The sequence below is a fragment of the Bos taurus genome, chromosome 2, assembly GCF_002263795.3.
Source record: "Bos taurus isolate L1 Dominette 01449 registration number 42190680 breed Hereford chromosome 2, ARS-UCD2.0, whole genome shotgun sequence".
Classification (NCBI taxonomy): Eukaryota; Metazoa; Chordata; class Mammalia; order Artiodactyla; family Bovidae; genus Bos; species Bos taurus.
Genome location: NC_037329.1, coordinates 46,580,096 through 46,868,453, shown reverse-complemented (window position 1 = coordinate 46,868,453; position 288,358 = coordinate 46,580,096). Strand labels below are relative to the sequence as shown.

General features: G+C 41.4%; 1 protein-coding gene, 1 long non-coding RNA gene, 1 other non-coding gene and 1 pseudogene across 3 annotated transcripts; 2 read left to right on the top strand and 2 right to left on the bottom strand.

Annotated features, from left to right (window-relative positions):
* The first annotated feature begins 39,254 nt into the window (after window positions 1–39,254).
* Window positions 39,255–39,953, top strand: LOC132343577 (uncharacterized; annotated as a pseudogene).
* A 37,274-nt stretch (window positions 39,954–77,227) lies between these two features.
* On the bottom strand, window positions 77,228–77,299 carry TRNAS-GGA (transfer RNA serine (anticodon GGA)). Its single transcript has one exon. It is a non-coding gene; the product is annotated as a tRNA-Ser (tRNA).
* Window positions 77,300–81,880: 4,581 nt separating this feature from the next.
* On the bottom strand, window positions 81,881–114,344 carry LOC104971213 (uncharacterized). The gene is made up of 4 exons (XR_804856.3): window positions 114,178–114,344; window positions 88,470–88,553; window positions 85,850–85,919; window positions 81,881–82,934 (listed from the first exon to the last, which is right to left on the bottom strand). It is a non-coding gene; the product is annotated as an uncharacterized lncRNA (long non-coding RNA).
* Window positions 114,345–114,590: 246 nt separating this feature from the next.
* On the top strand, window positions 114,591–246,912 carry LYPD6 (LY6/PLAUR domain containing 6). The gene is made up of 5 exons (XM_024980704.2): window positions 114,591–114,718; window positions 208,304–208,492; window positions 221,506–221,604; window positions 241,548–241,678; window positions 243,761–246,912. Exons 2-5 carry the CDS (start codon window positions 208,375–208,377, stop codon window positions 243,926–243,928), a joined length of 516 nt encoding a protein of 171 aa, XP_024836472.1. The 5' UTR covers window positions 114,591–114,718; window positions 208,304–208,374; the 3' UTR covers window positions 243,929–246,912.
* The last annotated feature ends 41,446 nt before the right edge of the window (window positions 246,913–288,358 follow it).

Genomic DNA, 288,358 nt, shown 5'->3' with positions numbered 1-288,358 from the left:
TCCTCTGCCTTTTCTAAAACCAGCTTGAATATCTGGAAGTTCACAGTTCACATATTGCTGAAGCCTGGCTTGGAGAATTTTGAGCATTACTTTACTAGCATGTGAGATGAGTGCAATTGTGCGGTAGTTTGAGCATTCTTTGGCACTGCCTTTCTTTGGGATTGGAATGAAAATTCACCTTTTCCAGTCCTGTGGCCACTGCTGAGTTTTCCAAATTTGCTGTCAGGGGCGGTGGCCAAGAGGAGCTACCCCGAGCCCAGGATCAGAGGCGGCGACTGAGGGGAGCAACCCCACGTCCAAGAAGCAGTGGCTGCGTGGGACCAGGAGGGCCTAGAGGAGCTACTTATTACACGGTCCTGGCGGCCATGTAATAAGTGACACCTGGGACAGTTAGTGCTTGGGAGGGTTGGGAGGGAGGCCAGGGTAGCCGTCTAATAGATGACACCTGTGCAGGTGCAGGAGGGCCGAGAGGAGCTACTCCACATTCAAGGTCAGGAGGGGCGGCTGTGAGGAGATACCCCTCCCCCAAGGTAAGGAGCAGCAGCTGCGCTTTGCTGGAGCGGCCCTGAGGAGATACCCCACGTCCAAGGTAAGAGAAACCCAAGTAAGATGGTAGGTGTTGCAAGAGGGCATCAGAGGGCAGACACACTGAAAGCATAATCACAGAAAACTAGTCAATCTAATCATACTAGGACCACAGCCTTGTCTAACTCAATGAAACTAAGTCATGCCGTGGTGTGGGGCCACCCAGGACGACTGGGTCATGGTGGAGAGGTCTGACAGAATGTGGTTCGCTGGAGAAGGGAATGGCAAACCACTTCAGTATTCTTGCCTTGAAAACCCCATGAACAGTATGAAAAAATGAAAGATTATTTCTCCCCTATTATAAGAAAAGGCAAGAATGTTCTCTCTCACCATTCCTATTCAACACTGTACTAGAACTCTTAGTAGAATAAGTCAAGGAAAAGAAATAGAAAGTATCCAGATTGGAAGGGAAGAAATAAAAGTATCTTTATTTACAGATAACATGACTGTCTGTGTAGAAACCCCTCAAAGAATCTACAAGTAAACCTCTTAAATAAGTGACTTCAGCGAGGTAACAGAATACATCAAAATGCAAAAATCGATTGTATTTCTAAACATTAGCAACAAGAACAACCTCCAAAATGAAATACTAAATTATAAATCTACAAGACATGTAGAAGATCTATATCCTGAAAATTACTGAATGCTGTTAAAAATTTAAATAAAACCGAAATAAGGCATGAAGAGATAAGCAATATTGTGTTCATGGATTGAAATACTGGATATTGTAAAGATGTCAACTCTTTCTAAATGAATCTATAGATTCAATGCAATCCTATTCAAAAATCCCAGAAGGATGTTTTGTAGATATTGACAAGCTGACTCTACAATTTACATGAACAGTCCATGGAACTAGGAGAGCCATGATGATTTTGAAAAGGAATAAAATTGGAGGATTTATGCTACCTGTTTTCAAAATTCATTATAAAGTCATAGTATCTAGACAGTGTAGTGCTGGCACAAAGTAGGCATATAGATCAATGGAATAAAATTGAGAATCCAGGAAAAAAATCCTTATGATTATGGCCAATTGATTTTCTACAAAAATGTCCATACAATTCAATAGAAAAAGGATAGTCTTTTCCATAAATGGTACTGGAACAACTGAAATTCCACACATCAAAAAAAAATCTTCACTTGTAGTTTACATCTTATATACAAATTAACCCCAAACAGATCATAAACCCAAGTGTAAAACAAAACTATGAAATTTCTAGAAGAAAATGTAGAAAAGTTTCAAGACTTAGTTAAGCAAAGAATCTTAAGATACAACAAAAGTCTAATCCATAGAAAGACTGATACACCGGGTTACAGAAGTTAAAAGCACTTTTGCCCTGAGAAAGACGCTGCTATGGGAATAAAAGGATAAGGCAGAGACTGAGAGCATTTATCTGAAAATCACATTTATGACACAGAATATGTACCCAGATTATGTAAAGAACTGTGAAAACTCAACAATAAGAAAACAAACAACCCAAGAAAAATAGGCAATCAAAATTACCTCTGGGTAACACTTGTATGCTATACATTTGAATTTATTTATTTCCACAGCCAGTCATGAGTCCAAGCTTAAATCTTCACCATTTTTTATTTATACCATATTACTTGACTCTCAAATTAGGCTTTTGATCTTTGTTAACCTTTAATGAACTTCATACTGATCTAAAAAAAATACTATACTGTTTCTTCCTATAAAATAAAATTGGCTCTTTTCACACACACTCCAGAAATTATAACTTTCTGAGGCATCAAAAATTTACATTGAAACTTTTAAAATAATGAACCCTAAGCATAAATCACTACATTTTTAATCACTTCCTTCTTCCCCTGCTACCAAATCTAAACAATTCTGGACACAATGATGAAAGAAAGGACCCCCACTCTCCCTTTCTTTGTTCATATTTCTTCACTTATTTCTCATCATCATTTGTGGTGGTGGCTGGTGGGATTTAGTTCCTACGTCATGTCCAGCTTTTGCAAACCCATGGATTGTAGCCCGCCAGGCTCTTCTGTCCATGAAATTGTCCAGGCAAGAATAATGGAGTGGGTTGCCATTTCCCTTTCCAGGGGATCTTCCCAACCCAGGGATTGAACCCACATCTCCTGTATTGCAGGCAGATTTTTTACCACTGAACCATTGGGGAAGCTCCATATATCATGTTTCATAAGTCACTGTAAATCATGTTTTGGAACAATGTGAAGTATAGCAAAGAAATTCTGCATAAAAGAAATCCTTTAAGATCAAGTTATTCAATATGTAATCCTCTTCCTCCAAGTGAAGGTCTTTTTTTTTGCCCCATACCATGCTGGTTCAGGCCATATTACTCGGCTATAAACCAGAGAGAGCAAACTTTGATGTTTTCCAACACTGTGCCCAGCTTGTTTCCAAGTACTGCAGTCTTCTCTTTTCATTATAGTACTTATCATCTGACACAGCAGGCAAACAAACATATCTCCTTCCAGTAAAGTGTGAGCTCCATGAGAACAGAGCCTATGTCCTTCTCATATACTCTTTATATTCCCAGAGCAATGTCTGCCACACAGTGGGTGTTCAATAAATATGTGTGAATGAATGACTGTCCAAGGCATCTCTCTACTTTATCCCCTCACACTCTTCCGGGGACCCTGAGCAGGACTGCTGATGGAAACAACAAAATATGCTGCCCTCCACTCCCTTCTTTTTTCCAGGATTAGTGACTAGATCTTTCTGCCAAGTTCTATGTTAAGTAGATACTGAGGATGAAGGATCATGAGAAGTAGCACCCTGTGGCCCAATCGAATGCCAAATGCCCACCGTGTCCACCATGCCAAATGGAAACAAACAGCAGCTCATTTCAAACTTCAATGAAAACAGGCGAAATGCCCCAAAAGCAGTGGACAGTAGAGGCTGGTTTCCTACTGAACAGTTATAAAGTATCCACTCGCTGAGAATCTTTCTCTAATCCAGGACCTGCAACTAACTGCATCTTCACCAAGTCCCATCCTGTTAGTTTGAAGACAGGTAACAACACCAATGGAGAAGGCAATGGCATCCCACTCCAGTACTCTTGCCTGGAAAATCCCATGGACGGCGGAGCCTGGTAGGCTGCAGTCCATGGGGTCGCTAAGAGTCGGATATGACTGAGTGACTTCACTTTCACTTTTCACTTTCATGCCTTGGAGAAGGCAATGGCAACCCACTCCAGTGTTCTTGCCTGGAGAATCCCAGGGATAGGGGAGCCTGGTGGGCTGCCATCTATGGGGTCGCACAGAGTTGGACACGACTGAAGCGACTTAGCAGCAGCAGCAGCACTACCACCAAAGTCATGACTAAGAGCAGATATTCTCAATAACGGACAGGGAGAGGGTGAAGGGGATGCTGGGGGGGTGGGAGGCAGAGTGGAACCAGGTGTGAGGCTTTTTCTACCTATACTCAGCCCTGCCCTAAACCACCCACAGTTACCCCCATAGAGTGAGCTACTGTCGCCGTCACTAGGGAAATATGAAAGACTCAAACACATCACCAGGTTCTGACTGTAAGTTCTTTGAGGGATGGGACTGAGATTTAGGCTTCTTAGTGATGCCCAGAGTGGTTCTCTAGTCTCTACCTACGCCTCCAACCTCAGGCCCTTCCCTCCTCAGTCACATCCTACACTTCTGTTGTCCTGAGCTTCTCCTGTCTGCCCACAAGGCCATGTCTTTCATCATCTGTCACCACCTCTGGGAGACTTGGATGACTGCCTACTAACAGCCCGACAGGCAGTTTCACTTTCTGTCTGGCTAACAGAATTCCGATTTTCAGATATGGGCACCAATGTGCTTAGGGAATGTGACCCTTCCCCAGCTCCAGAACATGGCTTGGCCATGACAGTCACAGGCACTTTCTCCTCCTTTCCCAGTGATGGTTGAGCATGGACATATGACCATTCTGGCCAGCCACACAGGGAACTTCTGAGAAATTTTGACTCTTGTTATCTAGAGAATCATTGAGAAGCAAGCTGTCTCCTCCCCTTTTTGGTTTAGCTGTTTAGCACGTGAAGGCATGATGGAGCTCCAGTCACCCTGTGTCAGGGCAGGGAAAACCAAGAGAATCTTTAAGCAGCCAACCCAGAGCTGTGGCCACTTTGAACCACCTACCTCTAGACTTCTTAAGCATGACAGTAAAGTAACCCAAATTATGTTCCTCAGAACACAAAGTACCAAACAACAGAAAGAGAACAAGCCTGGCAATCCTATGGGTGCCCCTGGATCAAGCTATACTGCTTGGCCTGGGAAGTCCCTCCAACTTTTCCTCCTCAAGCGGCCCTACTCATCTTCAATTTACAGCTCAATCAGTTTCCTTGGGAAGTCTTTGATTGTCCCCAGTCAAATATTCACAAACCCTGTTATCTGCATATCTGCCTCTCCAACTAGACTGGGAGCTTCTCAAAGCAAACATTTTCACCCTTGGCAGAGGCACTGTTATATGTTGGGGAATAATTAAATATTGAATAAATGAATAGATGGATGAATAAATGAATGAACCAACAAGCAAACAAAAAAATCAAAGGATAAACATGCAGGACACCTTCCATGCCTTGGATAAAACTTGATGACTGACAGATGGAATATGGCACCCAAACCGTCTATCTTCTACCAAAGACTTCCTTTAGGTGGTGGTGAGTAAAGGCCGAAATAGGACAATGAACAGGTCCTATTTTGTCTGCCCAGAAGTCAGACCTCTCATCAGAGAAGGCGATGGCACCCCACTCCAGTACTCTTGCCTGGAAAATCCCATGGATGGAGGAGCCTGGTGGGCTGCAGTCCATGGGGTCGCTGGGAGTCAGACATGGCTGAGTGACTTCATTTTCACTTTCATGCATTGGAGAAGGAAATGACAACCCACTCCAGTGTTCTTGCCTGGAGAATCCCAGGGACGGGGGAGCCTGGTGGGCTGCCGTCTATGGGGTCACACAGAGTCGGACACGACTGAAGTGACTTAGCAGCAGACCTCTCATTGGGAACTATTCTTGCCCAGTCCCTGGCAGCTGGGGTGGGGCTGTCTATCATAGTGGCATCTGAGCCAAGCACTCACTCCCTGTCCATGGAGATGGCTTGGCCCCACTTTGGTCTAGTATATCAATAAGATTTGCTGTAAGAATGAAGGAGATGAAAAAAGTGAAAGATATCCCTACTAGTCTCCCCACCCACGTCCCAAAGGAACAGATAAACCTGAAGGTGCCAGTGCTTTTTATCACTCCATACTAAGAACCAGTCAACATGGCAGGAAAAAGAGCCAAGATTGTGTGTGTGTGTGTGTGTGTATTTAATATATTTGTTGTTCAATCACCAAGTCATGTTTGACTCTTTGTGACCCCATGGACAGCAGCATATCAGGCTTCCCTGTCCTTCCCTATCTCCCAGAGTTTGTTCAAATTCTTGTTCATTGAGTCAGTCATGCTATCTAACCATTTGCCGCCCCATAGCGAGAGACAGACAGAGAGAACAAGCCCAGCAACCCTATGTGAGCCTCTAGATCAAGCTATTCCTGAAGCAAACATCCTCAGCCTTTTCGTTTATGTGACCCAGTCAATTTCTATACTGCATTAGGCAATTTTCAAGGGACCAAAACCCAACTAGAAGAAGAATTCTGACAAATGCAGTCAGCAATGATGAAAGCAGACCAAACACATCCCTTCTATATTCAGGACCTGTGTACTATCACCTCTCAAACTTGGCTTCTGGGATACTGTCAGGAAATAAGATAGCCTGGAGAAGACCTGACCATGAACAGGTCAGAGCCGGAAAAATGCCAGCCCCTGACACACACATCAGGGACTTCCCTTATGTCTCAATAATAGAGAATCCATCTGCCAATGCAGCAGACTTGGGTTTGATCCCTGGGTAGGGAAAACCCCCTGGAGAAGGAAACGTCAACCCACTCCAGTATTCTTGCCTGGGAAATCCCATGGACAGAGGAGCCTGGTGGGCTACAGTCCATGGGTAACAAGGAGCCAAACAGGACTGAGCCACTAAACAACACCATCACACATATCACCACCAACACCACCTAAAGGAGGGTAAATCTGAGCTTTCTGGATCTCCCTTCAATTCAGAAATGAGTTTGAACCTCTGGGAAGCACAGAGTGTTACATTAACACACGGGGGAAAATGGAGAGAAATTTCACCAAGCAAGATGCTATGGGCTTTATGAATACCCTATAACTTAAGGCTGTTGTAAATTGGAGAAGGAAATGGCAACCCACTCCAGTATTCTTGCCTGGAGAACCCCGACAGAGGAGCCTGGTGGGCTGCTGTCCATGGGGTCACACAGAGTCGGCCACGACTGAAGTGACTTAGCATGCATGCATGCATGCCATGATTATAATACTCTTTTTATCTTTGAGCAAATTGAGAAACAGTGAAGTAATTGGTCGGAGTCACACAGCTAGTAACTAGAATTTATATTCTAGACTTTCCCCACTTTATCGCTCTGATGGCCAGGGCTTGGGAGATGGGGCTCGACCCTCCGCCTCCACCGCAACTCCGACAGCGCCCCAGGACACATAGACCGGGATGAAAACTGACAGCCTTAGCCCCCTGCAGTCAGAGCAGCCTGCATACCCAGTTTTTTGGAAGCCGCAGGTAACTAACCCAGGTGTCCGTCGGATTCTCAACACCAGCGCCAGAAGTAAAGACTCGGGCAGGAGCAGCGGCACCTGCGCGGGCCCGGGAAGCGCGGCCGAGAGAGAGGCGGGAGCTCGCCCCGGTCTCCCCCGTGGCTCGAACCCCGCGCCCAGCTCCGCGCTCTCCGCAGCAGCCAGCCCCCCTGCTCTCCCCACCAGTGCCCCGCAAACCCTGCCTCCGCACTGCCCAGGCCGCTCAGAGACCCGCGCAGCCCAGGTCCTGCCCCTGCGCCCATCCCAGCCCCGGCCTCGGGCAGATATTCGCATCTGTTCGCCCCCAGGCAGCGACGCGACCCCGACCCTCAGCGCCCCCGGCTCCCTTGCTCCCCCGGCGCGCCGGGCAGGGGGTGCCAGCATTGCCCACCGCGGCCGCGCGGTCCCTCAGGAACCGGGCTTGGGACCCACTGTACCCCGTGGACCGCCGCCCCCAGCGCGGTGCGCTCGCCCCGCTCACCTGCGCCGCTGTGCCCTCTGGGGCTGTCCTCGCGCCTGCCGGGTTCCCGGCTCCCAGCTCTCGGATCCCAATCCTGGGTCCTGGCTCCCGATTCAGGCTCGGTAGGCGCCCACAGGCGACCCTGCGGCTCCTCCCTACCCCGAGCTACCTGGGAAACCCGCGAAGGGGCGGAACATGGCCGGAACAGGTGGGCCCCGGCCGCCACGAGCAGCCGGACTCTGGCTCCTCGGAGATCCTCCGTGGGGTGGAAGGGCGGTCCCGGCGGCCCTGTAATAAGTGACACCTGGGACAGTTAATGCTTGGGAGGGTTGGAAGGAAGGCCAGGGCAGCCGTCTAATAGATGACACCTGCGCGGGTGCAGGAGTGCAGAGAGGAGCTACTCCACGTTCAAGGTTAGGAGGGGCGGCTGTGAGGAGACACCCCTTGTCCAAGGTAAGGAGCAGCAGCTGCGCTTTGCTGGAGCAGCCCTGAGGAGATACCCCACGTTGAAGGTAAGAGAAACCCAAGTAAGACAGTAGGTGTTGCGAGAGGGCTTCAGAGGGCAGACACACTGAAAGCATAATCAGAGAAAACTAGTCCATCTGATAACAGGGACCACAGCCTTGTCTAACTCAATGAAACTAAGCCATGCCATGGTGTGGGGCCACCCAGGACGATTGGGTCATGGTGGAGAGGTCTGACAGAATGTGGTTTACTGGAGAAGGGAATGGCAAACCACTTCAGTATTCTTGCCTTGAGAACTCCATGAACAGTATGAAAAGGCAAAATGATAGGATACTGAAAGAGGAACTCCCCAGGTTGGTAGGTGCCCAATATGCTACTGGAGATCAGTGGAGAATGAACGGATGAAGCCAAAGCAAAAACAATACCCAGTTGTGGATGTGACTGGCGATAGAAGCAAGGTCCGATGCTGTAAAGAGCAATATTGCATAGGAACCTGCAATGTCAGGTCCATGAATCAAGGCAAATTGGAAGTGGTCAAATAGGAGATGGCAAGAATGAACGTCGACATTCTGGGAATCAGCAAACTAAAATGGACTGGAATGGGTGAATTTAGCTCAGATGACCATTATATCTACTACTTTGGGCAGGAGTCCCTTAGAAGAAATGGAGTAGCCATCATGGTCAAGAAAAGAGTTCGAAATGCAGTACTTGGATGCAATCTCAAAAATGACAGAATGATCTCTGTTCGTTTCCAAGGCAAACCATTCAATATCACAGTAATCCAAGCCTATGCCCCAATCAGTAATGCTGAAAAAGCTGAAGTTGAACGGTTCTCTGAAGACCTACGAGACCTTTTAGAACAAACACCCAAAAAAGATGTCCTTTACATTATAGGGGACTGCAATGCAAAAGTAGGAAGTCAAGAAACACCTGGAGTAACAGGTAAATATGGCCTTGAAGTATGGAATGAAGCAGGGCAAGGCTAATAGAGTTTTGCCAAGAGAATGCACTGGTCATAGCAAATACCCTCTTCCAACAACACAAGAGAAGATTCTACACATGGACATCACTAGATGGTCAACACCAAAATCAGATTGATTCTATTCTTTGCAGCCAAAGATGGAGAAGCTCTATACAGTCAGCAAAAACAAGACTTGGAGCTGACTGTGGCTCAGATCATGAATTCCTTATTGCCAAATTCAGACTTAAGTTGAAGAAACTAGGGAAAACCACTAGACCATTCAGGTATGACCAAATCAAATCCCTTATGATTATACAGTGGAAGTGAGAAATAGATTTAAAGGACTAGATCTGATAGAGTGCCTGATGAACTATGGACGGAGGTTCGTGACATTGTATAGGAGATAGGGATCAAGATCATCCCCATGGAAAAGAAATGCAAAAAAAGCAAAATGGCTGTCTGGGGAGGCCTTACAAATAGCTGTGAAAAGAATAGAAGCAAAAAGCAAAGGAGAAAAGGAAAGATATAAGCATCTGAATGCAGAGTTCCAAAGAATAGCTAGGAGAGATAAGAAAGCCTTCTTCAGTGATCAATGCAAAGAAATAGAGGAAAACAACAGAATGGGAAAGACTAGAGATCTCTTCAAGAAAATTAGAGATACCAAGGGAACATTTCATGCAAAGATAGGCTCAATAAAGAACAGAAATGCTATGGATCTAACAGAAGCAGAAGATATTAAGAAGAGGTGGCAAGAATACACAGAAGAACTGTACAAAAAAGAGCGTCATGACCCAGATAATCACAATGGTGTGATCAATGACCTAGAGCCAGACATCCTGGAATATGAAGTCAAATGGGCCTTAGGAAGCATCACTACGAACAAAGCTAGTGGAGGTGATGGAATTCCAGTTGAGCTATTCCAAATCCTGAAAGATGATGCTGTGAAAGTGCTGCACTCAATATGCCAGCACATTTGGAAAACTCAGCAGTGGCCACAGGACTGGAAAAGGTCATTTTTCATCCCAATTCCAAAGAAAGGCAATGCCAAAGAATGCTCAAACTACCGCACAATTGCTCTCATCTCACATGCTAGTAAAGTAATGCTCAAAAGTCTCCAAGCCAGGCTTCAGCAATACGTGAACCGTGAACTTCCAGATGTTCAAGTTGGTTTTAGAAAAGGCAGAGGAACCAGAGATCAAATTGCCAACTTCCGCTGGATCATGGAAAAAGCAAGAGAGTTCCAGAAAAACACCTATTTCTGCTTTATTGTCTATGCCAAAGCCTTTGACTGTGTGGATCACAATCAACTGTGGAAAATTCTGAAAGAGATGGGAATACCAGACCACCTGACCTGCCTCTTGAGCAACCTGTATGCAGGTCAGGAAGCAACAGTTAGAACTGGACATGGAACAACAGACTGGTTCCAAATAGGAAAAGGAGTACGTCAAGGCTGTATATTGTCGCCCTGCTTCTTTAACTTCTATGCAGAGTACATCATGAGAAACGCTGGGCTGGAAGAAGCACAAGCTGGAATCAAGATTGCTGGGAGAAATATCAATAACCTTTTATATGTAGATGACACCACCCTTATGGCAGAGTGAAGAAGAACTAAAAAGCCTATTGATGAAAGTGAAAGAGGAGAGTGAAAAAGTTGGCTTAAAGCTCAACATTCAGAAAACAAAGATCATAGCATCTGGTCCCATCACTTCATGGGAAATAGATGGGGAAACAGTGGAAACAGTGGCAGACTTTATTTTTGGGGGCTCCAAAATCACCGCAGATGGTGATTGCAGCCATGAAATTAAAAGACGCTTACTCCTTGGAAGGAAAGTTATGACCAACCTAGATAGCATATTCAAAAGCAGAGACATTATTTTGCCAACAAAGGTCCATCTAGTCAAGGCTATGGTTTTTCCAGTGGTCATGTATGGATGTGAGAGTTGGACTGTGAAGAAAGCCGAGCACTGAAGAATTGATGCTTTTGAACTGTGGTGTTGGAGAAGACTCTTGAGAATCCCTTGGACTGCAAGGAGGTCCAACCAGTCCATTCTAAAGGAGATCAGTCCTGGTGTTGATTGGAAGGACTGATGCTAAAGCTGAAACTCCAGTACGTTGGCCACCTCATGCGAAGATTTGACTCATTGGAAAAGACCCTGATGCTGGGAGGGATTGGAGGCAGGAGGAGAAGGGGACGACAGAGGATGAGATGGCTGGATGGCATCACAGACTCGATGGACATGAGTTTGAGTGAAGTCCAGGAGTTGGTAATGGACAGGGAGGCCTGGCGTGCTGCGATTCATGGGGTTGCAAAGAGTTGGACACGATTGAGCAACTGAACTGAACCAGGACAGTGCTCGTATAATGGTGGGAATCAGGGCCAGCCAGTTTCCACATAGCCTGTCCTGCTGAGGAAGTGAATCACAGAGAGTGGGGGCCGGACCCTGCCCAGCCTGAAGAAGGGAGGCCAGTCCCTGTCTTTGTGGGCTGTAGAAACCAAGAACTGAGACCCTCAGGGTCAAATTCATGTGGCCAAGGGCAAGTCAGAATCGGAAGAACTCAGAAAGGCTTTGTCTAACCGTTCCACCCTCCCCACTCCCACTTCAAATGATTCTTCCATTTTTAAAAATAATGGCTTTAAACTATAAATAAAGTCATTTCAGATAGTGATGTTCCCCATACTCCACCCCCAGACTGTAAGCTCCAGGTGGGGCAGGAACCTCTCCTGTCCATGATGAATCACCAGACCAGTGAACAATCCCAGGAGAGTTAATACCTGGTCAATAAATGTGGTGTGATGAGGTCTTTTGAGTCCAGTCTCCTACTGGTCCCCTCCCCCCAACCCAGTCAAGCTGCCTGGTTTCCAGGCCACCCACCTTCTCTGTTCTGCTTGCCTCCCCTCCCAGTGCCCATCTGGAAGCTGGCTTCTAGAAGGTTTATGCACCCTGGGCACATTTGGAAGCTGTCAGGCAAATCTTTACCTCCTGAAGATGTCACAGGCAGAGGAACTCAGACATACAATGATGTCCTGCCAGCCCCACCCTGTGCAGGCACAGCTCACAGTTTGGGCGACTGACCTGACATCCCACAGCTGATAGCAGAGCTGACTGGGGGGCCCTGGTAGGCTGCTGGGCCTTGTGGACAGGAAGTCTTGACCTGTAGAAATGGTCAGGTTGAAGGAGGAAACAGAACAGGCTTAATCTTGAAAGCAGACTCCATCGTGGGCTGGACTGTGTTGAGCTATATGCCCAGTATCTATGGAAACAACATGCCAACTGGAAAACCAGGCCCCCGGAAGGAAGAGCCCCAGGGCTCTCCATTGCCTAAAAGAATACCCTAATTATCTGTGTAACTGAACAGAATCATACATTCTATTATGCTTATTGGGGTATGACCACAAGCCTATTGAAATTGTCCACTGTTAACTACCTAGGCTTAAGGCATATGAATCACTGGTTAACTTTGATTGTATCTTTCTTTTTCCTTTGTTCAGACTAGTTTCAGGGAAACTTATACACTTAGGGTATATCAGGTTTTCACAAAAACTGGTCGGGGTCCTTGGCTGAGAGGAGACTCTGCCTTGGGCCCGCCGGAGTAATAAACTGCACTCCACTATCTGCATTGTCCTGAGTAAGTTTGTTTGCCGGGATGTGTGGCTACAACAAGGTGTGACCTGAGTCATTTGTTTTTACTAAAGCTGTGACGGTTTCAGTAACAAAGATGTGTCAAAATAGGAAAGAACAAATGTGGTGTATTTTTTGTGTATGTTCCATTAAACAAACGAATGGTCTTAACACAAACACTCATGCGTGTGCACACACACCCACACAGGAGATGATGTGTGAGGCTGCTACTCAGACAATTTCAAGACTCATTAAAGAAATCCATTCCAGGCCTACTGTAAGAATTGCTATACAATCTTAAAGGTGCATGGAGACTATTCTTCCTTGTAACTATGTCAATGCTTCCCTGGTGGCTCAGTAGTAAAGAATCTGCCTGCAATGCAGGAGATGCAGGTTCGATCACTGGATCAGAAAGATATCCTGGAGAAGGGAAGGGCAACCCACTCCAGTATTCTTGCCCAGAGAATCCCATGGACAGAGGAGCCTTGTGGGCTACAGTCCATGGGGTCACAAAGGGTTGGACATGACTCAGTGACTAAACAACAGCAACAACAACAACAAACTATTTCAATACTCTTCAATGACTGCATATTAAACCTCAGAAGCCGTAACGGGAGGCTGTCTGTTAAGGTGAAGTCGGGGCCAAGTGACCTGCCCACCCCTCCCCCCAACAATAGGCTCAAGACTCTCAAGGGGGACCCCATCCCCCTTCATCAGTAAGGCCTGCACAGATGGGTGTTTAAGATTTGGTGCTGCCTAGTTGACCACATCACACTGGGCAAGACCAACCTGGAAAAAAGTCACAGAGGATGCCCCACCCAGTGTGCCCTCCTCCGCTGCACTCCCTCCATGGAGGTTGGGAAGGCTGGTGTCCTGGGTGGGGCTGTGAAGGGGCCTGCCCTTGGGATCTCCCCTTGTATCAGCAGTTAAGGCTGAGCTCCAGAGCCCCCTGGGTCTCACCCACATGAAATGGATCCAGCCCTTCTTGCTTTCAGTTTCAGTCAGTGGAGTGTGTGATCCCCTGTGACTGAGGATCCTCCTGCTGTGTATGTGATCTTGGCTGGGCCAGCCCAGTAGGCGATGCCACCCAGGCTAGCCTGAGAATCATCAGGAAAGTAAATATAAGTTGGGCTCTGTGTGTGTGTGTGTGTGTGTGTCTCGCTCTCATATCCCTGTCTCTCCCATCAAGGGAGGAGATCCTATCCCAGGAAGCACTTCACGGAGTGGGGGAACAGGACAGGGGAGGGAGCAAATCCCTAGGAGAACTTGAATGAGCAGGTTACCTTGGGCCACTTAGTCCCCCCAGGACCTTAAGAGACACGTGTGGATCATACTTCGGGACTGTCTCCTTGAGGGGTGAGGAAGTTGAGGCATTTATGCACCAATTCCTGGGATAAACATGCCTCTGGGCTGCTCTGTGCATTGACTGAACAACCTCTGCTCTTCCAGAGAGAGCTGCCCAAGGCTTCCTCCTGTGGGAATTGTCTGTATGTCACCTCAGGGTCAGCCAGGGTCTGTGGGCAGGGCAGTGGCAACTTCAGCACAGGCATAGAACAGCAATTCCTCACTTGTAACTTTCTCATTCAATGTCACTTCTCCCTCCATTTGTCACAAATAGTGTTCTTTCCTCCTTCGTGGACTCCTTCCTTCCTGGGATTCCTCCAAGAACTTCCACAGTGTTTGCTCTACCCAGGGATCTAGATCGAACTTGATTATGTTCGGCAGAAATCCAGGAAACCTCAGTCCATCAATAGTCCTCTTATTTTGAGAGTAGTTGTCGCTGGCTCTATGCTGTTGAGACACTGATGATCAGGCCACCTGGCACCATGCCAGGCATTGCTGAAAACTCCACAGTGATGTGGTGAAGGGCACAGCATTCAAGTTTAATAACCTGGCGGCCTGGGGTGACGTGTGCCCATTAAAGTGGGAATTTTGATCCAGGTCCTGGGTTAGAGATGAGAATTCTTCAATTGTTTTGCTCATTTAATGTAATTCTGAGCCTCCCCAGAACGGGGTTCCTGAAGTTACCAGCTCTTTCGGGTTTTAAATAAGTACACATATTCCCCAGGCATTCCTATGGTGCCACAGCAGGTAAATGGGTCCGGGGAGCTTCCAGTTCTGGCTACAGACTACAACTAGAATGAGTCCTCAACATCTCAGCCTTTGAAATCAGATGTGACTCTTTGCTTTTCAGTCCCAAGGACTGACATTCTTTCCCAGCCTCTCAGGGTGAATGACATTGTTGTAAGGCTAAGTCTCTATCTTCTCTCCCAGAGATGCGCTGAAGAAGAGGTAGTACTTAATAAGTAAACTTCTACCCAAGACTATCTCCTGCTGATCCTTCTGCACACTTTTCTCTTTACTCAGTCAAGTTCTAAGACTATGAGAGAGCCTGGGATCTAAGGGTGAGGCTGAAGAGTGGGTAGTAAATAAGGATAGAGATGTATGAACTGAGATAACATCCCTTTTGGAGATGAAATACAGACAAAATTGGAAATTGGAAAGAAAGCTGGAAAGGCAGAGACACAGGAGAAAATAAGAAAAAGAGGAAGCATGTCTTTTTAAATCTTTTCTATATTGAGAAAAAGAGGGCTTATGTATATGACAATATCTTAATGTTCACAGGGAAATACATAAATCAGTGCAAAGTAATGTGGCTGCAGAGGACCATACAGGGAATTGCTCAGTGATCATAGATTGGTGGTAGACCACGGGAAGTATATAACCATTGCTATGCTATGCTATGCTAAGTCACTTCAGTCGTGTCCAACTCTGTGCGACCCCATAGACGGCAGCCTACCAGGCTCCCCCATCCCTGGGATTCTCCAGGCAAGAACACTGGAGTGGATTGCCATTTCCTTCTCCAATGCATGAAAGTGAAAAGAGAAAGTGAAGTCGCTCAGTCGTGTCCGACTCTTAGCGACCCCATGGACTGCAGCCTACCAGGCTCCTCCGTCCATGGGATTTTCCAGGCAAGAGTACTGGAGTAGGGTGACATTGCCTTCTCCGATAACCATTGCTACTGTTAAGCAATCTAGTTGTATAATTTTTTTTTTTGAGGCAAAATCTGGATGTTGTCCTTCAAGATTTCTGCTACTGTGATTTCTACATATTGAACATATTGCCAATTCACCATATTTTTTCTTTTTAAAGTATATGTTTGTATATCAAATTCCTCTTCCTTGAACTGATGTACAATTTATCCACTCTTGTTTTCCATTGGACTAACTGGAAAAGTGTTAGTACATACAGTCATACGAAGTGGCAGCCATGAGGAGAGGCCTAAACCAGAAACGTCCAATGGTGCAGGTAGTGCCAACTGTGATATCCGTTTTATTTGTCACCCTAGAGTATGCCAAGAAACAGTATGCTCAGTTTGGTGTTGGTAGAGGCTATTATGAACTGAATGTTGCTGTTCCCTTCCCCTCCATTCATGTCGAAATACCGACCCCCGATATGATGGTATTGGTGGGGGTGGGGGTTGTGCACTATGAGTGGTGAGTAGGTCATGAGGGTGGAGTCTTCATAAATTACGTTGGTCCCTCTTGCTCTCTTTCTGCCATGTAATGGACTTGCCAGGTGGCACAGTGGTAAAAGAATCTGTCTGCCAATACAGGAGATGTGGTTTCGATCTTTGAGTCAGGAAGCCCCTGGAGAAGCGAATGGCAGCCCACTCCAGTGTTCTTGCCTGGGAAATCCCATGGACGAGCAGCAGTCCACGGGGTGGCAAAGAGTCAAGCACCACTGAGCGAATGAGCACAAACACAAGGATACAATGAGGAGTTTGCAGTCCGCAAGCCAGGAGAGTGTCATCACCAGAGTATGACCATATTGGCACCTGAATCTCAGCCCTTCAGGCTTCAGGTCTGTGAGAAATAGATTTCTGTCATTTATATGTCATCCTGTCTCTTGCATTTTGTTGTAGAAGCCAGGACTAACTTGGACAGAGATCCACTATCAAGTGTCTCAGTATTTCTACAAATGCTGCAAGAACTTGTACAACCTTTTGATCTAGTCAGCTCTTTGGCACATTTTGGCAAGCCAGTTAATTCTCTTTATTTTCTTTGTCATAGAAGCATTAAGACTCTTTCTCAGGGCATTGCTATTCAAAACTTAGTTCTATGAGTAGGTCTGATCATTTTTCTTACTGATGGCGTTATTTTAACTCTTACTTTTCATGAGAAACAGATGGAGAAACTGAACTATTATGGTCATAGATCCTGGATTCAAGAGGTTACAGCTTTAATTTCCTTACCAGACCACATTAGTTGTCTTTTTTTGATTGTCTACATCCATTCACTCAACAAATTCTTCCCGAGTACCTACTATATGTCAGACACTGAGGGTGTATACAAGGTTTTATTGGGCTTTGTAACAATAGGTCCTACCTTAAGAGCAGCAGAGAAGACACAAAAAAATAATAATACAGCTATAAAGATACAAATTTTCAAGAAGTCAGAGTACATGCAAGCACTATCTATCATATTATAAATGTGATTGGCTTCACCTTCAGGGCAAATGTATATGAGATGACCATCTTATTGTATTACTTTTTGTAATAAAGAGATTTTAAAATTTGAAACCGTGCTGCAGTTTGCTTGTTTAGCTTGCAAGCATGAAGGAGGCTGGGCTGTTTGCTTAAGGAGTTATGCTGGACACATTGAATTCAAGTTCTAACATATACTGTCCTCTTCAGTATTACTTTATCTGGTCCATAATAAGAAGAGAGCAGAGTCTCTTCAGTCTACACTTACAAATTACATTTGAGTGTGATAATCTCATTTCAAAAGGGCTCTGGGTATGTGTTGCTGCATTGCTCCTGAATAAACTCAGATGCATGCTGATTGATTAAAATAGTTATAAGACTAACTTCTCCTTTAAATTGAAAACAAAATCTCCATCTGTACATTTATTACACTTACTGTATCAACTTGGTTTAGGGATAGCTGAGGAACTTCAAAGCTAGATATATGACATGTGTTAAAAAAAAATCTTTGGGCAGAATAGATATAGCCATTGAGGTAGAGTTCATCATCAGCTTGCCCAAGCCTGTGTCAGAGACCTTCAGAAGAATGGCTCATAATTTTCACAAATCATTTTGCTGCCAGAATGCTTTTGAGCTGGAAGGAGCTAAATATTCAGGCCATAACTTTAGAACTAAGTTCTCACCCTCTAAGGGACCTTTAAAACTTGTTCTATCATGTTTCACCCCTGTTTATTTCTGATCCTTCTAAAAGTCTCACTTTCTTTCCCAACTATCTGTCATCACCTGGACTCTTTTCTACATATTGTTTGATACATCTCCTAATTTCTCTCTTCTCTCCAAAGTCCTTTCTCTGTATCCAGTTTACCTTTGGGCTCCTAAAATTCCTCACCTTCCCAAACACTATTATCCACCTGATACCCTAATATCTTAATTCCTCAATCTCCGCAACCTCAAATGCCTCTCATATTCATAGCCTAATTTTCATCACTGTACTGGATATCAGTGCACTCAAGTCTGGGCCTTCTCTCTACCTGTCTGCAAAACTCCCAGTTCACTCCATCCATGTCACCTAATATGGTGAGAAAATCATGAAAATAGTTTTCATGTAACAAACCTTCCTTATTTCCTTAATAAAGAAACTTTCCTACTTTTGAAGACAACTGCTCACTCCCATCTTCCGTCTTAATTTCCAGTTAATTTGCTGCTCTTAATTTCCAGTTGACAATGTGCTTCCTGTTTCAAAGAGAAATAAAAATCTACTGAACAGAATTCTGAAATCTCAGGATAGAACCTAAAAGTCGACCTTCATATGAACCTATCTTGTCTTCTTCCCCCTTTTCATCATGGATTTGTTAACAGCAAATCTCTCCTCTTTTTCACAAGATCTTATTTCCTTTCTTTTCTATACCTTCCAACTCCCTTTCTGGGGGCTTCCTTGATGACTCAGCAATAAAGAATCCACCTGCAATGCAGGAGATATGGGAGTTGCAGGTTTGACCCCTGGTTTGGGAAGCTTCCCTGGAGGAGGAAATGGCAACCCACTCCAATATTCTTCCCCTGGAAATTTTTGAAAAATCTAGAACTAAAAAATATAATAATTGCAATGAAAAATTCACTGGGTGGATATAATAGCAGATAGAAGAGGGTAGAACAGGAAGTCTGTGAAACTGAATGTCAATAAAAAACATTCAATCTGGAGAACATCGAGAAAAAAGACTGAGGTGAAATGAACACAGCCTTGGCGGCCTATCAAACCATGTGATTGGAGTCTAAGAAAAGAAAGAACATGTAGTATAATAAGTATTTGAATAAGTATTGGCCTCAATTCCACAAATTTGATTTTTAAAAATATTCAAGAAACTCAGTGGTCCCCAGCAGAATAAACACAAAACAAACCACACTTAGGCACATGACGATCAAGCTGCTGAAATCCAAAGATAAAGAGATAATGCTGAAAGGAGCCAGAAAAAGACGTCACATTCCAGAGGAGAATGATGATATGAATGGTGACTGGACTCCCTGTCAAAACCAATGGAGTGAAAGTAGCTCAGTCGTGTCCGACTCTTTGTGACCCACAGGGACTGTAGCCCTCCAGGCTCCTCTGTCCCTGAGAAGCTCCAGGCAAGAATCCTGGAGTGGGTTGCTTTGCCTTCCTCCAGGGGATCTTCCTGACCTAGGGATGTAACCTGTGTCTCCTGCATTGCAGGTGAATTCTTTACAGTCTGAGCCACAGGGAAGCCCCAAAACAATAACAAAACCCAAGACAATGGAGACCAAACAACATGAAAGTCAGAGAAAAAGCAAATGTCTCTGCTCTGTATTTTATATATACTGATTTTTTTAAAAAAATGAAGGTGGAATAAAGAGTTTTTCAGATAAATGAAAGATGAGAGAATATGTAGCCAGCAAAACCGTATCAAAAAAGAAAAAAAGGCTAAATGCTTCAGATTGAAGAGAAATGAAACTATGTGGAAACTTGGATCTACAGAAAGGAGTGAGAAGCACATAACATGGTAAATGTGTAAATATAAAAGAATATGGGTTTTCCCCTTTTAAGGACATCTGACCCTTTAGAACAAAAATGATAACATTTTAAGGTGGAGTTTATGATTAATGTAAAAGATGAGACAACAGTGGCACAAAAGACGAGGGAGCAAGCAAAGCGAAAGTATACTGTCACAAAGTTTTAGATTTTCGAGTGGGAAACAGCAAGTGTGAAGCAGTTTAAAGGTGAAATGTGAAATGATAAATACCAATTCTAATGAGCGGTGACGATTGACAAGCTGTGTTCTAAGCTCTCTCCTAGGTGGTTTGATCTATTTCCAAAGCTTTGAAAATCATCTCTATGTTGGTGCGTCTCAAATTTGTAACTCTACTTCAAATCCCTCCTCTCAAACCTAAAATCATATTTCCAGTTGTGTACTTGACATAAGGCTCAATGGCATTTAAAAAAAAATGGAAATTTTTATTTACTCCCTTTCCTCCAACCTATTCTTTCTTTAGTCTTTTCTATCTCAGTAAATGACACACCATTCACACAGCTCAAACCAGAAAGGAGGAGTCATTGTGGTTTCCTCCTTTTCCCTCATTCTTTCTGATTTATCACATCAGTAAGCCTTGTTATATCTCTAAAACATATTTCCACCACTACCACCAATCTAGGGCAATCCCCATCTAAGCTTCTCCCTAGACACCCCATTTCTACTCAAGTACTCATAGTGTGAATGATCTTTTAAAAATGCCAACCAAGTTTTACACACCTTTGTTTAAATCACTTAAACAACTTCCTGTGACCCCAGGAATAAAATTCATACTTCTACCACAACCTGAATCGCCCCTACTTCCCTCTCTTATTACTTACCACACTCAAGTCACTCTGTCTTGCTTGTTTCTCACTCCCAGGGCTGGGGCCAGTGTGAGGTGAATGACTCACAAAACATAAAAAATTTAAAGACAGGATCACTGTCGGTGTTATGCTAAGCTGTACTGGAGCTTGAGGCAAAAGGAAAAGTCAATAATACTACACATCTTTCTTTGAAAGATTGATATTTTGTTATCACAGATGGATTTATTTTTACTTTAATTTTGTAAATTTTGCATTAAAATATTACTTTTTGAGTTTTTTGGCACCCCCTTGAATTTTACAACTTAGGTGAATACCCCCTCCTAATTAATCTCTTCTCTGCTCAAACCACCAATTTCATTTCTGCTTCATAATCTTTGCTCATCCTTTTGTCTTTGCAAGGAATCAACCATCCACCAGCTCACTGCAGGTGAGGTTCCTTCTTGTCCTTAGATCTCAGCCTAAATGATACCTCCTTAGGGAAGGGGATCATCCTAGCTCAACAGTAACCCCACCCGGCCCCTATTTATTATGGATAGCACTATTTTTTCTTTTAAGGGGTTTTCACAAGCAATAATCATTTGGTTTGCTTATCTGTTTACCTGTCTATTACCTATCTTTCCCACTAGCCTATTCTCCAGCTGAGGTAAGGAGTCCAGCATTATTCTCAGATCATAGGAACATTCAATACACACTTTTGGGGGAGCTATTTGGTTTATTGCCACATCTTCAACATTTAAAAGAGTCCCTGGTTTATAAAAGGCACTTAATAAATATTTGCTAAACAAATAAGGGAAATCAATCTTGAAAGGATACACCATACCCTTACACTGCCCTGGGACAGATCCTTCTTACAGACCATTTCAGTGGGAATTCCTGGGTGACTTCAATACATACTTTTAAATACCCACTTTTAAAGTAAATTAATGAATAGGCTGAACTTGTGTCGAATAATGTTCAGCCCTTCTCTCCCTGGCCATTGCTTTTTCCTCTATTGTGATCTCCCTGTTTAGCCATGAGAGAATGAGGTCTTCCTGAAACAAATACCCTTGGAGTTTTCTCTAAACAAAACAGAACAGAGAGAGGTTACATGGAAACCAAAATACAATAGCTGGGGGACGGTGGATGAAAATCCTCTTAGGCCTGCCTCAGATTTTTATTTGTTTAGGATTATGAATTAGTAATTATTCCCATGATTGCACAAAAGCTTATAGTTAGAGCTGCTGAATCCAATTAACTGCTGAGGCTATTTGGTACATTCAGTGATTCTTTTTTTGTTTTTAAATTTAACCATAGGAAGAAACTCTTATTAAAATTTCAATATAGAGAACTTGGCTTCTAGGTTTTTCCTCTATGTTTCTAAGATAATAATTCTACCAGTGGTTTATTCATTCAATAAATATTTATCGAATGCCTACTGTATTGCAGGCAGCACTTTCAGGGCTGGGCAAACAGCAAAGAACAAGTCAGTCTTCGCTTTATGGAATTTACCTTCCGGCACAGGGAGACAGTGAGGAAACCAGGAAGAGATACTGTTAGGAAGGAAACCGCGAAAGCACCAGGGAATGAAGAGGAGTGCAATGGATGTGAGTAACTGAGGGGACCTTCTTTAAGGATGTGTGTGTGTGGGTAGCTGCTTCAGTTGTGTCTGACTCTTTGCAATGGTATGGACTGTAGCCGGCTGGACTCCTCTGTCCAAGACAAGAATACTGGAGTCGGTTGCCATGCCCTCTTCCAGGGGATCCTCCCAACCTAGGGATCAAACCTGCGTCTCCTGCATTGGCAGGCGGGTTCTTTACCACTAGGGTCACCTGCGAAGCCCACTTTAAGAACAGGGTTCAGTAAAGGCCTCTTTGGGAATGTGCCATCTGTGTAGAGGCCATCGATGTGTTTTGCCTTGAAGTGTTTGTCTTGCTCTGTCTTATATTGTATTCCAGTGCATCATGGATTGGATTCTCCGGGAGGAGATGCTGAAACAGACTTTGGGATGCATGATATTAATTAGGAATCAACATCCATGAAAGGAAGAGAAAGGGGAGCAGGATTAGACAGAGGAGGCGACTGAAGCGTCATGATGCCTCTTGACCTGTCAGCACATAGGCTTTCTCAAAATAGCATTTCCTTCTTACAGCTTTATTCATCTGAAAGTTCAAATAATCAATACACTGTTAAGTGAATCATTGAATAAATATTCAATAAACATCAATTAGACACTAAGCACTCTGGTAGGGACTGGAGAGGAACGAGAAGCACATATTCTGCCTTCCTGTCTGGAGTGATGGATGTGCATGTGAATAATTTTAAATTAATGTGGAAACTGCACTTCAAAGGGGCTCTTGCAGTGCAGCAGAGGGCATGGTTAAATGATCCACCTGGAAGTGCATTTTACAGCTAACCAACCTGGCAGGCTCATTGGTATGCAGGTTTCCTCAAAAATCAAGTATTCTACTGAAACACTATTAAAGTTATATTTTGGAAGAGGCAGAAATCTGATAAACCCTGCCCTCAGAATCTCCCAGATCTAGAACATCTCTTCCATACCTTATCAGTCGGGACTCTGGGGTTTCAGCTGATGGGTTTTTGGAACATTTGAACAAATAATGAATAAATAAAACTCTTTCAGTTAAGAGACTAGATCCTATATACTTTTTCACTTAAGCTCTCACAGTTACAGCCACACACAATCCATAGATACACAATTTGCCTACCCTAGGACATGTCTCTGTGAAGGAGCAATATGCAGATACTTGGAAGGTATTTATATATTGCAACACAGTATGTGTAATCTCTTGGTATTCAAGTGAAGTCTAAAAGGTCTGTTCAACAGGACTAAGGAGACAGTTCTTTCGAACTTAAAATGAAAGAAATCTAGGAATCCTAAAGAAATGAAGAAAGTGAAATAAGAAGTTGAGTAAAAATAAACTTATTGAAGGGAACTACATAAAATTTGCATTTATTAAAGTCCAGAAGCTTTATTTTAGAATAAGAATATATCAAAGGCTTCCCTGGTGGTTCAGTGTTTAAGAATCTGCCTGCCAATGCAGGGGTCCTGGGTTTGATCCCTGGTCCAGGAAGATGCCACGTGCTGCAGAGCGACTAAGTCCGTGTGCCACAATTCCTGAGCCTGCATGCTGCAGCTACTGAAGCCCTCAAGCCTAGAGCCCATGCTCTGCAGCGAGAGAAGCCACCACAACGAGAAGCCCGTGCAGCACAACTAGAGAGGAGCCCCCACTCACTCTAACTAGAGAAAACCCACGCACAGTGACAAAGACCCAGAGCAGCCAAAATAAATACATAAATCTTAAAAAAAGGGATATATCAACAACATAACTCTTGTGACTATTAGTTTTCTAAGCATCTATTTTTCTTCATGCAAATAAAGTACACATTGAAGACTTCTAGGAATCCTTGAAAAATAAAAATACAAATACTACTCCTAACTTACAACCAAGAATAGCTATTCTTGTCTTACAATCTTATTTCTGTGCTAATTGATTTCATTTAATTCTTAAAAGTTGAACATATTTTTAAAGTCACTACATAATGCAGAGGTGAAAAGAGAACTCCAATCCTGGAATGGAAGTGTTACAAAAAAGCAGGGGAACTATTTCAGCACCATGAGTTTGAACAGTGACTTGACTGTGAAGGTCTTATATTAAATTTTGGCACTGCCTGCTCAAGCCACAGCAGTCTATGTCAGGCTTTAATCCTATAGAGAAGACGATTTCTATTCAGAAGAGGACAGCGCGAACTTGAGTAATGAGAACAGCTGGACTGATTTAGGGGGTTTTGTTTTTAATATAAGAGTGCAGAGACAGTTCAGGAACAAAAACCTAGTTATTAGAATTGTGTTATTTTCTAATCCCTTTCTCTTCAGGGGCCATTCTGAGTTAGGCATGCCTTTACTGAGAACCCTGTTGAGCTAACTACTGCCTGGGAAGCTTGAAGCAAATCAGCCATAGTTGATGAGGTTGGTCCTCAGACTAAAATAATATGCCTGTTTGCCAAGCAATATACAATTGTAGGCTAGATGAATGGCGCATGTTTAAAAGCAGAACATGTTCAAAAGCAGAACATGTTCCTGTGGCTTTTTGAGACCATTATTGAAGAAGAAATATTTTACCTGCAAGTCTGACTATTTGTCAGCCTTTTCATATGCCTGGACAGGATCCTAAGATTGCTTTTTACTTCTGTGCCTTTCTTAAGATGGCATGTTGATACGCGATCTTTGCACAAGATGTAGTGAATTTAGGGTTCACTCTGAGATCATAGCAGGAGACTGTGACAAGTTCACTTTGCAAGGTACTGAATGGAATTCCTTTTATCAGACAGGTACAAAACTGCCTTTTCACCCTTTAATGGCAATGATTTAAATCTAGAAATAACTTTTTCTGCAAAGCACTTTTCTAATATCTTTACTTATGTCATTATTTCTTTTTCATTGAATGAAAAAAGTCCACCATAAAGGGGATTGCTAAAGAGTCAGGATTGCCCTTATTCATTCATTACATGGGGAATAGAATTTTTTTAATTTTAAGTTGATTTTTTGTTTGTTTTTGAACAATTCAATGTGGACCATAATAATAATAATGAAACACTAAAGATTTGGTTACAAATAGACTAGATTGATTACAGTACATATAGTATCATTTGGGAAGAACATTTGTAAGAGTACCAATCCTCCTCGATAAATGGTCACAGGATCCAAAGTCTAAAAATATAGCTGGGTCTCTCTATTTCTTGGGCATGTTATACATTCATGGAAAGGGAGGCGCTTTCCTAACACATTCTAAAAACTTAGAATAATGGGATTTGTTGTTCAGTCGCTAAGTCGTGTCTGACTCTTTGAGTCCCCATGGATTGCGGCATACCAGGCCCCTCTGTCCTTCACCGTCTTTTGGAATTTTCTCAAGTTCATGTTGGTGATACTATTTAACCATCTCATTCTCTGCCGCCTTCTTTTCCTGTTGCCTTCAATCTTTCCCAACATCAGGGTCTTTTGCAATGAGTCAGCTCTTCATATCAGGTGGCCAATGTATCGGAGCTTTAGCTTCAGCATCTGTCCTTCCAATGAATATTCAGGGTTGATTTCATTTTGGATTGACTGGTTTGATCTCCTTGCAGTTCGGAGGACTCTCAAGAGTCTTTTCCAGCACCACAATTTGAAAGCATCAATCCTTCAGTGCCCAGTTTTCTTTATGGTCCAACTCTCACATCCACACATGACTACCATATGGAAAAACCATAGCTTTGACTATATGGACATTTGTTGGCAAAGTGATGTCTTGGCTTTTTAATACACTGTCTAGGTTTGTCATAGCTTTCCTTCCAAGGAGCAAGCATCTTTGAGTTTCATGGGTGCGGTTACCATCCACAGTGATTTTGAAGCCCAAGAAAATAAAATAAAATCTGTCACTGCTTATAATTGTAATGGGATATAATTATGCTAAAATCCAAGAATCTGGTCTGATTTCCATTACCTTCTACTTAATTAGAGGTTTTCAATATTTCACAAGCTGAGAACATCAGCAATTGACATATAGGTTAATTTCCTATCCTCAGAGATGTGGGAAAGATGCTTCTGGAAGTGGGAAGATTGGGTCTAATTCTTCGTGAGTGACCCAACATCATCCCCTAAAACATGACACTGAAGCACATGCATCCTCGACCAACTTTGTAAGACTCTTTGGTGCAGCAACTTAAGATAGGCATTAGACTTACACAAATGTGAAAAATTTTTCTTTACCCCACTGTCAATTACTCCAGATAGAAATGAAGATTTAATAATGGAAATAATTTTTTCATGCCAAATGTCAAATCCTTGGCTTTTGGACCTTGGCCATCATACTTAATAAAATCAAAGTCTGACAGGTGTGTGTTTCCCCTTTGGCTGAGAACATATTTAACTCAACATTTACAGTTTATAAGGCATAGTACATATGTATTCCCACCATGAGAAACAAAGTCTTGGAACAGAATGTTGATTTTATGTTTTCAGGTGACTCAGATACTGTCAAAAAAGGATGACAAAGGTTTTTATTGCACATCTGTTTTGACTACTTACCAACCTTCTGAATAAACTTTCAGGACTTTGAGGCATTTTCGTTTGAAGGTACATCAAATGATTTTTAAAATGGGATGCTTAGAGATTATATAAGAGGCAATACTTCATTGTTATGACTTGGAGAGTGAAGCTAGAATAAAGTCTCAAGGCATTTATTCTAGAATTCTCAACTTTGAGAGTATAAATGCCATTCAACCCGACATTCAGGCTGAAATATGTCTCCCAACATCAGCATCCTTGCCTGTAGGTGGATGCTCCTGCTTTGAGCTATGAAATGCCTACTCACTGAAAGACTGACTGCGGGCTCATCCCATGTATAGGGCACTGCGCTATGCACTTTGAGAATACTGACTCAAATGGGCAGTAGAGAGTTTTGTGTCTAATAATGGGATTTGTGAGGATTTAAGTCTAGAGGAAGGATGGTTACTACCATGACAGCTCTTCCTCCTCCTGTAAGTGTGTTCTCAGAAAAGCAGTTCTCCTTCTCCATTTCTAAGACTTTAAGAGGATATTTATGTTTACTGTCATGGACCTGGATTAATGGCAGGTACATCACTTTGCTGACAAAGGTCTATATAGTCAAGGCTATGGTGTTTCCAGTAGTCATGTACGGACATGAGAGCAGGACAATAAAGAAGGCAGAGCACCAAAGAATAGATGCTTTCAAACTGTGGTGCTGGAGAAGACTCTTGAGAGTCCCTTGGACAGCAAGGAGATCAAACTAGTCAATCTTAAAGGAAATCAACCCTGACTACTCTTTGGAAGGACTGATGCTGAAGCTGAAACTCTAATACTTTGGCCACCTGATGCAAAGAGCCGACTCACTGGAAAAGACCCTGGTGCTGGGAAAGATTGAAGGCAAAAGGAGAAGAGGGGAAAAGAGCATGAGATGGTTAGATGGCATCACTGATTCAATGGAAATGAACTTGTGCAAACTCCAGGAGATGGTAAGGGACAGGGAAGCTTGGCGTGCTACAGTCCAGGGGGTCATGAAGAGTTGGACACGACTTGGCAACTGAACAACAACAACGTTTTGTTGCTTACTCAATAGCTAAGCCACCTTCTTCCCGGCTAATGGAAGCCTCTATGGGTGGCAGTGTGCTCGCGGAAGGGGAGTCCCTTCCAAACATCCAGAGCTTCTGGGAAATGCTTTCATCTCTAATAAGTAAGGCAAGCACATATCTCAGTTTTCCTGAGATCGTACTGGTTTATGTGTATTGTCCTGATTAAATTTCTAACAGTACCTTCTTTTACTTTAAAAAATTCTAATTCAAGTGATAAATTATATGGTCTTCCTGTAAATATGAGAGAAATCACTGCTCCACCTTCCGGTCTGTGTCTGGCTATGTAAAATGAGGGTATGATGCTTGGAGCTGAGGCAGCAATTTTATGTCTAGGAGGATAAGAACCAAGAGAGAATCGGATCCAGAAACAATTGATTCTGGATCTGTAGTGCCTCTGGATTTAAGAGTAAAAATGAAAGTTTGTATCTCTTAAGACACATAGGGGAGCACTCTGTTACCTGCAAGGAAAGGTAAGAAGGAAAGGAGAAACAAGGATGAGGCCTTTTCATGGGAAAGATTTTGAATTGCTCTCAGTAAAATTTCTAAGTTTTAGTTAGTATCATGTTCTCCATCCATGTTTAGAAATTCTGGACATTACATTTGTTTGAGAGGAAGTGGTAGAAAGTAGAAGAATCATGGTTTACTGCTCAATGACAAGGTTGGAAATTGAAAAGGAGTAACTTTTTCTTACCCTCTATGGTGGTTCCTTTTGGGGACCAATACAAACTGGTGGCAATATGTTGAAGGATGGGCTTCTCAGGTGGCTCAGTGGTAAAGAATCTGCCTACAATGCAGGAATCATGGGTTTGATCCCTAGGTCGGGATGATCCCCTGGAGTAGGAAATGGTAACCAGTTCCAGTTTTCTTGCCTGGAATATTCTATGGACAGGGGAGCCTGGTGGGATAGTCCATGGGGTCAAAAAGAGTCAGACATGACTGAGCAACTGAACAGACACACGCACACATACACATGTGTGTGTGAGCACACACACACATAGTCTAGGGATAAAGGTTCTCACTTCACACAACTGAGCCACCACCCCGGCCAAAATTGTTACCAATGAGCTTTGGAGACTCAACAATTTGACTTTTACATCACCAAATTAGCTGTGTTCAGAATTTACATTTTCTTTGTGAATATTCTTCAGAGGAAGACATTTGGTTGAGACATTATGAAAACTGCTGTTGATGTTTTTTTAAATGTATAGAATAGAGAATATAGTTCCACCTACTTATTTGAAATCACTTTAGGAAAATGATTACTGAAACACAAAAATTCTTTTTGGCTTTGACTCATTATCTAGCTAACCTACATACACTCAAAACAAACAAAAAGTGCATTTAAAGACTATTCTTGTATTAATAGCAAACTCCTGGGCACTTCCCTGGTAATCCAGTGGTTAACAATCTGCCTTCCAATGCAGGGGACTCAGTTTCAGTCCCTGATTGGGGAACTAAGATCCCACATGCTTTGGAGCGACTAAGCCTGCACACCATAACTAGAGTAAAGCCCATGTGCTGCAACAAAGACCAAAACGCAGCCATAAAAACAAAAACAAAAACCCAAACGCCAGATTGCTCAGATCTCCTCCGTATAGATTAATACATGTCTATTACACCTTGGCAAGTAAAGCTCCTGGCTCCCAAGGGAGAAAGAAGCACATGGGGAGAGGACTAACATGTAGAGTCTTAGCACCATGCCCGGCATGCAGCTCAGTGGGGCATTTCCTTTCTTACTCTTTTCTTCACTGTGTTACTAGATAATGATGCAGTTCTGACAGGTTTTGGCTTAGCAAGAACTAGATACTTACAGTATTGTTTTCTTTGCTTTAGACAGTGTGATCTTCTTAAGTTTGACTCTTCAAGAAAATAACGTTCTTTTAATTTCTCCTTCTCTGGAAGTCCATAGCAGATGCTGCACTTCCTAATGTCAGTTGAAGAGCAGTGGGGCAGTCCTTGGGTATTGATTTCTCTGAGAGTTCAACATCTTTAAACATCTCTGAGAGTTCAACATGTAGTGATCTAGGGGAACTAAAGAATTAGTCTTTCTAGTGCAATTCCCTATCTCCCCTGTGTTGGATCTACCTTGGGCTTACCTTTCTGGCAAGATAGACATCATAATTGGCAGCCTACTCACAGTAAGACTACACAGAGTGAAGACTGTCTAAACCTTGATACTTCACTAACCACATATAAAAGTGCTTTCACTGTACACTTTCAAAAAATGAAGTTTTTTCTTGCATTGAAATGGCAAAGATTCTAAAAAACTAGTCTCTCATCAATCTTTAAGCTATTTTTTCAATTACTGCACAGGCTGTATTTTTCCTATTTCTTTTCATCTTTTTGAATTGCCTGTTCTATCTTCTCACTTTCTATCAGAGTCTATTTTCTCTTTTTACCTTGAATTTCTCTGCATAAGTGAAATTTTTTGTGTGTATGTTCTTAAGACAGTGGCCCTAAGCTGGGCTTAGGCTTGGGGGAGCAATGTCAGTGTCCTATACCTGATGGATCCTATACCTGATAGGGAATAGGAGGCCCAGATATTAATATTTTGAAAAAGGAAGATATTCTGATACCCATCACAGATTAATTAGCTAATAATAGATCCATTAACCCATTTGTTATTCCACAAATATATATTGAGTGCCTAGTTTCCTAGACACCTTTCTGGGAGTGGAAGACAGCTGCCGTGAGATGACACATGCTGCCTCCGGCTTACACTGCCATGGAGACAGTACTCAACCTGCAAATAGCCAAGTGACAGACACTAATGTCCAGTGATAATGAGCACTGTGAAGAAAAATACAGCAGAGAAAGAGGATACAGTGGGGCAGTGGTGGGGATATTTTAGATACTATGCCCTTAGCCTCATCATGAACATCATCCTTGTCTTTTGGACAAAGAAGGAAGAATTGTAATTCCCTCCTTCCTCTCCTCTTTCCTTCCCTCCTTCCTTCCAAGCTGTACCACTGCAGTTAGAATAGATAAGGCAGATTTAGTGGGGAGAGTTGGGGTGGTTATTATTTTTTTCTTCTTGGAAAAGCTTAATCCTGGTGAATATTTTAGTATCATTTCCAAAGAGGTAGTTCTTGGAAAACTCCCTGGGTGAAATTGGCTTATACCTGGGATTCGCAGGTAGTGTTAGGGGTAAAGAATCCACCTGCCAGTGCGGGAGACGCAAGAGATGCAGGTTCAGTCCCTGGTTTGGGAAGGTCCCCTTGAGAAGGGAATGGCAACCCACTCCAGAATTCTTGCCTGGAGAATCCCACGGACAGAGGACCCTGGCGGGCTACAGTCTGTCAGGTCACAAAGAGTCATACACAGCTGAGCATGCTCATGCAGTGTCAATGCAATGAATGAATCTTTCAGGTCCCATCAGCCCTCTTTCTGCATTGCTCAGTTCTCAAAAATAATCTGAGATTTGCACTGGGTATGACGTGACCTCAGAGCTTTCGCATGAACATACTCAGTGAATGAGAATTTCTTGGCCTTTGTATACTAGCTCCTCTCATTTTTTGATAGATGTGTAATTAATTTTGAAGCATTTTCCTTGATTCAGTTACAGGCTCATGATGTAGAGTATAAAAATATTTCTTCTAAAATGAATTCATGCCAGTTCACTTCTGTCTAGCATCACCATCAGACCTCTTCTTGAAGCTCACCTCAAACTCAGCTGTTTAAAATTTGCTTGTCCCCCTTTGAGCCTGTTTTCAAGGAGCAATCTTACTTGGACATTTTCATAGTGACCTCACTTATCTTACCTGTGAAGTTCAAATCTTCCAGTGCAGTGGGCTTAGTTTACCTGTGTTTGTACACATTAGTATAATGCCCTCAGTGACCCCTTGCATCTCTTTTTCTCTGGAAGTTTAAGCACTGCTTTCTTGAGACTGCTGGAAATGGATCTGAGTATTTGTCATAATTTTTAATATCAAAGTATGAGCCATACTATTAACATGAAAAATGTGCCTGGCACACTAATCCCATCGTCTCCTTGTATGCTCAGTTGTTTCAGTCATGTCCAACTCTTTGCAACCTCATGAATTGTCTCCTTACTTGAGAATAAAGAATAAGAGAAAAAAAGTTAAGTAACAAAGAAAATTAAAGATACCTAATCCTCTTGCCTACAGATTTGTTTCCTGAAACTCCAGTACTTTGGCTACCTCATGCGAAGAGATGACTCATTGGAAAAGACTCTGATGCTGGGAGGGATTGGGGCAGGAGGAGAAGGGGACGACAGAGGATGAGATGGCTGGCTAGCATCACTGACTCTATGGACGTGAGGCTGAGTGAACTCTGGGAGTTGGTGATGGATAGGGAGGCCTGGCGTGCTGAGATTCATGGGGTCACAAAGAGTCGAACACGACTGAGTGACTGAACTGAACTGAACTGAACTGATATCTTCAGAGCAACAGGGTCACAGTCACCTGCAACAATGAAGTCAGACAAGAAGGGAGGTTCTTTTCTGTTCCTTTGCACGAAACATTTGAGGTGTGTATTTTTTCCAACCAATTCAACCAACAATTTCTTTAAATTGTTTCTGTTTGCACTCAAACCTTGATTACTAATGCTAATGGCAGCGGATAATTTAAGAACTTTCTTCATCCAAAAATAACTTAAATTTCACTTTGAAATGCATTGTGGTGTTTTAATTTTAATATAGGATAATTAAGGTTCATAATATTTCACAGAAGGTGATGTATCCAGTTAGACTACTAAAGGAAGTTACATTCAAGGGGGAGTAGTGATGTGTCAGTGGTGTAGACAGCAACAATCACACCTGAATTCAGAGCAAGGCTCTGCCAATGAGAGATAGGTGACCTCAGCCTGTTTGTTAAACTTGGAATGGTGACAGTACTCACCCACTGGGATATCTGAAGAGATTAAAAGAGAGAAAAGCATGTAATCACTGATCAGGGTCCTCAACTCTGATTACAAGCTCCTGATGTTACTTGTTGTCATTATTCAGATAAGTGTCAACTACCACATATATGTATTGGATTTTCCAATGGCCATAGATTAGGTTTCATGTTAAAATCTTAGAAAAAACCCAAAAACTATTAATATAGACTTTGGGGAAATGTGGGCTTCCTTGGTGGCTCAGACATAGAGAATATGCCTGCAGTGCAAGAGACCTAGGTTCAATCCCTGGGTTGGGAAGATTCCCTGGAGAAGGGAATGGCTACCCACTCCAGTATTCTTGCCTGGAGAATCTCATGGGGAGAGGAGCCTGGTGGGCTACAGTCCATGGGGTCCCAAAGAGTTGGACACGACTGAGCGACTAACACTTTCACTTTGGAAAATGTGTTACCAAGGATAAGAAATCAGACTAATGCCAGGAAATGTCACCTAAAAATTACATAAGTACTTTTTTCAATCAGCAAGGCTAAATGTAGACTTGATGCTGAGCTTATATATTTTTAATTCCTTATAATTGTTTTAGAGGCAAGAATACACACTGATGTCAATTTTACAAAGAAAATCAAGAAACTCGAGGACTCTCTAGTGCAGAAGTCCCCAAACTCCAGGCCTTGAACCAGTACTTTCTGTCAGATCAGCAGCAGCATTAGATTAGAAATAAAGTGCACAATAAATGTAATGCTCTTGCATCATCCTGAAACCATCCCTCCCACCCCAGTGCATGGAAAAATTTTCTGCCACGAAATCAATCTCTGGTGCCAGAAAGGTTGGGTATCGCTGCTCTAGTGGATTTATTTCAAAAAGCAAATGCAAGGCTCTGTGAGTGTTCCGAGAATGAGGCAGACAGATGAGCTGCAGTGTGGCAAATACAAATAATGTATTTCTCAATAACTATACAAAAGGTGAGCTAACAGCTTTGATGCAGGTTAGCCAGGCTGGCAATTTTTATATTCCTGAAAGCTGCCCAAAAGGCTCAGGAAGCTGGGCATGCGAGAGAAGGGTGTTCAGGCAATGTAGAGCTCACCCCCCTCCTTAGGATCACGGACAATGAAACTAGGAAAGACTTCATGAACACAGACCAGGTTCAAAGAAAGCTGCTAAAATGCTCGGGAAGCCAAAGTCCAAATCTGAGGGTCTACCCACAGAGAATAAAGCTTACAAGCATTGAATGTGGGAATATGAGTATGGAGAGACTATACAAAATGTACTGACAAAATTATAAAATATGAATGTATACTTATTCATTAACTTCTGGCATACTAGGATGGGTGGGATACCCCTTGAGGCTTGAAAGAGATCATTTAATACAGAGAAGGCATATTTTTCATAGCAATTATGAATATATAGAACTTGTTAAACCAAATAAATAAAAATACTGTAACTTGAAGAAGGTAATAATGGATTATTAGATTAAAGTGTCAGGGCAGGTTATTTGGACAAAAGACAGAAGTTTAACTTAATGATGACTGCACATATAGCATCTTTAATGAGTGTCTCTTGGTTACCTTATAGGGAACTTAGATCAAATTGTCCATCACTCTGATACAATAAGGTAATTTCTCCATTTTTTGTATTAGTCATTTTAGTAAAAATCTGTTTTAATAAAATTTTAAAATTGAAGTATGTGTGCATATAGAAAACTGAACAAGTCAAAGTGACAGTTTGATGAATTAGTACATAGTTAACACACTCACATAACTACCTCATAGTCAATAAATAGAACATCACCAAAATCCCAGAAGCCCCAGTGGGCACTTTCCAGTGGGCACTCATTGACCCCTTCCTTATCCACAAAGGTGATCACCTCTCAAAATCTTCTGCATCATAGATTAGGCCAGCTTGATTTTGAGCTTTTTAAAACAGCAGTCATCAGGTACATATTCTTTTCTATCTGGCTTCTGGACTTTATGTTTGTGAGTTCATTCATATCGTTTTGTGCAGTAGTAGTTTATTCATTTTCATTGCTGATTATCATTCATTTATATGAATATACCATAATTTATCGATCCATAGATACATTGGACCTTTGGGTTGTTTCTGCTTTGGAGCTGTTACAGACGAAGCCGCTGTCGCTGTCTTGTACGTGCTTTTGGCGCACGTAGGGGTGGCTGTCTGTTGAGCATACACCTAGGAATGGACTTGTTGGGGCATAGGATATGCCTGGAAAAATCCAATGTTGGACACAGGGAAACTGCATAAGCCTCCTCTACATCAATGCCTTGATGTTTTCTGCATGTTGGAAAGTGCAGCTTTTCTGCCAAATGAGCCAATTGTTGCTCCTGGGTCAACCTTAAGGGGAAGAAAACCAAAACCCCACATTTTTGAAGCTGCTGGGTGTTGCGGCTTGTCGAGGAGCAGTTTCAGACCCTGCGAATTTACTAACTGTGGGTTGCCTGCTGCTTTCACGCCCCTTGCCTTCCTCAGATCACAGGATTTGCTTTCACACTTGGATAAACCTACTTCTCATTAGCAGCTTAAGAAATCTTTTCTATTCATCCAGAATTTGTAATGTTTAGAAGTGGACTTCAATATTTTTTCTTTGCCAACAGATACTGCTATCTAATGAAGGATGAATTGCAAGTACCTGAGACTTGAGGGAGGGCTGGCCACCACATTGCATCACTAATGTTGGATGATCAGACATTTGTAAATAGTAAATACTGTACCCTGTACTCAGGCGTCAGCTAAGGGTTTACAGTAGGAGGCATGGATGCCATCTTGTCACTGAATGCAACAGAAGTGCTGCCTTTTAAATTTAACATCCTTCAAAAGGGACTGAGTTGGCACCTCCAGTTAGGGATGCCTGACTCCTACAAGATTGGTATGCCTTGAGCACTTCACAGAGAGGTCATTTAGCCTTCACACTGTGAGTATTTAAGATACAGAAATGGATTGCCAAATTTACTCTTAACATCTGCAATTTCTGAGCATGTGTGAAGTGCTTTACATGCATTATCTCATTCAATTTCCAAGCAATCCTATGAGTTAGATACTACTATTCTCTCTTGTAGATGGGACAATGGAGACTTGTAGAAGTTAAGTTGTCCTTCCCAATGATAAGTCAGTGACATTAGTTGGTGACAGAATCGGAACTCAAATCCATGTTTTATGGACTGCTACTGCAATTACGAACCACTTTATGTACCATCTCCTTACTCATTAAAAAAAATTAATTTATTTGGCTGCATGGAGTCTTTGCTGTTGCATGTGGGATATTCTTGTGTCATGCATGCAGAATCTTTTGTTGCAGTGTGTACTCTCTAGTTGTGTTGCTGGCACTCCAGAGCATTTGGGCTTCAGTACTTGCAGCACCGGTGCTTAGCCGCTCCGAGGCATGTGGGATCCTGGCACCTAGACCAAGGGTTGAACCTGTGGCCTCTGCATTACAAGGCAGATTCTTAACCACTGGACCACCAGGGATGTCCCCATGTCTCCCTATGCTTGGTTTCCTGCTTTGGTCTTTCACTTGTGATGAATCTAGCTTTGGTTAATAACTCTACAGAATTTAAGTCTCTCTCTCTCCCAGGACTGCCATTTACCACATTCATCATTTCTGTTTTCCTTAGGGCATTGCCTCAGAACTCTCTCAGCCAAAAAGGCTGACACTCCATTCATTCTCAGTTCCATCAGATTATAGTTTGGCACTTTTGTGCAAGGCATATTCAGTACATCAGTTTGTCTCTAGAGGCTTCTGTTTATTGGCCAACATTTTAAGACTTGGGCCTCTCCAAGAATGATGCCACAAACTATGACATATTACTGGTTTGCAGTAACAGATACTTTCATAATTCTCATTAATACCTGAGAATGGGGTATGATGTTAAATGGAAAAAACAGAATATAAAGAGGTAAACAACAGCTAGTTTCCATAGAGAATTATATGCCTGCACATTAATAAAGATTGGAAGATAATTTGCATAAGACTGATATTAATTATGATATTCTTCATTGTGTGCTAAGTTGCTTAAGTCAACCGTGTGTGTGCTGCGTTGCTTTAGTCACGTCTGACTCTTCAACCCTATACACTGTAGCCTGCCAGGTTCCTCAGTCCATGGGATTCTCCAGGCAAGAATACTGGAGTGGGTTGCCATACCCTCCTCCAGGGGATCTTCCCAACCCAGGGATTGAACCCACGTCTCCTACATTGCAGGTGGATTCTTTACTGCTGAGCCGCCAGGGAAGCCCCTGAATAAGTCAATAAAACTAATAAATAACAGATTGACTTAGAAAAGAGACATAACAATAATTGAAGGAGAACATAACCAAGGCTCATGAGAATTAGACTAAATACCTTTTCTGGATCACACTTCAGAGCTTTTAAAGTGTATTTGCATTTATTTTCTTACTTGAGCCTTGTAACATACTAGGAAATAAGAAACATATATTATTTGTCCCATTTTATAGATAGAGCATCTGAGGCTCAGAGAAGTTGTTTGCATTGCCCTAGGTCACCAGTGATGGGACAAAGATTGATGCCCCGATTTCATGACTCAGGTCAAAATTCCTCTTATCCTACCACACTGCTTTCTTTCACCAGATGTCAGAGCTACCGGCATTAACTACACAGCAAGTCCATTTATCATGTGATGTCCATTAAAATCTAAAACCAAATCAATGTCTTCAAACCACATCTTCAAAGTCATCTTCATCTAAGAAATTCTGGTCAGTTACATACCTCTAAACTAAAGTGAACAAAATCCCAACTCAATTAATTATTTAAGTTATGGAGATAAAAAGACATAATGTGACCTGAATCCAATCTTCCTTAACCCATCTTTTTGGTCAATAAAATAGTTTCTCAAGTGTATGGTAGGTTTCACATTTTTAAAAATTGTTTAAAAATTTTTAATTGTGATAAAATACACATTAACATCTTAATTATTTTCAAATGTTCAGTTCAGTAGTGTTAAGTACATTCACATTGCTGTGCAATTAACCTCCAGAACTATTTTCACTTTGAAAAACTGAACATCTACATCCATTAAACAGTAATGTCCAGTCTCCCCTCTCCCAGCCTCAAGCAACCACCACTGTACTCAGTCTTAGCCAAAAGAATGAGACGTGATCAAGCAACCACCGTTGTACTTTCTGTCTCTATGAATTTGGCCACTCTGGGTACTTAAGTGGAATCATAGGGTACTTGTTTTGTTGTGACTGGTAGGTGTTGCAAGAGGGCATCAGAGGGCAAACACACTGAAACCATACTCACAGAAAACTAGTCAATCTAATCACACTAGGACCACAGCCTTGTCTAACTCAATGAAATTAAGCCATGCCCGTGGGGCAACCCAAGACAGGCAGGTCATGGTGGAGAGATCTGACAGAATGTGTGTGGTCCACTGGAGAAGGGAATGGCAAACCACTTCAGTATTCTTGCCTTGAGAACCCCATGAACAGTATGAAAAGGCAAAATGATAGGATACTGAAAGAGAAACTCCCCAGGTCAGTAGTTGCCCAATATGCTATTGGAGATCAGTGGAGAAATAACTCCAGAAAGAATGAAGGGATGGAGCCAAAGCAAAAACAATACCCAGCTGTGGATGTGACTGGTGATAGAAGCAAGGTCTGATGCTGTAAAGAGCAATATTGCATAGGAATCTGGAATGTCAGGTCCATGAATCAAGGCAAATTGGAAGTGGTCAAACAGGAGATGGCAAGAGTGAATGTCAACATTCTAGGAATCAGCGAACTGAAATGGACTGGAATGGGTGAATTTAACTCAGATGATCATTATATCTACTACTGTGGGCAGAAATCCCTCAGAAGAAATGGAGTAGCCATGATGGTCAACAAAAGAGTCCGAAATGCAGTACTTGGATGCAATCTCAAAAATGACAGAATGATCTCTGTTCATTTCCAAGGCAAACCATTCAATATCACGGTAATCCAAGCCTATGCCCCAACCAGTAACGCTGAAGAAGCTGAAGTTGAAAGGTTCTATGAAGACCTACAAGACCTTTTAGAACTAACACCCAAAAAAGTTGTCCTTTTCATTATAGGGGACTGGAACGCAAAAGTAGGAAGTCAAGAAACACCTGGAGTAACAGGCAAATTTGGCCTTGGAATACGGAATGAAGCAGGGCAAAGGCTAATAGAGTTTTGCCAAGAAAATGCACTGGTCATAACAAACACCCTCTTCCAACAACACAAGAGAAGACTCTATACATGGACATCACCAGATGGTCAACACCAAAATCAGATTGATTATATTCTTTGCAGCCAAAGATGGAGAAGCTCTATTCAGTCAGCAAAAACAAGACCGGGAGCAGACTGTGGCTTAGATCATGAGCTCCTCATTGCCAAATTCAGACTTAAATTGAAGAAAGTGGGGAAAACCACTAGACCATTCAGGTATGACCTAAATCAAATCCCTTATGATCATACAGTGGAAGTGAGAAATAGATTTAAGGGCCTAGATCTGATAGATAGAGTGCCTGATGAACTATGGAATGAGGTTTGTGACACTGTACAGGAGACAGGGATCAAGACCATCCCCATGGAAAAGAAATGCAAAAAAGCAAAATGGCTGTCTGGAGAGGCCTTACAAATAGCTGTGAAAAGAAGAGAAGTGGAAAGCAAAGGAGAAAAGGAAAGATATAAACATCTGAATGCTGAGTTCCAAAGAATAGTTAGGAGTGATAAGAAAGCCTTCTTCAGTGATCAATGCAAAGAAATAGAGGGAAACAACAGAATGGGAAAGACTAGAGATCTCTTCAAGAAAATCAGAGATACCAAAGGAATATTTCATGCAAAGATGGGCTCAATAAAGGACAGAAATGGTATGGACCTAACAGAAGCAGAAGATATTAAGAAGAGATGGCAAGAATATACAGAAGAACTGTACAAAAAAGAGCTTCACGACCCAGATAATCACGATGGTGTGATCACTCACCTAGAGCCAGACATCCTGGAATGTGAAGTCAAGTGGGCCTTAGAAAGCATCTCTACGAACAAAGCTAGTGGAGGTGATGGAATTCCAGTTGAGCTATTCCAAATCCTGAAAGATGATGCTGTGAAAGTGCTGCACTCAATATGCCAGCACATTTGGAAAACTCAGCAGTGGCCACAGGACTGGAAAAGGTCAGTTTTCATTCCAATCCCAAAGAAAGGCAATGCCAAAGAATGCTCAAACTACCGCACAATTGCACTCATCTCACACGCTAGTAAAGTAATGCTCAAAATTCTCCAAGCCAGGCTTCAGCAATATGTGAACCGTGAACTTCCAGATGTTCAAGTTGGTTTTAAAAAGGCAGAGGAACCAGAGATCAAATTGCCAACATCCACTGGATCATCGAAAAAGCAAGAGAGTTCCAGAAAAACATCTATTTCTGCTTTATTGACTATGCCAAAGCCTTTGACTGTGTGGATCACAATAAACTGTGGAAAATTCTGAAAGAGATGGGAATACCAGACCACCTGACCTGCCTCTTGAGAAACCTGTATGCAGGTCAGGAAGCAACAGTTAGAACTGGACATGGAACAACAGACTGGTTCCAAATAGGAAAAGGAGTACATCAAGGCTGTATATTGTCACCCAGCTGATTTAACTTATATGCAGAGTACATCATGAGAAACGCTGGGCTGGAAGAAACACAAGCTGGAATCAAGATTGCCTGGAGAAATATCAATAACCTCAGATATGCAGATGACACCGCCCTATGGCAGAAAGTGAAGAGGAACTCAAAAGCCTATTGATGAAAGTGAAAGGGGAGAGTGAAAAAGTTGGCTTAAAGCTCAACATTCAGAAAACGAAGATCATGGCATCCGGTCCCATCACTTCATGGGAAATAGATGGGGAAACAGTGGAAACAGTGTCAGACTTTATTTTTCTGGGCTCCAAAATCACTGCAGATGGTGATTGAAGCCACGAAATTAAAAGGCACTTACTCCTTGGAAGGAAAGTTATGACCAACCTAGACAGCATATTCAAAAGCAGAGACATTACTTTGCCAACAAAGGTTCGTCTAGTCAAGGCTATGGTTTTTCCCATGGTCATGTATGGATGTGAGAGTTGGACTGTGAAGAAGGCTGAGTGCCGAAGAATTGATGCTTTTGAACTGTGGTGTTGGAGAAGACTCTTGAGAGTCCCTTGGACTGCGAGGAGATCCAACCAGTCCATTCTGAAGGAGATCAGCCCTGGGATTTCTTTGGAAGGAATGATGCTAAAGCTGAAACTCCAGTACTTTGGCCACCTCATGCGAAGAGTTGACTCATTGGAAAGGACTCTGATGCTGGGAGGGATTGAGGGCAAGAGGAGAAGGGGATGACAGAGGATGAGATGGCTGGATGGCATCACTGACTTGATGGACGTGAGTCTGAGTGAACTCCGGGAGTTGGTGATGGACAGGGAGGCCTGGAGTGCTGCAATTCATGGGGTCGCAAAGAGTTGGACACGACTGAGTGACTGATCTGATCTGATCTGATCTGATTTCACTTACCCTAATGTCTTTAAAATTCATCCATTGTGTGAATAACATGTGTCAGAATTCCCTTCTTTTATAAGGTTGAATAGTATTCCATGGTATGTTTGTACCCCATTTTGCTCATCTGTTCATCCGTGATGGACACTTGGGTTGCTTCCACTTTTTTGCTATTATGACTAGTGCTGTTATGAATACGGGTGTACACATATCTCTTTGAGATTCTGCTTTCAACTCTTTTGGGTATACATCTAGAAGTAAAATTGCTAGAACATTTTGTAATTCTATTTAAAATTTTTTTAGGAGCCACTGTATGCTTTTCCATAGTGGCTTTTCCATTTTACAGTCCCACCAGCAGTGCACAAGGGTTCTAATTTCTCTACATCCTCACCACACTTGGTACTTTTGTTTTTGTTTTTCTCTTTATAGTAACTATTCCTAATGGGGGTAAAATGGTATCTCATGGTTTTGATTTGCTTTTCCCCAATGGCACCCCACTCCAGTACTCTTGCCTGGAAAATCCCATGGACAGGGGAGCCTGGTGGGCTGCCGTCTATGGGGTCGCACAGAGTCGGACACGACTGAGCACCTTCATTTTCACTTTTCACTTTCATGCATTGGAGAAGGAAATGGCAACCCATTCCAGTGTTCTTGCCTGGAGAATCCCAGGGACAGGGGAGCCTGGTAGGCTGCCATCTATGGGGTCACACAGAATCAGACACGACTGAGGCAACTTAGCAGCAGCAGCAGCAGCAACAGTGTGTTGAAAAGCAGAGACATTACTCTGCCAACAAAGGTCCACATAGTCAACAATTGTGAGAGATGGACTGTAAAGAAGGCAGAGTGCCAAAGAATTGATGCCTTTGAACTGTGGTGCTGGAGAAGACTCCTGAAAATCTCCTGGACAGCAAGGAGATCAGATCAGTCAATCTTAAGGGAAATAAACCCTGAATACTTATTGGAAGGACTGATACTGAAGCTGAAGCTCTAATATTTTGGTCATCTGATGCGAACAGCTGACTCATTGGTAAAGTCCCTGACACTGGGAAAGATTGATGGTGGAAGGAAAAGAGGGTGTCGGAGGATGAGATGGCTTGATGGCATCACCGATGCAATGGACATGAGCTTGGGCAAACTTCGGGAGATGGTGAGAGGCAGGGACGGCTAGTGTGCTGCAGTCCATGGGGTCACAAAGAGTCAGACACAAGTGGGTGACTGAACAATAAGCAACAGTAATTAGTGATGTTGAGCATCTTTTCATGTGCTTTTTGACTAACCATATATCTTCTTTGGAGAAATATATCACAGAAATCTTTTGCCAATTTGTAGTTGGGTTTTGTTGTTATTATTATTGAGTTGAAGGATTTCTTTATGTATTCTGGATATTAACTCCTTGTCAGATATATAATTTGCAAATATTTTCTCCCATTGCATGAGTTGCCTTTTCAGTCTGTTGATTGTGTCCTTTGATGTACAGAGTTTTAAATTTTGATGTAGCCACCTTCTTACCAGTTTTAGGATTGTGTTCCCTCTGAGAAATCAATGAAATAAATAGACTGTCTCCTAAGGAAAATAAAACATAGTAGGCATTCAAATAAAATCTCATGTACAATCTCATAAGGTTTTCTAATTCCCTGGCATCCATCTGGGGAGCTCCAGGGAAGCTTTCATCACTTGACTATTGTTTATGATGACTTGGCTGGGATTAGGGACAGATGCTGAGTGCTGGGGAGACAGTTCCTATTCCGTGATTTGAATCCCGACATACTAGACCCCTCTATTTCTTCTGGTGGAAGGAAATTAGATCTACAGTTCCTGCATGAACAGGAATTTAACTAGAAAGGCAGAATGGAAGGCACAGATTTATGTAGGTGGTGGCTGAAATGCATGCGCATGCAGGTGTGCAGTACAGATATTAGGAGCTGGGGCTAGACAGAAGCAATGTTGTCTTTTAGAAAGATGATTCGGAGAAGGCAATGGCACCCCACTCCAGTACTCTTGCCTGGAAAATCCCATGGACGGAGGAGCCTGGTAGGCTGCAGTCCAGGGGGTCCCCAAGAGTCAGACACGACTGAGTGATTTCACTTTCACTTTTCACTTTCATGCATTGGAGAAGGAAATGGCAACCCACTCCAGTGTTCTTGCCTGGAGAATCCCAGGGACGGCAGAGCCTGGTCGGCTGCCATCTATGGGGTTGCACAGAGTCGGACACAACTGAAGTGACTTAGCAGCAGCAACACTGTGCTTTTCTTAATTGCTCATACAGACCACAACTAAACATCGAGTAAGCAACTATCATGGTTTTGTCCAGTCATCTTAAGTGACATACAGGAAGATATCATTGGATTTGCAGTTTTAAGAAGTTAGTAGTAGAGAGAAAGGAGAGAGATGGCTGATTGGTTATATTCCATGTGAGAATGATACAATGATGAACAATGGAATCTCAGCTATTGGGAGATAAGATAGCTGGGGAGTAATATGGAAAAAGGACAGGAACAATGAACTAGATTTCTTGATGAACTGAATGAACAATTTTAACATGGGAAAGTAGGATAGAGCAAGTGGTTGGGAAATGGTGATCAGAATGTCATATTTGAAATTAAGATTTTAGAGTTGATACAGTTAACATTGATATGATAGACCAACATCTAGAGTACAGATATGGAAATGAGTAGCTGAGGCTTAGAAAAGGAGAAAATGTTTGAAAAATTTAATTCTGAAAATAGAAGGAAAATGATTACATAATATATTTAGAATTTAAGAGCCTGGAAATAAAATCTCAAAGACATGATTTCTATCAAGGGGACCAAGACAATTCAATCAGTTAAAGGAAATAGTCTTTAAAACAAATGGTGCTTGAACAACTGTATACCACAGTTGTTGTAAAGTGTTATTGTTTCCTCACACCATACATTAAATAAGTCCTTAAAATGAATCATACATCTGGATGTAAGAATTAAAGCTCTAAAAGTCTTAGAAGAAAATGGGAGTATATATGTAATATGGAAAAAGGACAGGAACATGAACAAGATCGTCATGACCCAGATTAACCACAGTGGTGTGACCACTCACCTATAGCCAGACAGCCTGGGATGACATGTATGGATGCAAGAGTTGGACTGTGAAGAAAACTGAGCGCTGAAGAATTGATGCTTTTGAACTGTGGTGTTGGAGAAGACTCTTGAGAGTCCCTTGGACTGCAAGGAGATCCAACCAGTCCATTCTAAAGGAGATCAGCCCTGGGTGTTCTTTGGAAGGAATGATGCTAAAGCTGAAACTCCAGTACTTGGCCACCTCATGAGAAGAGTTGACTCATTGGAAAAGACTGTGATACTGGGAGGGATTGAAGGCAGGAGAAAAAGGGGATGACAGAGGTTGAGATGGCTGCATGACATCACCAAGTCGATTCACGTGAGTTTGAGTGAACTCCGGGAGATGGTGATGGACAGGGAGGCCTGGTGTGCTTCGATTCATGGGGTCGCAAAGAGTCAGACACGACTGAGCGACTGAACTGAACTAGGAAGCATCACTATGAACAAAGCTAGTGGGGGTGATGTTATTCCACTTGAGCTATTTCAAATCTTAAAAGATGATGCTGTTAAAGTATTGCACTCAATATGCTACACAAATTTAGAAAACTCAGCTACACAAATTTGAAAAACTCAGCAGACCTTTTCCATAGTACTGGAAAAGTTCAGTTTTCTTTTCAATCCCAAAGAAGGGCGGTGCCAAAGAATGTTCAAACTAGTGCACAATTGCACTCATCTTACGTGCTAGCAAAGCAATGCTCAAAATTCTCCAAGCCAGGCTTCAACAGTATATGAACCGTACAGTTCGAGATTTTCAAGCTGGATTTAGGAAAGGCAAAGGAACCATAGATCAAATTGCCAACATCTGCTGGTTAATCGAAAAAGCAAGAGAGTTCCAGAAAAACATCTACTTCTGCTTTATTGATCACGCCAAAGCCTTTGACTGTGTAAATCACAATGAACTGTGGAAAATTCTTCAAGGGATAGGAATACCAGAACACCTTACCTGCCTCCTGAGGAATCTGTATGCAGGTCAGGAAGCAACAATTAGGACCAGACATGGAACAACAGACTGGTTCCAAATCAGGAAAGGAGTACATCAAGGCTAGTATTGTCACCCTGCTTACTTAACTTATATGCCGAGTACATCATGTGTAATGCCAGCCTGATGGAGCACATGCTGGGATCAAGATTGCCATGAGAAATATCAACAACCACAGATACACAGCTGATTCCACCCTTACGGCAAAAGTGAAAAGGAATTTAAGAGCCTCTTAATGAAAGTGAAAGAGGATTGTGAAAAAGCTGGTTTAAAACTCAACATTCAGAAAACAAAGATCATTGCATATGGTTCCATCACTTCATGGCAAATAGATGGGGAAATAATAGAAACAGTGACAGAATTTATTTTCTTGGGTTCCAAAATCAGTGCAGATATGGTGACTGCAGCCATGAAATTAAAAGATGCTTGCTCCTTGGAAGAACAGCTATAACCAAGCTAGACAGCATATTAAAAACAGAGACATTACTTTGCTGACAAATGTCTGTCTAGTCAAACCTATGGTTTTTCCTGTAGTCATGTATGGATGTGAGAGTCATGTATGGACTATAAAGAAAGCTGAGTGCTGAAGAATTGATGCTTTTGAACTGTGGTGTTGGAGAAGACTCTTGAAGATTAAACCATTCAATCCTGAAGGAATTCAGTCCTGAATATTCATGGAAGGACTGATGCTGAAGCTAAAACTCCAATACTTTGGTCACCTGATGCTAAGAACTGAATCACTGGCAAAGACTCTGATGTTGGAAAACTTTGAAGGCAGTAGGAGAAAGGGACGACACAGGATGAGATAATTGAAGGGCATCATTGACTCGATGGACTTGAGTCTGAGAAAACTGTGGTAGTTGGTGGTGGACAACGAAGCCTGGTGTGCTACAGTCCCTGGGGTCAGAAAGAGTCGAACACGACTGAGCTACTGAACTGAACTGAAGTAATCCATCCATGTTTCCCACTATGCATTCATACTAATAGTCAACCATTATACATGGATTGATTGAGCATCTATTAAAATCCAGGTTAACTGAATAAATATTCTAATCAAAGACAGAAAAAAAAAAAAGAAAGAAAGAAAGATGATTGCTCCAAAGGGGCAACCAAAGTCCATCCAGAAAAATGGAAATCATGGTGAGAATTTGAAACAGAGGGAATTGAATTCAGGGAACTGGTTTTTTTCCAGGAGGTGCAAGAGGCTGAACAAACAACTGAGGAACAGTTGCCAACTCAGAGTCTTATCTAAAGCAGAAAAGTAGGGGAAAAGGAGTCCAGAGAGGAAAGAAAAGAGGAGAAAACACATTTTCTCTGGGCAGTGTCTCCCATTGGCTGAACCCATACAGAAACCAACAGACCTGGGATCCTGGGAAATAGAGCAGAGTGGGTTCGGGAAGGGCAGGGAGTCAATCTAAGACAAATAGGCCCCAGAGAGCAAGGTATACATGGGGCACCTGTGCTGTGGGGGATTCTAAAGATCCGCTTTTACTTTATTTGGAAAACCTCTGCTGTTTATATGCATGTCACCTGCTAGGCTTGGCGGTGCCCCTTGAAATCTATTGACTCAGCTGCATGAATTAGGCTGCTATTAGTTGAAAGGGTTATGGCTGTCCTCTGGTTTCTCCATGTAAAAGTGAAAGTGTTCGTTGCTCAGTCATGTCTGACTTTTTGTGACTCCATGGACTGTAGCCCACCAGGCTCCTTTGTTCATGGAATTCTCCAGGCAAGAATATTAGAGTGGGTTGCTATGTCCTTCTCCAGGGGATCTTCCCAACCCAGGGACTGAACCCAGGTCTCCCAAATTGCAGGCAGATTCTTTACCGTTTGAGCTACGTGGAAAGCCCAAGGCTGTGAAAATCTGGGACTAATGCGGATGGATGACACAGGAGGAGGGAGCAGCCCAGTGGCCAAAAGTGACTTTGGCTGAACAAGCAACCAGGTAATTTATAGAAACAAGCTTGGCTTATGGGTTAGGCAAGGTCAGGAACAGCATCCTTGTGATAATGCATCCAAGGAGAGCAGGGTGAGAAGTTTAATTCATGGGCTACAGTCCATGGGGTCACAAAGAGTCAGACACCACTGAGCAACTGAGTACACAGGCACACATTTTGAAATAAGTTTCTTCTTCTGCACTCAAGGAAAATAAGACATTTTTCATTTTATATCCTTTTGTCAACATTTCCTTCCATATATAGCCCTTAAATAGAGTGAGCCCCAAAGACTTACAGAAAAACACTACAAAAATCATTATACTTCTAGAAGATTATAGGGAGTGGACAGAAGTGATAAGCAGCAAGGCAGAGGGGGAGGGGATGAGGTGGGGGAGGGTGAAGCAGAGGGAGAGAGCAAAGTACAAGATAAGAAAAGGAGGAAGAGATAATGAAAGGATGAGAGCATTGAGGCATTCTGTAGAAGAAAAATGAGAGATAGTTAATAGAGGAAAGGGGATTTAAGAGAGGCAGAGGAATTTTGAAGGGAGCTTAAGTTGAGGTCAATTGTCAGACATATGAAACTAGGCTCTTAAAACTTTCATTCTACAGAGTTTCAATTTTCAAAGTCAATTTTGACTTCCCTGGTGGTGCAGATGGTAAAGACCCGGGTTTGATCCCTGGGTTGGGAAGATCCCCTGGAGAAGGAAATGGCAACCCACTCCAGTACTCTTGCCTGGAAAATCCCATGGACAGAGGAGCATGGTAGACTACAGTCCATGGGGTCGCAAAGAATAGGACACAACTGAGTGACTTCACGTTCACTTTTCCACTTTCACTTTCTAGGTGCTCTGACCTATAACCTATAAACCACCTACCTGTTGCATTCAGCCAGGACAGACTAGCATAGTGGAGAAGCAATTAAAATATTGCTTAACCGAATGGTCTCAGCCCTGAGACATAAACCACTTTTCCCACTCGTCACCCCCATCACCACTTGCTCCCTATGTCTCAGCTCTGTTGGTTTTCAGGAACTTCCTGAAGTTCCTTACCATCCAACAACTAAAGATCTTCATATCCCTCCTCCATGCTCCATGCTGACTGGTTGGCAAGCATTTTCAATATAATCCTATTTAATGGAATTGTCACCACACCCAGCAAAGAAGGATTATGCTGTGGGTTTCAGCTGGGCTTCCCAGGTGGCTCAGATGGTAAAGCATCTGCCCGCAATGTGGGAGACTTGGGTTTGATCCCTGGGTTGGGAAGATCCCCTGGAGAAAGAAATAGCAACCCACTCCAGTATTCTTGCCTGGAAAATTCCATGGACAGAGGACCCTGGTAGACTACAGTCCATGGGGTCACAAAGAGTTGGACACAACTGAGCAACTTCACTTTCAGTTGAACTGATCACAATACTGTCATCCTATAGGTTGGAAGAAACCAGAATAAGAACTAGATGTGGTCTGAAGGCCAGCTCTGGCCTACATGAAAGAGAAAAATTCAGTCACTAACAGACAACTCCCAGATATAACCTTCATTTTGGAGTTAGGTTATATGCATTTTGGAGTTAGGTTATATGCACTAGAGAACTGAGGTTAAGACAAATATGTCAGCTGAGTAGAGAAGGGACAGTACTAAGTTCAAACAGCACCATAACCCCTTCTTATCTGATGATTGCTTCTCTTTAAAGTATTCAAGCTATTGATCAAATCTCATTTATAGAAATTTTACTCAATGGAGTTCCAGAACTGAGAAAAGTATATATTAAGGGTTAGATCATAGATTGTTTCTAAGCTTCAAAAGCCCTGACCAAATGTAGGAATCTTGATGTGTCTGTTTATTTTTGTTTGTCCAGTTACTTTTTCCCTCTGCAGCTGGCCATGTCTTATGAGTAAAAATTTACAGCAATCAGTGTTTCCATAGAATCAAAACACACCATTTTCTTACAGTGATACCACCCCAGCACAGCGATATTTGGGATTTTAAATTTAGCTTTTAGTCCCTTTCTTTTTCTCCACCAGGAAATTATCATTTGTTTTACATGATTGTTCCAAATTCACTTTATAAAATTAAGCACTGCTTAATAAATCTGACATTAGCTATGTATTACCTGGGAGTTTTAATAGTTATTTACTTCCTTTTTCTTAATAAAATTTCTTTTTTCTCTAGTTGGGCAGTTTTACTTTCTGTTTGTTATGTGGAAATAGGTGGGAAATCTTGAACTATGTTCTCTTGAGCAGAAAAAGTGACTTCCATCTTGGGGTATGAGTCGAAATTGACCTTTTCACCCCAGCATAGAAACATGGGCCTTAGGATAGCTCTCTTTGAGTGTTCAACATCCTTTTCAGGAATCCTGGTGGGAGTAGCAGTTTACAGCTATTTCCCACATGCTTCAGTGTGGGTTACATTCACACTAGTAAAACAGAAATTCCAAGAGCACAGTTTGACTGCTGTTTCTACACTTCTTACTTGAGAGCCTTCTCTCTCAATTCTGTAGGCCAATTTTGGCAAGCATTTGCTGAACCATCTCTTAAATTGATTGAAGTCACCTTGGTCTGTTCTCCTGAAGAGAGATTTTCTGAGAGACAAGGTGAGGGACACTCAACCACAAATGTAATCTGTCTACAACCTGAGCCCTACTTTTACCGATTTATTTATTCTTTGTAGGAGGAGGGTGGGAATAGGAAGACTCTGGCAGCCTGAATGTGATGAAGTGCTGAGAGGCCTGGGAGATCCCTACTGTGGCAATGGCTCTGACTGTGTGCTCAGCGGTGCATGTTGCCTTAGCAGGTTCCCATGCTTTGTATGAGACCTGGGCTTTCTGCAGAAAAGGCCCTGCTGAGAGAACAGCTGAAGTTCGCCTCCAGGATCAGAGAGGAAGCTTGTTTAGGTTAAGGTTTCAAAGCACTGACTTTTATTACATTTTAATGATCAGAGTCATATTTTATTCATGGAACTCAAACTGAGCACCCTGAAGTTAGCAAAACACAAGGTTTCCATTTTACATTCAGGCTAGCCTATGGTAAAGTTTGAAATAGAAGGGAAATGTTGGGATTGGACATTCTTTTTAAAAATAAACATCAAGGATGTGCTGAACACTGATGATAAAATGTATAGGGTAACATACTTATGAAGACTTCGATGGTTTCTGTTGAAGACGTCAGTGTGGTACATCTCATTTGCTAGAGACGTAACCTCTCATAAACTTGTATTTTCAGACCTTCACAACATACTTCTGATAAAAACAGAACTCCCCCTAGAATTTCTCACCAACTGTGACAGTTTTAAAATAGTCTGTATTTTACCCTTTCCTTTTTGAAACAGAGAGAGTGAGAAACATTAGAGAGAGAGAAAGAGAGAAATATTGGATTGTGTTCCATTTCTACGTACAACGTGAAGAAGAGTGAGTGAGGTTCTAATTCATTTTGTAGGAAAGAATGAAGAAGAATTTAATTTTCTCTTTATTCTGCTGCTAGAAAATGATAGGGGTGATTAACTTTTATGTTTCTGAAGCATTTTCACATGAAAGTCATTTTCAAAGAAACAGCAAGTAATCCTGGTAATTTAGAGTGTGTTTGAGGCACTTTTCAAGGGGACCTCTGTATTTCGGGAGAGATTAGGACAATACCCATGGAGGGTGAGATTCAGATGTATAATTGGCATTTGGTTGTGAAAGATTTACCTGTAAATCCACCTTGACCTCTCTGGACAAAAGACAAAGCCATAAGTGTGGCCAATGTTGACTTTTTCCTTTCTTTTTTACTTTGCAGTTGTTCTTAAACATCAAAGGACATCTCTGGAAAGAGACCCACAGGTGAATGGTGATAACAGTTGTTCAACATCAGTTCAGCAGCATCAGTTTTCCATCATCTGCCTCAAATTAGGGTTCAATTCCTGTATATTTAGCATGTTCCCTATAATTACAGAGTGAATAAATGAATAAGTAGACGAGAAGAGCTTGTGAGTAAAATACTTCTTAATAGCAGATACTTCCTAATTCCAAAAGTCACTTTTCCTGGACATTGCAGAGAACTACACTTTTTTATTTCTATTATAGATTTACTTCTATAATTACATTTTGCTTAGGTTAATACTGAAACTCATGTTTTTAAGTGCTTTCACACTAATTATGTGAATTTACAAGCTTAGAGGGAGCTGCAGAGCAAGGAGACATCAAGAGTAAGCTAAAAATGTTCCAGTGATAATTCTTAAGTGGGTAATCCAGTTAATTCCTCTAAATGCCAGCATGTGTTACCTATGTGTTCCACCAGCTCCTGCTCCCTCCCAAATAACTAGACTTGAAAGGAGGAACTACCTCTCATGTATGTCTTGCACATTGTCAATGCTTTGTCTGATAAAAGGGGAGGAGGTTAATTATAAATGTTTTCAAACTATGTTCTGTAGACTCCTTTATTTTTTAAAATATTGAAATTCTGGAGATTCACCTTAGGTGACAATAGGTCCCATTCTTAAGTTTTAGTTTTCTTCTTTGTGAGTTGGAAATAGGTTGCTGTAAGGATTAAAAGAAATAATTCACATAAAGAGATGATTAGTTCTTAGCTTACTACAAACGTACAAGACTACTGGGTGTTTTCATTATTACTCTTGTTCTATGCTCTGTAGAGCTCTATGCTCTACAGGGCTTTCCTGGTGGCTCAGACAGTGAAGAATTCGCCTGAACTGCAGGAGAGCCAGGTTCAATCCCTGGGTCAGGAAGATCCCTCAAGAAGGGAATGGCTTCCCACTTCAGTATTCTTGCCTGAAGAATTCCATGGACAGAGGAGCCTGGTGGGCTCCAGTCCATGGCATCGCAAAGAGTCAGACACGACTGAGTGACTAACACATGACATGCTCTATAGAGTAATTTAGCATGGATTTTGGCTCTTTTATAAAACTGTTAGCAGTTGGATTATCTTTGTCAATACCAAGCACATAGGATAGTCCTTCACAAAATTTTCACCACTAAAAAACTCTCCCTGCTTTTGTGACATGCTAAATGAACTCCTTTTCTTAAGTAATTAAAAAAATTAATCAAAGATGCTTAACTGTCAGTTGGAGCTTCTGACTGACAAGACATAATCAGTGCTAAAATAAACTGATATAATTCCAGGTGTTTGGTGAGTTAATACTTTCCTTTGGCCTTTAAAAACTATGACTTATATTAGCTCAAAGATCCTCATAATTACCTACTGTACACATAACCATATTTAAAGACCCCAGTTTATCTGCCAGTTTGTATTTCTCTAGGGCAGAATGTTGGACAGAAAAGGGTATAGCAGTAAGTAGTTCAACTGTTTTATTTAAAAGATACAGAACCTGAGTCCAGAGTGGTCATGTGATTTCTAATGTGAGAGACTAGGATCAGATCTTCAAATGCCAGTAAAATTGTTCCTTGGCATCTGGAGGGTATTGGTTCAAGAAGTCTCCACGAGTATCAGAATTCCATTATATAAAATGACATAGCACAATGAATACCAGTTGATTCTTCACATTCATGGATACAGAGCACCAACTGTGCTATACTTTTCCCCATGTACCACATGAATGTCCACATAAAGGGAAACTGAATCATCCTTTGATATCTTAGTGCATTTTTATTTGGAAGGTTGAGAATCAAGGTTATTTGCCCACAATAAAGGTAACAGTCAACAGTGACTGGGCAGTTCCCATGTATAGTCCCAATGCTAATACATATAATGCTTTATATATACAATCTCATTAAACATTTGTAATGATTTCGTAAGGTAAGTACTATCCTTATCTCTGTTTTACAGCTGGGGAATCATGCTCAGTGAGGTTAAGAATTCAGATTGTCAATTGTAAGCCAGGATTCCCAATGAGGCAGCCATGACTCTAGGCTTGTCCAGGGTCTCCTCTTTAACCATTCCACAGAATTGCCTCTACCACCTGATCCTTGTATGAAACAGATGGAAGATAATGTATGGTGTCTATGGTGGCTTACCTCAGGAACTTAGGACAATTATGTAAATAAAGGCAGAGTCATGGATTCCAGCCTGGAAAAATCAAGCAACTTTGGTCTATCCCCTGTTCATAGACAGCATTCTTATCCAAGCTACTTGTCTTGTGAGGGTAGTCATGGCTTAATGGAAGCCCAGTGAAAAGATGGCTCCAGCAGTGAAAACCCTTCATAACCCCTGCACGTTTAACTGACAAATTTAACCATTTAAGAACTGAGAAGGGGGAATAGGGAGACCACAGAAGTACCCAAATAGCCATCGTAAAGCTCTGTCCATGCATCTCTTTATTTAGGAGAATCCATCCAATACTTTACTCTTTCCAGACACATTTCCTTCATGAATTGCTTTTGCCTGTTCTTTGTCTATTTTTCACTCCAGTGGTTTTAAAATTTGTTTGCAAGAACTCTTTACATACTAAGCCTATTAATCCTTGGGCTGTCATAAATGTATAGCTATTTTTCTATCTATTGTTTGCTTTATGACTTTATTATTCTTTACACTTAAAGTTGTTATAGTTTTATGTAATAAAATCAATCCTTTTCTTTATTATTTCTGCTTTGTGTATGATAGAAGATACACTCCTATCCCAAGAAAATATTAGTATTCACAAATATTTCTTCTATGGTTTTCATAGTGTCTCTTTTGTACTTTTAAAACTTTAATTTAATTGGAATTACCTTTGGCATTTGGTAAAATGGACTGACTTCCCTATTCCCAAATTTTTAGTCTTTTAATCCAATCATTTGGTGAATAATCTACCCCTTCTGTTTATTTGAAACATTCTAATTTTTGATAACATATAATTTCATCTGCAATTTCTATGGTATTTCATCAATGCATTTCTTCATCAGCATAATACTATTAATAGTTTCAATTATTGTTGGGAATGTACTTAATTTGTACTTTATTTAAGCAATACTGGACTGGGTTTCTCATATCTCTGTCCTTGGTAAATTATAAGTAGCAATCTCAAGGCTCTTAAAGGGACTGTGAACACAGCAAGAAATGATTATGTTCAGCCTAACTGAAAGGTGGGAGGCAGAAAACATTACAAAGTAGTTTTGAAGACCCAATCAAAGTTATTTGGGATTACTTAATATAAGTCAAAACTCTTTAAAGATCTTAAAAACCTCTGAGACTTCCACTAAATGATTGATATTAATAAAGAACTCAGGTTATAAAAATATTCCAGGAGTTCCCTGGTTGCCTAGTGGTTAGGATTCTGGGCTTTTAGTGCTGCAATCTGGGTTCAATCACTGGTTGGGGAACTAAGATCCCACAAGCAGCACTGTGTGGCCAAAAATAACAACAAAAAAAATTTCAGATATTTACAGATTCAGATCCAGTCTTTGTACTAAATTGGGTCATAGTGAAGAATGGGGAAAACTCAGACACTGCTCTGTCATATGCAATAGATTTTGGCCCCTATTTATAATATATGCAAAATATAGAAGAAGTAAACTGAAATCAAAATTTAAATCAGCTCACAAAATAGTCAAATCAATTACTTGGCAAGTGTGCATTTTCCTCTTCGGAAAACTGCTTGTGGTAACATTCAAATTTTGTAAAGATAACTCTACAGAATGCGTCGTTGTGAAGTCGTGAAGTCGCTCAGTCATGTCCGACTCTTTGCGATCCCATGGACTGTAGTCTACCAGGCTTCTCTGTCCATGGGATTTTCCAGGCAAGAGTACTGGAGTGGGTTGCCACCTAGATAAACCATGTTACTTTAACCTAGGGTACAACTGGGACAACTGGAATTCTGAAAGAAATAACTGAGCTTTGACATGCTCATAACAACTAATTCTGTCTTTTCTAAAAACTCTTCCCTTCTCTCTTCCCATCAGTGCAAGGTCTAAGGATAAGTAGCAACACCTGATAGAGCTTGAGGGGTTCTTACTCACAATTGTGTGCTTTTTCATCGCTCTAAGGAGAAATCTGATAATAGCGCTGAGTGAACAATGGGCTAAAATGTTCATGTGGAAGAGGAAGAGGCCGAGGCCATGGCCGGTTTTATGTGAAAGTCGTTCAGCTGTGTCTGACTCTTTGCGATCCCATGGACCATATAGTCCATGGAATTCTCCAGGCCAGAACACTGGAGTGGGTACCCTTTCCCTCTGCAGGCGTTCTTCCCAACCCAGGGATTGAACCCAGATCTCCCACATTGCAGATGGGTTCTTTACCAGCTGAGCCACAAGGGAAGCCTAAGAATACTGGAGTGGGTAGCATATCCCTTCTCCAGGGGATCTTCCTGACCCAGGAATCGAACTGGGGTCTCCTGCATTGCAGGTGGATTCTTTACCAACTGAGCTGTCAGGGAAGCCCATTTTTATAGTTTTAGGGAACCCGTCTTATAGTTTTATAGCCATAGGGGAGACCAGTTTTACAGTTCTATTTTAAAATAAAAAAAATTGTTCTCATTCCATAAAACATACAGCTCTTACATGAGTAGCTTGATAAGTTTTGACAAATATGTGTACCTGTGTAACCAATGTTTACATCAAGATATAGAACATTTCTTTCACCCTAGAGAATTTCAGTGTCATACCCAGTTAACCCTCTTTCACTAAAGAAGTATTTTTCTTATTTTCTAATGTTATAGGCTAGTTTGGCTTATTTTTATAATTCAGATACATGCAATCACATTATCATATGTGCTTTTTGGGAAGGAAAGGCTGGCTTCTTTCAGCCAAATGTTTTTGATGTGCATCCACGTGGTTACCTGTGTCAATAATTTGTGTGTGTGTGTGTGAGTGTGTGTGTGTTCAGTCATGTCTAACTCTTTGTGTCCCCATGGACTGCAGCCTGCCAGGCTCCTCTGTCCAGTGGATTTCCCAGACAAGAATAGTGGAGTGGGCTGCCATTCCCTCCTCCAGGGAATCTTCCCGACCCAGAGATCTAACCTGCGTCTCTTGCATCCCATGCATTGGCAGGTGGATTCTTTACCACTAGTGCCACCTGGGAAGTCCAATAATTTGCTGTTTATTGCTGAGCAGTAGTTCATTGTATGAATATATCACTGCTGTTTTATCCATTCACATGTTGATACACATTTAGGTTGTTTCTAGCCAAAGGTTATATCAATAAAGTTCCTATGAATATTGTTGTATGTGTTGTTTTTTGGGCTTTTTTGTGGATATGTGTTTTCATTTCTCTTGGGTAAATATCTGAGAGTAGACATTCTGGATTAAAGGGCAGGAGTATGAACTGCCATCATGATTTCCCATAGTGGTTGTAATATCTTAATGTCTAAAAAGGAATGTGTGAGAATTCATGTTTTGCACATCCTTCCCAATATTTGGTACTGTCAAATTTAATTTCACTGTATCTATTCTAACTGGTTTGAAGTAGTATCTCATATGAGTGCTGAGTCACTTCAGTCATATCCAACTCAGTGCAACCCTATGGACTGTAGCCTGCCAGGCTCCTCTGCGTATGGGATTCTCCAGGCAAGAATACTAGAGTGAGTTGCTGTGCCCTCCTTCAGGGGATCTTCCTGACCCAGGGACTGAACCCACGTCTCTTATGTCTCCTGCATTGGCAGGCAGGTTCTTTACCACTAGTGCCACCTTATGAGTGTTATAAATGCTCTTTCTTCTTGAAAATAGTAATTTGTTTTATGTATTTGGCTGTGCTGTGTCCTAGTTGAAGCACTCAGGATCTTTAATCTTTGTTTTGGCCTCCAGAATCTTTTTAGTTGCAGCATGTGGGATGTTCTTTAGTTGTGGCATATGAACTCTCAGTTGCAGCATGTAGCATCTAGTTCCCTGACCAGGGTTGGAACCTGGGCCCCCTGCATTGGGAGCTCAGGGTTTTAGCCACAGGACCACCAGGGAAGTCCCTAAATGTACTTTCTTAATGACTATGATGATCACATTTTTAGGAGTTTATTGCCCATTCAGACTTTTGCCCATTTAAAAAAGTTGACTATCATTTTATTGTTGGTTTATGAGAAATCTTTACATATTCTGGACACATGTCATTTATCAGAAATATTGCAAATATTTTCCTTCATTCTGAGACTTGTTTAAAAATTTTTTAATGGTCATTTTAGGAACAGAACTTGAAAATTCTGATGATGTTTAAATTCTTAATCCCTCCCATAGTTGATGCTTCTTTTATGCATCTGGTCTAAGAACACTTTGTCTATTTCAAAGTGTTTGTTTCTTCTAAAGGTTTTCAGTTTTGATTAGATGTATGATCCATCTCACATTAATGTATATGTATGGTATGAGTTAGGGATCCAGGTTTACTTTTTTCCATATAAATATCTACTTCCAAATATTGAAAATATTTTACTTTTATTATTGAATTATCTTGATGCCTGTGTAAAAATTGATTGCTAACATGTTGGACTATTTCTGGATCTTTCTCTAGAACTCCAGACTCAGATATCTAAATGCCTTACTTGACAGTGCTACTTAGATATCTAATAGACATCTCAGGTCTCCTGCATTGCAGGCAGGTTCTTTACCAGCTGAGCTACAGGGGAAGCCCATCTCAAGTTCAATGTATCCCCAAACTAAATTCCTTCTTTCCCTTCAAACCTGTTCTACATGTGGCCTTCGCTGTCTCACTTTGTCATAATTCCCTTCTTTAATCATTCAGGCTAAAGAGCTTGGCGTTATGGTAGACACTCTCTCCTGCACCTTATATTTGCAAAGTGTACAAGTTTACTTTCCACGTCTGTAGCCTCCATCATGACAGTACTGATCTCTGCTTCCACCCTTGCCCCCAAGTATCTACTTTCAAACTGTTGGAGTTTCAATAACTTTTGACTTATGAATACTTAAATTACTCTGCTGAAAACACTCCAAGGACTCTCCCTTTGCACAGAAGAAAAGCTGCTGCTAAGTCGCTTCAGTCGTGTCTGACTCTGTGCAACCCCATAGACGGCAGCCCACCAGGCTCCCCCGTCCCTGGGATTCTCCAGGCAAGAACACTGGAGTGGGTTGCCATTTCCTTCTCCAATGCATGAAAGTGAAAAGTGAAAGTGAAGTCGCTCAGTCGTGTCCGACTCTAGTGACCCCATGGACTGCAGCCTACCAGGCTCCTCAAGGACGTGAAAATGATTTCCATATCCTCCAAACCCTTTCTGGCCCCATCTTCTACCTATTCCTATTCCTCTTACTCATCAATAGCCTCCCCTGCCCCATGGCTTGACAGCCGGTGGCTCTCACCTCAGGGTCTTAGCAGTTGCTGTTTCCTCTGCTTGGAATGCTCTTTCCCCATATTTCTTCATGGTTTTGATCAAATGGCACCTTACCAGTGAGGTCTCACCTGATTATTTATTTAAAATTGTATTCCTCCCCAGCAGTTATCACCTTTTACTATCTTAGAAAAAAACATATTTCACTTGTTTATGGAACAGGAATATTTGTCTGTGTCCTGCTGTTTATTCAGCATCCTGGAACACAGTAGACACCCAGTGGATATGTGTTAAACAGGCAAATTAATTCCTTCCCACTAGGGGCTGCAAGGTGTTTTGGGGCATGGAAATAAAGACTCAGACTGAAACAAATTTGCTATTAATTTTGAGACTCTTAAGTCTTTGTCAGAGTCCCCTTTAGGACTAATTTCTAAAAACTAAAATAGTAACTGAAAATTCAAGGATTAAAAGTACAGCATTCTTCCCACTGAGTCCCCTGTGCTCTGTTCCTAGTAGAGAACTTGTCTCAGTTTAAAGAAGTAAGACAGAAATGTACTGAACACATTTCAGAAATACAGTCAACTAAAACAACAGAAAATTTAAGGTTTAATACAGATTTAGGCTTCAGTTATTTTCAAAATTTGAGAGTCCCCAGGACAGCAAGGATATCAAACCAGTCAATTCTAAAGGAAATCAACCCTGAATATACATTGGAAGGACTGGTGCTGAAGCTGAAGCTCTATACTTTGGCCACCTGATGCGAAGACCTGATCGCTGGAAAAGACCCTGATGCTGGGAAAGATTGAAGGCAGGAGGAGAAGGGGGCAACAGAGGATGAGATGGTTGAATGGCATCACCAACTCAATGGACATGAGTTTGAGGAAACTCCAGGAGATAGCGAAGGACAGGGAAGCCTGGCTTGCTGCAGTTCATGAGGTTGCAAAGAGTGGACACAGCTTAGTGACCAAACAACAACAAAATTTGCAAAATGTGTCATTTCCAAACAATGCCGGTAAACAAGGAGTTATTATATGCATTATCAGTATGGTTATATAGCCCATTATATAGCTGTTGAATGCCAGGCAATATGCTTAGGACTTTGCATGTATTATTTAAGTTAATCCTCACACCAATACTATAAGACTACAGTACTGTAAGTACATATACATTTTAGACTTGAGGAGCTTGAAACTTACAGAAGTTAATCTGACAGCTGCTTGTATACTTCTTTAAGAGCATCACATTGAAAAATGAACTCTGAATTCCCAATGCCCATTCCCCAGGCAAAGGGTTCTTCAAAACTCCTGTCCCATTAGAATGTGGCCACGCCTAGACTTGCAAATGCAAGAAGGCAAAATGGTTGTCTGAGTAGGCCTTACAAATAGCTGAGAAAAGAAGCAAAGTGAAAGACAAAGGAGAAAAGGAAAGATATACCCATCTGAATGCAGAGTTCCAAAGAAGAGCAAGAAGAGATAAGAAAGTCTTCCTAAGTGAACAATGCAAAGAAATAGAGGAAAACAACAGAATGGGAAAGACTAGAGATCTCTTCAAGAAAATTAGAGATACCATTATTTCAGGCAAAATGGGCACAATAAAGGACAGAAATTGTATGGACCTAACAGAAGCAGAAGATACTAAGAAGAGATGGCAGAAATACACAGAAGAACTACACAAAAAAGATCTTAATGACCCAGATAACCACGATGGTATGATCACTCACCTATTTTGGAATGCAAAGTCAAGTGGGCCTTAAGAAGTATCACTATGAACAAAGCTAGTGGAGGTGATGGAATTCCAGCTAAGCTATTTCAAATCCTAAAAGATGATGCTGTACTAAATATGTCAGCAAATTTGGAAAACTCAGCAGTGGCCACAGGACTGGAAAAGGTCAGTTTTCATTCCAATCCCAAAGAAGGGCAATCCTAAAGACTGGTTAAATCTACTGTTAGGTATTTATTATTTTCTGCCTAACTTCTGACCCCAACTCCCCCACTACCAGAGAGAATGGTGTATAAAAATATGAATAGCAACTTCAGGGTTACCTTGCTACTATCCAACTACTCCAAAAGGAAAATACCCTGGGCACTCTGAAGCCCACAGGCAGATTAATTTTTGTCCACTGATCTCCAAACTGGCATACAGTTGGAAAAGATGCATGTGTTTCAAAAAAGAAAAAAACTTCCAAGATATATTTCTAGTCCAGCTTTAGGACTTATCATAAAGAGCCCTCCCCATACCTCTGATGACACATACAAATAAGCAAAGAGATAAGTTGTACTTAAGCTTACAATGAATTCCAGGATTTACAAGAAAGATCCTGGGCTTTGTGAGGTTGAACAAATGTGCCCTCTGTGAAAGGAGAGATTAATCTGAGGTTCAGGTCCTCTTGGAAGCTGCTGAACCACCCCTGGGAGTTTCAATGTCATGATGTTCTAGTTGGTTCCCTGATATTATCTTTTTCTGATCTTTGCAGCCTTCAGTCACTTTGCCCACAACTACGGCTCAGCCTGTCTTTAGAATCAAATCTGCTTTTTCATGAAACCTCTCCAGTTGGTTCACTGACTTTCGATGATCTCCAATTTCTTCCCAATGTCCCAGAAATGTGCTCATACTTTGTTTTCCCAACACTCAGTTTCTCCCTGACCCTTATGCCAGTAACTATAGCACTGGGGCTTACCCTTTTCCATAAGTTTCTTCCTTTCTTTCCTTTCCTCAACCCTCCTAGGTTAGTTGCTGAAACGGAGTTCCTGTGGCAGCACAGTTTCCATGACTTTTCCTGGGTCTTCTTCAGGTTACCTCGTGTTTGGCCCTTCGTTTCTGGTTGTTCACTAGGAAGTCTTTCAATAACACATTGTTATGAAACATGAATAGGATGCAGAGAAGGCATTCCAGATCAAGGGAGCTACATGGTGCAAAGATAAGACTTAGGCTTTGCAGCACAGGTTGGAGCTCACATGGAGCCCAATGAAATAACTGACATGATAGGAATATGGGTTTGTACTGGAGAATAGTGAGGACTTTGTTGGGGACACGGCTTGATTTCAGAGAGCCTCAGTGATTGGACTGAGGAATTTCATATTTGATGAAATAGGTAGAACCACAGGAAATGATTGTACATGGGGGTAAAAGGCTGAAAGACAAGCTTTAAAAAGATTAGTTTGGCTATTATGATATGTCAGATGAATTTGAGGCAGAGAGACTGTATTTAGGAAGGTTTTAGAGCAACAAAAGAATGAAAAGCCACAGACTTTTGGATAGCCACTTACTTTCGATAGCAAGGGGCAAAACCAAGGAATTCTTTGGAGGAAGAACAAACAAGAGATGGTGACAGACAGCATTTCTTTTCACAAAGCTAAATAGCTGGGAGAAGATGGAGACATGAGGTTGAAAACCCAGATGTTCTCAAATACATATTCAACTCTTAAAGTCAGATAAGCCATACATCCACATTTTAAAAATGTTCTTTGTTTTCTGATAGTTGATGGTTAGTTTGTAGAGGGTTTCCCAGATGGTGCAGTGGTAAAGAATCTGCCTGCCAATATAGGAGATGCAACAGACACAGATTCAATCCGTGGGTCAGGAAGATCTCCTGGAGTAGGAAATGACAACCCATTCCAGTATTCTTGCCTGGAAAATTCCATGGATGGAAGAGCCTGGTGGGCTATAATCCATGGGGGTTGTGAAGAGTCTGACATGAGTGAGTACACACACACATTTTGTAAACACAAACATGCCATGCATACTCAGGGTCAACAACATTCAGGAAAAAGTTCATAAATTTTGACTACACTGGAGAGCTTAGTCAGTGTGATACTAAATCGTAAAGATAGTTTGGATAGAGGCCTAAGTAAACTTCAGGAATTAAAGATTGAAAATGATTTTATAACATATTTCTTTCATGGATACTCCTGGAATGACCTGCTTGCCTCCAATCACCTGGGAATAACATAGAGTGGGCCATTAACCAAAAAATGTGAATTTTATTCTTTTGGCCTGGAGAGAGAGTGGGTTGGCAGGTCTTATTTTGTTTCTTGGAAGAGTAGAATTTGTTTAGAGACAGAATGATGTTCTATATTGTAGACAAAACAGATACTTTGAATGCCAGACCAACTCGGGCACTAATTTCATCTCTGCTATTTAGCAGCTATGTAATCTGGGCAAAGACACTTTATCAGTGAGGTGGTTGATTTCTTATTTGCAAAATAAGGGTAATGGTACATAATTCATGAGGCTGTTTGCAACACTTCAATGAGGTAACATGGTATTAATGACTGCTGTATGGAAGGTACTCACTCCCTTCCTCGCAAAACTTTCAGAAAGGTTCGTTTGCATAGCTAAGCCCTAGACAGGTTCAGTTTGATTCCTGGGTCAGAAATGGCAATTCACTCCCATATTCTTGTTTGGGAAATCCCATGGACAGAGGAGGCTGGTGGGCTACAGTCTATGGGATTGCAGAGAGTTGAACATGACTGAGCACTCATGCAGCACAGCAGCAGACAGGTTATCTTGATTAAACCTTAGGGAACTAGTGCAGAGTTTATTGAGGATTGGAACAAATGTACGTGTAACCAATGCTGCTACTGCTAAGTCGCTTCAGTCGTGTCCGACTCTGTGCAACCCCATAGACGCCAGCCCACCAGGCTCCGTCGTCCCTGGGATTCTCCAGGCAAGAACACCAGAGTGGGTTGCCATTTCCTTCTCCAATGCATGAAAGTGAAAAGTGAAAGTAAAGTCGCTCAGTCATGTCTGACTCCTAGCGACCACATGGACTGTAGTCCACCAGGCTCCTCCATCCATGGGAGTTTCCAGCCAAGAGTACTGGAGTGGGGTGCCAGGGCCTTCTCCGGTAACCAATGCTACTTCTTATCAAACTGCTTTAGGGTATTGCCCCTAGTAGACAAGTAAGAACAGAGACAGAGGTGGTGCTTCAAAAAAAAAAAAAGTGAGAAACTAAGCAAGGAAATCAACCCAAGGCATCAATTATAAATCCATCCCAAGTTGGAGCAGATTTATTTCCATTTTTGAAGGAAAGTGATTGTATCAGTTAATAGATGGAAGGGTCGACAATACAAAGGTGAAGAAAGGACCAAATCATGGTAATGGGACAATAAATCCAGTGCTTCTGAGGAAGCCAAAAATGAAAATATAAAAATCAACAAAAGAAATACGTCTGACTTTGTTTTTGGAAGCAGATGTTTTTGTGGCTAGATGGCAAATCCTCATTCACAATGCGAATGATTGTGTCTTAGGCTGCACAGGAAACGCTGATTTAGTATTTGGGAGATTTTTATTAAGAAATTAAATCTCAGTTTGGTGGAAAACAAGGATGAGTGATTAATAATCAAACTGAAGGATGAAAGGATAACAAAGGGACAAAGCAAGTTTGAATAAAGGAAGAAAAATGAGACAGAAACTTATTAAGGAAACCAGGCTACATTATGTCTTTCAAGTCCACATAGTACCTCCAAACAAGAATAGCCATTACTGAGGTAATGGGCTAGGATTTAGAAAACCAATAGGTTTTTTTCTGTGTATATTCTGGGCATAGATGTCCCAACAGAAAAATATAGAATTACTCATTGGTAAAACTGGAGTTTTACCTTAAAACGGGGACAAATAAAATCCAAATAACTCATATATATCATTTAATTTGTTCATGAATCCAGCCTGAAAGAAGGAGACAAACAAAAGGAGCAAAGGAAGGCGATTTAAGAGGGAACGATTCTTTGAAGACATTTTAGACTGAGATGAGAATCTCTGACTTCATATAGGTCAAGGGAGGGAGCCCATATCAGCTTTTGAGAAGATAAATGAGGGCCATGGAATGGAAGAGAATGATTTCTGAAGACAGTTGTATGGAAAACTTTCCAATTATGTGCTCCTTGAGAGAGGACATCATGTCTCTTCAGTATGCATGAGGAATGTATTTGGCGTTCCCCTTCGGTGCTTTTATCCTAACTCCAGAAATGGAAACCTGAAAGGAGATGATATGAATTCAAAGAAATTCCACTTCTCTATTATTTGAACAATGCTTTTTACAACACCAACTAAAAAATTAAGCCAACTCTTAGGAACTCAACTCTTTGATTTTCCAGATCCTTGCCCCATGCTATCGGTATGTTTTTCTTTCTACTTTTTACCCACTTGACATTGAAAATTGAGTTGGAGGACCATTACATAGACAAATATCTGTGGATTTGTCCACCAATACAGTGTCCTATCTGTGATAAGTTTTATTATTTAGAATTTAAATGTGTAATTAGTGGGGGAAAAGACCTAGAAAAATAACTAAGAAGTTAATCATAAATTAACTTAGTGCAGTGCATATTGAATGAATGGCTGTCAATATCTCCCTTAGCAAACATGAGAAACACACTGAGCCAAAGGCACACTCACCAACCTCCAGGACCTTCATACTCTCATCTCAACCCCCACCAAGCCTCCTTCTGATGTTGGGTGGGCTGACGCACAGGCAAGAAGTAGTGAGGAGCCAGGGGTAAGCCCCTTTCAGGGAATGGAGAATTGACGTTAGCAATCAGACTCAATTTCTAGCTCTCACTAAGTTTATGGATATTAACTGAATTTGAGAGCAAACCCTCCAAGGAACTTAGCTGAAATCATCTCATAAATCTTTTAAGATAAGTTAGGATGCCAGGTCTGAAGAGGCTTCATGATGAATGATAAAACAGAGGCGCCTGTGTGGCATGCCCCTGAGGAAAGCAAGTGAGCAATGTGGAATGAGAACCAAACTCTATATGCACTTAAAGGGCAAAAGACAACCACCCCACAAACTCCTGCAGTTGTTGTTTTAATGGCTTATTTATGGTGCTACAGAGCCAGACGTGTTTACTCTGCCCCGCAGTTAGTTATCATTATACTCAAAGATTCAGCTAATGAATTCTTCCCAGTGAAGAAAAAAAAAAAACCTCCTTGTTATAATGGGGTAGTAGTTTGGCCTGTCATCAGGTTAATGAAGCCAATCATTATTTTCGGGGACTGCTAAAATTATCTAGGAATCCCCTGTCCCCGGGCAGATAGACCCGAAGTTTTCAGCTGACCTTCACTGCTTCTGCCATTACGGCAGTAAATCTCCCTGGAAGGCAGACAGCACTTGGGTGATTTTAGAGAGGGCAAAGGAGCAGAATTATAGGTTGTCTGGGAAGGGTTGAAAGATTAGTCCTCTAGAGGGAAAAACTGAAATGAATCATCTTGAAGGGCAACTACCACTTAGGGTCAAAGTTTAAATGTCTGTAACCAGTGTTTTAGTTTGACTTGCTGCTGGGATAATTAATGCTCTCAGTTCTTGGAATAATTGAAAACAAAGCATTACATTTAGACTTTTAGAATAGACGAATTCATTTCAGAAAACAAAAAGGATGTTCATAAAAAAAAAAAAAAAACACCTGCCTATCAGTTGCTGAGCACATGAACACATGAAGACAAATACTGATGACTTACTTTTCTGAAATGAGTAATTCACCCCCTTTTTTTTAAACCATAAAAGGATACGATGGATTTCTTTAGAACAAGAATGGTGGAATAATATTAGGGTAGAGCCTCAAGTTCTTTTTCTTTAAGTGCTTCTTTTGTGCATATAACTTAATTTGTAGACATGGTAAAGCTTTGGTTTCAAGAGCCACAGAAGATCTTGGAAAGAATCAGTCTGTTGATCCTGCTGTCTACAGAGGTGGTTGCAGACCCCGAGCCCGAGGCAACATATCTCAAATGTTTGTCGTGTGTTGTCTCCTGCACACATGGCTTAACCAACAAGGTAGTGCCTTAAAGTAGCCTTTCTCCTCAGCAGCAAATAGCATGTTTAATAATCTAGTTAGATTTTAAATATTTCCAGTTTTTAAGAAATTAATACAGTGCCAGATAACTGGAGAGCAACAATATAAAACATTTTGTTGCACCAGAAAAAAAGCCTCAAATCCCAGTCTTTTGTATTATAGTCTGATTGAGTTAATTTGTCCTGACTTATACCAGGAAATAGATTTAACGTTAATGTTTGAGAATCTTTACAAATTCAAGTCTTCCAGATATTCCTAATTCTCTAAATATCTGTAGTCAATCTGATAATGTATAAAGTGTGAAGTAGGATTTCTCTCGTGGTTCAGCGGTTAAGAATCTGCCTGCCAATGCAGGGGACACGTGTTCAATCCCTGCTCCGGGAAGATCCCACATGCCATGTAGCGACTAAGCTCGTGCGTCACACCTACTGAAGCCTGTGTGCCCTAGAGCCTGTGCGCTGCAAGAGAAACCACCGCAATGAGAAGCCCGTGCACCACAACTAAGAGCAGCCCCTGCTTACCACAACTAGAGAAAGCCCACGTGCAGCAACAAAGACCCAGTGCAACCAAAAGTAAATAAATAAATTTCAAAAGTTTTTAAAAAGTGTGAAGTAGGAGTCTATGACAAAAGAAGGCATTGGTAAATCACAGAGACTTGCAAACATTATTTTCAGGTGTTGTCTGAGAATAAGGTTAACTGAACTGAGCGTCTTTGTGGGTGACTGACTAATTCCAGATGCCTCTGCTGACATGTGCCACTGCACCTGGGGCAGTTGGCTGTCTCAGTGCTCTGATTTGGGGCAAGTAATTCTTGAACTCTGCCTTGGTTTCCACCATTGTCCACCTACTCAGAAAAGTTATGCCTTTCAAATGCCCTATGGGAAAATGCAGTGAAAATGCAATCTTTCATTTTTAGGGCTGCTATTTCTCCTCCTAAGCCTTTTCCTAAGGAAAAGACCTTGATGCTGGGAAAGACTGAAGGCAGGAGGAGAGGGGATGACAGAGGATGAGATGATTGGATGGTATCACTGACTTAATACACATGATTTTGAGCAAGCTCTGGGAGGTGGTAAAGGACAGGGAAGTCTGGCATGCTGTAGTCCACAGGGTCGCAAAGAGTCGGACATGACTGAGCAACTGAAGAGCAACAAGCCAGATTACACGAGGAAGTGTGTGGCTTTGGTCATGGTCAAACTAGCTGCCACTAACTATGTCAACTTTGGCTTCTAATGAGATCCGTTTGGATACTGAGAGGGAGCCTGGATGTCTGGTCTGTTGCTATCAAGACCTGGCAGGTGGAACCAGAAACAATTATGCAGGTAAAACTAATCTCTCCCTTGCCCCTGCAAAAAGAAAAAAAAAAAAAAAAACCCAAACCCAACAAACAAAAACACCCTCATTTCTGCCAGCTAACTCATCAGGTATCTTGAAAGGAAATATTACAAAAAAATTTTCTCTATTATTGCTATGTCACCTCTGCTTTACTTATTTTTTACATGTTTCATGGAAGTCAGTCCTTGCATCTCCATCTTCAAGGACTGGTAGCCAAAGTAGAGTTTTATGGAGGCCACAGAACAGAGCTGTCTATTTTCTTGTGTGAAGATCCATCTCTGGGGAAAAACTTGGCCCTCACAGTGACCCAAACCAGCTTTAATGATATAGCCAGACAATGACAATGATCTCAGTCCATCCACAGGCTTAAATCATTGCTTGGATGTGTTCAACTGGCAGTAGTAAAGTTTTTTCAACTAGGGTTTCACGTGTATTTCTGGTTCCATCCCTAATCCTTGTTCATCTTGTTATTATAATAACCTTGCCAAGAGCATTGTACCTTCTGCGAATCTAACAGTTAGATCTCCAGATCTGATTGACTAGATCAGCTCGCAGGTTATGTTTGTTTGCAGCTTGCAGAGTTCAGCTCTCTACACTCATTAGAGCTAATTGTACCTGGGCACCTTCTGTGTGTGGCACTTGAAGCTCCATGCCAGGGCTGGCACGGTATGTGCATCCTTTGATAACATGACTGTTGAGGATTAAGAAGTAATTAAAATGACAGTCCATGACAATCAGTATATCAACAACACTGAAGGAAGCGTGCTGTCTTAAAGGCTTAGAACTGTGTGCCAAGCACCTGATGCTTAGAGATCTTCTGGAATGGACAAACCCTCTCCCTTCTCAGAGCGGCGGGTAATGTCATTTGGCTGCAAGTCGGTCTTTAATTATGGTGAGACTGCTCAATGCACCCCAGTGGCCTTACTGCTTACTCTTCCCCATTAATTCTGAAGTTGTAACCCAAGTCCAGAGCTGTTTTGGTGTGACCCTGAGGTTACTTGAGTTTTCCATTTGTGTTTAAGTAAATAACTGTGATCAGTAATTTCCCTCTGGAACTCTTAAAGTATGGCAATTACATGAAACCTGCTTGGCTCTGTCACACACTCCCAGAGTTAGAAATAAGTGCATGAGGCATTTGGAATGGTAATTTCCAAGATATGCTTGAGCCCCTCAGTAGTTGTGTGTTCCCTCTTTGCCTCATCAATATTCCCATTGTCGTTTTTAATTGCACAAACTCAAGGAGATAAGGTAAATTGAGAGTATATTATTTTAAGCCACAGAAAAGAGATGATTTCTATTCTCTACCACTAAGCTAAAACCATAGATTTGCTCCAAGTATAAAAGCTAACGCTTGGGGCTATATTTTCTTGTTTGACTATCTTTTTTTTTTGGCTGAAAAAGTATATTGATATTTCTAAAGTAAACTATACTGTAGTTGGCTAGGAGACAGGCTGAGTTGGGAAAATGAATTAAATAAAGTACATGTCTGAGTACCCATTTAGAAGAGTATTCACATTCTCAATAGCTCTTAAAGAAAGGCAATACATAATCAATAATGATGTACTGCTGGTTTTTCTAAAAACCAAACCCTCTGTGTAGCCAATGTGTAGCTCTCTGAGAAATCAATGGACATTAATTTTACAGAACCACAAGTCAAATTTATAAGTGGAGAGAAATAAAAATCTTAACACATCAAGTTCATAAAAATTAGGTAAGTATTTAATTATGCAGCCTATTTTGCTGCCTTGTAGAAATTCTAGAATACAAATAGTACTATAGAGTTTTATGATGACTAAACCATAAGCGGATGTTATAAAGTCCAATAATTTAAGAAATGACAGAGCATGATAAAGTGGATAAAATAGGCAATAAAGTTGAAAGGCTCCAAATCTTCTAAAAATAAAACTCTGTCAAATTTCACCATGTAACTTCATAACTATCAGACACTGAGCAAGTCCCTTCATATCCCTGAGCTTCAGTTCCTTCATTTGTGAAACTGAAATTTTACTCAGGTCACAGGGTTACTGTGGAGACAAGTGAAATATTTATGACATTGTATTTAAAAACCATAATGCACAGTGCAAATACTATTCTAACAATATTTTTCATCACATGGCAAACGTTCTTTAAGGACTGTAACCTTTGCTATTACTATGAAGAGCTCACTAGAGTGCTGGCCATGGTTACATTTAAAATTTTTTTCATAGATATTTCCGCCTATAATTTGGATCAACGGTCTATTATGGGATATTAGTGACTAGTTCAGTTTAGTTCAGTCACTCAGTCATGTCTGACTCTTTGCGACCCCATGAACTGCAGCACACCAGGCTTCCCTGTCCGTCATCAACTCCCGGAGCATACTCAAACTCATGTCCATAGAGTCGGTGATGCCATCCAACCATCTCATCCTCTGTTGTTCCCTTCTTCTCCTGCCTTCAATCTTTCCCAGCATCAGGGTCTTTCCCAATGAGTCAGTTCTTCGCATCAGGTGGCCAAAGTATTGAAGTTTCAGCTTCACATCAGTCCTTCCAATGAATATTCAGGACTGATTTCCTTTACTTAGCTTCTTATAGATGTGGATAATAAGAGTTAAATCAAGAAGCTTTCCTACACATATTCTTCCTGAAAATGAATCAAAATGGAAAACTATTAAAATAGCCAATGTGGCTAGAACTCAGTGAGGCACAATAGAAAGACCAGTGCACAGTGTAGGTAGTAAAGAGGATAAAGATGCCTTTCTTGTTCTGATATCTTCTAAATCCCTTCTAATTCCCAGTTGTCTGTGAAGCTTGATGAAGACAAGGATCATGGTTATGAAGTGATCTTTAGAAAAAATTTATTAGAGAGTATGAAGGGGGAAAAGCTGGCCAAGATGGGGTTCCTATAAAGTTGAACCCTAACCTCATGACTATTCCCTTCGGTGAAGGGGTTAGTGAGACATGAGAGGGGGCACCTGTTAGCCCTTAGTGGGTAACACTGCCAGCAGCCAGGGTGGTGGGCACCAGCCAGCCAGCAAAGGGCTCCCAGGTGGGGCACCAAACAGCATCTACCACAACTGCTGCACACTTATTTTACAAAAAGCTATTCTTGGGACCTATCTGGTGGTCAAGTGGTTAAGACTTCATGCTTCTACTGCTAAAAGCATGGGTTTAATCCCTGGTTGGGGAACTAAGATCCTGCATGCCACCCAACATGACCAAGAAAAACAAACAAACAAACAAACAAGACCTATGCTCTGACAGAAAGTCAGATACATGTGTATTACAAATTCTCCTGAAAGTCACTTTCTGCTTTTTGTACCACTCGGTCAAATCACTTTGGACTTTGCCTTAGAACCCGGTAAGTAGGCTTATCTTCCTCACGTACATCTAGCCCATGGCCGTTTCACTAACAATACCATCTTGGTTTACAGAGTCTTCACTGAAAGGAAAATGTGAAGTTGATTTAAGTGGCTTTGACAACTAAGATATTGCTTCTTCTTTTTCATGTTACCTTCCCACTATCCATTTTCCGTAAGTATCTGATTTACTCTCTGATCGACTGTCTAGGGCCAGCAGGGTGAAAAAGGTGTCATTAAAACTAGGCATTAGGCATTTAATTATGTAAATGTCAAACCCAAAATATGTAACTAATAGTGAAGCAAAACTCAGACTGCCTTTCTCAAAGAGCCCCTCCCTTCATAAAAAATTTCCAGAAATATGGGTTTCTAAAGCTAAATAACTTTCCTTTGAGACATGCCACACAGTTGATCTTGCTCTGAGAACTTTGTCACCAACATTCTGTAATTAATTAGTTCCTTGTTTCCTGTTTATTGTCTGCCCTCCGCCGGACTGTAAGTACTGCAGGGGTAGGTGTCTCTACTGTTCACCATTGTATCACCAGCACCCAGCCCAATGTCTGGTTCCTCATAGTGTTGAACAATTATTTACTGGAAAAAAAAAATTACTATGTTTAGCCTCTTGCAGCTTTGAAAATTCTTGAAGTAGTGAAACCTGTTTAAATGGGTTAATTCAGTGTTTGTTAAATTAAGTTATACACAGACCTACTCTTCTCCCCCATTTTGGGAAATAGTACCTTAGAGCAAGAAAAGACAATTCAATAGAGGTTGGAATTTGGCCTTGCCTTTGGTCTAGATGGTGACTGTGATGGCATTCACCTTTTGCCCCTTCCCCAAATCCATTCTCCACCTTCTTCTACCCTGACCTTGTGCTGTGCTAAGTTGCTTCAGTTGTGTCCAACCCTATGGACTGTAGTTGGTTGTGTCGCAACCCTATGGACTGTAGTCCACCAGGGTCCTCTATTCATGGGATTCTCCAGGGAAGGATACTGGAGTGGGTTGCTATGCTCTCTTCCAGGGGATCTTCCTGACTCAGGGACCAAACTTGTGTCTCATACATCTCCTGCATTGAAAGGTGGGTTCTTTACCACTAGCACCACCTGGGACCTTACAGCCTCCATAATCTGGGCTTTATCGACCTCTGGCTTCTTGTTGTATTTGGCCAATGTGAGGCAATGCAAGAGGTCAAAGGGCAGGATTAGAGAAGTATTTCTTTCCTTCTCGCTGTGCTTGGTACTGCAGTCTGTTCATGGATACAACCTTCCATGATAATTGCTCCTCCGCAGTGAATCCCCTTCCATTCTTTAACCTCATCCAGGCTCCAGTGACACTTACCCTTCCTTCTCAAGGGTCAGCTCTCAGGGCGGTAATGACTTCCCCTGGTGCCATCTATCTTAGGGATCCTCAAGTTTGCCTATGCATGTGGGCTAAGTCAATTCAGTTGTGTCTGACTCTTTGCGATCCCATAGATGGTAGCCCAACAGACCCCTCTGTCCATGGGACTCTCCAGGCAAGAATACTGGAGTGGGTTGCTGTGCCCTCCTCCAAGGATATTCCCGACCCAGGGATCAAACCCGAGTCTCTTATGTCTCCTACACTGGCAGGCAGATTCTTTACCACTAGTGCCACCATTTCACATGCCTACAGGCTTCCTTAGCCACACTCAAACTTCCCTAAATCATCTCCAGAATCCCCCCCAAAAGCCTTCTGTTTCCTGGAGGCCCCTGAATACACACAGATGGCCTCTTCAGTCTGGAATGGCCTGTGAAGGGGAAATTGAACACCTTCCTGGCAGAGTTAGAGCTTCACCTTGTGGTTTCGATATTCTGACTCAAGTTTTATGAATTCCCAGAATTTCATCCATACCTGTACAAGTTAGCACAAAAATAAATCCCAGAACCAAAGTAAAGTATTCTTATAAGTTATTCATCTTTTCAGTTCACAGTTGGAAGGTGAACTATGTACTAGATGGTTTTAATCTATTCCTCACACAGATTCTGAGCTTCAAAGAAAATAAGAGCTTATTCCTTGGGGCCATCACTCCTCATTTTTCATATAGTTCAGGACACTGTGGGCACTCACTGCATGTTAATGTAACTCATGTTTTTCTTTATATGATGGCCACAGCTGCTGAGAGTAGACAAAGTGGTGGCATTATCCATTGGATTCAGACTAGAGGATAACATCTGACAGAACTGTGGACCGAGGGGTAAAGAAGGTACCGTGAAGAGAAGGTATCAAATCCCCAGGTGTCATGTTTAGCACCTTTTTATGTTATATAAAGATGGGGCTAACATACTTACTTTCTATCATAACAGACTTGGCAATAATTAGGATCTATTCAATAGTGGTAGAATAATAGGAATGCCCTTTGGGTCTATGAGCATATGCTCTGGAGGTAAGGGTGACTGTACCATTGCATGAACTGTTGGTTTTCTTTTTTTTTTTAATTTTATTTTTAAACTTTACAATATTGTATTGGTTTTGCCAAGTATCAAAATGAATCCGTGACAGGTATACATGTGTTCCCCATCCTGAACCCTCCTCCCTCCTCCCTCCCCATACCATCTCTCTGGGTCATCCCAGTGCACCAGCCCCAAGCATCCAGTATCGTGCATCGAACCTCGACTGGCGACTCGTTCCATATATGATATTATACGTATTTCAATGCCATTCTCCCAAATCATCTCACCCTCTCCCTCTCCCACAGAGTCCAAAAGACTGTTCTATACATCAGTGTCTCTTTTGCTGTCTCTTATACACGGTTATTGTTACCATCTTTCTAAATTCCATATATATGCGTTAGTATACTGTATTGGTGTTTTTCTTTCTGGCTTACTTCACTCTGTATAATAGGCTCCAGTTTCATCCACCTCATTGGAACTGATTCAAATGTATTCTTTTTAATGGCTGAGTAATACTCCATTGTGTATATGTACCACAGCTTTCTTATCCATTCATCTGTTGATGGACATCTAGGTTGCTTCCATGTCCTGGCTATTATAAACAGTGCTGCGATGAACATTGGGGTACATGTGTCTCTTTCAATTCTGGTTTCCTCAGTGTGTATGCCCAGCATGGGATTGCTGGGTCATAAGGCAGTTGTTGTTGATCAGTCACTCAGTCGTGGCCGACTCTTTGTGACCCCATGGACTACAGTGTGCCAGGCTTCCCTGTCCTTCACTATCTCCCAGAGTCTGCTCAAACTGATGTCCATTGAGTCAGTGATGCCATCCAACCATCTCATCCTCTGTCACCCAGTACTCCTCTTGTCCTCAACCTTTCCCAGTGTAAGGGTCTTTTTCAATGAGTTGGCTCTTCGTGTCAGGTGGCCAAAGAATTGGAGCTTCAGCATCAGTCCTTCCAATGAATATTCAGGACTGATTTTCTTTAGGACTGACTGGTTTGATCTCCTTGCATTCCAAGGGACTCTGAAGAGTCTTCTTCAATGCCACAGTTCAAAACCATCAGTTCTTCAGTGCTCAGCCTTCTTTATGGTCCAACTCTCACACCCATACATGACTACTGGAAAAACCAGAGCTTTTGACTATATGAACCTTTGTCATCAAAGTGATGTCTCTGCTTTCTAATATGCTGTTTAGGTTTGTCGTAGCTTTTCTTCCAAGGAGCAAGTATCTTTTAATTTCATAGCTACAGTCACCATCTGCAGTGATTTTGGGGCCCAAGAAAATAAAATATGTCACTGTTTCCACTTTTCCCCCATCTATTTGCCATGAAGGGATGGGACTGGATGCCAAGATCTTCATTTTTTGAATGTTGAGTTTTAAGCCAGCTTTTTCACTCTCCTCTTTCACCTTCATTAAGAGGCTCTTTAGTTTCTCTTTGCTTTCTACCATTTAAGTGGTGTCATCTGCATATACCTACTAACTAACTATAGTAGGTATATTTGCCTTAGAAATCAATGGATACACCAAGTCAAATAATATTGCAAAATAAAGGTCCCTAAGATGGTTGGATGGCATTACCGACTCGATGGACGTGAGTTTGAGTGAACTCCGGGAGTTGGTGATGGACAGGGAGGCCTGGCGTGCTGCGATTCATGGGGTCGCAAAGAGTGGGACATGACTGAGCAACTGAACCGAACTGAATATGTGTGAAGAGAAAACTTCCTATTCTGATGAATAGCTTGCAGAAATCCATACCTTGTAGAGGCCCCCATTGGCCCTAAGAGCAGTAGGATGGTGATACAACTAGGGGAGTACTAGTTACAGATGTGTCCCTTCAAACAAGTCCCTAAAGCTGGTCAGATAGCAACCTGCTATTTAGCATCTCAGGAATCCTCCAGCAGCATTAATATAAATATGTGACAGTCAATTAGAGTTGTTTTTTTCCATCAGAAATCTTGTGATCAGAAATCATCAGAGATCTTGTGAAGTGTAAACCCAACATAACCACTGCTTCTGTTTTGATCTCTTTTGCTCCTTAGCTCACTTCTTCTTGGCATAGTTTTCATCACCTTGGAAATTATTTTGCAGGGTAAAATGGTTGCTTCCTAGTTTTATGGGTCCTTGATATGGGTTGTATGTTTCCCTTCTGTGGAACTGGTTTGTAGGCTTTCAGGCTAAACCTGTTTGGGCAGCCAAACTTGTAATGAAATAATAATAACCCAGTTCTCTTGTTCTTGCTTTTAATTATTTATTTTAATGATCATTTGTTTGTTTGCTTATCTCCTTCTCAAAGTATTAATTCCTTGAGAGCCTGACTCTTTCTTTAGTCTTTATTTTATCCTAGGAATTAACTCTTCCCAGGACCACTCAGTGGAAACAACATATCTCCCCAGGGAAAGCCCAACCCTGGCCTTTTATCTCCACCAGAAAAATGATATCAGAATCCATTAGTATATTCCCCAAAGTCTCAGTTGTGTGCGTGCATGCTAAGTCACTTCAGTCATCTCTGACTCTTTGCAACCCTATGGACTGTAGCCTGCCAGGCTCCTCTGTCCACGGGATTCTCCAGGCAAGAATGCTGGAGTGGGTTGCCGTGCCTTCCTCCAGGGGATCTTCCTGATCCAGGCATCAAATCTGTGTCTCTTATGTCTCCTGCATTGGCAGGCAGGTTCTTTACCACTAGCACTGCCTGGGAAGCCCTAACGCCATCAATAGTCAAGGGTAAGCTTTAGCCTGGTCCAGAGGTGACAAATGATACTCTTCCTGAGTGAGACTAGGATGTAGGCTTGTACCATTTTTGCTTCATACTTTGAGGTCCCAGCCCCATATCTCTTCAAGCGTTCTCTGCTTCTGACATGGGTAACTTTTTTTTTTTCCTTTTAACAGTTTAGCAACATATAACCAGAGAATCTCAAAGACCTTGTTTCTAGTAATGGTGCCTACCATTCGCATGAATCACTGCTCTTTTTTAAGATTTATTACTGTAAATGAAACACAACAATTCAGTGTAGTTCTCCATTATTCTGCGTGGGTTGATACTGTGTTTCTGGTGCAGTCTGTATTCTGGTAGTTTTCCCAGAACAAACTCACAGACTGAACCAAGGTGGATCCAGTCTCCAATACCTGCCAGTTGAAGGAAGCTTTATTTTTCATTCCTAGTATCTCCATTAAGATTTCAAAGATTCTGTAGATATGTTTCAGGCAGATGATAAACCCAGGTGTTCTGTGTTTCCTACAGTAGCTTCATATTTGATATACTAATGTAGTCCTTGAAAAAAACAGATAGACCATGGCGAATCATGGAGGACCTCCACAAACTTAATAACCTCAATCACAGTAACTGTGCGGGATACAATGTTTTTACCAGAACACAGCACCAGAGCGTCTTGTATTTGGTATGTAACCATTTATTAGTACATAAACCCTTCAGGCTGCATCAGGAAGTAGAAACCCAGAATATTTCATTCACCTGGGACAAACAAATCACTGTAACCAATAGATTCTTGCCCAAGGGCTACATGCACTGTTCAGATCTCTGGCAGAATATAATCCAAAAATATCAATTGTATTGATATTTCACAGAACATCATACTAATGCACTGCTGCTGAGTGTGTAGGGCTGCTGCTGCTTGTGGTGCAGTAGGTAGAGAAAGGAGTTACTAGAGTTAAATACTTACACTGACACCTTGATGGGATATGGTTACTGAGAAACATGGGGGCAGACAGAGGTGTATCTGAAACCCAAGAAATTCACTGGGAAAACTTTTCTACACCTAACACCATGAAAGGATGTCCCTGGGCACACAATATTCCTGCAGAGTTCTATTGCAAGACCTGGTGCTTTCTGTCTGATGACTTTCCTCTTACCTCATGCATGAGGCAGGTCAAAATGCCAAGCATCGATGTTCCTGGGAACAGATCTCAACCAATGATAGATGGAAGTTGGTGGGTACATATACCAGCTTCCTTTCACTTGGGAGGGAACCAAATATTGCTTTCAACAAGCTGTTGTTGCAGAAATTTAGAGAGAGAATAACCACAGTGGTCTGAGTAGAAAAGGCTTCATGGAAGAGATAGAACTTGATCTCCTAGTGAAAGTGAAAGTGAAGTCATTCAGTTGTGTCCAACTCTTTGTGACCCTGTGGACTGTAGCCTACCAGGCTCCTCCCTCTATGGATTCTCCAGGCAAGAATACTGGAGCGGGTTGTCATTTTCTTCTCCAGGGGATCTTCCCAACCCAGGGATTGAACCTGGGTCTCCCGCATTCCAGGCAGATGCTTTAACCTCTGAGCCACCAGGGAAGCCCTAGAGGCAAGTTCAAATTTTGCCAAGTGGCAAAGAGAAGGGAGAACATTAGAGAGGGGGATGATATGGGCAAAGGTCTAGGAGTGTGAGGTAGAGTGAGGAGAGAGATCCCACATAGGCCATCAGTGTTTGTGTGTTATTGTGTCCGACTCTTTGTGGCCCCATGACCAGAGCTCACCAGGTTCCTCTGTGCATGGAATTTTCCAGGCAAGAATACCAGAATGGGTTGCCATTTCCTGCTCCAGGGGATCTTCCTGACCCAGCGATCAAACCTACGTCTCTTGCGTCACTTGCATTGGCAGGTGGATCCTTTACCACTAGCACCACTTGGAAAGCCCAGGAATAATAGCTTTCTTTTATTCCAAGGGGGGGGGGTAAGCTAATATTTCTTGTTCTCCCTTATATACACCAAGCACTGTGCCAGGTTAATTACCTACTCTATTAAGGAAGAAGAAGTAGATTGATTTGACTGAGGGTATTTAAGGCCAGAATCTTCAAAACGTTAAAAAACAGGCATGGAAACTTGCATTTCATCTACAAGCATCTGAGGTATATAGATGGGGCTGGTGGGAATGAAATATACATTTTAGAAGCTAACTCGATAGCATGAATAGCAAAGGCTGTAGTAAAATGATATTGAAGGATAGGAGACTAGTTGAGAGACCCTTTGTAATAGGCTAGAGAAGATACAGCCTCACATGACACGGGCCTTACCAGGATGATGCCATATGGAATGGATGCGAATGTTTAGATATGAGCCTGTCAAAGATATGCTTTAGGGAAGAGGAAGAAATCAAAGACCTCAAGGTTCCCTACCTGATGGTGAAGGGAGTGGGGAGATGGCAGATATCAGAGGATAGTCTGGAAAGTGGAAGAAATGACCAGCTTGCTCTACCACATCCTCTTCCTCTTCCTGAAAAACCCTTATAGCTAGGAGCTTCTGAAACCTAATACCAAAATCAGTTTTTCAGGATTAGATTCACTAAAGGAGGAAGTGTTGAACCAGATTTTTAAGCCTCCTTGAGCTCCTGCCTCTTGTATTCTTCGTGAGTTGTAATACTTAATAGCAGGGGAACCATACTTTATAATTCCCAATTCCACTTTGCTGTCCTCATGGAGAATCTTATTTTTGCAACACTATTAGACATTCTAAATTGGGAATTTCCCAACTCCCATAACATACATGATAGTTTTAATGTTTCTTAAATATAGTGTTTGGGCATTTAATTATATTATGCAAAATTGGTAAACAGCTATTTCAAGACAGGGCTGATTAAACTGAATCTGCAAGATGTGGTATTTCCTAGTATTGTATTTTCAGAACCAAGTGATACAGTGTCCTAGCTCTTGAAGTTGAAAGATGAGTGGCGCCTAGAAAATGATTTAACAGTGATGATGGCTGGTGTTTAATCAAATAGTTGTTTTGATGATTTCTCGAAGAACTGATTAGACCCCCGAGGGGTTGGCTGAGACACACCTGTACTCTCCTTTTTTTCCTTTCCACCACTCACATGGCCCTGTGGACACACCTCACCCATTCCAGACTTTTTGCTCTTTTTCACATTGCTAGATGTTGTGTCAGCCAAAAGAGTTGCTGACCAGGGAGAACTCCAGCACTGCAGATCCTGTACACGAAGATGACTGTCGACAAGGGACCAAGGGATTGTGGATGGAAGATGATGAATGGAAATGCTGAAAATAAAATACATCTTTCTGCTGCCATGATGGCTTTTTCGCATTCATTCTTCTGTCACGTGACAGCCAGTCTCCTGTCTACTGTGCTGCTATGTTGATTTCCGCAGGTTTTTTTAAAAAAAAATAAGGTGCCCATGGTAATATATTCTAAAATCTTTTTCATTCTCTGTACATTCCTTCCTAGTAGTCTGTCCCTCCTTATTTTTAAGGGATTCAGAAGTGAAGATACGCTCACTACTGGATGGTTTCTGGTCTATGAAATCTGTCTTCATTTAAAGTATTTATCTGTAATAGTATTCCACAGCCAGGCTGTTGTTCCAGAGACTGACTGGTGAGGTAGCAGTTTGAGGCCTGATTTAAAACTTGTGGTAAGACCTCACCAGACTGCATCTCAAGATCATCACCAACGTGGAGAGTCTTTCTTTCAGTCTGTGATCACCCTGGGTATTAGGTGGAAAACACTGCTAGTTTGATCATTTATAAATCCTGCTGGTAGCTTGCTTCAGGGAAAGTTGCTGCTCTTGGCCTATTTGCCATTCCTGGAACATCTAAGAATATCTTAAAATATAGATATCCTGCATAGAAATGCAATTTTCAGGGCATAATAGAGGACAAATTAAAAATCTGTGAATTTCATATGCAAGACTTTTCTCCCGGCATCTCAAATTCCAGTCTGAATAGCCACCTTTCCTCCCCTGGAGCTGAAGGGAGTGACACTGTCTTCAGTTGTATATCCCAGGGCGTCAGCTCTGGGAATCATTTTTATACCTCTCAGAAACCACAGGGATCGACTTAGTCTATAGTATATTTTCAACCATATGCTTGGCTCTTTGGTTATTTTTGAAATCACAACATTTTAATTTTTTTCTGCTTTTTGTCATCCCTTTTCTTTTCCCCCTTTTTTCCTATTTTTCCTTCTTCCTAGTTCCTCTGCACAGGTATCTGCATATCTGTATATCATCTTCATTTCTACTGGTAAAGCTTTTGGTTAAATTTTCAGCTATTTATATGCTCTTCACTGAAAAAGACATGTTGCTTTTTGTCATTCTGGCATCTTTTCATTTCAGGAGCTAGCTGCCCTTCCTCTATTGGGGGGCACTCTCCAACCACTGTTTGCACTTTTCCCTTTTCTATTTGCTGTGAAAAAGACCCTGATGCCAGGAAAGACTGAAGGCAAAAGGAGAAGAGGGTGGCAGAGAATGAGATGGTTGAATAGCAACCACCTATTCACCGATCCAATGGAACATGAACTTGGGCAAACTCCAGGAGATAGTGAAGGACAGGGAGGCCTGGTGTGCTGCTGTCCATGGGGGTTACAAAGAGTTGGACACGACTTAGCGACTGAGCAACAACAACAACTCTGACCACATGGTCTCACCTCCTCTGGTACCCAGCTCTGGCTGGCCCAGTCCTTTAGCTTGCACCTGATTGGTTCAGGTGTGGGCATGTGACCTAAGCTAATCACAGTCCTCTGCAGGATATTTGTGAGAGCTTTCAGGGACATAGCCCTTTTTAAGGCTTCCTTTGAGAATGTTAACTGTAAGGTGAGTAAAACTTAGGACTGGCAAGTATTATCTTTGTCACAGGAGGAGGGGTCTCCCTAAAAATGAAGCCAACACAGAGAAAAGCAAAGCCAGGAGAGAGAAGGCTGCACTGGGTCCTTGACAGGATTGAGCCCCAGGCTCCCAGCCACTCCTTTTCAGGTACATGGGCCAAGAAGTTTCCTTTTCTGCATAAGCTACTTTGAGTTTCTGTTCCAGCATCTAAAATTTTTGATTAAACCACAGAATGCTAGTTTTAAGTCAAGAAATGTCACCTTAAACAAGAGGTCTCACTAGTCTATGACTGGAAATATAATTTCATGTATATTGAGTAATGCGTTGTAATGAGAGGGACCAGGTTCTTGTCCTCTGGGGACAAGAAGCCCCAGTGTCCCCAGTTACACTGGGTCCTGCTGAGTGCTCTTTCACCACTGCTGAGAAACGGGTCCCTAGCACTTTTGTGCCTTATCACTTTTAAAGCCTCAGGGCTCTGTCTCCTTCAAGTCACTGCATCAAACACCAGTCTGGCCTCATGAGGTGGAATAGAGGCTGCTCGTCCCTTTACAATTCCTTCTCAAACCTGAAAGAGGAGCCTTTTCTGCCTCTGTGAGCAGAGCCTCATGTACCTGTGTGTGGGCTGGCACGGGCTCTGAGTTCAGTAGGTGTGTCCAGCAGTCAGAGCCAAGGCCCAAGGAAGGCATGCAATTTCTAGTTCCTGAGTCTAAGGCCCACCTCTCCAAGCCTTACTTCCTGTTCCAAAAGCAACCCAGATTGTTAGCAGTGCCTTCTGAGTGTGGGGAAAGCCTACCCCCCCACAAGAGTGAGGTCTTGCTCACTGGCCCTCGTGGCACAATGACTCAGGGTGTATTGGCCAACACCAGTGCTTTCAACCTTCTGTGACACCGTGTGGGAGAGAGCCAGTCCAGTCAGTCCTGTTGAATTGCTACCTTCAGTGCCTTTTTCCCAGCAAGAGGTGGGGATCAGCCCTTTAATACACACCACAGTCTTCATGTTACCTAGTTCAGACACATTCCTTAATGCCACATAGAACGGAGTTCAAGGAAAAAAAAAAAAAAAGGAAAGAGGGTGCAGTGCAGAGAGTAAAGGGAATGTGTGTCAGGAAGTATTCAAGTACGGTTGACAAGGAAGGAGTATATAAATGGGAGATATCTAAGCTGGTTCCTAAAGGATTAGAAGGACCCAGGAAGAGAAAACAGTATTTTCCCAGATGTGCAAAAGACTCACGGTTTCCAAAAAAGTGAAGGGGAGCCAAATACAGCAGGAGAGAGAGAGGGAGAATGGCAGAGAAGTTGGCAGGCATCACCTCATACAGACAGTTCATAGACATTTGAATTTTATTCTAAATGCAATGAGAGAAGCCATTGAGGAGTTCTACACAGGTCATATGCTTTATCAAATTTATATATTTAAAAGACTAGTTTGGGGGACTTCCCTGGTGGTTTACTAGCTAAGACTCTGAGCTCCCAATGCAGGAAGCTTGTGTTTGATCCCTGATCAGGGAGCAAGATCTCACATCAGTTCAGTTCAGCTCAGTCACTCACTCATGTCCAACTCTTTGCGACCCATGACTGCAGCACTCCAGGCTCCCCTGTCCATCACCAACTCTTGCAGCATACTCAAACTCATGTCCATTGAGTTAGTGATGCTATCCAACCATCTCATCCTCTGTCGTCCCTTCTCCCACCTCTAATCTTTCCCAGCATCAGGGTCTTTCCAAATGAGTCAGTTCTTCACATCAGGTGGCCAAAGTATTGGAGTTTCAGCTTCAGCATCAGTCCTTCCAATGAATATTCAGGACTGATTTCCTTTAGGATGGACTGGTTGGGTCTCCTTGCTGTCCAAGGGTCTCTCAAGAGTCCTCTCCAACACCACAGTTCAAAAACATCAATTCTTTAGTACTCAGCTTTCTTTATAGTTCAACTCTCACATCCATACATGACTACTGGAAAAACCATAGCTTTGACTAGATGGACCTTTGTTGGCAAAGTAATGTTTCTGTTTTTTAATATGCTGTCTAGGTTGGTCATAACTTTTCTTCCAAGGAGCAAGCATCTTTTAATTTCATGGCTGCAGTCACCATCAGCAATGATTTTAGAGCCCAAGATAATAAAGTCTGTTATGGTTTCCACTGTTTCCCCATCTATTTCCTATGAAGTGATGGGACCAGATGCCATGATCTTAGTTTTCTGAATGTTGAGCTTTAAGCCAAGTTTTTCACTCTCCTCTTTCACTTTCATCAAGAGGCTCTTTAGTTCTTCACTTTCTGCCATAAGGGTGGTGTCATCTGCATATCTGAGGTTATTGATATTTCTCCTGGCAATCTTGATGCCAGCTTGTGCTTCATCCAGTCCAACATTTCTCATGATGTATACAGCTTAAAAAAAAAAAAAAAAAAAAAACTCCTGCATGACACAACTAAGATCCAGTGCAGCCTAATAAATAAGTAAATAAAAAACAAAAGACTAGTTTGGTTTCTGTATGGAGAACAGATTAGAGGAGGCAAGATGGTAAAGAAGGGAGTCTGGTTAAGAGGCTTTTGCAATGGTTCAAGTGAAAGATGATGGAGGCTCAGGTAGGGTGTTGAAATAGAGAGATAAAGACTAATGTGAGATGTATTTTGGAGGCTTACCTCCAAAAACAGGGTTGAGCCTCAGGTAGTTTTACTGACATAAATGTTGTAGGGGTGAGGAAAAGAGGCATCAAGAATGATTCCTAAGTCTCTGGCTTACATCATCAGATGGATAGTGGTATCATATATCAAGATGGAGAAAACTAGGGGAGGAAAGGTTTTTGAGAGGTTGTTATGCAGATGACACCACCCTGATAGCAGAAAGTGAAGAGGAACTAAAAAGCCTCTTGATGAAAGTGAAAGTGGAGAGTGAAAAAGTTGGCTTAAAGCTCAACATTCAGAAAATGAAGATCATGGCAACCGGTCCCATCACTTCATGGGAAATAGATGGGGAAACAGTGGAAACAGTGTCAGACTTTATTTTTCTGGGCTCCAAAATCACTGCAGATGGTGATTGCAGCCATGAAATTAAAAGACGCTTACTCCTTGGAAGGAAAGTTATGACCAACCTAGATAGCATATTCAAAAGCAGAGACCTTACTTTGCCAACAAAGGTCCGTCTAGTCAAGGCTATGGTTTTTCCTATGGTCATGTATGGATGTGAGAGTTGGACTGTGAAGAAGGCTGAGCGCCGAAGAATTGATGTTTTTGAACTGTGGTGTTGGAGAAGACTCTTGAGAGTCCCTTGGACTGCAAGGAGATCCAACCAATCCATTCTGAAGGAGATCAGCCCTGGGATTTCTTTGGAAGGAATGATGCTAAAGCTGAAACTCCAGTACTTTGGCCACCTCACGTGAAGAGCTGACTCATTGGAAAGGACTCTGATGCTGGGAGGGATTGGGGGCAGGAGGAGAAGGGGACGACAGAGGATGAGATGGCTGGATGGCATCACTGACTTGATGGACGTGAGTCTGAGTGAACTCCGGGAGTTGGTGATGGACAGGGAGGCCTGGTGTGCTGCAATTCATGGGGTCGCAAAGAGTCGGACACGACTGAGCGACTGATCTGATCTGATCTGATCTTACTGTGCTTAGTCACTCAGTCGTGTTTGACTCTTTGTGACCCCATGGACTGTAATCCACCAGGCTCCTCTGTCCATGGGGATTCTCCAGGCAAGAATACTGGAGTGGGTTGCGTGCCCTCCTCCAGGGGATCTTCCCAACCCAGGGACTGAACACAGGTCTCCTGCATTGCAGGCAGATTCTTTACTGAATGAGCCACCAGTGAAGCCCTTGAGAGGCAGGAGAGGAATCAAAATCTCAGTTTTAAGGAGGACAATTTTGAGATCAATATGGAGATATACTAGGAAGGGTTTCAGAGCCTGAAGATTATTTGGGAAGCATTAGCATTTGGTGATATTGTAGCCATGAAATGGGATGAGTACACCTGAGGACAAGGTAGAGAAGAGACCCAGGATTAAGTCTTAGAAACTGCAATAATTAATGGTGAGGTAAAGGAAGAGAGGTGGCTTTCCTGGTGGCTCACATGGTAAGGAATCTGCCTGCAACGCAGGAGAACTGGGTTCAATCCCTGGGTTGGGAAGATCCCCTGGAGAAGGAAATGGCTACCCACTGCAGTATTCTTGCCTAGAGAATCCCATGGACAGAGGAACCTGGCAGGCTGCAGTCCACGGGGTCACAAAGAGTTGGACAAGACTGAGGAACTCAGCATCAAAGGAAGATAAGTTAGCAAAAAAGACTATGGAGAAAAAAAAAAAAAAAAAGACTATGGAGAAGCCGCTAAGGGGAAATCCGGGAGAATGCAGGCTCTGGAAGGAGAGTATAAGAGTATCTGAAAATTAAGGAGAGCTCAGCTGTGAGATCCCAAAGGTGAGATCAGAAAAGTGATCATTGAGTTTTGCTATATGGAGGTGATGAATGACTTTCACAAGGGTTGTTTGGGTGGAATAGAAGAGGCAGAAGTCAGATTGGGTTCAAGAGTGAATGGGACAGGAGGAAGTCGAGACAGCAAATGTGGAGAATTAATTCAAGGACTTGGTAAAGGGAAGCGGGGTAAGGGAGTAGTCATTGGAAAAAACATGTGCACTGGAGAGTTATTTTCTTAGATAGGAAGTACTAGATGGTATTTACTGATAGGAATTAAGGAGTTAAGGGAAAAGTAAATGAAGACTCAGGAGACTGAGAATGACAAAGTGAACAAAGTTCTTAAGAAGGGGTAAAGTCAAGAGCAGTACTCTTCACATGTTGGTGGACATGGGCCTGTTACACCCCTCACCCCACCCAGGGAAGCTTGTTAAATGGCAGACTGATTCAGCAGGCCAAGGGGGAGGCTGAGATTTTGCATTTCTAACAGTTTCCCAGGTGATGTTGATGCTGCTGGCCCAAAGACCATCTTGAGTAGCAACGGTGGAGCAGAAAGGGATACGCTTTTAAATGAGAAAGTGGAGAAGAGAGAAGAGGGCATAAAAGCCATCTCTGAGAGGGGAAAAGTAAGCCCTAAAGAAATGTAGTTAAATTTGGGTGCAGAGTTGAGGGCCCTTTTGAGATTTTTAAGTATGAACCTAACGTGATACCAGTCTACATTTAGTAACTTGGCTGCCCACAAGGAGATGGGGATGCTTGGATTTCTCCAAGCATATAGTTGGGGTTTTGTCAATTGAATATGAGAGTGGAGTGGGGCTTAGAGAGGAAGGTCATTTCAAAGCTGACTGTAATGATGATCATAGAATCTAAACTGGATAAGAATGGAAGCAGACTTACTGTTCTTGCCAAATGTATGTCAGCTGTGATGGCAACATTAATTTCCGTGAAGAGACATGTCAAGGTCATTCTGGAATAAAAAATATTGGCTCATTATATAAGTACATGCTGTTGTCTTAAAAAAACAGATTCTTATTGAGAAATGAAAGGTAAAGCAGCTATGGGTTTCCCATGATTCCTGTGTATTAGCTAAGAAGGTGTTTAGCTGTAAGAACAGATTACTCAAAAGTGGCCTAAATATCAGTAGCATCTACCATAACAAGAAAGCTTGATGTAGAACCATTGTTCTTTTTAACTGCTCAGAAATGCCATTTGGATCTAATTTATTTGTATTCTTTTTGTCCTTATAGTTATTTCCTCCTCTTTACAAGATGGCTGCTACTGCTCCAGACAACCCTTCCACATTCATGTCAGGAAGAAAGAAGGAGATGATGATGTCAGCTGCAATTGTCCCTTTTTATTAGATATGCAAAAGTTTGAACAGGAACATGGAATATACTGAGACCTGTTATTCTCTGGGCCTGCAGTAACCCTTAACTGGCTCATGTACCCAAGATAATTTAGTGGTTGTTTAGGAGGAAGATAAAGTAAAGAATGGCAATGTTTAATAAATGTTTGGCAACTTAAGAAAGATGGAAGAGTATGAATTACAGAGGCCCCAAAGATCTATCTACTGAAATATAACTCTGCCATCATTCCTTTTTAAATAACAGAGACTGCACATTTATTTGGATTAAAATTCAAAATGTTATGTATGCAATTTGTAAGTCCCGCGCTTCACACAGGGATGGTTATATGTGTGTCACATTTGTAGTAATAGCTTGAATCTCAATGCTCCAAAGCCCCTGCCTGCCTAACTGGCAAGGCACAATCCTTCCATGATCTCCTCCCATGACCCTCTCTTCTCTCCTGATAGTCGAGAATCTCCAACTGTCCTTCAGTTGTCCCTGAATGTCATTAGCCTTTCTTGTGTATACAATGCCCACAGTCCTTTTATAAGTTCCAGAAAGGAGATAGACTTTGAAAGCTCTAGGAGCAGAAACTTCCATATTGTAGCATAGACAATAAATCCCAAAGATAGTGCACATGCAGCAATCATACCTAAAGCACAGATTCAGGAGCCAGACTGCCTGGGTTCAAGTCTCTGCTCTGCCACTTGTTAGATATGTGATCTCTGCCAGTTTACTTAATCTTTATGTGTCTCAGTTTCCCCATCTGTAAATTGGAAAGAATACACATCTTTCCTAGAATGTTGTTTAGATGATTGAATGACTTAATACATTTGAAAATCTTAGAGTAGTGCCTGGCACCAAACAAATGCTATAGAAGTGTTTGCTATAGTTATTACTACTATTGCTACTAATACTACCTGCTACTCATACTGCTACTAATGCTGTCCTTATTTATATTTTTAATAACCAGCTAGTGCCTTGCACCTTGGACACTAGAGGCATTCAATAAATGTTGAAAGGAAGGAAGGAAGGAAAATGATGGCAGTTAGACGGCAGGTAATAAAGACGTGGTATTTATTAAAAGTGGTACTAATTTTTAGCTCAAGAAACCAAAATGAGTAAGAAATTGTACATGACTGCCTTACAGAAGATGTCTCCTTGGTCTCCAACTTAGATGTCAGTCATCTGTATTCAAAAAAATGAGATCCTGTGTTGCCACTTCCTGGATTACTAACACCCTCTAGAATGGTGTCTTTCATGCCTTCAACCCCATACCTTTTTGGAAGCCTGTATGGGCTTCTCCGTGGGGAGAGGAGGCCCCCTGCTCACGAGACTCCAGCTCAGCCAGTGAGAGGTCACTGTCAGCTGTTATATATATTGTGGTTTCTTTGCTTCAGGAAGTTTTTTTTTTTTTTTTTTTAAAGTCACCACACTAGATGAATGAAGGAAAGAGGACATGCCATTGTCTTTCAGGATTTCTAGTTCAGCCGACCCAACCCCAGAACATTATGCCATTTCCTTGTAGGTCTGAGTCGAGCTCTGTGTGAATTGCCCTCTGAGTCAAAAACCAAGCGAATGACATGCTTGTCTGAAGACTTTCTTCTTGCCCTCGCCTCACTTTTTATTCTTTACTGTCCTTTTGTGCACCAGTTGTGCTATGCATTTTATTCTTATGTTTTTCTGACTGCTGGGGTTGCTTCCAGAAGGATACCCTAAGACGGCAGAGAAATTAATGCATCCAGGGACTTCAAGCAGAAAAATCCATCTGACCTGGTGACAGTTGGTAAGCATTAGAGAAAATCTCATTTACTTGAGAACCATAAGTTTGGCAATTTCATTTCTGCTTACTTCACTCCCCTACCCAAAGCTCCAGGTTCAATCAAAGAGAGGAGGAAAAAGCAACTTCACCCAATTTGGTCATAGAGAGGGCTTTAAAGCCCATAGCAAGTCTGTTCAGAGGAAAGGAACTATAAGAAAAATATCTCATTGTTGTTGGTCCAAATCCGACTTCCGGATGCCCTATTGCATTTTAATGAAAACCTGAAGCCAGGTCCCAGATTTCCTTTTCAGCTGATGGATGCGGTGTTCCGCTGCAGAAGAAAGCACACATTCTTTCTGCCTTTTCTCCTTCCAGCTGCTTTATTGGGTGCTTTATCTCAACCACTTACCATTGTTTTATGATGAAGGCTGCATTCCAGCTCATCTCCAAGTGGTTTATGTTGTTCCACAGGGGCAGGGCCCAGGAAGAATGTCTTTTTCAAGAGAGGAAAAGTGGAATTTGTCAGTGATGCAAACCAGACAGGAGGGAAGGAAGGAGAGACTGGCTATTCACAAAAGAATTCGAAGACACCAAAAAGTGAACCTGACAGATTCAGTCAGCAGCTGAGGTCATCTGCCCACAATTCAGTGATCTGGTCTCTAATCACAGAGCTGACAGGATCCGGGGCCTGTGTGGAGCTGGGCACTTTTCTGTGCTTTGAAAGTCGGGACAAACACTGAACGTTTCATCAGGCAGGGTGAGGAAGCCTCTCTCACAGGAAGACCTTTGACCTGGTCTTGTTCTTCGTATGGTTAGTCTTCCACCTGCCCCAGATTTAACTCTTCCACACAGGCCTGCAAAATGGTTCTATCCTTCTTAAATCCAATTTAAGAACTCAAATTAGAACTAAAGCAATTCTATGTCAATGTGAATATCCATTTTAGCTTTGCTCTTCTGTGATGCCATTATCTCTCTGGGGGTGATGACACTTTCCAGACCCGTGTTTTCTAAAACAGACTTTTAAAAGAAAAAAAAAATCACAACAAAGATATCACAACAACTAATCTTAATATTTTACAGTACCTCTGAGGCTATATCTAATTTTGAAGGAAAAAAATCTAAGAAGTAATGCAGTTTTGTTTATTTTTGATGTATGGTTTAAACCTAAGAGTCAGGGTCTTTGCTGGTGGTCCAGTGGCTAAGACTTCTCACTCCCAGTGCAGTGGGCCCGGGTTCCATCCCTAGTTCTGGAACTAGATCCCACATGCCATAACTAAGAACAGACACAGTCAAATAAAAAAAAATTAAAAAAAATTTAAACAGACCCTTAGAGTCAAGTAATTATTGATTGTATAACTGTATAGGTATTAGGTACATAGGCGTTCTCAAGTGGCACAAGTGGTGAAGAACCATCTGCCAATGCAGCAGACCTGGGTTCCATCCTTGGGTTGGGAAGATCCCCTGGAGAAGGAAACTGCAACCTACTCCAGTATTCTTGCCTGGGAAATCCCATGGACAGCAGAACCTGGCGGGCTATAGTTCGTGGGGATCACAAAAAAGTCCGACCTGACTGAGAGACTGAACACACAGAGCACAGGCCTCTTTTAGTTATTATGGTATGCCAAAGAGTTTCAATACTTTCTGTTCATAAGATGTTTAAAATTTAGTTAGCGAAATAAAATAATCTCAAATAGCAGTTAGTGAGAAGACAGCGTGATAATTAACTGTATTTTATACAGGCAAAATAAAGTGTCAAAGAGTCAAGTATAGAGAACAGAGTTGGGTAGAATGAGGTGTTAATTGCATAGGATGGATTAAAAGGCAAAAGCAGTTACAGAGGGACCACTATGGTGCCGCTTGCTAGGGAACTGAGAAGAAAGGAGCATTAAAAAAGTCCCGAGGACTTCCCTGGTGGTCCAGGGGTTAGCACTCTGTGATCCCAGTGCAGGGGCCCTGGATTCTATCCCTGAGCAGGGAATTAGATCCTGCATACCACACCTAAGAGTTTGCACGCTGCAACTAAAGATCCCACATGCCTCAATTAAGACCTGGCACAGCCAAATAAAAGTTTTAAAAAATCATTCTTGTTCCTGGTTGTATTGAATGGCTCTGCAAGGTAGTTTATGATTCCTGATATCAGATGTATTAGCTACCTTAATGTCTGGAAGAAAAGGAACATACAAATACTTCTGTAACATGTTAGGCAGAATTTGAATATTCCTGGGAAGGTTTACCCGGGGAAAAGAGTATGAGTTTAAGTTTTACAAGATAGCTTTTATCCCATGTCTGAACTCACTCTTTTCTCTTAAAAATGTTTCCTAGCTTTTCCTAAAATGTCTCAGAATGTTCATGAGGACTAGTGCCAGGGGGCTTTTAAAAACAATAGATTTTGTTACATGAGTTCACTTAGCATCAACCATGTTATCACTTTAAGTGGTGTAAAGCTGGGCCCTTCATCTCACACACTCAAAGCCCCAGGTGTGTCAACATTTCCTTTTGAGTAATAAAGCTGCTTCTTCAGCTGCTTTGCACTCTATTCATTGGGGAAGCTGAAAAACAGAAAGCAATATGAGTAACACACGAGCCTGTGGCAGCCCGTTAGAAGAGTTCTCATTAGTTAATGCTACCAGTGAGACCACCAAAGGCTTTTCTTTTACACTAGTCTTTTCTTAGACTCTGTCTCATCTCATGCCCTTTTGGCACCTTTTCCATCAGGGGCTTCATGGTAAGCTTTGGTTTATTATAAAGCAGCGGTCCCCAATCTTCCTGGCACCAGGGACTGATTTCATGGAAGACATTTTTCCACAGACCTGGGGGCGTGGACGATTCAAGTGCATTACATTTATTGTGCAGTTTATCTCTATTTTTATTAATACATCAGCTCCACCTGAGATCATCAGGCATGAGATCCCGAAGGTTGGGGACCCCTGTTGCAAAGAACTCAATAAAGGGACTGCTGTGAAAGTAATACTTAATCTTACATTTCCAATTTGTGAAATGGGTGGGAACAAAATTGCTTGGATGTTGTTTTTCCTATGAAACTGGTTAAGCACAAGCAGATGATTTATAGGGTACCATTTGCTATAGATCATACTAGGAGAAACACCGCACTAGGGCCATCAAGGGGATGGGCCACGTTGCCCAAAAGAGAATCAGATGGGGACCTGATGCTCTGTGGATGGATGAAAGAAGAAGCCTGACCTAGGGTGGTTGGTTTTCCTGAACCTGGACAGAGGCATGAAGCAGCCTCAATGCAATATTCTAGAGGTGGTAGAACCTCAGATGGGAGTGACTCTGTGCCTATGAAACTAGGAACCATGCAGATAAAACATGAGGGTCCCAGCAAAAGTTTCCTTGGCTGAGCTTGGTGAGGGTGTGAAGGATTGTTTGATGTACTGTCAGCAGTACTAGTGGTTTTTTATGTCTTTAAAGGCCTGTGAAATAAGGAAAATACTCCACCACAGTTGGGTTAGTCTCTATTTTCCTGGAGTCCAGGGTTCTTGTAAGATCCAAGAGTGGTAATGAAGCCCTGATAACCAAACTTCTCATTAGCCTTGGTGAAGGAGTGTAGGAAGCAGATTTAATTTTATTCAGAAAAATTAAGAAATATAAATGCTATTGCATTCCAGATGCCATGGGGATAATTAAGGTCTGTTACAAGTCTTCAACAGAGGAGCACTGAAAAAGAGACCTATTTCTGTTGGCATATGGATTTCTCTAATCTTGTTTGGGAACTGGTTTCACAGAAAAAGCAAATTTAACAAACAAAAGTGCAAGCCAATTAGGAATTTACTAAATCCACACCCCTATTTGGTAAAAAGAAAAAAGAAAACCTTAACTAAACTTGGATATAATGGAATTCATCACTATTTCCAAGCAAAAGTGACAAGTAACACTGAATACTCTGGAATTTCAGTAACTAAATATGGGGCATTTTTTTTTTCAATTGGAGAATTACTTTACAGTGTTGTGTTGGTTTCTGTCATACAACAATATGAATCAGCCATAAGCACACATATGTCCCCTTCCTTTTGAACCTCCCTCACACCCCTCACCCCATCCCACCCCTCTAGGTTGTCACAGAGCACCAGGCCGAGCTTCCTATGTCATATAGCAAATTCAATATTGGGCATTTCAAAGAACTTTGGTGGTCCTGAGAATTCTTGTGAATGTCCCACTTACAACATATCAAGTATATTAAAATGAACTGATATCCATATTTAATTAAATGCATATAGAAATGTAAGAGTTGGCTTGCAGTCACAGGTTCCATATTGCATTTAACAACAATAAAAAAAAAAACCCTTAGTTTTAATTTTGTGATTCTCTTTTTAATATTTGGAACCAATTCATTTTCCCCCATATTTTTTTGAGATGTCAAAATATTTATTTGACAGTATTTGATAAATTTCCATGGACATTTTGAAGGCCCCAGGAGATCGAACCTATGGTGTGTATTAAAGGACCTGCACAGATGGACAGCTAGTGGTCAGATGTATGCTTTCTGTGACAACTGACCTGTCCTCATAAAAACAGTTCCTCATAAAAGCAGCAGTTTACAAGGGGAGATGGCTTTAAGTCAGTGTTAGATTCTATCACTTCACATGACACAGCAACCCTTTTCTTACCAGGTGAACTGCAAATGTATTTCATTTCAGTGGAAGGAATGTGAACAATTTTGTGCCTAAAGTGTCTATAAAGAGGTTGAAAAAAAAGTTTTTATAATGATACAAATAAACTGAACTAGTGGATGTGTTTTATGACTTCTAAATGCAAAGGGATGAGGATTTGATCAGGTATATTTTTATAAGAAGATGAAATTTCTCTTTTTTAATGAGCAGCTTTGGGGTAGCTTAAAACAATGAAATAATGGCAAGAATCCTGGACACAGGGAGAGAAAAAGTGAATATGGTTTTACTTTTCTCACTAAGGAACTATGTGAGCTTCACTGCATTTTGTGGCTCATGGAGGCATCAGTTATTTCCCTTGTGTAGTGAATGATCTGGAGTGAATAGGTATTTTCTAAACTTTGGTCATTTACAAAGCACTTGCATGATTTTTTGCCATATTCATGTGATATCAGGCCAATAATTTTGTAATATTTTCATTTGTATAAACTCCATTCTTTAAACCTGTGCTTGAGGAGACGTCTGTTTCTGTCAAATGAAATAACAGGGAGCAGGTTTACCCTTCCACATTAACAACTAAATACACAAACAAAAGTCAGAAAGCAAGAATTGTCAAGGCACTGGACATCAGGCAATGAATGCAGTGATACACGAGAGAGAGGAAACAAATACAGTGAACTCTACAATTGCCCCGTCTTATTGTCCAAAGAGAGTTTCTAGATCTTTCTAAGCAATACATTGGGGGCAGTTGTAGGTTTCACCTCATTTGTTTCCAGTTGTGGTACAGGGAAGGGAGATCTCAGCAGAGCCTCAAAGTTTCCCCAGGGTTGAGGAAACAGAATGGGAGTCAGGGAAGTCCATGGGACTGGAAAGTGAACAGCTGCACAGAGAAAAAACTCTAGTGCTAGAGAAGGTTTCCCTCCAGGATTCAACTGAGTTCTGAGCAGAGCAGTGAGGAAGCTATGACAGGCTGGGGAAAGAACCATCTGAAAGTATCAGAGATAACAATCAGCAGTGCTCATACAGGGCAGAAAATAGGGCCTAGTCTTGTAGATCTTATAATTCATGGAGCATTAGGTATATAGAAGGGTGTTGCCTCAACAGTGAGGAACATGAGCTCTGGACCAAACTCTGCTCTGGTTTCACCTAACGAAGCTTAAAAGGAAAACTTGAGAGGGTTAGTTTATTTTCAAGTAACCCATCATCCTAGAACACAGTTCATTAATATTTATTTAAAAGGAAATTATAGACACATATACCCCTATGTCCATTGCTGCACTAGTACAATAGCAATAAAATGAAGCAACCTAAATGTCCTTTGACAGATGAATGGATAAAGAAGATGTGGTACATGCATATGATGGAATACTACTCAGCCATAAAAAGGAAGAATATTGGGTCATTTATAGTGATGTAGATGAACCCAGAGTCTGTCATATAGAGTAAAGTAAGTCAGAAAGAGAAAAATAAATATTATATAGTAATACATATATATTTGGAAATGGTACTGATGAACCTATTTGCAGGGTAGGAATGGAGATGCAGAAGTAAAAAAACAGACTTGTTGATATGGTGGGGAAGGAGAGGGTGGGACAAATTGAGAGAGTAGCATTGACTTATATACATTGCTATGTGTAAAATGGACACTGGGAACGTGCTATATAGAATACGGAGCTCATCTTGGTGCTCTGTGTTGACCTAGAGGGGTGAGAAGGTGGGGTAGGTGGGACGCAGGCTCAAGAGGGAGGGGATATATGTACACATATAGCTGATTCATGTTGTTGTACAGCAGAAACTAACACAACATTGTAGAGAAATTTTATTCCAATTAAAAATCAATTTAAAAAATAATAAAAATAAAAAGAAATTATATCCAGCACCAAACGAAGTAGAATTCTAATTTATCATATGCAATTAAAAAAAAAAAAACCACCAGGAATGCAAAAAGCAAAATGAAGAGGAAAAAAAAATCAATCAAACCACTCCGGAACTGACACAAATTATAGAATTTGTACACAAGGATATTAAATCAGCTCTTATGACCATATTCCACATGTTTAAAATGCTAGAGGAAAGATTAAAGATTTTAAGTAGAGAAGTGAAACATGAAAAGGATGCAAATTGAACTCCTAGAGATGAAAACTACAATGACTAAGGTAAAAAATGTATTGCAAAGTATTAACAGCATATTGGACATCACAGAAAAAAAGACTAATGAACCTGAAGACAAAAAGACAAACCATCCTGAATGAAACATAGAGGGGAGAAAGGATTAAAGTAGTGAACAGAGCTTCAGGGAGCTGTGGGACTACTTCAAGCCATCTAATAAGTGCATAGTAATAGTTCCTGAAGGGCAGAGGAGGAGACAAAAAATATTTGAAGGGATAAAGGCTGAAAATTTTCCAAATTTTGGGTGAACTATAAAGCTGCAAGTCTGACAGAATTATAGTTCTGTCAGAACTATAAGTCTGACAGAATGTGGTCCACTGGAGAAGGGAATGGCAAACCACTTCAGTATTCTTGCCTTGAGAACCTCATGAATAGTAGGAAAAGGCAAAATGATAGGATACTGAAAGAGGAACTCCCCGGGTCGGTAGGTGCCCAAATGCTACTGGAGATCAGTGGAGAAATAACTCCAGAAAGAATGAACGGATGAAGCCAAAGCAAAAACAATATACCCAGTTATGGATGTGACTGGTGATAGAACCAAGGTCTGATGCTGTAAAGAGCAATATTGCATAGGAACCTGCAATGTCAGGTCCATGAATCAAGGCAAATTGTAAGTGGTCAAACAGGAGATGGCAAGAGTGAACATCGACATTCTAGGAATCAGTGAACTGAAATGGACTGGAATGGGTGACTTTAATTCAGATGACCATTATATCTACTACTGTGGGCACGAGTCCCTTAGAAGAAATGGACTAGCCATCATGGTCAACAAAAGAGTCTGAAATGCAGTACTTGGATGCAATCTCAAAAACAACAGAATGATCTCTGTTGATTTCCAAGGCAAACCATTCAATATCATGGTAAGCCAAGTCTATGCCTCGACCAGTAACGCTAAAGAAGCTGAAGTTGAATGGTTCTATGAAGACCTTCAAGACCTTTTAGAGCTAACATCCAAAAAAGATGTCCTTTTCATTATAGGGGACTGGAATGCAAAAGTAGGAAGTCAAGAAACGCCTGGGGTAACAGGCAAATTTGGCCTTGGAATACGGAATGAAGCAGGGCAAAGGCTAATAGAGTTTTGCCAAGAAAATGCACTGGTCATAGCAAACACCCTCTTCCAACAACACAAGAGAAGACTATACACATGGACATCACCAGATGGTCAACACTGAAATCAGATTGATTATATTCTTTGTAGCCAAAGATGGAGAAACTCAGCAAAAACAAGACTGGGAGCTGACTGAGGCTCAGATCGTGAACTCCTTATTGCCAAACTCAGACTTAAATTGAAGAAAGTAGGGAAAACCACTAGACCACTCAGGTATGACCTAAATCAAATCCCTTATGATTATACAGTGGAAGTGAGAAATAGATTTAAGGGACTAGATCTGATAGACAGAGTGCCTGATGAACTATGGACAGAATTTCCTGACATTGTACAGGAGACAGGAATCAAGACCATCCTCATGGAAAAGAAATGCAAAAAAGCAAAATGGCTGTTTGAAGAGGCCTTACAAATAGCTGTGAAAAGAAGAGAAGCAAAAAGCAAAGGAGAAAAGGAAAGATATAAGCATCTGAATGCAAAGTTCCAAAGAATAGCAAGGACAGATAAAAAAGCCTTCCTCAGTGATCACTGTAAAGAAATAGAGGAAAACAACAGAATAGGAAAGACCAGAGATCTCTTCAAGAAAATTAGAGATACCAAGGGAATATGTCATGCAAAGATGGGCTCAATAAAGGACAGAAATGGTATGGACCTAACAGAAGCAGAAGATATTAAGAGGTGGTAAGAATACACAGAAGAACAGTACAAAAAAGAGCTTCATGACCCAGATAATCATGATGGTGTGATCACTCACCTAGAGCCCAGACATCCTGGAATGTGAAGTCAAGTGGGCCTTAGAAAGCATCACTACGAACAAAGCTAGTGGAGGTGATGGAATTCCAGCTGAGCTATTTCAAATCCTGAAAGATGATGCTGTGAAAGTGCTGCACTCAATATGCCAGCAAATTTGGAAAACTCAGCAGTGGCCACAGGACTGGAAAAGGTGTTTTCATTCCAATCCCAAAGAAAGGCAATGCCAAAGAATGCTCAAACTACTGCACAATTGCACTCATCTCACCAGCAAAGTAATGCTCAAAATTCTCCAGGCTTCAGCAAAATAAGCCTCAAAATAAGTTAGGCTTCAGCAGTGCGTGAACCGTGAATTTCCAGATGTTCAAGCTGGTTTTAGAAAAGGCAGAGGAACCAGAGATCAAATTGCCAACATCCGCTGGATCATTGAAAAAGTAAGAGAGTTCCAAAAAAACATCTATTTCTGCTTTATTGACTATGCCAAAGCCTTTGACTCTGTGGACCACAGTAAACTGTGGAAATTTCTGAAAGAGATGGGAATACCAGACCACCTGACCTGCCTCTTGAGAAACCTATATGCAGGTCAGGAAGCAACAGTTAGAACTGGACATGGAACAACAGACTGGTTCCAAATAGGAAAAGGAATACGTCAAGGCTGTATATTGTCACCCTGCTTATTTGACTTATATGCAGAGTACATCATGAGAAATGCTGGGCTGGAGGAAGCCCAAGCTGGAATTGAGATTGCCAGGAGAAATATCAATAACCTCGGATATGCAGATGACACCACCCTTATGGCAGAAAGTGAAGAGGAACTAAAAATCCTCTTCATAAAAATGAAAGAGGAGAGTGGAAAAAGTTGGCTTAAAGCTCAACATTCAGAAAACTAAGATCATGGCATCTGGTCCCATTACTTCATGGCAGATAGATAGGGAAACAGTGTCAGACTTTATTTTTTGGGGCTCTAAAATCACTGCAGATGATGATTGTAGCATGAAATTAAAAGACGCTTACTCCTTAGAAGGAAAATTATGACCAACCTAGATAACATATTGAAAAGCAGAGATATTACTTTGCCAACAAAGGTCCATCTAGTCAAGGCTATGGTTTTTCCAGTGTTCATGTATGGATGTAAGAGTTGGACTGTGAAGAAAGCTGAGCACCAAAGAATTGATGCTTTTGAACTGTGGTGTTGGAGAAGACTCTTCAGAGTCCCTTGGACTGCAAGGAGATCCATCCAGTCCATCTTAAAGGAGATCAGTCCTGGGTGTTCATTGGAAGGACTGATGTTGAAGCGGAAACTCCAATACTTTGGCCACCTCTTGCGAAGTGTTGACTCATTGGAAAAGACTCTGATGCTGGGAGCGATTGTGGGCAGGAGGAGAAGGGGATGACAGAGAATGAGATGGCTGGATGGTATCACCTCCTCGATGGACATGGGTTTGAGTGAACTCTGGGAGTTGGTGATGGACAGGGAGGCATGGCATGCTGCAATTCATGGAGTCGCAAAGAGTCGGATACGACTGCGCAACTGAACTAACTAACTAACTAATAAAGCTGCAAATGGAAGGAGCTCAAAGAATGAAAATGATAAGAAAAGAAATAGAACCACTTGAAGGCACATAATAAATAAAATGATCAAAACCAGTGATAAAGATACAATCTTAGAAACATCCAGGGAATAAAGACACATTACAGACAGAGGATCAAGGATAAGATGAAATCAAATTTCTCAAAGTGAGAAGACAGTGGAGGAATATCCTTAAAGCGTTAAAAGAAAAATCATCTATCTAGAATTCTATACCAGACAATATTTTTCACAAAATAAAATAATTCTATACCAGACAATATCTTTCACAAAATAAAAGCTTTTTCTTTGAGACATACAAAGTGGGAAGATTCATCACCAGTAGAATCACAGAAAATATCACAGCAAGTCTTTTAGACAGAGGAAAATGATATTAGGTAGAAATATGGATCTACATAAAGGATTGAAGAGCACCAAAAATGGTAGCCATGTGGGTAAGTATATAATGCTTTTTCTTATTATTTATTTATTTTAAATGAATAATTGACTAAACAAAACTAACATAATATGGCATTCTTAATACAAGCAGAAGTTCAACATATGATAACAATGGCACAAAGCCTGGGAGGGGGGGAAAACTGCTTTTGTTAAGGCTCTTATACATAAAACAGCATTATATCAATTCAAGGTAGATTTTGATAAGTGAAAGATGTATACTATGAACCCTAAAGAAACCTTCAAAAAATGAAACAAAGGAATATATCTAAATAAATGAAGAGAAGATAAAATGGAATCATAAAAATTAATCTGAGAGATGGCAGAAAAGAAAAAAAGAGGAAAAGGGGGCAAATAATAAGCAAATAGCAAGTCTATAGATTTTAAACCTAACCATATCAATAATCAACTTAAATAAAAATAAACGTTCCAATTAAAAGGTAGGGATGATTGGACTGGATAAAGCAAACAAGATCCAACTATATGCTATCTGTAAGAAAAGCATTTTGAACATAAAGACACAAACAGATTAAAAGTAAAAGGGTAGAAAATGATATGCCATATTAATTAAAAGAAAGCAGGGCTGGCTGTATTAATATTCAGTTCAGTTCAGTTCAGTTGCTCAGTTGTGTCCGACTCTTGCGACCCCATGAATCACAGCACGCCAGGCCTCCCTGTCCATCACCAACTCCTGGAGTTCACTCAAACTCACGTCCATCGAGTCGGTGATACCATCCAGTCATCTCATCCTCTGTCATCCCCTTCTCCTCCTGCCCCCAATCTCTCCCATCATCAGGGTATTAATATTAGATAAACTATATTGGAATGTTTTAAAATCCCTAGTAATATAGTAATAATATTAGATAAACTATATTACTAGGGATTTTAAAACATTCCATTTCATAATGATAAGCATCAATTCAACAAGAGAATATATCAACTCTAAATATTTTTACACCTAATAATTAAGCTTCAAAATACATGAAGCCTAAACTGATATAAACTACAAGGAGAAATGAACAAATCCACAATTATGGTTGCAGATTTCACCACCTTCTTTCTATAACTGATAGATCAAGTAGGCTGAAGATCAACCAGCCCCAACCCATTTAACCTGACTGATGTTCACAGAACATTTCACCCATCTACAGCAGAGCACACTTTCTCCTCAAGGGCACACAGAATATTTGCCAGCAGAGATCATATTCTGGGTGTAACACAAATCTCAATAATGAAAAAGGATTCGGGTCATATACACTGTATTCTCTAACCACAAAGGAATTAAGATAGAAAACAAAACCAAGTACTGATACCAGACAATCCTGGTACTGTCTGGATATCAAGACAATCTCCAAGTATTTGGAAAAGAAGAAACATGCTTCTTCATTATCCATGGATCAGAGAAAAATTCAAAAGGGAAATTACAAAGTATTTTGAACTGAAAAAAAATGAACATAACATATTAGAATTTGTACAATTCCACTAAAGCAATACTTAAAGAGAAAATCTATAGAACTTACCCCCCTATATTAGTACAGAAGAAGGACCTCAAAGCAATGACTTCAACTTCTATCTAAGGAACTAGAAAGGAAGAGGGAATTAAACCCAAAATATGCAGAACAAAGGACTGGGCTTTTTTTCCAGCAAAGTTCCCTGTGTCAGGACCTGGGCCAGCACTGTTCTCTCTGGTCTTGCCTGGTTTAATTGCTTGACAGATGAGGACTGTAAACAATATCAGTATTCACCAAACTCAGGGCCTGCCACATGGGAATCATAAGCAAGCCTGTTAGAAACATTAATTTCCAAGCCATGACCCAGATTTTGTTGTTTAGTTGCTAAGTTGTGTCCAACTCTTTGCAACTCCATGGACTGCAGCCTACCAGGCTCCTCTGTCCATGGGATTTCCCAGGCAAGAATACTGGAGTGGGTTGCCATTTTCTTCTCAAGGGGAGTCTTCCCGACCCAGATATCAAGTGTCTCCTGCATTGGCAGGCGGATTCTTCATCCAGATCGGGGGAATCAAAATTTCTAGGTAAGGCATGAAAACCTGTGCTTTTTATTTTATTATTTATTTATTATTATTATTTTACTTTACAATATTATATTGGTTTTGCCATACATCAACATGAATCCACCACGGGTATACACGTGTTTCCCATCCTGAACCCCCCTCCCACCTCCCTCCCCATACCATCCCTCTGGGTCATCCCAGTGCACCGGCCCCAAGCTTCCTGTATCCTGCATCGAACCTGGCCTGGTGATTCGTTTCTTATATGATATTATACATGTTTTAATGCCATTCTCCCAAATCATCCCCCCTCCCTCTCCCACAGAGTCCAAAAGACTGTCCTATACATCTGTCTCTTTTGCTGTCTCGCATACAGGGTTGTCGTTACCAGCTTTCTAAATTCCATATATATGCGTTAGTATACTATATTAGTGTTTTTCTTTCTGGCTTACTTCACTCTGTATAATTGGCTCCAGTTTCATCCACCTCATTAGAACTGATTCAAATGTATTCTTTTTAATGGCTGAGTAATACTCCATTGTGTATATGTACCACAGTTTTCTTATCCATTCATCTGCTGATGGACATCTAGGTTGCTTCCATGTCCTGGCTATTATAAACAGTGCTGCAATGAACACTGGGGTACACGTGTCTCTTAAAAAGCACAGGTTTCCTCGGTGTGGGAAACCTGTGCTTTTTAAACACAGAAGTGATAGGAATATCTGGACCTGTGTCCTTCTTCTTGGTGGCATTTTGTTCAATGCCTTGGCTTCTGAGGGGATGTCAGCAGCCCTAGACAGGAGGCTCTCAGCTTCAGGGAGATCCCTGCACATAACTCAAGTAGCTGAGTCATCATGGGGAACACAAGGGCCTGCACAACGAGAATATTAGCAATGACCGGGATGGACTCACACCAGAGCTCTTCCATTCATTGTTGACATTGCAGAAGCTTCAGATTTCTCAGTACTCGGTAGGTGCAGAAGGCTGGTTATGACCAAGGTTGGCTCCTCAGCCCTTCTAGCTTAGGGTATAATTTGATTTGTTTCATTTTCATTTCATTGTACCTATTTATTTCTATAATTTATTTATTTAATCATAAATGCCTTTCTATATCTCTTTGAACAATCTCAGCAAATGTATGCTGACATCTTTTCAGATGATTCTAATATGAGTTTCACTTGGTGTGAACTATTCTTCCAAGTCTTATTTCTTGGCTGTCCTTGGAGAAATTAGTCTTCCTGTGCTTTGGACTTTTGTTTGCAGGCTGATTTTGAGTATCCCCTTCAAATTTCTTCCTTCCAAACAGTTCAGAAGTTGACTCCGCCTAGCCCGGTCCTATTCCCAAACCAGAACCAAATTTTACAGTTGAGCATAGGATGTCTTCCCTGGTACCTCAGACTTTAAAGGATCTGCCTACAATGCGGGAGACCTGGGTTCAATCCCTGGGTGGGGAAGATCTCCTGGAGAAGGAAATGGCAACCCACTCCAGTATTCTTGCCTGGAAAATCCCATGGATGGAGAAACCTGGTAGGCTACAGTCCATGGGGTTGCAAAGAATGGGACACGACTGAGCGACTTCACTTTACTTCACTATCGGATGTACTGCCCCTGGAGGCCATTGAGGGATGTGGCTGATTCATTTACAGAGCCGGTAGTTGGCTCAGTTTCAGAGAGTAACACATGGTCTTTGCCCTTCATCTCCCAGGCTTACAGCTTCATCTGAAGCCACAGTCCCAGCAGAGTGAGAGTAGAGTGAAAGCCCTGTCTGCCTCTGGCATCAAACAGGAAGCCTGGCTCTGCTCCAGGTCTCATTTACACTTAGAACTCCTTGTCCTCCAGGGACCAAGCTCCCAGTCACAGGTGCCTACTTCCAAAGCCTAGACAACCCACAGTTTGTGTTTTCCCTTTGTGTCTGGTCCACAAGATCTTATCCTGTATTAGAAACTGGTTGAGTCTTCCTGGTTTTCCCCCTTTCTCTCTCTCTTCCCTCCTTCCTTCCTTCCTTCTTTCTTTCTTTCTTTTTCTGTCTCTTTCTTCCTGCCTTTTAAATATTTCACCTGTCATTGCTATGTGTTCTGAGCAGAAAGGTGAACTGACTGCCTCTTGATCATTATAAAAGTCTGAATTAATTCATTTGAAAATGGTAAAGAAATGACATTTTCCCCAAGTCACTGGAGTAAAACCCACATCCTGTATCAAGACTGACCCTTATTTACTCCTCCCCTTGACACAGTCCGAGCATTTGAATCTTCTGTTAATGCCTGTACTGTTATACAATTTGGTACTTATTGATTTGTTAGAAATGTTATGTGTGTGCATGTCCTGTTCTCCAAGATAATCTGCTAACTGCTTAACAGCAGAGACCATGATTTATCATTAAAGTATTCCCCAAATGGAACACTTTCTGATAGCCACACACAGAAAACCTCAATAAATACCAATTGTCAGGCTGATTTACCCCACCCATTTCAAATTTCCTTACTTCCTCCATCGAGTGCACCATGATATTAACAAAACACTTACATATCCAAACATAATGTTGAAATACAAAAGTGGACAGCTATATTCCATATACAAATGTGTACACATTTGATATTTTCAAGTTTTTTCTTTTCCTGCTCTGTGCTTTGAGAGTTCAGTTCAGTTCAGTCACTCAGTCCTGTCCGACTCTTTGTGACCCCATGAATCGCAGCATGCCAGGCTTCCCTGTCCATCACCAACTCCTGGAGTTCACTCAGACTCACGTCCATCGAGTCAGTGGTGCCATCCAGCCATCTCATCTTCTGTTGTCCCCTTCTCCTCCTTCCCCCAATCCCTCCCAGCATCAGAGTCTTTTCCAATGAGTCAACACTTCGCATGAGGTGGCCAAAGTACTGGAGTTTCAGCTTTAGCATCATTCCTTCCAATGAACACCCAGGACTGATCTCCTTTAGAATGGACTGGTTGGATCTCCTTGCAGTCCAAGGGACTCTCAAGAGTCTTCTCCAACACCACAGTTCAAAAGCATCAATTCTTTGGCGCTCAGCTTTCTTTACAGTCCAACTCTCACATCCATATATGACCACTGGAAAAACCATAGCCTTGACTAGACGGACTTTTGTTGGCAAAGTAATGTCTTTGCCTTTGAATATGCTATCTAGGTTGGTCATAACTTTTCTTCCAAGGAGTAAGCGTCTTTTAATTTCATGGCTGCAGTCACCATCTGCAGTGATTTTGGAGCCCCCCAAAATAAAGTCTGACACTGTTTCCACTGTTTCCCCATCTATTTGCCAAGAAGTTAGTGCCTCCTAAACTTTCAACTTGGAAACAGTGCATAGTTGTCTACTATCAGTTTCCCAGTGTGACAGAGAAAAATTCCCAGTGAGACAGACAGAGAAAAGGGCCTCCAGCTCTGCCCATCAAGAAGTCAGCTACCTGTGACCAGAAGGTGAGTACATTCTTTCTCTGAGCAGGTGTTAACCCACCCCAGCTAGTTAAGAGCCTGCAGGGCCTCTACTTTGGGGAGATAAAAGGGCAGCCTGCGTGGGGTCCCTTCTCCTCCCCAACAGAGCCATTTGTTACTGGGGATACACCCCCTCCAGGAATCTTTCAGTGCTCTTCAAACTGTGGGCATGCACAATGTACCTGACCTTGTTCAAAAGCAGGGGCTGCCCTGCCCCGGGCAAAAGAGTGAAGAAATACAGAAAATCACATCTCTTTCCAATCTCTTTCACTCTGTTGTATTGAAAGGCTCCGGCATTTGTCAACCAAAACACTTATTAGTTCTCCATTTTTTTCCTTTCCACTGTGTAATGTACACCATCAGCTGTTAACGATTCAGCAAGAGGCATTACTTTGATAAGACGCAGCCAGTGGGGGAAAAACGCAAAACTATGTATTCTCTATACTTTAGCTCATTCATTTACCTCTGAAAAGAATGCTCTTTATGTTCCTTCACTGAATTAGGAATGGACTTTGTGTGAAACATGTTTTATCCTGTAGAAAGGCTCTTTGGAGAGTGGCATTTACTCAAAGGGAACAAATGCCTGCAGGGTGTTCTTATAGAGGCGGGGGTGGCTGGTGACAAGGTGTGACATCTGCAGAAGAAATACAGTCAAGTACTCGAGCCACCCAGTACCTCCCAACAGACACAGGGCTCACTCACAAAACAACAGGAGACATGTGGCTTATGTTCGAAAGGCTGTTTACTCAGAACTCTATCCAACTGACGGTCCTAGCATTTTAACTATAAAATAGAGAAAGGGCTGTGAAATCTGTGTGAGGTCACCGCTGCCACTATACATTCCTTCACACATGGCCAATTCCTGGCTTAGAGCAGCAGACTATAAATCCACGATAAGACATGTGTGCTCATGTAGCTGCATAAGAAAAAGAGAGATACTTAACAAAAATGTAATTTGCTAAGTAATTGGAAGGTTATCCTTAAGCTCTGGGTTTTCTTTCAAGTTTTAGCTTGGCCTTTTCAAGACAAAGTAGAAAGTTGGTACATTCCTAAATCCCTGTAAAACAGACTTAAAACGGAGTGGCAGATTTTAAAGACACATATGGGTTAAGGGTGCAACACCAGGAAATGTTTTTCAATTAAGTACTTCAAGGTGAAATATATTACTCTGTGTAAGAGTAGTCATAGAAAAGAATACTGCAGAAAATGCTTGCCAGAGGTTTAGATTCAAAAAGGGATAGACCTGAAATGCAGGGTGCCAGTGCTTCTTGACTTGAGAAAAACCAGGGGCTTGGAAGAGTTCAGTGAAGCCCACCACCTGATCTCCTAGAATGGAGTGTTACAGGTTGAGTCCTGCCCCTTGTTGAAGTCTTGATCCGTGAAGTCCCAGAATGTAACTTCATTTGGAAACACGGTCTTTGTAATTAGTTACAATGAGGCCATACTGAATTAGGGGGGACCTTAATCCAATGGCTGGGGTCCTGTCCTCTAAGAAGGAAAAAGTATTTAGAAGACACACAGGAAGAATGCCTTGAGATGATGGAGGCAGAGATGAGAGTGATACATCTACAAGTCAAGGAATGGAAAGGATTGCTGGAGGCACCTGAAGCCAGAAGGACACCTTGATCTTGGACTTCTACCCTCCAGAACTGTGAGAGAATACATTTGTTATTTTAAGACACTCAATTTGTGGTACTTTGTTATGGAAGTCCTGGAAAACCTACACAAGGTTAACAAGTGTAGATATTATCTGATTTTTGGTTGTTCCCACTGGGAGGGTAATTCAGTCCCACCTGTTCCGTCTTAGCTGGAAGCAGAGATCTACTAATGATTTTTTGATGAGTTTTTTAATGTCTTGTTATGGATACCTTCTGCATGGATGCATTATATGAAGAAGACTGGTGTTTGATCCCTCACGCACACCTTCTGAGACTTGCCAGTTTTCTCTGTTAACACTCTCATATTTCACATTTACATGTTAGATTATTTGATCAATGACTTTGTCCCTCACTAGACTGAAAGCTCAGTGAGACATGGCATCAGCTATGTTTGTGTTTTGCTCATCACTGTCTTTTCAGCTTCTGGTACGTACCTTTTGTTGAACATGTGTTTGGTAAAAGAATAAGTTTGCTCTGTCTGCAAAATGTATTGCTATTCTTTTAATACAGGATTCCAGGAAACTTTAACACTTCCTAATTTAATTATTCTATGTACTTTCACAGTGTCTGTCCTAGGACACCTCTACATTTGTCCAATCTACCAGTCATGGAGAATGTTGGCAAAGGGGCACTTTTGTGTTAGATTTGCAAGACTGTGCCCTGTACCTTCCCCCCAAAGAAGAAGGAATGGCTTCTGGGATCCCAAAAGCCTGTGACATTCAAGGGTCTCTCAAGGTTAGAGTGCACCAAGAAGAGACATGTTTCTAGAGAACTATGAAATCTTTTGGGAGAATTCTCTCTTCTTGTTGGAGGTAAACACTCATTGTAAAAAAGGGGAAGAAGATAGCTATATAACATGAAGCGTAGATATGGACTGTTCACTGGTAACTCTTCAAAAGACCACCAGAAACACTTGCAGATGAAGCAAAGGTCCATTTATGAACTCTACTGCAATGTGGAGAACATCTGCTGCAGTCTTAGTGCAGACTCTAAATCAGAAAAATAGGAAAGGACATGGAGACTGAATGTACAAATGCACAATGACCGGATCATATATAACAATAGAATTCTGACCCACAGCCTCTGCAACTAACAGGTCAGGAAGCCAAACCACAACCTTGTCAGCAATTAGCCTAAAATGGTCAAGCCTGGTCAACGACTGACAGCTCCCCTACTTCTGCCCTGTCTCCCAAACCCAGGATTAACTAGAGAAAGCCAAATATGATCCTCAAACCAATCAGACAGGATTCCCTGCTTCTGGTCACCCGAGTACTCCAGCCACTCCATGATAGCAACACATACCAGAAGTTGTCTTTTTTTTTTTATTATAAAGTTTTACGACTCTTCTGTTTGTGTTCAGTCGCTGCCAAATGCAAATGATGGTGGCTGAAATCTCTTGCTCTAGTAAACTCTGAATACACAGCTCCTGTTCTCATTTGAGTTCCTTTCACTTATTTCCATAGGTATTTACGATGTTTTTAGAGTCTGAGCTGGGATTTCTAGGCAAGTCTTGAAAAGCAGGGACTGGTTGGAATGGGCAGAGTCTATGACATAACATTTTTGGTAGGCACAGGTAGGAGAGAGTCTGGAAGTACTCACATGATGAGAAGTTAGCCTTAAAATGTGAACAGTTTAATAGGCTCACAGTTTACTTTCCAGAGGACTTCCCTGGTGGTCCAGTGCTTGAGCCTCTCTGCTTCCAATGCAGGGGGCACAGGTTCAATCCCTCGTCAGGAAACTAAGATCCCACACGGTGCGTGGTATGGCTTCTTTGGTAAGTCAGCTGGTAAAGAATCCACTTGCTATGCAGGAGACCCTGGTTCGAGTCCTGGGTCAGGAAGAACCCCTGGAGAAGGGATAGGCTACCAACTCCAGTATTCCTGGGCTTACCTGGTAGCTCAGCTGGTAAAGAATCTGTCTGCAATGCGGGAGACCTGGGTTCAACCCACGGTTTGGAAAGATCCCCTGGAGAAGGGAACAGCTACCCACTCCAGTATCCTGGCCTGTATAGAGAATTCCATGGACTGTATAGTTCAGGGGGTCACAATGAGTCGGATACGACTGAGCTTTCCAGAAGGAAGTATTCTCTGGAGCAAAGAGCTAAGCTATTTTTGTTTGGTTCCAGTAATACTTAACATAGGGAGGGAAAAGTTATGCTTGGTCTAAGACATGGTTAATTCAAGGACAGAGAATTACATTGATTCCAATTCTTGGGATTGGAGGGAAAGAAATTCATTGAAAAATTTATGAGGGAAAAAAATTTCACTTTTAAGTTCATTTTTGTATTTTTTATTTTCCACCCAACTTAGACAACAAGGTTGGTCACTTGACTAATACCCTCACTAGCATAAACAACTTCCTTAGCTACTGCCCTTTGGTCCTAACCCACAAGGTGCTAAACCTGGATTAATCTGACACTGTGGGATATAACTGTTTTTCTTCTTTTGTTCCAACAACTATCTGTTGGTGGTGGTTAGGAGGAACAGTGAGCTCAGAGGGTGCTGAAGCCAAGTGAGGTCTCAGAAGGAACAAGCCCATGTCTGCTATGTGCACAAGTGGAGAGAGGAGAGAGTTTAAACTTAATACTTAAGTCTCAGAAATGTATATCTCTGTTGAGCTTTGGGCCTGCATATCCAATGAGCTCCTGGGTAACGTTATAAGGATATTCTACAACCAATCTGCATATGTCCAAAATTGAAATTACAATTGCTCTCCTTCACCAAAGGTTTGCTAATCAATCCATCAGATTGGCCTTGTGATCCTTGTTGGCACTGCATTCCAGGCAACTACTACCACCACTCAGGTTAACACACAATTCAAGATAAATCCTCTTCGCGATCTGGCTAAGGAAATTTGCCCTGATTGTGGAATTACAGGCATCAGCAATGGGATGAGGAAAGATGAAAACATAACCTCTTGAAATTTTATCTCATTTTTTCTTGGCCCTAAGCACAGAAGTAAGATCACAAGCAAAAATTCAACCAGTCCTGAATTATCCTAGGTACAGTGACAGACACTGGGGAAAATAAAGATAATGAGACTTTTAGACCTTTTTGGATTTATTCTTTACAATATCCCATTCAGCTTACATCTATCTGCCCATCTCTCACGACTTCCTCTCCTTAACCTCTAATATTTTCATTGTCAGGTGGTAATTAGGTACTTCTTATTTATGGGAAGGATTACCATGTCAATTCTATGTGGTTTCCGTGTTTATGCAAAAAGTGCTCCCTGACAGAAACAGGTATAAAACTGATTGATGGGTTAAAGCAACTGAGGGGTCTTTCCTAGCAGCCAAGATTACCGTTTCCTGGTAGAAAAACTGGTAGAGAAAATTGAGTTCTTTTAATAAATTCCATAATTACTTAGCTGTGAATGATTTTTTAAAAGTCACTTGACTGTGCAAACTGGTTAGAGTAGAAATATTTTAATGATATTTCAAGAGCTTAATGTCAACCATCAGTGTCCAATAAGTGAAAATTACTTTTAGTGATACATCTGGAAATAGGATGGTTTTTTGAGCCCAAATCTCTCAAGCTTTGCATAAAATCTGGATTTTCATTTCTACTGTGTGCCTGTTATATAAACTTCTGATATTTGTTATAGAGGAAAAAAAGATAAACCAGACATTACTTGGAATATTGAAAAATGAGTAGAATGTTAAGACATGTTAAATTTATTGTTTGCTCATTGAGAGAAAAAAAGTGAATAATTCATTTAAGGGAAACATTGTTACTTAAAGACAGGGCAATATTTTAATAAGTAGAAGGAGGAAGGTAATATATTTTGAAATAGGAGCTGCATCACTGGAATGAAAAATGTAATGTGACAAAGTAGCTACTTTGAAGAAGAAAATACTCATCTGAATGGAAAATTTTGTTATAGTCCTGTAAAATTTCAACTTTATCTTCATTCTTATCTGTTCATTCATTTAACGGGTATTTATTGAGAGCCTACTCTGTACTGGCGTTGTGTGAGGCATTGCTGATATTTTGGTAAATAAGACAGTCACAGTTTCTTCTTTCACTAAGACTGTTTAGTGAATTTTTCATTAATGATTAATTAATGCACTCACTACATTGGGTTTTGAGCAAACTCTGGGAGATGGTAAAAGACAGGGAAGCCTGGTGTGCGGCAGTCCATGGGGTCGCAAAGACACGGGCATGACTTAGCAACTGAACAACAATAACATGAAATTAGGTACAATGAGCTTTAACTCTGTGTGACAGGAAACTTGAATTAACAATGGTTTAAACAACTGTCTCATCTAAATATAGATCATCCAGACCTCAAATTATTTTGGGCCCATCATCATAAAAACCTCAAGTCTTTTTATCTTGCTGCTCTGCCATTCCTAACTGCTGCTGCTAAGTTGCTTCAATCGTGTCTGACTCTGTGAGACCCCATAGACGGCAGCCCACCAGGCTCCCCCGCCCCTGGGATTCTCCAGGCAAGAACACTGGAGTGGGTTGCCATTTCCTTCTCCAATGAATGAAAGTGAAAAGTGAAAGTGAAGTCGCTCAGTCGTGTCTGACCCTCAGCAACCCCATGGACTGTAGCCCACCAGGCTCCTCCATCCATGGGATTTTCCAGGCAAGAGTACTGGAGTGGGGTGCCACTGCCTTCTCCGGCCATTCCTAACTAGTATATACATTAAGCTTTTGAGTCTTTTTCTTTCACTTACATAGTGCATTGGGATATAGAACACTGTTTGTATCAACAGCCTGTCTGTTTTCATTATCAAATAGTATTCCATTCTATGGATGTACTACATTTTTATTTAGCTTTTTCCCAGTTGACGGACTTTGGAGTTGTTTCAAGATTTTAGTGATTAAATTGATATAAATATTTATTTAGAGGATTTTGCATGAATATAGGCCTATCATTTCACTTTGGTAAATATCTAGTGGAAAATTGGGCCATATGGAGAAGTGTATATTGAATTTTACAATATCTGTGAAACTGAGAGTTGCAGTCCCACTATGCACTCCCGTCAACAATATACAAGAATTCTGGTTGCTCTGCATCCTCATCAGAATTTGATATCATCAGATTTTTCCAACCATTATATCAAGTGTATGATAGTATCTCATTGTGGTTTTAATTAGCATTTCACTAATGATTAGTGGAACTGAGATAGATTAGTATCTTCTGCTACAAGTCCTGTGTCAGACATATGATTTGGAAATATTTTCTCCCAGTCTGTATCTTTTTATTCTGTCAACAGTTTTGTTTGCAGAGCAAATGTTTTTAATTTTGATAAAGCCCAATTTATTTATTCTTTTATAAATTGTGGTTTGGATCTTAAAATTGAACATTTATATGTTAAAAGCCAAATTTATAAAAAGAACAAAAGAATAAATTCCTCCTAACAACAACAGATTATCTACAAATAGTATATTAGCTATGTCTCCAAAATATGACATCAAACAAGAAGAAATTAGATAATTTTTGTTGGGAGAACTAGATTACAGTTATAAAAGATGAGACAAGGATCTAATAATTTTAATTTTTAAAACACAGAAGTAAAGACTTTTAGATTCTGCATGATCAGATCGGATCAGATCAGTCACTCAGTCGTGTCCGACTCTTTGCAACCCCATGAATCGCAGCACGCCAGGCCTCCCTGTCCATCACTAACTCCCGGAGTTCACCCAGACTCATATCCATCGAGTCAGTGATGCCATCCAGCCATCTCATCCTCTGTCGATTGTAGTATGTAAATAAATGAAATGCTTCGTGGAGGCTTTGAATACCCATTCACTTATTTATCCTTTCATTTCTTTAAGAATGTTTACTGAGCACCTAGAGTGAGCCAGGCACTGTGTTCTGGATGTCAGTACATAGATGAATATGATGGGCACTAGAGCTCTGGACAAACAAATCAACAGGTTAGAGCACAATGTGGTAAGAACTATAGTTGGCATTTGTTCAAAGTAAACCATGCTTCTTTTTGCACAGGTAGCAGTTTCATCACACTTATCTCAGTTTGCAATTATTTATTTGTGTGACAGGCCTTAATGTTTGTCTCTCATAGTCTGTTCCAGCAGTATAAATACAATGTATGTTTTCTTCATAGTGACTAGAACATAATAGGAGCTGGATAATCAATCGTTGAATAAAATAAGTGTTTGCTATTGAAGTATAGAGAGGAAGAGTTGCTAAATCTGCTCTGGGATCTCATTTAAAAAGGTGACATTTGAAGTGAGTCTTGAAGCAGAGGTAGGAACTTACTGGTGCAGCGGGGGTGGGGCTGGAGAGGAAGAGAAGGGCATTGCAGCACTATACAGTCTTAGCCATGGGGACTCGAAGTCACATAACATCTGTGGGAAGGACAAAAAAGTCGCAGTAGGGTAGAATCATCCTAGGTAGGGAAGTGTAGGGCAGCATGAAGCCAAAATGGAAGGCAGGGATTGGGACAGGAATGAAAGGCCTTGTCAACCAAGGTAGGTTTGAACTTCACAGCAATGGAGTTGGGGAGGGTGATGGATCTTAAGCTTTTAAGTGACATGATCAGTAGAGCAGTTAAGACTATGGCTGAGGCCCGGATAAGAGATGATAGGTGTGGCAGTGGCAGTTGAGATGCTGTGGAGAGACAGATTTGAATGCTATTCCAGGAGACCAAATTTATGGGACTTGGTGACTGAAAAGATGTGAAGGGTGAAGTAGAAGGAGAACTTAATATTTCAGCTCTTCTGATGCCTGGAGAGTACTGTATGTAGGGAATTAACAAATTATATTTTTTCCTGATTAATAAGTATTACATATTTTTTAGAAAATTCAGGAAAGTATAAAGAAGAAAAAAATTCATCTGTTGTCACAGTTCACAGAGATAAACCACTTCCAATATTTTGAGTGCCTATTGTTCTAAAATAGATCCTAAGGATGCTATCCCCACAAAGAACTTAAGTCTTATGAACAGCATTAATATATTGAACTTAATTTTGAGCCCAAATGTTAAGTTTTGACTATACTGCGAGCTGAGTCAGTTTAAAAAAAAAAAAAAAAGTGAATTAGGTACATGGATGTGAACTTCCCAAGATAGAATTTCTTCCCTGGAAACTAAATAAGGCAGCGATGACCATCCAGGACACGTTCTCATTAGTACCAGATTCCCACAGGTAACCTCCCGGGTCACTGAGGGACATTTCCAGGTTCCACCTGATTAATTCATGTTCAATTCATTCAATGTGCTGAGCCCTGCAGGAAGACAGCACACCGTAGTGATCACCTCCCGTGTCCAAATTTTCTAAAGGAGTGATAATTATTTTTGCCCACTTGAATCTAGAGCTTGTGTGAACCTGTGCACATCAACTATGAGTAAGAGAAAACTTTCTGAGGTCCAGAAGCTGTGAATAAAAAAAAAATTATCTAAAACCCTTCCAAATAGGGGAAACGGGAGGGAAGTTTAAAAAAAAAGAAAAAGAAAGGATATTTTTATATTGAGCAGGAGTAGATTACGAGGAGGGGCAGAGGCAGGCAGGTTCAAAGGAGGTCTGCCTGAAAAGAAGCTCAAAGAGAAAGGCCAAGGAAGCGGGGATATGGGGGGTGCGGGGGTAGGGGGCTCGGCTGAAAGACGGACAAACAAATGTAGCCACCGGGGCGGCCGTCCTAGCAAAGGCAGCCTGCAGGTCAGGTACCTGGCGGAGGTGGGGCAGCTGGGGGCGAGCTCCCGGCTCGCAGATGGAGTCCTTCCTTCAGACCTTCCCTGGACACCATCAGCTCCCCTCCCCCCACACCAAAAAACAAAACAAAACAAAACAAAAAAACCCCAGTCCCCGCCAGCCCTCGGCGGAGCGCGGAGGGGAGGAGGGGGAAGTGGGGCCGTGCTCAGCTTCCACTCTGAGGCTCCGGCTTGAAAAGTCCCCGAGAGTCAAACATGATTTACACCAGGGAAGAAAAAAATCAATACCACCAAGGGGAAGGTGGGCGGGGGGTGGGGGTGGGGGGCTCTGAGAGAAATGTTTGGCAAAGGAGGGGGAGCTTTCCCCACCAAAGCCCAGAACGCGACTCTCGCTTCCTCAGGAGGATCGGCCATCACCACCCCGGCTCTCCGCCCCTCCGTCGCCCGCCCCGAGGGGTTGCTCTTCTGTTGCAAACGTCAAGAGGTCTAGGTTTGCCCTGGGTTAGGTGCTCGACTAAGTTTTTCAGCTCGGGTTCTTAGGTGCATCGGGTTTCGCAAAGCCTGGGAGTAGGCTTTGGCTGGGGCCATTTTTACACGGCCGGGCTTTCCCTCATTCAGCTACCGGCCAGGGTAAGGGAGCGGCGCAAGGGTTCCTTAACAGGAAGGGGTCGGTGCAACCTGAACAAACATTGCTGGTTTTGAACGCTCACCGCGAACGCGTTTCAAGAGCAGGTCTCACAGCCTCCCGGTTCCGTCAGCGGAACTCTGCGGACTGGACCAGCAGGTCAGAGCGCGGAGCCGGGAAACCCCACCTGCGCCGGGGAGACAGCTCCGGTCGGCGGGAGTTTGCACACTGGGCTCTCAGGCGGACTCTCCCAGAGTTGGGTCGCGCGCCCCGGGCCAATGAGCGCGCCCCGCGGAGGGCTCGGTTACTCGCCACCCCCAACACACACACCCGCGCGTTGATTGGTCTCCCGGCCCGCGAGGCCGGGCTGGCCGGCTGCGGCGGCGGGCGGCGGCGAGTGCTGGGCGCGAGTGGGAGTGGCGCGCGCGCCCCCCGCCGCCCTGTCACTCCCCGCCGCGCTTCCTCCCTAGTCCCCTCCCTCCCTCGCTCCCTCTCTCCCTCCTTGCACTCCCCGGCTCCGGCCGCGCGCTGGCGGGGCTCCGCATTGCACACTCTGGGGGCGCCGCAGTGTTCGTGGGATGGGGCAGCGGGCTGCCGCTGGCGGCCGGAATCCGCGTGCAGCCGGGGTGAGTAGAGGCTGGCTTCCCGGGAGAGCACAAAAGGAGAGGGGTTTCCTGCTAGCCGCCCGATCTACTGCGGGGCCTCGACCAACCACGGAGTGAGCTGAGTCCCTGCAACTACCCTCTGCTAGGACAGTCCTTTACCCCCACACCCTCCCGGCCCCCTGGTCGGCGGAGCTGAGATCCTCGCTTCTGCATGCCGCTCCGATGTTTTGCCTCCGAGTGGGTAGCCCGCACTGCGCGCAGCTTGGGCAAGTCCGGAGGGGCGTGTGTGTAGTCCCTGAGCGCTGGGGGTGGAATGGAAATGTCAGGAGCTGCCAAGTTCAACGCTGGAGGAATCTTCCCCAGAGTAATTCAGCACCTTCCCAGGGCCAAGCGTGCGTCCACCAGGAACTCCAGCCGGAGGGAGAACCCCGGGCGGCGAAGTGGCAGCACCCCACATGTTGCTGCGGGGTGGGCGGGGGTGGGATGGAGATGGGGGTGGGCGGTGGCCCGGCTTGCGCCCATCCAGAGCAGCTGCCGAAGGGGCGGTGAGGTGGGGCGCTTCCAGCCGTTGCGCGAACGCCCAAGGCCCTCCGATCACCCACTCGGGGGGAGTTTTGCGAGTGGGTCATTCACCCACGGAGCCAGAGCTTCGCCTGGGCTTGACTTGGCGACCTGCTTTTCTCTCCAGTAAGAGCAGTTCCGTTGATTACATTTGGCTAAACAGGCTAGCCTAAAGCTCTGGTGAATCTGACTCGCTCTGACTCCCCGCCCCAATCCCACTAGTTTCACGTCCCCAGCTCCTGCCCTCGGCATGGGGCATGGATCCTATTCATCTCCACGAGGTTCCAAACTGGATGTTTGAGCATGGTTGTATCCAGCGTGGGTCCCGGCATCTGAAGTGTCACAATGATTTGCCATTTCCTAGGGGATTCCAAAGACTTGTTATAATTTGGAGGAGGGAGTGTGGGGGAGAGGAAAAATTGAGGAAGGAGCAATGTTTAGGAGGGAATTTGTTGGTAGAATAGTGTTGATCTACCAGAACATATGACAAAAAGAATGTTAAGCTTCTCCCTCTGGTAACCTACCCAAGGTGTGACCTCCAAAATTCAATTTTCTTTGTCGGAGACTAGGGAGTTTAGATTCTCCAGGGGGAAGCTTATTTCTTGTTAAATTGACTTACAGTGACATACACTCTGTTCTGTTCTGCTCTGGCCAGCCATTTCAGATGCCTTGATATTATTAGAGCAATTCCCTTAAAGACATTACATTTTCTTTCAGTGAGAGGAACTGGAAGTAGCTCTTTAAAATTTTGAATCTGCAGCTTATTTCTCTAGAAGACACTAATGGTTACTGTATATGTGTTCACGTGTACCAAGTTTGCAAAAGATATTTGTGCAATAGTCCATGAAATGGCTTAATACACATTTATGTTAAACCCATTTAAATGTAAAACATCTATCTGTTTTCAATTTTAGTTTCCACCTTGACCAAAGGCACCAGACTGAAACAGGACTTAAAAGAGGCTTCCTTGTTTAAAAAGAGATTTTGCAGGACTCAAGTCATGAGAACAAACAGTAAGCTTTCTGAGCTTGTGGCACACAAATGCTGTTAAAAATTGTGAATTAGTTTTTTGAGTTAAAAATGTCAGAAGTGCTTCCAAGCCAAAAAAGGTAGTTACAATGCATGGGTCTACCTTTTGAAGCTGTCCACAGTCTTTATGAGATGAATGTTTATAGCACAGAATGCATAAATGGGACTGATTATAGCAAATGATGCCAAGTAAAAAGCCATACTTTGCATCATGTTGTAAACTTCACAAGGCACACTGAGATCTACTATTAAAGTATCTGTGAGGAAGTCATATTTTCATCACCCCTGTTTTACAGGTGGAACAACTGAAGCTCTCAGAAGTTGAGTACTTTTCCAAGGTGAATAGCAGAGTTCAAGTTTTTTCCCCAAGTTCTTCCCTCTGTTGCTCCCTCTCTTCCTTCTTTCATGCTGGGCTTCCTTATTTCCTGGTTCTGATTTCTGTAGCTTTTTTTTTTTTTTTTACTATTCAACCCATGGCTACGGAACCATTATGTACCATTCTCAAAAGGCTTTTCTCTGCAAAGTACCACTTAGCTCCCACTATATGTGGGCTGATAAACATTTAGGGAGAAAGCTAATAATGGGTTTTAAGGAACTATGTTTTTCAAAGGGGCATATTATTTTTATTAATGAGTTGTTAAATATACAAGTAATCAAAACCCTAAAGAATGATGTCCTTATGGTGTTTTCGTGCTAAGTCACTTCAGCTGTGTCTAACTCTGCAACCCCATTGGCTGTAGCCTGCCAGGCTCCTCTGTCCCTGGGATTCTTCCAGGCAGGAGTACTGGAATGGGTTGCCATGCCCTTCTCCAGAGGATCTTTCTGAACCAAGTATCAAACCTGTGGCTCTTATGTCTACTTCATTGGCAGACAGGGTGTGTGTGTGTGTGTGTGTGTGTGTGTGTGTGTGTTTAGCACTTGCACCCCCTGGGAAGCCCTGTACTTATGTTGTGTGCTAAGTCACTTCAGTTTTATCCTCTTCTTTACCCTATGGACTGTAGTCTGCCAGGCTCCTCTGTCCATGGGACTTCCTAGGTAAGAATACTGGAGTGGGTTGCCATGTCCTCCTCCAGGAGATCTTCCCGACACAGGGATCGAACCCATGTCTCCTTGATTGCAGGCGGATTCTTTACTGCTGAGCCACCGGGTACTTAGGGTAATGCTTCAGAAAAATCAAGTGACAGTGGCAGAGATGTTTGAGAAATATGTAGGTCTGCAACTCTGTAAGTAGAAACTCCTCATACGTTTAATAGACAATTATAGTGAAGCTCTAATAAATGATTGTTTTGTTAGTGTCATTTGAATTTTAAAAAGAATTGAACAAAACATTACTTAAATAAACCCAGAACCACTCTGGGGGGCGGGGAACCCACTTATCAAAAGTCCTGAAATCCTCATTAACTAGTTTGCAAATGCAACAGAAGACATTGATTAAAGAGAAATCATGTTTTTACTTGCATAGCTAGCAATAAGGAGCTTACAGTTATCTGCCTACATGATTATTTATTAAAAATCCATCATTTGCAGATCTTTTCTTGGACAACTGTTGTTCAAGATACATTGCATAATATGTTACATAATATTTATTAAGATGAGTAGTATTAATTTTGTTTGCATTAATGTAGGCAGAAATATTTGAAGGGTCAGTTTACTAAATTAAGACAGTGGAGGGTGACAGATCCCAAACATACTAAAAATGAGGTAGCCAAAAATGAATGCGGACAAATTCTTGCAATGGATCCCCAAAATAATGATGAAAGACTCATATATTGTGAAATGAGAATTGTAGAAGTACCTGGCTTGCAGTGTACCAGACATACACTCAGATATATAAAAAGAGAACACAATGTAAATGAATTCTTAGCTTCTGCTTTTGCTGAATAATATTCCTATACCCAGGCTTTCTCAGGCAGTAAATGCACTGTAAATAATAGATTGAGAAATGGCAAGTGCCAAGGATATTCTCGACCTAATCAACAGACTAGATACTAAGTCTCCAAGATGGTCATCATCCAAGTGTGTTGAACCTTAGTGTGTAAGTGACAGCTCTCCAGGGCATTGGCTGGAAGACTTGAGGGGCTCTTGTCAGGGGAGGAGTTTCAGGGAGGACCCTGAAGCCATCAAGCCAGATCCATGTCCCTATGGACAACTGTGAGATCAGTGTTCAAAGTGAACATAGATTACAGTAATATAACTTATTTTGGAGAAAGGGGAAATCACGTGTTAAGAGTTTAAGGGAATATATTTGTAGCTAAAGTGTTGCAGAAAGGGTATGTGTTTTAAGCTTTCAGAAAGCTTGACTAGATTTCAAATCCTGGTTCTCTCCCTATTCAGGACTTTTTTGTTTGGCCAAGGAACAAGAAACAAACTGGAGATAAATAGACACTTTTCTGAGTGGACAGGTAGGCTCTTCTGGGAACTAGTTTGGGGATGGTTTTATTTTAACTTTTATAAATGTCTACAGATGGTATGTAGTTCTTAAGAGTAAGTGAAAACTATGCTGATAAAGTTGAACCATAGGAATAATTTAAAAGACAACCTAAATGGGAAGAAAAATAATAGAAGATTAAAGTCAAAATGGAAGATTGAAGATAAGTGTACTTGGGAAAAGCAATCCCAAGCACATTTGTAGGAAATGGTTTTAAATTCCATTCCTGTCAGCAGTCAAAATAGCTGGATAATATTCTCACAGCTCTCTTTTGAAAGATATGTCCACCAAGTTAAAGTCAATGTTAAGAGAAGGATATAAAATTTTATATTAGTGTGATACTATTAAAATGTGTAGTTGAGTAAGTTTGTATAAATTCTCTGTACTTATCTGTTCATCTTTCTATATAGAAAGAAATGCATCAATACATTAATAGTAATTGTCTCTGGGTATTATGAGATTATAGGGCTTCCCTGGTGACTCAGGCAGTAAAGAATCTACCTGCAATGCAGGAGACCCGGGTTTGATCCCTGGATTTGGAAGATCCCCTGGAGAAGGGAATGACTATCCACTCCAGTATTCTTCATGCAGAATTCTATGGACAGAGGAGCCTGGCAGTCTACAGTCCATGGGGCCACAAAGAGTCAGACACGACTGAGCAACTAACAGTACACTACTAGTGTGTATGAGATTACAAGTGTTTTTATTGTCTTCTTTTACTTAAGTACTTTCCAGATTTTCTTCAATGAACGTGTATTGCTCTTAGTAAAAAAGTATTATGAAAATAAGATATAGTGTTGTAGCCTATAGATTTCATATAGTCTTAAGAAAGGTTCATCTGATTATCATTTTTATGTCTTCTGCAAATCTGTAAGTTGAAAAAAGTGCCTCTATTTGCCCCATGAATTCCCTATATATGAAAGGCAGCAAGTTTAAATTTTTTTTTTTTTTTGTATTTGGTACTAAGAAAAAGTATGACTGAAGATGAACACTGTGCTTTCTTTAGATAGTGAGAACTGGGAAATGAAAAGACGTTCCATTTTTGCCATAATTATCAGGATATGAGAAGGACATGGCAACCCACTCCAGTATTCTTGTCTAGAGAATTCCATGGACTAGAGGAGCCTGGTGGGCTACAGTCCATGGAGTTGCAAAGAGTCGGACACGGCTGAAGTGACTTAGCACACAAGCAGGCACAATACCCTCTTCCCTGGGGGAAGGAAATGGCAACCCACTCCAGTATTCTTGCCTGGGAAATCCCATGGACAAAGGAGCCTGGCAGGTTACAGTCCATGGGGTCGCAAAGAGTCAGACATGACTTAGCAACTGCACCACCCACCACCGTCAGGATATGACGAACCAAGTTAATGGAAGTTGATATCTCTTGTAACAGTTGTGTTGACAAAGCTTCCAGCATCTCATAAGGGATGTGTCCAGTTTCCAGACTCGTGACCCTCAAAGAAGCCCAATGTATAATGTCCTCATTAGATAATTTTAGTTTTCTCTCAGTCTACTCATAATATATAACTGGTGACTAGTTACCATTAATAAGTAGGCTAATTGACATTTTTACCCTCTTGAGATTGCTGCAAAGGAAGAGCTAGACATACCAGAAGTCAAATTCTCATGCACACAGTTACGAATACAGTGAACTTGGATTATTTTTCATGAAAATAAAAAACTAAAACACATCTGTTGATATTTGAAAGCAAGGGGGTTCAGACAGGAAGTAATAAGCTCAAAGACTATGTGTTAATAATACCTCTATCTCCTGTCCTACATCCCACTCACTCATCCTTACTCTCTCTTTCGCCAAGAGAGGATGAAGGCTAAAATTAAAAATAGATTCCAAAAAACATTGAGGTGTATGCCTAAATGATTACCACATAATGGACTGTTGGCAAAGCAGAAGCATTACAGAAGCATTGGGTGTGAAATCTTCATCTTTTCATAGACCTTTTAAAAGCCATGGGTATAAGAATTCTTAAAGCCAGGATTGTCCTATGTCTGACATTTAAAAACAATCATGAATGTTACTTGAATTATCAAGTATCTCTAAGCATTCTAAATGATTAAATACAATACAGTTAGTGTGTTTGGGCAGTAGTATTTGGGGTGAACATTTTCAAAAATATATTGCTTAATATTTTTATGCTCTAAAAAGCAGGATAAATAAAGATTGCATTGTCCTTATCTTATTTCCCTCCTTCTTAAAAAGTACCAAATAGTATATAAACTAGCAAATGTACACATTGTTTGCATCACGATGCCTAGAAATACTTGTTTCTTTATGCCACCACCACTTCCCTGGTGGCTCAGACGGTAAAGCGTCTGCCTACAATGCGGAGACCCAGGTTTAATCCCTGAGTCGGGAAGATCTCCTGGAGAAGGAAATGGCAACTCACTCCAGTATTCTTGCCTGGAAAATCCCATGGACTGAAGAGCCTGGTAGGCTACAGTCCATGGGGTCGCAAAGAGTCGGACACGACTGCGGGACTTCACTTCACGTCACTTATGCCATTAAAGCAATTTAGATAATATACACTTACTTGCACTTGTAATAATAGCATTTATTACTCTACTTTTTATTTGTATGGCTTTTCATCTACAGGACTCTACCTGCTTATGAGGGATTATTGTTAGTTTTCCATTGGGAGAGAGAGCAGTGTAGAACAACCTTAGAAGCCAGAAATCTCCCATGTTGTAATTCCAGCCCCACCAGTTGCCAGACCTTAGGCAAGTGTGTCCTTAGGCAAATTATATAGTTTCCTCCAATTTAACTGGTTACTATTAACTAGCTGACTGACCTTTAGCAAGTTAGGCACCCAGTGTCTGGGCTTCATTTGCTTCAACTATAAAATCAAGGGGTTACACTAATTAAATTCCCAGGTGAGTAGGAACCAACATATATTTTTTGACATTTAAAACTACCCAATAATACTGATCTAATAAAACTGTGCCTTAATATTGGTATTTAGAAGAAACTGAGTTAACAAGACAGAGTTCTTGGAGATCTGTAACAAGAAATTTAAAACATCTAACATATCTCCCTGGAATTTGTTTTTTTCTTACTATGTAGATCCTTCCTGTTCTTTGACTTGATTATCCATGTAGAATACATTTAATTTCTTAAAATTTTTTTATCTTAAAGATAGAAAAGTTGACTTTCAAGTGTTCTAAAAATATTAACTCTTAAAAATAGTGACTTTAATAGAAGTAATATTCTGCATTGATGTAGGGTCTTTCCATACAAGATCAAAGGAATGGTATTAGAAATACATGGGTTTTCTTTTATGTATAACTTCATAGAAAGATTTTCCTTGATGGAATTCTTTTAATTCATATTCCCAGTCACCCAACTGAATGGATCCACAGAAACTTTTGTAGCAATTCTAACTTGTCCTTGGTCAGACGTGTCCTTGGTCAGGAGTCTCCTTTCGTCCATTACTTCCCAACTGACAATTCTTTTCAGTCCTTCAAGGCCTAGTTCAAACGCAGTCCTCCCAAAGAAGTCTTTTCTCTTGATTTACATCAATGTACATTTTTCTCTTTTACTGTATTTCATAATAGCGTACTGATTTTTACATTCTAGCTTATGATATACATCATGTCTTATTTCTGTTGAATGCTTGCATGAGTACATTGTCTTGTACAGAGTAAGCCTTCAATGAGTGTGTTGAAGAGACTTACTGCTTTCATAGAGAAAAAGCTATAAAGTTTAGGGATGGGCTGGGGGGTAGGGAGGAGGAAGAGGGGGAATTGCAGAAGATTGATTTAGATGGAAGAGATAGGTTGTGGTTTTGTGTGTGCTGTGTGTGCTCAGTCATGCCTGACTCTTTACAAGCCCATGGACCATATCCCATCAGGCTCCTCTGTCTGTGGAATTTTCCAGGCAAGAATACTGGAGGGGCCATTTCCTACTTCAGGGGATCTTCCCAACCCAAGGATTGAACCAGCCTCCCTTGAGTCTCCTGCATTGGCAGGTGGGTTCTTTACCACTAGTGCCACCTGGGAAGCCCCTTTGGCTTTGTAGTTTATGACAATTGCCATGTGCCTTTAGTCCCTGAATGTCTACCAAGAGCAAACAAATACTGCCAACTGTGACTGTTCTCCTCAAAGACCCTTCCTTGCTTTTGTTTCCTAGGAATACACTCTAGGTATTGAGGGTCTTTACAGAACAGACTCTAAGCCATCAATCACTATGACCAGGACTTGAGAAAGTTAGATAAGCCATCTGCTCACCTGAAAATAAAAAGCTGGCTATTTCACACTTTCACACTAAGCTGTACCATGCTTTTTAGAAGTGTATAGAATTAATTTCTGCTAAACAGAAAAGTTCAAGGAAGAAAATAATCATTTCTTGTCAGCCACATTTAATTATTCATATCTAATTCCACACTACCTTATTAGCATTCTTTTTCTCTAGCTTACATGGTGGCTACCTAGCTATATGTATATAGCATATGTTCAGTGTGTTTGATCTTTATCCTTAATAGAATAAAACAGAAGACAATATATCAAACTTGCCATATATAGGTAAAGATATACAAAATCCTTCTTGGCTATTGAAAACTCTTTGAATGAGTTTTCAACACATAATTAGGGCTGATACTTTTTAAGTAGAGAACCAGACAAGGCTAGATCTGTTTAATCTCAAATAGCCAGGGTTCTTCTTCTTGTTCCATTGTCATATGTTGGAATGACAGCCAGCTGACTTAAAATGTGGTTTTAGGTCCGTCTAGTCAAAGCTATGGTTTTTCCAGTAGTTGTATGGATGTGAGAGTTGGACTATAAAGAAAGCTGAGTGTTGAAGAATTGATGCTTTTGAACTGTGGTGTTAGAGAAGACTCTTGGGAGTCCCTTGGACTGCAAGAAGATCCAGCCAGTCCATCCTAAAGGAAATCAGTCCTGAATATTCATTGGAAGGACTGATGTTGAAGCTGAAACTCCAATACTTTGGCCACCTGATGGCCAAAGAACTGATTCATTGGAAAAGACCCTGATGTTGGGAAAGATTGAAGGCAGGAGGAGAAGGGGATGACAGAAGATGAGATGGTTGGATGGCTTCAGGAACTCAATGGACATGAGTTTGAGTAAACTCCAGGAGTTGGTGATGGACAGGGAGGCCTGGTGTGCTGCAGTCCATGGGGTCGCAAAGAGTCGGACACAACTGAGCGACTGAACTGAGGTAAGATGTGGCTGGATTAGCATCAACTCCACCCAGTTCTGAGAAACAGCTCAGGGTTCATTTTCTACTGCTGCCAATAGTGTTATTCTTTGGTAGAACCAAACCAGGCAAGTAAAAATCAACAGGATTCAAAAAATGTTTTTCCCATCAAAGCTGTTTAGAAGCTCAGCTTTCTAAATGACAGGCAATGTGTATTCTATAATAGAATAGCAGTTTAAAGAGAGGTACTGTTTGTAATGGAAGTTTCTTAGCTTGAAAAGTATGTCATAGAGACCATTGTTAAAGGGGGTAATTTTCAGCTAGGTTAAACAAATTTAAGAAATGTTGTATGCTGTAGCACCTACAAGACGTTGTAGGCAAATGGATAAACTCATTTCTACAGCTTCTGGGCAGTTTTGACATTGCACGAGGGCTTCAGATCTCTCCTGGAACAATGTACTGTATAAGGTTGAACATGGGAAATGGGAAGCAGAAAAAGAGTACAGAAAAGAAGGAGCTGGAGGAATTACAATAAGGAAAGGATCACCTACTTTATAACCAATTGAAGAAAACTTTCCAGTCTTATCTCATTCCAATCTTATCTGGGGAAGTCCTAAAATAAACAGAAATAAAATTGAAAAGAGCCACAAAGTTCTGTCTGCCTTAGGTTATCTTGTGTTCCTACCATATCCTTCATTAGGGCAATTCTGGTGCTGAGTCAGTCTCAACTCTAGAGTCTAAAAGATCACTGTTAAAAGGCTTCCATGAGGATTTCTCTGGTGGTTCAGTGGTTAAAACTCCATGCTTCTAACACAGGGGGCACAGGTTTGATCTCTGCTCTGAGAACTAAGATCTCACTTGTCGCAAGGCATGGCCATAAAATCAAAAATGGCTTCCCTGAAGCACATGTTGGCCAATCAATGAATCCAGCATATTGGTCAAATAGACAAATAAAAGTTGAGGGAATCAAAGAGTCCAAGGTGATTGAGACAGAGATACAGAAGAGGCGATGATTTTGTGGTGAGGTATGGGTAGAAACAAAAAGATGTTGGGGTCTTTGCATGTTTCCCATTTTTAATTTAAGCTCTCATCTGGCTATTTGCTGAATTATCAACCACTAATTCCTTCCTGTCAAGGCTATGGTTTTTCCAGTAGTCATGTATGGATGTGGGAGTTGGACTATAAAGAAAGCTGAGTGCAGAAGAATTGATGCTTTTGAACTGTGGTGTTGGAGAAGACTCTTGAGAGTCCCTTGGGACTGGAAGGAAATCCAACCAGTCCATCCTAAAGGAGATCAGTCCTGGGTGTTCATTGGAAGGATTGATGTTGAAGCTGAAACTCCAATATTTTGGCCACCTGATACGAAAAACTGACTCATTTGAAAAGACCCTGATGTTGGGAAAGAGTGAAGGTGGGAGGAGAAGGGGACTACAGAGGATGAGATGGTTAGATGGCATCACTGACTCAATGGACATGAGTTTGGGTAAACTTGGGGAGTTGATGATGGACAGGGAGGCCTGTTGTGCTGCAGTTCATGGGGTCGCAGAGTTGGACACGACTGAGTGACTGAAGTAAACTGAATTCCTTCCTGGGTTTTGGCCAAGCCAGGTAACTTCTTTGAACGTCTCTTTTCTCATTTGTAATATGATTGTACATGCACATCTAGAGCAGGGTCTGCAGGAAGAGATACTGGTTCCTTGGGATATCTGGCGGGGGGAAAAGTACAATGGTCAAAAATGTTTGGGATACAATGGATTAACTGCTTTTCAACTGTAAGACTTTTCAGAACTTTTAGTAAGTAAATCATCATTCTACATACCTGAAAGGAGGTGTACTCTTCAGTGAATCCCAAACCTGTTTGCCAATGGAACCCATTGAGAAGGTGCATCTTTTGAGTCAGTGTCCTGTGCAACAACAAATACTGGACTGGCTGTTGCCTGAGATTGTTCTCGGTTTTAAATTCTGTGAATGTACAGCTATGTAGTATGTCTTTCTTTCTGTTTCTTTTCTAGCTAACTCCTTGCCTCTCATCTTGAAGAATTTTTGTGTTGTATAAACCTTTTGATCAGAAATGTACTGTTAGAAAAATCCCTGCATCTACTTTAAGATCACATTGAGACAGTGCAAACCTGCAAGCCGTGCGCTTTCCCCAAACTTGTGTATTTTAGATGACATAAAGTCACAGGCAGTCAGAACACAAAGAACAAATTCCCCCAGTACACACACCCTAACAAAAATATTGAAATGTTTATTAATAGAGAAGAATAGAGAGGGGATATTTCACAAAGGAACAATTTATAAAAGACCCAGATTTCATCCTGGCAGAGGCATTTCTGAGCAACGCAGTGCAATTAATCTCAGAGTTGTAGCATAAAGATGAAATAATGAATACTGAAGGTATATGAAATGTACACTGCCCTTCCCCTCCTCTTCAGGATTACAGGCAACGTCTAGCATACCTCTCCTCGCCAGCAGCAGTCTTGGACTTTCTGTTTGGCTCCTGCCAGGTTCCTCCTTTGCTGGATGAGGAGCTGGTAAAAGGCACGGTTATTTGGGGAGGCAGAGGCGGCCGGAGCCCAGGGTGCAGCATGGCTGGGTCTGGATCCTTGTGCTGAGGTAACTCACCTTTCAGAGGTTGTTAGCGGTCGGGGGTAGAAGGGGGAAACAGGACTTAATTCTGGGTTAGAAAGCAGTAATAAGGATTCACAATGTTTTTTTTTTTTTTGGTCATCATTGCACTTTGTGAATTCTCTGAAATTAGAATTAATCCAAACCTCTACAGGTAACCCACAGCAGACAACTTTCAGTGGGCTCTGAATTTAGTTTTCTTTCTGTGTTTTTAAAGAAATAATTTATTAGATAATGTTAGGATACAAAAGCCAAAATAGGATAATAATTTCTCTTTTACAATTAAATTTACATGTGGCACTATTTCTAAAGTTTGTCTATCCTCCACCCTTATTTAAAAATTTTAAGAATATTTGTCAAATGTTCTCTTATTTGAATTCAGGTTTATCTCTGATGAAACATCAATATTCCTATTTAGTTTTTCTTGTCTTGTTAAAACAATTGGAATTAGTTGTATGCATTTAATTATATTTTTAAACTCTAAATTGAGATTTGAAATTTGGTAAAGAATTTCTAACTATTTTTTCCCCAAGTGATAATATACATATTATGATATTGGCTTGACTCGTAAGACTCATGTTTCCTCACCTTTTTGAGTTGTCTCAGTGAGGATTCCAAGTGGCACTGTGCCTAGATTTTTTAATTCAGCTTTCTCATATTTAGAGGCTGTCTTTTCTCTTCCCTAAACATTTGAGCAGCACTTTAGTTCATTGCACATTGCAAGCACTGGCAAAACTAGATGCTCAGCAGATATCTAAAGAGAGAGAGTCTCCCTACTCTATCAGTGTTTGCTGAATAAATAAAACAGATTAGTTAATGAGCAGTGCTTCCTGTAACTGTCACCACTGTCATGCCAGTAATGTAACCATTATCTACTATACAGGCTGTTTTTCTTAACAATTAAAAGTAAATTTTTTATAACCTGCCAACATAATGCTAATTAGTGTTTAATGTTCATTTTCCTGTTTCAGAAGATACATAGATAAAAGAATTCTACTTAAAAAGTTTTGTACAGGTTTCACCAAACCAAACAGATGTAGTTGGTTCTGTACTGCAGCAGCTCAGTGAAGTTTGGAGGAGACCTGAGTCTTCCCCATAGGAATGAGATGCTCTCTGCAGAACTGAACCTAAGGGCCTTCAAACCACTGAGTAGGGTTTGTTTTGGCATGCTACTGCATTTCCCCTTTGGAATGCTCAGTCAGTTCAGGTATGCTGATTTCCATAAAGCTTTCAGCATAAAGTTTGAGTCATCTTTTGTGAAAAAGAATCTCGTTTGCATTGGGTCTGTACTTGATTGTTGATATTGTATAGTCTGTGCTGTGGATGTGTAGAAAGACTAGGCATTTTTTAGACTTCTTGACTAGTAAGTCTCCTTTGTTAAAGATTAGTTGTTTGAAAAAGGAAAAAAACTCATAGATGTAGAAAAAAAAATACTAGAGGTTACCAGTGGAGAGAAGGAATGGGGAAGGGGCAGGACAGGGGTAGGGAATGAAGAGGTACAAACTATTATGTATAAAATAAATAAGCATAGTCAAGGCTGTGGTTTTTCCACTAGTTGTGCATGGATGTGAGAGTTGGACTATAAAGAAAGCTGAGCACTGAAGAATTGATGCTTTTGAACTGTGGTGTTGGAGAAGACTCTTGAGAGTCCCTTGGACTGCAAGGAGATCCAACCAGTCCATCCTAAAGGAAATCAGTCCTGAATATTCATTGGAAGGACTGATGCTGAGGCTGAAACTCCAATACTTTGGTCACCTGATGCAAAGAGCTGACTCATCTGAAAAGACCCTGATGCTTGGAAAGTTTGAAGGCGGGAGGAGAAGGGGACGACAGAGGATGAGATGGTTGGATGGCATCGTGGACTCAGTGGACATAAGTTTGAGTAAACTCTGGGAATGGACAGGGAGGCCTGGTGTGCTGCAGTCTATGGGGTTGCAAAGAGTCGGACACGACTAAGAATGACTGAACTGAACTGAAACAAGCTACAAGGTTATATTGTTCAACACAGGGAATATAGGCAATATTTTATAATAACCATAATGCAGTATAACCTTTAAAATTACTAATCACTCACTGTGTTGTACACCTGTAACATATATCGTACATCAACTATACTTCAATAAAGAAAAGAAACGAGAGGGTATATAATCCTTCTCTTTTGAAACAGGATTGGGGAAAAACTCCTCCTTTCTCTGTTGCATCCAATATCTGTAATTCCCTAACAGTTTGTCTAGGACATTACCAACAGCATCACTTGGCACAGTGGAGTTGATTTATTAAAATCACCTGCTTATTTTAATAATCAAGTTAATAACAACTCAAATGACTTGTTGGGGGCTTGGTATAGAAGTTGATTTTATTTGCTGTAATTTACCCAACAAATGACAGTATTAAGGTTCCCTTTCCCATCTTTTTTTGGGTAGGTGTTTGTGTCATTTGGGGGACAGCACTTAAGAAACTGTCTCTTATTGGTGACTTTGAGAATTGTTCACACTTGAATAGATTATAAACTTAAGTTTAAATAATGTTGAAATCGTTAAAAAATAGTTACATCGTTTAATATTACATCAACACTGTCTACATTTAACAAGTCCAAACATTTGAATGGCTAAATATTTTATACTTGCCAATGTGAACATGGTGATAATCAGGCAACTAGTGCTTCTTTTCTGGGCCCTACCCAAGATATAAATAGAAAGGGTTAGATAGGGCAACTGTCTTCATGGAACTTGGGGTGTTTTCTCTCTCTGTCTCTTTAAATATTTGAGAAACAAGTCATACCAATTACAGTTCACAGGGAAAACACAATAGTGAGTGAAATAAGCAAAAGTTTTTGGGGATAAAGTAGTAAATAACTCTCACAAAAATCCTTGTCTTCATAGATCTTACATTCTAGAGGGTTGGGGCAGAAGGTAAGGACATAAATAAGAAAATATGCAGCATGCCAGATGATGCTAAGTGCTACGGAGAAACTAAAGTGGAGGGAGGGAGAAAGTATGTCAGAAGTGAGCTGGAGGCAGTTGGTAACTTTAAGTTTGGTGGCCAGAGGCCCCACTCAGAAGGTGTCACGTGGGCATCTGGACTAGGTAAGGGAGAGAGCCTTAGGGACCTCTGCAGGAAGGGCCTTCCAGGCAGAAATGCAAAGGTGCTATTTTGGCATCATGAAGTCACTGGCCCTCAAAACAGCAAGAGACCAATGGTGGGAGTGGAGTAAGCCAGGGAGAGAGTAGTATAAGGTCAAAGGCATAAGAAGGCAGCCCTTCCATCAGGCAGAGTCTTAGAAGATGTTTTCCTCCTTCCCTCTCTCCTTTTCTTTCTTTCTTTGGACTGAGAGAGTTGGGCCATTGGAAGAATTTCTACCAAGGAATGACCTGATTAAATGTATGATTAGGAAGGAGGGGATAAGGCTGAGGGAGGCTATTGCAACAATACAGGTGACTTTGGTTTAGATCCAACATGGAGTGGAGGTTGCTGTGGAGGTGGTAAAAGGGGGCATCCTTTGTCTGTTTGAAAAGAATGGAGGAGATAGGATTTACTGAAAGGTAGGGTGTGGGGGCATGAGTGAGGAAGCCGAGTTGAAGATGGATCCAAGGTTTGAGATCAGAGAACTGAAAGGGTAGGGTTGTCACGTACTGAGATGGGAAGGCTGAGGAGGAGCAGATTTGCAAGAGGAGCCCATCATCCAGAGACACCTTACATATGAGATGCTTATCAGGCTTCCACATGGAGACAGTGAGTTGCTGGTTGGGGATATGACTGTGAGTTTAGGAGAGAGATCTGGGTGAAGATATAATTGAGGGGCTTCACTCTCTCTGTAAAAGCCAGGAAATGTGAGCTACCCATATGGGTGAGGAGATCAGATTGGTCTGTCAGGGCAGAATGAGGATAATTAAGTGACCATTATAAGGTCCTTTATTTTTTTGCTATACCTACTGAGAGGAGTGAGGAATATGTGGGCCACAAGAGATGAAGCAACTTTCATAGTGTGAAAATGGAACTGGTCTTTGCAAATGGGTGATATTTGAAGGGTTAGAAATAACGAAGGGAGGGCATTTGGTTAAAAGGTAAGAGGATTAGGCACTTGCCCCTTAGCGAGAAGGTAGTAAGGGGAAATTTATCAAGATCAGGGTAGAATTTTCTCACTAGTGGAAGGGGTGAGACTTACAGTCTGTATTCTATTTCCCAGGACCACAATATGCACATGATAGAGTCTTGAGTCTCATTAAAATCTTGAGTGTTTCTTGACACTTAAGCAACAGCTTCTTCCCCTTATCCTTGCAGCTGGTGCTGCCTTATATTATGAATAACTTGAAACTGACATGTGGGGAATTTTAAGTACATATGTTATCAAAACAGATGTTTCACAGACTTTATAGACTATCTGGAGGTCAGCTCATCTTTCAGAAAGCAGCTTGGAATCTGAATTTAGTTCCTCTCATAATTTTATGTTCTCCAAAGTCACTGTGTGGGAAATTTTAAATTTATTAGCAACTTTCTCTTGTTCTTGAATCTTAGATAGCAATTTCAGTAGGTTGGAAAAAATTGTATGCTGCATTACATAGAGGCAGATATTGAATGACTTTACTTGCCTGGTGATAAATCTAAGGCTTGTATTTTAATGCTTTCATTGGAACTTTGGAGTCATGTTTTATAAAGGAAAAAAAAAAGACCTCTGCCTTCTTTTTTGATGCAAAATGATAATTAAAACAAAAGTGACCATAAAATAATACAAAGGATGCCAATTTGAGAACAAATGGTGAGAAAAATTTTGCCTCTTGTTCCCTCTCCTTCTACTTTTTACTAGAATCTAGATGAGGATCAGGTCTCATTTTTATTCTGGGTTAAAGTTGCTCATGAAGTTGGGAAAGCTGAGGACTTTGGCAGAACTCCCTGAGGAATGAGCAAGTTATGCATTTCTTTGTTCATTTTACTTAAAGAATGCCTTTAAAACAACGTGGTGTTAGTGGTTTGGCATAACCAGGTGACATTTCTGTATCCCCACTTTTTCTTTGGGTTTCAGGGAGGTACAGAGCAGAGCTCTAGTAGACTGTGACAGTTCATGAAGCCCCCTAGGTGTTTGGTGGCTCAGACAGTAAAGAATCGTCTGGCAATGTGGGAGACCCAGGTTCAATCCCTGGGTCTGGAAGATCCCCTGGAGAAGGGAATGGCAACCCACTCCGATGTTCTTGCCTGGAGAATTCCGTAGTCAGAGGAGCCTGGAGAGCTTACAGTCCCTGGGGTCGCAGAGAGTCGGACACGATTGAGCAACTAACATACACAGGTTTTGGCTGGACAGTAGTGATCAGTGAGCAGTTCAGTGGACTGAGCACTGTCCAGTAGAATGTTCTAGTCTCTCCTGTGATGACAGAAATATTCTGTGTCTGCACTGGTCAGTATAGAAGCATTGACCACATGTGGCTACTGAGTTACTGACATGTGGCTGATGCAGCTGAGGAATTGAATTTTAAATTTTATTTAATTTTAATCTACTTAAATTTAAGTGGCCACATGTCGCTAGTGTCTGCTAAATTGGACAGCACAGCCAAGTTGATGGTGGGTCTTGGGCTTCCTGGAGCGTGGAGTGGGCAGGTGCCCACCCTTTCCTTGCTGGGGCCTCTCCACCACCCTGATGAGAGGTACACAAGCAGATCTTTCTCATCCAGACACAGCCCCCATGATAACTTCTAGTGACTGGAATAGGCCAGGACTTCATGACATACGTCCTCCCCATCCTTCATGGAAATGGGGAGAAGGAATATAGAAAGGCAGAGTGATGCTGGAAGAGATAAGTCATTGTTATAGTCTTAAAGACCTTTGGTACTAGAAAGTATGATATTAAGAATAGCCTATTTAAATCATGAAATGTTTTATAACTGATTATGAAAGAGAATTATCCTGGGGTGATATTTAGAGGTAATGTTGTGAGATAATAATGTCACTAGTTAGTTGAAATTAGGGATTCTGTGGGGGACCCACTTTCTTTCCCTGAGGATGGCTGCTTAATTATAAGCAGTGCTCTTAAAGTTTTTTTTTTTTTCATTTTTTATTTTAATTTTAATTTATTTTTTATTTTTTATGTTTAAGAAATCATTTTAATAATTCTTTATGGATATTATACTTTTGTGAATAAGATGTACAGAATATATATATATATAACATTTCTTTAAGACATTTTTTTATTGGAGTCTAGTTGATTTACGATGTGTTTCTACTTCATAGCAAAGTGAATCAGTTATACATATATTCACTCTTTTTAAGATTCTGTTCCCATATAGGTCACTACAGAACATTGAATAGAGTTCCCTGTGCTATAACAGTAGGTCCTTGTTAGTTTTCTATTTTATATATAGTAGTGTCCCCATGGACAGAAGAGCCTGGTGGGCTGTAGTCCATGGGGTCGCAGAGTTGGACCCGGCTGAGCGACTAAGCACAGCACAAGCACAGTTTGTATATGCCAACCCCAGTTCCCCAGTTTATCCCCCACCCCTCTACCCCTTGGTAATCATGTTTGTTTTCTACATCGTGATTCTATTTCTGTTTTGTAAATAAGTCATCTGTACCATTTCTTTTTTTACACAGTGGAAGTTTCTTTCTTCTATTATTTTAAAATATTTTATTTATTAAAAAATTTTTATTCCACTTATTAATTTTAATCTTTTGGCCATGCCACATAGCATGTGGGATCCCAGTTCCCAAACTAGGGATTGAACCCATGCCCTCTGCACTGGCAATATGGAATCTCAACCACCGGATCACCAGGGAAGTCCAATTTGTACCAGTTTTTTTTTCCTTTTTTAAAATTCCACATCGAGCAATACACACACCATTGGTATTTATATGAAAACACATAGTAGACATTCAATAATCGACTCTTTAAAACTTTCATTTTTAAATTAGTAGTGTATTACTCTGTGGTGGGGATTATTAAGGAGAGGGATACAGAGCACAAGATATTAACATGACTAAATTAGGGCCACTGTTGGCCAAAAAAAGGGACTGAGTGTGTGACCAGGACCCCAGTAGGCCCAGTCTCAGAACTGTCAGTTGGGATGTTGGTGTTATGAAGCATGCCCCGTTAAAATGATACTCCTGGGTCCTGATGGGTGGTAGACGAGAGGAGAAGGAGGGCTTTTGCCTCTCAACAGTCAGTGCTCACTTCAGAAGAATTCCACATACCAGCAGTCTTCCCACTGCAGTGAGGAGCTGTCCCTTTTGAATTTGTGGAGAAAGGTTTTAAAACAGATTTTTTGATTGGTATTTCTGTGGTCATTCTGTCACTCTTACTCGTAAAACCAAATGGAGCCTACATGCCAGGGACTATGCTTCAGTTGCTATCTAAATGAGGAGGAAAAATCTGTGTAGATGGCCGAAGAAAACTAACAATAAAACATGCTGTGAGAGAGATCCCAGATGAGTGTCAGGCAGTGAACGTGTCCCCTGCACTTGTCCTCAAAGACATAAAGGGCCGTCAGGTGGAAGAGGTACCATACTTCCCCTCTGGGGCTCCAGAAGGCAAAACCGGTGGTTATTTTCTAACTAAATGATATTGAAGGCCTGTTTGTGCAGAGCCCTCTGGTGAGGGAGAATGATTTAGGAGTGGAAAGCTGAGCAGAAGATGAAGATGTGACTGTGGCTGCCAGTTGTGGGGAAACTCATTTAAGTCGAGAGAAGAGAAAACTTCAGAAAGTAGAAGAGGCCACATGAGCGGATTAGTCCCCTTTGCTGGAGGGGTCCCCAAAGAGACTTCCTGCATCTTGAATGGGGAAGAGGGAATTCATGCTGCTAGAGCATGCAGGCATGTGTCCGTGCTCAGTCATGTCTGACTCTTTGAGACCCCATGGAGCATAGCTTGCCTGGCTCCTCTGTCCATGGTATTTTATGGGGAAGAATACTGGAGTGGGTTGCCATTTCCTTCTCCAGGGATCTTCCTGACTCTGAGATTGAACCTGTGTCTCTTGTGTCTCCTGCATTGGCAAGTGGATCTTTAATCACCCTACCGCCTGGGAAAGAGGGTACTCATGCTGCTGGAGCAGGGGTCAGCAAATTACTGACCTTGGGCCAGATCCTTTCCCTACCTCCTTTTATACATTTTTATCAGGACCCAGCCATGCCAGTTAAGTGGACAGGGCTGCATTCATGTTGTAACCATAGAGGTGAGTACTGACAAGACCATGTGACCTACAAAGCCTAGATTATTTACTATCTGCCGCTGTATAAAAAAAGTTTGAGGGTTCTAAAGAGGGGTGGATACAGTGATACATAAAATCCTTTCTAATTCTCCAAATGTAAGGGATTGAGAGAGAAGGCCATTGGATTGGCAGAGGGATTGACAGAGAAGGCCATTCCATATGACCACTTGGGCAGATCTCAAGGGGAGTAAGTCAGTGTACCTGGGATGCTGCCAAAAGACTCATTCCAACATCCATTCATTTGTTCGTTCATTCATTCTTTTTGCCTCCAACGTGCTGTTGGCCAGTGTAGACAGTAAACTTAGCCATTTTTTGCCTGCTCTTGGTAAAGTAAGCACAAATTCTGGCATGAGCTGTTGGCATTTTGATAAGAACTTGCCCGTATGGAAATACCCATTAAGTTCAGTGTTTATAATCAAGTTTTATGGAGTTATTTTATTTTAAGTATAATAGTTTCACCTAGACACAACTTAGAATTTATTCACGTGTTTGGTTTAATCATAGGATGCGAGAAATGGTTGTTCTAAAATGAAAACCTCACTGTATTGGCAGAAGATGCAGCTCCCGGTGTTAAGAATAGGATGTACATTACTATTCATGCCTTTTTAATTGATTAGCCTTTAAGGCTTCTGGAAGCCTTTAAAAGTTGTTTTGTCAACATTAGACCAGCTGCTGTATAATTATGGTAGCTCTTCTTGCAGTTAAATTCTTTTAATAACGTGTTCAATCTGCCGATGCCAAAGTGCTTTGAACCTGTGATATATACTATAGAGAGCTTTTGTTTTTACTTACAGATGGTTGGTGCCATTTTCTGGGCAACTCTGTAGAATTTTCACAGAAATTTTAAAGATGAATTACTTCAAATGGGAGGCAAATGAATCTGAACATCAGGTTCCTCCTCCCCCCTATAAAAATTGTTCATATGTGACTTGAATTTTGAACTTGAAACAACCTAAATATGCTCATTAAAATAAAATCTGCTCCTTGAGACATTTTAAAGGCTCTTTTCAAGCCTGACTCTAAAGCTTGTAAATGAAAACTTTCTGGCACTGGTCAGATGATGGCAAAAGCAGTGGGGCTTGTGATAAAGATCATTGCTTAATGAGGAACCAGGCACGGTTGTTCTGCCCTCCATGCAGGACACGGAAGTTTCACTCAGAAAACCAAATTCAAATTTAGCAGTGTGTTTTGCTATTTTTAAAAGGAGTTCTATCCTGAAGTCTGGCATGAGAAGGTATAACTAGGTAGGTACTGGTGTCCGAAAGATGCAAACAGAAGATTCTGGGCTTCTTTCCTCCTGATCCACTCTCTTCCCTGCCCACTTTGTACCCCATTTCTATGGACAGATGATACTGGTGCTTAAGGGAGGTGAGAGGTGCAGGTGGTGATGTGGGTGGCTATGGAGGTTGCTCCTGACAGCTCAAGCATTTTGGGTCACTTCTTCCCTATGGCATTTTAAGAGAAAAGGCAAGGTAGCACCTGGAGGAACAAGAGACTAGATGGGGCCACAGCTGGCTCTCTCTGGCCTCTTTGTCCCTTGTTTGTTAAGGAATGCCTCTATGTTGGTGGAAAACTGTGATATGAATCCCTCAATCACTTGTGCTCATCCTTTCCCTCCACTTTGTGGTTAAGGGGGCTGGAAGAGAAATTGACACTTTATGAAAAAACTGGTCTGTTTCAAGATTAAGTAGGTGTTCAGGAGTATTAATAATCTGCTGAATCTGGAGAAGAAGTTCTGGATAGTGTTGGCTTTTATAATGGTAGAGTCTGCTGAAAATTATTTCTTCCATTCATTTACTCAGGAAGTGACGATTTGTTTGCCGTGGGAGCTCTTGAGCCCTGAGAATTGACAGATTTGGGAGGTTTGAGAACCCATGGACAGTGAGATGTTGGGCATTTGTGTGTTTTGAAGTAGCTGTTGAAACTCGTTTCTGAAGAGAACTAGAGTTTGTTTAATTAAAAGTTGCCTAGATTAATTATATTTTTTCCTGTGGGACAATGTTCATTCCTGGTAAATGGCTTCATCTTTTCAAAGGTATATTGAAATGTTAATACAGGATGTTTTTAATGTTTCAGACTGCTAGAATAGGCTACCCAGATGTGACCCAAGAAAACTAGCGTGAGTCTTAATGTTCTCTCTCTAAATATCAAAACTTGTTACTATCATTATGTATTTTTGATGACGTCACCTTTTGTGAAGGTGCATAGTTTTTATTGATATGACAGGAATTAAATCTACTTACCAGTGTCAATTCTAATTGCTTGCATGAAACCTCGTCTTCTAATCAATCTTATCACATCAACATTTTATTTGCTTTCACCTACAGTGCATATCGCATTAGCATTTTATATGCTTTCTCAAAGTCTCACATACAGTTTTAGAAAATTAAAAACTGAAAATTTCTCAGAGCTGCAAAATTGTTCCACAGTCCACTCACATCATCTCGAGATTGCATTGAATCAGGGAGCGGAGATGTTGGGTTTAACTTCTGGTGCTAAAACTTGATAAGCATAAACCTACATGTATATATATATATGCATATATACATACACGAGTGATCAGTTCCTAAAGAATCCCACAATCAGCGAGACAAAGGACTTGTGCACACTCAGATGGCTTTGGAATCTTAGAGGTCTTTGCTTCTCAATCTACTCGTCCCTCTAAGGCTCCTATTATATTCATAGGTACTCAGGCATTAAATCTTTTTATGATTTTTATCAAATATTTTGATTCTTGTTTACAAGCAATGAATATCTAATTTTGACTCAAATATTTAATATTAACTAATAAAATAACTCAAGTTAATTTAGAAAAAATTATTTTTCAAGGATTATCTTGTGTGTGGAGCAGAATGGATCTTTTTCTTATCCCTACCTTATTCTTTTTGGACTCTATAAGGATTTGCCTTTGCACTCTGGGACACTAGTGCATTTTTATGGTGTTGGACTGTGTCACCTCTCCCTTAAATTAATAAATGGAGGATTAATTAAAGGAAGAATCAGTCAGTAAAACTGCTGAAAGACCAAGGCTATATAACTGGGTCTCACCAGCAAGGATTTGAGTGTATCCAATATTCTCTTCCTATCTCTTGGTTTCTCTCACCTTGTTTTGATTCTTTCTTACTGCAGCCCAGGTGCAGAGAAGGTGACCTCAGATGCTCCTGAGATGTATACATCTCATAGTTTATGCCACCACGTGGGACTGACTCATACTCTCTCTGTTCCCAGAATAAGTAGTCCTGAAGAAGAGAGCTGATTGGTGGAGCCTGGGACAGATGTCAACTTGGACCAATCAGCCCTGGGTAGAATCACATTGTACTTGTCATTGGTGGCTCCTTTTCTTTCAGTTGGTAAAAGGAGACTCAGTGTAGGCTGGGGAAGCTTGAACCACGTGAGATGTTTTCCTTCCCCCATTTGTTGGCCCATCACCTTTTTCTCACCAACCATGACCACTGGCCTCTTCCAGATGCCTTTTTCTTCCTGTCACATCTACCTCGCATGCTGTTGTTTTTCAAGGTGTAGGAGATAACCTGGGACAAGACATAGTGGGAATAGGAGAGTTCCTGGGTCAGTGGTTTAGAGCAGGTCTCTTCTGGTCTTTTCCCTTGAGTCCCAGTGATGCCCCTCTTCCTTTTCAGAATGCCGAGAGAAGTGGCAGTGCAGGAGAAGGCAGATGAAAAGGTCAAATGATGAAGTTCACAGTGTGCTTTTGGCCCAGGAGATAATGTCCTTTTCTAAAGGCTAAATGTTTTCTCAGGATGAATAGATCAATCATGAGTCCAAAATTTCATGACTACCTTAGGAGATATTTGATTCTTTATGTATGTATATCATATATCTATGTTGGAGAAAATGTACTTTGGGTTTTGCTATATTTCCTAAACTCCAGGAGTTGGTGATGGACAGGGAAGCCTGGCGTGCTGCAGTTCACGGGGTCGCAAAGAGTCAGACATGACTGAGTGACTGAACTGAACTGAACTGATATTTCCTAATTTGTTTTCATTATCCAAATTCATTTGCACATACTTTTTAGGCTAAGAAAAATTTCTAAACCCACTTAACATGTGACTCTTCAAAATTTTAGTGGGATCCTCTGTGTGTTCACTTAAATAAGAGTCATTCTTTTGTTCCTCCAAGTTAATGGTGCTCACTCAGCTCACTTATGTTCTGCTTCTGACAGCCATTCAGCAGTAATGCATCCCCAAAGGAGTTGCAGTTGATTTCTAAATCTTGTGTTTTCAGCTGCTGCCTAGTTATCCTGCCCTGATTGGCATTTTAACCATTGAATTAGATTTTTCTCCTACTAAAGGGAGCTTTATGAGCTTTAACTTTGAGTGCCTGTATCACAGTCTGATGTTTGCGTTATAACTGACACTGAGTAAGTACTTTTTGCTCAAAATTGCCTTGTCTCCTAAGATTGAGGGAGGGTTTAGATGCAGCTCCCTGACTCTCTCAGGGTTCAGTTGAGTGTGCTTCAGGGTGGCTCTGTAGGTGAACACATTAGTAATAGTCTCACCCAGCACATGTTAACATGTTCACTTTATTTCTGCCATCAATGGTGATCATACTCCCTGAGAACTGCTTCTCTGGGCTTGTTGACTGATACGACCATAAATATATCTCTGAAGGCTAAAGCTGTAGCTGTTTCAGCACAGATGGAACAAAAATAAATGTCCCACTGTGTTAGTATTACAAATTATCATCCAACAGTGGCATGAAATTTAAGGTGGTGATAGTTTAATTCTGGGCTTGCCAGGCGGCACAGTGGTAAAGAATTCACCTGCCAATGCAAGAGATGCAAGAGACACAGATTCGATCCCTGAGTCAGGAAGATCCCCTGGAGAAGGAATATTAGGCAACCCACTCTAGTATTCTTGCCTGGAAAATCCCACGGACAGAGGAGCCTGGCAGGTTACAGTCCATGGGGTCACAAAGCGTTGGACACGACTGAGTACGTACGCACACACACATACACACAAACACACATACAGTTTTAATTTCTACTCTTTTTTGTTTACATAATGGCAGAATGACTAGAATTAAAAAATATTAATCAAATAAGTTTTGCTGACCATATTGTGTACATGGTTCATTGTTTGCCCTGAAAGTTATGAAACATTTTATATTTAAAAAACAGCACTACCTCTGGACATTCTTACTTCTAATTATTGGTAATAAATAAACAAAATTGTTCTCTGGGTCTATAAATGGATTTTGAGGAAAGGAATATATCTTTGCCTTAGAGATACCAAATCATGATGTTTCTTCTTCTTCTGTTATCATGTGCATCCATTCAATCAACAAATATCAATTGGGTACCTACCTTTTTTACTTCTGAAAACTTAAAATTAGGGATATATGGACGAATAACAAACTTCCAATAAAGAATTACAGACCTGAGAGAAGGTGCAGTAGAACACAAAGAAGGGAGTGGTGAAGATCAGGGAAGACTTAATTAGAAGATGACAACTGAAGGGGGCCATCTGCCCTGGGGGGACAAGAAGGAAGAAAGAAGAATGTAAGTCAAGACACAGGCATGAAGCAGCACGATCAACTGAAAGAGGTCATATGTTTGAACAAAATTACGGTGAAGGGCATGTGTGGCTATAAGTGGAACATGGAAAAAGTAGCATAGAGGCCTCACCAGGGAGTGGTTTTACATATATATTAGTATATATAACATATATGTCTTATTTGGACACGTGTGTATATGCACATATACATGTGTATACATACATGCACACATACATGTGTACACATACATACACATGTATACATGCATATTTACACATATGAACATACTTGTGTGTATCCAATTATGGAATATTGATTTAATTTTTAATATTAATATTTTCAGTCTTTTTGTTACCTGTTCCTAAACTTAAGAGGACATGAATTCTCCTGTCATCTTGCCTGGGGGAAGTATAAGAATTTTGTGGGGTAGAAAAGAAGGGTGAATCCATAGTTTGAAAAACCCACAAGATTACTGTGCTAAATCCCTGTGTCCACCCCACTAAGAATCACAGCTAAACCCAATAGAAGCCGCTGAATAGTTTTAAGTTATTTTGCCTTTTAATACCAGTGAACTCATTAGAGTACTATCTCAATTTATTATTCTTTGAATAAAAGACTTTAAAAATTACTTGCCCCCTCCCTTTCTAGGCTCTCATGATCCCCCATGTAATTTTTCAATATCCAGTAAGAAAACACATTTTTCCCCTCTTGGCACAAACGCATTTTTAAGACTAATAGGAAAGGAGTATTTTGGGGACAGAATATAAAAATGAAGGTGGAACAGAAAGTAGAAGCTATTATTTAGTTTCCCGTCTTTGATTTTCATGACACGGTTCATTTCTAGGATGCCTATGGGAGTGTCCAGGCCAAGTGGGAGAGGCAGTGTGGGGAGAGTATGGCAGGCACAGTACCTTGCACAGAGTAGGCCTGCAGTGGTTGTTAGTGCCCTTGTCCTCCCCTTTCAAGCTCTAGCCATTTTCTTTTTAAAAATCAGAATCCATCAGAGTCTCTCTTAGTGGCTAATATCGAGTAACTGGGAAAAGTGTTTGAGAAGAAAATAATGACTCAGATGTTAGACCTGTATAAGTTAGAATGAGAAGGAAATTGAAGGATTATCTAATACCCCCACCTCTCACTTTGTTGAGAGGGAAACCAAGGTCCTGAGAGTGTGAGCAACTTATCCAAACTCATAGAACTGATAAATATGGGGAAAGGACCAGAGCCCAGGTCCTCTGACTCCAAATATCGGATCTTTTCAGTCTCTCAGGCATGTTGATGTTGTATTTGCATGCTTTCCATTTTCAGTAAACATTCAGAGTTACCCCTCCGTAAAGGTTCTAATCAGTGCGTCTGAAACACATCCCTCCATTAACTGCCCTCTTTTTTTCTGGTTTTTTTTTTTTTTTGACCATTTATTGGTGTCAATATCCACCAGCTGCCTGAGCTAGTCATTTCAGCATCTCTTTTGTCTCTATCTTGTATTCACTTGGTCCTGTTGATTTTACTTTGGACATGTGTTTGAAATCCACTTTGCTTTCATTTCCTGTATTGCTTCCTTGATTGAATCTTTCTTCTTTTCTTCTCAGGACAATTCAAGGAGCTTGTAAGCTAGGTCTGCCTTCTGCGATTCACTCTCTGCACTGCCTGCAGAGTGTTTTTTGTAAACACACATCTGAGTGATGGGTTCAACAGCTTTCAATGTCTTTCAGTTCCGTAAAGGCCCTCTCTTTCGCTGTGGCCCTCTATGATATGACCTTAGTGTCTCTCTTCAACATTTCCTTCTGTCATTTTCTCCACCTTTTGTCTCCCAGGCTCTAATCACACCAGTCTGTTCAATATTTCCAGCTTTTTCATGTGCTTTCCTGGGATGACCTTAACCACAAATTTAAGCACATACTGATGCCTGATTCTATATGTCACTCTCATGAGGCCCTCTCTTCCTTTCTTGCTTGAGATACATGGATCCGTCCTCTGTTAATCCAGAGCACTTTGTTTATACTTCTGCAATAGCCCTGAGTGGTGGTGTTTGATGAGCGCTAAAATTTGTTTTCTTTTTTTAAAATATGCCTTATCAATATTTTTTAAAATTAAGTTTTATTCAATAGTCTGTGAACTCCTTGAGCTCAGCAGTTGTATCGGATTCATTGGCACCCGAGGCAGACTAAATAGTGATCCCTCAAAAATGTCCACGTCTTAATCCCTGGAGCCTATGAGTATTACCTTCCATGGCAGAAGGGATTCTGTAGATGTGATTAAGGATCCTGAGATGAGTGATTGTCCTCATAGTCCTGGTGGACCCAGTGTAATCACAGGGTCCTTATAAGAAGGAGGCAGAAGGGTCGGGGCAGAGAATGTGGTGTGATGAGCAAGCAGAGGAGAGCAGAGATAATTAATAGAAGCAGAGGTTGGAATGATGTGCTTTGAAGATGGAGGAAGGGGCCACCAGCCAAGGAATGCAGGTGGCTCCTAGAAGCTAAAAAAGGCAAAGATTCTTCCTTAGAGCCTCCAGAAAAAACACAACTCTGCTCACCCTTGATTTTAGCTCAGTGAGACCTGGTTCAGACTTTATACCTCCAGAACTAAGAGATAATAAATTTGTGAAAGTGCTGTGAGATGTATCAAGCACACAGGTATGCTGTTTATCATTACATATTTTGTTGCCTGTATATTGTCCACATCTCATGGACCAGGGTTACATGGCTCATTAGCTATGATATCTGAATCATTTGATGAGTATGTGCTTAACCTACTCGGTGAACACATTTGATAAAAATAAAAATACCCGTTTGCCCTCTGAGTTATCATTCTTATATTTTGGATCATTGATACTAAAAACCTTGAGCTCACAATTTAGTCTCTGGCATAGAGCTTTTTTTTTTTTAAATGAATCCTTCTCATTGCGCTCCTGAGGGAATGTTGGTATCGGATAGCCTGCAGGAGGGTAGGGCTGGTAAAGGCTTGCATAGAGATTTCAGCAGCTTTTCAGTGGGGTTCTTTGGGACAGTGAAAGTGAAAGTTGCTCAGTTGTGTCCGACTCTTTGTGACCCCATAGACTATGCAGTCTGTGGAATTCTCCAGGCCAGAATACTGGAGTGGGTAGCCTTTCCCTTCTCCAGGGGATCTTCCCAGCCCAGGGATTGAAGCCAGGTCTCCCGCATTGCAGGGATAAGGGAGCAATGAATCCATTGAGGATGCTTGTCATTTGTGGTGGAGAATCCTAGGCTGGGGCTGAATTGCAAATCCTGGGGCATCCTAACTCAAAGAGATCAGCAGTTTACAAAGAAAGCCGGTGAGGTGACTGTGACTGTTGTTTTCTGTCTTTGCCTTTGCCTACAAGATTACTTTCCTTTATGGTGCTTTAATTGCTCATTGTCTGCCATTTGGTTTTGAGGTGAGTTGAGATCATCAGGACAATGAAAGGCTAAGATGTGACCTACCCAGACTTACTGCTTGGCAAGTTCTCAACTTTTTGAAATACTGATGAGCTGCAGGATGTCTGGTTGGGATTGAGATGATACCTGTCTAAAAAGGAGCATCATTTTTTAATGATTTATTGTTTCTTTTGTTAAACCACCCATAGTGTATGGTCTACAGAGCTGAAGTGTTTGATACACGTTCAAGGCAATTCCAACTATACTGAACGGGGTAATATCCCAACATAAAATGATAGTGTGATAGGCATCCTTAAGTGTACATTTTTGTCCTCTATTGGATTCTTTCCTTGGGATGAATTCTTAGATGTAGAATTAGTCAACCAAGGGGATGAACTTTAAAACAAAAGCAAAGTAAAAACCAAACAAAATAAAAAATAATTGGTACATATTAACAGATTGCTTTCTTTAAAAACTGTATTAATTTACATTCCCACTAGTAGTGTATGAGAATGCTTATCTCACTGCAAGCTTGCCAACGCTTACTTACTCAATTAATATTTATAGAGTTCATACAATCTGCCAGGTTCAGATATTTTTGAAAAGTTTTCAAAAGTGCCGCAGGTGATTTGAAGTGTAGCTAGGCTGAGAACCACTGGTTTGCTTGATGGGAAAAGATAAGAAAGGAGATTTTCTCTCATCACTTCTCTGTGGTCTGAATGTCTCTTCCTATCCCCTTAAAATAGATCAATTTCATTAGGTCATTGCTGTTTTATTTACATAGGACACAGTATTCCTACAAGCAGCCCTTTCATACTCAGTCTAACATCATCTTGAAGATTCATAGTAGTCTCAACTATGGGCTTAGTAATATAATCCTCTGCCCACACAGCTTTCCAATATTCAAATATGGTGTTACCTTTCAACTGAGCAGCAGCTTCTTGTTTACAAAGTGCTTCACCAATATGATCTCATTTAACTATTGCAATTACCTTGTGATTCTGGCATTTTTTTCTTTTTACAGAAAAGGAGAAAGACCATAGTTAATAAGTAACTTTTCCCTAAGGTCACACAAGTGGTGATCATGTGTTAGGTGCTGACTCAACGCAGGTCTTCTGACTTTAAGCTCAGAGTTTCTAATGCTGTGTCATAACCTGCCATTGGGATTTCTCTAGTTCTGCTCCACAACTGGAGCAGTTCTGGAGCAGAACTGGATCCTAGTTTATTCCAGGATCCAGTTATTGGGTTGTTTTAGGTTACTTTATTGAGTGTTTGCAGGTTTCTCTGTGCTGTCCTTTGCTCATTTTCTTGCCTGTGTGATCATCTACAATTCTAAGCATCTAGAGTAGTGTTTCTCAGCTTCTTTTTTCATTATTTCTCTCTCACCAAGGGGAAAAATAATTTAAATTTTTTCTAATGAGAGAAATTAAATACTAAAGAATAAGATCTTATCAAGTAGGATTAAGTTTTGGATGGCCATTACCTATTGTTATATGTAAAATCTTTTTTGCCTCCTAGAAACCAATTCTCATCATCTTGGTGGCCCAGAAATACTGTTAGTGGACAAACTAACTTAGATGACCTTAACCCTGACTGTCAAGGCAGAGGTGGAACTTACAGATGGAACTGGCATATGTGTGTTGTTGGTAGTGGTGGTTTAGTCACTAAGTCGTGTCCGACTGTTAGGGGCATATATTAAACTGACATTACTCTTTACCAAAGTCTGTTTCAGTTCAGTTCAGTTCAGTCACGTCGTCTGACTCCCTGTGACCCCATAAACCACACAGGCCTCCCTGTCCATCACCAACTCCCGGAGTTTACCCAAACTCATGTCCATCGAGTCGGTGATGCCATCTAACCATCTCATCCTCTGTCGTCTCCTTCTCCTCCTGCCTTCAATCTTTCCCAACATCAGTCTTTTCAAATGAGTCAGCTCTTCGCATCAGGTGGCCAAAATATTGGAGTTTCAGCTAGAAAACTACAAACAAACTAATCACTTAAAAGTCAGCAGTGCTTTCATATGAATTGCTAATGATTTAAATACACATTCCACGTGATCCAACCACCTGGATATCAAACTTGTCTTGGTTTTCCAGATGCTGTTAGGTCATGTAAGATTATGTCTTCCCTTTCCACCCACTGCCTACTTTTTTATGAGCTTTGAAAGGGCTGTTGTCTGCCTGTTGCCCCAGCTCTAGGCTCAGCTTTTAGGTTTATTAGTTTCAGATTTGTGGCAAGTACCTATGTTTCCATGGACAGAGAAGCCTGGCAGGCTGCATGGATTGCAATCCATGGATTGCAAAGAGTTGGACATGACTGAGCATGCACGCACATATGTTTCCATTTATAATGTCAGAGAAATAAATGCTGTCATGTTCAGAGACAGGAAAACACTGTATTGGTAGATAAAGACTGTCCCATGTTGGGCTTGACTGGCTGCCACCAGCTCTGGTATCCTCTGACCTTTGGCAAGAATGTAAGTGGGAATCAAGGGCTCCAGGTAGCTTCTGTTTGTTTTTGCAAGAGAGCCAGATCTGAGAGGTTTGAGAAGATGCCAGATTTTACAAACACAGAGCCAAAGAAAAGAACAAGGATGGCAGGGAGGGACCAGGCATTGGGGAGGGAGGAGTAACTTGCAGGGAGTAGAGGTTGGCAGAAAATCAGCTTTCATTTATTTCTATGGGTAGAATCTTCAAGATTAACGTGCTAATTTCTTTATTGAAGTCCAACAAGATTTTAAGTCATTTATCAGGATTCATAGAGTGCCTATTTATAGAAGTCCGAATAAAAGTAAGTGAACCATGAATGGTAACATGCATCTAAAAAATTTAATAAGATTTAAAGGTTAAATAAACCAATGGAGCCTGCTGTTTTCTCCAGAGCCCCTTTACAACTTTTAACCTGGTTTCCTTTTTGTTTTTCGCCTCTTCATTTTACACAGTGTCTTCTGTGACTTCTTTAGCCTCAGCTTTTAGAACATTAAAGCTTGTTTTTAGAGGAAATTTCATTTTTAGTTGTGATACTGAGCAACAGATTCATATGCCCATGGGGTGTAACCAAACTCTAACAGTGGATGTTTGTGGCAAAGTAAGAGAAGGGAATGGCAAACCACTGGAGAAAGGAATGGCAAACCACTTCAGTATTCTTGCCTTGAGAACACCTGGAACAGTATGAAAAGACAAAAGATAAAGATGAACTCCCCAGGTTGGTAGGTGCCCAACATGCTACTGGAGATCAGTAGAGAACTAACTCCAGAAAGACTGAAGAGACAGAGCCAAGGCAAAAACAATACCCAGTTGTGGATGTGACTGGTGATGGAATAAAGTCCGATGCTGTAGAGAGCAATGTTGCATAGGAACCTGGAATGTTAGGTCCATGAATCAAGGCAAATTGGAAGTGGTCAAACAGGAGATGGTAAGAGTGAACATTGATATTTTAGGAATCAGAGAACAAAAATGGACTGGAATGGGTGAATTTAACTCAGATGACAGTTTACTGCTACTGTGGGCAAGAATCCCTTAGAAGAAATGGAGTAGCCATCATAGTCAACAAACGAGTCTGAAATGCAGTACTTGGATGCAGTCTCAAAAATGATAGAATGATGTCTGTTCATTTCCAAGGCAAACCATTCAGTATCACAGTAATCCAAGTCTATGCCCCAACCAGTAACACTGAAGAAGCTGAAGTTGAGAGGTTCTATGAAGACCTACAAGACCTTCTGGAACGAACACCCCAAAAAAGATGTCTTTTTCATAATAGGGGACTGGAATGCAAAAGTAGGAATTCAAAAAATAACCTGGAGTAATAGGCAATTGGCCTTGAAGTACAGAATGAAGCAGAGCAAAGACTAACAGACTTTTGCCAAGAGAACACACTGGTCATAGCAAACACCCACTTCCAACAACACAAGAGAAGACTCTACACATGGACATCACCAGATGATCAGTACCGAAATCATATTGATTATATTCTTTGCAGCCAAAGATGGAGAAGCTCTGTATAATCAGCAAAAACAAGACTGGGAGCTGACTGTAGCTCAGATCATGAACTCCTTATTGCCAAATTCAGACTTAAATTGAAGAAAGTAGGAAAACCACTAGACCATTCAGGTATAAAATAAGTCAAATCCCTTATGACTATCCAATGGAAGTGACAAATAGATTCAAGGGATTAGATCTGATAGGCCGAGTCCCTGAAAAACTCTGGATGGAGGTTCATGACATTATACAGGAGGCAGTGATTGATATCATCCCCAAGAAAAAGAAATGCAAAAAGGCAAAATGCTTGTCTGAGGAGGCCTTACAAACAGCTATGAAAAGAAAAGAAGCAAAAGGCAAAGGAGAAAAGGAAAGATATAAGCATCTGAATGCAGAGTTCCAAAGAATAGCAAGGAGAGATAAGAAAGCCTTCCTCAGTGATCAGTGCAAAGAAATAGAGGAAAACAATAGAATGGAAAAGACTAGAGATCTCTTCAAGAAAATTAGAGATACCAAGGGAAATTTTCATGCAAAGATGGGCACAATAAAGGACAGAAATGGTATGGACCTAACAGAAGCAGAAGATACTAAGAAGAGGTGGCAAGAATACACAGAAGAACTATACAAAAAAGATCTTCATGACCCAGATAATCACGATGGCGTGATCACTCACCTAGAGCCAGACATCCTGGAATGTGAAGTCAAGTGGGCCTTAGGAAGCATCACTATGAACAAAGCTACTGGAGGTGATGGAATCCCAGTTGAGCTATTTCAGATCCTAAAAGATGATGCTGTGAAAGTGCTGCACTCAATATGCCAGCAAATTTGGAAAACTCAGCAGTGGCCACAGGACTGGAAAATGTCAGTTTTCATTCTAATCCCAAAGAAGGGGCAATGCCAAAGAATGTTTAAACAACCACACAATTGCACTCATCTCACACACTAGCAAAGTAATGCTCAAAATTCTCCAAGCCAGGCTTCAACAGTACGTGAACTGTGAGCTTCCAGATGTTCAAGCTGGATTTAGAAAAGGCAGAGGAACCAAAGATCAAATTGCCAACATCTGCTGAATCATCGAAAAAGCAAGAGAGTTCCGGAAAAACATCTATTTCTGCTTTATTGACTATGCCAAAGCCTTTGACTATGTGGATCACAATAAACTGTGGAAAATTCTGAAAGAGCTGGGAATACCAGACCACCTGCCTCCTGAGAAATCTGTATGCAGGTCAAGAAGCAACAGTTAAAACTTGACATGGAACAACAGACTGCTTCCAAATTGGGAAAGGAGTACGTCAAGGCTGTATATTGTCACCCTACTTATTTAACCTATATGCAGAGTACATCATGAGAAATGCTGCTGCTGCTGCTGCTTCTAAGTCGCTGCAGTCGTGTCCGACTCTGTTCGACCCCATATACTGCAGCCCACCAGGCTCCCCCATCCTTGGGATTCTCCAAGCAAGAACGCTGGAGTGGGTTGCCATTTCCTTCTCCAATGCAGGAAAATGAAAAGTGAAGGTGAAGTCGCGCAGTCGTATCGACTCTTAGTGACCCCATGGACTGCAGCCCACCAGGCTCCTCCGTCCGTGAGATTTTCCAGGCAAGAGTACTGGAGTGGGGTGCCATTGCCTTCTCCGTGAGAAATGCTAGGCTGGATTAATACAAGCTGGAATCAAGATTTCCTGGAGAAATATCAATAACCTCAGATATGCAGATGACACCACCCTTATGGCAGAAAGCGAAGAAGAACTAAAGAGCTTCTTGATGAAAGTGAAAGAAGAGAGTGAAAAAATTGGCTTAAAACTCAACATTCAGAAATCAAAGATCATGGCAACTGGTCCCGTCACTTCATGGCAAATAGATGGAGAAACAGTGGAAACAGTGAGAGACTTTATTTTCTTGGGCTCCAAAATCACAGAAGATGGTGACTGCAGCCATGAAATTAAAAGGCACTTGCTTCTTGAAAAAAAAGTTATGACCAACCTAGATAGCCTATTAAAAAGCAGAGACATTACTTTTCCAACAAAGGTCCATCTCATCAAAGCTATGATTTTTCCAATAGTCATGTTTGGATGTGAGAGATGAGCTAGAAAGAAAGCTGAGCACTGAAGAACTGATGCTTTTGAACTGTGGTATTGGAGAAGACTCTTGAAAGACCCTTGGACAGCAAGGAGATCCAACCAGTCCATCCTAAAGGAAATCAGCCCTTAATATTCATTGGAAGGACTGATGCTGAAGCTGAAACTCCAATACTTTGACCACCTGATGTGAAGAACTGACTCATTTGAAAAGACCCTGATGCTGGGAAAGATTGAAGGTGGGAGGAGAAGCAGACCACAGAGAATGAGATGGTTGGGTGGCATCACTGACTTAATGGGCATGAGTTTGAGTATGCTTCAGGAGTTGGTGATGGACAGGGAAGCCTGGCGTGCTGCAGTCCATGGGATCACAAAGAATCGGACATGACTGAGCAACTGAACTGAACTGAGGATTCTTTTGCAGGGTGCCCAGCAAAGGAGAGGCAGACAAGCCACAGAACCACTCCACCTTGGTCTTGGAGTTAGGGATATTTTAAAAGGGAAGAAAAAAGAAACGGGGGTTAATCACATCTTGTGATATTTCTGTGACAGTTCTTAATTGCAGCTTTTGGAATCAGGATATTTCTGGCTTACGATTCTCTGGCCAGGTCGGCTCATCTTGCCCTGGAGAAGCAAACTCAGTTTATACCTTAAGGATGGTATCAACAATAGCAATTTTAATTATCAAGATCAGCAGTCTTCTTCACAGGATTGAAGTCAGAGAGGACAAGAAAGGAGTTGGGATCCTGGCTCACACGAGTTTACTCTCAATTTATAGAACAATCACTGCTGAAGAACATAGGTGAGAATGTCTGGCCCTGCCTAGGGCTTTCTCTTCTACCCATGGCTTCATTTACCAGAGGATCTGGAAGATTTTTCCATGCATCTTGCATGTGTATGCACTCAGTCGCTCAGTTATGTCTGACTCTTTTCAATGCTATAGACTGTAACCCACCAGGCTCCTCTGTCATTGGGATTTCCCAGGCAGGAATACTAGAGTGGGTTGCCATTTCCTTCTTTAGAGGATCTTCTTGACCCAAGGATCGAACCTGCAGCAACTTCATTGGCAGGTGGATTCTTTACCACTAAGCCATGTGGGAAGCCCTCCATGCATCTTAAGCCAGGCTAAATGAAGTTTACCAGCGCAGTGGTTCAAGGGACATTTATGTAGAGAAAGGAAGAGAAAGTAGATTTATTTGCTATTACATAGTCTAAAGAAATAGGTTTCTTTCCCTGTAGGAAGTATTCTGGTTTAGTTCATCAAAGGAGGATGGGGTGATGATTTTATCCACAAGGCTTTCTTATCCTCCTACCCTCCCAACACTTCACACTGAAGAGTAAGCAAATTTTCTTTAAAGTTTAGGAAGTAAAACTATGGTTGATGATAATTCCTCCTTCGTATCAGTAACCAACATTTTTTGAGTGCCTTTTGTGTCAGAAATCATTCCAACAAAACCATGACTGCCACTTAGCCAGCATCAGCAAGCCTCATCAGCTGACATGTTTAGCTGAGATGCCAAAGGGTGCAGAGTGCAAGATTCTAGTAACAGAGATGCTTAGTAAGACTTATTTTGTCAACCCTTCAAGACTTCAGTAAATCTTCAAAATACTCCCAGTCAATCCTAATTTAGGTTTGGGATTTCTCTTCTTGATCCTGGGGAATGGTATTGGACCATTGAGGGAGCAAAAATGAGCCCCAAACACTCTGCTTCTCATGCAAAAAGGCTTTAGAAATTCCAAACCCTGGGAAGGTGTCTCTTTGGACTTCAGGTCTCAGGAGAGGCTGACGTCCCAGGGGGCTGACTTCCCTAGGCTCTTTATTGGAATTGGCCCTTATTCTGGACAGAAGACAAATCAGGGATTTTGCCTTAAAAATAGAGATTTAATAACCTTTCTCCAGGGTAAAGTTACAATGGTGAATGGGTGCCGGTGAGGCTTTATCCAGATTTAAGCTGCCCCACCACAGCTCATCCTTGTTAATTCCTGATACTTGTAGCACAGCTCACCTGGTAAGACCTTAAGCCTGATAAAGTCCCACTCCACTATGAAGACTGTAACTGTACACTGTGCTCATGCCATCACACTTCTGTCAGGTTGAAGTCTCTCTTTGGATCAAAAGAGTGCCCTGAGTGAATCTGCCTGGCAGATTAGTTATCCAGATTGGCTCAAAGCCCATGAGTAGAAATGTTCATCCCTGTGTTGTCTTAAATACCTAGGGACAGTTCATGGGGACAGCTTAATCTGGAATGCTGTGTGGATTTCATTCTCACTTGTTAATTAATAAGCTCTTATAGGGACTTGAGACTCTGGAGCTGAACACCTGACTCAGGTGACTACAGGATGTTACCGTCTTAAAGCTGGTCTAATCATTAACATACAGGAGCATTTGAAGAGTTTCATATAGTTTAGGAAAAAAATCATCTCTGTAAGTCAATTTGTATGGTGTTCAAGAACAAGCAAAATGAGTCCACTGTAATAAAGGCCTGAAAAGAGATCACCTGTGGAAAGAGTGGGGACAGGGCAGAAGGGGAGCTTTCTGGAGTATAAGAAATGTTCTATATCTTGCTCTGGGTGGGAGTTACATGGGGACATACATACATATATACAAATTCATGGAGCTATACATCAGTGCAAAAGAAAAAATAATTCTCATCTAAGAGTTTATGCCATCATTCTCCAAGCTCATAGATTTTGTTAACCACTCTCAGAGTAAGCCTTTGGAAGGTTTTAAGATTGTGTTTAAGATTTGTACTTTAAAGAGCTCTCTTTGATTGTTGCTGGAAAAGAGATGGGGTGAATGCAGCAACAAGGGCTTGGGAGGTTAGTGCAGTGGTCCAGCAAGAGAATGGGCATTTGATTAAATGGTGGTGGGGAGAGAAAAGGATGGGGTGATGGGTGGGGTGTGGGAGCTACAGGTGTTGAGGATGACCCCCAAGAATCCAGAAAGGTAGTATGGATGGAGGGGCCATTGCCTAGAGATCAAGAATTCAGCTGAAGGCAGGTTAAGTTTCAGATGCTTGTGAACCAGCCTTAGAGATGACAAATAGGTAATTAAGTAAATGAGTCTGGAGCCAGTAAATAGGTCTAGGCTGAAGTTATAAATTTGTGAATTGCTGGTGTGGTATTTAAAGCAATGGGAATGCATGAAATCACTTTGGGTGAATGCACAGAGTTGAAATAAAAGAGATTTCAAGACTGCCCTGGGGAGTTGCAGCATAGAGAGGTCAGGTGTGGGAGAAGTCAAAAAACGAATCTAAAAAGAAGTGCACAAGAGGTATAAGGACAGCAAAGAGATTGAGATCCTCTAGTAAGGGAAGACTGCTCTTAGAAGCAGGGAGTGGGAAGCTGTGGTGGATGCTGTCAAAAGTCAGGTAAGTGGAGGATTGACATCCTCAGGTGGACTTGGCAGCGTGGAGGCCATGGTCACATCAGCAAAAACAGCTTACATGGATAGGTAGTAGCAGAAGCCACCATAAAGACAGACTTTTTTCTTTTTCCCTGCAGGACTTCTATTGCATTAGCTGAATAGTCAAAATATACATCCTTTATATATTTAAAGGATGGATATTTAAAACCTTTATATATTTAAATATATAAAGGTTTTATATATTTAAATATATATATATATATATATATATATATATATCCTTTATATATTTAAAACCAAAGATGATGGGAATTTCAAAAAGCCCCTGATAGGTTCTCAACTGGTGGTTCAGTGGTAAGAATCTGCCTGCCAATGCAGGGGATGAGAGTTCAATCTCTGGGCCAGGAAGATTCCCCAGAAGAAGGAAATGGCAACCCACTCCAGTATTCTTGCCTGGGAAATCCCATGGACAGAGGAGCCTGGTGGGCTACAGTCCATTGGGTTGCAAAAGAGTTGGACATGACTTAGTGACTAAACAACAACAACAATTGTGTAACAACATTTAAAGTTTAATTCTAGAGCACAATGTAAAGGATTAATTATGGTCCCACTTTCTTAGTTGTTTTAGTAGAAAATTTGAATTTAGAATATGCTGTGGGACATTATTTGGGAGTCCATATATTTACTCAGTAGGGTTTTTGAAGAGATTATCTGCACGGTCCATTCCTGCCCACATACAGAAATGAACTCCATGATATCTGAGTCATGTTGCTTTAAAGGACAGTCTTGAATGAACTTTCTTTGGACATTTAGAATTTCTCCAGCTAATATTGGGGCTAAGTATCCTACTAGGCTAAAATGACCAGCATCTTTTCTTAAACCAGTTATGGAAGTCCTGATAAAGGAAAGAAACCAGGGAAGTTAGGACTCATGCCACATTATTTCAGAAGTCAAAACATACTATTTTGGCTTAGAAAAAAATACACATAGCTGTCTAGTTTTCTCAGCACCACTTATTGAAGAAGCTGTTTTTTCCCCACTGTATGCCTTCTTTGTCAAAAATAAGTTACCCACAGGTGCATGGGTTTATCTCTGGGTTTTCTATCTTGTTCCATTGGACTATATTTCTGTTTTTGTGCCAGTACCATACTGTCTTGATGACTGTAGCTTTATAGTATCGTCTGAAGTCAGGAAGTTTGATTCCTCCAGCTATATTCTTCTTTATCAAGATTGCTTTGGCTATTTGGGGTCTTTTGTGTTTCCATATCAATTGTGAAATTTTTCGTTCTAGTTCTGTGAAAAAATGCCATTGGTAATTTGATAGGGATCTCATTGAATCTGTAGATTGCTTTTGGTAGTATAGTCATTTTCACAATATTGATTCTTCCAACCTAGGAACATGGAATATCTCTCCATCTGTTTATGTCATCTTTCATTTCTTTCATTAGTGTCTTACAGCTTTCTGTATACAGTTCTTTTGTCTCCTTAGGTAGGTTTATTCCTAGATATTTTATTCTTTTTGCAGTGGTGAATGGGATTGATTCCTTAATTTCTCTTTCTGATTTTTCACTGATAGTGTGTAGTAATGCAAGTGATTTCTGTGTATTGATTTTTGTATCCTGCAACTTTGATAAATTTACTGATTAGCTCTAGTAATTTTCTGATAGTATCTTTAGGATTTTTTATGTATAGTATCATGTATCTGCAAACAGTGAGAGTTTTACTTCTTTTCTGATCTGGATTCCTTTTTCTGATTCCCATAGCTAGGACTTCCAAAACTATGTTGAATAATAGTGGTAGTGTGGGCACCCTTGTCTTGTTCCTGATCTTAGGGGGAATGCTTTCAGTTTTTCACCATTGAGAATGTTTCCTGTGGGTTTATCATATATGGTATTTACTATTTTGAGGTAGGTCCTTCTAAGCCCTTTTTTTTGAAGCGTTTTTAATCATAAATGGGTGCTGAATTTTATCAAAGGCTTTTTTTCTGCATCTATTGAGATTGTCATATGATTTTTATCTTTCAATTTGTTAGTATCATGTATCTTATTGATTCATTTGTATATATTGAAGAATCCTTGCATCCCTGGGATAAATCTGACTTGATCATGGTATATGATCTTTTTCATGTGTTGTTGAATTCTATTTTCTAGAATTTTGTTGAGGATTTTTGCATCTGTGTTCGTCATTGATATTGGCCTGTAATTTTCTTTTTTATGTGTTGTCTTTGTCTGGTTTTGGTATCAGGGTGATGGTAGAATGAGTTTGGAAGTGTTCCTTCGTCTGTAATTTTTTGAAGGAGTTTTATAAGGGTAGACATTAACTCATCTCTAAATGTTTGATAGAATTCACCTATGAAGCCAGAAAAAAAATGAACAATGAATGTCTCAAAATTATGCCCAGGTCTTCCATGTAGGAAGTAGTTTGTGAATAAGATGCTTCAGTTAATAACATTGAAAAGTGCAGAGAAGTATAGCTCTTACATCCTGGAGGGTTGTGGTGACACAGGCCTCAGACCTAGGTGTTCTGAAGTTCTGAGAATGAAGGCAAGGATTTGAGTATGACTGAGAGCCCAGAAAGTAGTGGCTTCCTAAGGGATATATTGAATAATATTATTCCGAATAGAAAACCCGCCCCTGACAATCTCCTTTTTCTTGCTTTCTTTCTGAGTCTTAGGTTCTTAAGGGAAATAATATGTATTAAATTAATATTTTTATTCCACTTAGGAGGGTCTGCTGAGAACTACAAGGTCACAACTATAGTGAGGTTCTTGTATACTTATGTCAAGGGGGAGAGCCTTGACATCCTATTTAATGGCAAGGTGGCACATATTAGGCTTTTTCTATAGGTGGTTTATATTTTAGGATGAAATTTTATTTTATAGCATATTCATATTTGTAAAATATTATATATAGGTTTGTATATATATTTGTATAATATTTGTATAAAATTTGTATAACATTATATATAGACATATATATATATATGTGTCTATCTGTCTTCTTCCCTCTACTCCTCACAGTTTTTACACACATCTCCTTTCCATACACACACACATATACCATTTTTAATTTGGGATCCATTACTCCCTCCATGGGCTTCCCTGGTGGCTCAGATGGTAAAGAATCCACCTGCAATGTGGGAGATCACTGGTTTAGGAAGATCCTCTGGAGGAGGGCATGGCAACCCAGTCCACTATTCTTGTCTGGAGAATCCCCATGGACAGAGGAGCCTGGTGGGCTACAGTCCACAGGGCCACAAAGAGTCAGGCACAACTGAGCGACTAAGCACAGCACTCCCCCCCATACCCCTTATTGCTGCCAAAACCACATGGGTTGTGGGCTGGGCTGGATGGACAGACACCTACCTCCCTCTACCCTTCTGTGTGGGTTGGAAAACTTTCTGTTTATTTTTTTATGAATAAAATTGATTATACTAACTAAAGAAAAAATTATTATATAATATAATGATATGCCATATAATTATGTAAAAATGATGTATATTTGGTTTTTCTCTTTTACATGTGCTGGGATGACCAAGGAGAGACAGTAGTGAAGAGCTTCATTAGTTCTGGAACTTTGCAGAATTTCAGGGGATGTTGGATGTCCAGCTTGGTCTGGGTAAACTTCAGTCATCTAGGGATCTAGAGAGACTTGGGGGAGTGTCTGTAACTCATCTGAAGAGCTGGTTCACAAACTGCAGTGTTTATTTTAGATTAGAATGCACATCTTTCTTAAATGAAGGTAGGGATGTGTGGATTTATTTCAGAGCTGGCCCAAACAGGACTTGTCTAGATATCTCGAAGATTTTTTATTAGTGTGAAAGAACCTTGTAACTAAGTACTGACATATATGGCACTGTGATATTTTGACATACAGGTGGTATCCAACTAAATTGTTCTGAGACTTGGTGAGGCTGAGTCATGGAGCTGTTGGAGGTAACTGTGGGTGTGAATGGGGAGAAACTTGAGTGAGAGGTTTCCTTTCCTCTGAAGCTAGTTGATGATGAGAATGATGCCTCCTGGATTTTGATTATATGTTAAAAATGTGGCATGTTCTCTGTATTTGCATGATGAAAATAAAACTCAGAAAATTTATGTGTGTTCTATGCCCATGGGGTTCCAACAGTCTCAAACAAGATTTAGAACATGCCAGAATCAGGAAAGCAGAGGTCTCCTGCTGCTTGCTCTTGGTATTTTGTTATTGTTCAGTCTCTAAGTCATGTCCCAACTCTTTGAGACCTGGTGAACTACAGCATGCCAGACTTCCCTGTCCTTCACTACTTCCCAGAATTTGCTCAAACTGATGTCCATTGAATCAGTGATGCCATCCAACCATCTCACCCTCTGTCACTCCCATCTCCTCCAGCCCTCAGCATCAGCATCTTTTCCAATGAGTTGGCTCTTCCCATCAGGTGGCCAAAGTATTGGAACTTCAGCTTCAGTCCTTCCAATGAATATTGAGGGTTGATTTCTTTTAGGATTGACTGGTTTGATCTCCTTGCTGTCCAAGGGGCTCTCAAGTATCTTCTCTAGCACCACAGTTTGAAAGCATCATTTCTTCGGTGCTCAGCCTTCTTTATGGTCCAACTCTCATATCTGTAAATGACTACTGGAAAAACCATGGCTTTGTCGCCAAAGTAATATCTTTGTCGGCAAAGTAATATCTCTGCTTTTTAATACACTGTCTTGGTTTGTCATAGCTTTTCTTCCAAGGAGCAGGGGTCTTTTAATTTCATGGCTGCAGTCACCATCCACAGTGATTTTGGAGCCCAAGAAAATAAAATCTGTCACTGTTTCCACTTTTTACCCATCTATTTGCCATGAAGTGATGGGACCAGATGCTGTGATCTTGGTATACTCTTATTAATATTCTTCTCCTCTCCACCATACTTTCTTGCTGACCATCTGCTACAACTGATAGACTTTTAAAGTGTTGAAAGTGTTAGTCGCTCAGTTGTGTCTGACTTGTTGTGACCCTATGGACTGTAACCTGCCAGGCTCCTCTGTCCATGGAATTCTGCAGGCAATAATACTGGAGTGGGTAGCCATCCCCTTCTCCAGGGGCTCTTCTTGACCCAGGGATCGAACCCAGGTCTCTTGCATTGCAGGCAGATTCTTTACCATCTGACCCACTAGATTTTTAAAAGTCCTTCTCAAGTGCCAGGAAGGTATCATTTTGTTATTATTATTGCTGCTGTTATTCTTGCTATTATTGTAGAGAGGTGAGGAATGAGTTTAACAGGTGGGGGTGGGGGGACTCTAACAAGAGAATGTGGCTGGGTGTAGAGAAGCCCTAGGGCTAAGATGTGACAGAGTTATGCAGGATATTACTAATGAGAACAATGCCATAAATATGTAAAGCCTACAGAATTGGGCATCTGGTTCCCCAAACGCTACCACTGCAAAATTACAATTGCAGCATTTTGTTAGTACATACGCCAAGTGTTATTGTCGCCTGAGAGGAGGCAGCTGAACTGGAGATAGTGAACACACCTAAACAAACATGGCCCAGGACGGAGCTGCAAAAACAGAAAAGGGGCTGCCTGCTGGCATGGAAAGCGCCTCAGGCTGAAACAACAGAAGCTGAGGTTGCAGTGTTTGCCTGGGATGTGTCGTTCACCCTGGCTTTGTTGTGGAGGCCTTGGGAAAATAGCCCTACAGATAAACTTTCCAGATTTGCAATCCAAAACCTGTACAATAGAAACAGCTCTCTCTAACTTGGTAATATTGAAGAGCTTCCTGGCTGCTCAGTCACATTATGCAATCTCTTTGTAGGTCCCGAATTTCATCTGAATATTATTAATATAAATAGAGATTGTGGGCCATCACCTACCCCACACCAACCCCAGTACTTTTTCCTTCATTGCCTCTGGACTCTTCTGCTTAGCAGATCAGCCCCTTCTAATTTGGAAAACCCATGGGAGAACGTTTAAAGGACCATGGCTTGAGTCAGATGAGCCTGAACCGCCATCTGTGAAATGTTGTTATTGTTGTTCAGTCGCTAAGTCTTGTCCAACTCTTGAGACCCCATGGAATGCAGCATGCCAGGCTTCCCTGTCTTCTGTCTCCTGGAGTTTGCACAAACTCATGTCCATTGAATCAGTGATGCTATCTGACCATCTCATTCTCTGTTGCCCCTTCTCCTCCTGCCCTCAATCTGCCTAGCATCAAGGTCTTTTCCAGTGAGTCTGCTCTTCACATCAGGTGGTCCAAGTATTGGAGCTTCAGCTCTAGCATCAGTCCTTCCAATGATATTCAGGGTTGATTTCCTTTAAGATTGACTGGTTTCATCTCCTTGCTGTCCAAGGGACTCTCAACAGTCTTCCCCAGCACCACAGTTCAAAAGCATCAGTGCTTCAGTGCTCAGCCTTCTTTATGGTCCAACTCTCATATCTGTACAGGACTATTGGAAAAATCATGGCTTTGACTATACAGACCTTTGTTGGCAAAGTGATGTCTCTGCTTTTTAATACACTGTCTAGGTTTGTCATAGCTTTTCTTCCAAGGAGCAAATGTCTTTTAATTTCATGGCTGCAGTGACTGTCTGCGATGATTTTGGGGCCCAAGAAAATAAAATCTGCCACTGTTTCCATTGTTTCCCCATCTATTTGCCATGAGGTAATGGGACCAGATGCCATGATGTTTGTTTTTTGAATGTTGAGTTTTAAGTCAGCTTTTTCACTCTCCTCTTTTACCTTCATCAAGAGGCTCTTTAGTTCCTCTTATCTTTCTGCCATTAGAGTGGTATCATCTGCATATCTGAGGTAGTTGATATTTCTCCTGGCAATCTTGTGATTCATCCAGCCCAGAATTTCACATGATATACTCTGCATAGAAGTTAAATAAGCAGTGTGCCAGTATACAGCCTTGACGTACCCCTTTCCCAATTTTGAACCAGTTCATTGTTCCATGTTCATTTCTAACTTTTGCTTCTTGACCACATATAGGTTTCTCAGGAGGCAGATAATGTGGTCTGGTATTCCCATCTCTAAGAATTTTCTACAGTTTGTTGTGATCCACACAGTCAAAGGTTTTAGCCTAGTCAATGAAGCAGATGTTTTCCTGAAATTTTCTTGCTTTTTCTTGATCCAGTGGATGTTGATGATTTGATCTGTAAAGTGTTACTATAACAACTCCTCAGAGAAAGCCACAGTTGTTGAACAGGTTCTGGGTTGTAGTGGGCACTGTGTACGGAGCTGCTCTATCAGACTGTAAGGGCGCTGCAGGAGGCAGAAGCACTTCTCACAGACATGGGCTCTCACCTTTTTTTTTTTTTTTTCTTTTTTAACTTTACAATATTGTATTGGTTTTGCCCAGGCCCAGCAATATGAGTGTAGAAAAGCAAAGCCAGGGAGACTGTATTAAGGCACCTCTGGTCCTTTCAGTCATCTTTACTGGCTTTGTTGTTTTTGCCCTGGAGTCTCCCTCAGCCTTTGCATTCACTCATCACACACGCAGTGGGTGTTGCCATGCACCAGACCCTGGGCCAGACCCCTGGGGATCCAGAAAGACACAGTTCGTATCTACAATTTGCCTCTTCTTTTTTCTAAAGCTTGCACTTTCTTAAGCTGGTGATGCCTAGTTGTACTCGTTCCTGGGAACAACTCACCTAATTCATAATTAGACTGTGTCTAATTCATAGTACGAGTCAAGGGAGCTTATTTGAGCAAATTTTAATAATAGTACTTGTCCTGTAGTTTCATTTTAGTTCTCTTGTTTTTAAGTGGTCACTTTATTTTTATTTATTGGCTGTACTGGGGCTGCATGTGGACTTTTCTCTAGTTGAGGCAAATGGGAATTACTCTCTAGTTGCAGTGCGTGGGCTTCTCTTGCACTGGCTTCTCTTGTTGCAGAGCATGGACTCAAGAGCACAAGGGCTTTAGTAGTTGTCGCACTCAGGCTTAGTTGCCCTGTGGAGTGTGGCATCTTCTTGGACCAGGGATCAAACCCCTGTCCCCTGCATTGGCAGGAGGATTCTTAACCACTGAACCACAAGGGAAGTTCCAGGTGGTGCAAATGCCCTGGGTCAGGAGACTGTTGTCAAGTTTGAGAAATAGCAAGCCGTGAAATGATCAGAGTGGTAGGGAGTGAGATCAGAAAGGTAATGGCGGCTGGATTATTCTGAGTCTCGAAGGCCTTTGCAATACCCCTGGAGTTTACTCTGGATGGAAGAGAGTCCCAGGAGGGTTCTAAGCACGGGGAGGATGTTAACTGGCGTCTTTTAAAGCATCACTACCTACTGGGAAGAGACTGTGGAGGCCAAGGGTGGAGGTGGGGAGACAGGTAGGAGACAGGTGGGAGGCTATTGCTACATTCCAGATGAGAGGTGATGGTGTCAGGGAAGGGGTGAGAAGAGATCAAAATCTGGACATATTCTGAAGATCTGCTGATGCGTAAGCTGTGTATGTGGGACCAAGTGTGGAGGGAAGGATTTTGCACACATTTTGGCCTGAATGGCTGGACAGATGGAGTTGTCATTAATAGATGTTGGGCACCCTGAGAATACACTAGACACCTGGATCAGTACTTCCATGTTATGTTAGACTTTTTAAGTTCCTATGTACATAAGACCTCTAGTAGGAAATGTTGAGTAGACAGCTGGATGCAGAAGTATGCAGCTCAATGGAGCGATCAGAGCTGAAAATATTTTTTTCAAGATGATTTACTTATGGCTGCACTGTGTCTTCATTGCTGCATGTGGGCTTTGTCCAGTCGTGGCGAGTGAGGGCTGCTATCTAGTTGCGGTGTCCAGGCTTCTCACCATGGTGGCTTCTCCTGTTGCAGAGCACAGGCTCTAGGTGCACAGGCTTAAGTAGTTGTGGCACACGGGCTTAATTGTCCTGTAACATATGGGCTCTTCTAGGCCCAGAGATCGAACCCATGTCCCCTGCATTGGCAGGCAAATGCTTTACCACGGAGCCACCAGGAAAGCCCTGAAAATATTTAGTTTTAAGTCATGGGGCTTCTCGGGTGGCTTAGTGATAAAGCATCCGCCTGCCAATGCAGGAGATGCAAGAGATGCAGGTTCGATCTCTGAGTCTGGAAGATCCCCTAGAGTAGGAAATGGCAACCCACTCCAGTGTTCTTGCCTGGGAAATTCCATGGACAAGCAGCTACAGTCCACAGGGTTGCAAAGAATTGGATAAGATTGAGCTTACACACAAGCAAGCAAGTGTGAGCCTGTAGATGGTATTTAAAGTTGCTTGTAAGAGATCTCCAAGGGATAAGAGAATATTAGAAAAGAGGAGAGGTTTAATAGTTGATCTTTGGGACACTCAGTATCCTGAGTCTGGGACATGAGGAGGAAACAGAAAAGGAAAAAGCAACCACTGAAAAAAAGAAAAATCAAGACAAGCAGGTGTCCCTACAACCAAGTGAAGAAGAGTTGTGAGGAGGATGGGATGAGTTGTGTCAAATGCTGGAACTGGTCAAGTAAGATGACAACTGAAAATTGAACATTGAATTCAGGTCCCTAGAGGTCCCTGGTGGCCTTGATGCAAACTGTGTTGGTGGGATGATGGGGCAAATTCTTCTTTGGAGGGAGTAGTAAGCAGAATGGAAGGAAAGAAACTGGAGACAAGGATAAATGACTCTTGAAGATTTTTGCTGCAAAAGGAAGAAAACATTAGGTTGGTAGTTCATGGGGGAACTGGAGTCAAGATGACTTTATTTTGTTGTTATTTCAGATGCATAAAACAGCAGAAGGTTAGTTTGCCAATAGTGCTGATCTGGTGGAGAGCATACAATTAATGATTTTGAGGGGAAAATTGCCAGAATGCTGATGCTGAGTAGATGGAAAATGATAGGCTCTACTGGAGAGGATGTCCTATTTTAGGAACAGGGACATTTCATCCCTATACTGGGAAGAAGATTAAGTGTTGGTTGGCACAGACACTGGTGGTGGGTAGAGGTGTTGACGAAGCATGGGGAGGCTCTTTTCTGATTTCTTTGGGTTTCTCAGTGAAGTGAGAAACCAGGTCACCAATAGAGGGTGATGCTAGAGTAGGGAGTCGTAGATGTTTGAAGAGAAAGAGAAGGTATAATGTTGTCATTCAGGAGAATAGGAGCAGGATTGGACTAAGATCTAATCCTGTGGACTAGTTTCTGATGCTGGTTTTTATTACCAGGATCAACACACATTTGTCAGTGCTGTTCCATTTACCGAGTACTTTCTCATATGCTGATGGTCCCAGAAACCCTAGGAAATGGCAGAGAGAGAGTGAGGTATGCAAAAATCACACAGCTTGAAGTCAAAGTGTGAGACACAAGTCCGTCTCCTGAACTGCAGTCTAGCATTCTTTTCCTTAATAAAGCGTCTGTTTTTTTTAATTAGTGTTAATTAGTGATGATTTCCAGGTAGGAAAGTACTTCACAGGCTCCGTATTTACCCTTTTGTGCTTTGCTGCTGTGAATAGTCCTAGAGAGAAAAGATTAAATTAAATAATATTTGTCCATCACTATTAAGGGTTGAGTTTCATTATCTTCAGCCAAAGTTCACCATATAGCAAGTTTAATGGTGAGAAAAATCCTTGCAGAACTTAAAAATGAAATCTACTTAATAGGAAAAACATAGCCTTGTTAATGGAAATTCTGGTTGCTTTCCAGATCATAAATACATTTTTAGAAATACTTTTGTTAACATGGGAAATTATAATTTCCTTAAGTGCAAAGTATTGTTATAAATAGGAAGTATGAAATTCTTCTTCTTACCCTGTGGTCATATCTCCTATGATGCTAATTGTGCCACATGCTTAAGTAATACTAGGGTAAAATATCTTTCATTTTCCCTCAGGTATGATTAGACCTTCTAAGGTAGAATTGATTATTTTCCTGTTGTATAAGAAGTGGTTTAATCAATTTTGACATCTCCATCTCCTCCTCAAAATGTCAACTCTTTAAAGCGAACTCATCAACATATTCCACCTTCTGAATTTTTGCTTCACCTTCTTTTCACCCTCTTTTAGATCTGGATCTGCAGCACCAAATTATACTTGTGAAACTCACATTGACATCAGTCAGCATCTCAGGCCAGTGTTACTGACTATACCATAAATTACTAGAGTTTCTAAATCTTTCAACAGCTGGATTCACATCTTGTATAAGATTTAGTTAATGGCAGAACAAGTTAACTATGCACAAATATTAGTCATACATAAAAACTATATATTGAATTGGAATAATTTTGGAATGTCTCTAGAAGAGTAGCAAATACTCAAATTGATCACCTGTTGCAATGCTGTTACTTTGTTAATTTAAGAGACAGTTACAAGAATATTGTGGACTGACTTCCTCTAGAATTCTTTCAGCTAAACTAGGTTTTCTTATTTTGATAATACTTTACATATTGGTTTTGCCTGGACACAAGGCAATAGACTTTTAGTTAAAGAGAGTCTGTTAGCAAGAGCGTCTTTGATGATCTTTTAAAATATTCTCCAAGGAAAATGGTAAGAATAAAAAATCTTGAATGTCAGTATCTAGTTTATAAAGAAAATATCCCAGTGGGTGCTTTTTGGGGTATTTTTTTCTTTTGGTAAAAATCCATAACATAGCATTGACCATTTTGAAGTGTACAATTCAGCAACATTAATCATATCCACAGCATTGTGCAGCCATCACTACTATGCTACTACCAAAATTTTTGGTCACCCTAAGCCCAGTAAGTGTTTTCTTTTTTTTAATTGCATGAAAATATTAAGTGCTTTCTGTACCAGCTGACTCACCTTGAATAATGCCTCAAGTTTTAATAGGTCAGTCAAAAACTATCCAATATGAGTGCTCATTTTGTAATATGCTCATTTCTCACTAGGCTGAACTTAGCCACATCTTTGGCCTCCTTGATTATTGTTAAAATTCAGCTTCTCAGGTAAGGTGATTGCTTTCATGGGTCTCCCCCTAATCCTTTTATCAAAGTGCCACAAAATTAAACTCGACATCTGTTAGTTTAACATCAAAGAGGTTTGACGATCATGTGTGTTGCCACATGTACAGTTCGAAGATTAAAGTCAGTTCAGTTTAGAGACCCCGAGTAAAACAGATGACCAAAGGAAGCAGTGCATGGAAACTCAAATGAGAGAAACATTTATCTTATTCAGTTATTATGGGTCAAAGCCTTCCACGAACTGTGTAAATACCATAGAAGGGAATCCATTTGTTAAATTATAATGAACTCAGTCTACTTTGTGCAAATAAATAACTTTTCAATTTAAACCACTGATGCATTTACTTTTAGATAACAGGGTTGATGGTTTTCTAGAAACTGGTGACATAGGCCAGTCGATAATGAGGCTAATTTTCCCAGTTATGATGTGCTTACTATGACTCACACTTCTTTCTCAACTTATAAAACAGGTATTCATCCTTAAAGGATCCAAATGAAATGCTACTTCTTTTGTGAATCCTTTCCCAACTCCCATAGACTATCATTGAATCTTCTTTATGGTCTAACAGTACTCTGAAAAAAATCCACGTTGGAGCAAACATCACATTAAATTCTCATTTCCTGTACACTATAAGCTTCTCAGGGTAGGGAGCATGTCTTATTCCTATTTGTATTTCCACTGCAGTTTCCAGCACAGTGGAAGCCCATTGAATATTTGTTGACTGACTGAATGTGTGAACTAATCAATCTAAGCATCCATGCTGGAGTTTTCATTTTTTAACAGTGCCTTGATTTTACAATGTTTATATTTTATTTACTAAGGCAATTGGCAGAATATATATAAGATCCAATTTTATATGTTGACATAAACTGAAGACAGAAACTTCCCTGGCAGTCCAGTGGTTAAGACTTTGCTGTCTAATGTAGGGGGTACAGATTTGATCCCTAGTTGGAGAGTTAAAGGAAGACCCTGTGGCTCAGAGGGCATAGAGTCAGCTTGCAATACGGGAGACCCAGGTTTGATCCTTAGGTTGGGAAGATCCTCTGGAGAAGGAAATGGCAACGCACTCCAGTATTCTTGCCTGGAGAATCCCCATGGACAGAGGAGCCTGGTGGGCTACAGTTCATGGGGTTGCAGAGTCAGACACAACTGAGCGAGACTTTTTTTCACTTTTTGGAGAGTTAAAATCCCACATGCCTTGGGGCCAAAACATCAAAACATAAAACAGAAGCAATGTTATAAAAGATTCAATAAATCCTTATAAAAAAATTAAAACACTGCAAAACTGAAGACAAAATATTCTTTCTGATCACAAACTCTTGGACATTTGCCCTTGACCATAGAAAACTCAAAATGGCATCCTCTATAGAAAATTTTCTAGAGGCTTCCCTGGTGGCTCAGATGGTAAAGCGTCTGCCTGCAATGCGGGAGACCTGGGTTCGATTCCTGGGTCGGGAAGAACCCCTGGAGAAGGAAATGGCAATCCACTCCAGCACTCTTGCCTGGAAAATCCCATGGACGGGGGAGCCTCATAGGCTACAGTCCATGGGGTCGCAAAGAGTCGGACATGACTGAGCAACTTCACTTTCACTTTCATAGAAAATTTTAGATGACTGTGTTTGTTTGTCATAAGAATTGAGAAAGCAGCAGCCAGGAATATATCTCCTCCAGGTCCTCTATGGCAGAGTGTGACATCTCCACCATCTGCTTTGTTCCTGTGTGAAGGCCCAGCGCTGGTCCCAGTCAGGGACACCAACTAGGAAGCATTCCGCATGACATGGTTCTTGCCACAGTTGGGTATCAGTGTTGACCTTGCAGCTGGCCCCACAGAGGAAGTTGCAGCCCAAAGGGAGCAGCCTGTCTTGAGGTATCACCGTGGATGTCTGGGACTAGGCAGTGGGGCTTCCCTCCCTTCTCATGAGGCTGTGTCCAGTGCAAGCACTGAATCCCTCTGCCTTCCTGTGGCTTCCGGGGACCCATCCTCTCATTTCTCTCTCTCCACTTTCCTTCTCTTTTATCCCTCCTTTGCCTGAAGGCGATCTCGTGAGGTGGAGAAGAAACGGGCCATTTGGATAACTAGCAACAGAGTCCTAATAGCCATCATGTCTGCACAGGGCTACCTTAGTGACCTTTTTGTTAAGAGCTGAGTGACTTAACTGGTCTTTTCAGCAAGGCAATTGGGGAGATTTATTTTCTTAAACTGAAATGATCAGTGAATTCAGTGAAAACAATTAGACTGGCTCTTTACGGATACTGAAATTTTCCTTTCCTCTGATTACCAAACAGAGAAATCAAGCCTTGTTTGTATGCTTGCCAGAACAGAAAAGCTGTGGGAAAGGGTGGGAAGAAAAGGTTGATTTTTCTCTGGCACTTAGGAAAAAGTTCACATATATACAGAGAGGGGAGAGAGAGAACAGGAGAAACACCTGCTTTATGGAGTGGGGTGGGGTGGGCTCCTTTTCCAGATTTTGAACAATTAAGGCAGCACTTGGCTCTAGAACATTGTCACTGTTCCCTAAGCCACTGTTCCCCTGGCTCAATGAATATATCTTGGCAAAAGGTCAAGAATTTCCCCTCAAACCTGTAACTAACCATTATAATTGCCTATGTTTTCAAAAATGAAAATGTCCTTAAAACCAAAGCCATCTATTTTAACCTTTTGAATCTTCTGTAAAAAGATAAATGGCATGTGGGGGAAGGTAGCTCTTCCTGAAGAATGAAGACAAACCTGAACTTAGTTATAATTATAAGGAAAGGCAGGTCTTCAGAACAGTAATGGCAGGGTAGGAGGTTTTGCTTCCTGTCACACTTGGAGTATCTTTGTTTTCATTACAGCTGCCTAGGAATTTCCCCCTCTTTGTAAAGGTGATTTTCAGATTTCTCATCTACCCTGTGCTTTAAATTGTAATAATGCTTATTGACATGGAGGGTCTGGATTTTCTGCTTCTCAGTGATCTCATCCTCTTGCCTTCAGCTGCTAGAAACTCTTCTCCAAGAGAAACCTGATTGCAATGCATAGCCTTTGGCAGTGAGTGTAGAAACAGGTCCTTTATTATCAGGCTCAGAGTTGAGACGGGGATGCCTGCTTCCCAGGTGGAAACTGCGGGCCTTGCTTAAAGACATATTCCAACCTGCTGACAGGAAGGAAGCAGTTAGTGCAGGATGGTACCAGCGGGAAGAACCACACCTTCTATTTTAGCAAGAGCCATGACTCAGAAAATAGACGGTTTTGAACAATTCTGAAGACTCATGTAATTTCTGAAAAGGGAGGGAAGGGATGTAAGTTGCACTGCGGTCAGCAATGACTGGGGAGTCCTGCTAGTCCTAAGCTGATGTCCCCTCTCTGTAAGGCTGCCTGCTGCCAAGCAGCAAGTGGCTGCATGCAGTCCGTGACGGTTAGCTACATGTTGAGTAAAAACAGTGAAATAAATTAAGAACTTAGAAAGATGTGTTTTATCAAGATTCCAGGTGCCTCCCAATCACCTTTGCTTGGAGTGTAGGAAATCAAGGCTTATCCACCAGCCGTTTCCCAGTTACAAAGACATAGCTCCCTGCTTCCAACCCCATCATAACCTCAGGATGTTGTATTTCTGAAAAGGCTAAGAACTGACTGATAATGGATGAGAACAAGTGGAGAAGTCTCAGCAGCCCCAGTGTGACAGTGACACTGCCCCTCCAGCCACACTGAGGTGCTCTTCCAGAAGGCCAATGACATCTTTAATTTGAGACTCTCTATTTTTGTGTTAACGCTCAGTTCCTATGTGAACATCTGGACAGAGTGTTTCTTTGAAACGAGTAGAATCAAAGACAGATGTAGGGATTGAATGTGGATAGTAAGAGAGGGAAGAAAATGTTTTAATACTTCTAATTCTGTGAATTTATGCCTCCTATTGTTTCTCTCTCAGGCCAAATCATTTTGAGTAATCAGTTGGGATCAACCCAATCCTTGGTTGGGTTGCTGATGGAAAGAAGTGAACTGGCATCGAATTGCATTCCCTTTTGCACCTTGCCCTTTATTCAAATAGTGCTAACCAATGTAAGTTCATTTTGTTGACTCATTCTTTCATGTATTTAACAAATGTTCATGTAAGATTTACTACAGGGAAGGCACTGTGTCAGATGCTGGTGATGCAAAGGTAGGTAGGAGAGGTCACAGGCTGGAGGGGCTCCTGGTGGCTGTGGAGGCAACAGTACCGCATGCTCTGAGAATGGCCTTAAGGAAGCCGGGAAGAAGTGAGCAGCTCAGAGGGGAAAGAGGGGAAGAGTTCTCAAGGGGGAACTTGCTTGGGCTGAAATGGAATGATGAACATCTCTTGGGCAGGTAATGAGAATGAGACACTCCCAGCAAGGAGAACAGGACAGGTGCTAGGTAGATGAGAGAATGAAGAAGGAGCCATGAGTATAAGTATTGGAATAAACTGAGAAAATTGAAAGATGTTTTTATCAAGACTTGGAGCATCTTCTGGATCATCTTTGTGTGTAGTACACAGAACCAAGGCTCATCCATCAGCCACCCTTGACCTATGGTCTAGACTGCAGATGGCACTCTAAGGAGTTTGGATTCTCTCTCTATCTCCATATATATATATATATATATATATATATATATATATATATATAAAATATATATTAACAATATAGGAGAAAGAGCTTTGGGGTAGAAGTGCTGGTTGGCTGTGAGTTCTCTGGTTGGCTTTGACTGAGCACGTTCCTATTTGTGAACCAATCATTGTAGCTATGGGGATATGTATTCTGTCTTGGTCTGGGTCAGATGCCACCCCTTTTATAGGTCTTTGGGGAATTAAAATTTTCTAAACTACTTGGGATAAGCTTTCCACTTGACACAGGATCCTGTGCTTTAACCACAAAAGAGGCAATGGGAAAGTAGGAAAAATTCTATCTACCACATACCACCACAGTATAGAAGAAGGATGGAGAGGAAAACAAGTAAAAGAATAAAATTGAAATACTCTTGAGTGGGTGGCCATTCCCTTCTCTAGGGGATCTTCCTGACCCAGGAATTGAACCCTGGTCTCCCTCATTGCAGGCAGATTCTTTACTGTCTGAACAACCAGGGAAACCCCTTCTTTCTTCTGGATGTTCCTAAATGATGGCTTCAGCTTTATTTAAATAATTAAATGTGTTGAACTACCTTTCACCTTATTTTCTTCTAAAGCTAATATATAAAGACAAAGAGGATTAAAAGTTTGAGTGAATTTCTGTGAAATAGAGGATAGCATTAATCGATACTCATAATGTACCATGATACACAAAGCTGTAGGTTTAACCTGGTGCAGCTTCCTGAACTGTTCATTTACATAAATTCAGAAACCCATTGCTTTATGTGAGAACAGATGCATTTATTATGGCGTGCTAAGTTGCTTCAGTCGTGTCCGACTCTTTGCGACCCTATGGACTGTAGCCTGCCGGGCTCCTCTGTCCAAGGGATTCTCCAGGCAAGAGTACTGGAGTGGGTTACCATGCCCTCCTCCAGGGGATCTTCCTGACCCAGGAGTTGAACCAGTCTCTGGCATCTCCTGCATTGCCAGGCGGGTTTTTTACCATTAGCGCCACCAGGGAAGCCCATATATTATGGAGTAGAATGTAATTGACACTCAAGAGAATAAAACATGAGGCATCAAATAGATTTCTACTTGCTACCTTGGGCTGGATCTCAAACGCCCTTGAGTAGGCCTTTTTGCTTTACAACTGGGGGTAATTAAGAGAAGAAAGTTGAGAAGTACTAGGCTCCATCTTCCTGAACTAAGGAAATTCACACACAGTGAAGTCCTCGTGCAAAAATGATAGGTCAGGAGAACCTCTCTGAGAATTGGCTATGCCTCTGTAATATTCACAACTTAACAGCAGGTGTGAGGAGGTCGGGAGGTGAGCTAGTCAGAGGGGAGATGAAGAGAGGGGGAGAGAGGGAGAGTCATGAGATTCCTGCCTGAATGTTTGGGTTTCTTTTTATAAGACCATTGGTTACATTTGAAATCTGGTCTTCACATACAATAGTCCCTTTGTATTCACAGGGGGATTGGTTCCAGGACCCCAGTGAATACCAAAATATGTGGGTCCTTAAGTCCCTTATATGAAATGGTGTAGTACAGTCAGTCCTCTGTATTTATGGAGGCAGCACCCAGGGATGTACAATGCTGACTGTAGTTTTAGCTTCGCTGAAGTCAAATACCTGTTTTCTTCTCTGTGCTGGTGCTTTATGAGCCGCTCAACTAAATCTGTTTTCAATAACATTCAAGTTATAATGTAAGTACTATGACTTATATTAAAAGGAAGATTAAAAATTCTTAACAGCCTGGTGAACTTAACCCTTCCTAATGCTAGGCACATTATCTTTCTTCTTTCCTGAAGGACTGGGAAAGTTCCAGAAAGTTCTTTGCCCAACAGAATGGGTTAGTACTGTTCTACACACTGTGTTACCCTTTTCAGTGGATGTTGTCAAATCAAGTTGCAGGGCAGGACATAAAGGTCAACTGTACATGATTTTAGGGGGAGAGGAGAGTGGCTGGGAGGTAAAATATACCCTAAGCTTTGGCTTTTAAAGACTTATGAATTTGTAGTTGCTTTGTGACTCTCGACTGATCACTCTTTAAAACATTTTTTTAATTTATTTATGGTTTATTTTTGGCCGTGCTGGGTCTTCTTTTTTCTAGTTGGGAAGAGTGGAGGCTACTTTCTAGCTGCAGTGTGAGGGCTTCTCTTTGCAGTGGCTTCTCTTGTTGCGGAACACGGGCTCTAGAGTGGATGGGCTTCAGTAGTTGCAAAACATGGGCTCAGTAGTTGCGGTTCCTGGGCTCTAGAGCACAGCTCAGTAATTGTGGTGCACATGCTTATTTGCTGCAAGGCATGTGGGATCTTCCTGGATCAGGGATGGAACGCATGTCCCCGATATTGGCAGGATTCTTTACCTCTACTGAGTTCAGGGAAGCCCTGATCACTTTTCTTAGTTTTCATTCTGATAAAAGTCTCCCTATCCTTTTCCCAAGAAGCTCTTCCATAGCAGACACCCTATCCTGAATATGCCTGAGAGAGTTGGAGCCAGTTTTATGGGGTGGGGGACCAAGGTGGGGACCCCTCTCTCTTTGAATTGATTTGCTAATGTTTTCCTGGGTTTACAGAAACAAGACACCTGAAAAAGTTAACATTTTAGGACAAAAATCACAGCTAGGCATAGTCCTGACTTCAGGGAGAATGATCCAATAAGAGGACGAGAACCAAATTAAGGAAATATGAAAATTAGAAACAGAGAAGCCAAAATGGCTTCATGTATTAATGAATGGCCTGGAGGCACATTTGTGCCTGCCTGCTTCTGGGCTTACAAACTCTATCCAGGCATATTTTCATAACAATGGCTGTATTTGAATAGCAGCAAAGGTCACCCAGATGTAGAGTTTTGACCTGACACTACAATGGGGGTTTGGTTTGGTGTCTTTATTTTTGGTTTGTAAAGTTTTTTGTTCAAGGCAAAGTTCATCTCTCCCAGTGCCAGCCTATCTAGAATGGAGGTGGACCAGCTTCAGGTTCCCAATTAGTCCCTCCTCCAGACCCTGACTTGTGGCTCTCTTGGGGTCATGCTAGCACACCCCCTGCCCATCCTGGCTCTTGATTCGTTAGCATTTAACCTCCTAGCATTACTCTCAAACAGAACAATATATGTGTAAACACTCTGAAAATCATCATAAGCTTCTTATTAACCAAATGCAATCAATTATAATAATTATTTTGCTTTGACTTCCTTGTCAGAAGATATTCCATTCAGGTAGTTCACTCATATTTTGGACCTTCAGTCATTTTCAGAATGCTCTCTGTTGAAAATCTGAAACAGGCTCTGGCCAGTTTTGAAAATCTTTAGCCTTGCAGCTCTACTGTGTAATCTGCTTTCTGACCTCTTCCTCCCAGCACCCTCTTACTTCATTTATACTTTGACTTATCTCTTGTCTGCCCTTTGGGGAGGTGGGAGACACCCTTGTCCTCAGGGGAGATGTGTACACAGAGGGTAGCTGTGAAGGTATGTGCTGTGCTGGCTACTTCGGACCAGTTCAGCAAACTTACGGAAGCCTCGCTTGTCTACTGTTCCTCTTCTCTACTTACCCAGCACTTCCCATGGTCCTATTTTATTGCAGATTTTCATGTTGACTCATTTTTATGCTGCTTTAGTAGCTCTCTGCCCTGCTTTGAGACAGCCTACTTTTCTGGAAAATTCCTTGGGACCTTGCTATTTGGAATGGGTGCAGCCAAGCCTACTGCCCTCAGCGATGCAGGTCCTACTACTTGACCTCAGGCCTCATTTCCTAGTTTATGTTTTGAATCTCAGGATATGATGGCTGACTCTGTTCTAAGTACTGTGCATCATTCATGTCCAGCACGAAGTATCACAGTCCATTAAGTCAGTAGACAGTAATTGAATGGAAATATTGTTAGATGTAGTTTACAGATGATGAATAGGTTGTGACATGATGTAGTGCATGTAATTGGATTTAAACATGCACTCTTGTTTGGAGATACTCATCGATAATAAACTTTCTTTGTTGAGCATATACACTGTATTGGACAATGCTTGAGTTGCCTTACATGATTTTCCTCTAACATTCATACAAGCCTGTATAGTGAGCATCAGTATCCCCATTTTACAGATGAAAGAATTGAGGCACTTGCCCGAGTTGAGTGGCAGAATCAGTGTCATCGTGCAGGTGCATCTGACTTCACAGCCAAAGCTTTCCATTATGCCAGGTTGCTCTGTATTTACAAAGAAGAATCCTAGAGTGAGTGATTTTTATTCACCCACCCTCAGCAGGAGAAAACACCTTCAAGCATTCTCTTGAATGTGGCACCATATTTGTTCACTGAATGAATGAATGAATGAATGATTTTTGCTATGTGCCAGATACTAAAATGGACTTTGGAGTATTAAAGGTGAATACAACTCAGCCTTAGACCCTGAGACTCTCATGATCTAGTGGGGGAACCTCTTTTTCAGTGTCACTGAATTAGTGTCTGATGTCTGGTATAGACAGTGGCATCCCACTCCAGCACTCTTACCTGGAAAATCCCATGGACGCAGGAGCCTGGTGGGCTGCAGTCCATGGGGTCACTAAGAGTTGGACACGACTGAGCAACTTCACTTTCACTTTTCACTTTCATGCATTGGAGAAGGAAATGGCAACCCATTCCAGTGTTCTTGCCTGGAGAATTCCAGGGACAGGGGAGCCTGATGGGCTGCTGTCTATGGGGTCACCCAGAGTCAGACACAACTGAAGCGACTTAGCAGCAGCAGCAGTAGTCTGGTATAGAAGGTTAAGTTCTTAAAATTTCACCTTTAAGCTTTCTCTTATTCAAACCCTTTAAAAAATGATTATGGATGAAAGTGCTTGCCCTGAAGTCACTTGACTTAGGGAATGACATGGATTATTATAGATCTTTGTATTGTTTGTATGTGGCTTTTTTAAAAAACTGAATTTTTTTACTGAAGCTCTTACTAACATTTTACATAGAAGTCAGATTCCACAAAAGAAACTAATATTGTGTGATTATGTTTCACCTTCATGGGGCCCCTCACAAACTACACAATGCTTTCAAGGTACATTATTTTATTTTATGCCCTTTTAAGGGCAGCTCTCGGTTTCACAGACGTGACTCTCAGAGGCCACTCAAGTGTGTTTGTTGGGCTGAATGTGACCCTGTGTTTTTCACCTGTGACACACCAGCTTTCCAGTGGGAGGAGGGGGTGTTGCTGATAAAGGAAGCTTTCTGAAAGAAGAGAAGGGACATCGACTAGAAGGAAATGTTATAAACCTCTTGACTTGTCTGTAGGAAGTGGAGAATCAGGGATATAGGGATATGCTTCAGGAGGACACCTGGAATTAAAGAACCCAGCACACAGAAACCACAGGAGGGGGTCGGCTCTGGCTGCCATCACACGACCCCACATACTGGACGGCATACACAACAGATGCTGATTTCTCAAAGTTCTTGAGACTGGGAAGTCCACGCTCAAGATGCCAGCTGATCTGGCTCCTGGCGAGGACCTTTTCCTAGCTTGTAGGTGGCCACATCTTCCTGTGTCCTCATATGGGAGGGAGAGGACAACAAGCTCCGTGGTGTCTTATAAGGACACTAATGGCACCCAAGGGCCGCACCCTCATAACGTCATCTAAACCTGATCACCTCCCAAAGGCCCATCTCCACACACCATTTACATGGGCAGTTAGGGCTTCAACATACGAATTCGGGGAAGGCTGTTCAGTTCACAGCAGGGTGTGTGGTGGTGGACAGGTAGAGCTTACAGAGGATGAGCTCAACTAGGCCAGTCAGGGTGTGGTGTGTGCATGTGTAAGTGTGGGCATGAGAGGCACAGTCACTGTGCTTGTAGAAAACAATTTCTCCATGGGCCTTTGAACTGAAAGAAGGAGGAGAGTGGAATGTGTGACTCCTGGGCATACTCCAGCCTTTCAGCATCTTACAGATTAATGCAGTGATTATCAATCCCTGCAACCCCCAAGGAAAAGGGAAGCGGTGACTGCATAGTGTTTGCATGCTCAGTCAGTTTAGTCACTCAGTCCTGGCCAACTCTTTGTGACCCCATGGACTGTAGCACGCCAGGCTTCCCTGTCCATCACCAGCTCCCAGAGCTTACTCATACACATGTCCATTGAGTCGGTGATGCCGTCCAACCATCTCATCCTCTGTCATCCCTTTCTCCTCCCACCTTCAATCTTTCCCAGCATCAGGGTCTTTTCAGTCATATCCAACTCTTTTGCGACCCCCTGGACTGTAGCCCACCAGGCTCCTCTGTCCATGGGATTCTCCAGGCAAGAATACTTGAGTGGATTGCCCTTTCCTCCTCCAGGGGATCTTCCCATCCAGGGATAGAACCCATATCTCCTGCATTGACAAGTGGCTTCTTTACCACTGTGCCACCTGGGAAGCCCCATGTGGTTTCATAGTACTGTTATTCCATGCATATAAGCAGAATGCTGCCATAAAAAGGCAGTATGTCATTTTTTGAGGCAATACAAAGGTCTTGAATATGTACCCTTTTGAAATCTTTTAGATCCATATTTCACCCCCTGGGAAAGTTTCCTGTCAACTTTGTGTGGGACATCACTAGAAAAATAGTCCTTGCACGTTGTCTCAGAGTGTGTGATGAAAAAGTGCGTGGTCTTAGGTTCTTTTGATTCACCTGATTCAGGTAGAGCCTTGCATAAGTCTTTTCTTACTTCTGAAGTCAAGATGATTCCAGGATAACTATAAAAACCTCTTTTATGGTAATTATAATCAGAGTTCTGAATACATTTATGCATCTACAGCTTTTCAGTTTTACACTTAAATAGATTCCATCAGAAGTATTTTTGAGGGCCAATTTACCTTGGAGAGTTTTCATTAAAGCCCATTCTTGTGTTTCTAGTATTTTCAGCAGCAGAACAAGTCGGTCTGGTCATAAATGCCTATGGTGAGGGAATGAGTCAAAGGTCTTCGCTGTGTGAAGATGGTGTTATTTCCTCCTTACAGTTACAGAAGCATGCATTTTCAAAGAAAATAACCTCAGACTTGCTCTTTCAGGATATTAGACGGCACTGAATAACCAATTTATGAAGAATTAAGGCCCGTTAAGTTAGAGGGTGTCGGGGACGGAGGACAGGCTGAGCAGCCTCACCAGGAGTGAATTGAGACAAGTGTGCCTCTCTCCTACTGTGTGGGCAGCTGGCAGACTGCAGATGGAGAATGGCTTTTGGGAGCTGCCTTTTCGGACATGGCATTGCTTGAACATCAGAGAGTATTATGCACACATCTGAGGAAGATTAAGGGATCTGGGTTGCAGTGTACCATGAGAGAAGATGAGATTAGCTTTCTCTAGCCAGAAAGACTGGTTACATTTTACAAAGTACTTTAACCACAGAGATTTCTAAATTCTCCTGGAATCTATTACCATCTTTTAGCTACTGGGGCTTTGAAACATGGGCTGCTAGATTCATGGTGGTAGTAGAGTGATTTACTTTCCTTTGTGGTGGGGTTTGAATACCAAGGTGCCAAATGAGACGGGAAAGGCGTCTCCAGACCTGATCATGGAGGTAGGGAGTTACTACACAAAGCCTGCTTACAAATCAGGTGGCCTGAGGGTCTCCAACAAAATGTGTGATAATCGGCTTCGACTGCCGCATTTCCATCAGGATGACAAGAGTACTTAAGACCCTCTGTTTGGAAACTCAGAAGCCAGTGTTTTTGCTTCAGTCTTAATTCACAGTGATGTCGTCTCTCCTTGGTGCAAGGAAATGAATGGATATTCCTTTTCTTCTGTGTGTGTGCATGTGTTCAGTCGCTCGGTCGTGTCCGACTTTTTGTGACCCCGTGGACTGTAGCCCACCAGGCTCCTCTGTCCATGGGATTTCCCAGGCAAGAATACTAAAGTGGGTTGCCATTTCCTCCTCAAGGGTATATTCCTGATCTAGGAATCGAACCTATATCTCTAGTGTCTCCTGAATCGCCAAGGAGATTCTTCACTACTGAGCCGTCTGGGAATCTTATTTTCCTCTACAGGAAGTTGGTTTTAGAGCCATTAGTGATGCTATGAGCTTCCCTTCACTCTGGGTCACTGAAGTTTTACTTTTGCTACAACTAGACTGTCAATAGGTGACCTAGAAATTTCTGGAAATAGTGGTAATAGGAGCGATAATTATTCTATGTTCATGCTTGTGCTATGGGCTTTCACTCTCCACATTGTTTAAACTTCAGAAAAAAGAATTTGAAGACTCTCCTACCTGGCATCCATTTAAAATATAGTATTTTAAAACTAAATTTATATCCATACATTTATATTTCATAATTTTGAACCCTTTTTTGAAAATGAAATTTACTTTTTCCTGATCATATAAAGTAGAAAAAAATCATCCAAAATTCATGCCTCTGTGATAACCACAAATTACATTTCAGGTCTTATCCTTTCATCTCTTTCTCTCTCTTTTCAAACACACTGGCGTGTGTATGTGTATGCATACTAATAGATCTTCACAAATTAGATCACATGACACAGTCTGTGTTCATTGTGCAACATTTTCAAAACGTATTTGTTTCTTCCCTCCCTTCATATCCAGGACTCCCTGACTCCTTCACTGTCAAACAGTGCTGAACAACCTAGTTTATGTCTCCACATGTCTCTCCATGTATTATATAACCATCTGTGAATATTTATATATTTTATCTTTTGTTCTGTTCAGGGAGGCATCCTCCATAGCAGTGTTGGCCTGGTGTTCAGGATTCATGATCCACAATTCTAGGTGATGGACAAGACATTCCAAAAATAGGGGGATTCTTATATCTTCTCCGAATTTTCTGTTTCTTAAGAGCAGAACATCACAGATTTCCCTTCTTGAGATAGTGCACAGCTAACTGTTCTCTTCTGTTGTTTATTCTCATGCCATGATTTGATTTTAATGGAATTAAGTCTGGTATGGCCCTCACTATTCTTTTTCACAAATTTCTTGGAAATTTTCGGACATTTTATCTTGCCAAAACATTTATCATATCCACTTTAAGAACTGGAGATTCTAATTGGCATTGGACTTAACATATATATGAACTTTGAATTTACATGCTTATCTCTAAATTTTCTTTTCATTTTAATGCTATTATGCTTTAAAATTTTCCATTGCAAATATTAAGAAAAGCTCTGAACTTTTCCAGCCACTTGAACAAACTCCTTCATTGATTCTAGTAGTTTTCATTTGAAAGCTGAAATTAGAATTTCTAGCTATGTAAACATATCATTATCAAAAATAGAAACTTCTATCTCCCCATATACTATTTATATTAACTATTTTCTTATCCTCAGTTTATTGTTGAATTGTAATAGGAGCAGATATCCTATTTTATTCCTGACATTTGATTGTTTGGAATGACGTTTGCAATTGGTTTTCAATAACTCAAAATAGGTATTTTCACATTCAAGAGGTTTCTTCAATTTATATTTTACTTGAAGTTTTATTAAAAATGGCCAATGAATTTTACCAAATGTTTTTTTAGAACCTATTGATATAACCCATCGCTTTTCCTCCCTGCATTCATTGCTAGCATGAATGATGCTAATGGATTTGCTGGTGCAGAAACTTGTTCATTGGCAATATTCATTTCATCTCCTTTTGCATCTACTTGCTAATATTTTATTTAGAATTTTTGCAAATATTTATAGGTGGGATTGCTCTGTAGTTTTCTTTTATTGTACTACTTTGACCACTTTTGGTTTTAAGGCTAAACCACTTTTATAAAATGGATTTAGGAACTTTATATTTCTGTAGTCATGAACAATTTAAATAACATTTCTATTCTTTATAAGTTATATGAAACTAACTCTGAAATCATCTGTTTCTGCTCTTTTTTAATGGTAGGAATTTAACCACTTTCCCAGTCTCTCCAGTGGTAATTGGTCTATTTGATTTTCTACATGAATTAGTTTTGTTCATTTATATCTTGCAGAAATTCATACCAAGAACTTTAGAATGCATTCATTTCTCTCTCTTTCTCCTGCCTCCAGACTTGCTCCTTCCCAACTTCTACATTTTCTTTATTTCTTGACAGTTACTATAACCTTGTAGTTTGTCTCTTATTTTGGAAATCTTCAACATTTAATTTACATACTCTTAGGCAATGGCACCCCACTCCAGTACTCTTGCCTGGAACATCCCGTGGACAGAGGAGCCCGGAGGGCTGCAGTCCATGGGGTCGCTGAGGGTCGGACACGACTGATCGACTTCACTTTCACTTTTCACTTTCATGCATTGGAGAAGGAAAGGGCAACCCATTCCAGTGTTCTTGCCTGGAGAATCCCAGGGATGGGGGGACCTGGAGGGCTGCCGTCTATGGGGTCACACAGAGTCGGACACGACTAAAGCGACTTAGCAGCAGCAGTCATCTTATCCATAGTACCTTAGATTTCACAATACAGTCACAAGATGCGGTTTTCACCACTGTTTTTTCTCCTTTTTCTGTTTCCTCTATCCTGAGGTCTCTTCTTTGATGCATTTTTATTATAGCATTAGAGTCTTTCTCAGTATTTTTTTACATATGAAGAATGTGGCTTATTTATTTACTTATTGAAGCATGGTTGATTTACAATGTGTTGGTATCTGGTGTACAGCATAGTGATTCAGTTATTTACCTATATATAAACATATATGCATATATTCTTTTTCATTATGGTTTATTACAGGATATTGAATAGAGTTCCCCTGAGGTTTATTTATTTTTGAATCCTTGTATTCCTTCAAGGATTTTTCTTGCTTGCTATATAACCTTGAGAAAGTTATATACTTTTTCTGGGCCTCATCTCTTTATTTGTGAAATGAGGATATTAGTATAGTTACTTCTTGTGAATGTTGTGAGAGTAAATGAATTGGTATAAGCATTCTGGTTATCTGTTGGTATATAGTGAACTAACCCCAAACAACAGTATAAACTGCAGTTTGTTCTTATGTCTCATGGTTCTCTGGGTTGGTCGGGCTTAGCCGGGCAATTCTTACTTGAGGTCTTTCATGTAGTTGGACTCAGACAGCAGCAGGGGCTAGAATCACCTGAAGGTACAGCTGGACTGGATGTCCAAGATGGCTTTTCACTCATGTCTCACCTTCTCTCATATAACCTCACTCTCTATCAGAGAAGCCTGGATTCCTTACGTGGGAACACAGGGCTCCAGAGGCAGAAACCTGACAGTCTTCATGAAGTCTTGGCTTAGAACTGATACAACACTTCTACCAGATTCTGTGAGATGAGAGGCTAGACTCCACCTTGAGTTGGAGGAATAGCTTGAATGGAGAGAGAGGGAAGGAATTAATGACAGCCACCTATGTAGACAAATTAAGATAATAAATGAAATGCTTAAAACTGAACCTGGAACCAAATAAGTGCTATGTAAGCATTAATTCAACAATACTATTGTTATTGTTATCAAATTACCTTCAATATTTCCCTTTACTATTAGAGTTGAATATCTTTTGTCAGTATATAATTCTGGGAATCAAATTCTTTTTTTCCTCTCAACAGTGTGCAGATGAAATCTGATGCCAGTAACTTGGTTTTGTCTAGATGATTTCAAGATTTTTCACTAAAATGAGAAATAAGAAAGCTACTACCAATTGTTGGGCTTCCCTTGTGGCTCAGCTAATAAAGAATCTGCCTGCAATGCAGGAGACCTGGGTTCAGTCCCTGGGTTGGGAGAAGGGAACGGCTACCCACTCCAGTGTTCTGGCCTGGAGAATTACATGGATTGTATAGTCCATGGGGTTGCAAAGAGTAGGACATGACTGAGCGACTTTCATTTTCACTTTTCACTAAACATTTTTAACAGACTTTTGGAGGTTCTGGTTTCCCTTGTGGCTCAGCTGGTAAAGAATCCACCTGCAATGCAGGAGACCTGAGTTGGGAAGATCCCCTGGAGAAGGGATAAGGCTATCCACTCCAGTTTTCTGGCCTGGAGAATTCCATGGACTGTATAGTCCATGGGGTTGCAAAGAGTTGGACACAACTGAGTGACTTTCACTTTCACTTTGGAGGTTCTAGAAAATATAAGAAAAGAAAAGAGTAAATATTGAAGAAGAAAAGGTGAAATTTCCTCTTTGAGCTGTTAATTACTTTTAGAAAATCCAGGAGACTGTATTTAAAAAGCTAGATAGAATTAAGAAGAGAATATGATGATTTATTATAAAATGAGCAAAAGCAATAGCTTTTCTCTCTTCTAGCATGTATCAGAGTTTGCACTGATATGTCTTTTATAAGTATTCTTAACTTGGAGCTGGGGAAACTCTTTCAACCTGTCAACTGAAGTCTGTTTGAAAAGTAGGGAAATTTTCCTGTATGATTTCTTCAGTTTTTGCTTCTCCCCCATCTGCTGCTGTATCTCTGAATATTCTTATTATTCGCATGACTGTGATATGCCAACTGCCTTTTCTTGGGAAGATTTGCCTTTCTATTATTAGGTTCTAATCTTCCAGTTTGGGAAGATTGTCCTTTGTTTATGTGAAGGACAACATGTCATATCTTTACAATAAGAATGGCAGAAGGTGGTTCTGTGTGTAAGAGTGTGAAAGGAGATAGTTCATAATTCTCTTTCTGTAGGATGAGAGGAACAAATCTTGTTTAAACTCTGAGATTATGTATTCATGTGAACATTTTTAGAGGAAACTGTAAATTTAACTGGCCATTGTAGCTTGTTATTTTATTAGCTCCTGATTAATATCATATTTAAACTTTCTGCTAACATAGTTGTTAATAGTGTTTGCACTTCACTATCACAGAAGTTTTAAAAAGTGTCAGGATAGCCTTCATTTCATGTTTTGATAAAAGTGAGGGATTCAGAGTTTGCTTTTGGATGTTAGGGTTTGTGCTAAGATTTGGAGTTTTCCCCAGAATATGCAAACAAATAAAATAAGAAAATACTAATGTATAATAGTGCTGTCTACATGTATGAGATGAGTTTCTGTTTCCATACAGCGGGTGCATCCTCCTTCACTCAGCCAGGATTTGCTTTTCTTAATACCAAGGAGACTGGAAGTAGGTAGTCTGCTCCGAGTGACCAGGCTCGTTCCATTTTTCCACCCTTTTTGGTCCCCCAAATAGTGGCCCCACATTGGGCTTCTCATCTGTATTTCAGGCAGCAAGAAGGGTAACGGGCAAAGAAGGAAACGTGAAAGTTGTTCAGTTGTGTCTGACTCTTTGCAACCCCATGGACTGTAGCCAGTCAGGGTCCTTTGTCCATGGAATTCTCCAGGTAAGAATACTGGAGTGGGTTGTCATTTCCTTCTCCAAGGGATCTTCTCAACCCAGGGGTCAAACCCAGGTCTCCCACATTGCAGGCAGATTCTTATTCTTCGAGCTACGGGGGAAGCCCAAAGAAAGCAAAGCAAAAGCCAAATGTGAGCCAGAGGCTTTCTCAGAAGCCTTCCTATGACTTCCACTTCTATCTCATTAGGTGGGAGTGTGGCACATGGTCACCCTAGCTATAAGGAATTCTAGCAAGTGTATTTTGAATCAGGCTAGATGCCATCCTGAACAAAACTGAATTTTTATTTGTAACACATAAGGAATGATTGGATTTTGGATATACATCCAGCAGCCCAGCCCCAGGATTCTTCACTGTCCCCTCTGTCTTCATTCCAGATGTTTCCCATTCATGTGCAGGGTTCTATCTGTGTCTTCTCCTCCAGGAAGCCCCCTGGGAGCCTCAAGAGGGGCTTGATGGCCAGTCTTCGAGTATTGATGGCATCTTTTAGCCATACTGTTAAGACAACAGGTAACTTAACCTATATCATCTGGAACTAGCTTTATATGAATGCCTCCTCGTTACACATCAGAGTAGGTTTTGTGTCCAACTTTAATTCCCAGCTCCTAAAACAGTGCTTGACTCATAGTAGGTGCTTAATTACAGTTTCTTGAATGGAACTTTTGATGACAAGTTAAACTTACTGAAATGCAGGGATCTCGGAGTACTCTTGGCTTTTTAAAAATACTTTTTTCCCTTCTTTTTACAGTATATTTATAAATGAAGTCTATTTAAAATACTGTTGGGTATTTTTTAAATCTTGTTAAACATACTGTGTGTTGGTTCTGTCATGTGTGGGTATTTGTGTGGACGTGTGATCTGTATCTGGGTGCGGTTACTAAATACACCAGTTATTTCCTGTGACACCGAGTGCTTTGACAACCATGAACTAAGTAGGGATTAGAGATTGTGGTCTCAGACAGAATTCCCATGATATGAGGAAGGTACAGTCTCCCTCCCCTCTTTTCCTCCCCTGCCCAGGGATTTGGAAGACAAATGAGGTTACTTACCTGAAAAGTATATTGAACTCTTACCTCTTCAGGAGAAGGATCCCATGTTAATTCCTAGTATAGTTAATCCTCCATTCCCCTTGTCAATAAGAAAAAACAACAACAACAGAGCACAGATTGTCTCAAGGTCATTGATTCTTGATTTTGCAACTGAATTATAATATATTTTAGATGTTGGCAGGAGATCATCCTCCTGTGTGGGTAAAATGAAACTATTGTTAATGTGAGTCAGTAGTTCATGAATTTGCATTATCAGCTCTGTCTGACCAACCCTATCAGAATCTAGTGATGTGGAATACCTTTGTATTAAGAAGGGCCAAGGTATGTGTAATACATTTATATCTATGGCTGTTCCCAAGTTCCATCTTTTTTTTCTGATTAGGTCATAAGAAACCATATATTTGGGCCTCAGTAGCTTTAAAATTTCACTGGGTTATATTTCAAAGTTGTCTTGCATTGCTTATATAAGGAATATCTCCAGATTGTCAATAGAACTACCAATGAAGTCATTAACCATTAAATATGAATGAATGAATGATTGGTCTAAGATCTCAGTGTTACATTTGTGGTCCCTGAACAGCAGCATCTACTATCGCCTAGAACCAGTAAGGAATACAGAGTCTCAGGCCCTACCCTGATCCTACTCAGTCATAAACTCTGAGACTGGGACCCTGCAGTCTGTGTGTGAAGAGCCATCTGGGTGATTCTGATGCAGGGTCAAATCTGAGAACTGAAGGTCATAAAATCAAGATGTTTTCAAAGTGTCTTGTATCATATCTCTTAGAATTTAGCACCAGGTAGAAATGTCTCCTTTGATAGATGGGCAGGAAATTTCCCAGACAAGGAGAATGATATCACCCTCTGTGTTTCTATTTTTGCCTTTTCCTTTGGGAAACTTGGAACTGTGCTAGTTGCTCAGTCATAGTCAATACATTTGTCTGGGCTTTTTATTTCCCTTTCCTTTCCATGAATTTTATTTCCTTCTTATATTTAAGTGTCTTACCAAGAGTCTGTTATGATAGGCATCCCCAAATCCATTTTACTAGTTAAGTGGGTTGGGAGTGTGAGTAAGATATAATTTGAAATAAATTGACTCACTCAGCGATTGACAGGTGAGGTATTTGACTAAGAAAGGTACTGGATAGTAAGAGACACTAGCATGGAATTAAACATATCCTGCAGAAAGCACCATGCATGCCCTTGGATACTTACTTATACGTGATAAGAAAATGTAAACACTATAAAAAGATATAAAATGCAAGTGTCAGCTGAAAAAAAATGCACAGAATGAGAATTGTGAGTTAAGTTTTTTAATGGGACCAAATCAGGACTATAGCCAAGGAGATAATCTCTTGGAAGCAGTTCTCTGAGGAACTGCTCCAAAAAGGTAGGGGGGAGGTCAGTATACACATGATTTTAGTTAAAAGTGTACATGAAATCAAGCACATATTTTGGCAGAAAGTCACTGCTAGCCATGAGGAACAGATGTCTTGGTTAATGATCTTTTCTAGATATGAGAAGATGCAAGAAATTGGGCTCATAAAATTTTCAGAAAATATCTAACTATTGGAAGGCCAGTCCTGGCCAGTTTTTCCCAGAACACAGGGTGCCTTATTCCTGATCTCTGTCCTGAACTGTTTTTAGGGTGTGTTGAAGGTCAGTGACTGCTGGTGGCTATTGATTTCTTTCTTGTAGAACCAGATGACAGGTGACAATGTTTAGTTTACAAAAGTAAAAAGTGCCCTCACTCCCCACGTGAAGGCCATCTCCTCAAAAATAATCATTAACAATCTCTTGGGTATCTTTTAGAAAAGAAAGGCTGTTTCGTTTTTTGTTTTTGACCATGCTGCCTGTGGGCGCTCAGTTCCACAACCAGGGATCAAACCTGCACCCCCTGCATTGAAAGTGCAACGTTTTAACCGCTGGACCACCAGGGAAGCCCCCAAAGTTTATTTCTATAGAAAATAAAGTTTATAGGGCCTACATATATCTACGTGTTTATGCATTTTCCTTTTAAAAAGCACTAAAAGTTCTAGTCACCAGTTATAGAGTATATGCAGAGGGTGGGTGTTTCCCCATACCAACAAGCAATGCTCTGACACCAGGTGGATGATATCCTGTGATTCAACTCGCTTCTAACACTGTGTACCTGTAGATAGCTTGAGATCCTACAGGTTAAAGGCTCAATTCTACAAGATTGTCTCGTCTCGAACTAGAGTGGCTCACAGAATTCAAATAAACATCTTACTTACCAGAATACTGGTTTATTATAAAAGTGTATAAATCAGGAACAACCCCAAAGAAGAGATGCCTAGGGCAGAGAATGGAATGGGGAAAAGCAGGAGCTTCCATGCCACCTCCAGGCCTGCCACTCTCCCAGCATCAACCTTGAAGCTCTTTAAACTCATCCTTTTAAGTTGTTCAAGAAGCTTCATTGCCTAGGCATAATTGATTGATTCATTGGCCATTTCACGTGATTCACCCTTCAGCCCTTTTACGCCCCCAGGGGTTGAGGGAGTCCCAACCCTCCCAATCAGATGGTTAGTTCTCTTGGCAGCCAGCTGACATCCTTAGATGTGACAGCCTGCTCAATTAGCATAACAAAAGACCCCTTTACTGCTTCACTTAAAAAATTCTGAGGGTCTAAGGAGCTCTGTGTAGGGATGGGGGATGAAGAACAGATATATATTTCTTATTATAAATCACAGTATCACAAGGACCTTAGTGAACAGTCTCATCTGTATCTTTTTTTTTCTTTATATCTTATGGATCTTCTGTCTTTAAAAGCTATACAATATTCTTTGATAAGGTTGCACTTTAACTTATAAACCTACCTCCTATTACTGAACATTTAGATTATCATGAACATTCTCACCTATGATATCTTGGCACAGATTTGAAATACAGCTGCTAGGTGGATTCTCAGAAATGGAATTTTGGGGTTGAAGAATATGCACATTTAAAAAAATTGGTAGATAGATACTGCTTAATTACCTTCCAAAAAAAAGAAATGAATTTACTTCTCAAATGAATTAGTCTCTTTTCCCACACATTCTCTAACATGGTATATTATCCAGCAAAGTGTTTTTGCCAATTTTATGGTGACCAAACTATATTTCTTTGAATCATTGTTTTGATTCACCTTTGTTAAGTGATAAGATTGGACATTGTAAAATTTTCTTTTTTTGTGGAGTGCTATTTAGGAATGATGTTCATTCATGTTTTTCATGACCTAATCCTAAAGTTTTCATACCTGGATTTGTTTGGTTTTTCTAGTTCTGCTTCAGACTCCCTGAGTCTGTTTCTCTAACAGTATACTTTATTTCTGATAGCATACTGTGTGAATACAGTGTCCACGAGAGGTTGTGCACACGGGTAGTATCTGTGCTCTCTTTTCCAGTTAACAGGAAGTAAGTATTCCATATTTCATTGTGGCCCCATCACTGTAGGCCAAAATACTTTGTCAACTACTTCCCTGGTGGTTCAGACAGTAAAGAATCTGCCTGCAGTGTGGGAGACCTGGATTCGATCCCTGGGTCAGGAAGATCTCCTAGAGAAGGGAATGGCTACCCACTCCAGCATTCTTGCCTGGAGAATCCCAGGGACAGAGGAGCCTGTTGAGCTGCTGTCTATGGGGTCGCACAGAGTCGGACATGACAGAAGCGACTTAGCAGCAGCCGCATATCGTTAAGCATCATCCAACAGTTTTTATCCAAACACAAGGCAAACTGACAATATTTAGGGCTGCCCAGATGGGTCCTTCAGCACTCAGGAACCCTGAACCTGACACCCTTGCCACCCAGCCTTTTCTTGCACCAGCGAAACTAGGGTAGGGGGAAGAGGAGATCCAGTTTGTGAATTTTTGGACACATTTTCTTCCAGCTCTTCATTTATCACAATATTATGCAGGAAAACAGATGAAGAGAAGAAGCAGCCCAAATTTTGCCATGTGTAAAGAAAAATGAAACTTGATTAGAAAAATAAAAAGGAATTAGGAAAAAAAGAATATCATCTTTCTGCATTGTTATAGACTTACCAAATCCCAGTTTCTATGGCCCAAATTCTTTCAGAGGTTCTGATCCTGTTTATTTGATTCTCCTTGCCTACCTCATCTCTCTGAGATTTGCACTTTCCATTTGTTCTTGAAATCAGTTACCAGTTAATCTATTCCCTGGCATTCGGGCTTCCCCTGGGAGTTTACCAATTGACTGGCCTTTTAATCCGGTTGTTAAGATTCTCCCAGTACTCTGGCTCGGAGCAGTTTCAGTTTGTGTGCGTTAAAGTGTTGGCCAGGGTCGTTAGGAAAGTGAAGTTCACATACCTGCTTTGTGGGGCTGGAGTGGTGCCAGGAAACTGAATTTGCACTGTGACTGTCGGCTTGAGGGGGACGAGGAAAGAGGTGTTAGGAACAGCTGACAAGTATGTGCTAACTCTGGGCCCCATCCGACCCATACCTTACAGCACAGTGGGAACACGTTTACACCTGGTTAGTGCAGAAGTGCAAGAGTCAGAGACAGGGGCAAGCCAGGGTCAGCTGTTTATAATGTATAGATGGGCCTTCGGCAATCAGAAACTCTATGACCAAATTTCCCTGGAAAGAGCTGGTGTTGTATTTGTGTATCTTTACGAATTTCTATCACTAGCAATAGGATTTCATAAGCAATAGAACTTTGATAGAGTAGGTGTTCAGCTAAGAAAATTGTATTATACTTTGTTTTCTTCTCCCAAGTTAATTTGTGCTTTTGGCCAGTATTCAAAACTGATTCAATTTTTGAATCTTTTTGACCAGATTCAAAAAGAAATCTCAGAGTATGGGAATGAGGTGCAATTTTGATGTGACTTTTATTAAAGCACTTATGTATTTATGTTTATGTAAATATGTACATATTAATAAATATGTATTAATATTTTTAAATGCTCATGATCTGTATTTCCTACATCCACATTTACTTTCTACAATTTTATAGTAAAAAGATGTCTCATGCATTAAAATCTTTCAAATAGCCAGGTTATAATTTAACCTGGCTAAGGCATTTTTGGAATAGTTTTTGTTTTTTCTTCGAAAGATGTCAATTTTTTTGAGAAATCAAGATGTTCACCTTAAAATAGAAATACACAACTGAAAAAAGAAAAAGATGTTTGCCTTTAAGTAGGGAATAAACGTGTTAATAAAATTTGTGCTGTGCTGTGCTTAGTCACTCAGTCGTGTCTGACTCTTTGTGACCCTATGGACTGTAGCCCACCAGGCTCCACTGTCCGTAGGGATTCTCCAAGCAAGAATAGTGGAGTGGGTTGCCATGTCCTCCTCCAGGGAGGAGGGATTCCAACCCAGGGATCGAACCCAGGTCTCCTGCATTGCAGGTGCATTCTTTACTGTCTGAGCCACCAAGGAAGTCCTAATAAAAATCTACTTATCCTCAAATAATATATCATGTACCTTTACATTTCTGTCTCTTCCTCTTTGTTATGATTTGCATGAGGATAAGGGCTGACTCTCCTTCGAATCTGAACCTCCATATTTAGCACAGGGCTTAATGCATACTAGCTCCTCAGTAAATATTTTTTTAATAAAACAATGAATTAGTCACCTGTTTGGTGAGGTCAGTACAGTCTGCAGTAGCATGGGGTTATGAAGCACCCCACACAGGCAGAGGGAAAGAGAGGTTCCTAGGAAGTACTTACCTCATCACTTTGTGATACAATTCCAGGGAAGGGAAACCCTCAGCGAGCCTTCTTCCTGGTCCACCCAGTGTAAGCCAAAGTCCTTTTGTTTCCTTTATTTTCTATGTCACAGTGTTTATTCTAAGAAAATAATAGGGAATATACCATGTGATGTAGCAGCAAGGATGTTACACACAACATTATTTGGAATACAAAAATCTGGAAGCCTTTAAAATGGATAATAATGGAGGATTGAAGGAGGGGAACGTAGTCCCTTAAAATTACCTACATTTTGAGTCATAAGGATAAAATTTTACATTTGAAGCAAGCTGGATTAGAGACCAGCTGTCATCAATAGAAATATTTCCTCAAATTCTCTCAGGACTTGTGCTGTTTTTCACATCTTATCCACAATCTTGCCTTTGACATTAGTTACTTAGAAAGAAATCAGTAGATTCAGAGAAGGCTTGGGGAAAATGGCAAAGTGAGTCTCCCGGGGCCCCTGGTTTCCACGTTTACTTCTGTCTCTTCGCTCTCCTCATTCTGTGGGCAGTGTTCTCGTGTTTCCTTGTTAAAGCTGAAATGATCCCTTTTTTCTGAAAAGGCACAGTTTTAGTTAGTATGTCCAGGATACGTAGAGCAAGCCAGCCTCCTCTCAAAGGTAGTTCTCTTATTTACTCTAACTTCTAAATTACTGATGGCTCTTCAGAACATGGTGTGTGAAGCCAGATTGCATGAAATCCAGTGTCTACTCCCACACTTTCTACCCAGGTGACCTTGAAGCCATTGACTTCTCTTCCTAAGTTTCCTCATCTATAAAAATTGGGATTAAAAAATACCCCATAAAGTAACTGACATCTTGTCACATAAGAAGCTAATATTTTCAGCCGTCAGCTAAAAGTGAAATGCAGGAGGAAGTAGACTTTGTGGCAGTCCTGAAAATAGGATCCTTAGGGCTTTGTTATTTCCTTTTTATCCCCTTTGACCCCGGCACCAATGATAAGGCCAAAAGTGCCTCCATATAAGCAGCTGTGCTGTTTTTTTATTTGATGTAATTAACACTGTAGTAAAGGTACCCAGCTGGGTAATCATCATTCTGCTTTACCCTGGCCGTAATTGGTTCTGAGGTCACAGCTTCAGTCACCGGTTTTCATTTATTTATCGCTAAGTTAGAATTCCACCCTCTAGTACTATAGCCACTGTCCACATGTGGCTATTTAGTTTCAGTAACAATTAAATACATTAAAATGAGCTTCCTCTGTCATACATTTCAGTTGCTCCGTAGGCAGACTTGGTAGTGACTCCTGAGTGGGGCAGCCCCAGTGTACAACACTTCCATCATTGCAGGGACCTGGGTCTGGCAGGGTGACTTAGACCATCAGTTTTGCTTGTGCACATAGAATGGTTGGAGCATTTACTGTTACTACTTTTAGACTCCTTTGCATAGACAGGCTGGCTAGAAGTTTCACATCACTATAATCATGAAAACAGGAATTGGAACAACCTGACATCTCATGTCAAATCCTTTCAAGATCTTTGATCCAGTTCCTTTGCTTCTTGTAGGATAATTGTCTACAATAGAGAATTGTTTCTCTACAATAGAGAATTGCTTGGTTTCGTTTTTCCATCCATAGTAAAGACCTGGCAAAATACAACACAACTGCAAAAATTGTTTGCTTTAGATATTGCAACTATGTTGTTCTCACTCTGGGCTTCCCTGGTGGCTCAGATGGTTAAGAATCTGCCTGGAATGCAAGAGATCCGGACTCGATCCCTGGGTCAGGAAGATTCCTTGGAGAAGGGAATGGCAACCCACTCCAGTATTTTTGCCTGAAGAATTCCATGGACAGAGGAGCCTGGCAGGCTACAGTCCAACAGGTCGCAGAGAGTTGGACACAACTGAGAGTGACTAACACCTAACAGAGTGAAATTACGATGAATGTATTACACCTCTTCCTGTTTCTTCCCAACTAGGTTACTTGTATTTGTTCCCTTTTGTCTTATTCTCAGTCCTGCTTTCTTTCTATGAATCATATCAGAACGAGTGACTAGAAAATCAGAGAAGATAGAAAATTTGCCACCACCAGAGATGGGAGCCACTTGATAATCAAGCCTTTACCTCAAGATCATAGTCGCTCAGTAGAAATGTCAGGGTGTGGGGTCCTGATGAGTTGAAGGTATTTTGGTGTGTTAGTGCAGATGAAAGGCTGAACTGCAGGGCAGTTTTCTTGTTCAAGTTCACACGGCTCTTTGCAGCAGAGTCAGACTTTGACCTGAGGTTTGCCTTGTGCAAAAGCCATTCTCTCTCCATCACTCCAAGCTGCCCCTGAAAATGTTGGCAAACTCTGAAAGTGTTTCCTTTCTCAAAAATTCACATCTCTCTGGCTGCCTTTTGAGGAATGGTTGTGAGAGGATTTTGATCTTAGGAGAGGCCTTGAAACATTGTCTGTTTTATTGTCGTAAAAACTTAAGTGTGCTAAGTTGGAATTGTAGTATGCACTTCACCCCGGAGCATTTCAAGGGCAACAGGAGACAATCCCTTCATCAAGAGAGTGAAAATTACTTTCTAGAAGTGATTTCCAAGGAAGCCAAGAGAAGCCTGGCAGCTTTGGAGCCAGAGCAGTGAAGAAGTCAGGTGGGAAGCTGTGGTCATTTTATAAGTCATGTCCTGCCCACTTCCTATCCCCAGTGCTCTTAGGAGCCCAGGAAGGAATGAGAGAGGGGACCTAGGGGAATAAATCACAGTGATTATGTTGGACTGCTTAATAGTTCTGTAACTGAGTGCCATGGGGAACTTTTCTGCGTGGTTTGCTGGTACCCGTGGATGAACGGAACATGTTCAAGACTCTTTGCTTCCACCAGCAACTTGTAAGAAGTGTAATAAAGTTTCTCAAGTTTTGCTGCAAGTTAGAAACACCTGGAGGGTTTTTATAATCTCAATACTAAATTTACACTCCATGCCAATGACATCCTAGTGGGTGAGAAGGGCTTCCCAGGTGGCTCAGTAGTAAAAAAATCCACCTGCCAATACAAGAGACATGGATTTGATCCCTGAGTGAAGAAGGTCCCTGGAGAAGGAAATGGCAACCCACTCCGATATTCTTGCCTGGGAAATCCCATGAACAGAGGAGCCTGGCGGGCTGCAGTCCATGGGATCACAAAAGAGTCAGACACAACTTAGTGACTAAACAATAAGTGGGTGAGAATCAGCATCAGGAGTTTAGTTTAACAGTGATCTCCAACCTTTCTTTCACTAGGGACTTGTTTCGTGAAAGACAGTTTTTTCAGGGACGAGGACAGGGGTGTGGTTTGGGGATGATTCAAGTGCCTTATATTTATCGTGCACTTTATTTCTATTATTGCATCAGGTCCACCTCAGATCATTAGGCATTAGATCCCGGAGGTTGGGGACCCCTGGTTTATAAAGATCCTGGATGATTCTAAAGTGCAGCAAATTTGGAAACCTTTTTTGACCTCTCCCTTCTCCCTCTCCCTTACACTTTCTCCTATTATCCTTTCTCCGGCTCTTCCTGTCTCCGTGTATCCACCTTAACTGTTGATCCCCAAGGAGGGCCAGCGCCTGTCTCCTGGGAAGACAAGCCAAGCCCTCTACCCCACCCAGATCAAAGACAAAAAGCCACCAAGTTGAAGTGGTCTTTGGTGGCTCCTCCCCACCAGCGGGAGATGTCCCTGATTTGGTATCCTTCAAGTGCTCACTGAAGTTTGCCCCAGGTCTTTTCTGGGCCTGGCTCTTCTCCATCACCCCATCCCTGGTGAGCTGCGTGCCTCCTAGGTCAAGGCTTCCCAGAACAGTGTCTGCAGATGAGTCTTCGGGCACCTGCCAAATCTGAAGAAGATTTGAAAATGTGTGTCCTTATTTCTTGGTGCTTTGGTTAGAAAATGGGACAATAATAATATATACTTCACAGTGCTGTAGGTACTACAGATAAGAAATTGCCATCTTTGTGGGGCAGAATGATGGAATAGTGGCAGGTTCATAATGTTCAACCCTATTGTAAGTGCTCAATATATGTTATTTTCTGTTTTATTTAACTGTCATCTAATTTGAATGTGATTTTATTTGTACTGGTACTTTTTGTTTAGCTTTAAAGCTATGACTTGGGCTTTAAAAAACTTAAAACCAGTCTTCTGTTTATATGTGAGTAGCAGTATAATTATTATAATGAGGATTAATTAGTTGTCAGTAGGGGTAGGAGAGGTTCTGTCTATAAGTCTTTTTCTATTCGGAGGAGAAAGCATTTTTCAAATTTGAGAAATCCTGCCCTAGCCCTTCCCTAGTCTGCTTCATTTAATTCACCTGCCCCGTGTCTTTATCCTCATGGCAGGATGTGGGTCATAGTTCAGGATCAGCTAGCAAATCTGACAAGCAACCTGGGCTTTTAATTTCTCCTGATAGAACACAACGTTGCATAGGGGCCTTTTTGAAGACCTTTCATACCTCCCTTCTGGACAGGAGATCAGACAGTTCTCAACCAGCATGTTGACTCAAAGGAGAAATTGGATGCCTTGCTAGGCCACTAGAGGAGGATTTTGAGAATTATATTAGCCAGCAGGCATGGTTCAGAGTGCTTTATGTGTATCATCTCGTTTAGTCCTCATAAGAGCCCTATGACATGGGCAGTATGATTTCCCCCATTTTGCAGATGAGGAAACTGAAGTACAGGGATGTTAAGAAACCTGCCTATGGTCAATCAACTATCAGGAGCAGAGTCAGCATCCTAACCTGGGCTGGCTCCAGAACCTGTGCCCTCAGCAACTGCTCCACAGTCTGTCCAGGCATTATTTGTCCTCAGAACAATCCAAGGTGGTAGGTAGAGAGGTCTGGGGTCTTCCTGGCTCTGGAGCTGGCACTCCACACACTCAGCATCCTCTCTGCTCTGTTGCCCAGTGCCCGGTCAGCCCTGCACGCCCCTGCTGACTGTGGCTGGGTGGTTCCCCTTAGACTGGCCTTCGTTCCAGTTCCAGTGCCTCTGCACCTCCTGCAGGAGACACAAGAGACGTGGGTTCGATCTCTGGGTCAGGAATATCCCCTGGAGTAGGAAATGGCAACCCATTCCAGTATTCTTGCATGGAGAATCTCATGGACAGAGGAGCCTGTTGGGCTACAGTCCATGGGGTCACAAAGAATCGGACACAACTGAAGTGACTTAGCACACGCACACACAAGTGTTGGAGGACCAGCAGAAGGTTGGAGTTACTTGGTTGGTTGATTGCTTTTTCCAGCTCTGATATCACTTTCCCTAGTTTTGAGGGGGCCTGCCTCTGTGAGTGTGTTGGCTTTCCTTCTTTTTCATTTTCTTTTTTTCCTTTCCATGAGAGTGGAATGACAGCATGTATTTTTATTCATTAACCTAATTCCCTCAGGGAAAATGCAAGAATATTATTAGGAGTAGTAAAAGTTTTTGACTTAGCATTATGCTAGCTGAGCCAGGTTTTTAGCAAAGAGCTCTCCTTAAGGAATAGAATACATGAATTGCAATCCTAAATCTAGGAAGGACTCTTGGCAGGGGCCCATGCAGTAGGGACCCTGAGGTTTACCCTTCACTGCTCGATGAGTTCACCTCTGGCTATGACACTTGGGAATTTTAACATCTTTTGTTTTCTCCAATCCCTCTAGTTCCAGTGCCCTATTATTATCAGTATACTTATATGATTGTTCATATGAACCTAGAGATTAACTGGATCTTTATAAAGTGAAATGTGTCATACCTGTCTCCATTTCTTCCTTTCTTCCCTTTTCCAGTTAAGCTGCTTCCATAGGAAGGAATATGGACCTCTAATTGGATTTCATTGTTCAATGTCTTATGACCTCCTGCCCAGAGGGCCTGTGGATGGGTGGTGCAATGATTGTGTTACCTGTCTCCTCTGCTTGGCATCTTACAAACACGTAGCCTTGGTTGTAAGGAAAGAAGGTTAACATCACACCGTGATCACTCTTGACTAAATGACTCAAAGATGCATCATCTGTCTTTTTTAAAAGACTTTTAAGAATTGCATTAATTTTTTACTAATAGAGTTGAAAATTTTGTGTATTAAACTGGAGCTATTAACAATAACAAGTGTAACAGGAAACGTTACGTACACCCACTTAGGTAACTATGGTGGATGGTGAATGAATGAATGAGTTGACAAGCGAAATAGAAAACAAGGGGAATGAATGGGAACAGAAATAGGAAAACAGTAATAAGGGAGAAGGGAGGGGAAACTCACTCTCACATGGCTGAATTCAGTGTCAGCAGTCAGGCAGCAGAGTCTGTCTAGATAGCTGCATTTCCTTATACACAAGAAGCTACTCAGCAATTTTTTTCAGTAAGAAGAAAATTAATTTAGATGCAAAAACAAAAAAATTTTCTGTTACCAAGGATAATTTTCTTTTATTAATAATTCCCATATCCTTTTCTGTCTGAATGAATACTATGTAAAATCTTATTAGAATCTGTTCTGCTACAGTAGTAGACTTCTTTAATAACCATTATTTATGGAGACTTATAAATGAAGATGGAGTGTTACAAAGGAAGAATGCTACCTCAATGATATAGAGTTAGAGAGTCATTTGATACATTCCTTTGCCTTCAAACCCAGAGTGAGGAAATCATTCCTTCCTCACAATGACTGTGTTAATCTGTTAAGTGTTCTTAAAAAGTCAAGTTATAGTTTGGACTCTGAGTTTTAGCAGACCCCAATACCCTTTCACAAAACCAAAACGGATGATTTTTGAGTCATTGGGAGAGAGACATACTGTGTGTTGCTCAAGGTATTGGTTATCAGAAACTTGGAGGATGAATGCATGGATAATTTTGTTTTTAAAAACATACTACTTATTAAATGAGAAACATGGGGTAAGATTTAGTACATGTCTTCCTTGACTTATGATGGGGTTAGGTCCTGAAAAACCTATAAGTTAAAATATCCTGAAGTCAAAAATGCTTTTACTACACCCAACCTATGGACCATGATAGCTGAGCCCAGCCTGCCTTAAGCAGAACACTTGCATTAGCCTACAATTAAGGCAAAATCATCCAACACAAAGCCTATTTTATATGAAGGGCTTCCCTGGTGGCACAGTGATAAAGAATCTGCCTGCCCAAGCAGGAGACGTGGGTTCGATCCCTGGGTTGGAAAGATCCCCTGGAAAAGAAAATGTCAACCCACTCCAGTATTCTTGCCTGGAGAATCCCATGGACAGAGGAGCCTGGTGGGCTGCAGTCCATGGGATCGCAAAAGAGTTGGACACAACTTAGCGACTAAACAACTTTACAATAAAGTGTTGAATAGCTTGTAGAATTTTTTGAATACTGTACTCAAAGTGGAAAACAGAATGGTTGTAAGGATATATTAATAGCATGACTGTTGTTTCAGTTTTTTACCCTCATGTTGGCGTGGCTGATGGGAACTGCAACTGCTGCCCAGCATCGGGATGGATTGTATTGTGCATCACCAGCCCCATCAATCAATCACCAACCTGGGAAAAGATCAGAATTAAAAATGGATTCTACTGATTGCTTACTGCTTTTGCACCATTGTGAAATTGAAAAATCATTAAGTTGAACCACTATAAACTGTGGGGGTGGGGCTGTCTATAATTAGCTGCAAAGAACCCAGTGATTTGAAAAAAGTATAGCCATAGCGTTTTTACATAAGCCATTGTTTTGATGTTGGCTATTTGATTTTTTTTTTCCATTTTTCCCACAAGAAGAGAGAGCAAGGCTGTCTTTCCTACACTGTTAGAAATCCTGAAAAGGCTCTCCACACCTATCAAACTAGCAGTTACACAGTCTTCTTGAACTTGAGTTATCCATGGCTAAATGGAAACAGTCTTCAAGGCCTTTTTTGACAAAAACTTGATTAGGATTCCTGGAACCCTGGGCAAAACTCTATTCCATGCAAGACAGGAAATAAGACTTAAGATTGGTTGATTCTTCTGAATCTTGGGTGAAAATCAAGATTAGGCCGAACGCTGTTAATGGTTGATGGTGGGCTATATCCTTAGTATTCTCCAGCCACTTCACAACAGCTACAAGAGCAGCTGGTTTAGCTTTTGAGATGAGGAGGAATATCAATTGAAGAGGAAGAGCAATGTTTTGTAGGCTGCAGTAGAAGGGAGAGGAATGTTGGCTCCCTCCTGCCCCAGGATCCATGGAACTAGGGTAGATGAGCACCTTCCACCAGAAGTCTCCAAGAAAGTGTTTTTTTTCCCTCTGTGAGCCAGATTTGAGTCAATCTTAAAGCAATAGAAGGAATATTTCATGAAGAGGTTAGAGCTGTGGGGTCTTTTGTTTACATCAGGCTTTCTGATGTGTGAAAGGAGGTGAGAGAGGCAGAGAGCACTTAATGTGGGTGAGCATGGTAGTGGCCACAGCCAACTGGGAGGGGTGACATGAAGAATTAATAGGCCTCAAGGTCTCAGAAGGAATCCTCACACCAGGTCTCTAAAAGCAAAGCAGAGTGGCCCCAAACATCATGCAGTGGTCTCTGCCAGTAAAATGTGCTTCAAACACGGCAGAACGTCCCCATGGATTCACAGTAGGCAGTGTCAGCTTTATAACTGATTATTAGGGAAGTTTTGGAAACACTCTAAATTATCAGGGGAAAGATTAACACACTACTCCAAATACAAAGAAGACTGCCTCTGTATAGAACCAAGGTAGCTCTTCTTTGATCTAAATGTTGGATGTGGAACTGGGCTATTTTGAACCCAAGAGCAAATGCGTTTGCAATTAAATCCACTTATAACTATCATATAGTTTCTTTCTTTTGAAAAAATATTTATTTATTTATGTGGCTGCACAAGGTCTTGGTTATGACATACAGGATCTTTAGTTGTGGCATATGGGCTCTAGTTCCCTAAGTAGGGATTGAACCCGGGCTCCATGCATTGGGAGTGTGGAGTCTTAGCCACTGGGCCACCAGGGAAGTCCCTATAACTGTCGTATTGTTTCTGAGAATATTTTGAACTTTCACATTTTTGGAAGGTTTCTAAGATGAAAATTCCTAGAAAAAATAAAATGTAAACACAACATTTTTAAACATAGAGAAACATATAGTGAAAAACACAAAAGCAAAACTTTCTCCAAATTGCTACTCCCTTCTAAGTAAATAAAAAATTGGCAGACTAGCTGAAATGTACCCAGTGTCCCATTCTTGCCCAGAGAGTTCTTTGACTTTATCCACTTATGGCTGTGTGTATTTCAAAACCAGCTTGTCAGTTCTCTAGTACCTTCAAATTGGTAGAGGAAGCAAACAAGCATATGGCCAACAAGCAAAAGAGACTTAATACAGCATCTTTTAGAAACACGAACATACTGCTAGATGTATTTGGCCAGCATCGTTTATCCTTCAAAAATTGAAGCGTTTTTGATGCAATTGACCTCTAAATCAGCTTAGGGCAAAATAGAAAGGCAGCTTTTCCCTATAACTCAAGCTCTTGCCAAGGGGTTCCTGAAAAAGAAATACATATTTCTTCAAAGCATTGATTTTTATGCAAATAGATCCTCAATTTAAATTGGGAATATGTGAACATCTATCACCCTTTAGGCTATGGAAATGAAACATCAGTATCTATGAAGTCTGAAAGAGATAGTTCTCTATTACTGACATTTAAAAAACCAACTCTAACCTTTTAGTTGATAAGTGCATGTTTTAGTTGATAAAGTGCATATTTATCGCAAAGCAAAATTTAACCTAGTGGCTGGACTTTGGAAGACTCTTGAGTTGGTCAGAGCTCCTAATTTCAAGGGACAGAAAGCCACTTCAAACTAGCTTGGGCAAAGTGGTCTTTATTGGATGGAAACTGAAGCATCCAAAGGAAGAGTTAAAAATTGATCAAAAAGCGAGGGTTGTACATAGCTTGGCTTTTTTCTCTATCTCTCCTCTGTCTCTCTTGGCCAACAAGCTTCATTCTCTTCTTCTCCATCCTTCCCCACGTTCTTCCACATGGGGAAGAACAGGACTTACACATGCTCCTGAGTTTTACTTCTTGGGGGCTTCTTTTTCAGAGAGGGCTGATTAACAATGTCCTGTAGGATGGCTCATGAAAGAACATTATGCTTGCCAATAGCAACGCATGGTGTGTGTGAATCGAGGAGCCATTCCATTCAGTAGGGGAAAGTATAGGGCAAAACTGATTCCATATGCCCAAATGAACCGTCTTCACTGTTTAAACCTTATATTTGATTTGAAAGTTGTAATGGAGTAATGTTCCATTTTTACAGAAGTAAATCATGTCAGTAGGTAACCTCTCCACCTTCTGGCATTTGCCGAAATGTTCATGTGAGCTTCCATTCATTTTACTTTGCACTTCAAGGCTAATGAAGTTACTTAGAAGTCTGTGTTATTTGTTGTAGTGGACATTGGTGTAATTCTACTAGCCCAGCATCCAGTTTTCTTCTTCAGGTAACACCTAGATTTTCCTGTGGCAAACCAATATATCTATGTGATTTCCATGAAGTTGATGCTATGTGTTCGTCTCAGTAATGTGCTAGTCACCCAGCCCTGGCCAGTTAAGGTCGAAAGATGAAGCTCACTCCTTTTTCAGGCTTTGCCTGGAACTGATGGGGAAGGGCCTCCCTGGAAATGCTTCTGAAACTGCTGATGGTTACAGTTTGAGAAGACCTGAGTAAGAATAAAGGCAAGAGAGAGGACAAAGCAGAAGTCCTCTCAGAGGGATGGAAATTTCTGATAATGAGATTAAAGTCCAGCTGTGTCTGAGCTGAACAGTCAAGTGAGACAGTAAAATTCTGCCCCTCACCCCTTTCCTGCAATTTGGGTTACAGCTTGTTTGATTTGGATTTCTGTGCCTACCAACCAGTGTGAAAAGCAGGACTTCTTGAGCAGAACTGCAGTTCCTAATTAGATCTCCTGCTCCAGTTCCTTATGTTCCAGACATCTATTTCTGCATGATAAACCACCCAAAACCTGGTGGCATAAAGCAGTAACCATTATTTCATTTATCTCATGGTTTCTGTGGGTCTGGAATATGGGAAGGGCTTGGCTGGGCAGTTCTCGCTTGGAGTCTCCATGCAGTGGCAATCGGACGGTGGTTGGAACTGGGGTAGAGGGGAGGAGAGGGAGCTGGAGCAGCTAGGGACCAGCAGGCAGCTCTCTCTCTTCATGAACTCTCAGTTGCTCTGTTTGGACGACTTGAGCTTTCTCACAGCATCTCACCCAAAGTACCCAGACTGCTTGTGCAGCTTCAGCATGAGTGTTTCAGAGCATTGGCTAGAAGTTGAATCACCTTCTATGACCCAACTTTGAAAGTCACATGGTGTCATTTCCACCACACTCTGGTCAACTGGTCAGGAAGTTGGCCCAGAATCAAGGGAAGAAGTAGATCCCACTTTGTAACAGTGACCTGTCTACAGATTTGCAGACATATTTTAAAACCACCACATATTATGGGCAGTCCCCAGATCGTGAGACAGGTACTATGGTCAGAATTATAATATTTAAGTGGACTTAGTTTTGTGACATCATACCTTTAATTTATACTTTTGGGAGCTGGACTAACTTTTTCAGATCATTAAGGCACCAAGCCTAATCTATATATATTGACAATTGGATCAAGAATTGTAATGATCTTTCAGGTTTTAGAATTCCATTTTGTTCTTGTATTAAGGCAGTTCAAATTTTAATATAAGTAGCATTGAAAAATATTTATATTTGGGTTAGTTCTCTACTTTACAATTTCTTATATATTAACTTAGTATTGAGGCATGTCACTTGGTACTTAGTTAATATATCTGTAACTTCCAGAAGTGCTTCATTGTTATCCACTAATCAGTTTAAGGAATAGGAAGTAATCTTCTCTTATGGATTCTATATGAAATAGCAATTAGGATGTAGATTTGTAAAGTTTGATCTCTGTTCTGACTCTGTTGCTTTAACTCTCTGACTAGAGTTAGAAATCCTCCTTAATACCATCTAGTACCATGGAGTAAAAATCAGAATGTCACTCTTTTCAACTTTCTCCCAAGTGGAGGAAGTCTAATAGATCTTGAACTAATTTTTTTTTTCTGTTTCAGAATGTAGCAAGTAATCTGTTGGAATAAACCCAGCAGTTGAGTAACTCATGCAAAGGTAATTTAGAGCACAAATTAAATCTGTCAGAATGGTATTAGATTTGCAAAAGCTCATAAATAACAAATGAAAGGTCACAGAGCTGTGAAAATGAGAGTGTACTTCATAAGAGAGCTGTAGTCAGGGATGAATCCTCAGCACATATTCAAATAGCAGTGTACCAAATGGAGATGCAACATCTTTTCTAAATCTCTAGAACATTCCAAAGACACAGCGGACTCTAGGGAAAAGCATCAAAGTCCTAGAAATGACCGTTCATATCAATGAGTATGTCCAGCATGGTATTTGTGGGGATCAGGGATTAGAGCTCCATAAACTACTGAGAATCTGAATAGAAAAGATACATCCCTGTCAGCAGAGCCCATATTTCAGTAGCAGTTAGACTAATTGTGAATGCCTGCCGCTCATCTTTCACTTTTCATCTCCTAGAAAATACTAATAGAGTGAGTGGTGCTTCATGATTTATTGCAGAAATGTAAGCAGCTGGTGATATTAATAGGTAGTCCTGCCCATCCTGTTTTCTCATGGAAAAAAAGATGGAAAAATAGCTCTGGCTACTATAAAGTAGATGAGCTCTTTTACTGTGCATTGTATGCACATCTTTTTTGTGTGTTGCACTGTGTTGCACTTGACTTGTGTAAGGGAACACAATCTCTGTTTATAGAAAGCAATGTGTGGTCTTCATCAAAATTTAAAACCTTTGCTTATTAAAATATGTCATCAAGAAAGTGAAAAGTCAGCACAGAGAAAAGGAGAAAACAGTTGCAAATCATATATCTGAAAAGGGTCCAGAGTCTAGCATATAGAAAGAACTCTTATAACTCAGCAATAAAAAGATAACTCAATTTAAAGTGTGTGAAGTGTTTGAATAAATATTACTCCAAAGAAGATATACAAATGACCAGTAAGCACATGAAAATATGTTCAACTCAGTAGTCATTTGGGAAATGAAACTCAAAGCCACAGTGCACTTTATACTCTCTAAGGTGGCTGTAATAAAATGTTTTGGTGAAAGTAAGTGAAGTTAGTGAAGAAGCAGAGAAATTTTACTGATGGGAATGTAAAATAATGTAGTCATAGTGGAAAACCATTTGGAAGTTCCTCAAAAAGGTAAACATAGTTACCATCAGATCACATCAGTCGCTCAGTCGTGTCCGACTCTTTGCTACCCCATGGATCGCAGCACGCCAGGCCTCCCTGTCCATCACCAACTCCCAGAGTTCACTCAGACTCATGTCCATCGAGTCATTGATGCCATCCAGCCATCTCATCCTCTGTCATCCCCTTCTCCTCTTGCCCCCAATCCCTCCTAGCATCAGAGTCTTTTCCAGTGAGTCAGCTCTTCACATGAGGTGGCCAAAGTACTGGAGTTTCAGCTTTAGCATCATTCCTTTCAAAGAAATCCCAGGACTGGTTGGATCTCCTTGCAGTCCAAGGGACTCTCAAGAGTCTTCTCCAGCACCACAGTTCAAAAGCATCAATTCTTCGGTGCTCAGCCTTCTTCACATACCAACTCTCACATCCATACATGACCACAGGAAAAACCATAGCCTTGACTAGACGGACCTTTGTTGGCAAAGTAATGTCTCTGCTTTTGAATGAATATGCTATCTAGGTTGGTCATAACTTTCCTTCCAAGGAGTAAGTGTCTTTTAATTTCATGGCTGCAGTCACCACCTGCAGTGATTTTGGAGCCCAGAAAAATAAAGTCTGACACTGTTTCCACTGTTTCCCCATCTATTTGCCATGAAGTGATGGGACCGGATACCATGATCTTCGTTTTCTGAATGTTGAGCTTTAAGCCAACTTTTTCACTCTCCTCTTTCATTTTCATCAAGAGGCTTTTGAGTTCCTCTTCACTTTCTGCCATAAGGGTGGTGTCATCTGCATATCTGAGGTTATTGATATTTCTCCCGGCAATCTTGATTCCAGCTTGTGCTTCTTCCAGCCCAGCGTTTCTCATGATGTACTCTGCATATAAGTTAAATAAGCAGGGTGACAATATATAGCCTTGACGAACTCCTTTTCCTATTTGGAACCAGTCTGTTGTTCCATGTCCAGTTCTAACTGTTGCTTCCTGACCTGCATACAAATTTCTCAAGAGGCAGATCAGGTGGTCTGGTATTCCCATCTCTTTCAGAATTTTCCACAGTTTATTGTGATCCACACAGTCAAAGGCTTTGGCATAGTCAATAAAGCAGAAATAGATGCTTTTCTGGAACTCTCTTGCTTTTTCGATGATCCAGCGGATGTTGGCAATTTGATCTCTGGTTCCTCTGCTTTTTCTAAAACCAGCTTGAACATCAGGAAGTTCACGGTTCACATATTGCTGAAGCCTGGCTTGGAGAATTTTGAGCATTACTTTACTAGCGTGTGAGATGAGTGCAATTGTGCGGTAGTTTGAGCATTCTTTGGCATTGCCTTTCTTTGGGATTGGAATGAAAACTGACCTTTTCCAGTCCTGTGACCACTGCTGAGTTTTCCAAATTTGCTGGCATACTGAGTGCAGCACTTTCACAGCATTATCTTTCAGGATTTGGAATAGCTCAGCTGGAATTCCATCACCTCCACTAGCTTTGTTTGTAGTGATGCTTTCTAAGGCCCACTTGACTTCACATTCCAGGATGTCTGGCTCTAGGTGAGTGATCACACCATCGTGATTATCTGGGTCGTGAAGATCTTTTTTGTACAGTTGTTCAGTGTATTCTTGCCACCTCTCCTTAATATCTTCTGCTTCTGTTAGGTCCATACCATTTCTGTCCTTTATCAAGCCCATCTTTGCATGAAATGTTCCTTTGGTATCTCTGATTTTCTTGAAGAGATCCCTAGTCTTTCCCATTCTGTTGTTTTCCTCTATTTCTTTCCTCTATTTCTATAGTTACCATAAGATCTAGCAATTCCACTCCTAAGAATATACCCAAGAAAAATAAAAACATATGTTTTTACAAAAAATGTACATGAATGTTAATAATAGCCTTAGTCACAAATAGACCAAAATCAGAAACCATTCAAACGTCTATCAAATGATGAGTGGTGTAACAGTGAAATGTTACTCAGAGATAAAAATGAATCATGTGCTGATTCATATTGCAACATGGATGAATCTTGAAAACATTATACCAGGTGAAAGAAGCCAGATACAAAAGACTATATCTTGTATGATTCCATTTACATGAAATGTTCCCAATAAGCAAATCCATAGTGATAGAAAGTAGCTTAGTAGTTGCCAGGGAGTGGGGCGAGGAGAGAATTGGGAATGACTGCTAATGGGTGCAGGATTTCTTTCAGGGGTGGTGGAAACATTCTAGACTAGATGGTGGTTGCCCAGTACTATGAACATACTAAGAGCCCCCACTAAACTGTATTGTTTTTAAATGATGAATCTTATGTGATATGAATTTCATCTCAATAGAAAAAATTTTAAATAAAAATAACAAACCCTGAAACAAAAGCTTGTGGCATTTACAAGGATTAATAGCATGTGTACTAGGGACAAGCCTTGAGTGTTATCTTAGATTCCTATGGCTGGTGCCTTCTTTCTCTTGCTTGGTCAGAGGTGCATCCACATGGGGTTGACCCTCCACTCTGACTGCTGAAATGTCGAGGAGTGAGTTCTTTGTGGAGTGAATCTTGGTCGGTGGGAGACAAGAGACAGAACGGCACCAGGCAGATAAACTCTCCTTCCTTTCTTCCTCCCTGGACCACACTGAGTGCAGCTGCTCCTTGGAATCATCTCTTTGTGGCTTGTTATGAAGTGGTGAGCAGCATAGTAACATAGGATCACATTGCTTTATATTTTCTAGCTTCATCTTACCTCTGTCTATTTCGCCCTCCTGTTCTCTCTTTTTCCTTTACCCTCATTGTCTTGGGTTTGTTCCTCCCATTCTCGCTGTTCTATCCTTTCTATATATAATAGTTTTCATCTACTAACCCCAGCATCCCACTCCATCCTTCCCAGAACCCCCTCCCCCTTGGCAAACCCAAGTCTGTTCTCTAAGGACAACTTGTAGTACACTTTTTAATATAACTTTATTTATTTATTTATTTTTCACTGTGCTGGGTCTTTGTTGATGCATGGGCTTTTCTCTGGTTGCAGGGAATGGGGGCTACTCTCTAGTTGCGGTGCTTTGGTTTCTCACTGCGGTGGCTTCTCTTGATGTGGAACAGGGATTCTAGAGAGCACGGGCTTCAATAGTTGCGGCACGTGGACTCAGCAGTTGGGGCTCCCAGGCTCTAGAGCACAGGCTCATTAGTTGTGGTGCAGGGGCTTAGTTGCTCCATGGCACGTGGGAATCTTCCTGGACCAGGGACCAAACCATGTCTCCTGCACTGGAAGGCAGATTCCTTATCACTGAGCCAGCATAGTACAATTTTAAGGTTGGTAGTTTTATCCTCATTTTGCAGATGAGGAAACTGGAGCACAGAATTGTTAAGTAACTCGCTTAAGGTTGCACAGCAAGAGAGTACTGGAGTAAGGTTTCAAATTCAAGTGTCTCACTCTTCCCCTCTATGTGTTACTCATGCATGGTCAACGCAAGCTGTGAAATGAAGGCTCTTGGCTGGGTAGCCATGCCAAAGAGGTTGAAGTAAGGTTAATTTCAGATGACATTAAGTAATGCTTGATGCTTATGCAAGGACTGTGCAGAGGGAGGCAATTTAAATCAATAACTGGAAGGAATACTGTGGTTGAAAGATGCTTTAATGAAAATGAGCCACTTGCAGCGTTTGGTATGTGTTGACATCAAGTTTCAGATTAAAAAGAACTTAAGATTGGCAACTTGTTGATATTTAATGTTAAATTATTCAAAATAAAACCAGAAAGCTTTCCTCACCATCCCTCTCGAACTGCGCCCAGATTGTGAGGAGACTGGTGTCAGCGCGATTCCTCCTGGGGGTCCAGGGGGCGCTGTGCGAATCTGTCCCTCAGATGCTGCCTCACCCGATCTAGTGCATGTACACGGAAGTATTCTTACCCCCGTTTAAGATGAGGTAACGTTTGTGTCTGTCACCCATGGAGGAAAAGAAATCCTTGATACTTGTGTTCTCATCACATTATTTAACCAAGTGCCTAGCACAGTGCCTGGCAGTCACATTATGAAGTGAATGAGCCTCTCCTTCCCTTTCTGAATGCAAACCTGTTTGGGGGAACCAAATTATAAATGGAAGAGGGTGTAGTGAGTGTGAAATTGGCAAGGCTGGCATCATCAGGCTGTTACATGGTGATAAGGGTTCTACTCCATTTTCTAGCTATTCATCTATTTAAAACAAAAAAACACACCAATCCATTTGGAGTTAATTTGAGTGTATCATGCATTGTTTGGTGTCAGTTAATCTTTTTCACAGTTTTTAATAAAGTTATCATACTATTATTTAATATTTTCCTATTCTGTGATTTTGAAAAATTGCTTGTACTGTGAAATAGTTCTATGTCTGAGCTCCCTAGAGTGTTGTATTTTCTGAAGTCGTTTTTATGCTTTCTCTCATTCTGTTTTGATTAATACTACTCTGTACTGTGTTCTAATATCTGATTAATCCATATTGATTTTCTCTATTGATTTTGATTTGTAATATATTTACTCTTGTTTTCTGTTTGTTTTGGCAGAATAACTTTAGGATTGTTTTGTTATGCTGTTTTAAAAATCATTGAATATTTGTATCAGAATTCGTGAACAAAATGTCCAAATTATCTTTTAGCCAGGTTAAAATAAAGTGAATATCTAACTTGACCCATTGCATGGGTGCTCAAATGATGGTATTCTAAGTAAGTAAAGATTTTACTGCTATCAATTTAATTGAAAAGAATAGAGTCCAAATAAAGGATAGAATGATGAAAACTTAGTGTTACAGTGACACGTTGATCTCATTTCTTCAGGTTTTGTTATACACCATGAATCAGTCTTTGGAAGAACACAGTATCACCTAATTTTAATTGTGGTCTCAATGGCCAGACTGGGTGTGTGCTCAGTCACTCAGTCATGTCCAACTCTTTGCGACCCTGTGGACTGTAACCCACCAGGGTCTCCTGTCCGTGGGATTTTCCCAGAGTGAATACTGGAGTGGGTTGCCATGCCTTCCTCCAGGGGATCTTCCTGACCCAGGGATTGAATCTAGGTATCTTATGTCTCCTGCATTTGCATACAGCTTCTTTACCAGACTGCCTGGGTTTAAATCAGCTCCTCTACATATTTGCTGGACTTGTTATCTCACAGTGGGATGGTAATGGTGCCTACCTCATATGATTATGAGGAGAATCAGCTGATACATACCAAGGACTTCAACAGTAGGCAGCCAATAATGTTAGTTGTGTGAAGGAGATTTCAAGCTATAAAGACACATTTTGGTTCATTGGAGAGGCCAGTTTACCTACGTATCTTTTTTCTTCTCTAATCTGAAAGTCTAGCCTGTACAGGTTTGTATGGGCAGCATGACCCAGTACGGCTGTACTCTCATCCCTGGCGTTCGCTGTTATCAAAGAAATGCTACTGAGCTTCTGCACCTTACTTATTTATTGTCGATTCTGGCAGCCATCCCCTGGCCTCCTGGCAAAAATAGCTGGATTTCATTAAAATTCAATCTCTCTTGATATCATCTCTGCTGGATATTAGAAGGGACTGCTAGCAGTGGAGCTTTAGCAACCTAATTAAGAATGGATTTGGGTTGAAATTTTCTAAGTGCTCTAAAATTACAGTCTATGAAGTTCCTCTCCCTGTCTACCCACATCCTTGCGCCCTGGGCTCCCTGTTTCTCCCCAGCTCATCCTGCCAGCATAAGCTGGGCCGGATCTCTGTGGCTTTCCCCATGTAGACACTGAGATGACTCTGGCTTCGTATTTCAGGTGCAAATCCTCTTTCATCGTCCGGAGTTCCCGCTCCCAGGTCCCCTGGATGAGTGAAGCCTCGGTCTGCCATGGAAGCTGGCCCCGCCCTGGCCTGGCTCCTGCTACTCAGTCTTCTGGCTGACTGTCTGAAAGCCGCCCAGTCCCGGGACTTCACCGTGAAAGACATTATCTACCTCCATCCTTCAAGTAAGACTCCCTTCTCTTCGCTGCAGAAATGTCACCTGATTTCAAATAAGATTTGAAAGCTGAAAACTGGCCAGGAGTAGGCAGCCTTCCATGTGGGGGAAACCTGGTGACTTATTGTTGGGAGTGTACATGCTGGGCTTCCCAGGTGGCGCTCGTGGTAAAGAACCCGCCTGCTAATGCAAGAGATGCAGGTTTTGATCCTTGGGTCAGGAAGAGCCCCTGGGGGAGGAAATGGCAACCCACTCCAGAATTCTTGCCGGGAAAATCCCATGAACAGAGGAGCCTGGTGGGCTACAGTCCATGGGGTCGCGAAAGAGTCAGACATGACTTAGCGAGCGACTGAGTATGCACACATGTGCATGCCACCAAAATATGCTGTGTGTGTTTACCTCCCCCTTTTACAGGGTGTTTGTTTTTAGGTAAAATATTTGGCTTGTTTGCTCTGTTCCCTGCACCATGGCTCTGATTCTGAGCCCTCTTCTCTCTGACTCTGCCAGATCTCAGTCAGTTATCAAAGTAAATGACCGAGTCCCAGAGGAAGGTGTTAGTAAAAGATCAGGCCTTTATAAGCAAGATAATAGCTGGCCTTCCTGTCTGTGCATCTAATTCTCAGTTTCAGCATAATTACCTCTCACCACTTCCTATTGCCTATCACTTTCAGTTTCCTGTGTTTAAGAGTTATCTTCAGAGTGCAGAATAATGTGTGTCCCAGGTCCCTTCCCCAGAGTGTCTAACTGCATGTATCTGGGGCGGTCCCCATGGATTTTTGCTTTCAGCAAGAATTCAGGTGATTCTGCTGCCGCCTATATTCTAAGAATCACACTTTGGGGAACATGGCAGCTTAGCTTCCTCTGTTGGTCACCATCTCTGTATTTATCTCATCTTTTATATTTGCTTGACCCTCTACTGGATTGCCAGTGTGGCGGTGAGTGTGTGTTAGTTGCTCAGTCTTGTCTGACTCTTTGTGACCCCATGGATGGTAGCCAGCCAGGCTCCTCTGTCCATGGAATTCTCCAGACAAGAATACTGATGGTGTGAGAGGCGGGTATTTAGTCTGTGGGCTGACCTTTTAGCATTTGCCTCAAGGTGTATCACTCTTTTCAAATGTTCTGTTTGACGAACTTCTTGAGCATGCACTGTGTGTGTCAGGCATTGGGATGTGATAGGCATGAGAGATGTAAAGGCAAACCAACCACAGTCCTTGCTTTGGAGGAACTTGCAGCCTGCAAGGTAGAGGCAGTCACTTGGACTCCTTTGATGCCACATAGTTAAAATATTTAATGTCTTCATGTTCTGGTTAAATGAGAGATGGTTCAAGCAATGCACAGGGGCTTGGACTCTACCTGACCTTGGGTGAGAACCTCGGTCAGCTACTTCATAGCCTTCTGACTTGAAATAAATTCTCTACCTTTGTGAAGAGTAAGTAAAAGAACACACACAAAGCACTTAGCACTGTGAGCCATGTATGTGTGAGGAGTCGCTTCAGTCATGTCCGGCTCTGTGCAGCCCTATGGATGGTAGCCCATCAGGCTCCTCTGTCCATGGCATTCTCCAGCCAAGAATACTGGAGTGGGTTGCCATTTCTCCTCCAGTGGACCTTCCGGACCCAGGGATTGAACCCATGTCTCTTGCGTCTCCTGCATTAACAGGCAGGCTCTTTACCACTAGTGCCACCTAGGAAGCCTGTGAGCCATAGTAAATGCTGAGTAAATATGAGGAGAATCTTTTAAAGTTTGATCTCTACATTTCTAGCATGGTTAGAATGATGTATACCCTATAGTATTGTATTGTGGACTAGGAATAATATTTGTAAAGTACTAGACCATTCAGGTATAACCTAAATCAAATCCCTTATGATTATACAGTGGAAGTGAGAAATAGATTTAAGGGCCTAGATCTGATAGACAGAGTGCCTGATGAACTATGGAATGAGCTTCGTGACACTGTACAGGAGACAGGGATCAAGACCATCCCCATGGAAAAGAAATGCAAAAAAGCAAAATGGCTGTCTGGGGAGGCCTTACAAATAGCTGTGAAAAGAAGAGAAGCCAAAAGCAAAGGAGAAAAGGAAAGATATAAGCATCTGAATGCTGAGTTCCAAAGAGTAGCAAGAAGAGATAAGAAAGCCTTCCTCAGCGATCAATGCAAAGAAATAGAGGAAAACAACAGAATGGGAAAGACTAGAGATCTCTTCAAGAAAATTAGAGATACCAAAGGAACATTTCATGCAAAGATGGGCTCGATAAAGGACAGAAATGGTATGGACCTAACAGAAGCAGAAGATATCAAGAAGAGGTGAAAAGAATACACTGAACAACTTTACAAAAATGATCTTCACGTCCCAGATAATCGCGATGGTGTGATCACTGACCTAGAGCCAGACATCCTAGAATGTGAAGTCAAGTGGGCCTTAGAAAGCATCACTACGAACAAAGCTAGTGGAGGTGATGGAATTCCAGCTGAGCTATTTCAAATCCTGAAAGATGATGCTGTGAAAGTGCTGCACTCAGTATGCCAGCAAATTTGGAAAACTCAGCAGTGGCCACAGGACTGGAAAAGGTCAGTTTTCATTCCAATCCCAAAGAAAGGCAATGCCAAAGAGTGCTCAAACTACCGCACAATTGCACTCATCTCACATGCTAGTAAAGTAATGCTCAAAATTCTCCAAGCCAGGCTTCAGCAATATGTGAACCATGAACTTCCTGATGTTCAAGCTGGTTTTAGAGAAGGCAGAGAAACCAGAGATCAAATTGCCAACATCCGCTGGATCATCAAAAAAGCAGTTCCACAAAAACATCTATTCCTGCTTTATTGACTATGCCAAAGCCTTTGACTGTGTGGATCATAATAAACTGTGGAAAATTCTGAAAGAGATGGGAATGCCAGATCACCTGACCTGCCTCTTGAGAAATTTGTATGCAGGTCAGGAAGCAACAGTTAGAACTGGACATGGAACAACAGACTGGTTCCAAATAGGAAAAGGAGTTCGTCAAGGCCGTATATTGTCACCCTGCTTCTTTAACTTATATGCAGAGTATATCATGAGAAACACTGGTCTGGAAGAAACACAAGCTGGAATCAAGATTGCTGGGAGAAATATCAATAACCTCAGATATGCAGATGACACCACCCTTATGGCAGAAAGTGAAGAGGAACTCAAAAGCCTCTTGATGAAAGTGAAAGTGGAGAGTGAAAAAGTTGGCTTAAAGCTCAACATTCAGAAAACAAAGATCATGGCATCCGATCCCATCACTTCATGTGAGATAGATGGGGAAACAGTGGAAACAGTGTCAGACTTTATTTTTCTGGGCTCCAAAATCACTGCAGGTGGTGACTGCAGCCATGAAATTCAAAGACGCTTACTCCTTGGAAGGAAAGTTATGTTCAACCTAGATAACATATTGAAAAGCAGAGACATTACTTTGCCAACAAAGGTCCGTCTAGTCAAGGCTATGGTTTTTCCTGTGGTCATGTATGGATGTGAGAGTTGGTATGTGAAGAAGGCTGAGCACCGAAGAATTGATGCTTTTGAACTGTGGTGTTGGAGAAGACTCTTGAGAGCTCCTTGGACTGCAAGGAGATCCAACCAGTCCATTCTGAAGGAGATCAGCCCTGGGATTTCTTTGGAAGGACTGATGCTAAAGCTGAAACTCCAGTACTTTGGACACCTGATGCGAAGAGTTGACTCATTGGAAAAGACTCTGATGCTGGGAGGGATTGGGGGCAGGAGGAGAAGGGGATGACAGAGGATGAGAAGTCTGGATGGCATCACTGACTCGATGGACATGAGTCTGAGTAAACTCCGGGAGTTGGTGATGGACAGGGAGGCTGGCGTGCTGCAATTCATGGGGTCGCTAAGAGTTGGACACGACTGAGCGACTGAACTGAACTGAACTGAGGCACATACATAACATGAAATCAGATGCTTATTATTTATGCTATTGTAATTGACTCAGATAGTAAACTGAGAATGCTAAATATACATCACTAATTTTTTTAACTCCAAATATATTTTTGATTGGCAGCTAGTAGTTTCTTTAGATTTATTGTTCTCACCAGTATAGACTGATGCCTACTAGTTAATTGTGTGGAAAGCTTATCTGGCTGCTTGTTTTTGCAAGGCAGTTTATTTTAGTAACATTCATGAAAAGAGAGTGCTTTGGTAGTTTTTCTGTTTTCTAGGATTGCATTGTGTTATTTTCTCCAAGGGCTTCCCTAATGGCTCAAATGGTAAAGAATTTGCTTGCAATGCAGGAGACCCTGGTTCAATCCCTGGCTCAGGAAGATTTCCTGGAGAAGGGAATAACCATCCATTCCAGTATTCTTGCCTGGAGAAGTCCATGGACTGAGGAGCTTGACGGGCTACAGTTCATGGGGTCACAGCCATGCTTTTTTTAACTGGAGTCAGTGAGAAAAAAAAAAAAAGCCTAGGTTCCGGTCTCTTATGTTTGATTGCCAGGACTTAAAGCTTCTGTGGGATTCTTTGTCTACTTCAGTGGTAGACTCAGAAGTCACTAGGCCTCATAACAGACCCATGCCTGGCCTTCTCTGAGGCTGTGACTGTACACAGAGTAGGAAGGAAAGTTAAAAGGGGTTGATTTAAGTGATCAAGAACCAGACAAACCTACCCACTGCTTCTGCTTCAGAGGTATGATGTGTCAGTGCTGGTGTTGGATGGACCTCTGTTTATTTGTTTCTTTTTAGCTGTGTTGGTTCTTTGTTGCTGTGTGTAGGTTTTCTCTAGTTCTGACAAAGGGGGGCTACTCTTCGTTGTAACTTGGGTTTTTTTTTTTTTTTTTGCAGTGGCTTCTCTTATAGCACAGCATGGGCTCTAGGAACATGGGCTCAGTTGTTGTGGCTCTTGGGCTCAGTTGCTCCACTGCATGTGGGATCTTCCCAGACTAGAGATCAAACACATGTCCCCTGCACTGGAAGGCAGATTCTTAACCACTGGGATACCAAGGAAGTCCCAAATGGGACCATATTTGGAAAGTCCATTTCAGAATGGGATCTTTGAAGGATGACCTTTGAATAGCACATGAGGGGCAACCATCTGTGCTGTTTAGAAATTGATGGAAAATTTCCACTCAGGTGACCTATGTTACTTGATGCTTTTGAACTGTGGTGTTGGAGAAGACTCTTGAGAGTCCCTTAGGCTGCAAGGAGATCCAACCAGTCCATCCTAAAAGCAATCAGTCCTGAATATTCATTGGAAGGACTGCTGCTGAAGCTAAAACTCCCATACTTAGGCTACCTGATGCAAAGAACTGACTCATTTGAAAAGACTCTGATGCAGGGAAAGATTGAAGGCAGGAGGAGAAGGAAATGACAGAGGATGAGATGGTTGGAAGGCATCACCAACTTCAATGGACATGAGTTTGAGTAGACTCTGGGAGTTGGTGATGGACAGGGAGGCCTGGCATGCTGCAGTCTGTAGGGTTCCAAAGAGTCGGACATGACTGAGAGACTGAACTGAACTGACCTGACCTATGTTAATTGAATAGAGCCATGGTCTGATTAAAAAGAGCTCACTATACAGAAAGAAATGCAAAAAGGCAAAATGGTTGTCTGAGGAGACCTTATAAATAGCTGAGAAAAGAAGAGAAGCTAAGGGCAAAGGAGAAAAGGAAAGATATACCCATTTGAATGCACAGTTCCAAAGAATAGCAAGGAGATATAAGAAAGCCTTCCTCAGCGATCAATGAAAAGAAGTAGAAGAAAACAATAGAATGGTAAAGACTAGAGATCTCTTCAAGAAAATTAGAGATACCAAGGGAACATTTCATGCAAAGATGGGTACAATAAAGGACAGAAATGGCATGGACCTAAAAGAAGCAGAAGACATTAAGAAGAGGTGGCAAGAATACACAGAGGAACTATACAAAAAAGATCTTCATGACCCAGATAACCACGATGGTGTGGTCACTCACTTAGAGCCAGACATCCTGGAATGTGAAGTCAAGTGGGCCTCAGGAAACATCACTACGAACAAAGCTACAGGAGGTGATGCAATTTCAAATCTTAAAAGATGATGCTGTGAAAGTGTTGCACTCAATATGCCAGCATATCTGGAAAACTCAGCAGTGGCCACAGGACTAGAAAAGGTCAGTTTTCATTCCAGTCCCAAAGAAGGGGCAATGTCAAAGAGTGTTTATATAACTGCACAGTTGCACTCATCTCACACACTAGCAAAGTAATGCTTAAAATTTTCCACGCTAGGTTTCAATAGTATGTGAACTGTGAACTGTGGACTTCCTGATGTTCAAGCTGGATTTAGAAAAGGCAGAGGAACCAGAGATCAAATTGCCAACATCTGCTGGATCATCAAAAAAGCAAGAGAGTTCCAGAAAAACATCTACTTTTGTTTCATTGACTACTCCAAAGCCTTTGACTGTGTGGATCACAACAAACTGTGGAAAATTCTTCAAGAGATGGGAATACCAGGCCACCTGACCTGCCTCCTTTGAAATCTGTGTGCAGGTCAAGAAGCAACAGTTAAAACTGGACATGGAACAATGGACTGATTCCAAATCGCGAAAGGAGTATGTCAAAGCTGCATATTGCCATCCTGCTTATTTAACTTATATGCAGAGTACATCCTGCAAAATGCCAGGCTGGATGAAGCACAAGCTGGAATCAAGATAGCCGGGAGAAATATCAGTAACCTCAGATACGCAGATGACACCACCCTTCTGTCAGAAAGTGAAGAAGAACTAAAGAGCCTCTTGATGAAAGTGAAAGAGGAGAGTGAAAAAGTTGGCTTAAAACTCAACATTCAGAAAACTAAGATTGTGGCATGCGGTCCCATCACTTCATGGCAAATAGATGGGGAAACAATGAAAACAGTGAGAGACTTTAGTTTTTTAGGTTCCAAAATCACTGCAGAGAGTGACTGCAGCCATGAAATTAAAAGACGCTTGCTCCTTGGAAGAAAAGTTATGACCAACCTAGACAGCATATTAAAAAGCAGAGACATTACTTTGCCAACAAAGGTCTGTCTAGTCAAAGCTATGGTTTTTCCAATAGTTGTGAGTGGATGTAAGAGTTGGAGTATAAGGAAAGCTGAGCACGAAACTGATGCTTTTGAACTGTGTTGTTGGAGAAGACTCTTGAGAGTCCCTTGGACTGCAGGGAGATCCAACCTATCAATCCTAAAGGAAATCGGTCCTGAATATTCATTGGAAGGACTGATGCTAAAGCTGAAAACTCCAATTCTTTGGCCACCTGATGAGAAGAACTGACTCATTGGGAAAGACCCTGATGCTTGGAAAGATTGAAGGTGGGAGGAGAAGGGGACGACAGAGTATGAGATAGTTGGATGGCATCACCACATGGTAGACATGAGTTTGAGTGGGCTCTGGGAGTTGGTGATGGACAGGGAAGTCTGGTGTTTTAAAGTCCATGGGGTCACAAAGAGTCAGACACGACTGAGTGACTGAACTGACTGATACAGAAAGACGTGATGGAGTTTTCTGATGTGATTTTGGAATATGGAGAAGGGCAGAGGCAGTTGTTCGTAAGGTACATTATATGTTGATTCGCCCACAGGTCTGGCCTGGGTTCTCTTTCAGAGTCTCCATAACTGGTCACAAGGAATATAAGTTTGTGCTGGATTCAAGTTCCTGTCCATGTTTCCCACTTGCCCAGAACTTGGTTTATTCTGCACACTTTAAAGCTGAGTTAACTTCACATTTCTCTGCACTATTTCAGAAGTTTTTGGTGTATTTTTGCTTGTTTTTACACTTGGATTTTTTTAAATGGTCATAGTTGTCTGCCCTTGAGCAGCACCTAGTAGACTGAATTTAGATAAAGCTATCTCTCTACAAATAAGCAGGTTTCTATAGAACATAGATAATAAAAAATAGATGAGGGAAGTGTGGGATTATTTTGATTTTGAATTATTAATATAATCGCCTCCCTTTGTAGATGGAGGCACAGATAGCTTTCTTGGGGTCAGTGAGTGAGCCTGATTCCATTAATATTAGATACTGCTCAGAACCTGCCCAAGGAGAAATACAGTGATGCTTGAGATGTGAGAAGACACGTTTTCTACACCAGACAAACACGAACTCTTTTCTCCAAGACCCCAAACAGCCCTCAGAGATAGCAAGGTGTGGGACTGGAACCTGGGTTGGCAAAGTTCAGCCTCCCATGACTAATCTCCTTTGCTCTATGGTTCCCTATAATCTTTGAAGTTTCTAAGCCTTTAAAAGAAATAAACTTAATGGCTTTCAAACATAAGGCACTGTCCTCAATAACATTCTTTTTCATCATTTATATGTTTTTTCTTTTTCATGTGAAAAATGATGGATTTCTTCCCAGCCCATAATTAAAGTACCACAAGCCTAATAAAAACCTTTAAAGCAGGTGTTCATTTTAAGAGACATGGAGCTACTTATTTGGTTGTTAGACCTCATACATAATAGCAGAATTTAACATTCTAAGTGACTTCAGCCTGTTCTTGGCCTCTTTTCTGTCCTTATAATAGAAACCTTTCCAGAGAAATCCTCTGGTTGCATATTCTGTAGCTTTTCTTAATCATGTGGACCAGAGTTCTATCTCTGCAGGTGCCTTGTTTACGCCCAGATAGTGAGCCAGTGAAAATTTTCCATAATTCTACTTTACAAGAGGGCTTCCCTAGTGGCTCAGAGGTAAAGAATCTGACTACAATGACAGAGACTGAGGTTCAGTCCCTGGGTTGGGAAGATCCCCTGGAGAAGGGAATAGCTACCCACTCCAGTATGCTTGCCTGGGAAATTTTAGGGAGTATGAAGACTGTTTAGAAAGGTCCCAGGAAATGCATTTCTATCAGGAATATATTCGTGGTATTAAATTATACTGACAACATGTTGTTGCCTCATGGACAGAGAAGGTCAGTTTATTAGATTTCTAGAAATTTTGTGTTTGCATCCAGTTTCTAAAACCAATGGTAATTAATTTAGCAAGAATGAAAAATAAAAGTTTGGATACATTATACATCAGTATACGTTTTAAAACAAGACTCTCTTCTCACCGTGGTTTTGGTAACTTAAGGCCTGTATCCAGGCAAAATTTCCAAGAGATGGAAACAAAGACGAAATCTTTTCTGATGCCTTACAAATGAATTATGGGCGGTTGAACTATGGCTGACCAGGAAAGTTAATGGACAGATTATATTACAGGGAGTAACTGGGCACTTTGGCTTTTCTTTTTTTCTTTACAATCACTTCTCTTGAGGGACCAAGGACTTATGCCCTGAAATACAGAGTACTAAGCTTATTAACTCTGTGATCAAGAGCCAAATTAGATTCATTCGCAGCTGGGACCACAACAATTTGAAACCCTACTTGCTTTGTTATGCTTTGAAGTAACAAAGAAGAAAATAGCACATCTCTTAGGAACCTCTTTCTGTCCTTTTTTTAAAAAAAAAAAAAGAAAACAAAACTTTTTTATCAGATGCAGTATCAGTTAGCAAGTTAGTGGAGATAATTGTTCATCTGTAGACCTTGCGTTTTAGCTAAGTATTTCCAGGATGGGGAATTTAACCATTACATAGCATTGTGCTGTGATTATTGACTGAAAGCTGAGTCTGTTTTCAGAGATTTGTCACCGAAAAGGATTTGATTATTCACTGATCACTGCTACCTGCCAAGATATAAATACGAGTTCCTAAAAGTAAATGTTAGACTGTCATTGTTGAGAATGCACACAGATATGAAGTTGTGGATTCAAAAACCAAGCTCACCAAAAATGAGATCCTTTGGTTAATTGTCAAACACTTTCAGAGCTAAATGATTTTAAACAGAGCGTCTGTTGCTATCCTAGTGTTTTAGCTCATATTCCTGTTTAAAGTTTTATATGCTCTGAGTTAATTTCAGACTCTAGGCCTACTCATATAAGAAATGGCAGTGTTTAATATTGTCACTAGTCTTGCAAAAGATAATTTTAAGACTCTATTAATCCAAATTTGGGGACGCTACAACTCGCTAGTGCTAGGCTCTCAATAAGTTTATTTTTGGAATGGCTGGATCGTCAGTCTTCGTTCCAAGTTCTTAATTTATCTCTTTGATGGGAAAGTTTCCAGAAATAACTAATCCAGCATTCCAGCTAAAAATCTTACTGGCTGCTGTGACAGACAGATAAAATTGGATACTCTAGTGAATTAATCATGCAAGCTGAAGTATTATGGTTAACTTGGCAGTCATAAACCTTGGTGAATATGATCATTTTTTGAGAAATGCTCTTCTTTGACAAATCATTTACATCTTTTTTTTCCAAAACTCCTTCTTTAATAATTCTACTTCAAATCTTACAAAGTTCTACCTGTTACACTTTTTTATATATTGAGTACCTTAAAGTAGGTAGCAAAACTATATTTAATGTATCCAATCAGGATAATTTCCTAAAATACTTTGTATGGTTTTTAATGATGGTATTTATAAAAATAATCTAGTTAAAATGTCTGTAAGAATATTGAATGCCTTTTGGAATATGAGAATCTATTTTAAATTCTTTAGGTGTATACTTACCTAAACCAGAATCTTTTTACTTGAGTGTAACCCACCTATCTAGGCAGTAGGATGTAAAGATAGAAAAATTTTCTATATGTAGTTTTACAAAACAATTGACTTCTGCTTTATTATAATTACATGATAGCGAGAGCATGTTTAACCAGAGTGAAATTTTCTCTCTGGGAATGTAGTGGTTGGATGGCTATGGCTAGGCTGCCTTCCATTCCTCATTTTTTTAAGACAACCCATGCTCTCAGAATCATTCTGCTTATGAACTTGAGTCACCAGTAACTAGGAGGAACATAGAACTCTCAAATGGGCCTGTTAAATGTTCCAGTTATCTGTCTTTTTTAGACAGTTTATAACTTTTGATCATGTTAGCTTATTGGATATTGTCAGAGTCAGCTCTGTGAAATATTGCAAGCAAGATGGGCAGCTATTCTAGGCAAGGTGAAAATCAAATTTATATCTGGCCCATAATTCTGGCCTTAAGCTGCTGCCTCCTCCTTCATTTATTTTTGATAACATACTTAATTGGTTCCATGTGGGCAAAGCAATTTACCCTGAGATGATTATTTCCGCCAGTGGGACATGCAGGCTCAGCCATCTGTGAGGAAGAACAGTTGGCTGCTGCAGACGAAGTGTTTGCATGTTTGCAGCTTTCAAAGAGGCCAGGTAGTTTTACAAATTAGAACAGACACACACACACACACAAGTTCTGTCTATGAAAGGCAAAACTCTAAGCAACAAAGCAAGCAAATGATTAGAACTAAGCAGCAAATGAAAATACATCAGGGAATAGGACAGACAGCCTAGCCTGACATTCCTTGTGGATCCTCTTCCTTAAATGCCAAGGAGACCCTGGTGTGTGGTGCACTCTAAGAGCCTGATTCTCATGGGTGTATCCCACCTGAACACAAGTGCAAGGCAAAGAATACACGTACTGGAGGACAGCCCCTTCAGAAGGCAGGAAGAGGCAGCTCAGGGATGGGGAATGGATGGGATGGCTAGGAAGAGCTTCCTGGAATCATGAATCCCTGAGGCTGGAGCTAGGATCCCAAAGTGCACCCACACCCCAACCGTGCCTTCAGCACACTGCCCCTGGCATTGGCTGTGGGCTCCCAGGCCTTGTTAGGAGGGTCACCTCTGCACAGGCAGCATGTATTTTAGCGACAAAGACTATTCTCTTAGCTGACACTTACTATCCCCCGGGATGCTTAGTTATGTCATGTCCAGCCCGATAAAAATTTTAGATTGAGCTAAAGAAATGATGATCAAACATCAATAAAGTTTTAATGATTGAGCCTAGGATTTATATTTGCCATGTTAATATGTCTACTTAAGTTGACATATAAAAGTCAGTGATAGGAAACCTAGAGTGCCCTTTGTTAATCGATATTTTTACTGAGATTATTATGGCTGCATCAGCACTTATAAGAAATTATAAGTAGAGATTCCATGTGTACTTTGCCCAGTTTACCCCAATGGTGGCATTTAAAAAGCTGTAGAATAATAGCACAGCCAGGTTAGTGATGCTAATACACTAATCCACCGGTTTTATTCAGACTTCCCCATTTTACTTGGGTTCGTTCGTGTATTTTTGCATGAGTGTTTTTGTGTATTTAGTTCTACATAATTTTATCACATGTAGGTTTGTGGATCCACCACCAAGCCTAGACACTAGACAATTTCAGTAGCACAAAGATTCCTTCTGTTGGCCTCATTCACACCATGTCCCTCTGACCCTCTCTCTCCTACCACTCTCATCCCCAGCCTCCTTACCACCACTAATCTTTTCTCCACCTTCTAAACTTTTCTCATGTAAAAAAATGTTACATAAATGGGATGTTACATAAATGGAATCATACAGTATATAACCTTTGGGGAATTGACTTCTTTCACTCAGGATAATTTCCTAGAAATTCACCCAGGTTGTTGACTATGTTAATATTCATTATTATTGCTGACTAGTGTTCCATGGTATGGATGTACTGCAGTTTGTTTAACCTTCACCCATCGAAGGACATCTGGGTTGTTTCCAGTTTGGCAATGTTACAAATACAGTTGCTGTGAACATTTGTGTACAGATTTTTGTGTGAATGTACATTTTCATTTCTCGGGGATAGATGCCCAGGAGTGCAGTTGCTGAGTCATATGATAGTTGCATGTTTAGTTTTTTAAGAAACTGTCAGGCTATTTTGATAATCCTTTAAAAAAATTTTTTTAAATTCCTATGTGCATTTCTATATAACACCTAAAACTACAGGCTCCACACTGTTACATTGCTGTTTTTTTATGTTTTGTCCAGCATTTTACAAATTCTCAAATATAGGGCTAGTTGCCAGTTAACACTTTCAGACTCTTTGAAAATAATCTGTGATCTAATAATCCTTTATTGTTATTTTTAATAAAAGAAAATAAGAAATACAAATAAAAGTAAAAAATAAAAAAACTTCTCACTTCACCATGTAGGCTTTTATGCTCAATCTAAAAACTTAATCTTCTCTCTTGATTTTTTTGTAGCCACACCATATCCTGGTGGATTTAAGTGCTTCACCTGCGAAAAGGCAGCAGACAATTATGAGTGCAACCGATGGGCTCCCGACATCTACTGCCCTCGAGGTAAACTCTCAGTAGGCACATTGGACTGCCCAGAGCTGTCCACGAGTGCAATGCCTTGTTGACCATGTGTGATGCATGTATGAGAGAGGCATGCTTGCAGTCTTAACTTCTCTTGTCTAAGGCTGTTAGTAGATCTTTTATGCCACATCAGTAACTTATCACCAGCCACTGTCAGAGCTATAAACTGATCTGTAGGCTTATCCCCTTTCTTATAAAGCATCGTTGGAGCTCCAAAAGAGATAAGTGATACTTCTTTTACCCCCAGGCCCAACAAACGCTGGACAAGAAGAGAAAAACCAGCCTGTAATCCACTCTTGGAAGCATTAGTCATTGCATAGGAACGTCCTTTAAGTAAAAATATGAATTGCTGTTCATATAAAGATCCCATTTATTACATATCTTGCCAGAGGCTTCTATCCTGAGACTGCATGAAAGCTAGAATTCTAAGTGTCATCATCACACAAATAAAAACCCTGAGCTTTTTAAACTATTAAGTTCTCTTTGAAGGATGAGATGGATGCCCTATGGAAGCATGAAATTTTGACTCAAAGGCCTGTTTCAAACTGAAGTAGATGTTTCATATTCAGGTCTCTTGTATCCTATTGAATCAAATAAGATGGTTATATTTTTACATGGAGTCACTGTTAACTGGCTCTTTTAGGTTTGAAGGAAAGTCAGTTCATTTGATGGGGAGATGATACAGACGGGGTATTTTATTGACAAATGTTTGAGCATATAGTAAGATGGACTTCCCTGCTGATCTAATTCACTTGTTTAAATGACTGAATATACCAACACCAAACCTGCTATTTTTTCAATGTAATGCAAGAGCTCTTATACTCACCCCGGTGGAAGGCACGCTGTTTCTCCTGGAGGACTGGGCATCAGGAGAGCATGGAGATTGCAGTGAAGGGCAGGTGTTATCTCCCCAAGCCAGTGCTATTTATGTGATACAGGAGTCTCTACCCAGACTGCCCAGCAGAAATACCTGTGGGTCTTTTCAAAATCATCTGGACCTGTGTCCTTCCTGGACCAGTGGTTCTCAAACTTCATCAAGACCATCATTCGCTGGAGCACTTATTAAAATACAGATTTTGGCCCCCACCTCCACCTTCCCCTCCTTCCTAGTTTCTGATTCAGTAGATCTGAGATGGGGCCTGAGAGTTTGCATTTCTAAAGCAATCCACAGTGTTACAAAAGCTGTTGTTCTGGAGGTCAGGCATTCAGAACCACAGCTCCAGATCAACTGAGCCAACAATTCTGAGGTTAGGGCCTTGCATCTGTGTGTTTAAATATCCCAGCTGATTCTAATGAACAGTCAGGCACAAGGACCACTGGGAGCTCCTGTCCCCACTCAGAGAGCAAAATGTAGTATTGTCATTTCTAGATTCTTGTTTACTTTGATGTTAGTTGAGTTTCAAAAGACCACAGGGAAGAAGAAAATATGGAAACACTGAAGATCAGCTTAATCACAAGCTAGGTGTCTAGTCAGCCAAGTAATCAAAGAGAAGTCCTGTCTGCACTGCCTTCTGCAGTCAGGCATTCATTCCAGAATCAGCAGTATTTTCTAATATTACTAGAGTGAATTTGGGTGGGTTGCTGATGGACCTGGTTAAAGCATGGCTTCTCAAACTTGGCAGCACATTGAAATCAGGGGAAAACACTGATGCCTAGGCCCATTCCCAGAGATTCATATTTAGATGGTGTGGGTGCAGCCAGGCATATGAATTTTTGAAAGCTTCCCCAGTAGTTCGAATAGGCAGCAAAATTGGAGAATCACTGTTAACAGTGACTTTGGACAAAAACAGGATGATTTGCTTGTGTAGCCAATAACCTTTGGGCTGGTTCCTGCTGGGACAAAGCTGGCAGATGAGCTTTTGAAACCACTGGCGCTGGTCAGAGGTACTGTATGGGAAACCCAACAGTGCTTCTCTCAGGATGACCCTGGCAGAGACAATGCAGAGGAAAAGGAGGGCTTGTGAACTGGTGCTCTCTTGGGCTGTGGGCTGTATTTCACAGAGGCCCTGTCTGAGTCAGGAGGTGTACAAGTTTATTCCTGACACAAAGGGAAGACAGGGAGCGCTAGAACTCTGCTTGAATTCCTCTCCGGACACAAGAAAGTTCCATCGTCATGCTTTCTTTCAAGGTCAGAATCTATCCTTCTAAAGTACAGATACCTGGATATAGCACAGGTCTTTACACAATTTCTCCTTCTCCCTTTTTAATCCTGAAATTCATAGGATTAAATGGAAAGTGATGCCCTGAGGTTCATGACACAGAACCACTTATGCCAAACCCTTTGGGGGATTATATGGTGAAAGATAGGAATCAGGTTTCTTCTTTCAAGGAGCCAGCAGTTTAGCCAAGGAGATACAATCTGAACATATCAAATGTCAAAAATAGCAGGACAAAGGCTAATGCCAAAGGCAGCATGGCACTAAATGCTGTGGGGGTTGAAAGGGAAGAATTGCAGTTGGGGGGCTGAGGTGACCGCTGACAGTGTTATGGGCTGGGGATATGGCTGCAGCCCGACGGGTGAGCAAGGAGCGGGAGGAAGAGTGAAGGGGGCGTGACTTCTAGGAAGTCACTCGGAGCAGAGGCATGGGGTGTGCCCTTGTGGGCTCAGCGGACCCTGAAAGACCTGAAATGGGTATAGCAGAATGTGCTGGGGAATGGTAGGAGCAGAACAGAGGAGCCATGCTGTTTTGTGGGGTCTTGAGCATCAGGTAAGGAGAGAGGACTGGAGCTGTAACCCGAGGAAAGATGATTCTTTCTTGCGAAGCCATGATTCCCATGAACCATCGACCTTTTTTCTGGGTTTGCTCCAGATTTTTCTAAGAATGAAAACAATGCCATCATTACTAGTGCATGATAAGTCACTTCACTCGTGTCTGACTCTTTGCAACCCTATAGACTGTAGCCCAGCAGGCTCCTTTGTCCATGGGATTCTCCAGGCAAGAATACTGGAGTGGGTTGCCATGCCCTCCTCCAGGGGATCTTCCTGACCCAGGGATCGAACCTGAGTCTCTTACATCTCCTGCATTGGCAGGTGGGTCCTTTATCACTAGCACCACAAAATGTAAAATATGTCTACTGAAAACTACTCATTAAATCTACATTTTCCACCCATTTATTAGTTTGATTGAAACAGCTGTAGGACTACCAACAGGCATGGTAAGGACAGCTCAGTAGTTTCTTCTGAGACATTCCTTGTTTTCTGTTGGCTTATTTTGTCATCTATTTAACTAGGGTTCAATTAACACCTGATATGAAAATAACTGGTTGAAAGTGAAAAAAAACCCAGTTTGTATAAATATCAAATTTTATCCCTATGGAATAAACTTACATCCCAGATTGCTTAGGAGATTGATTGGATTTCAAGTTCCTCTCATTCTGACTTTTGAAATGTGTATTATAAAAGTGCTTTCTCCTCAATTGCATTGGTACTGCCTTTGGCACTTAGAGATTCATGGGACCATGTTCCTTTCCAAGACATGAGAATTTAGGACAGCCTCCATCATGGACCGCCATTGTTCACCCCTCAGCTTGCTTTAGTCCCTGAGCACTTCCTTTGGAATAACCTTAATTTCATCAACTGCTCATTATAAATCTATGTAACTTTCTTATCTCTATGAACCAGAATGGGAAAGGATCATATTATATGAGGGACCAATTGAAGAAACTGGTGAAGGCAAACAAGAATTGAGCATTCTGTGCTCAGAGGCACATGTATTTGCCTGTGACTTTTCTCTGTGCTGAGAGATTAAAATCTCCTTGAGACAGGGACTGTCTTAAGTGTTTATTAAGAATTTGTAGAATTAAATATCAAGTCAAAAACATTGCAGTTTTTTAAAAGGCTTATTCTGTGGGAGATACCTAAGCCGCTAAGGATTTTATGTTCCTTCTTAATTATAAAGTGCAGGTGCCTCCCTTGAGGGCAAAATCTTCCTTGGAAATTTCTGCTGATATAAAGTCTGGCCAGAATTTTGAGATAGAGGGACATATCCTTTTCATTCCAGCTTCTCTGCTGCTCACTGTCTTTCTGGGAAAGTAAAGAAAAATCTGAGCGTGTCCCTTGGCAGCTCTTACTGTATCTGTTATCTCGTTTAAACAGGGAATACAAATGTGATCCCCAGCTCAACTGAAGACAAGCCCCACAGTTACAGATTTTCAGGAAAGTCTTCCTTATGGTCAACTTTTTTCAGATCAAGCCCAGGCTAGACAGACAGTCTTTCTGTTTACTTAACGGTGGATTTTTTTTTTTTTTTCTCTTTCAGACAGTCTTATTCATAGGACATAGCCCTTCAGGGTTCCTGCCCTTATGCATGAGTCTGTACCTCTACACCCCTTGAGGACCCAAGGCTTTGCATCTTCTTATCTTTTATCTCTTAGCCCTCCCATCTCCCACCAGTGTAGAGAATTCAGTGCTTTTCTGTGTTGGCTCCTGGGGTTTCCCTAGCTTCCTGGAGAGTTCATTTGTACATTTACAAAAGGTATTGGTTATCTGTTATCCAACACTTCTGGCTGCTATGTAATGAGGTAGTGTTCAGGTGATCTATGTTTTCATATTGCTTAATGAAAGTCTTAGATTTCATCCTTTTAAATAAAAAAAAACCCACCTTTTTTTATTGCAGTGTAATTACTTTGCAATGTTGTGTTAGTGTCTTCTGTACAATGAAGTATGTTGGCTATATGTATACAGATAGGTTCCCTCTTGAGCCTCCCTCCCATTTCCCCATCCTACCCTTCTCGGTCATTGCAGAGCACCAAGCTGAGCTCCCTGTGCTGTGAAACAGCTTCCCACTAGCTAGCTATTTCACACATGACAGTGTATTTATGTCAGACCTAATCTCCCAATTCATCTCACCCTCCCCTTGCCCTTTGTGTCCACACATCTGTTCTATATATATGTCTGCATTTCTATTCTTGTTTCAAAAACAAACTTTTAAAAATTAGTTTAACATACATTCTGGAAAGTGCATAGAATGCAGTTTGTTGAATTTTCACAGCATGAACATGCAATGTATCTGCTGTTCATGTTAACTCACAGAAGTCATAGTGGCCCAGAAGGCCACTGAGGATCCTCAGTCATTGCTGTCCATCTCCCACAGGTAATACAGTTGTGAGTGTTGTGCAGTTTTATATAAATGGAACCATACAGAATGGCCTCCTTTCTTTCCCACCTTCTGTATGTGAAATCCATCTGTGTTTTTGTGAGCAGCAGTCATTCTTTCTCACAGAAGCACAGTAGATCGTTCTATGAATGTACCAAAACCCATCCATTCCACTGTTGGTAGGCATCTGGACTGCTTCCGTGCACAGCATTTTTGCATGTGTCTTTTGGTGCACCTGTATATGCATTTCCACCAGGTCTATCCCAGGAGATGGGGTTGCTGGGCACACGGTACTCATGCTTTGGCTTTCCTGGATTTTGCCTAATAGTTTCCAGAGTCACTGTAGCAATTTCAGCCTCTCCAGCAATGTGTGAGAGTGCCAGTTGCTGCACAACCTTGCCAACACTTAATATGGACAGAAACAATAGAAGCTAGAAGTGGATGGAATGACATTTCCTAAAGCACTGGAAGTACATAACTGCCAACCTATAATTCTATACCAAGACTGTCAGTCTCCCTCCTCTGTACTCCCTTGTCTCCTGGCTGCCCGGCTCCTTCTGCATTCCTGTTTGTGCCTCCCAATTAAGACAAAGGCTCTGCTTAGCTTCTCCATCTCCCAGCAGGGTTTTCTGCCTGGCTTCTCAGCCTCTTCACCTGTGTATTAGCAAATGCCTCGAGGGCAGAATAGGTATAGAGTGTCAGGTGAAGCTTAATGCATTGTTGGTTTAGCTGGTATCTTACTCATCAAATCCTCTCTGCCTTGGTAGCTCACCTATGCTTTCACAAGATTTCGGTTGTTGTTTTAATATTATCCAGCTATTTTAGTTTTATGCTACCATTTCTTGGTTCATCTCAGGTGGCATTGGAATTCTCAAAATCACTCTTCAATTAGAACTTTCCAGCAACTTTTTAACCAAAAGTTCTGCTATCAGCATAAGCAAGATTTTTTTTTTTTGTACCCTTAGAACATCTGAGGTCAAACTGAAAATCAGATCGATTATATTCTTTGTAGCCAAAGATGGAGAAGCTCTATACAATCAGCAAAAACAAGGCTGGGAGCTGACTATGGCTCAGATCATGAACTCCTTATTGCAAAATTCAGACTTAAATTGAAGAAAATAGGGAAAACCACTAGACCACTCAGGTATGACCTATATCAAATCCCTTATGATTATACAATGGAAGTGACAAATAGATTCAAGGGATTAGATCTGATAGACAGAGTCACTTAAGAACTCTGAATGGAGGTTTGTGACAAAGTGCAGGCTGCAGTGATCGAGACCATCCCCAAGAAAAAGAAATGCAAAAAGGCAAAATGCTTGTCTGAGGAGGCCTTACAAACAGCTATGAAAAGAAGAGAAGTGAAAGTCAAAGGAGAAAAGGAAAGATATACCCATTTGAATGCAGAGTTCCAAAGAAAGGAGAAATAAGAAAGCCTTACTCAGCGATCAATGCAAAGAAATAGAGTAAAACAATAGAATGGAAAAGACTAGAGATCTCTTCAAGAAAATTAGAGACACCAAGGGAAAATTTCATGCAAAGATGGGCACAATAAAGGACAGAAATAGTATGGACCTAACAGAAGCACAAGATATTAAGAAAAGGTGACAAGAATACACAGAAGAACTATACAAAAAAAGATCTTCAAGACCTAGATAACCATGATGGTGTGATCACTCACCTAGAATCAGACATCCTGGAATGTGAAGTCAAGTGGGCCTTAGGAAACATCACTATGAACAAAGCTAGTGGAGGTGATGGACTTCCAGTTGAGCTATTTCAAATCCTAAAAGATGATGCTGTGAAAGTGCTGCACTCAGTATGCCAGCAAACTTGGAAAACTCAGCAGTGGCCACAGGACTGGAAAAGGTCAGTTTTCATTCCAGTCCCAAAGAAGGGGCAATACCAAAGAATGTTTAAACAACCACACAATTGCACTCATCTCACACACTAGCAAAGTAATGCTCAAAATTCTCCAAGCCAGGTTTCAACAGTATGTGAACGGTGAACTGTGAAATTCCAGATGTTCAAGCTGGGTTTATAAAAGGCAAAGTAACAAGAGATCAAATCGCCAACATCTGCTGGATCATCAAAAAAAGCAATAGAGTTCCAGAAAAACATCTACTTTTGCTTCATTGACTATGCCAAAGTCTTTGACTGTGTGGATCACAACAAACTGTGGAAAATTCTTCAAGAGATGGGAATACCAGGCCACCTGACCTGCCTCCTGAGAAATCTGTATGCAGGTCAAGAAGAAACAGTTAGAACTGGACATGGAACAATGGACTGATTCCAAATCGCAAAAAGAGTACATCAAGCCTGTATACTCTCACCCTGCTTATTTAACTTATATGCAGAGTACCCTCTTCCAACAATACAAGAGAAGACTCTACACATGGACATCACCAGATGGTCAACACCGAAATCAGATTGATTATATTCTTTGCAGCCAAAGATGGAGAAGCTCTATACAGTCAACAAAAACAAGACCAGGAGCTGACTGTGGCTCAGATCATGAACTCCGTATTGCCAAATTCAGACTTAAATTGAAGAAAGTAGGGAAAACCACTAGACCATTCAGGTATGACCTAAATCAAATCCCTTATGATTATACAGTGGAAATGAGAAATAGATTTAAGGGCCTAGATCTGATAGATAGAGTGCCTGATGAAATATGGAATGAGCTTCGTGACATTGTACAGGAGACAGGGATCAAGACCATCCCCATGGAAAAGAAATGCAAAAAAGCAAAATGGCTGTCTGGGGAGGCCTTACAAATAGCTGTGAAAAGAAGAGAAGCCAAAAGCAAAGGAGAAAAGGAAAGATATAAGCATCTGAATGCTAAGTTCCAAACATAGCAAGAAGAGATAAGAAAGTGTTCCTCAGCGATCATTGCAAAGAAATAAAGGAAAACAACAGAATGGGAAAGACTAGAGATCTCTTCAAGAAAATTAGAGATACCAAGGGAACATTTCATGCAAAGATGGGCTCGATAAAGGACAGAAATGGCATGGACCTAACAGAAGCAGAAGATATTAAGAAGAGGTGGCAAGAATACACAGAAGAACTGTACAAAAAAGATCTTCACAACCCAGATAATCACGATGGTGTGATCACTGACCTAGAGCCAGACATCCTGGAATGTGAAGTCAAGTGGGGCTTAGAAAGCATCACTACGAACAAAGCTAGTGGAGGTGATGGAATTCCACTTGAGCTATTCCAAATCCTGAAAGATGATGCTGTGAAAGTGCTGCACTCAGTATGCCAGCAAATTTGGAAAACTCAGCAGTGGCCACAGGACTGGAAAAGGTCAGTTTTCATTCCAATCCCAAAGAAAGGCAATGCCAAAGAGTGCTCAAACTACCACACAATTGCACTCATCTCACACGCTAGCAAAGTAATGCTCAAAATTCTCCAAGCCAGGCTTCAGCAATACATGAACCGTGAACTTCCAGATGTTCAAGCTGGTTTTAGAAAAGGCAGAGGAACCAGAGATCAAATTGCCAACATCCGCTGGATCATGGATAAAGCAAGGGAGTTCCACAAAAACATCTATTTCTGCTTTATTGACTATGCCAAAGCCTTTGACTGTGTGGATCACAATAAACTGTGGAAAATTCTTCAAGAGATGGGAATACCAGACCACCTGACCTGCCTCTTGAGAAATTTGTATGCAGGTCAGGAAGCAACAGTTAGAACTGGACATGGAACAACAGACTGGTTCCAAATAGGAAAAGGAGTACGTCAAGGCTGTATATTGTCACTCTGCTTCTTTAACTTCTATGCTGAGTATATCATGAGAAATGCTGGGCTAGAAGAAGCACAAGCTGGAATCAGGATTGCCGGGAGAAATATCAATAACCTCGGATATGCAGATGACACCACCCTTATGGCAGAAAGTGAAGAGGAACTCAAAAGCCTCTTGATGAAAGTGAAAGTAGAGAGTGAAAAAGTTGGCTTAAAGCTCAACATTCAGAAAACGAAGATTATGGCATCCAGTCCCATCACTTCATGGGAAATAAATGGGGAAACAGTGGAAACAGTGTCAGATTTTATTTTTCTGGGCTCCAAAATCACTGCAGATGGTGACTACAGCCATGAAATTAAAAGACGCTTACTCCTTGGAAGGAAAGTTATGACCAACCTAGACAGCATATTCAAAAGCAGAGATATTACTTTGCCAACAAAGGTCAGTCTAGTCAAGGCTATGGTTTTTCCTGTGATCGTGTATGGATGTGAGAGTTGGACTGTGAAGAAGGCTGAGCACCAAAGAATTGATGCTTTTGAACTGTGGTGTTGGAGAAGACTCTTGAGAGTCCCTTGGACTGCAAGGAGATCCAACCAGTCCATTCTGAAGGAGATCAGCCCTGGGTGTTCTTTGGAAGGAATGATGCTAAAGCTGAAACTCCAGTACTTTGGCCACCTGATGCAAAGAGTTGACTCATTGGAAAAGACTCTGATGCTGGGAGGGATTGGGGGCAGGAGGAGAAGGGGACAACAGAGGATGAGATGGCTAGATGGCATCACTGACTCGATGGTCGTGAAGTCTGAGTGAACTCTGGGAGTTGGTGATGGACAGGGAGGCCTGGCATGCTGTGATTCATGGGGTTGCAAAGAGTCGGACACGACTGAGCGACTGAATTGAACTGAACTGAGAGTACATCATGAGAAATTCTGGGTTTGATGAAGCACAAGCTGGAATCAAGATTGCCAGGAGAAATATCAATAACCTCAGATATGCAGATGACACCACCCTTCTTCAGAAAGTGAAGAAGAACTAAAGGGCCTCTTGATGAAAGTGAAAGAGGAGAGTGAAAAAGTTGGCTTAAAACTCAACATTCAGAAAACTAAGACTATATTAAAAAGCAGAGACATTACTTTACCAACAAAGGTCTGTGTAGTCAAAGCTATGGTTTTTCCAGTAGTCATGTATGGATGTGAGAGTTGGACTAGAAAGAAAGCTGAGCTCCGAAGAATTGATGCTTTTGAACTGTGGTGTTGGAGAAGACTCTTGAGAATCCCTTGGACTGCAAGGACATCAAACCAGTCAATTCTAAAGGAAATAGCCCTGAAGATTCATTGGAAGGAGTGATGCTGAAGCTGAAACTCCAATACTTTGGCCACCTGATGCGGAGAATTGATTCATTAGAAAAGACCCTGATGCTGGGAAATATTGAAGGCAGGAGGAGAAGGGGACGACATAAGATGAGATGGTGGGATGGTATCACGAACTCTATGGACATGGACTTGAGTAACCTCCAGGAGTTGGTGATGGACAGGGAAGCCTGGTGTGGTGCATTCCATGCAGTTGCAAAGAGTCGGACACGACTGAGCGACTGAACTGAACTAAGAGTATCTGACCTACTCCAACTCAGTGTTTTTTCCGAAATATTTTCTGTTAACAGAATTGCCTCAGATAGGAAGCATTGATTTGATGCTTTTGCGTTTCGCTTTGATTTTACCTATTGTCCACCATAAAGTTCTGTTTATCCTCACTCATGTTGCATCCTTTTCAGTCACCTTCTTAGTCTTTGTTGGAGATAAACGCATCGCTCTCTGAGTTTCAGGGATTTGCTTTAAAGCAGAGATTCCTGAAGAGTGTCACTTGTCCTTAAGAACTGTGGATGGTGTTTTTAAAAATGAGAGAAGTAACCGTTTAGTAGTTTCTTCAAGAGATGCTGACTGCAGGGTAAAGGAGAGCAGTTATGACTCAATCTGGTTGAAAAGTACTTATTTACTTTTCCTTTCTGCCTTGAGACATGTCTTACTTTGAAAAAGAAAACAGTATATTTTTACAGGCCTGTGGATAGCAGTTGATAGGACTAGGAAAGCCATGAGATTAATCAGATTCCTGGACACCAGAGGAGAGCATGTGAACATTCCTAATTAGGGTACACCTTAAATAATTCAGCTTATCTGCAACTCATTTGTAGTTCATCTTTCTCGTAAGTCTATTTTCCTTCATTGTGGATTCTTTTTTTCTTTCACTTTCATTTAACGGAACTTAAAATTGAGATATCCATACAGAATAGTGAACAGCATGATGAATTTTTACAAACTGATCTTACCATGTGTGTGGCACCCAGATTAAGAAATTGACCGTATTCCACACCCCAGTACGTTCTAGCATGTCTGATTTCAGTCACTGTCCCTACCACCAAGGGCCCTGTTATGGGCTGAATTATGCCGTCCACAAATTCATTCCAGTACCCCCAAACGAAACTGTATTTGAAGGTGTTATTGGGGTAGGTTCTAACCCAATATGACTAGCGTCCTTATAAGAACAGATTAGGGCACAAATATGCAAAGGGAAGACCATGTAAAGATATAGAGAGAAGGTGATCATCTATAAGAAAGGTAAAGAGGCCTCAGAAGAAATTAACCTTGCAGACATCTTGATGTTGGACGTTTAGCCTCTAGACCTGTGAGAAAATAAATTTCTGTGGTTTAAGATCCCCAGACTGTGCTACTTTACTATGGCAACCCTAGAAAACTAAGGAAATTATCCTCCTGATTTCCAATAGCATAGATTAGTTTTGTTTCTTATCAAGTCTTTTAATAGGAGTGGAATCATACAGTATATACCATCTTGTATCTGAGTTCTTTCACTCAATATTATGGGAGATTCATTCATTTTGTTAGGTCTACTTCTAGGCAATTCATTCTCATTGCTGTGTGAGTATATGCCATAACTTATTCATTCTACCACTGGGCATTTTTGTAGTTTCCAGGGTTTTTTTTTTTTTGTATAAATAACTTTTCCATGAACATTCTAGTACTTATCTTTTTTGTTGGATGTATATCTAAGGGTGGATTACTGATTCCTAAGATATGCATAAGTTTAGATTTAGTAAATCCTGGCAAGCATTTTCCCAAAGCAGTTATACTATGTGAAGGTTGTGCTTCTGATTGAAATATACTATTATTTCACTTTCAAATTTGAAGAGCTCACTCAAACTACAGAAATGGAATAGATGTTATAGATATCGTTGCTAAGTCGCTAAGTCGCTTCAGTCGTGTCCGACTCTGTGTGACCCCATAGACGGCAGCCCACCAGGCTCCCCCGTCCCTGGGATTCTCCAGGCAAGAACACTGGAATGGGTTGCCATTTCCTTCTCCAATGCATGAAAATGAAAAGTGAAAGTGCAGTCGTTCAGTCGTGCCCGACCCTTAGCGACCCCGTGGACTATGGCCTACCAGGCTCCTCCGTCCATGGGATTTTCCAGGCAAGAGTACTGGAGTGGGGTGCCACTGCCTTCTCCAATAGATATCATAGAACTAAGTTAAAGAGTTGATTTGGTTCAACCTTGAGTTGAAGAGACCAGATATATATATATATATTCTTTCCACCCATCCACCTATATTCTTAATACATTAAGCACCTGTTATATTATGCAAGGTCCTGTGCTGTATATTGGAGTGGGGGTGGGGAATGCCAACATACTCAAGAATGCACCTTAATCTCAAGAAGATTGTAATCTTGAACAGTTTATCTTAACTGAGAGTGGTTTTGCCCCTCAGAGGACATTTACTAATGTATGGAAACATTTTTGGTCATCACAGTTGGGGATGCTACTGGCATCTCAGAAGAAGGGGCCGCAGATGCTGATAAATATACTACATTGTACAAGTTAGTCTCCCAACCCAGAACTAGCTAACTCAAAATGTCAGAAATGTTGAGGATTTTTGGAAAGACAGGGCAGATGTATTTTTCTATTCCTCCTGCTAAGTACAACTAAATTCCTGAACATTATATATATTGGTGAAAAGAAAGAGAGAAAAAGGCAGATTAGCTAAGGTCCTCATGACCCAAGAAGGTGAGTTCTCTGGGTTTTGTTTTTGTCCTATACATTCCAGACTTGGAGATGACAAAGCTGGAAACCTGGAAATACCACAGGCACCAAAATAATAAACTCCAACAAAAGTAATCTCTCTGTAGCCAAAGGACCAAGAAGGAGGCAGCCTGGAAAGAACAGAAATCTAGACAATAACCACTCCAGCCGAATACCACAGAGATCAGTTGTAGGTTACCACCACCCCCACGGTAACAAAGGCTTAGACTTCCACCATGAACAAGCTGTAATGAGACATACTAACCTCCCCTGAGATTCCCCTTGGGTGGTAATGAGGCCTCCCCCATGGTGTCAGTACAGACCATGTCTGGGACCTGGGCTTCTACCCTTATCCAACAGTAATGACGTTGTTCTTCCCCCCAGTCCCTGTTGGGACTATGTGAGAGGAGGCCAAGTGGAGAGTCAGGACTCCACTAGGGAGTGTGTGGTAATAAGGCCAGACTCCCATTAGTAGAGTGGCATCAGTTGAGGCCATGTGGGAATCATTAACAAGGCACTCCTACCACTCTTAGTCAAGAAGGTATCATAGGAGACCTAGTGGGGAGCTGGAAATCCCACCCAGAAGTAATGAGGAGAGCACTCTCAGTTGTGAAAGGAGACAGTAGGGAGCCTGGACTTGACTGCTAGCCAGCAGTAATGAGGCTGCAGACCCCCTCCCCCTACTGGGACTGAGTCAGAGGAAGTTAGCTAAAACATAAGGTTTAAATAAGATCTGAAATGTTATAATACCAAAATGTCTAGGTTTCAATAAAAAAATCACTTGTCATACCAGGAAGATCTCAAACAAAATGAAAAATGACAATTAATAGATACTAACATCCAGTCCCATCACTTCAGGGCAAATAGATGGGGAACAATGAAAACAGTGAGAGACTTTATTTTATTGGGCTCCAAAATCTCTGCAGATGGTGACTGCAGTCATGAAATTAAAAGACACTTGCTCCTTGGAAGAAAAGCTATGACCAACCTAGACAGCATATTAAAAAGCAGAGACATTACTTTACCAACAAAGCTTTGTCTAGTCAAAGCTATGGTTTTTCCCGTAGTCATGTATGGGTGTGAGAGTTGGACTATAAAGAAAGCTGCTGCAGCTGCTGCTGCTGCTGCTGCTAAGTCGCTTCAGTCGTGTCTGACTCTGTGCGACCCCATAGACGGCAGCCCACCAGGCCCTGCCGTCCCTGGTATTCTCCAGGCAAGAACACTGGAGTGGGTTGCCATTTCCTCCTCCAATGCATGAAAGTGAAAAGTGAAAGTGAAGTTGCTCAGTCATGTCCCAGTGGGGTGCCATTGCCTTCTCCCAAAGAAAGCTGAGTGCTGAAGAATTGATGCTTTTGAACTGTGTTGTTGGAGAAAACTCTTGAGAGTCCCTTGGACTGCAAGGAGATCCAACCAGTTCATCCTAAAGGAAATCAGTCCTGAATATTCATTGGAAGGACTGATACTGAAGCTGAAACTTCAACACTTTGGCCACCTGATAAGAAAAAATGACTCATTGGAAGAGACCCTGATGCTGGGAGAGAATGAAGGTGGGAGGAAAAGGGGACAACAGAGGATGAGATGGTTGGATGGCATTACTGATGTGATGGACATGAGTTTGAGTAAGCTCCTGAAATTGGTGATGGACAGGGAAGTCTGGTGTGCTACAGTCTGTGGGGTCACAGAGTCCAACATGACTGAGTGACTGAACTGAACTGAGTAATGAGATAGCTACAAAGATGTTTGAATTAGCTAATAAAGATTTAAAGTAACCATAACAAAAATGTTTCAATGAACAAATACAAACACACTTGAAACAAATGAGAAATAAAATCTCAGCCAAAAAAAAAGAAAATATAAAGAAGAACCAAATGGAAATTTCTAAACGGTTAATACTATAGCTGAAATTAAAACAGCGTGGATGAGCTTATCAGTAGAATGGAAGAAACAGAGGAAAGAATCAGTGAACTGGAAGGTGGAACAATAGAAATTACCAAATTCTGAATAACAGAGAGGAAAAAAAAAAAATTCCCTCCCAAAACAGAGCCTCAGGGATCTGCGGGAGTATAACAAAAGATTTAACAATGTGTCATTAGAGTCTCAGAAAGGTAGAAAAAGGACAGAGCTAAAAAAAGTACTCAAAGAATTATGGATGAAACTTTCCAAATTTAGCTAAAGATGAAATCCTGCAGATTTGAGAACTTGAGTGAACGCCAAAGAGGATAAAACTAAAGAAATCTACACAAAGACACATAAGTCAAACTTCTGAAACTAAAAGAAAAATACTGAAAGATGAAGAGAGAAAAAACACCTTGTCAGAGAAAAATTATTTGACAGAAGTTCTCATCAGAAACCATTGAGGATGGAAGGAAATGGCACAACGTTTTTCAGGCATTAGAAAAGAAATAATGCAGAATCCCATATCCAGAGAAAATTTTGTTTGGGAAAGACAGGGGAAATAAGACATTCTCAGATGAAAGAAAACAAAGAAACTTTCTCACCAGCAGACCTACTCTAAAGGAATGGCCAAAGTAAGTTCTCTATACAGAAAGAAAATGATGAAAGAAGGAAACTTGGAATATCAGAAAGGAAGAAAAAACATGGTAAGCGAAAATATGTCTTTGATAGTACGATATGACCATACTTCTACTCTTGAGTTTTCTAAATTATGTTTGATGGTTGAAGCAAAATTTGTAGTGCTGTCTCATGTGGTTCTAAATGTATGTAAGGGATTATAGAAGACAATTATCTTACAAACAAGAGAGAGTAATAAGACATGAACAGAGGGAAGATTGCTATGCTTCACTTGAACTGATAAAATGATGCCAGCAGACTGTGATAAGTTATGTGTGTAACAATACCTGAGCAACCACTTAAAAAAAAAAAAAAGCTATAAAAAGAGATACATCCAAAAACACTGTAGAAAAATCAAAATGGAATTCTAGAAAGTGTTCACAGGAATGGAGGAAAAAGAAAATAGAACAAGCAAACACAAAGCAGAACAAACAGAAAAGAAAAATTTAAATGGCAGAACTAAGTGCTACCATATAAATAATTACATTAAATGTAAAATTAAAGAAATGGATTGGCAGGGTGTACTAAAATACATAACCCAACTTTATGCTACTGTAAGAGACTGTGTGTGTGTGAATTTCATAAAAATTATATTTTGTGTTTTCCTGTAGTTGATCAAGTTCTCTTACCCACTTCTGATTTTAGCTGAATGCCTTTGAGTATCATAGTAAAAGACTTTTGTTTCACCACCTCTGGGAATTCCATGCAGTTGTGGAATACGAGATTTTAGAGGCTGAAACTAACCTGGTAGAAATTCAAATCCATCTTTTATCTTTTAGATAAAAGTCTTTGAAATCCTTTTACTGTGAAGTTATCAGCAGGCTTGATTTTCATGTAACCTCATTACTAACCCAAGGATTATTCAAAATGCATAGAGAGCAGGGCTCTGGGGCTGAATTTTTATCAATCCTACCATCCAGTGATAAGTCACATGTGGTCCACCTAGTTCTGCTTGGGAAATTCTGCCTGCTTGCCCACCCTTCGCTCCTTGGAGATCGCGATATAAATTCAAGGCTTTCATAAGTTATCCACTAAAGAAAGCTGTTCAACTTTGAGCATTTCCAACACTTATTTAACTCCCGAATCCTTTTCCACACTCAGTTCAGTTCAGTTCAGTTCAGTCGCTCAGTCGTGTCTGACTCTTTGCGACCCCATGAATTGCAGCACGCCAGGCCTCCCTGTCCATCACCAACTCCCGGAGTTCACTCAAAGTCACATCCATTGAGTCGGTGATGCCATCCAGCCATCTCATCCTCTGTTGTCTCCTTCTCCTCCTACCCCCAATTCCTCCCAGCATCAGAGTCTTTTCCAGTGAGTCAACTCTTCACATGAGGTGGCCAAAGTACTGGAGTTTCAGCTTTAGCATCAGTCCTTCCAAAGAACACCCAGGACTGATCTCCTTTAGAATGGACTGGTTGGATCTCCTTGCAGTCCAAGGGACTCTCAAGAGTCTTTTCCAACACCACAGTTCAAAAGCATCAATTCTTTGATGCTCAGCTTTCTTCATAGTCCAACTCTCACATCCATACATGACCACTGGAAAAGCCATAGCCTTGACTAGACAGACCTTTGTTGGCAAAGTAATGTCTCTGCTTTTGAATATGCTATCTAGGTTGGTCATAACTTTCCTTCCAAGGAGTAAGCGTCTTTTAATTTCATGGCTACAATCACCATCTGCAGTGATTGTAGCAAAAAAATAAAGTCTGACACTATTTCCACTGTCTTCCAATCTATTTCCCATGAAGTGATGGGACCAGATACCATGATCTTCATTTTCTGAATGTTGAGCTTTAAGCCAACTTTTTCACTCTCCCCTTTCACCTTCATCAAGAGGCTCTTTAGTTCCTCTTCACTTTCTGCCATAAGGGTGGTGTCATCTGCATATCTGAGGTTATTGATATTTCTCCCAGCAATCTTGATTCCAGCTTGTGCTTCTTCCAGACCAGTGTTTCTCATGATGTACTCTGCATGTAAGTTAAATAAGCAGGGTGACAATATACAGCCTTGATGTACTCCTTTTCCTATTTGGAACCAGTCTGTTGTTCCATGTCCAGTTCTAACTGTTGCTTCCTGACCTGCATATAGGTTTTTAACATTTCACAATTCACCTTGGATTTCGTGTTTTAAGAATGGATATTTCCAAGGGATTCACACTTCATATCTGAAGTCTCTATGGCTACAAGTAATGGGGTGTTCTCAATGTATCTTTGTTTTATGGATTGGACTTGTTGACATGTAAGAAAACAAATCTTAACCAGTCTCATCACTGATCACCATTTTCCCCACAGAATGGCAAGAATTGGCTTATTACATATTGGGCTTTTGCATATTGTCCTGAAAAAAAACCAAACAGGTTCATCAATTGTCTCTACTTTCATTTAATTATTCCAGTTAATAAATAAAAGAGTTTGTTATAGATATAAAAATATGAACAAAAAGTAGTAATATGAAGTTTACCCATTGTTATTTTAAGGCTTCCTTAAAACAAGATAATTCGATACTTGAGGGACAAAATCTAGTTTCCCAAACTGAAACCATGTAATGATTTACTTAGTCCATAAATGTATGATCTTATCTGCTCAGATTTACATGTGGAGCAATAAAACCTCTGGCAGCTGTTCCTGGTTGTCTGTGGGAAGAAGAGACAGAAGATAAGAACATTCCTGTTTTTATTGCTTTCTTGAATGTCTAAAAGTTGGGGTAGGGGCTGAGAAAGGCATCTATTAACATGGCCATAAACATCCAAGTCTGGTACTAAAGTAAGCCAGTCCTCTTTGGAAGATGCGGTAAACCTCTCAGGGCACTGGCTTCCATTTGTTAAACACTGCTAAAGGCTTAAAAAATAAGTAAAAAATCATGCCACTTCCTCTTCATCAGAAAAGCAACCATTTCAATTTTAAAATATTTTAGAACTTTGAGAGAACCATCGCCAGCTGCAAAACTTTCAGATTTTCTTGTGAGCTCATAGGGTGACCTTAGTTTTACCTACTCCAAAGAGCCCCCAGATCCTGAGCTTCCCTGACCTGGGACTAGGAACTTCCCTGACCTGGTCCCAAATGATGAAATTCTGGTTGGGTGCAGTGTGAGAACAGCCCTTGGGGGAGGGCATTGACACAGACTCAATACAGGTACCCGCACCGATGTTGGACACGTTTTTACCCTTAGCAAGACTCAAGCAGGCCACTCAGATTCTATTGGGTGAGGGTGTCTGGGAAGAATATTAAACCCCTGATTTTTATGACCCCCAGAATATGTCAGTGTGGTATTAGTTCATTCTCTGGGCCTAAAATTCCTGAGCTTTCTTCTTTTGACTTTAGTACTTTGGTGAGGGGAATTTTTATTGCCTAATAAATAATATCACAGAAGGTCATAATTCTATTTTAGCCACTAAATATCCAAAATGTATAAAGCATGCAAAGTTGGGTCCAAGATATGGATGAAAAACAGCTCGGTGGCATTTCTTGAGTTATTATTATTTTTTTCAATCTGACAGTGAAGCAGGAACATTCTCCTAAATCCCAGGCTTAGAAAGCTGAACACTGCCTAGAGGCCTTAAAGAATTACATTGACAAAGTCATTTTTCTTTATTCTTTAAATTCCAAGTTAAACAATTCTCCATGGAATTTTGGAGGAAATCTCAAGTTTTCAGACTCCTAAGTTTAGAGGGACTCTGAAAACTCACTTCATGGTGTCCATCTGCCTTTTTGGAAAGAAACTGAAATCGCCCTGGGGAAAGATGACTCTTACTGCTGGATTAGTTTTCTCCTGTCATGAATTGTAGGATTCAACTGTGCTCATAGGCTAGAAGTTCTTTCTTTTGGATGAAATCATTTTCTCCAGATACAATGAGTGTGTTTTTAATCATTCTGTCATACTTGGGAATAGCTGTTTCCCAATCTTGTATATGGGCACACACATAAGGACACTTATACACACACTTGGATGGACACACACACACACACACACCAGTCTCTGCTATAGTCTTTTCTTCCCTTGAAGATCTTCATTACCTGTCTCACTTTTTTTCTTTTAACCTTGGTTTCTTTGGACTTTCCACCCCTTCGTCTTCCTGAAAATTATATGATTCCCACATCCTAAATCATTCCTCCAAACCTCTCGTGCCCTAAAAATAAAAATCAGTACCGTGGCAAAGTTTGGCAGTGGCAAAATTTGTTGGAAGACAGAGTAATACCACAAGGTCTTGGAGTATGAGGATTTTATGGGAGAGCAGTGTTATTCAGAAGGTCTCCTTCTGTCACAGTGAAGTGGATGTCTCCAAGGAGGTCTTGGGATTGGATATCAACTTAACGCAGTGTATGTTCAGGGTGCCATTAGATCTTAGTGTTGACATTCCTATTGTTTCATTTTCATCCAGGTTGGGCTAATGTTTCCCATCTCAATTAACACCTGTTTTCCCTATTGACAGAGACTAGATACTGCTACACTCAGCACACCATGGAAGTCACAGGAAATAGCATCTCTGTCACGAAGCGCTGTGTTCCACTGGAAGACTGCTTGTCCACTGGCTGCAGAGACTCCGAGCATGAAGGCCACAAGGTCTGGCAACCAAGCAAATGACGGGACACCATAGTCAGGCTTCCTCCTATCCAGATGCCCACTAGGGCTCATGAGCTCCATGAGCCTACTCCCCCATGTAGGCTGACTTTTGACAGTCTTCATACCATTATGAAAAGATGCTTCCTTTCATGTTGGTGCTAAAAGAATAAAAACGTATATCAGGGTATAGGGTAACCAGTATAAATTATATAAACACAACACCAGGAAAGTATTGAAAATTATTAAGTTCATTTAACTGAAGATGGACAAGGCAATTTAGCTTTGATAACTTTCTGTAAAGTGGAGCTCATATCTTTATTGGGACGATGATTTGGAAGTTATCTGCTGGCTCCTGGGGTCACAAAGTGTCGGACATGATTGAGTGACTAACACTAAGACATTGGCTCCTGAGTCGTTTGAGCCGGTGACAGGAGATCCTGCTGTTTCCTGTGGGTTTACTTTCCTTAAACTCCATCTGGTCCCTGGACAGAAGCACTCAGTGTAGAACAGACTTCAAAGGCAGCCTTGAAGGAAAATGGCAAGACTCAGAGAAGGGCAGCCAGGCTCAGGATTGGAGTTGGGGAACACCCCTGACTCTCCCGCCATTCATGCCAAGCTAGCTGTACAGGTCTTGTATGTCAGTCCTTGACCTTGGAGGCTGCCCTTTTCTCCCCACTGGGCCACCTTCCTGGTGGCTTGAGGCAGCCCCCACTCTCACTATTAGTGGGGGCTTCTTTCTCCTAAGACAACACTCAGTTTTCAAGTGACTTGTGAAATACACTAGGAATTCTTTTCTTTTTTTTTGGTTTATTGAGAAATTATGGTCATAAATAATAATTGAAATATGAAACATAAACCCAAGGGTTTTACTTGACCAGACCCCTCTATCCCACTCCAAGCTAAGTTTGGCTTTCAGATATTATGGTGACACTTTACCAAGAAGGAAGCTGTAGGTCAGAGAAGTGATTCATGTGCTCAGGTGAATTAGTGACAGAAAGAATCCAAACTCACTTCTGACCTTTGGTCTCTCTCTTCAACATCATGTCTTCCTAGTCCATGTCACCTATGACCAAACTCAGATCTCTTTAAGATAACAACTGTGTAAGGTATTAAACATCAAAGAGCTTTTCAAACATTACTGTGCATGTGAATCACTTGGGGATCTTGTTCAAATACAGATTCTAAATTGCTAAATTTTGGGTGAAGTGTGAGATTTTGCATTTCTAGTAACTTTGCAGTTGAAGCTGAGATTACTGTATGTTGGGAGCCATGGCCTAAAATAATTTCTGTCAATAATCTTTTGGGTTTTTTTTCTTATGCTGCATGAGGAAAGCAGTATAAAGCAGGAGTAACTGCATAAATGAAAGCCCTTCAAATTTTAACTTACCCATGGGAGTGGAGATAATTATGCAGACAGTTCTAATGAAAGTTAAATAATTTTAAATTAACTCGGTTGTAGGCATTTCACTTTCACTGTGAAAACGTGGCAAATTAATTACTATCTTAACAGCTTCCTCAAGTAGTCAGAGAGCCTCTCTGACAAACATAAGTTTTACAATTCCCATTTCACAGATGGAATAACTGAGGCCTTGGAAGGCTGTAAAATGGTATAATAGCCACATGTTGTGCTCAGTTGTGTCCGACTCTTTGCGATCCCGTGGACTGTAGCTTGCCAGGCTACTCAGTCCATGGAATTCTCCAGGCTAGAATAATGGAGTGGGTTGCCATTCCCTTCTCCAGGGGCATCTTCCACACCAGGATTGAACCCGGGTTTCCTGCATTGCACACAGATTCTATTACCATCTGAGCCACAAGGGAAACCCATAAGAACCACTTGGTAGGATGCGAAAAACAGAACGCATATCCCTAGAAGTTTAGTCTGGGCAGGAGGTTTTATTTTGATCACAACGCTTCCAGGTGAAATTTCATCCCACCCACTTAAACACAGAGTTGGTGTTTCCTTTGTAGAACAGGTAATTTTCATTTGCATCTTGCTGTGAAGGAGCCAATTCCTTCAAAACTCTCTGCCCCCTTCATCTGCCAGCTCCTCATCCCCCTTCTTTTTCTCTTCCTTTCTTTCAGGTCTGCACTTCCTGTTGTGAAGGAAATATCTGTAACTTGCCGCTCCCCCGAAATGAAACTGATGCCACATTTGCTACAACATCACCCATAAATCAGACGAATGGGCACCCACACTGCATGTCCGTGATAGTGTCCTGCTTGTGGGTGTGGTTGGGACTCACCTTATAGCAGCTCAGAGGCACCCTGTAGTAGCAATCCCTGGGGGCCTTGAGGGTCCATAGTCATGCATGAGGCCTTGGCCTGACAGTAGTCACATATGTGAAAACACAGCACTCCGGATGTCTTCACAGCCAAGCACTTCTACTTGCCACAAGGAACAAGCATTGCTTCAATGTAGTCATTTCAAGACCTCATCAAAGCAGCCTGCCCCCAAACAACGTCTGAATTCTATGCCATAAGCATTTGTTTTCGCTCCAAAACATAGACTGAGATCTGGGGCTCTTAATTTGCAATACATGCACAAACCACAGAAGTCCTGGGACCCTCTGAGATGTGTGTGCTCAGTCGTTCTATTGTGTCTAACGCTTTGTGATCCCATGGACTATAACCCACCAGGCTCTTCTGTCCATGGAATTTCCTAGGCAAGAATACTGGAGTGGGGTGCCATTTCCTACTCCAGGGGATCTTTGCAACCCAGGGATTGAACCTGAGTCTCTTGTCTCCTGCATTGGCAGGTGGATTGTTTACCATTAGTGCCACCTGGGAAGCCCCAATATGTTATATGGACGCATATAGATCTGTGTTCTTCAGGAGAAAGGTCAATGACCACTGATTTAGGTGGTCCAACCATGAATTCACTTATAGCTTTAGAGTTTTAAAAACTTTGATTCCCAAATGAATGGACAGTTTCCTTGGCAATTCTGATCTAAGTCCCTAGAAAAATAGTAAGCAGTTTGTCCAATCTAATTGTCCCAATATTCTTCTCCCAGTGATAGGAATCATACTCCCTTTTTTCTGCATGGGATAAAAAAAGGCAATCATAAGGTTTTTTGTATGAGAGGAGAGGTGGCTGGAAAAGGATTTTTCCCAACTTAATTGAATTAGCATTCATAAGGTGGCTGTTTATCCCTTCATAAAATTGGTGAGATTAGCCTTGACTGGCACCTAATTTTGCTCCATGAAATTCTGGATTCTACTTGGACTAATAGGTATCCAAAGTGGCTGACAGCAAGATGGGCTTATTTCCTCCAAGCGTCAGCTTCTATTCAGGCATGGCTAATCGAGACAGAGAAATGATTTCAGAATGAAAGGAAGACATGTGGAATTGATTCGTTTGTGAGTGGCCAGTCAGTGTCTCTGCCAAACCTTTCATCTGCAATTTACACTGCCCAAGAGCCTCCTTTGTTCTTTCTCTTCCAAATCCCCCATGACTTCAGGGAGAGGTTTCTGCATTATGTTGTCTCCAGATTGATAGGGAAAGAAGTTGTAATATCCCAGGATGAGAAGCAGGTGGGCCAGTAGGTTCATGATGAGAATAGTACAAAAACCCAGCGAGAAGTTTTTCTTGGTTTCAGATGATTGCTTTTGAAGTAAATGGTAGAACTTTCACCATCCTTCCTATTTTTTTGGCACCTCAAGTTACAATTTTTTCTTCTTCCTTATAAATCACTTATATAATATTTATTTTTGTATGGCATAACTAGAAACTAAGGTATATTGTAAAAGATTCTTTATTCTGAACAAAACAATCAAATCAGAATGCCTATTTTTCAACAGTGGTAGAGCTTGTAATATATGTTCGTTGAAAGTTACCTATAATACTTGCACCAGTATTGAAAAAACTTATGAAAAAGAGTAACGTGTTGGCCTCAGGGTTTTTGCTCATGGTTTCCTCAGTGGTGCTGTCCGAGAAGTATTCAGGTGGTGACCATCACTGGTATGAGTTTCTCAGCAGGGTTAGGGCATATCTTTGCATGGACTTCGGTGGAATCATTACTGATTAGGAGGACAGTTGTTGGGGGCCATCTGCCCTGCACAGGAAGAGATCTTGGACTCATGAAATGAGATACCCCTCACCCCCGAAGGGACCAAATGGAAACTGACATCAGAAACTCTGATACAAAATCATTTTAATTGCATCAAATGGCCTTAATTCTGAGTTTGGTAGGCTTATCAATATGTTGCTTACAGTTGGGGTAGGGGAAGTAGAGGGAGAGAAAGCAAGACATTTATTTACTAAGCACCTCTTAGGTGCCAGACGCTAGGCTAAGCACTTTACGTGAGCTGGGTCATATAAGCCCTGTGAGAACCCTGTAAGGAATGTTACTAGTATTTACACTTGACAGATGAAGGTACTGAGGCTCTAAGAAGCTTTTCCTTCTGGTTTAGGTTATGTGGGATGAGGCAGGATGGAAGAGAAAGGGAAGATAGAATTGCCACCCCTAGGAAAACTTCCAGGCCTAACATCATGGGTATTTTTTCATCTTATATGTGGAATTTGTTTAGTCCTGCTTCTACAGGATGTCATTTGTGTGTGACCCCAGACAGTGTTTCTTCTTTGGTTGGTGAGGTATAGCTTCTTCATTCATTCCTTTTGCTGTCAAAGAGGAGGCAGGTTGGTCCTACATCTGAAGATGACATAAGACAATGACAGTTTGATGTTGTATATACCTACAAATACATTTTCATGCATGGGTCACTCTCCACTGACACCTTCCATGTACTGCATGTGATTAGAATAAGAGAGAAAGTCCAAATCTTGGTTCTTCATAAGAAGGCGCCTCTCCAAAGCCTCCCTGACTGGTGTGGAGGGACCGGGTCCGCAATGGTGCAAACTTACCTGCTGCCCAAGGGGTCACTGCAAACTCCACATGGTGTGGCTTTGTGCACCCATGTGCCTATAGAATGGCTGGTATTTCACTCTCTTCAAAGAAAGTAGTTTACTCACCAACCCCAGCCTCGAGGAGCCAAGGAAGGGCTATTCATGTGGAAGGTCCAGGACCAGTCATCCATCTGAATTTTCTACCACCTTAAATCTCATTAAACCCTACAGTTGGTGATGAAGTGCAAAGAGCCGCGATGTGTCTATGAACCTACGTGCCATTTATTTATTTTTAGACTTCTCACAGCATTCACGTCAATATGGGATTTAATGCCTAAATTTTGTAAATATTGTACATATTGTAAATCAATGAATAAAGATTTTAAGTGTATCTCACCAGGCTCCTCCCTGCAATGCACATGCCAACCAATGACTAAGGCACCCGGGTTACGTACAAGGCATTGACTGGGCTCGGTGTTGAAGGGAACTTCCTTCCAGGAGCTCACTTAGTTGTATAGACAAGAAATACATGCACGAAAAGACACAAGACAATTCACCCATGCCAAATGTTTCATACAGACAGTAAGTGCTGCAGAAAATCAAAGAAGGAAAGATTACCAGACCCTTCAATCAGATGTGCAGTTTCCCTAGACAATCTCTTTGTTAAATCAGGAAATAGAAAAAGGTGTGTGTGTGTGTGTATCTATATATTTAAGTGCTATCCCATTACCTCTTTATTTTCAAATTTTATTTTATTCTTGGGGTTGATTATATTAGTGATGATGCAATAGAAAACATTTTCCCTTGACAGTACCTTCTGCAACAGGAAACAAATATTTAAATAGTAAAAATGTCATTTTTAGCTATGCAACACTTTTATTGCATTTTTCTTAAGTAAAATGATAGACATTGAAAATGACCTTGAAAAACTCCAGCTCATTTATGATTCCTGGTTATTCTTTAGCACCCTTTATTTTGAAATTTCCAGGAAAATACATGTTTTCCCCAAAGTTAGAGATTTTCTATTAGGCTCTGGATTGGTGATGTGGTTGGTGCTTATTAAGGTGTCACACTTACATGAATATAGCTCTTATTACTAACCTCTGTGAAAGGCTCTGTGGGTTTAAGGTTAACAGTGCTGTAGGTAGGCTGTGCTTTTATAGAAAATCTGGTTTTGAAAACATAGATTTACGTGGTAACCCAATTTGGAGTTCCAAAAAGGATCCTTTGCTTTATAAAGGCCTTTTATATCCCCTTCGTAACACATTTATAAGATTTTATTTACAAATAATGTTCAGGGCCTATCAGGTATGTAAAGCTAGATGTGGTATCTTAGTTGCATTATGGTCACTTTTATCTGAAATACCAAAAGGGCTTTCACAAATATTTTAAAATAAATTACCTTTAACTTTCATAACTAGAGTGAAATATGTGAAAACTCTGAGCGTCTGCTATCAATCCACATTGTGACTGGGAGAACTTGATCTTAAGAGATTCAGCCAATTTTCTAAGCTTGCATAGCAACTCGGGAGCAGGACTAAAGCATGAACATGAGCCAGTATGACTTTAGCCTGGTGTGTTCTTCACTGGAATCTGCTGAAAAACAGGTCTCTGAATTTTTTGAACATAAAATTTCTAACTTACAACTTAACATTACAAAACCAAGGCAGATTTCCAAAGTGACTTTCAAATCAAGCCTTCATTTTCAGGGGTTACTCTCCGTAGCTCATTTTAGAATCATGGCTTTTCCCATTAGCAAATTACTATTGTTTTGTTATTTCCTTTCACAAATTTTAATTCATTGCAGTTGTTGAAATTGGATGGGGGACAGTGGGTGGGAGGAGGAATATCTATATAGTTATATTTTAAGCTGACTAGAGACTTAAAATTCAGAAGCTGAGAAATGGTTTCTGAAAGAGACTTTTTGCTATTCTCTTAATAGCAACTCCTGATTCTTTGTATTTTAGTTTATCGTCAAAGCACTTCCAACAAATCATTGCTTCAGTTAGTCAACATGACCTCACTTACAGCTTTTTACAGCTAAGACTTTAGAGTAGCTAAGGGAGGTCCAGCTGGTAGTTTCTACCACAAGGACTTTGCTCCTGATCCAGGACTCTCTTCCACACACACTTGTCACCAGGATGTCATGAGTGACAGCTCTACCTTTATCCGGCACTTTTACTAAAAAGCCATCTCTCAGGTCACAAAGTTAGAGATGACTGGGAACTTAGAAAACATCTAATCCACCCCCTTTATTGTATAGGTGTTAGTTGCTCAATCGTGTCCAACTCTTGGCGACCCCGGGGACTATAGTCAGCCAGGCTCCTCTGTCCATGGGATGCTCCAAACAAGAATACTGGAGTGGGTTGCCCTGCCCTCCTACAGGGGGTCTTCCTGACCCAAATATTGAACCCAGGTCTCCCACATTGCAGGCAGATTCTTTACCGTCTAAGCCTTCAGGGAAGCCCACTTCTTTGTATACAGGAGGGGAAAAGAACCCAGACCATTAGTCTCTGAGAAAGCTATATTGCTTGTGCTTGAGTTAATGCTAATGCTAAGGCTAAGTCACTTCAGTCGTGTCCAACTCTGCGCGACCCCGTAGACGGCAGCCCACCAGGCTCCCCCATCCCTGGGATTCTCCAGGCAAGAACACTGGAGTGGATTGCCATTTCCTTCTCCAATGCATGAAAGTGAAAAGTGAAAGTGAAGTCACTCAGTCATATCTGACTCTTAGCGACCCCATGGACTGCAGCCTACCAGGCCCCTCCGTCCGTGGAATTTTCCAGGCAAGAGTACTGGAGTGGGGTGCCATTGCCTTCTCCATGCTTGAGTTAGAGAAAAGGTAAACTCATCAAAATATTCCTTCTTTGCTGCTCAAAGTATGACATAGGTAATGGAGAACAGCTTTTAGAGGTCTCCTCTTCCTTCATTCAGCTGTGAGATGGCCAGGGCCACTAGGATTACCAACCTAGGGAAAGGCAGAGAATAAATTTAGAGGTAGCAAATTTTAACCAAAAAAGCAAGCTAACCTGATGGAAACATAGACTGTTCATTCTCAATTGAGAAGAAAAAATGTTCAGTGGGAATAATCATTTTCAGAATCATGGCCTAAAAATGTAGGATTATTTTTCTAAATTAGAGATAATAATTTATTCAGAAACAGTTTTCTCAGGGTTTTCAGCACATCAAGTGTCAAAAACCAGCTTCCAAAGCCACGTTCAGGCTAGGAATTGAGGCCTCCACTGAAGTCCTCCTATGGAAGGGATAGGATCATTCTGTGAATGTGGGGAAATGTGTGTGACAAGAAACTCTGTTGAAGCTAGGCAAAATGGAAAAAATACTGTCAGAAATAGCCATGAGGCAAAAAAGAAGGGCTAAAAATAAGTCATACTCTCAACACATCCATTCATCTTTCAAGAAGCATTCAAAAGCGACTTACTGTCCGGCCTCTAATCTCTCTAGAGAGGAGCGTCACTATCTGGGTCATGGGGAGTCTGCGCCCAGAGCTTTGCCTTCCCCACACCCTGCCTGCCTTCTCCCTGGTGTTCACGGGCCCAAGGCTACTACTGGTCCAGCTTCCTAGCTGCCCATCAGTTTAGCTTTGCCTTGACCCCAGCCTCTCCCAGCAATAATAACACAGGCCTGAGTGAGCAACGAGGTATCACACATGGTGGTGTGTGAAGACAAGTTGTTTGAGGACAGGGGTCATGCTTAAGGTACTTTGCATTGAGGTATCTGGGTGAAAAGGTTCAGAGAGAACACATTTGGGCTCACTCATGACTCACGCTTGGCCCCGGGAAACATTCAGACCTGGGAGTATCCCTACCTTGAAAGTCTTTCTCAGTGCGTAAAGGATTGGGCCCATCCCTAGCTTTATTATCATATTTAATTAATTAATGACCCTGCATGTGCATGACCTAAATACCAAATGTAACCATGTAGAGACGCACCCTCCTCCATGCAAGACAGCCAAGATCAACACACAATGTGCAATCAGACCTCCCAGGAAGGTCTCTGTCCTCCCAGATCTCTGTCCTCAAAGCCAGGTAATTTATCAGAAGGTCTATTTGGAGTATGAGAAGTCTGGGAGAAAAGCCTAATGGTAGTGTTTAGGCAAGGTTAGAGTTGAATCTGTTGAGACTAGCCAACATGAGCATCCAGTCCAATTAACTGGCCTCTCATCATTTTCATTTTCTGAGAAGGGGACAGGGAATTCTTGCTGCTCACCCACCTCAGGACCTTCAAGCCACCTAGGTGGACTACTAGGAATCTGATTTGCACTAGGGAACCCAGGTACCTGGTTCAGAAGTCCTACCCACTGAGCAAATAGGGTAGACAAATACTGCCTCAAATTCTCAGAATTTGAACTCACCCTTTGGTACACAGAGGTGAACGTTCGACTTAGCTGGGAAATGCTTCTTTTGAGCATGAGCATGGACACTTCTACTTTGATATGTGTAGCCTGGTACCTGGGGCACTTTATCCCTGGTATTTAAAGTGGAAAGAACAGGGCAAAGTTTGGAAAGCTCAAGAGAGCAGATTGAATGAATGATTGTAGATCTCTGCAGACACAAAACTCTTCCAATGCTGTGAGCAGTGGGGAAGAAGCATTGAGAGAGCAGCTGAGAACACACTGCCTGCTGCCCCACTGGCCAGAACAGCCACAAAGGCCTCGGCAAGGAGGGTAGGTGGATGGACGGGCGGAGTACCTGTAAACGAACTAGACGAGGATATGAGGCCCAAATTACTGAGATGCATGCAAATGTCATAAAAGGAAGAAGCAAGAGCCTGTTCAGACTCAAACGCATGTAAGAATTCAATTTCTCAGACCTGGTGGAAGCAGGAATTCCCTGAGGCGTTTGAAGGAAGAGGGTGGAGCTGAGGGATGCAAATGCTCCTGCCCTAATTCTGAGACCTGAGGTTGGCCGTCCTGAGGGTTTGCACCAGTGCACCCACGTCTCCCCATGGCAGAGGGGGCGGGGAGGTGGGGGGGCGGGGGATAAGGGGGGTGGGGGAGTGGGGGTGGGGAGCTGGGGGTGGGGGGGGTGGGCCTCATTGCCAGCTCCACATTAGAATCACCTGGAAGCTTTCTAAATAATTGCCAGGCTCCACATGGAGTGATTCTGATGTAGCTGGTCTGGAGTCCAAAGGACTTGAAAGGCTAAACATCCATCAGGGATGATCCATAATCACAGAAGCAGCCTTAGTGAAGGTGAGTCTGGGAAAAGAAATCATGACCACAAAACTTTCCAAGTTGGAGTCACTTACAGCTAATTACCAACCTCTCCCAAGATTGACCTCATACCTTTCTTAAGATGTAATGTCCATGACCCTTTGATGCTCACCCCTCCCTGCCAGCTAACTCTTTTCACCTACTCATTTTTCATGTCTTAGACGCATCCCTGGCGTCTTCTCTTGAAACAGCAGGGCCTTATGGTCCTTGAGCCTCCACCATGACCTCTGCCTGCCTTTTGTCTGTGGAAAACTTTAGTCAAAGAATAAGTTTAATCAGAGAAGCAAGAAATGGGGAAACAAAGGAAAACTGTCACAGAAGACTAAACAATAATACTGTAGTCATTAAGCATAGTCAAGGACCTTTAGTGTTTTCTCAGGAGCTAGAGATAATATTCAGAGCCATATCCTTATAGATACTAAAATAAAATACCAGGTGGAAAAGTTAATTGCATGATGACCAGACTGTACCCAGGATGTGAGCTGCCACAATTCCAAGAATTGGCCTCAGAGAAATGGGAACAAATGGACTCTGGAACTGAAGATTGGTGGTGGTTTACTCGCTAAGTCATGTCCAACTCTTGTGACTCCATGGACTGTAGCCTGCCAGGCTCCTCTGTCCATGGATTCTCCAGGCTAGAATACTGGAGTGGGTTGCCATTTCCTTCTCCCGGGGGATCTTCCTGACCCAGGAATCGAACCCAGGTCTCCTGCATTGCAGGCAGATTTTTTACCAACTGAGCTATGAGGGAAGCCCTGGAACTGAAGATTAACTGTATCTAAAACAACAAAGATGAGGCTGGTCAGACCACCGATGACCAATTTGAAGATGACTGTTAGAGATGACTGTGCTGTTTCTGCATGTAGTTCTCTCCCCCTGCCCCCCACCCCACACACTTTCATATATAAAAGCTCTTTCCCTCACTGGTTGTCAGTGCAGGGGAATCAGCCTTTGGACAGATGTCTGCCACCCCTCCTCTTGTAGTTACTGGCATCTGAAATAAAGCAAACTTTCCTTTCCACCAACTTGGCCTGTTTATTAGCTTTTGAATGGTGAGCAGCTGGACCCCACAAACATACGTTTCGATAACATATTCACCTCTAACATAAAGTGGAGCCCTCTTTCTACTGATTGCTATGCATGCGCGCACGGTCAGTGGTTTCCGTTGTGTCCGACTCTGCGACCCCAGGGACTGTAGCTTGCCTGGTTCCTCTGTCCGTGGGATTCTCCAGGCAATAATACTGGAGTGGGTTGCCATTCCCTTCTCCAGAGGATCTTCCCAACCCATGAGTCGGGCCTGCATCTCCTGAGGCTCCTGTATTGGGAGGTGGATTCTTTACCACTAGTGCCACCTGGGAAGCCCACTGATTGCCACAGAACTAAACTCCCTTATGATACTTGGCTCACTTATAATTATTTAATTAGTTATTATTATGAGTCCTCACTATACTGTAAACTCCATGGAAATGGGTAATATCTCCTTTTCATTCTCAGCTCTTTTCTTAGTATCTGGCACCTATGGGACACAGAAGAGACATTTATTACTTAACCAGATCAAACTGATACAAAAGGACCTTGCCTATACAGTATTCGCTGTGGATGTTATGCCTCTGAAAAAGCCCGATCTTGGCCAAGTTTATGCATAGGAGTTGGAGGGTTTTCTTCCACCAGCTGATCCTGTCCAGTGACATCAGCCTAGCCCACAAGGAAGAAGTAATTCATTTAAACTGAGTTATTGAGCAACAGACCTAAGACATAGGCAGGGAGGATTAAAGATGTTTATTTTCATCTGGTGCAAAGATCTTGACCTAGAGGTCCTTGCCTTACCAGGACCAGGCTGTAGAGCCACCTCAACTCTCAGCTTCCTACAACACTGTGCTTTATCTGTATCTTGGAACTCTCGGGCACTCTCTGCTGGAGAACTTCATAAAGTATTTACTCTTTTCAAACCTCCAGCTTTCTCCTCGTCCTCCACAGGTGAGATTCTCCTCCTACTTTACATGAAAAAGAAAAATGAGCAATAGGGAACACCTCAACTTACTGCCACCAAACCAGGCACCTCATTCCGTCCACACTGATGGTCTCTGTCCCTCCCATTATGTGTTGTGGACAGGGTTAATACCCCATCTGTGCACAGGATCCTCAAGGACCTCGCTGAATAGACCACTCCCTAGCCCCCATCTTCAGGTTCTTCCACTTCATTGTGTCTCTCCCATCCACACTCAATATCATAAAAGCAACGCAAAGCAGAGTTCACTTGGACCCTACTTCCCCCTGCAGCTACCCCCTCTCTCTTTGCTGTGTCCCACAAGCCAAACTTCTTGAAAGATGGTGATGCTCATTGTCTTCATTTCCCTGTTACCCACTCACTCCTCATCACATTTGCATCTGTCTTCTGAGCCCACAGTGAATACACTGAACCCACCAATGAGGAAAAAGCCGCTCAACCTGGTGTCATGCCCCAGTCCCCTCCTCACCCAACTTCTCAGCATCGCTCAGCACTTGGACTACTCCTTCTGTCCTGAATCGTTTCCTCAGTTCATGTTATGGATGAGGTCATGGATACACAGCAAAGTTATGTCACTTACCCCACATCACACAGTACGTGGGACTGTGGACTCAGCACTAGGACTCAGCCCTAACCCCCTTGACTCTAAGTTCAGTTCCCCCTCCTGCTGCGATACAACCCCTCCCAGGGTTAAGGTCATCAGGTGGATGGTGAAAATGGGAAATAGACACCAGGCAAAAAAGGGGTAAAGCTGTTTAGAGCAAAGGGTGGGGAACAAGAGAGAAGGAAAGGAAAGAAGAAAGGAGGAAAAAGGAGGCAAAGAATTTGGGTGGGAGAAACCAAAAAGAGAGCATTCATGCCAAAGGCAGATGATATACTGTAAAAGGGCACATCCTACCTAAAGAAGAATTTCTTCTAAAGAAGCTGAGATGCTGTTTGTCACTAATGTTCCAATAATATTAACTAAGGTTCTAAAAATTAAAAGCAGTCATTGTAGTCATGTATTTCTGTTCCTACTTTAAAATGTGGACCTATGATAATTGGAAGTAAGGATAATATGTCAAATTCTCAGCAGCATATGCATGTTTGGTATTGAGAAAGCTATTTTGATAAACAGAGTGTTCCTATGTGTGCTGAATAAAACGATGCACTGATTCTACTAAAATTAAACGGATACCGCTCATTTCACGGTTCCAGGGTTTACATTCTATTGTATTGTATCCAGCATTTGTGTTGTCGTCCCTAGTCAGCTTCTGTTTCCTCTGGAAAATCACCCCTGCCAAGAACCACGTTCCCATGAAGCTCAGCCTTTTTCCTCTCTGTACCTGTGATACCCTGGTCTTGCTCCTAAACCACAGGATAGCCATAGGCAGACTTTGGGCTACACCCACATTCAAGAAATATTTAATGAAAGTCTTTCTATTTTCCTGGAGAGACCGTTGCAGGTAACTAATGGCAAAATCAATAGGAAAAAAATTACTCTAATTTGGGAAATTCTGGTTTCTCCAACCAGTGATACAGAGAAGACAGGAAATAATCTGCTCAGTTCAAACAGCAATAGTGATTCGCAACCAGGCTAGAAATGTTAAAGAGTTGCCTAGAAGTTAGGGGGACCCTGGAGCTGGTTCCAGACTCAGAAAATTCTGGACCTTTGAGATGAATTGAAAAAAAACAACAACAACAACAATAAACAAGAGACTACTTGTCAACTTGCGTACCAGAAAGAGAATATGTGCTGCAGCTAACTTCCAGAAAAAAAAGAGGCCCGGCTATAGCAAAATTCCCTCTCACCTTCTACAGAGACCTTGCTGTTGGTAGCAGAGAGGAGTTTGACCTGGTACCTACTGCATGGGGACATATTTTTAATTTATTCTAATTTTAAATTCACCATCTGTCATCTTTTAATAGGTTATGACGTGGTAAGCAAAAACCCTAAAATCTTAGTGGCTTCATAAACAAAGGGTTTTTGTTTCATTTTGTTCGGTTTTTCTCCTTGCTCACATTATGTATCAGCTGCAAGTTAGCTCCCTGGATTTTCTTTATTCTGGAATTCAGGCTAAAAGGGCAGCCTCTTTCTGTAATATGCTGTTCTCTTGGAGGCAGGAAAGGTGAACAAGCTGACTAGAGGAAAGACCAATGCCTCTTGGAGCTTTCTTTGGGGATTGGCACCTTTTGCCTCCACTCATGTTCCCTGGCCAAGCTGCTGCCCACCCGGGAGGGCAGGGCTTTCCTCCATGGGGGCTCCAAGTCATGGACAGGGCAGGCGGAGTGTAGGGAGGGACAGTGAGCACTCAGGAAGGACTACACAACCTACCACATGGTCGCAGACTCAGCTGTTTGTCTGGGTTCTGGAAACAACATCGCATTACTCAAAAATCAGAACAGAGTTCATGGCCCTCTGGGTTCTAGTTCCCCTGCCAAGGATCGAAACTGTGGCCCCTGCAATGGAAACACGGAGTCTTAATCACTGAACCACCAGGGAAGTCCCTGAGTTTATGCCTTTTAACATGTTCTGACCAGTAGTTTTCAAGCTGAGGGCATCACTATTAAGTTATAATTTAAAAACTAGAAATGAGTTAAGGTCAAGCTTGACAGGAGTGTGGAAGAGAGGTTTTTTCCCCATCCATCTTTTCACCATTACTTACAATGGGTGGGTCTGATGTGGTTCCAACATTTTCCAAAATTGGACAAGATGGCAAAATAGGAAAATATCTATAGGATGTTTTCTGTAGGGCTGAGGCTTGGCTATTTTATATGGAAAACATGGGGGATTTTGAGTGGAAACTATAAAAGAAAAATCCAATTTTGAATGATTTCTGAGCCAACTTTCCCTACACATATGTTTAGATAAAGCAAAGAGGAAAAGCAAGCCTGAAGATCAGCTGCTTTTAAAAAATTGAGTTCACATTTTTTTTAAATGAAGATCAGCTTCAGACGTCAATGATTCTGAAATGCAAATCCAACTCCAGGCAAAAGATTTTCAGTAGACAATTTGCCTGGATTATTTCCCTCTGGCATCTTCAGGCATTCAGCACCTTTATTCTGCCCTCTGCCAGCAGAGAGCCCTCTACAGCACCAGTCTGGACCCAAAATCTACAAAATCATCAAAAATGTAGGAAGCATGTAGTCAGGGCTGGGAACTGTGCCAGCTGGAGAGCTCTTGATGGTTTCACACAGCCTCTCCCTAAGGAGTCAGCGATGCCAGAGTGGGAACAAACAAGTAAGTGGGAAGTTGTTCTAGAGTGCTAACTGCAGCAAGGTGGAACACACAGACAGCTTGTCAAGTGCAACGGAGGGGAGTAGAACTCACTCGTGCAAAGTAGGAAAAGAGGTCCTGAGAGGAGGATGTGTAAGGTGAGAAATGAAAGGTGAGGTGGAGATAGACAGGTGATGGGGCGTCCAGCTGCAGATGTCGAGAAGATGGAGTGAAATGGTGAAGGGCCAATGCGCCTCCCCGCCCACCTACCATCAGTGCTAAGGTTTTGAGCCGAATTTGGGATCTTAGTTACCCAACTAACTATTGAACCGGGGCCCCCAGAAGTGAAAGTGCAAGGTCCTAACCACTGGACTGCTGGGGAAGTCCTTGTGCTGAGCTTATGGGTGGCTGTGCCCTGTTACAGCATTAAAAAAGAATCTCAACTCCAGTTTTAGTGTTTTCAAAAAATACTTATAAACTTTCATAATTCATTTTTATTTTGAAAAATAATTTAACCAAAAAGTTTTTCAAAAAGATAATAAGATACCCATGCACCTGCCTACCTAGAATTAACAAATATTAATATTATGTCACATTTTATCTGTGTCACATTTAATTTTATTATCATAAAGTTAATGTCTTCTATAAGTCTTTCCCTCAACACAATTTCTCCTTATTCCTCTCTTCACAGGTAACTGCTGTCATGAATTTTGTGATCCCAGTCCTTGTTTTTATGTTTTCTAAATATAGATTAATAAACAACACATTATTTTATGAATGTGTAAATTTTATGTAAATGATTGACTGGACTATAAATAATCTTCTGCAACTTGAATATTTCTCAACATTGTGTTTTCAAGGTCATTTTTATATGAATGAAGTCCATCATGTAAATATACCAAAGTTATTTTGGCTATACCACTGCTATGAACATATAGGTTGGCTTCAATTTTTGGCTCTGACTAGAAGGACTGCAATAAAAGCCTTTGTATGAGGTTTATTTATCTATTTGTTTATGTTTACACATTTCACTAAGGTACTTACCTGAAAATGCAGTTGCTTGGCCATTGAAATCATGTTTTGAATTTTGCTAGAAATTAATGTCTCTTATAATAAACTATCAGTTTGTAGCTATTTCCTTTCTGAAGCCATGGTGAGGATATTTCTTTTCTCCTGATCCTCGGTGATTGTTTGAAAGTCCCATGTTAATTTTATTTAATTTGCAAATTCTATTTAATTTGCAAATTCTCAAATGAGGGAAGAACTCTGCAGATACACTCCGTTAAATGATTGGATGCGTCCCTTCTCACCTCTGGTCCCTCTGGCTTTTTTGAATTCATTTCTCATATCTGTAGATCCAGCACTCTCTCCTCTCCACACTCTATGTGGATGAGTTCGCTTCTTTCCTTCATGGAAGAAATAGAAATAATCAGAGGAGAAAGACCTGGTAAACCGTCTCCAGCTTTGCTGATGTCCCGTGTGTGTATATCCTACCTGCCTTTACCCCAGTGACACATAGAAAATGTCCCCGTTCCTCCTTCAGGCTGCACCTCCACTTGGAACCTAGCTTCCAGCTCTTGTCTTCAGGTCCATTATTCCTCAAATTTTTTCCTTATCTTTTATAGTAAGATTCAGCATACATTTCCTGTAAAGAGCCAGATAGTGTGCATTTTAGGCTTCACGGGCCTAATGTTTTTCCAAAGAAACTTTATTTGTAAAGGTAGGCAGACATCTGATCAGGCTGGCAACAGTAGCTTATCCATTCCTGTCATTAATAAATTCTCCAGACTGACTGAGTTTACCCCCCAGCAGTCGATGGTGGTGCTATGATATCACCCATGTTAATAAATGCTCTTTATACTATGAAACATCCTAATTTCTCTACTGAGTTAAAATGCAATGAGAATCTGTGTTGTAAAAAGGAAAGTGCATTTTTAATTTTGTTGATCTCAAGAAAGCTTTCCCCTACCCTTCACACTGGCTTCCTATCTCACTTTCAAGTCCTCAGGAGGACTTCCTCCTCAGGCCTTCCTACACTCCCATCTCTACCTTCTTATTCAGATATAACTTTCTTCATAGCACTTGCTCTTGAGTAACAACATTTGTTTTTTATTTATTTTATTTCCCACTTTGCAAGTAAGTTCCTTGAAAGCCAATTATTTACCCAGTGCCAAGACTAGTGTCTGGCATATAGTAGGTACTCAGTAAACACTGGCTGAATGAATGAATGATTTTGCCCTTGAAGGATTTTATGCATAGCTCCAAGACCAGTTCCTCATACTCCACACATTTTCATCCAGTGTGGCTCAGCTGAACTGTGGCAAGAGGCTCTGACACTCAGAACATCCAAAATAGGTGGAAATGTACCTCTCCCAGCATGCAATGCTCTTATTGCCTTCACACACTCATATCCTGCCATCAGCATCATCAGTCCACCCCAACCCATCTCTCTCCACCACCTGCGTGGTATAGAGACAGTTCCCGTATCTCTGGGTGATTCAGCTTTTACCTGCTGGGCCAGGGACAACAGGGAGGGTGGTAGAAGGTTGTTCAGATTTGCTCTCTTTCTAGAGATGAAGAATTAGAAGACCACAGAATGTGTTTCTCAATCCAATTCCACCATCCTTGTAGTTCATGGGAATTCCTCCTAGATTCTGGTAATAGCTCGACTATTAGTACTAGCTCTAGACAGTGTAAAAAGTTTACATCTATTTCTGGGTTTTATGAGATTTAGTGGAAAGTTGGGAGAGAAATGCAGTGGGGGTGGGGGGTTGTCTTCAAACCACATTCTGTTGTCAAATGGCACTTCCTCTCTCCCATTATTTTAAAATGTATAACCCCGGTCAATGAATATGTTTTTGCCTTCCTCCCCGGCCCTCTTATATCTGGAAACTAGAATGCAAAGGTAATGAGTAATTAGGCAGAGTCTATAATTTTCATCATAGTGTTTATTTAGTCATTTCTTGAAAGCTACCTTTGAAAGTGTGAGGTTAACACTAAAAGAAAGTTAAATCTGAAGCTCACATTTTTATGATTCTAGATATGAATGGAACACATTTAGTGAGAATGTGAAATGACAGGCAGCCCTTTCTATAGAGACAGGCTGTCTTTCGGCCTGCTTGTCCCTTCTCACCCCTAGCCCCAGCTATGAATATAGCAGCTCTGCCCTGTAAATGCATATGACAATTAGAGATGAGGTTCTTCCAGGCCTCAAGACATGGCTCTCCAGCCATGGGTGCCTTTCTGCAGCTGGGCGTCCAGTTGAGGGAGGGGGCAGCTCATTGGAGGGGAACAAGTTCTGTTGTAATGGGTTTGGAATGTAGACGTGGGATCTGTCAAAGGAACTTCTCTGTTCTCCATGCTGACAGCTTACGCTCGCTCCATGACACGTGCACTGCAGAAACATGACCTGAAACTGATGTGTCTTGGCAGAAACAAGCTGGGAGCTTTCAACCTCTTGCTGTCTGCCTTTCTCTTTCCTCCCCAATGGTACTGAACTTTTGAAGGGGTGGAGGGGGCATGTAACTGTCAGAAGAGGGTTCCCAGCTTCACCATCAAGCCAGTTCTGTAGCCACTAATTCCAGGAGAAGGCGATTCCCTGGTTCTTGGAAGATAATGTTATCTGCATGTGGGAATTTACTAAACATCATAAGAACTCTGGGATGAGATACCTGCAAAATATGAACTGAAACAATGAAAAAACAAAAGGAACTTTGTAAACACAAGTCTAAACATTTAGATAACAAGTAGTACAAAAAAGGAAACAATGACCTGGTTATTCAGTTCAATATACATACTCAATTTTGATGTTGGAAGATAAAGAATCTATTATGATCAGATTTGATTATCTATCCAATGAAAGCCTACTCTTTTCTGTATACCTTTAAAATTTGTTTTGGGGAGTGAGGAGAAATGAAGTTTAGCTTTTGAAAATCCTACCAAAGTCATCCAGCAGTATAGTCATCAATTCTCTCAACAAATATTTAAAGAATATTTACTCTTTGTTATGTCCTGGGAATGCAATGGTGTAGAGGTAAAAGATGATTCCCAAGGGGGCTCTTCTTTATCAAAGGCAGAGACTGATAAAAACAAGTATGGAAATAAAATATCTGATAAGTTATGAAGTATAAATATATATGAAGGAATCCAGTGAGGGACTGAGAAAGGATATGAATGAAGAGAGAGAATACCTTAAGTGGGCATGAACTTTTAAGGTGAGATTCAAAGGATGAGACAGTCCTATGAGAGTAGTAGGTGAGGTGGAGGAAAGAGCATCCAGGTAGAGGAAAGAGAAGCTTCAAAGGCTCTGTCACAGGAAAGAGCATGATTTGTTCAAGGAATGAAAGGAAACCAGTGTGGCAGAGTTAGCCAGGCTGAGAGAGGTGAAAAGGGAGTTGACACCCAAGGGCAGAATCTCTTTTATATAAAGTTAGCTATTAAACCCTCTGAGCTCACACACATTTTTCATTCATGCTGCTATAGCAAATATATGATTCTTCTCTTTGATTACAGTTAATTATTCAAAATTAAGTCCTCTTTTCTTAATTGTGAAGTTCTTGGGGGCAAGACCTTGACTGATTCTGACATGACCATTTCTATGAATCCTACATCATCCAGCAGCTAGTACCTAGCAAGTTTGTAAAGTAGGAGAAAATAATAGTGGCTGACAAGGTTGTTGTGAGGATTAAATGAGATAATACATTTAAATAATGATGGTATAACTAACCTTTATTAAACTTTGTTCTACAGTTGAATTAATTGGCTTAAAGTCACACAAATAGTAATGGGTACAACGTAAGAGATGTAGGTTTGATCCCTGGGTCAGGAAGATCCCCTGGAGAAGGAAATGGCAACCCACTTCAGTATTCTTATTTGGAAAAGCCCATGGACAGAGGAGCCTGGTGGGCTACAGTCCACGGGGCTGTAAAGATTTGGACATGATTTAGTGACTAAACAACAACAACATATCCAGGACTCAAACCAAGCCCCACAAGCTTAACCATCACATTAATCTGCCTCAGTTAACTGCTTCACCCCTAGGAAGCACTCACAAATTTATGACTATTATTATCACTTTAACAAAAGGGTGTTGGATCAAAACTGAACAAATGACTTGGCAAAAACTATAGATTATATGTAAAAGCCTTTGTGTTTAGGGATAATTCCATTCATCATTCTATTAGTTTGCTATTTAATCTGTTGTTTTATTTTTCCATGTGAGTGGGCTATGACTATATGATTAAAAATCACCAGATCAGGAAAATGAATTTACTGTCTTCAGTAGACAGAAAACCACATCAGATTAACTGCAAGACTAATTCAGCTATGCACAAATTAGATGTTAAGATAGATGAAAAGAATCCAATTTGACCAAGAAAATGATTTTGAGACTGTATAGATCAAACTAAGTTTCTTCCTTTGTGTGATTCAGTTCAATTCAAACCTTCAAATATACAGTGCAAGGCACGGCAGGGACAACAAGAAAAATAAGAACCATCCCTTGTTGCCAAGGAGTTCATAATCAAGTTTGACGATCTTGAGGGTGGGGGTGGAGGGAGTAAGATGTTACACAAATAACCCTAACATAAGGGAGGCTAAGATTCATTTCATGAGGTTTCAATGAATCCTGAGATTCTCAGAAACAGATTGTTTATCCAGTGAGGAAATTATGGAGAGAAGGAGAGTTGTTGAAAGGCTGGTGATGGGCAAGTGGGATACTGGTTCTCAAAATGAAGAGGATGAGGCATTTTTTTCCCTACACTTTCTTGGAAATATGATTCTAAGTAAGATTCTAGGATTACTTATTAACAGGATGGTAGGGAGAGCTGATAGGCTTCCCTGGTGGCTCAGTAGTAAAGATACACCTGCAACGGAGGAGATAAGGGTTCACTCTCTGGATTGGGAAGATCCTCTGGAGAAAGAAACGGCAACCCACTCCAGTATTCTTGCCTGAAGAATCCCATGGACAGAGGAGCCTGAAGACCTACAAGTCATGGGGTTGCAAAGAGTTGGATACGACTTAACAAGAGAGAACCTATACATGGGAGGAATCTGGTGATTAATAAATATCATTGAAGAGGTAATGTCAAATGAATCTTTTTTTTTTTTCAGGTTGTCCTGCTTATTAAATTGACAAAAGTGAAAAATGTGATACATACAGAGCAGCCAGGTTGCAAGATAGGCCTGGGGACAAAACAGATGAAAACTGAGGTACATTTAAATAGATGAATTGAACAATTGTATTCAAAAGATGCTAATTAACAGAGATGTTACTCTGAAGGACGCTCTTTAGTGTCTTTTCATAAGTCTCTAACTTTTACACTGTTGTATTCATATTTAATAAAAAAACTTGGATAAAGATATAGAAGACACATTCATTAATCTGCACGTGACCTGGAGCTGGGAAGAATGGCAAACAAACATTGACAAAATCAGGATCGAAAAAGATCTTCATCAGGTTGAAATGTGGAGAAGGCAATGGCACCCCCACTCCAGTACTCTTGCCTGGAAAATCCCATGCATGGAGGAGCCTGGTGGGCTGCCGTCCATGGGGTCACGAAGAGTAGGACACGACTGAGTGACTTCATTTTCACTTCTCACTTTCATGCATTGGAGAAGGAAATGGCAACCCACTCCAATGTTCTTGCCTGGAGAATCCCAGGGATGAGGGAACCTGGTGGGCTGCCATCTATGGGGTTGCACAGAGTCAGACACGACTGAAGTGACTTAGCAGCAGCAGCAGCATGTTGAAATGATGGCTCAGATATACTAAGATAAAGCTCAGTAGTTTTGATCTGGATCCAAAAGGTCAACAGCATGTGAAAAAGATGGTTGAGAGGTTACTTAGCAGCAGTAAAATAATTTTCTAGGTTTAATTAGTTGACTGTGATGAACTAACAGTATTACATGATCCCTGAAACCATCACTACCATCACCACCACCACTACCTCAACCACCATCATGAGTACCAGCATCACCATCATTAAAACAATTTAATAAGGTCCTAGGCTGTGTTCCGGAGAAGGCAATGGCACCCCACTCCAGTACTCTTGCCTGGAAAATCCCATGGATGGAAGAGCCTGGTAGTCTGCAGTCCATGGGGTCGCTAAGAGTCGGACACAACTGAGCGACTTCACTTTCACTTTTCACTTTCATGCATTGGAGAAGGAAATGGCAACCCACTCCAGTGTTCTTGCCTGGAGAATCCCAGGGACAGGGGAGCCTGGTGGGCTGCCGACTATGGGGTCACACAGAGTCAGACACAACTGAAGCAACTTAGCAGCAGCAGCAGCAGCAGCAGCAGGCTGTGTTCATGGAAAGACTGGCTCTTGGGGGTTGGGGAGGATAGTTCCACCAATCACATCACACCTAGATCAATGTGTACAGTGTGGTGTACCACGTGTAAAACCTGAAGAACTTTCACGGAGAGGGCCATGAAACGAGAGAGTGAAAGTGAAGTGAAAGGCACTCAGGCGTGTCTGACTCTTTGTGACCCCATGGACTATACAGTTCATGGACTTCTCCAGGTCAGAATACAGGAGTAGGTAGCCTTTCTTTTCTCCAGGGTATCTTCCCAACCCAGGGATCGAATCCAGGTCTCCCGCATTGCAGGCAGATTCTTTACCAGCTGAGCCACAAGGGAAGCCCAAGAATACTGGAGTGGGTAGCCTATCCCTTCTCCAGGGGATCTACCCAACCCAGGAATCGAACCAGGGTCTCCTGCATTGCAGGTGGATTCTTTACCAACTGAGCTATCAGGGAAGCCCTGAAATGGGAGAAGGAGCACCAAAATGTGTTACGGCAGAAAATGAAAAGGCCCTGAAGCTGGTTAACCTGGAGTGGTGCTGACTTAGCAAGAAGATGATAAAAGTTGCTAAATGGTCCAAGAGCTGTCATATGGATAAGCAATTTGACTTCTTTGTAGAACTTCAAAAGGCAAAATGAGAACTTGTAACATTAATTAAAAGAATATGGACTTCATATTCACAAAATATGAATTTTATACAAAATTCACTAAAAAGTATTCACACAGCTAGTGTTGTTTATGGAGAACGAAATGACAACCCATTCCAATATTCTTGCCTAGAGAATCCTGTGGACAGAGGAGCGTGTTGGGCTGCCGTCTATGGGGTCACATAGAGTTGGACACGACTGAATCGAGTTAGCATGCATGCATGCGTTGGAGAAGGAAATGGCCACCCACTCCAGTATTCTTGTCTGGAGAATCCCATGGACATAGGAGCCTGGTGGGCTGCCGTCTATGGGGTACACAGAGTCGGACACGACTGAAGCGACTTAGCAGCAGCAGCAGCAGCAGTGTTTTTTAAAACTGGAAGCAGTGTTTCCTATTGCCAGATGCTCAAGTATAGGCTCATCCCTCTTTGGGGTCTTCGGCTAGGGGTTCAAGCATGTGACAAGTGGTTTGCATTTGGCCGTTTTAATTCCTAAGCTGACCTCACTGAGCATGGTGGGAATCTGGGGGCTCAGGGGAGAGACTGCCGAGACAATCTCCTAGGTAGTTGGTGGAGCCATCAAAGGAGGCAGCTGAGGAGGAAAGGCAGTGGGATCATGATCCGGAGGTGGGTGTAAGGAATTTTCTTAGCCCAGCTCCGGACCTGGAGATGAGAGAAAAGGAGAAGCAGACACATTCCCCACTGTTGATGGGGATTAGAGGGGAAGGCAGATTTTACTGGAAGGTACACATGGAGAAAAGTGTGATCACATAGGAGACTGTTTACAACAGAATGGAGATACAGGAAGTAGCTGAAGAAGGGTGGAGGGCTGTGCAGTGGGGGTGCTGTGGAAAGTTTGAGGGCCTGGAGCAGGTGGAGAACCTGAGACAGCATTCAGAAAGAATGAGAATTAAGAAATCAGGGGCTGACCACAGACAGAAAACAAACTGTGGTTACCAAAGCGGGGGGTGGAGGAATAAATTAGGAGTTTGGGATTAACATGTTTACTGTATAGCACAGGGAACTATCCTCAATATTTCACAATAACCTATAAGGGAAAGAATCAGAAAAGGAATACACACACACACACACACACACACACACACACACACACACACACATATCTGAATCACTTTGCTGTACACCTGAAACCAACACAACGTTGTCAATCAACTACACTCAAACTTTTTAAAAAGTTATAATCCTGGAGGGGGAATGAGGTGCTATTGTTTAAAGGTACAAAGTTTCAGTTTTGCAAGATGGAAAGAGTTCTGGAAGAGTGGTTGCACAATATGAATGCATCTAGACAGAGGGGGCAATGGCACCCCACTCCAGTACTCTTGCCTGGAAAATCCCATGGATGGAGGAGCCTGGTGGGCTGCAGTCCATGGGGTCGCTGAGGGTCGGACACGACTGAGAGACTTCACTTTCACTTTTCACTTTCATGCATTGGAGAAGGAAATGGCAACCCACTCCAGTGTTCTTGCCTGGAGAATCCCAGGGACGGGGGAGCCTGGTGGGATGCCGTCTATGGGGTCGCACAGAGTCGGACACGACTGAAGCGACTTAGCAGTAGCAGTGCCACTGAACTGGACATTTAAAATGATAAGATGCTAAGTTTGATGTTATGGGCTTCCCCAGTGGCTCAGTGGTAAAGAATCCATGGGCTTCTCCAGTGGCTCAGTGGTAAAGAATCCATCTGCTATGCAGGAGCTGAAGGAGACATGGGTTCAATCCCTAGGTTAGGCAGATTCCCTGGAGGAGGGCATGGCAACCCACTCCAGCATTCTTGCCTGGAGAATCCCATGGACAGAGGAACCTGGTGGGCTACAGTCCATGGGGTAGCAAAGAGTCAGACATGACTGAAGCCACTAAGCACCCACGCACACATAGCTCACCACAATTTTTTTTTAATTCCTTAAAAAAAGAGAAAGCATGGGTTGGAAGGCCACTTTGAGTGCCATGGAGGCAAAAAGATAAGTGTTGACAGCAGGGTTTAGTCAACACGGGTACATCCAGGACCCAGTCTTCCGTGCGTCCCAACCCTCACCTCTTCTCCTACCTTCAGTTCCCATTTCTGCATACTAGGACACTGGGGCTCGCTTTGTATCAGTTTGCACAGTGCTCTGAACTCTTATGCTGTGTAAATTCCAGAACAGAAAGCTAGCTTCAGGGGCCTCCCTCCCTTCCTTCTGTTACAGGATTCACACTCGCTCTACACGGGTGACTTGCCGTTCCCCAGAAGGCTGACTCCCACTTGGCCATCTCTACTGGCCCCATTCTGATTCAACTTGAAACAAACATGGTCTCCACCATCATAAACACTAGACCTAAGGCAAATTTCTGTGCCTGAAGCGTAGATTCTGAAACAAGAACTCACAAGTAAACAGGATTTTCAAATCACGAGAAATTTTGACTTAGTAATAACTGCCTTTTGTAGCAAGTAGGAGATGTTTGAGATCATCCGTCTCAGAAAGATCTCTAAACACTTTAACATACCCTTGATTGTCAAAATTCCTTGTGCAATGTGTGATTGCAAAATAGCTGAAGGCTTGCTGGAAACCATCAGTAGATGGCATTTAAAGAGAAGTTGAATTTTCTTCTCACATTCGACATGGAGCTCAATTCTTCTTAGCCATAGGGCAGCATTTGCCTTCTTTGCTAAGTAGCATTTTTGCTCATCACAGAATCTGAAATAAGATTACTTTGGGTACGACATGTAATGTAGTTATCTGAGACTTTAATACATTTTCTTTAAAGTACTATTTTTACAGATTGTTCCCGTCATTCTTATGGTCTCAAATTGTCAAGTTTAAAAGTACAGACAGATTGTAGGAAGACCTTTTGTCATTTTAACTTTCTTCAAAAGCTGCTTACGTAAATACTTCACAAGGGCATTCTGTTCCACGTGTTGGGCAGGTGGGAATACTTGCTTGGCTGTTAGGGAAAAAAAATTAACATCTTTCTTTATGTGACTCTGCCACTGATAGAGCAAGGACAGTACAAAAAGTTACCTCTCTTCCATTCACGCTCTTTGCAGTGAAAGAAAGCCCTTTTCTCCTGTTGTCCCATATTATGAACACTAATCGTAGCACGCTGTGGGCATTCTGCCCATCACTCTACACCCCAACTGCCTGCCTGGTGCTTGGCACTTGGTAGGTCTCGAGTAACATTGATTTATGTTGAGGGACTCCTAAGAGATCAGGTTCTACCCAGAGGATCTTCTCTGATTAATGGAGAAGCTCTTTTCATTATTTGTTGTTGTTTAATCGTTGAGTTGTGTCTGACACTTTTGTGACCCCGTGGATTGCAGGCCAACAGCTCTCTCTGTCGATGGAATTTCCCAGGCAAGACTATGACGTAGGGTGCCATTTCCTCTTCCAAGGGATCTTCCCCACCCAGGGATTGAACCCACGTCTTCTGCATTGGCAGGCGGATTCTTTACCACTGAGCCACTGGGGAAGCCCATTTCATTATTAGATTTGTATGAAAACTGGACTCCTCATGAGACTTACAAGCAAGAAAAGGAATATTTATCCTCTTACACAGGTGGAGTCAGAGAGGCCTGACTTGGAATAAACCTAATAAATACCATCCCACATGAAGTGCCTTTGTTGGTCGTTACTTTGAATCATCTTGGGACTGCTAGATGGGAACTCGAAGCTGCACATGTAAAAAGAGCCTAATAAGACAGATAACAGGGAAGCAGAAAATCTGATTAGACAGACAACCCTGTCTAATCAGAAAATAACCACATAGGCTGAACACAAACATGCTGCTCTCAGCTGTTTGCTGTCGGAAGCTGCTTCCCCTGGAGCTTTTTTTTTTTTTTTAAATCTTAATCTCCATCCATTTTCTTTCTCTCCCATTTTCTCTCTCGCTCAATATCCTGGTTTTAGGTTTCTAAGAGAGTTGGCCTGTGATCACTGTGATTCTGTTACAAGATGCAAACGCAGTCCTGGCTGCGTGCAGGGCTAAACAAGACATCTGTGTAAATATGTTTGGATTTGTCATCTCATCCCACTCCCCAGCCTACAGCCTTTGATAGGATTAACTGAAAGACTAGTGCCCAGGTAAATCTGCACTGGCTAAAACCCGTGCGAGCCCCTGGCGGGTTAATCAGACCATTATACTCAGGCCTGAGAGCTGTGCTCTTCGGAGTGCAACGTGGGGGAGCATTCTCTTTGTGTGAAGTGGGTAGAATAACCAGGGGTGAATGCCACGTCTTTCATCACTGGGTCATTTTCTGAAATAAACCACATGCAATGTGATCCAGAAAAGCTGGGAAACAAGCTGAGCTATGCATTAGACCATGGCTAGGGATGGGGGGCTTCCCAGGTGGCGCTAGTGGTAAAGAATCCACCTGCCAATGCAGGAGACACGAGAGACGCAGGTTCCATCCCTGGTTGGGAGGCTCTCTGGAGGAGGAAATAGCACCCCACTCCAGTATCCTTGCCTGGAAATTCCATGAGTAGAGGAGTCTAGCAGGCTACAGTCCATGGGGCCGCAAAGAGTCAGACATGACTGAGTGACTGAGCACTCAGGAATGAGGAGTGTTTGCTATCTAGCAGGTGCAGGGAGCCTCTAGTTCAAGTAAGAGGGGATAGGTTCGCTAGCACAGGTGGGCCCTTCAACCCAGCTCCTTGCTGAGTGCCTCCTGCACTGCCATGGACAGAAGGGCACTGGATTTCCTGGTAGTTGAGTGAACTTGGGTCACAAATAACATCTTAATGCCTTGTCAGACATCTCTATAAATGCCCATCAAGTAGGAGAACCGGCACGATGATCTAGATAAATCATAGCCCCAAACAAAGGTCTATTTCTTGCCATATCCGATTAACTGAGAGTTAGCTAAGAGCGATCAAGGGCGTAGTTATCCGAGCAATTGTGTCTTCCTTCAGAACGTACAGACGTGCTGACTCAAGGGCCCGTGTTCCAAGCTGCCCACCCAGGTCTGACCTTCTGTGCTACTTAGAGAGCTGACTGTGGCTGCCAGGAGAATGCTGTGATGGAGGGAATGATGACTCTTACAGCTACCATGTGCATCCTGACCTCACTCCCTGGGAGAGGATTTGTTGTGCCTTCGGCCTCTCGATTGAAATCTTGTTTGCAGGACACATTCAGCTTTATTGGATCTGAAGCTTACACCATTTCAAGGATTTTCTTTAAGAAAAAGAATATAAAATCGGATACAGGAGTTTCTAATAAAGTTAAATACTCCTACTCTGCAGTTTCATTCATAAGGATGTACCCAAGAGAAGGTTAGCGTATGTCCATAAAAAGACAGTAAAAAGAATATTCGTAACAGCTCTGCTCATGATAGACCCAAACTGGAAATAATCCAAATGCCCATTAACAGCTGAATGCATAAACAGAAGACATCTAGCTATACAATGGAATACTACTCAGCAGTAAAAGAATTAGAAATAACTACTGGTACGTGTACTGACATGAATGAATTTGCATACATTCTGCTAAGCAAAAGAAGCCAGACAAGTGATTCCATTTGCAAGCATACCTTGTTTTATTCACCTTGCTTTATTGTGCTTTGCAAATATTGCATTTTTTACACATTAAAGGTTTGTGGTAACCCCCTGGGTCAGACAATTCTTTTGGTGCCATTTTTCTAACAGCCTTTGCTCATTTTGTGTCTCTGTGACACTTTAATAATTCTTGCAATATTTCAAACTTTTTAATTGTTTTATCTGTTATGGTGACAGTGATCTTTGATGTTACTCCTGCTGCTGCTGCTAAGTCACGTCAGTCGTGTCCGGCTCTGTGCGACCCCATAGACGGCAGCCCACCAGGCTCCCCCATCCCTGGGATTCTCCAGGCAAGAACACTGGAGTGGGTTGCCATTTCCTTCTCCAATGCATGAAAGTGAAAAGTGAAAGTGAAGTCGCTCAGTCGTATCCGACTCTTCGAGACCCCATGGACTGCAGCCTACCAGGCTCCTCCATCCATGGGATTTCCCAGGGAAAAGTACTGGAATGGGTTGCCATTGCCTTCTCCGGATGTTACTCCTACTGCTTGCAAAAGGCTCAGATGATGGGTAATATTTTCTAGCAATAAAGTATTTTAAACTAAGGAATGTACACTGTTTTTTTCCGACATAATGCTATTGCACATTCAATAGACTGTAGCATAGGCTCAACGTACTTTTGTGTGTAGTGGGAAAGCAAAAAAGTCGTGTAACATTTTATTACAATGTTTGCTTTATCACAGTGGTCTGGAACTGAACCCTCAATATCTTCAAAGTCTTCCGGTATATGATGCTCTAGAAGAGGTTGAAAAATAATTCATGGCACTCTGTATTAGAATGGCTATATTATTTAGAATGCTAGAACTCTGATGGAAGTATAAAATGGAATAGTCACATTGTAAGATATTTTGACAATTTCTTGTAAAGTTAAATACACGCTTCCCACACAACCCAGTAATCCTACTCCTTATTTATCCAAGGGATAAGAGACCTCCGTTCACACAAAACTCTTACATGAATTTGTTGTTGTTGTTTAGTCTCTAAGTCGTGTCTGACTCTTTTTCGACCCCATGGATTGTAGGCCTCCAGGCTCCTCTGTTGGAGAAGGCAATGGCACCCCACTCCAGTGTTCTTGCCTGGAGAATCCCATGGATGGAGGAGCCTGGTAGGCTGCCGTCCATGGGGTCGCACAGAGTCGGACACGACTGATGTGACTTATCCGCAGCAGCAGCAGGCTCCTCTGTGCATGGGATTTCCCAGGCAAGAATACTGGAGTGGATTGCTATTTCCTTCTCTAGGGGATTTTCCTGACTCAGGGATCGAACTCGTGTCTCCTGGTTTAGGCAGGTAGACTCTTTACTACTGAGCCACCTGGGAAGCCACGTGAACGTTTATGGCGGTTGTATTCATAGTAGCCAAAAACTGCAAACAACCCAAAGGTCCCTCACTGGGGAATGGATATACGATGGGATGTGATTCAGCAATAAAAAAAGGACTGCATTGCCGATAGTTGCAACAAGGTGAGTGAAGTTTACATGCTGTATCTTAATGAAAGAAACCACATCCAAAAACAGATGTATGTGCTCCATATTTCCATTTATATGAGATTCTAGAGAAAACAGATTAGTGGCTACAAGAGGCTGAGGATTCAGGGTGAGCTGGTTACAAAGACTAAGGGGAAAATTTTTGGAGACACAAAAATGTTCTATATCTTGAACATTGTGATGATGGTTACATGACTCTGTTCATTTATCAAAACTCACAGAATTGCAGCCTTGACTTTCTGGGTGTTAATCCTTTAGCAGAAGGTGTATACATCATAGAAACCATGACAGAAACAGCCTTGTGAGGGGAAAAAAAAAAATTAATGAATTAGATACACGGAAATATCCACAGGAGATTTAGCCACTAGCATTCACATCGAACTCTTTGCTGTATCTTTCACTCTCTGACTCTGAAGGCTGGCAACAGTAAATAGCTGTATCCTTTCTTTCCAAGAATTCTCCTCATGACTTGGCAGTCGGGACATCTGTTTATTAGATTAGGAAAATCATCCCTGTTGGCTGAGAGAGACTTAACTCTAAGGGAGAGAATTCCTCTTCATGTCAGCTTAGACTAAGTTGAAGGAAGAAGCAGACCAAATATGCAATGGCTCACTGCAGTGGAAGTTAGCTAGCTCACAGACAGACGGCTCTTCTGAACAAGAAGGGATGCTGTAAAAGAAGTTGAGGTGTGTTCCCCCAGTAAAGGGGGAAAATGGATTTTGGTGGCCAGTTAGCAGTCTCCTTTCACACACAAACCATCTGGGAAAAAAAAAAAAAAGAAAATTGTTACCTTCAGCTGCTTTGCTTATCAAGGATTTGGCTTACATCTGGGTAGCTATTTACATCTCTACTATTTTTTTAAATCAATGGTTTTGATAGAAAGATAAAGGATACGGGCAAGGAAGGTGTAAAATGTAAAGAGAATGTTCAGTAGTGAGAAATCTTTTATGTAAGGGCTTCAGTGAGGCTGGTGAATTATTTGTGGGCTTAATGATGACATAGCTCTTGTTGTTCTCTACAATCATAACTCATTGATGTGGCTGAAAAATTATTGGTCCAGGCTAAATTCTTATTCGATGTGATACTTACTAGGTGAGTAAAGAACTACAAGGTTTAGCAGCTTTTTGAGTTGATTTGAACTTAGATGGCAGAATAGGATGAAATCTTCCAGACAGTAAGATGCTAATCAGTGAGATCTTTCTAGGCTTTGCACAAGATTTGTAAAATGTGAAATGCATTTCAGTTTGAGTGGATGTCCTTGGTGGCTCAGACAGTGAAGAATCTGCCTGCAGTGCAGGAGACCTCAGTTCAATCCCTGGGTTGGGAAGATCCCTGGGAGTAGGGAATGCAAACCACTCCAATATTCTTGCCTGGAAAATTCCATGGACAGAGGAACCTGGCAGGCTATGGTCCATGGGGTTGCAAAGAGTTGGACAAGACTGAGAGACTAACACTTGCAGTTTGAGTAAGGGGAAGGTCGTGGCACTGGGGGAAAAGTATCTGAAGGAGTGTTACAGGTAGACCTAAACACACAGGCATTAATTTGGAACAATTTCAACAACAAATAGTGAGACTATTAAGTAAACAGGTATAGTTGCAATGAAAGACCAAGAAAATACAGGCCCTTGTTAGCATGAGTAGTGGAAATGAAACATACAGAATTACCTTATCTTTGCATCAAAATATAGAAGTCTATACCACTGGGAGGTGCTGGCTGCCAATCAGTGAGAAAGACTATGCTGCCGGGGATGTACAGGTAAGAACCAGTAGATAAGCAAGGAGAAAAATCGTCTAGAATATGTATGTGAAGGTAAACTACAACAAAAGAAAGTAGAACTTTTTGGTCATTATGAGAAAGTGCTCAATAAATATTTATTAAATAAATGCATACATGAATCAATTCTTATAAGGTGTGGAACACAGATCTATTAACCAAATACCGGAAGCAGAGATTAAAGAGATAAATTTAGCACACTCACACAAAAAAAGAAGTACTTTACATAATAGTAAACCTCTTTCCTTAAGCAGCAGAACATGAAAAAATTAGTGGAAATGTAATAAATAAATCCATGGATAACATAGTACTAATTCCCCAGTGGCTCAGTGGTGAAGAATCTGCCTGCAATGCAGGAGACGTGGGTTTGATCCCTGGGTTGGGAACAGCCTGTGGAGGAGGAAATGGAAACCCACTCCAGTGTTCTTGCCTGGAAAATCCCATGGACAGAGGAGCCTGGAGGGCTCCAGTCCATGGGGTCCCAAAAAAGTCAGACAGGATTTAGCAACTAAACAAACAAAAAAATGGTTAAGGGAAGCAATGGGGTGTTGGAGGGTTATCTTTTGAGACTGCTGCTAAAATGTAATTAAGCTGGGGAAACTTCTCCAAAGTGTGCCTTTCTGCAAATTGCCCTTTGAGGTCACCATCAGAAAGAGATGATACGACAAGTGGCCCCTGTGCCCACTCTGCTTATTCCTTTATAAAAGCAAGTACTTAAAGTAAATCTGGACTTGAAAACCAACGACTGCTTCTCTCAGCATTCCTGGCTTGGGCTGCCTGCTCGGAGAAGCAAGGGAGAGTCCTGTGATTGATGACCTCTGAGCTAAAAAGACATCTATGATAACGAAGGGGTGGGGCCAGTCAGGAAGTGTCTGTGTGCCCATCTGTGCCACAAGAGAGTCCCAGGAATAATGGTGATGGAAATTCCCCCGCCTGGGGGGGTGGAGGTGGGGTGGCGATTGATTAATGTTCAGAAGATTGAGAGTAAGTGCACTAGCTAATTTTGGTTGCTGTGTCTTTCTGGAGGAGAGAGCTGAGTGGGGAAGGAAGAAAGGAGGTGGATAAAAGGGAAACAGAAGGCACCAGGAACCCTCCCCCCACCTTCAATCACACCAAGCTTTTGTGCCAGAGAGCTGGTCCCTCAGGACAACGTGTGACTGTTTCTTCAAGCAGAAAAATGCACATGAGCCTCCCAGGAGCCCACATACCCTATGCCAAAGGATCACAGCCAGGGGAGGTCTGCAAGGCATCCTGGAAGGGCCAGGGCAGGACTGGGAGGATAAAGGAATCAGTCTGTCTCTGTACAGCTCTGGCGACATCCTTTCAAATCCAGTTTCCGTTCGGATATCTCCTCTTTGATCTCTCAGTTGAAAAGTCTGGTCCCCACAATGCACAAATCCCCGGTGTTGGGAGATTGTGCCATGCATTCAAGTTCCTCTTTAGGGCACCTTGTCTCAGGACAAAGGTGTCAACAGTGACCGCCAGCAGGCTGACCCCTGGGTCTTCCTGGCATGAGCAAAGCTGTATCACTTGAACAGAAGCATCACTTGGGTGCTATGTCATGTGGATAAATGTGCTTTTCCTCTCCCCACTCTGGGGCTTATTTCTGCTTGTTCTCTGCCTTTCTCTTTGTGCACCTGTGTGTCTTTTCCTCTCCCACCCCTCTGTCTACCCTCTCTCTATTGCTTGCTCAGGCAGGATATTATTCAGTCTACAAAATGTAGCAACACATTTATTACCCCTGGGTAACTCCACAGACAATCAAGAAAATGCATTTCAGCATGATGAAGTGTCATGAACAATGAATGTATAGCAAAATAAATTACTCTATAAATGAAGAAAAGCATCTCACTAATGCAGAGTCCAAGAGTATTTGAAGGTAACAATTTACTTCAATTAGCAATGATTTAAAAAAAAAAATCCACGAATCAAAACCTGATATTTATAAAGGGTTTCAGACTTGTGGAGGGCCATTATTTAGCAAGTGGGTTTGTTGAGAGGCAGGTGGGCCATCATCACTGAAATCCTGCTCATCCTTCATGTCCGGGTTAACCCCAGACCTGGATTGATGCTCTTGAGTTCTCATTATCCAGGTGCATAGCTTTATCTTGCACTTAGCACACCATTTGGGGATTGCTATTTCATGCACATGCCCCTCTGGCATCTATAGCCTGGTACCTGGTACAAGGCCCCAAAGATGGTGAATGATTAAAACATGTTTGAGAAATGAATAAATGAATAATTGATACTGACTCCAAAATCTTGACGGATCTTTGCAAGATGGCAGGGTGTAAAACAGTGTGCGGCTTTGTGCCTCCCTGCGATCTGATGGATGCTGGCCGGGCTAAGGGACCTGCAGGATAAACCACCCATCACAGATTGCCTTTTGACAAGTCAATCTCACATACGGTGGGTCCAGAACCAACCTTTTACTGTGAGTTCATGATATCATCCTTGTAGCACTGGGTCATCTTTAAGTCTTGGCGCCAGTGGTAAAGAACCCACCTGCCAATGCAGGAGATTCAGGTTCAATCTCTGGGTTGGGAAGATCCCCTGGAGTAGGAAATGACAACCCATACCAGTATTCTTTCCTGGGAAATCCCATGGACAGAGGAGCCTGGAAGGTTACAGTCCATGGGGTGGCCAAGAGTCAGACCTGACTGAACACACACGCATGCATGAGGCCCTCTCTGATTGCCCTATTTACAGCTGTACCTGCCCCAACCTACACCAGGATCCTTATACACCTCACCCTGCTCTCCACTTTCTTCTGTAGCTCGTATCTCCTTCTAATATATTATGTAACTTATTTATTCATTTTGTTTGCTGTTTATTGTTGGTCTTTCCCATTAGAATGTAAAGCCCCACCATGTGCCTGGCACACAGTAGGCATTCAATAAATATGTGTTGAATGAATGAATGAACACTACTGTGTGGCACTGGCCAAGAGATATAAACTGGAACCTAGAGCAATGGTTTTGTATGTATGCCCTTTGGAAACTACAGTTCCACTGAGACGTTTCTGGCTGAGGGAAACCGAAAGGAAGGCTAAGTAGGTAGGGTTTAGGGGATCTGTCCTTCATGCAACCGCTTTATTGTTTTACATAGTGAAGTTTTATTAAATATTTCTTTTGAGAAAGGAGTTTTACTGCTTTTAAGAAAACATGTTTGATTTCACTCTTTACCTCCCAAGGGGAAGCAGAGAGCTAAGAGTTTTCATCCGCTTGCTCTGGGCTAAGTCACCTACTAGCTCAAGCTGCCATCTCCTTTTCCCCAGGCAACTAGACTGTGCTGCACCCATCAGGGAGAAGGCAATGGCACCCCACTCCAGTACTCTTGCCTGGAAAATTCCATGGACGGAGCAGCCTGGAAGGCTGCCGTCCGTGGGGTCACTGAGGGTTGGACACGACTGAGTGACTTCACTTTCACTTTCATGCATTGGAGAAGGATATGGCAACCCACTCCAGTGTTCTTGCCTGGAGAATCCCAGGGACCGGAGAGCCTGGTGGACTGCTATCTATGCGGTTGCACAGAGTTGGACACGACCGAAGCGACTTAGCAGCAGCAGCAGCAGTAGCCATCAGAGCTCCAGTACTGGCAAGACAGAAGTTAGTCCTCTGGGGAGCCCCCTTGGAAAAGCAGGGTTGTTAGAGGCATGTGCCAACACCTTCCTTCCCATAGATGAAGCTAGGAGTAATATAAACACACAATGAAATACTATTCAGCCTTTTTTTTTTTTTAAAAAAAGGAAATTCTGCAATATGTGACAACATGGACAAACTCTAAGGACATTATGCTAAATGAAATAAGCCAGTCAGAAAAGACAAATACTGCATGATTCCACTTATATAATGTAGCTAACATAGTCAGACTCAGAATCAGAGTGGCATGGTGGTTTCCAGGGGCTTGGTGAGGGAGAAGCAGGGAGTTACTGGTCAACAGGTGTACATTTAGTTACGCTAGATAAGAGAATCCTGGAGATCAGCTTTACAACATGGTACCTATGGTTAGCAATACTGGATTATACACTTAAACATGTGTTCAGAGAGTAGATCTCGTGTTAAGTGTTCTGATCACAATAAATTCTTTTAAAAAAAAGGAACCATGTTTGAAACACTGATTTATAGCAAAATGTATCTTTCCCAACCCAGAATACTCACTGGAAGGACTGATGCTGAAACTCCCATACTTTGGCCCACTGATGCGAAGAGCCAACTCATTAGAAAAGACCCCGATACTGGGAAGGACTGAAGGCAGGAGGGGAAGGGGATGATAGAGGATGAGATGGTTGGATGGCATCACCGACTCAATAGAGATGAGCTTGAGCAAGCTCTGGAAGATGGTGAAGGACAGGGAAGCATGGTGCTGTCCATGGGGTCACAAAGAGTTGGACATGACTGAGCAATTGAACAAATATCTCTTTCTGTATTTAAACAAAAATATACCCTGGAAGATCTTTATTTTATTATCTATACCCCAAATTCTATGTAAGTAGAATAAGTTCTTAGTTATTGCTTATTAAGGTCTACCACAGGGTTTCTAAGCTTTTTCTACTCAAAATGTGTGGGTTCCTAGACAAGCAGCAACGGAGTTTTCATGGGAACTTATGAGAAATTCAGAACCTCAGTGTTTTCAAAGAAGAGGATTTATCAAGTTTTGGCTTTTCAGAAGCTTTGGTAGAATACATCTTTCTACTTAGGGAGGAAGCCAAAGCGAAAGTTAACAAATTTAAGGCCTTGTTATCTTAGCTACAAGTTCTTTGCTTATCACTTCTGCATCTCAACAATATTATATGGCACTAACACAAATAATAATAATATAATAAAAATCATGATAATACTGATAATTCTTTTTAGTGTATGGGTTTAAAAATTGACTCTATTGTGGAAGACATGTGACCCCATTCATGTCACCATTTGTTATTGAACTTAGCAAACCTTTGTGATACATGCCTTGACTATCTCAATGATTTCTAAATTTCTATGTTACAAGTTTCCTTTTTTAATTGTGTAGCACTAAAAATAGAATCGGTTATAGCTACATCATTAATAAATTATCAATAAAGTTGTCCTCTGTAAAAGGAAAAAAAAAAAAGAACAAAATGCAGAACCTCAGGCTACAATCCAGACCTACTGAGTATCTGCCTTTTAACAAGATCCCCAGGTGGTTCTAAGCCAAACCTAAGGATTGTGTTTCCAAGGCTGCAACTTCTTACTCTTCTTAGATGACGTGAGTGCAAGGCGCAGCTAGGCTTTTCTTGTGCTGTCTCTCTTCAGGTAGAGTTAGAAACACATAGGGCTGCTAACAAAGTTGGGGAGACAGAACAGGTAGTAGGGGAAGCAGGGTATGTGGACACCCTGCACTTGAGATAGTTAGACTTGAACAGCTGACTGCATGTCCAAGACTGGCTTGTTTGTCTAAAGAACAGAGAGAGAGTGCAAGTAATTGAAATATACCATATTCTTTGAACTTCATTTCAGCCAATACTTTCAACCTCTTCCTGTAATAAATCTTCTACCATTGCTGCTAGCAAAGAGGCGAAATGAATGGAATTATGTTGCAGCTCCTTTCTCTGCTCCCTTGCCAAGCAGAATTACTAACAAGGGATGACAGATCTTGAAAATAGTCACCAACAACAAAGGGAGAGAAGTAAAAGAGGGAAAGAAGCAGAGGGCCTATATCATCCAAAAATATGATAACGAAATTATAGCCCCTGAAAAAGTAAGGTCTGACCGCAGATTAACTTGAAAAGCACACACAACCCAGAAGCCAGACTTTGTTATTATACTAATTGGAAAAACAAGTTTAGTGAGCTAGCTTAGATTTTATCCACTGTATACTTTTAAGCTGAATGCAGTCAAACAGAAATATACTTTACTATTTCTTGAGCAATTGCAAGAGATTCTATAAAGACTTTTCAGCTCCATTTTACCTTCCCTGTAATTTAGGGTTGTGGTTCTTGATGAACGATTTGTCATCTTCCTATACGATTTTGATCTTATCATTTAGCAGCCCTGTAGGAGGGCACTTAAGGTGGTTTAGCTCTGAAACTACCCATTAAGAGATGAATAAAAAGTCAACAACATTATCCACATCATTAGCTTATGTAATAAAAAGTGATTAAATACAGCTAGCTTTCAAATGCATGTAAAATAGATCTAGTTGAAAGTATAAATTTTTCTGTTTGTGTTCTGCTTGGATTGAATTACCTTAAATAACAGAAAATTGCCATCCTACCTCACTGATAACCATCAATACTGAAGTCATTATTGGATTATGAAAATTTTACAAAAATGATTGGACAATGCTGTAATTTACATTGTCAGTACTGCTGTACAGCTCATTGGATAACCACCTACCCGCTCCTGCTCCAAAACTGACCAGTTACATCTTCAGCAAACAGGAGCTAGAACATGAGCTTACAGGGTGCTGGAGGTGGGACTGGGATGTGTGAAAGAAGGAAGGATGCACTTATTATTTAAGAAATACATACATTTTGTATTACTAAAGATTTGGTAACTCAAATGTGAGTGTTTTCCTGATTTGATTTCAGGGACTACAAAAAATGATGGAGAATTCCCCCATTTGTTTCCACACTCCTGGGCTTCTCTGGGTGGAGGTTCTGGAGGAGGACCCAGGGGAATATGGGTTTGAAAACTGCACCTCGCAAACACCCCCACATGGTTGCATCATATCTGATTACTGAAGCCACTTGGAAGGCCACCAGATCTCAGTTCCCTAATCACCAGGAACTCCTTTGAACAGTCATAAGCCACATTCAACAACAGTCAGCATCAGTCATACCTCCTCATTCAAAGGTTGTGTCCAGATTTGGGTTTGTAATGTCATCTATTTGTGATATATTTTCACTATGGAATTATATCAAATTTTCACAACCAACATTTTTTAGTCTTTATCCTTACTGATCTCTCAGTAACATCTAAACCATCTATCCTTGCTGATCACCCCTTTCTCTTTGAAACACTCTCTTTCCTTGGTGTTCATGATAGAGGATTATCCTGGTGTTCCTTCTTTTTTCCAACCAGTCCTTCTCTCTCTCCTTCTCTTACAGTGGCTCAATCAACTCAATACGAGCACTAAATGTTGGTGTTCTTCAAGTTCATGGTGGTCATTAGTCTATAGTTTCAGACTGATTCTGTTGGCTTCTCATTCTCTTTCTAATCAATCTCATTCACTCCCTGACTTTAATGACTGTCTACATGATAATGACTCCCAGGTTATTATCTTCAGCTCAGAGCTACCTATTAGGCAGCAGTCTTGTTCATACAACTTTCTTCTCAATAGCTCTGGTTGGATTTTGACAAACACCATTAATTCCCTCACAATGGGTTTCTTTTCTATTCCATTCAAAGGCACCACCATCCAATAAAAGAAAGCCAGAAAACAAGGCATATTCCTTGGCATCTGCCTCTCCCTCACCAGCCACATTCAATCCTCACCAACCATCCATTTTCAATCATCACCCACTTACTATTTCATCTCTGAAATCTCTCTCAAGTCTCCACCTATATGATCACTATCCTAGTCCAAGTTTTCATCTTCCACCAGTGTTATTTTGATTGAACCATCTCCAAATCACTCCTCACACTACAGCTAGAGTGATCTTTTAAAAATACAAATCTAATCCCGACCTTTCCTGTTTGTGAGTTTCATACTGTTCTTTAGCTTAAGGACCATGCATACTTAACCCTGCCTACTCACCTCTGAAAATGCCTCCAGTCTTGTCTTTCCCCTCATTTACTTCTGTACTCTGCTGTGCTGGCCTTCTATTCCAGCTGTTCACATTGTTTCAGCCTCCTTCTTTCTTCAGGCCTTTTTCCAAATAGTTTTTCTTCCTGGAATTCTGTTCTCTCCCTTGCTGCTTTCCCATAACATTTGTCAAGATTTTATCTTGGACTTGACCGCCCCTCTTTTCTCACTCAGAGCATTTAACCACTCCAAGTTTTCCAACAGTCATTTCTGTGTAGACAGTACCCCAATACACTGCTTTTAAAGTTGTGAACGAGCTCTTAAAACAACGAATATTTATAAAACAGCTAAATGTTTGGGAGGGATAGATCGGGAGTTTGGGATTGACATGTTTATGCTACTATATTTAAAACAGATAACCAACAAGGACCTACTGGACATAGCACAAGGAACTCTGCTCAATATTCTGTAATAACCTAGATGGGAAAAGACTTTGAAAACGGATAGATGCATGTGTATGTATAACTGAATCACTTTAGCATACACCTGAAACTGACACAATATTGTTAATCAACTATGCTCCAATATAAAATAAAAACGTAAAAAGCTACCCTTTTAAAACGTGTAATTCAGTGGGGTTTTAGTATATTCACAGAGTTGGGCAGTCTTCACTTCTGATTTTACAACAATTTCATCACCTGAAAAAGAAACCTTAAACCCATTAATAGACACTCCCCACCATTCCCTTCCCTGAAAACCACTAATTGACTGTCTCTGTGGAATTAGCTATTCTAGACACTTAAAATATGTAGAATCGTACAACATATACCTGTTTGTGTCTGGCTTCTTTCATTTCACATAATGGTTTCAAGGTTCATTCATGTTGTAGTGTGAATTAGTGTTTTATTCCTTTTTACAGCTGATTAATATTCCATTATACAGATATAGCATCTTTCTTTATCCATTCATCAGGTGATATATATTTGAATTTTTCCCAATTTAGGCTGTAATGAATGAAGCTGCTATAATATTCCTGTATAGATTTTTGTGTGGACATGCTTTTGTTTTAATTTTTATTTTTAATTGGAGGATAATTACTTTACAATATTGTCATGGTTTTTGCCATACATCAGTATGAATCTTGAACATGCTTTTCTATTCTTTTGATTATATTTCTATGAATGGAACTGCTGGGTCTTTTGAAACTTCTCCTTTCCCCCTTTCTCCTTATTTTAGTTCTATCTGGATCAAATAAATAAGATAAAAATCTTTAATTAAAATAAACCTTCAATTTTGTCACTTTTAACCACATTGTGGTCAAAAATCCCTCGATGACTTCCCAACACCCTCCATCGTGTGGTCCTTTCCTAATAATTTGGTCTGAATTCCAGCCAGTCTAGTGTAAAAGTTGACTTATTTATAAAGTCTTTCCTTAATAATTCCAACCACATCCCCGATTAAAACCATGGGGACCTTTTTTTAGATTCTTTTCCTGTATTACAGAATATTGCGTAGAGTTCCCCGTGCTATACGGTAGGTTCTTATTAGTTATCTATTTTATGTTAACATATAGTAGTATGTATATGTCAATCCCAATCTCCCAATTTATCCCTCCTCCGCTTTCCCCATTGGTAATCCTAAGTTTGTTTTCTACATCTATGATTCTATTTCTGTTTTGTAATAAGTTCATTTGTATGTTTATATGTAACTGATTCACTTTGTTGTACAGCAGAAACTAACATTGTAAATCAACTATACTCCCATAAAAATTAATTAAAAAATATGAATTATACTAATCCTTTTCTAGGACTTCCATAAGCACATCTATTTGCACTTGGATATAAGTCCCAGAACAATGTGGAAGTGCTAGAACAATGCACATAGTAGGTACTCAAGAAATGTGTACTGAATGAATAAAAAATATGTATAGGTATTTGTTTTCATATCTCTTCCCCATGCATCCACTGAATTTATTCACCACTTATCAGGCACTAAACCTCAGGAAGGAAAGTAGCGTATTTCAAACATCTTTGAATCACCTGCTGGTAACATGCTACCTGGCCTATATTGTTTTCAAAAAATAAATGTTGAGTGACTGAATCAATCACTCAATCAAAACCAAATTTCTATTCTTGTCTTTGGACACGCTTTGAATTTCCCCACTGCTTTGTCTTGGAGAGCATAGTTTCTTCTCTCTGGAGAAGAAACTCATCATCCCTCACTCCTAAAAGACTAATGTCAAATAATACTTCATCCATTATACCTTTTTCCCTCCCTTAGTCCAGTAAGAAATAGTCTCACACTCTTGTAGAACTTTATTAGTAATCCTCTCACAAAGAATCCTATCCTGCCTTCCCTCACGGATGTGTCTTTGAACTCCTCTTATCCAACACCTCCCCCAGCTAGCCCTTCCCTTAGTTACAAGCTACATAAGAAGAGGGGCTACACAGTTGACCCTTAACAACATGGGAGTGAAGCTGAAAATACAAGTATGACTTATAGTTAGCCCTCCATATATGAGGTATCTACTATTCAAAAAAATCCACATATAAGTGGACTGGCACAATTCAAAGCCTCATTGTTCTGGCACAGTGCTTCATACATAAGTGAATACTTAAGGACTGAATCAGGAAAAAAAAAAAGGTTATTGATTTTTAATCGATTGGTTGAACTTAAGAGGATATAATAGAACTCTGCTTTTTTCTACCTTGAATTTTCCCATTTCAGCTTATGGAACCATTAAACGAAAATCAAATAACCTTTGATTCCTCTCCTCTTTTAACCCACACATCAACCTATCAGCAAGTTCCACTGATTATGGTTCCTCAGAAGATCCCAAATCCTCCATCTTTCTTTAGTACCTCGCTGTCACCCTTGTCCAAGTCACTGTCATCTCTTTCCTCAATTCCTGTGAAGATCCTACAGCTGGTCTCTTTACTTTCACTCTGGTATTTCTACAAGACTGAATTTATATATTCATGCTACTATATATTTGTGAATTGATGTATTCATATTATATTAAGTTTGAGCATTTAAGAATATATATCTGGCTTATGGTTTCCTCTTGGACTTGGATTAAACCCGAAGTCCTTTGCTTGGGTAGGGTCCCTAGGCTGGAGCTGATCCTCTCCAGAGTCCCATGTCCTCCCTAGCTCCCCCTTGCTCCATCTGTCAGTGACACTGGCCCAGAGTACAGTGGGAGTTGTATTTCACTTCCCATTCTGCTAAAAGCTATGTAACTTGGGACATGTCACTTTCTTTCTGGGACTCAGTCACCTATCTCTAAATTGAAGGGGATGACTGCTGCTAAGTCGCTCCAGTCATGTCCGACTCTGTGCAACCCCATAGATGGCAGCCCACCAGACTCCGCTGTCCCTGGGATTCTCAAATAGTCCCTTTAATTTCATTATTTTCATAGTTCCTGAAGTCACTTGTTTCTACAGCCAGGATGGGTTATTAGTAGGAATCATTTCTAATACTGCTGCTGCTGCTACTAAGTCACTTCAGTCGTGTCCGACTCTGTGCGACCCCCTAGTCAGCAGCCCACCAGGCTCCCACATCCCTGGGGTTCTCCAGGCAAGAACACTGGAGTGGGTTGCCATTTCCTTCTCCAGGGCATGAAAGTGAAAAGTGAAAGTGAAGTCTCTCAGTTGTGTCCGACTCTTCGAGACCCTATGGACTGCAGCCCACCAGGCTCCTCCACCCATGGGATTTTCCAGGCAAGAGTACTGGAGTGGGGTGCCATCACCTTCTCCGTCTAATACTGCTAGACAACAACAAAAAATACATGTCGGTAATGCGTTAATACAATTGTATGCTGTACCAATTTATTATGTTCAAACAAATACGTCTTCTGAGACCAGGAAGATGAAAGTGAGTGCTTCAGAAAGTATCTAAGTGTCTGAATTATCTTGCCTTCTTTTTAATAAATGAAGATTTCAGACAGTCCCTGAAGTGACTGCTGCTAGTTCATACATGCTGCGTTGATTTCTTTTGTTGATATATTTCTTTACCAGAATAAGTTTAAAGTTTTTTCTTTTATTAAATATGTTTTTTTTTTTTTGGTTGGGAGGGAGGTGTATTCTTTTCCTATTGTTGTTGTAACAAACTACTACAAGCCTGGTGGCTCAAAACAATACAAGTTTGTTATAGTTCTGGAGGATAGCATGGATGTCACCGTCTAGGGTGCTGGTTTCTAAGGAGGTTCTGTGGAGTGCTGAAGTTCCTCTGCTAAGGGGCTCCTACAGGATTACGAGGGAATAGAAGAGATTTCAACACTCTCCCACTGCTCATCCAAGGCTAAATATAAGAATTGTATTTGACCTTTTTATGTTCCTATGTAAGTATGCAAATAGAAGTTTGCAGGGCTAAACCTACCACCACCTGGAGGCAAAAGAAAGCAACAGGAAGATTTTGAGTAAGACAAAATCGGGTGCATTTTAGAAAAATCATTCTGAATCCAGACTACAGTTTTAGTCCCTGAGTTGGCTTAGTTATTGTCAACTGGCACCACATGTCTAGTCTCTCCTAAGGCTGTGAAATGGATTTCCCTTTAATCGCCTTCTCAGGAGTTACATATTAGTTGCTGATGAGAGGAAGCTGTGGTGATTTAACAGGTCAAGGTGAAGCACAAGTCAATACACTCGAAAGCTGCAGAGGTCACGGGGTGGTCCCACAGAGTTTCCAGGGACCTCCCCAGGAGTTCCCATTTCCTGGTCCTCTTCTGTGATCAGACCTATTGCTTCCCGGACTTCTGTGAACTCCAGCTTTTCTGCTTCAAGTTGAAGTGGTGACTTTCTGTCCAATTCTTCACCTACCTGCCCTTGCAGACCAATCTTCACTTTCTTGCTTCTCCCTCCTTCAAGTAAGTTGAAAATTGTCATGTTAAGTCCCTTAGGCCTGTAATTGTTGTAGTGTCCCTTAGCCTGACAGATGCAGACTGATACGTGATTATTCTTGTGTATCAAATAGTCCATGGCATGGGGAAGATCATTTTAGAAATTCTGTTTATATTTGTTGTAATCTTTCCACATCATGCCATTGCATGATACCCACAACGGTGAAAGAATAAGTAGACATCTTATAAATAAATCAGTGTGCATGTATTGAGGTGTGTGTTCAACTTTTTCATTCACAGTGGTGTGAAATCTTAAAAGTTGGAGAATATTGGTAAAATGGCCTTGAAGTGAAATGAAAGTAGCTCAGTTGTCTCCGATTCTTTGTGACCCCATGGACTACAACAGTCCAACGAATTCTGCAGGCCAGAATACTGGAATGGGTAGCCTCTCCCTTCTCCAGGGGATCTTCCAAACCCAGGGATCTAACACAGGTCTCCCACATTGCAGGCGGATTCTTTACCAACTGAGGGAAGACCAAATGGCCTTGGGAGAGAGACAAAACTGCAGGCAGAGGTTCAATCAGGAGGCTGCTGCAGAATTTATGAGGCTCTTAAGTGAGGTGGTGGCAGGGCAGTCCTGGATGTAAGTGGTATTTAGGATGTAAAAGAAATAGGAAGCGGTCACTAGCAGATTACCTTTGAGGAGGAAAGAGAAAGACGCTTCAAAGACAACTCCTAGCTTTGCAGCTTAGGGCTTCCCTGGTGGCTCAATAGTAAAGAATCTGCCTGCAGAGCAGAAGACAAGGGTTTGATTTCTGGGTTGGAAAGATCCCCTGGAGAAGGAAGTGGCAACCCATCCAGTATTCTTGTCTGGGAAATCCCAAGGACAGAGGAGTCTGGCGGGCTACATTCCATGGGGTCACAAAGAGTCAGACACAACTGACCGGCTAAACAACAACAGCAACAAGGTTTGCAGCTTAGGTGCTTCCCTTCACAGAGCAAGAGCTGTTGGTTTGTTGGTTTATTTGCTTTTCCTCCCACTCTGCTCAACAATTGAGAAACACAATCCTACCAAAACTGAGTAGGATTCCCCTCAGGAATGTGAAGAATGGTATAATAATAGGAAAACTGTCCCAAAGCATAGTGTACAGACGCTCTAAGTAAAAACACGATTGTGCTTGATTCAGCTAATTGTCTACCCCAAATTATGAGTTTCCCATTCCACTGTACAGTGCTGTTACTAGGAAATGGTGCCCAGATGGGGCCACATGACTAATTTTTGCCAAGGAAAAGTGGGTGGTGGGGATCTGTGCCACTTCTGGGCCAAAGCTGTTTAGGAAGCTGGCAGGCTCCCTCCCCACTCTTCCCCTTTGATCAGCAGAATTTAGACAGCATCAAGGCCCTCTGACTTAGTGTTATATGACTGAGAAATAAGACTTCCACTGTGTTAGACTCCAAAATACATATTAGCTCAATTTGTCATAGCTGTTTGTAATGTTTTTTTAGTTGCTAAGTCGCATTTGACTCTTTTGCAACCTCATGGATGGTAGCCCCCTGTCCATGGGATTTCTCCAGCAAGAATACTGGGGTTGCCAGTATTCTTCTCCAGGGAGTCTTTCTGACCCAGGGATCGAACCCAGGTCTCCTGCTTGGAAAGTGAATTCTTTACTACTGATCCACCAGGGAAACCTCTATAGCAGTTTAGTCTACTTTAAATACTCTATTATCATAGGACCCCCAAAGCATGAAATATCAGTAAGTAATAATTGCTGATACAAACCTTTAAAAAAAAAACAGATTAGTTACAGGCTTTCTTAATGTGGGGTTCATGTGTAGAATAAATTTAGTTAGAAAAATAATATTTTATTTTCAGTAACATTCAACTGAAATTTGGCATTTCTTTTCATTATGAATATAGGTAACAAATTAAGTATTATTAGAAGCTCTCTTGTCACAGATACAAAACACAGATCTTTTCCTATCACATTATAGTTGCTGCAAATATCTCATAATACTATTTACAGTCATCACTAATTCAAAATTACGGTATCTATTAGACCTGTGGCTAAATTTTGTAATTTAAAGCATTAATAAAAGCACA

What these genes read in the sequence shown, in the direction of transcription:
- LYPD6 (XM_024980704.2), top strand. Translation starts at nt 208,375, where the DNA reads ATGGAAGCTGGCCCCGCCCTGGCCTGGCTCCTGCTACTCAGTCTTCTG. An exon ending in TATCTACCTCCATCCTTCAA is followed by an intron (nt 208,493 to 221,505) that starts GTAAGACTCCCT and finishes ATTTTTTTGTAG; the next exon opens with CCACACCATATCCTGGTGGA. An exon ending in CCGAGCATGAAGGCCACAAG is followed by an intron (nt 241,679 to 243,760) that starts GTCTGGCAACCA and finishes CCTTTCTTTCAG; the next exon opens with GTCTGCACTTCCTGTTGTGA.